This window comes from Scardinius erythrophthalmus (assembly GCF_964197995.2).
Source record: "Scardinius erythrophthalmus genome assembly, chromosome: 14".
Taxonomy (NCBI): domain Eukaryota; kingdom Metazoa; phylum Chordata; class Actinopteri; order Cypriniformes; family Leuciscidae; genus Scardinius; species Scardinius erythrophthalmus.
Window position 1 is genome coordinate 35,891,366 of NC_138234.1, and position 212,252 is coordinate 36,103,617.

Consider the following 212,252-nt stretch of genomic DNA (forward strand, 5'->3'; position numbering starts at 1 on the left):
TCCCAACGTAGTGTCGGCCCACGTCTGGTAGGCATTGAATCTACATGTACTCACGTACTCCCGGATCTGGGCTGACACTATGTTGCTGTCTGGGTCATGAATTGAGAGATTTTCCACCATCTTTGGGATTATGGACCTAGATCACCTAGAATGTGAGCCAAAAAGAAACGACAGGATAAACACAAAAAGTTAAAAACAAGCCCACAAAAGGTCACAGAAACTTGACCACTTCCGTGAGTTGCTAATGGTGGTGAATGTCGAACATTCAGGGAACTCTCAGCTCTCCTGTAAGTAGTTATTTCAATTCTTACAGATTCTGGAGGTGAAGGAGAAGCTTGTCAGCCTTTCCTGCCACTTCAGAAAATCCTGGCACTGTCAGAACTCCTTTGGTTTGAGGGTCATGTGAGCTGCCTGAAAAACAGGCTCATCTTGTGCAAAGAAATCTGCCGACACGGTAGAACAAGCCGCAACAGCAATATCAGCAAAATCTGGTGCTGTTGAGCTCCAAAAGAGAGGAAAACACTCACCTTTCAAGAAGACATCCCCCTGGGAGGTTTTAACTCGCCCGCTCTACCTCCTCGATTGTTATGTTTTGGAAGACAGGTAGGCGGTCAGCCTGCAATAAAAACTTTTCTGCAGCTTTTGCAAGTCACTGTCCTCCAGGCGATCTGCACACAAAACATTCTGAGCGTTCTGTCTCTGTGAAATCTGGAAGTGGACAGTCCATTTATAAGTGATTCCAAGAATTCCTGGGATCGCATTTGGCCGGGACTGACTCCTCAGCAGCTCTGATTTCAAGAGCCAGCTCTCCGTAGCACAGTGATCATCTTCCTCCCCCTCAAGAGCACACGCTGGTCCTTCAGCCTGTCCAGATCCTAGAGATGGCTCTCCTCCTGCTGCAGATCCAAGATGGAGGCCAGTGGTACCTTGATCAGTTCAGCAACTGGCGATGGCCACTTGATCAGCCATGGCGGCTTTAATCTTAATGTGGTGATGCGATCAACCATTATAGTTATAATGGGCGGATATGGTACGTTCCGCGGATATAAAATGAGATGAGACTGACATCTTAAGCGCGTCATTCTGGGTCCTGATTTCAAGGTGGATTGGTGTTGTGTGGTGAGAGAGCACGAGTAGTTGCTGTGTTTATTGGATAGGCAAGACAAATCCCCCAAGTGGTGTGTAACATGTTCTATGGCTGATGCATTAATTTTAATGTTTGTATATTGAAAATAGACCAGTTTTGTATTTTATTGTATGGTGTTTGGAGGAATAAATTGTGTGAAACACTTTATTGTTGTCTGATACCTGACTCAGCCACTATTTACCTGTGGGTACCCAGCCAATTTCCGGGGTGGCGTAGTCTATTTAGTGCCATAATTGGCGTTGTATTAAGCTTTTGATAGCATACTGCCACCTTAAGATGCCTTAGACAATAAGATTTCCTTAAATTCCCTACAACAAAAAGATGTTTGTCCAATTTTGCACATTCCTTGGTGTCCACCAAGATATGACCATCAATGAATACTGGAATAAATTGCAAGTGACATGGCTGTATCTTAGCTCTGGAAAGACCTAACAGGTCCAGAGTAGCACTCCTGTCAACATTTCAGTCTCCAGAAAAGGATTGAAGAAACTCCTTGTTTGACACAAAATTAAACTCATTATACTGAAAGGGAAGGTCCATATGTGTGCATTTGAAGTGTTTCCCAACCCTGCTCCTGGAGGCACACCAACAGTGCACATTTTTGGATGTCTCTCTCATCTGACCCCTCTATTTCTGCACTTGGAGTCTTTAGGAACGAACTTATGAGTTGATTCAGGTGTGATGGATTAGAAAGAGTTGGAAAATGTGTAGTGTTGGTGAGCCTCCAGCCTGCTCTAGAGTAGTGTTTCCCAACCCTGTTCCTGGAGGCTCACCAACACTACACATTTTCCAACTCTTTCTAATCAATCACACTGAATCAGCTCGTTAGTAGAGACTCTTAGTCCAGAAATATGTGGGTCAGATGAGAGAGACGTCCAGAATGTGCACTGTTGGTGTGCCTCCAGGATCAGGGTTGGGAAACACTGGCCTAGAGCACAGGATCTAGAGCTCTAGATGCACTTTCCTGCAGAGTTTACCACCAACCTTGATAAAGTTCACCTGCCTGTAGCTTTCTAGTAATTCTGAAGACCTTGATTAGCTTTGATTAGGTTTGTCTAATTAGGGTTGGAGCTAAACTCAGCAGGAAAGTGAATCTCGAGGGCCAGAGTTGCCCACCTCTGGTGTATGGGGTCATATCACTAAATGTCAACGGCATATATCACGATTTTCGTCCATTTTTGAGCCTAATTCTGACTCGTGCGACTCTTTTTCGGGTTGGTCCAATTTTCAACGTTGTCGTGCGTTGTTTGTCGTGCAGTGTTTGTGCAGTGTACAGGGGGAAACGAGAGGTGATAAACCTCCCACGACCGGCAAACAAACCGATTGCCCTAAACTCAGTGTTTTTTTCCCTCACTGGACCTGCGTGAAAACAGAAGTTTAACCGTTCCTTATGCAGCAAGAAAGAAAATGAAAAGAGGAAGATCTTAATTGCTTACCTCCAGTTCGTGTTGCAAAATGGATAAACCATATATTACCCACGTCTTCCAAGCCACCTGCGATGTAGCTACCGTGCCCCTTTAATTTGTTAAAGGGGTGTTTGATTATGATTTCACTTTTCTAACTTTAGTTAGTGTGTAATGTTGCTGTTAGATCATAAACAACATCTGTAAAGTTACAACGCTCAAAGTTCAAAGCAAAGGGAAATATTTGCTTTTAAAGAAATCGCTTTTTAAGGACTACAACAAACGGCTGGTAGAGACTACACCACATTCCTCCCGGGTTAGTGACATCACCAACCCTAAAATTTACATAACCCCGCCCCCTGAACACGATTTATAGATTATCAAGACAGAATATGCTAATCAATGACTAATAATGTCTTTAATTTGTTAAACAATGTCCATGTTAAACAAACTGTTTTTGAAATAAAGCTGTTTTGACTAATTATTGCAGTGTTCGGAAATATTATAGACTGTTAATCATTTTAATTATAGGCCTATTGTAATCGACCTAAATGTTTTTAGACTATTTTCAATGAGGAGGAGTAAGCTTCTGTGTAATCTTTTATTATCCTCACAGCGCGTTGGTTATGCGGTGATGCGCTATGAAATTATTGCGTGCTAAATTAATTATAATAGCCTATCAATTTAATAATAAAGGTAGGCCTTCCCTAATAATACTAATAATAAAACAATACTAGTAATAATTTTATACAAAAATTGGAAATGCTAAATCATCTTGATATTGATAGCTGATGCTTGTTTTGACAATATCTCTGGATACATCTATTGGCGCTACCCGGCATAGGGGTTTATCGCACATATTTCGCACGTATAGTGTGAGCAGTGAAGTCGCAGCTCGATGATCCGACCGTATAGTGTGAGCACATAAATCCTGAGCTTTAGCTTTATATCGCATGCGATCTACTCGCTCAGTGTGAGTAGGTATCTTGCTGAAATCACACAGACATCGCACAGTGTATGCCCGCCTTAAAGGAACACTCCACCGTTTTTTGGGATTTCATGTGTTGCGTGATATCTCTGCGCCCAAGTAGCAGTGCTTCGCCTGTGCGTCCCCCTAATATAGTCCCAAGTCAATATCTGCCTAGGAAATCGCCTAGTGTTAATCTGCATCGCTATTTGTACTTGTTGTGAATACACAGGCCACAAGAAGCAATAAGGTGGGGTTTTTTTTATATCACTTTTACTCAGGACATGCTAGCTGGCAACAAAGGATTCCATTCATTATGCTAAGCTAAGCTAGCGCCGACCCTGTCAAACTAAAACAATGCATGCACTGAGACAAAAATGCATTTGCCCACCTATCTAAATGTAGGAAAGAAGGTGAATAAGCCCTATTTCAAAAAACGTTGGAGTGTTCCTTTAAGTGTGGCACTCATTGTAAAACCTAAAATGACAAATTAGACTCCCTATGACAAAGTTTAGGGGGTGTCGACATCTGCTCCTGGAGGGCTCTAACCTTGATCAAGCCCACCCGCCTGTAGCTTTCTAGAGATCCTGAAGACCTTAGCTTATTCAGGTGTGTTTTATTAGAGTTCGAGCTAAAAAGTGGCTGTGTCTGAAATCGCCCCATACCCTTAAATTGGGCCCTATTTCAGGGGACAGTCATTTGTAGTGGTGTCCAAAACCATAGTGGATGCTATCAAGTGCACTCAATCAATCCCACAATGCACCGCAATAACAAGTGTACAACTGATGTATGCTTAACGGCTAGAGAATACCCATAATGCACTGTAAGAGTCCAGTGCTGAATGAATTCCCACGTCTGACCAGAAGACGGCGCCGCAGCTGAATCATCCATCCATTACAAACCGCTGGTCCAATGTGGCTACAGCGTAATATCATACAGGTAAATCCTTTTTAATTGGTTATTAAATTGTTTAATTAAGGTTTATAGACAGTTTCCATGAGTTTAAGATAAATCTTGTCATCTTCCAATTGGAGTTGGCAGTTTGCTAAGTTTCAAATAGCCTAATTATATAACAATAAGCATAATCTATACATAAGCAGCAGCTCATCATCTGGCGCACTCTGTCCAAATTCACACACTCTTTTTCATTCACTCACTCACTTTCATTAACTTCAAGTGAATATAGAGTATAGTGCTTCTCAGGATGCCTCCCTCATCAAACACACCCAATTCAAGTCTTGCAGTCTGCACTAACGAGCTGATGAGTTAAATCAGGTGTGTGATGAGGGAGACTGTAAAGTTGTGCAGTGGTGTGTCGTCCCCAGGACAGGTTTGTATCCGTGGACTAATGTAGGCAATAGTGCACGAGGGTATAGGGGGGCGATTTGCAACTCATTAGGCTACTTTTTTCAGCGAACTAGACAATATGTCATGCATGCATCTCACCTTATCACACATATGGAAGCAAAATGCCAGGGTCTATTGATGATGCACAAATATATGAGATACTGCACCACAAGTAGCCTATAAATTATGCCACTTTAGACTCAACAATGTTTAAAGTTCTAAATTAAAGCACACCAACTTCTCTTGCCCTCTCTGGTTATCTTTTTCCGTGACACTGGGCACAAGCTCAGTTTAACCTCACCCACAGCCCGAGGTCTATCTGGGCTGAGGCCCGCAGAACCCATTAGACCACAGAGAGGGCCTGGAGGTCAGAGATAAACCGGTTTCAGAGACGGTGAGCATTCAAACAATTGTACAATGTGTATTATAAAAAGCGCTATATAAATAAATGTGAGTGACTTGACTTGACATTCTCAGTAGTATGTCAGATGTGTTGACTGGAACGTTTCCATGTCACTTTTTTTTTTACATTTCACCTTTCATTCTCTTGAGGTAATAGGCTATCTGTTATGTTTCAGTTTAAATTGATGTTGTTGTTTTTATTCCACTTGTTTTCGCCCTATATGTTCTTCATCCGTCACTGACCTCGTTCCCAAACGGATGTCCTCCAAAAACAGTGAGCCTACAGTTATTTACGAACGGCTCGCGAATCGTTTCGACCGAATCTTTCGAAAGAACGACTCGTTCGCGAGTGTCCTGAACTGGAAACGGAGCCCGTGATTCAGCGCCTGCTATCGGCCGAGGTCAGATCGCATATGCTCCACATTCCCCTCTGAATCTGAAGCGAAGCTCCGCCTCTGACCATCGCAAATCTGTGTGTGTGAGAGATGAGCAGGAGCAGAAAAAGCCGTCCTGATAAGTGAGGTCCAGAAGCGTCCCAGTCCAGTCGAGTGTCGGTTCGATGATGGCCGCGGCTGTGGAGAGAGGAGGGGTCCGGGCCGCCTTCATGAGCCCGGGTGTCGGTGCCCCCGCTCCCGCACCCGCACCCGCGGCGCCCGGGGGATCAGCCATGGCCGGAGCTCTGGGCTCGGGCTCGGGCTCGGGCTCGGGCTCGGGTGCGGCGGGTTCGGCTCCCATCATGCCCGTGCCCATGAATTTGTTTGCAACGTGGGAGATTGACCGCTCATCTCCGAGCTGCGTTCCGAGGTACATCAAACCTAACGCTATTATTGTTGATGTGTGTGAATAATAAACCTTCAGTGTTTATTCATTTGTCCGGTTGCATGCTTTTCTGTGCATGCAACATGGGCTTTAACTCGCGCATGTAACGTTGAGGTCAAAACAAAACTCGTGCATTCAGTGTTGTGATGCTGGTGGATATATGAACACATGGAAACACGAGTATGTTCATTTTGAAGGACATTTATAGACATGCCAAGTGTCTGTAGACAGAAATCATCAATAGTTGTGACCGGATTAATGCGCTTGTTTGGTAAAGCAGGTCATAAACAAATCATGTGTGTGTGATGCTGAAAAACCATTTGGAAAATGTTAGTGTTTCTATAGGCACATTCCTTTGTGTTTAGTTTGTTTTACACACATACAATAACATGTTTTGGGTGTCATATAAACACACCCACTAAAGTTAAAGCATTGCAAATCGAAGCCTGTGATTAACAACTACATAATCATTGTTGGATTTCAATATCAGTCTTCTGATAGATGCTGTCAACATGCCGTTTTGTTATAGTGCATTAATATCATGTAATAGCAACTTTACACACATTTACTGAAAAATCTTCTTGTTTTGGATTGAAAATGAGGATCAGCATTTTTTTATGTTTTTTAAAGCGCATGTTAATTGCGTGGAGGCTTTATAAGTCTGGAGCAATCGGTGGGCTCAAAAGCCCTTTTGTGTTCATTACAGTAAATCAATGCAAATTTGAGCTTGTAGTGGCCATGATGAATGTCATTTGTTTGCAACAACATGCATATTCTGCATGATTTTAAGAATGACATCAGCATCAGGTTATAAAGGCTTTTTAACATTTATAAATGCTGTGTTGAACTGGCACAAAAGTGCGGCACGTTTTTGTGAAAGCAAATCCTTCCATATAATGTCGCTGAAAGACGAATAGTGAAGGAGTTGATCAGCTCTACGTGTATTTGCACTGTGTATGTTCATATAGACCTCTATATGGTGTAATAAAATGACTTTTAATGTGCTCATCATCCCAATATTTATCCCAAGAATTATCAATACGTTATTCCATTTCCCCCTTATCACTTTTTCTCACAAATGCGATCTTACAATTTGGACTTTATAACTCACAATTAAGTCATACATGCTTAATATAAACTCGCAATTCATTTGGCAATTGGCAGTTCATATTATATCTTGCAATTCTGACTTTTTTTCTCAGAATTGTGAGATATAAACTTGCAATTGCCAGTTATAAAGTCCAAATTGCGAGATATAAAGTTGAAATTACATTTTAAATTTTTTATTTCGTGGCGGAAAAAAGCTTCCATGTTTAACAAGAATAATAACTGAGGAAATAGAAACAAATGTGATGGGTCACACTGGAACTTTTGGGAACGCTCCTTTTTACCTTTAAATTATAAGGACAAATAAATAAGTAAACAAATCAAAAAAATCAAAGGACATTCATACAGTACTTTTTACACATTGAATATAGCTTAAAATGCTAAGCTACATTTCACTGTAAAGTAATTAAAAGTAATTAATACTTTGCTCTTTGTATTTTTTTTTTTTTTACAATATTTTACAGTATTTATATAATAGGATAAAGTATATTGTACTCCCATATGAATTTGTATAATCGCATTCGTACATTTTCAGCTTTAGGAGTGGACCTTCATGCTCAGTTTTACTGATGAATGGAAAGCTCATTGGATTCTCAAGCATTGTAAAGCATAAACAAGCACATCCCGGCTCTGTTGTTTTCTACAACTGTCAGATCAAATCTTAACACAAAACAGCACGATAAAACAGAGTTCATACTTTAGGAATCTAAAACAAAATGCATTTAATGGAACATCAGATTCACTAAATATGGCAGTTTACACATATAAATATACAGTACATATATGCACAATGTCAACATATATACAGTACATGTACTTACAGTGTACTTACCCAAGAAAGCACTGGTAATATAAGGTAACTACATGGGTTAAGGTTTAGTGGTAGGTTCAGGGTTAGTACCTAACCCAGTTACTGTAATAGGACGTAGTATACGTGGGGAACAGGACTGTAAAATAAAGTGCTACCTAAATTCTGGTCATGGATGCTGTATTTGTCAATACAATTGTCACTTGTGTTTGCAATGTATCACACAATGTTTGGTTCAGTATGTCGCAAGTGGGATTGTTCCACCTTTCTGTTGTTGTTTTTGGATGACGGGCTCAGTACAGCGAGTGACTTGCGTATCACGCTCCACAGAGAGCAGCGGGAACTGGTGGGACTAGATTAATCAGCTCGGCCCAGATGTGTCTCGATTGCGTCGGTGATGAGAACGGAGCCGTGTCTCGCGTTGGGACTCGCGGGCGTCCCTCAAGGACCTGGACTTCAGTGGTTCACAGCTCAAGAGTCGTCATCTCAAAGAAAGGCCACGTGAATATCACTGAAATGCCAAAGCTTTTTCTGCTCTGCTTCACACAGCATGATGGCTGGATGTCCTGAGTCTCTCTTAGACCCATTGGGCTTGGGAATCAAGAATCTGTTCTGTCCTTTTCCAATTTCCCAGTTCCGTTAGTGGATAATTGTACTAAAATGTTCAGTGCTTTCAGTCGTGACTTGCATCACAATGGCTACGTTTACATGCAACCAAATAATCTAAAAAATGCTGGGTTGTTTTAACCCAATTTTAGGTCAAATATGAACAAACTCAAACATTGGGTTAAAAATTTTATAAAAAAATGTAACCCAATGGCTGGCTTTGTCCATATTTGACCCACATTTGGGTTAAAACAACCCAGCATGTTTTAGAGTGTAGTCATCGGATTAGTGGCTCAATCGGACTCAAAATTCTTCATGTAAACACCGTAATCGATCCGATTGAGCTCGATCCCAATAAAATTTCGATCGGATTGAAAGGGTTGGTTTATTCCTTTTCTAATCCGATCCAGAGGACATGTAAACACTTGATTGGATTGAAAACCGAAACTGGGGTCGGTTTCACAAAGATAGACTTTGACTGTGGCTTAGATATAGTAGATAGTCAGACTTCAGATAGACATCTAAACCAGACCGTTGCACAACGCACTTAAGACTCTGACTATCTTAAGTAGGACTACACTGCAATGCATTCTGGGTAAATTAAGACACTTTTCAAAACAAAAAACATGGTGGAACGAGTAAACGCAGTAAGTTTACCCCAGCGGAAAATTTGTGTTTGTTGGAGGAGTATAACAGTTACAAGGACATTTTACTTGGGAAATTTAGCGGAGAATGTAGTAACAACAAGAAATGTTTAAATTATGAGCCATTTTCCCTTTGTTTTCCCTGTTTGTAATGTAAAGCCCCTTTCACACAGCGCATTGAACCCGGGAAATTGCCGGCAAATTGCCGGAACGCCTTCTGTGTGAACGCAAACACGACCCGGGTTTAATGCCGGGATCGATGCCGGGTTGGGGACCTAGTAACATTGCCGTGTTCAGTCCCGGAACGCGCGCTGTGTGAACAAAAGCCGTAATAATGCCGTGTCGTAGTGATGACGCTGAAGCCGGGATCGTTCGCCAGCTGTGAAACGGTACGAAATGCGCAATTTTATGATCGAATCAGAGAAATAAATGCACAAGCGTGGTTTCTCGAGAGAGAAATCGCAGCTCATAAGCAAACTGAAGACGCTGCTGAGACATTACAAGTCACATCGATGTCACGTGTCTTTCCGGGACATACACGGGTTGTGTGTGAACGCGCTCTCTGATTCCGGCAAATCACTGGCAGTGTGAATGAACCAAAATCAAATGAACCCGGGTCAAATCCCGGGTCACTTTATCCGTGTATTTTCCGGAATCTCTGTGTGAAAGGGGCTTAACTGATTGTTACTGCTGGTTGCCAAGGTAACATAGAGTCTTAGACCTAAGTTAGTCTGGGTGTCTAATTTTTTTGGTCTAAATTAAGTCAGTCTTTATTTTTGTGAAACAGTCTAACTTGCATTAGACTGTTAATTTTAGACTTGTCTAACACTATAGAGCGGTCTAAAATAGCTTTGTGAAACCGGACTGCGCATGTGCAATGACGTTGAAATAGCGTTCATGTAAACACTCGGAATGAATATGTAAACAGCCATTGTTGGGTGTTTCGTGAGGTAGTTTCCATCATCCAGTGCTATAGCTGTCCTATAGGTATTGACAAGGGCCACTCGAAGCGATGTAGCCTATAGATCGTTCCCCTCCTTCCTCTTGTCCTTGCGAAGACAAACGAGTGTAAAGCCATCCAGGCATAGATCAGCCCGCAGTAATTAAACATGCGGCTCCCATCAGTTCACGCAGCCGATGGCGTGTCAATTATTCATGCTCCTTCATTGGGCCTTAATTGCTGTGGGACTCCGTGTAGGGTCATTATTTCTGATGAAACGCCAGCTGATGTCGGCAGGGTACATGATGTTGTCCTTTCCCAGAGATCCATGTGGTGGAAACACACGCATCGCTGTACCTCTTGAAAGCCATTGGTTTCCGTCGCTCGAGGATCCCTCAGGAAATGAGCCGCACTGTTCCCGACCTCCTTTTCTGTTTTAAAAACACTGATACGCACTGAGAGGACTTCAGGGCGTCAGTAAATGTCTGCAGAAATGACCTCACATTGAATGTCAGTAGGGTCTGAAATATCAAAATATGCTTTATTCAAACAAGTTATCTTTAAAAATACTTACTTTACAAAGAATTCCCAACGTAAATAAAGTGCCAAAATGAAAATGTCCGTATTATTTACTCACTTTGAGGCCATCCGAGATGCATATGACTTTCTTTCCTTGGCCGAAGAGAAATTAAGGGTTTGGAGGAAAACTTTCCAGGATTTTTCTCCATCTACTAAGTGAATGGTGTTCAACATAGTCCATATTTGTGAGCCCAAAATCCATATTTAAGCAGATGCAAATCTCCACACGACAAATAAGGGTCTTCTCTAGTGTAACCATCAGTCATCTGCAGTAAATAATCAGGACATTTTCTATTTTGGGTGAACTATTCCTTTAAATTGCGTATAATAACTTGACAGATTTATTTAAACATACATAAATAATTAACAAGTTATGTAAAAAAGCTCCTCTTGAGTTCTTTTTCCAGCTAATTAACAAACTTCAATCATTGAACATCTTTAACTATCTGTTTGAATTGTTTTTCTGTGGTTATTGGATTGCATTTATTTTGGCCTCAGAAAAGACTGTCATTAAAACTTAGCACATTATAATTGGGAAGAACCATTAATTGAACCAACAACCAATTCTGTACAGTTCCTATCCTGTAGTGAATGTGCATAAGTGGCTGTGGATGTTCACTTGAAAAACAAATGTAAAAGCAGTGGGCTTGTTGGTTTTTTCACTCCATTATCGTAGACCTGAAGGAACTCATTGGGTTCAAAGCTGTGATTAACTGTATAGTTTCTCGATATCGGACGATTTGATGTGTTTTCTCAGTACTCTTTTAAAGAGGTCATCTTCAGCATTTGTCAGCCCAATGGGAGGCATTTTAATGAATTTTGGAGCGCCGCTGGAGTCCGGTGTGTGGTTTTGCGGTTCTCTTCCTGTAGTAGAGCAGGGATCACTGGATACTGGTGTTGTTTCTGAGGAGTTTTCTTCCTGGCATTTTCTGTCCTGGAACTGAGATGAAACAAAAACCGGCATTCATATCTAGAAATGATCTGTATCTATGATATCATTAACAATGCCCTGCTGAAGTAAGGGAGACATACTACACTGAAATAAAGATTATAGGAGTATTTCAAAATAGCATTTCAGTCTTTCTTCTTCCGAATTTCATGTTAAATTCAGTATTACTTTCTGTTTCTTTGTAATTATTTGTGAAATTGAATTTCTGAGTGAAAAAAAGTAAATCCAACATAATACCAAACCTGTATATGGTTTAGCATCACATATGTATTTTAATTTTAATTGTAAAATACTGTCAAATCATGGCAACTTTCGATATAAGTTTAAGCGTGTTATTGAATATGGCAATGTTAATGTATTTGGTCTAGACGGTATGGACTGCTACTGCTAATAGATACACAGACACGCTGCTGTGAACATGTAAGATCTGCTGCTGTTGCATGAATATACAGTAATCCTGTATCAGATCCAGGCAGGTGGAGCTGGGGAAGAGGAGGGGTTCAGAGGAACTGATACTGCAGGACTAGCCCACAGCAAACACTGAACCAGACTATTTAAATGTTCAGCCAGCGATCTCATTGGCTGCATCCAAAATGGTATTCTTCCCTACTTTATAGTGTGCCAAAAATAGTAGGCTATGTGATAAAAGAAGTATGTCTGAATTCACAGGACTCATAAAAGAGCAGCCGGATGACCTACTTCTTCCAGTGAGATTCTGAAGTGTGTATATGATGGACACTTTACTGTCCCATGAGGCCACGGGAGAGGATTTATGAATGACAGTGAAGCGACGCAGCTGACGCTCGTAGATCACATGATAATGACAACATGACGGATGTAGTACGTCCAGATTGAAATAGTATTTGCAACTTCAAAACAAAAAAAATGATTGAATACAGGCACCAATATGCCATCTTGTAATCCCTGAAAGATATTTGTATGGTGAATTTCCTGCAAGAACAGTTTTTACTGTGAATTTAAAGGGATATTTCCTAAATGCAGCATGACTCCTGTGCCAAACATATGTGGGTGGGTGGCTTCCAGGACATTGCTATGTGTTTGCTAGATGTTCTGAAAGTTTTAGTGCGTTACTGTGTGGTTGCTGGGTGTTTTCTGGGGTATTATTTGTGACATCATCAACTTTCTGGGTGGTTTTAGGGCATTGCTACATTGTTGCTCGGGTGATCAGGGTAATTATGGGAGATCTGGATGATGGCAGCGTCAGAACATCAACGTCATGGCCGTAGCCAGCTATGAGGTCACCGAGGTCCGGACCTCGGTCATTTTTTTATATTCAAAAATAAAATTTCAAGCTCTCTGAATGATTAATTAGCCTTTTAAACCGCGTCATATGTGTGTTTGCAATTTATGTCGCTGCGAGAAGGTAGATCAGTGAACGGGGCTTGAGAGCGTGTTGTGAGCATAGACTGTAAAAAATGCGGCAGAGCGCTTTATGTCACTTTATTATAATTTATAAATAAAGCGCAAAAGAAACTACAAGCATGATGCAACAGCATCGTAGTTGATGTCAATTTGAAAGTCATGAAATGACCAAAAAGTGCCAATAAACTTTTTTTTCTTTTACATTTCCGATAATGGCGCGTATAATTTGCACTAAGTGCCTGTCTTTTTAGCAAAAAAGGCATCCACAACTAAATAGCTACAGTTGCACGGGTCGTTGGGCGTGCGTGAGGTGCTTGAAACTAAGTAGCTTTTGACGCGTTCGACTCGAGTTCGAATCCGCCTTTTGCCGAACTCGCTCTTCTCCCTCTTCTCCCTTTTCCCAATACACATGAGATGTAAAATGTATAGCCTAACATAAAGGTCTCTAGCGTTATATTTTGCCAACGAACTAATATCGAAACCGTGATATGGTTTTGTGCTTTATAAAACAGCACAAGACTTTAAGTATCCTATATAGGCATTATGTTTGTGCTGCGTGATTTAAAGAAAAGTGCGCACTTTGCTCACGCGATCAAAGGGTTTATTTCTTGCAAGTGAAGACATTAGGACAAAAGTATTGTAATTTTCCTATAGTGTAATGTAAAATATACTTTTGAAATATTCATTTTCATTTATTAGGCTATATGGATTTTATGTCATAGGAATAATTATAGAAATCATTATTATATTATTATACTAATTGTTTGGCATACTAAAACACCAGTTATAATGTAATGTAGACTGAAACTCCATATCATAACTAAAAAATAAGTTTGAGCCCCCTTTAATGTCCAGGTACAAGTCAATGTTTTTTATTTGTGCACAGTTCATGGGTTGAAGCCCGTTGAAGCTCTTAATTTTGAGCTCTCAAAGAGCACCAGATTGATGCATTTAACCTTAAAATGTACAAAATTTTCTTGCGGGGGAGCATGCCCCCGAACCCCCCTAGAGGGACAGAGGTTTACCCAACATAGTTTTACAAAATCCTATATGGGAAAGATCGATCATTTATGAACTTTACTCCAGCATAGTACAACAAAGTTCCTTTTAAGTCAGTAAACTAAAACTCTTAATGCAAAATTAAAATGTCCTTGGACAAACTATACATTAGGCCTGCCTAAGGGGGGGCCTACAAGACATTGATTGTGCCCAGGGGCCTCTGAATTCTTAATCCGGCCCTGCACCTCACCTCGGACCTCACTAATTTTCAAACCCTGGTTACGGCCTTGATCAACGTGTAGACGAATAGTGCAGAATGTGAAAATGAAAGCATGAATCAGAAAGATGCATGAAGGCTGTTCGGGGGCAGCAAGTGTGTGTGTGCATTCGTAGGGTCGGGTGTTTTCATGTTTGCATTGCATGCAGAGATTGTGGCTCTTGTGGTATGCACTCTCTTCCTCCTATTGTTCTTCCTGTATTATATATGTGTGTGCATGAAGGCATAGTATGTATATACTCTACCGTACAAAAGTGTTTTTTTTTTTCTTTTTTAAGAAGACTTTTATGCAGCAAGGATGCATTACATTGATCAAAAGTGACAGATATTCGCACATTCAATACACATTCAGACCCAGTTACCAGCTTAAGCAGGATTTTCTTCAGCCGGGAAGACATTTCCTTCAGGAAGAAATGACGACTGCACTAATCTCTCCCACCTACTTTCCTTTCATCTCGTCCTCTCTCTTCCTCTATCCGAATCACTAGCACAGGTTTCTCTCTCTGGCTCTACTCCTCCACAAATGGAAAATTACCCATGGCACCCCAGGGCAGCGCTGAGATTTGAGGCGACCAATAGCAGTGCAGCGAGAACGATGGTCCCGAACCGTGATCTTCTGCTGTAAAGTTACAGATAACGCACATGTGGAGTGAAGAAACCCTTTCTGCTCCTGTGCGGATCAGCTGCTGTACTACGATACGTTTTATAATTAGCGTTGATTATGTACGAGGGGCAGAATTGATGCTACAAACAGCTCTAAAAATACACAATATTGAAAAGATTTTTGATAGTCCTACACTAAATACAAAATTCCTGTTCAAATATAGTCATAGGGAAGATAGATGGTGTGTTTTATAAACATATGAGCGTTTTTATTTACACCTTTTAGTGTATTTTATCATTCGTTATTAAGGCACGTTGTGAGAATGTGTGTGTGTGTGTGTGTAAGAAGTGTTTCCTCTTCAGGAAAGAGCTCCATGCTGCCGCTTCCTGTGACTGTTCAGTCCATCCCAGCCTTTTATGTAGTTCATGTATTTATTCATACGCAGTAATTAGGCCAGTGATGTTAATGTGTGAGATTTAGCACCTAACAGAAGATTATACTCTTATTCATGAACAACACGTCTGAACAATAAAAACAGAATGCAAACGCTGAATTTTCAGCATCATTACTCCAGTCTTGTCACATGATCCTTCAGAAATCATTCTAATATACTGATATTTAGTGTATAATATTATTTTTCTATTTGTTGATTGTTTGTTCTGGATAGTTTCTTATTGTTCTTCAGGCAAAAATAATAATGATTGTACATAATAATAATTATAATGATAGTATTAATAATAATAGTAATAATAATACACAGCAAGTCCAGATCCAAATGCAATAATAATGCACAATAATAATAATTGTATTTAATATGAATGTTATTATTATTATTATTATTATTATTATTATTATTTGTCCACACATCTGTCACAGTTATGTTTAGTTCTATTTAGTTTAATAGTGTTTTGGATCTGTTTTCCCTGTTCTCGTTTGCCTGTGTTCCTAGTTAGTCTTCTAGGTTGTTAATTTACTCCCACTGTTCTGTTTTCCCTTGATTGCTCCCTTATATATATATATATATATATATGCCTTCAGTTCATTCAGCTCTTGGCCCAGTACAGTTGCAGTTATTGGGACGTGGTTGTGATTTATGTTTACTCCCTGTGATTCTCCTTGTTATCATGCGCTTCATTAAAGTCACTCACACCTGACAGAACACTGGACCAAAGAAAGTGAAAATATGGACTTGCCGGCCGTCCCATGAGCAGGAATCCCTTGAGGACCTCACCAGAGGACATTAACAACTGGCGTCTAACAATCTTCCCAGGTCGGTCCTGGTGAGTATTCAATCTGACCAGCCTGAACGAGCACACAAAGGCATGCTTGCCCCGTGTTGGTCCTCTGGGGACAGTTTGTGTAGTGGGTCCCCATTCACCATCTGCCCTGCTGAGGAGGACGTCACCTGCCCCACTCCGGACCCAGAGCCCAGCCCACGCCTCTCACGGACAAGACACCAGAGCCCATCCCAATGAGCCTGCCGAGATGAAGTCTGACCAGGTGTGGGAACCGGTTACATCGTCGGTGCCCGTGGGGCTGCTCGTGGAGTTCATGGGTTTTAGAAGAAAGCCCGTCCCACACTCCCGCCATTGAGGGCGAGCTGCAGCTGGCTTCTGCACATTTTTATGAGGATTTGAAAGTGGATCTTTCCAAGAAACTCCAGTCTCCGCTAGTCCCGCCCAGCTCAAAGTCTCCTGTGTCTCCAGAGATCCCACCCAGCCTCCCTCTCCTGCCTCTTCCTCCAAAGCCAGCCAGTCCTTGGGCCCCACTTCCGCTGGTTCCCTTAAGCTCCTTGTCTCCTCCTTTGCTCCATTATGCTGCATGGATATGCCTTGGATCTTCCAGTCACCAGCTCCACCTTGGCAAGAGGATCCCCAGGCTCCGCCTCCAGCCGCCGAGCTCATCACTCCACCTCGGCTTGTCAACCTGCCGGCTCCACCTTGGCTCCTCTCTCACTTGGCTCCACCTGGGAACATCATCCTTACGGCTCCACCGGGCTCCTTCGTCTCGCTGGCTTTGCCTTGGTTAGACGTTGATTTTCCTGCTTCACAGACATCCAGGCATTCATCTGCACTTCATCCCTCCACCTCGTGTGCTCCCTCCGGCTCCACCTTGGCTCCTCCCTCACTTGGCTCCCCCTGGGACCATCATCCTTATGGCTCCACTAGAACCCCTCGTCCCTCCGGCTTTGCCTTGGTTAGACGTTGCTCTCCCTGCATCACAGACATCCAGGCATTCATCTGCACTTCATCCCTCCACCCTTTGTGCTCCCTCCAGCTCCGCCTTGGTCCTCAGTCCCACTGGCTCCACCTCAGTGTTCTGGCACCCTGGCTCCACCTCGGACGCTTGTTGCTGCGGCTCTGCCTCGGTCTCCTGATCCTTCGGTGTCGTTCGATCTCATTGGCTCTTCGGCTCCACCTGGGTCTCCATCGGCTCCATCTGCCGTCCCTCTGGGTCCGCCTGCCAAGTCTCCACCATGGCTCCTCCCTCCCTCGACTCCACCGGGCCTTCGTCCCGGCTGTACTCTGGGTCCCCGACCCCGTCCTCCTCAGTTGGATTGTTAAAAAACGACCCCTGGACATCCGCTTTGGATAACGTGAGGGTTCGTTTGTGAGAGAGAAATTAATAGCTGTACCCACAACAGCACTTTTGTGCAAGGCGTAATTATTTACAGTACTGAAGTACAGTATATATATACAGTTTAAACACCAGAACCCCCGAAAACATGTCAAAGAAACAAATGAGGACACAAATTTGTAGAATGACATGGGTATTACACTGGTATTACGTGGTTTATGAGGACATTTCCCGAGCCATCACAATTAAAATGGCTTAAAAACATACTAAACATGTTTTATTAAAAATGTTTAAATGCAGAATGTTTTCTGTAGGGTAGGGTTAGTGTTAGGGGACAGAATATACAGTTTGTACAGTATAAAAACCATTAGGTCTATGGAATGTCCTCATAATGATAGGTGCACCAACATGCGAGTGAGTGAGAGTGTATATGTGTGTGTATCCGCACGCAACGGAGATCAAGACAGAGCAATGCTTCAGATACCGTCAGACAGACACATGAGATGAGTCAACACCATCTGTGTCACAACACACAAATATATGTGTGTGGGCGAGAGAGAAAGAGCCATACACACACGTACTGTCATTCAGCATCTCAGACTAAAGAGCAATTCAGCTGAGATGAAAGAGGAAGCTGTATGGATTTGGGATTTCGTGTCATCTGGGACTGGGATAAACACACAGAGATTAGAGTATGTGAGAGCAGACATTCAACCCGTGCCATTGTTCTGAGCAAGTGGGGTGTAAGTGATGTGCATTAAACACATGCACACACACACAATGCAGTTGATCAATAAGAGATTAACAGGACTGTTTTTCCTGCATTTTGTCCCCCTTGTTCATTCCAGGATGTTGTTGATGTTTCTATAATGACCATTATGAATATATATAAAAATAAATAAATACCGTGACAGGGCTGTCATTTGCATCGGCAGTGTTTTGGAGCGAGTTTAGCTGCATATTTGTACATGATTTACGTTGATTCCACATGGCTTGCTTTAGTAGCAGGTGTCTTTCAACAGGTGACGGGACTGAATTTCTTTCATTTTTGCATTGTTAGCATTCACTGAGTGCAAATAGCATATTTTCTTAGCAACTATATTCAATTTATTCTAAGGGAAAATAGCGATAGATTCTATGTACACTGTGAAAATAGCTGTATTTTCTTTGCAATAACTGTAAAGAGTAGTTAGTTCGGCAAAACGTGATTGTCTCTGGCCCAATCAGACGTCAGTGGGCGGAGTTAGTATAAATAGAAGCTATTTACACTAACTCCGCCCACTGACGTCTGATTGGGCCAACAAAGCGGGTTATTTGCATTTATTGTAAATAGACACTCCGGAAGACAAAACTAGACCAAAGTGCACTATTTGTGGCAAGAATGATCAAATCTTAAGTCTTTGAACCATTTCAACCAAGAATCAAGAATTCAACTGAAGCAAACTGTAAATGTGCAGTCACATCAGGCAAAAATGATCCGATGTCAATAGTGTTTGTATGAAGCACAGCTCACACTAAAGTCATTTTCACACCAAGCAGCTTTTTGTTGGTAAACATGCCAGAACCATGTGACCAACTTTAACCCGTTGAGGAATCTGTGTGGTGAAATCTTTCACAATTTACGCGCAAAAACGATTGTAATGACTGGATTTCGGCCAATGAAAATATGAATGAATGAATGAATGAATGACTGAAAAATCAAGTGCTATCAAAATTCACTGGTATTTGCAATATACGAAAGAAAGAAGAATCATGAAAGTATTGTATTGACATGCTCTTTAGGACACTTATATGTGTCCGATATATGTGAACACTGAAAAGTGTGAGTATAGTTCATTTGTGTGTCCTTTTGTGATTCATTTGATTTGTGCAATATCCCAAAGTCACCATGAAACCAAAATTGACAATTCCTGTTTTTATGGAATATTGGAGTGTTTATTATAAATGATTGATCGGTGCACATCATTATTTTTTTTTAAATTCATGTTCCTGGTAATCTTGAATCAGAATAACTTCCTCTTGCAGCATCTCTTCTCTGATGACGAGGGCGGGGCTATAACCTGTCAATCACATGAGATCAGCCAATAGCAAACCACAACCATCCAATCAATTCCCCACAGACAAAATCAAGCCCCGCCCACATTTGTACTCATTCATAAGGCCGTTTCACTCAGATATACGTCACAATAGGGAAGAAAAGACGAGCTTAAATCCCTTAAGTCATGCTGACTTTTTATCCCTTAAATAAGTCACTTGCAGCTGGTTAACTTTTCTGGGATTTATAGTTTAATAAAAATCATCTCCATGGTCATGATGGATTTGATGTATAATTGCGAACAGCCTTTGTTTTGTTTATAATTTCTTCAGAGATATTTTAGGTCAACAAGACATATTTGGAAACTATGTTTTGTTTATATGGTTTGTTTCTTTTCCCATGCACTGTACACACAGGCGAGAGAAAGAGTTATATCCGGTTTGAGTCAGATCCCGTCTGCAGGGTGTCAAACCTGTGTCCCAAAGTCAGCAGAGAAAGGGGCACAAGCACAAACCTGCCCTCAAAGTGATGGCAAAATAATGCTGCGGTCTGCTGAGTCAACCCATGTGTGTGCGCTTCAGAGAAGTAGAGCAGGGCAGCCGGGCTCTTCTGTTGTGCTGGTGACGCAGCCGGTTTGCATATCGCTGTGTGTGTGATGCTAATAAGATGCTTGAAACGCTTCCTCATCGTATGGTGATGAACTATACCGTACTGGAAGAGCAATGTGGGATTTGTCTTGCAAATCTTGCAGTTTTTCATTAAAATGTTAGAGCCTGACCTCTGAATGAGCGGGGGTTTTCAAGATGGTGTCCATTATGCAAACGCTGCAGGTTGTTGTTCATTGTTCTTGAGATGTTGCAGTTGAGAGACAATCACGAGGCTTTGATATCGACCTCTCAAAGGAGAACAGAAGAGGTGTTTACGCGTTAAAGTGCTTTACAAGCAGGACAAGGATCTATGGGGGATGTTTGTGTAATAATAGGAATAGAAAAATTAACTCATTTACGCACCAAAATTCATATTCCATTGTGGAATACTAAATAAAGAATTAAACATATACAGGCCCGATATATATGCGAAATCGAAGAACAAACTGGTGTGACGTCATTTCGAACAAAATCAGACCAAATCGAAGTTTGTTTGGAGTTCGTTCATTCGTTCGCTACCCCAGTACACAATACGTTGGACAATGAAAGAAGTCAAACATTATTTACATATTTTCAAACAGCCTTTCAGATTTTTGTATTCACTTGTGGTGTTTGTCAAACAACACCAAATACAAGAGTACGGAGTCGAGAGAACAGGTTTCGAACTGATTGTCGTTTAGCAAAATAGTCTGTTCGTGAGCGCCAACAAGCTGAAGTTTAATGCAACAGCAGCAGCTGACATGTGACCAAAAGAACAAATCTTATTGGTTGGCCAGATTTCTAAAAGAAATTAGCATATTGATGCCATGTGAATGTTGAAAAAAACAACTGTTTGTTCAAATTACGTTTATCACACCGAATTTTCATACCAAACATTCATCTATTAAATTATAAAATGTCAATTGACAAAAAAAAAAGCACCTTGAAAGTTTCATAAAATTCATTCACTATATTCCAGGTCGTCTGAAGACTTTCAAGGCATGCTTTGTTTTTTTTATATATTTCTGTTTTTATATTCCAGTGCGAGGTTACAACAAATCTCTTAAATTGCATTTTGTGGTGGCTGGCTGTGTCATTTTATTATTAGAATATAAACAACAGAAATTGAGTTGGTTTTGTCTGTGAATAGGATGATTTAGTATTCAGGACGTCCCAGCGTCGGGTTCTAACGGAGGTCATTGATTGGCCCCGGTCACTATGGGTGTTGGTCTCATGTGCTTCTGTCCTGCTAATGTGATTTCCTTTAGTGGTACAGCCCAAGGCTGCTCTAAAAATCACTGTTGATTAGAGCCATTCACTCATTTTGGGAAAAGACACTGACCTTGAGTTGCTGGTTGAAGGTCAGTTCTGGTGTCATGGTGTTCAGAAGGGTTCATTAAAGAGATATGAGCCACAAAACCAAACCAGCCAGCAACGAGGTGGATCACAAAATTACAAACTAGGATTTGAAGCAAAAATGTACTGTATTTGAAAAATCGGATGAAAAGACAAAGGTACAAGACAGCTTTAATGAGGGAATGAACTACAATCCCATGTAGCATCGTAAATGATATATATTCAAAGATAAAAATGATGGATAAAAATAAATAAATCTATTGATTTGAAGAAACAGCATATTATGTTTAGTACAAAAGTGGATATTGGCGTGATTTGCTTGTTTCGTTTTCCTGATTGGTGGAGGCTGTTTTGCAGAATCATGGGTAATGTAGTTTTTCACCAGGAATTCCACTGTTAAACATGACCATTTAAAAATAAATAAGTTGAAATAATAAGGGCTGATGGTGTCCACAAATACATATGCCATTGATGAATCTCGTAGTTTACATTAGATCTGTCTTAAAGTAAGTTCTAGTAAAAAATCGATTCTCCTATATGGAGAAAATTAGTGGGATTTAATTCCAGAAACCAAATGTTTTTAGAGAACATCACGATGGTCAAGTGGGAGAAGTCAGAACTTTTATTAAATTCCAATTTGCATTTGCAAGTTTGACAAAAAAAGAAATGTTTTAAGTTAGATTTTTCTCTACTTGTACAAACTTGACTAACGCTCAAATTGATATGGTAAAACCAACACCATCGTTACTGTTCGTATCACTGTGTATCAAGTGCTGAGGAAGATCCACAGCTGAAATTCAGATATGGTAATGGCCGTTTAGTTTCTGACATGCTCTGTAAGTGGTCAACCAATCACAACAGACTGAGCCATCTGACCAATCAGAGCAGAGTAGACCAATCACAACAGACTGAGTCATCTGACCAATCAGAGCAGAGTAGACCAATCAAGTCAAGTCAAGTCAAGTCAAGTTTATTTATATAGCGCTTTTCACAACACAGGTTGTATCAAAGCAGCTTCACAGTAATAAATTAGAACAATACATCAATGTTTGTTTCTAGTGGAACGTCTACGTTTGGTAATGCTGATCAATAGTATCGTTGATTGATTAATTCAATTAAATATCCCCAAATATCCCCAACTGAGCAAGCCAAAGGCAACAGTGGCAAGGAACCGAAAAACTCCATCAGGTGACCGAATGGAGAAAAAAAAACCTTGGGAGAACCCGGGCTCAGTCGGGGGCCAGTTCTCCTCTGGCGTTTATGAACTAGAGGTCGGATTTAACTGTAGGATTAAAAGTATTATATGAATGCCTGGCTGAAGAGATGCGTCTTTAATCTAGTTTTAAACTGGGAGAGTGAGTCTGAGCAACGAACAGTATCAGGAAGACTATTCCAGAGTTTTGGTGCTAAATGTGAAAATGCTCTCCCTCCTTTGGTGGACCTAGGTATCCTAGGTATGACCAAAAGCCTCGAATTTAGTGACCTTAAAGAGCGCGATGGATTATAGGGCGATAGAAGATCCGTTAAATAGACTGGAGCTAAGCCGTTTAGGGCTTTATAAGTCAGTAGCAATACCTTGTAATTAATACGGGACTTTATAGGTAACCAATGTAGAGATGATAAAATCGGTGTTATATGATCATATTTTCTTGATCTAGTTAGAACTCTAGCGGCGGCATTTTGGACTAACTGTAGCTTGTTTATTGAGGATGCAGGACAACCGGCTAATAACGCATTACAGTAATCTAGTCTCGAGGTCATGAATGCATGAACTAACTTTTCTGCATCAGAAACAGATAGCATATTACGTAGCTTAGCAATGTTTCTAAGGTGGAAAAAGGCTGTTCTTGTAACATATGAAATATGATTTTCAAAAGACAGGTTGCAGTCTAATATAACACCCAGGTCTTTTACTGTAGAGGATGAAGTAACAGGACATCCTACTATGTTAAAGTTGTATTGTGAGAGGTTTTGTGGGTGGTTTTTTGAACCGATAAGTAGTACCTCTGTCTTGTCTGGATTTAATAAAAGAAAATTATGCGTCATCCTTTCTTTTATATCTTTAACACACTCTGTCAATTTGGATAATTTAGCGTTTTCATCTGGCCGTGATGAAATATAGATTTGAGTGTCATCAGCATAACAATGGAAACTAATTCCATGTTTCCTTATAATATTTCCAAGTGGCAGCATATATATTGAGAATAATAGAGGGCCTAACACAGATCCCTGCGGCACTCCATAGTTTACTGGAGTTATGATAGATTTTTCTCCATTTAAATAAACAAAATGGTAGCGGTCAGATAAATACGATCTAAACCAGCTTAATGCTTGTCCTTGAACACCAGTATAATTTTGTAGTCGATCTAAGAGTATTGTATGATCTATAGTATCGAACGCAGCACTAAGATCAAGTAAAACTAATATTGAGATACAACCTTGGTCAGAAGCTAAAAGTAAATCATTTGTGATTTTAACGAGCGCAGTTTCAGTGCTATGATGCGGCCTGAACCCAGACTGAAACTTTTCATAGGTGTCATTTTCTTGTAAGAAAGAGCCCAGTTGAGCGGACACAACTTTTTCTAGTATTTTAGACATAAAAGGTAGATTTGAAATGGGTCTATAATTTACTAGATTCACAACAATCACAACAGACTGGGCCATCTGACCAATCAGAGCAGAGTAGACCAATCACAACAGACTGAGTCATCTGACCAATCAGAGAAGAGTAGACCAATCACAACAGACTGGGCCATCTGACCAATCAGAGCAGAGTAGACCAATCACAACAGACTGGGTCATCTGACCAATCAGAGCAGAGTAGACCAATCACAACAGACTGGATAATCTGACCAATCAGAGCAGAGTAGACCAATCACAACAGACTGGGTCATCTGACCAATCAGAGCAGAGTAGACCAATCACAACAGACTGGGTCATCTGACCAATCAGAGCAGAGTAGACCAATCACAACAGACTGGATAATCTGACCAATCAGAGCAGAGTAGACCAATCACAACAGACTGGGTCATCTGACCAATCAGAGCAGAGTAGACCAATCACAACAGACTGGATAATCTGACCAATCAGAGCAGAGTAGACCAATCACAACAGACTGGGTCATCTGACCAATCAGAGCAGAGTAGACCAATCACAACAGACTGGATAATCTGACCAATCAGAGCAGAGTAGACCAATCACAACAGACTGGATAATCTGACCAATCAGAGCAGAGTAGACCAATCACAACAGACTGGATAATCTGACCAATCAGAGCAGAGTAGACCAATCCCAACAGACTGGGTCATCTGACCAATCAGAGCAGAGTAGACCAATCACAACAGACTGGATAATCTGACCAATCAGAGCAGAGTAGACCAATCACAACAGACTGAGTCATCTGACCAATCAGAGCAGAGTAGACCAATCACAACAGAATGGGCCATCTGACCAATCAGAGCAGAGTAGATCAATCACAACCGACTGGGCCGTCTGACCAATCAGAGCAGAGTAGACCAATCACAACAGACTAAGCCATCTGACCAATTAGAGCAGAGTAGACCAATCACAACAGACTGGGCCATCTGACCAATCAGAGCAGGGTAGACCAATCACAACAGACTGAGCCATCTTACCAATCAGATAAGAGTAGACCAATCACAACAGACTGGGCCATCTGACCAATCAGAGCAGAGTAGACCAATCACAACAGACTGAGTCATCTGACCAATCAGAGCAGAGTAGACCAATCACAACAGAATGGGCCATCTGACCAATCAGAGCAGAGTAGACCAATCACAACAGACTGAGCCATCTTACCAATCAGATAAGAGTAGACCAATCACAACAGACTGAGTCATCTGACCAATCAGAGCAGAGTAGACCAATCACAACAGAATGGGCCATCTGACCAATCAGAGCAGAGTAGATCAATCACAACCGACTGGGCCGTCTGACCAATCAGAGCAGAGTAGACCAATCACAACAGACTAAGCCATCTGACCAATCAGAGCAGAGTAGACCAATCACAACACACTGGATCATCTGACCAATCAGAGCAGAGTAGACCAATCACAACAGACTGAGCCATCTTACCAATCAGATAAGAGTAGACCAATCACAACAGACTGGGCCATCTGACCAATCAGAGCAGAGTAGACCAATCACAACAGACTGAGCCATCTGACCAATCAGATAAGAGTAGACCAATCACAACTGACTGGGCCATCTGACCAATCAGAGCAGAGTAGATCAATCACAACCGACTGGGCCGTCTGACCAATCAGACCAGAGTAGACCAATCACAACACACTGGGCCATCTGACCAATCAGATAAGAGTAGACCAATCACAACAGACTGGGCCATCTGACCAATCAGAGCAGAGTAGACCAATCACAACAGACTGGATCATCTGACCAATCAGAGCAGGCTCTCTGAAAATAGGGGTTTAGAGAAACCGAATCCTTTTTGGGTACCATTTTATACTGCATTGCATTCTGCAATTTTGACTTGCCATAAATTTGTTTATAATATTTGTACATTTTGCTAACATTATTTGTTTGCTTTAGCAGGTTCTATGAGGTTATGAACAATTTACACAGAAAATAATTTGCTCATGTTTCATAAATGAGACTCTTCGTCTTTTAAAATAATACCTTGCGCCTGCAATACATTCTGTATAACCTCCAGCCCACACTTTGCGATTACATAATTCATATCCTGTGGCATAACGCGCACAAACAAAGGAACAAGGTGTTTTTGATGGCAGATATAGATTTGTGTTTGTAGTCGTGAATGCACGTCGATCTGTATTTTAACATGCATGACCTAAAGGTGTGCAGAGATTACGCTCATAATCAGGGTCTTAAACACACACACACACACACACTCATCCCTCTGGAAAACAGGCTTTGTTGTTTGCCGAACAGATTGTTGGTCAGGTACAGAATAATACTGTTTTAAGACAGCCATTTATCATGACGGATTTACAATCACAACAGCCTCCACGTCTGACATGCACAATCCTCTGTTGACTGAGGGAAAACACACACACACACACACACACACACACACACACACACACACACACACACACACACACACACACACACACACACACACAGTGTGTTATAACACTCTCCTGACGGAAAGGCAGTGTGTGGTGTCTGGCCCCGTAAGCCTCTTACAGTCGGGGAATCATCATCAAGAGTCTGAGTCCAGATTAGCTCGTCCTCCCCGAACGCAGAAAGCTAAACCCGGGTCGCCAACGCCTCCATATTCACGACCTTTGACCCCCGCGACCCGCAGTATACCGCATAACCTTGAGGATTTACTGTTTCACATAAATAATATATGATAGAATATATAGCATTATGGTGAAGTGGAGTTTTTTAATAGATAAAGATACTACTAATAAAAAATAATATTGCATAAAGAAATATAAGTTTGTTTTCAGGTCCATTTTTGACAATTCTCTCTAAAATTCCCATAAAACATATTTGTACGTTTTTGTAATGCTATTATTTGGATATTATACTCAGGTTCTATTTTTTTTACTCCATTTTAGTAAAATGCTGCAATACATTTTTTTTTTTAATAAAATAATAAATGAAAGGCCTTACAACATCTTCGTTCAAAAGTTTGAGGTCAGTAAGTAAAAAAAAAAAGGCATTAATACTTTTATTCAATAACGAAAAGCTACAGTAACTTCTATACTAAATAAATACTGTTCTTTTGAATTTTCTATTCATCAAATAATCCTGAATGTACAAAAATATGAATCAGCTCAACTGTTTTCAACATTGATAATAATCATAAATGTTTCTTGAGCATAAAATCATCATATTAGACTGATTTCTGAAGGATCATGTGACACTAAAGACTGGAGTAATGATGCTGAAAATCACAGGAATAAATGACACTTTATATATTCACATAGAAAACAGCTGATTTAAATTATATTAATATTTCACAGTATTGCTGTTCTTACTGTATTTTTGATGAATGCAGCCTTGGATGTTTTGGTCATTTCTGTGTGCATGTGTATAACAGTAAATGAGAGAGTGTGTGCGGTGCTGATCATATCCGTGTTTTATTTCCTTTACAACAGATGTTTATGTAAATGAGATGCAAATGATGAGAAGCCTTTTAAGGTCAGAGGTCACATTTCAGATTAAAACTCGCATTCAAAGCGCTACAATCTGAAAGGTCAGAGATTATGCATTCAAAAGTTCATTCTTACCTCAGAGTCATTTACATAGATGATTACGTTTGCCTGATGTCTTATTTTTACGATATTCAAAACGCCAGATATTGAACTTCTTATTTAAAGAGACACTAACACAGTTTTTTCGTGTTTCAAGTCTGTGAAGGGGTGTTGTCCTGAGGAGATGCTGGATCAGCAGTGGTCGGGATCTTATGTAAGACTGACACTGGATCCTGAGAGACGGAGCCAGAACAGTGAATGCGCCTCTGTTTGTGTTTTTTCCCATGATCTCCGGCTAGGAATGTGCGGGCCGTTCCAGGGCCTTTCAGTGGCCAGCGCTGAATAGCTGCAGTTTGAGCTGACCCGGCAGAAACGCTTCTGTTCTCCGTCAGAGCCGTGAATGAAGACCAGCCGAGGGGATGCGACTGCAGATAGAGCCGCACGGGGTCAAACTGGGCATGAACGTGCTTAACGCAGACCTGGAGCCTAATGGACATGTGTAATGAGCAAACCTCTAATGTTGAGTTTCAGATTACAACCCGTGATTCATCTGGCTCTGATTCAAAATGCTCAAATCTAGTTGAAACTAAAAAACACACGATCTTTATGGCATGTGAAGAGGTTAGCCAATCATAGCACAGCTCATTTACATGTGAAATCTTAAAGGTGCAGTGGCGTAAACAGTCTGTTTAATTCTAAAGATCATAGAGAAGATGGAAATTTGACTATTATTTGACGAAAAACCTAAAACTTTATTGTTTAAACATCACAACGTCTACATAATAAAGGCAACAGGCTAATCAAAACAACTTAAAATGTAATTGTTAAAACATCACAACTTGATCATAGCATGAGCTACTGCTCATTTTACTTGTGAAGAAGTTAGATTGGTGTACTCTGCTCTGATTGGTCAGATGGCCCAGTCTGTTGTGATTGGTCTACTCTGCTCTGATTGGTCAGATGGCCCAGTCTGTTGTGATTGGTCTACTCTGCTCTGATTGGTCAGATGGCCCAGTCTGTTGTGATTGGTCTACTCTGCTCTGATTGGTCAGATGGCCCAGTCTGTTGTGATTGGTCTACTCTGCTCTGATTGGTCAGATGACCCAGTCTGTTGTGATTGGTCTACTCTGCTCTGATTGGTCAGATGACCCAGTCTGTTGTGATTGGTCTACTCTGCTCTGATTGGTCAGATGACCCAGTCTGTTGTGATTGGTCTTCTCTGTTCTGATTGGTCAGATGGGTCAGTCTGTTGTGATTGGTCTACTCTGCTCTGATTGGACAGATGACCCAGTCTGTTGTGATTGGTCTACTCTGCTCTGATTGGTCAGATGACCCAGTCTGTTGTGATTGGTCTACTCTGCTCTGATTGGTCAGATGACCCAGTCTGTTGTGATTGGTCTACTCTGCTCTGATTGGTCAGATGGGTCAGTCTGTTGTGATTGGCCTACTCTGTTCTGATTGGTCAGATGGCCCAGTCTGTTGTGATTGGTCTACTCTGCTCTGATTGGTCAGATGACTCAGTCTGTTGTGATTGGTCTACTCTGCTCTGATTGGTCAGATGACCCAGTCTGTTGTGATTGGTCTTCTCTGTTCTGATTGGTCAGATGGCCCAGTCTGTTGTGATTGGTCTTCTCTGTTCTGATTGGTCAGATGACCCAGTCTGTTGTGATTGGTCTACTCTGCTCTGATTGGTCAGATGACCCAGTCTGTTGTGATTGGTCTACTCTGCTCTGATTGGTCAGATGACCCAGTCTGTTGTGATTGGTCTTCTCTGTTCTGATTGGTCAGATGGCCCAGTCTGTTGTGATTGGTCTACTCTGCTCTGATTGGTCAGATGGGTCAGTCTGTTGTGATTGGTCTACTCTGCTCTGATTGGTCAGATGACCCAGTCTGTTGTGATTGGTCTTCTCTGTTCTGATTGGTCAGATGGCCCAGTCTGTTGTGATTGGTCTACTCTGCTCTGATTGGTCAGATGAATCAGTCTGTTGTGATTGGTCTACTCTACTCTGATTGGTCAGATGACCCAGTCTGTTGTGATTGGTCTACTCTGCTCTGATTGGTCAGATGACCCAGTCTGTTGTGATTGGTCTTCTCTGTTCTGATTGGTCAGATGGCCCAGTCTGTTGTGATTGGTCTACTCTGCTCTGATTGGTCAGATGGGTCAGTCTGTTGTGATTGGTCTACTCTGCTCTGATTGGACAGATGACCCAGTCTGTTGTGATTGGTCTACTCTGCTCTGATTGGTCAGATGACCCAGTCTGTTGTGATTGGTCTACTCTGCTCTGATTGGTCAGATGACCCAGTCTGTTGTGATTGGTCTTCTCTGTTCTGATTGGTCAGATGACCCAGTCTGTTGTGATTGGTCTACTCTGCTCTGATTGGTCAGATGGGTCAGTCTGTTGTGATTGGTCTACTCTGCTCTGATTGGTCAGATGGCCCAGTCTGTTGTGATTGGTCTACTCTGCTCTGATTGGTCAGATGGCCCAGTCTGTTGTGATTGGTCTACTCTGCTCTGATTGGTCAGATGACCCAGTCTGTTGTGATTGGTCTACTCTGCTCTGATTGGTCAGATGGCCCAGTCTGTTGTGATTGGTCTACTCTGCTCTGATTGGACAGATGACCCAGTCTGTTGTGATTGGTCTACTCTGCTCTGATTGGTCAGATGACCCAGTCTGTTGTGATTGGTCTACTCTGCTCTGATTGGTCAGATGACCCAGTCTGTTGTGATTGGTCTACTCTGCTCTGATTGGACAGATGGCCCAGTCTGTTCCGAACAGAACAGCCTCTGCTCTCTATCATAACAGAGCTCATTTACATATAAAACTCTTAAAGGCACAGTAGCAAAAACAGCCTGTTTACGTCGGAAGGTCTTGAACAGGGGGGAAATGGTAATGAAAAATACTGTCACGACTGTTTGTTGTAGATATAAGTGGACATGAAATGATGGGGAGAACGACATCTTTAGTGACATCACCACACATATATCACGTAAAGTGTGGCCATACCTGGCAAGTGAGATTAGTGTGTGGTTGTGTGTCGTTGTTGTAGAGTTAGAGACCAAAGCTGGGTTTACAGAGAGGGAAGGAGTGAAAATACTGAGAGAGAGAAAATTAAGAGTGAGATATTTCAGTCCTCAGAGAGCGTGAGTCATGCAGGACAGAGAAATAGAGGTGTGTGTGTGTGAGAGAGTGTGTGTGTGTGTGTGTGTGTGTGTGAATTCAAGCTCCAGACAGACTGATTCTCAATTACTGGAACATGAAGGTGAAGAAATATCAAGCATGAAAGTCATATTCGAAGTTCAAAGGCTCCTTTCAAATCCATGTTCCTCGCGTTATCATTTCCAAAAATGTTGAGGGTGACACACAAAAATTTGACATTTCAACAAATCTGAGGAATAAATCAAACGACTTAGAAAATAGTGTGAATTTCAGTGGCAGCCTCCTGTGTTTCTGTGCTACCTGAGGACGTGATGATGTCACAGGATGTGGAGGGCTCAACTTCCTGTCTGGCCTGAGGCTTTATTGATCCAGTTAAATGCTCGTTATGGCGGAGTAATTAGCTCACAGAAGACCATAGAGTGAGACGTTCATGTCTGTTTAACTCCTGAATCCTCCACACACACAGACCGACTGGTGTTTGGCAGATAAACACACAGTTGAAGGTGAAGTTTGTCATTTCTATGACACTACGATCTCAAAAGAAATTCAGGCCACCTATTCACACACCTTAAATAAATGCATGGCTGCAAGTTAACAACTCTAATGTATTTTTTAATTAACTTTAAGGTTGCTAACATTAGTTCTGTTGACATAATACATTTGATCATTACATCAACTTAATATTGTGTGTTATTAAAACTGAAATTAAGTTAATGGCTCCTTCTCTCCGAGTTAATTTGTTTTTAATAAGTTGTAGTAATGAAATCATCTTGATAACTTTGAAAATCAGACAGTGGATTTCTAGTTCCCAGCATGCTTTGCATAGGAATTAATAAGGAGAATAAATGTTGTAAATGAAGTGTTGTTTCAGTAAAGAGAAAAATCTTAAATTTGACATTTAAAGGAGTTTCTGTTATGTTGCAGTTTGTGTGGTTACCTTTGTGCTGAAGTTATAGTTGGTGGCGATATGAAAGTTAACACTACATTGACCATAAGATTGCGCTAATGCTAATGGCTAACAATATCTTACCTGTTCATAAAATTTAGCATGTGCTATGCTAGCTGCAACTGCCGTTGACATTAATTGCTTCCAGGGACACCACTCAGTTATGTTTAAAGTAGTTGGAATAACCTTTTTTTTATTTTTTATAATCAACTTAAAGATTTGTGTTTATACTACAAATCTTAAGTTTATCTAACTCAATGAAGTTTGTTGGTTTAACACGATTTCATTAGAGGTTGTCATAACTCAAAAAGCACCACTTTGAGTCCATATTCATTGTGATATTCGAACCCTAACTGGATGGTGACTGGTGACAGTGTGAATTTTACTTCTTTACCTGGATCACAGTCTGAGCTATTTCTCTGCAGAAGTTACGAGTGATAAAAATGTCTCGTAAAAATGTTACCCTCTTACCCCCTCACGCAAGCGCTCGTCAATGCATAGTAGTTTGTTATTGCTGTTGTTCCGTCTTTTCCGTTTATTTTTTATTTTTACTGTGAAACAACGGCATGGGCAAGTGCCGCCATCTTGTGGACAAAAGGTCTAGGTGGGGTTAGAAAAAAATGAGCATGCATACTTTGCTGATGATGAAATCTACATCAAGCGCACTGTACGCATATGCATAAAAAATGATGTATACTTTGGGCTTTCCTTTTCAAAGTAATCAGACTGTTCAGAAGTTTTGGTTGCACATTATATTTGGTGACCTTGAAGGGATAGTTCGCCCGAAAATAAAAATTCTGTTATCATGTACTCACCCTTAAGACTTTCGCTCATCTTCGAAACACAAATGAAGATATTTATGATCAAATCTAAAAGAGATTTCTGTCCCTCGCTTAACAGCTACGCAACTACCACTTTGACGCTTCAAAAAGTTAATAAAGGAATTATAAAATGAATCCATATAGTGCAGCAGATTAATGGCATATTTCAAGAGAATCGTACAAATTGGTATAAAAGCATGAAATTTGGCACAGATACTCTCTAAGGGTTACTTTTTGGGAAAAAGGCGTTGGCCACCCAAAAATTCAAAATGGCGGCCATTTTTTTCAAGATGGCCGCTATTTCTGTCAAATGCTCATTATGTCAATTGTTCAAACAGTGATGTAGGCATAATATTTTGTGAAAATACTCTCTTCAGAATGTTTTTTTGGAAAACGGTGCTTGTCCCTCAAAAATTCAAGATGGCTACCATTTTCCAAGATGGCCGCCATTTCTCTTGAATCCTTACATCTTTTTTTCAAATGGTGATGCTCTCATGAAATTTGGTACAAATATTCTTCAAGGAACATTATCATGGAAAAAAATGTGTGCCGCTCAAATTCAAGATGGCGACCATTTTCAAGATGGCCACCATTTCTGTCAGAGCTCAATTTAATGTGTTAAGGAAGGTTTTGTTTAATAGAGTGAACGTCATTACACAACCAGGGCACACTGGTGACTTCACTGCTGTGGAACTCAGCATGGGGTTCAGTGTCAGCTGATCTAGTTTTACTTACACTGTAGTTCTTGACTAGTAGTAATAGTATAGCTAAGTTTAGTGTCCCAAATGCTGCCTAACAGCCCATCATCAATTAGCTAGTAATAGACGTAGTTAGATAGCCGCACCTGAATTGACAGGTTGTGCCAGCGCAGAAGAGCCGAGCAAAGGGTTAACGGGGCAATACATGACTTGTTCATGTATGCTTACCTGGAAGGTGTACAGATCACACGGGACTTAAATGGCACTGGATGAATGATCGGGCTAGGTGTAGGTGACCTGTACCTAGTTGTATCCCATACAATTCGATGCTCAATGTAGTGAGACAGATGAAGGCCAAACAAAGCAACCATGATGCAGAAAAGACTAGATGATCAGGTTTGCTTTATTTGTGATAACATATCTCCTGAATCTGACCTACGTCAGGTAATGACACTGCAATTGAATGACAGACTACATGAATGTGCACAAACACTGAATGATGCTAAATTATTGTCTCAACTAAGTGGTGCTGATGCCATTGCACAGGAGCTGAAATACCATCATTTGTGTCTCATTCATCTTTACAACAGAGAGAAACTCCACCTCAGAAGGCTTGAGAAAGAGTCACAGAGTGAAAAGATTCAACCAGCCATCTTTCCTATGGCTCTTTCTGAACTGGTCACCTATATTGTTGAAACCATCTCAATTCTGATGGTCCTTCCGCCTTCCGTCTCGCAGATACAGTGGGGAGAACAAGTATTTGATACACTTCTGATTTTCTAGGTTTTCCCACTTACAAAGCATGTAGAAGTCTGTAATTTTTATCATAGGTACTCTTCAACTGTGAGTGACTTTGATGATTTTAAGTAATTAATTTGCATTTTATTGCAAGACATAAGTATTTGATACATCAGAAAAGCAGAACTTAATATCTGGTACAGAAACCTTTGTTTGCAATTACAGAGATCATACGTTTCCTGTAGTTCTTGACCAGGTTTGCACACACTGCAGCAGGGATTCTGGCCCACTCCTCCATACAGACCTTCTCCAGATCCTTCAGGTTTCGAGGCTGTTGCTGGGCAATATGGACTTTCAGCTCCCTCCAAAGATCTTCTATTGGGTTCAGGTCTGGAGACTGGCTAGGCCACTCCAGGACCTTGAGATGCTTCTTACGGAGCCACTCCTTAGTTGCCCTGGCTGTGTGTTTCGGGTCGTTGTCATGCTGGAAGACCCAGCCACGACCCATCTTCAATGCTCTAACTGAGGGAAGGAGGTTGTTGGCCAAGATCTCGCGATACATGGCCCCGGTCATCCTCTCCTTAATACGGTACAGTCGTCCTGTCCCCTTTGCAGAAAAGCATCCCCAAAGAATGATGTTTCCACCTCCATGCTTCACGGTTAAGATGGTGTTCTTGGGGTTGTTCTCATCCTTCTTCTTCCTCCAAACACGGCGAGTGGAGTTTAGACCAAAAAGCTCTATTTTTGTCTGATCAGACCACATGACCTTCTCCCATTCCTCCACTGGATCATCCAGATGGTCATTGGCAAACTTCAGACAGGCCTGGACTTGTGCTGGCTTGCGCAGGGGGACCTTGCGTGTGCTGCAAGATTTTAATCCATGACAGCGTAGTGTGTTACTAATGGTTTTCTTTGAGACTGTGGTCCCAGCTCTCTTCAGGTCATTGACCAGGTCCTGCCGTGTAGTTCTGGGCTGATCCCTCACCTTCCTCATGATCATTGATGCCCCACGAGGTGAGATCTTGCATGGTGCCCCAGACCGAGGGAGATTGACCGTCATCTTGAACTTCTTCCATTTTCTAATAATTGCACCAACAGTTGTTGCCTTCTCACCAAGCTGCTTACCTATTGTCCTGTAGCCCATCCCAGCCTTGTGCAGGTCTACAATTTTATCCCTGATGTCCTTACACAGCTCTCTGGTCTTGGCCATTGTGGAGAGGTTGGAGTCTGTTTGATTGAGTGTGTGGACAGGTATATTTTATACAGGCAACGAGTTCAAACAGGTGCAGTTAATACAGGTAATGAGTGGAGCACAGGAGGGCTTCTTAAAGAAAAACTAACAGGTCTGTGAGAGACGGAATTCTTACTGGTTGGTAGGTGATCAAATACTTATGTCATGCAATAAAATGCAAATTAATTATTTAAAAATCATACAATGTGATTTTCTGGATTTTTATTTTAGATTCCGTCTCTCACAGTTGAAATGTACCTATGATAAAAATTACAGACCTCTACATGCTTTGTAAGTAGGAAAACCTTAAAAATCAGCAGTGTATCAAATACTTGTTCTCCCCACTGTATGTGCAACCTGTACCAGCAGCGTATCCTTTTCTAACAGTGGCACTTCCTCTCTGTGGACTACACCTTGCCATGGTGGAGAGGCTTGTGTACTCCAATGAACCTGAGACCTATGCCGGCGGGGATTTTATATCCCTGGCAAGTTTAACTAAGCTGGACAGGTCAAAGGAGAGGAGGCAGACAAAGCAGACATTATGACTATTTGACAGAAATGGTGGCCATCTTGAAAATGGTGGCCATCCTGAATTTTTGAGTGGCACATACCTTTTTCCAAAAGAGTGTTCCTTGAAGAGTATTTCTGCCTAATTTTATGCTTGCATCACCATCTGAACACTTGAAATAATTAATATTCGACAGGAACGGTGGCCATCTTTAAAAATGGCGGCCATCTTGAATTTTTGAGGGACAAGCATCTTTTTCTATTAACGTCCTTTAGAGAGTATATTTTTAGAGAGTATTATCCTATAGAGAGTATCAAATTTTATGCTTGGATCACTGTTTGAATAATTGATATAATAAGCATTTGCTGAGTCCCAATTCGCATACTATCCGTCCTAAATAGTATGCGAAACTAGAATTAGTACGTCCCAAATCGTAGCATGTTGAAATGAGTATTCCAAAGATACCCGGATGGTCTACTATTTCCGGTTAGAATTCGAAGTGCAGATCAATGCACACTCTAACGGCTAATATTGCCCACAACCCATTGCGTGCGAGAGGGAGGAGCTTTGCGGTGATGATGGTGATGTAAACCTGGCAGTCGGATGCAGCAACGGAGATGCGCCCTCAGTTTTTAAGTGTAAGAATTCAAATGTTTAACCCTAATTAAAGTTATATTTTATTGTCTCGTAATATTAATGGGTTTATGTTGTGCCAAAAAAGTACCGTGTTTATCTTGTAGGGTCCGATGAAGATACCGGGCGCCTCATTGCAGGCTACAAAACAATAAATAAAAAGGCTCTAGTACATTGTCATGCAAGTGTCTTTTTTTATGTATTTCTTTTGATGTTTCTGTCTGACTTATTTGTAGTAATACTGTGGCTGTACATATGTTAACTTTATCAGTCCAACCAAAGAAACATGGTTACTACACTTTTACTATAGTAAAAGCATGGTTCATTTTCATCGGGGTATTTTTAAGTATTATACATAAGTATAAGATTAAGTATAAAATACGTTAAACAATAGTTACACTATAAACTTTAAATATTTTAACTCAGAAAATAAGTAGCGCTAGCTTTCGTTACACACATTTGCACATGAACGTCAGAACCAGCCGCCTCACAAACGCCCTGCGTTTGGTTGATCTACGACGACGCCCTGCTTCACTCCTCAATTTGGTAAACACATTGTAAATGTATTGTGGAAAAAATATGGGAATAGTAAATAAAATTATATTGGATATATAAGAATGAATGAAATGTTAAATGTTTTGTTAACAGTCGCGGTGTGCGTAACTAGGCAACCACGTTCAATGTCCCAGAACGTGCATACTTTTTTGCTACACACTCAAAAGTATGTACTTTTTCGTCACAAAAAAAGTACATACTTTTAGGTCGTAGTATAAGTAGGCGAATTGGGACTCAGCCATTGAATAGCAATGGCGGCCATTTTTCAAAAATTATTGAATATTGAATTTTTGAGTGGCCAACGCCTTTTTCCAAAATAATGGCCCTTAGAGAGTATCTGTGCCAAATTTCATGCTTCTATACCAAAGTGAACGATTTTTTTACTAATCTGCTGCACTAATATGAATTGAGTAGTTTAGTCCTAATTTTCTGTAGAGACACGATCGCTTCATAGGATGAACAGAATAAAACCCTAAATTCAAACTCTAACCCCTATAATCCGAAGCCTTATGTACTTTTAAAAAGATTGTCCCATTTTGTCTCGTCCTTTAGATATCACTGTCAATCACGGCAGTTTCTGATTTCAATCGTGCATTTAAACACGGTTATCAATCCAGAAACTTAGCAGTTTACTCAGAGCAGCGTGAAAAACTAAACTTGCATTCAGATTGTGAATGAGTGACAAACAGAAAGCAAGAGAAGAGCCTCACTGAATTCTGCACTCTCGCGAAAACTCCCATTATAGCCACGTTTCCACCAAAAGTACCCGGAACAATTTGTCCCAGGAACTTTTTCCCCCCAGACCTGTTGCTGTCTGCGTTTCCAAGTGCCGTGGCAAATTAGTCCGGTTACGTAGGACTTTCCAGTTCCATAAAACTTTCTAGATTTCGTCCTCTGCATATAAGCTAAATAAAGCTTAATTCCCAGCAGCCATATCACCTGTAGCCCAAGACTGCTCGCCCACTGAAGCTAAGCAGGGCTGAGCCTGGTTAGTACCTGGATGGGAGACTCCTGGGAAAGCCAGGTTGCTGCTGGAAGAGGTGTTAGTGAGGCCAGCAGGGGGTGCTCACCCTGTGGTCTGTGTGGGTCCTAACGCCCCAGTATAGTGATGGGGACACTATACTGTCAAAGAGCACCGTCCTTCAGATGAGACGTTAAACCGAGGTCCTGACTCTCTGTGGTCTTTAAAAATCCCAGGATGTCCTTCGATAAAGAGTAGGGGTTTGCCCACTGGCCTCTGTCCATCATGGCCTCCTAATCATCCCCATATATACTAATTGGCTTCATCACTGTCTCCTCTCCACCAATAAGCTGGTGTGTGGTGGGCGTTCTGGCGCAATATGGCTGCCGTCGCATCATCCAGGTGGAGCTGCACATTGGTGGTGGTTGAGGAGATTCCCTCTTCCATGCTAAGCGCTTTGAGGACCCAGAAAAGCACTATATAAATGTAACGAATTATTATTATTATTATTAAAGCCTCCCAGCAAGCAATAGCCGTCATTTCACCGCCTAGGTTAACTGTAGACTGATATAGTCTGGCTATGAGTAACCCACTTCTAGTCAAAATAACCTTGAATTTGGTTACATGTCGTTTTGACCGAAATAACTTGTGAGATGTATGAGATTCCATTATGTAAGCAAAGTCAAGTGTTTGGTTTCATTTCTTTGACATGTTCTATGCGTAGCCTGTGCGTCTATTCTTGGGCGATGGTTTAGACGTCTACTAAATTTTCACTGACAGCCCAAATTTTGCCTTGCTTTAGTCTAGACGTCTGGGCTGTGTTTGGACGGCTATTAGATGTCTTTTAAATGCAAAATTGCTTGCTGGGCTGAAGCTCGTCGCCGGTCCGTCTGTCGTATTTTTTAAACTCCCTTGTTTTGATTCGAATAGCAAACAACTCTCACTGCTCAACAGACTTTTAAAAATGGTGGCTGAAATAAAATGCTGCATGGACTCAACCAATCAAAATGCTGCGTGAACTCAACCAATCAGCATGCTCAGCGCCCAAGTCCCACCCCCGAAAGTTGCTGAACTTTGAAATAGTGCTACCTCGTGAGCAGGGACTTTCTGAGGGGGTATTTTTTACCAGGAACATCATTTAGACCCTGGTTCCTGGAGTCGAAACACACCAGTGAGTCCCACCACAATGTCGCTAGTTCCTGGGGGAAGTTCCTGCGGTGGATTATGATAGAAAAAGCTGTTTTAATTGTACTATTAATCTCTTATATACGTCATGTTTACACTGTTGGTTATAATGAAAAGGTTTGCTCGTGCTGAACAAAACAAGACCTTGTGAGTTTTCACCGGTGTTAAGCAGATTCTGACTAACTGACTGACTAGCAGCTCTGATTGGCCGTTGGGTTCATGCGCTCAACAGATATGATTGTGATTGGCTACAATGCTCAACGCTTGTAAAAGACACGATGTAAATAGAAACCTTTGATGCTCAGAGAGCGCTCAAACAAACATGAATGAGCGTGCTTGAGAGCAGTGTGGTACCGCATATATCCAGTACTCGGTAGTACTTTTTTTTAGCACCGACTGGTACCGGTACATTTGACAACCCAATTAGATCCCATAGATTATTTCTTTATTATGTTTGTATTATTAAACGATTATTATTTTGCCCTGTTTTTACCTCATAATCAATCAAAACTTTGATAACACTCCCTCTGTTTCCTGTGAGGCACTTCTCAGTTTAGGAGCATCAACATTTAAAAGAGCATGTGAGCAAGCTCTGGAGTAAATCTGCGTTCTGGACTGGTTTCCCACACGCGTGATTCACTGATGAAGACTTGTGAATGGTATCTAATATTCCTGCCTCTCTCTCTGTGTCCCTCAGGTTGTGCAGTCTGACCCTGAAGAAGTTGATCGTTCTGAAAGAGTTGGACCGCGAGCTCAGTTCTGTCGTCATCGCCGTCAAGATACAGGTAAACGGACCGCATCTCTGTGTGTGTGTGTGTGTGTGTGTGTGTTGTGATGAAGGTGCGGTGTGCTCTGCGTTTGGTATCACACGGGCTCACAGCTTTACACAAGACACCGTGGTAACTGAGCTGTTGCCAAGGCGACAGCTTGCTCAGTGGGAAGATGGGATTGAACGCAATAAGATGGCAGTTTGGGGGGGGAGAAGTGCATTGTGGGATATATTGAGAGGGTAATGTCAGAGCACTTGGAGGCCCTCAGCATTCCACATAGGTCGCTTTGGTCACACTGCTTGTGTTTGGTACTTTTTGAAGGCTTTGACCATTTCAAAAGAGGAATATACAGTAGTGGCCTTGGAAAACTGACAATTTCAGCCTTTATTCAAATATTAATAACAGATTTTGTAAGCATATTGTGTAGTTGTTTTGGAGTCAATTGTTTTATTTGTGATAATAATGCAATGAAACATGACAAATTGTGCAACATAATTTTTGGCCAAGCTGTCATTTAAAGAAATTATGCTAAAACAAGAGACAACCATCAAAATATTAATAACTGATTATGATGTAGTCAATGTATGCTTTTTCCTGCAAGCTTTTTGTTTTTCTATGCATATTTTTTTTTTTTTTTTGCCAAATTTTTTGTCAGATAAAAATCTTAAAGTTTTTTTGTCTTCCCTCATATTAAAATATTTTCCTCATATGTTGATGGTTTAATCAAACTTGTAGGGCCATTAAAATCAAATATCACCTTCAGACATCACATTTGAACACTACTGTATATATATATATATATATATATATATATAAGCATCTAACAGATATTGTATGTTTTACTAGATTTGAGGTAAATAGCACCATTAGTGGGGCTTTAGTGTTGTCATGACACTGTTTTATTTTGCATGAGAAATAGAATAATTTTGCAACACTATCTTTGCAGAATAAAGACTGAAACGGTTAAATATATATGCAAGGCAGAAAGGACAAATCAAAACTCAGCATGCAAATTATTTCAAGACAGATGACCAATCAGAATTCACTTTGGTAATATTACAGTGACGTTGCCGTTGTTGTTGTTGGCTAGATTTTAAATGGCAGACATTTTTAACAATGGGTTAAGGGGAGATTTTTCAACTTTAAGGCCAAGAATTTTTGGTGCGATAAACATTTTAATTAACATTTACATGAAAATTTGACCAGATTTTCCAGACCAAATGCAATACTTAAAATTAAAACTTAAAAATGAATAAAAAAAAAAACCAAATGTTTGAGAATAATCAGTGCACTGTAATATTTCAATAAAATAATAATCAATAATTTTAGATTTTTTTGGACTATGACTTTGACAAGTCTATGACTTGGACTAAACTATGACTTTTTGGAATGATAAAGATTTTTTTATTGGGACATTTTAAAAAAAATATACTGCATTTTTACACAAATCCTTCCCTAATTTTTCCCTTACATTACTGCAATGAAAAAAAAAATCATTACGATTTTTTTTTTTTTTTTTTTTTTTTTAAAGTATGTGAAGTATTTATTATGGTTATCTGTCAACTCAAATGTTTCTAAACATGATAAATGTTTTAAAAATTGTATTGTTAATTATTTTTTTGTAGATAAACGTAAAATGGAAAATAAGAAGTCTTTCCTCAGGCCATGGATGTGAGCTTTACACGTTCAAAGACATAATAATTGCATGTATTAACACACTAACGTTGACAGCCCTATTTACATATCAAGGTAGTACAGTATTACAGGAACTATTACAGTTTTACAGTAATGCGAAAACAAGAATGCTGACAAAATCAAGAGGTTTTGCAATACAGTAATGCTTAGGAACAAATTTTCATGAAAATAATGCAAACTAGAACAGGAATGAGTGTCAGTGATATTTAAAGCAGTCAGTAGGTGAATCTTTATATTCAATTCCCAACAGGAAATGACTGTCACTCATTCAGTGAGGATTAGAGCACATCCTCTCAGGGAACATGAAGTGCACTTGTTTCGCCCCCTCATCTCTTCCTGGTGGATCATTGAAGGTTTTGAAGGGGTTTTCTGTGTTCTTCAGACACTGAAAATAAAGCTTTTGTAATACTCCCTCAGCTTTGCCTCAGTAATTAAAATAATGGCTGTTCATCAAAAGGACTGAAGATAGGTTTCTGACAGATATCTCATTATTTCTCCTCTCCTGCTCCCTAAAGTGTCCGCTTGAATCCACACTTTGAAGGCTTCAGCATTCACGACTCTTCCCGACAACAAGCAGACTCAGCGCGCTTTTGCTTTCCATTCAGAGCTTGTTAGGGCAGTGAGACACTTTCTCTGTCTCTTTCTCTTTGACGGGTTGAACGTGCTTTTACAGAGTAACCTTGATGGATGGATGTATTCTGTGGTTTCCAAAAGAGCTTCTTCACATCAAATTAAGGCCCCGATATAGTGGCCCCAAAATTGAAGAATGAATTGATGTGACGTCATTTCGTACAAAATCAAGTTTGTTTGGAGTTCGTTTCAGGAGTTCAAAACAGCTTGACTTTCTGGAAAAGTTCACTCTGGCTGGTAAACACTTTCAGAAACATGAACACACTGGAGAGCCACTTTATTGCAGATGCTGACACTGTTTTTTCATGTTTAATACTGTAAAGCTGCTGCTTTTAAATAATCTAGTGTATAAAGTGCTGTATAAATAAACGTGACGTGAGTGGAGAGCTGAACTGCAGAGCTGGCTCAAACATCCACATCTCTATGATCAGATGCTTTCTGAACTGCTGTTTTCTCACCGCTGTCAGTTTTGTTGTGTGTTTATGTTGTTATTGAGAGGAAAGAGAGCAGCACATGTTCACATGATCATCTAAACGCTGATCTCAGCATCGTGGACTTCATCGGGATGTTCACTAACAGTATAGCGCTACTCACGTATTTCAAACGTATTTTTACCCCTACGCGAAGAACGAAAAATACCTTTGCCGTAAGTTTATCGCGGCCTTTATTTCTGCGCATGGGCATAGATTTGGGAATGGTCAATAGCCTCTACCAAATTTTGTTGCCTACCAAAAATAGGAGACTACTGAAAATCACTTTCAATTTTCCATCTGTTTGTATCTATGCTGCATGTAATAAGGTGTAGGCTACTATTTCAATCAGTCCAATCAAACAAACAAATCCAGAGGGTGAGACAGGAACGGGAAAACCAGGACACAGGCAGATATCAAGAACCAGGAACATAGAAAACAGTGGAATCGGCTCAGAAATGCAGTATAAACACTAAACAAGACTTCGCAGGGAATGACAGTAGCCGCGTTTTCATTACCCTTCAAATCGCGCAAAATGAAATTGCGCATTGAAAATACGCCCAATGGAAACACGTAAATTCCGCAAAAACTCCCATTTATCGCAAAAAAGTTCTTACACTCGCATGAGGAGGTTTTTCAGGCCATTCAAAAAAGAAATATTTCGCAAAACTGCAATGGAAACAGTTTTTTTTGCGCATTTACAGTCACCTGATGTAGATGACGCGGTGTGTTTGGACAGAATACGAGACAGAGGTCTTTATTAAATTCATAAAAGACAGAAGAATTACAGGAATAATGGATTCTAAACCTCAAATAAATGCCACAATCAAGACCTCAAAGCAGAAACACCCAGAAACACCTCATATGTCCCGCTACAAGTATAATAAGGGTCGTCCCTTACCATTAATGCTTGGAAAACACACATACATCTCCTTTGATTAATAATAATGGCCAGTGCAGTGGCTGGGATATACGTAAACCTACCAACATCCATCGCCAATGACTTATCGCGAGAGGAAAAATTTCGTTTTAGTTGCACAACACTGGTTAATGGAAACATGCCTAGTAAGAACCAGGCTTATATAGGGTGAATAAACAAGATAATGAGACACAGGTGAAAGTGATAATGTATGATGGTCTGGGCAAAGGATTATGGGAAATGGAGTCTGTGGATGTGTGGGTTGGAGCGCCCTCTGATGGTAATTCCGGGAACTCTCACTGGTGATCATTACAGGTACACAGAAAGTTGACTACAGCAACAACGAACAAAACAAAAAAGACCAAAACAGTGTCTAGATTGACTGTGTCTCCCATTATAAACTGTGCTCAAAAACTCACTTTTTCTGTTTTCCAATTGAGAGCCTCTTTTCCTTTTAGAGCATTTAGAGTCCCAAGATTTTTACATTTATATCACCCAGTATCAGCATGACAGCCCACATCGTGACTCGCCTCTCAGATGTGCAGAGAAGCCGAACGGACAGTAACTGAAACGATTCAACACATTCAGTGTGACTGACTCATTTTCTGTCTTGTTTTCTGCTTTCGCTGTCGAACCATACGGGCAACATTTCAGTTTGCAAGCATCGGGCAGTATTCAGTGACGTCACATTCACTGCGTAGGTTTATTTGCTTTGATTCGCAGGAGTTTCTTAAGTGATGTTTAATGAGAATGCGTGTCTCTCCTTGTTCTCAGGGCTCAAAACGCATCCTGAGGTCGAATGAGTACATGCTCCCACCCAGCGGGCTGATGGAGACAGACCTGGAGCTCACCTTCTCCCTGCAGGTACAGCTGTCTGAGACTGTGTGTGTGTGTGTGTGTGTGTGTGTCTGACACAACAAGAGAGTGCAGTTGAGCTTCGGTTTACCATATCTGACGCACCACCACTGATCAGTGTTTATGCGTGAACAAAAGTTCATCAGTTAAAGCAACCATGTCTCTTCAGAAGACTTGGATCATTTTACGATATCTTTATGAAAGTTGTGGGTGAATTGACTTTTAATAGAGGGACTGAAATCTCTCAGATTTCATTAAAAATATCTTCATTTGTGTTTCCAAGATGAAAAAAAAGTCTTGCGGATTTGGAACGACATGAGAGTAAATGAAGATGGATTTCTCAGTTTTGGGTGAACTAACACTTTAAGCCCTATTCCCACAGGATTTGCTTTCCTTGAGTTTCATTTATAAATAGAGTACATCTGTGATTTCATGAGCCAATTTGGACGGGACTAGGTGTGTGTGTCTATTATGTGGCCGTTATGGAAGGTCACGTGATCTGAATATGTGCATCACTTAAATGTATAGGTAATAAAAACTGAATTTAGTCAATGAACTTGTTATGGATGATAAATTAATTGAAATAAGACTTGTATATGTGATTAATTATTACAAATTAATTAGGAGCCAAAGCACCTATTGTATCCGTTCTTCTTCTCCTTCTTCTTCTTACGTTTTTTTCTTTCTTCCACTCTGGAAGTCTATGGTAGCCCATAGAAAGCTTGCGGGAAAGTTGTGAAATTTGGCACACAAATAGAGGACAGTCTGAACTGTCACTATAGCAAATTTGGAGTCTCTAAATCAATCTCTCTAGTGCCACCAACTGTTCAAAGTTGCACTTACGTTTATGCTAATAATTTTGCGCAAATGATTTTGATGAAGAGCCCGCGAAAATGAACGTGAGGATATATCTCCACAACGCTTTAGCATATTCTGACCAAACTTGGTGTGTGTTCTGAAAACCATGACCTGAGGCTACCTGCACAGACACCAATTTTGTCAGTCGGCCGAACTTCCTGTCCGCCATTTTGATTTTCTTTAAAAACCTACTTTTTCAAACTCCTTGGACCGTTGGTCCGATTTTCACCAAAATCGATTTCGTATCATCTTCAGACCATGCCATCGACTCTGAAGCTTTGTCTTTGCAATGCTTTGGCATATTGACATAACTTTGCATGTATCATTGTCACCTCACTCTGACCACACCACATCAGTTTGGTCACAGCGCCACCTATTGGTCGAAAAATATAAACCATTAAATCATATTACTAGTGACTGTATCTATGATTTTGAGGCATTTTGCCTAAAATCATCTTAAAATGTCTTTAATTGCTCATTGTTGCAGTTGGCCTGATGCTTCCAGCCATGCTGGCGTGACTTATCGTGCCCTCTTTGTGCTTGGCCCCTTAAAGGGTTACTTCACCCAAAAATGTAAATTCTGTCATCATTTACTTTCATCTTTTCATCATTTACCCTTGAAGTCCCAGCTTGTGATTCCTTTCCCTTTTCTCCTCTCTTCTCCTGTCACTTCCGGCTATTGCTTCAAATGGCAATAATAAAGGCTAAAATATAACGGAATATAAAAGGTCTTACATGTAGGAAAACATAAAAAGTAGAAATTTTTGTTTTGTTGCAGTGTACATGACTGTAATTGAAAAAGAAATCAAGTCAGACTACCTTTACTTTGGAAATTGTTTTAAATAGTTTTTATGTATGTAAATATAATTTGTCCACAAAAATATGCATATTTTCATGTATCATTTTGATTCTATTTAGTTTTTTTTACTACGCATCCCTTTCTAGTTGCATTTTTAACAGAGAAAATGTTTAAGAATGTATTAATTACTTAAAACATTCTATTACATTTATGCAGAAAAATATAATTTCCTCTGAAAGCTTTTACCTTTAAGTACTCCGCAGTCTTTGCATGAAGTGTTTACTTCCTTACCACTTTCCCTTTGTTTCTTCCAAGAACCCTTTCTCGGTTCAGGTCGCTCTTAAGAGTTGTTTTGACAGGAAATATAAGATTTCATCAAATAAAGTGTGTGTGCTAGCATTGTCACATTGTTGCTGATGAAAATGATGTAATGCGAAGCAACAATATGCACCAAATCGCTGTTGTACTGTCGTACTTCCTTTCTTTAGTACCCACATTTCCTGAAGAGAGATGCCAACCGGCTGCAGATCATGCTTCAAAGGAGGAAACGCTATAAAAACAGAACTATTCTGGGCTACAAGACGCTGGCTGTCGGTGTTATTAATATGGCTGAGGTACGGACAAATGAATCACTCGAGCCCGGTGTCCAGTTCATTGAAACTTGTGTCAGACAGACTGTGACCTTTATAATCTGACCCTTCTTTACCAGTAGTAAAACTGGCACATACTCACAGCTTTCATGTGAGGTCAATATGTCGATACTCTCACATCACACATTAAAGAAGCCATATGCACTGATAGCTTAGTAGTGAAACATTGCCATTGGTCTGCCAGCTCTTTGACAGTAATGGCTGATATTTACACTCTGCATAGACTCACCACAGTGCTGTTTGGCTGTAGTGGCAGATAGTTATATTTGCCACCCCTCGTGAAAAAGAAGTGCAGTTAATCATCTTGAATGCAATGTGTATTTAAAATAAATATTTATTTTTAAACTGTACTTGCAGATAATATAATATTAATGAAATAAAAGGCCATACATTTAGAGAGTACACTTTCATGACTATGTTTCTAAACACTTAAGTACACTTTTAAATCGTTATGTTTTAATTATCTTTTGTTTTGCTTCCCAATTAACCCAATTAACCTTAAATTTGCTTCCTTAAATTAATTAAAGTTCATCCTACGTGACATTTTCCGTACAAATTTAATTTTAGTTTATATGTATATATATATGTATGTATGTATGTATGTATGTATATATATATATGTGTAATTATGAAATTACATACAGAGATGAACTTAAGTCCTTAAGTGGGTGAAAAAAGCACTCTAAAGTTCAGCTAATTAAATTTTTTGTACTTGCAGATGATATAATATTAATGAAATAAAAGGCCACTTAAGAGAGCCACTTTCATGACTATGTTTCTGAACACACTTAAGTACACTTTTAAAAACTGCACTTGTAATAATGTCAAATTAGCATACTAATGCACATGAAAATGATTATAATTATGATTATAATTTTAACTGTATTGTGTTATTCAACATTCCATTTAAAGCTAATATATTTTAAATGTACTAAATTGCAACTTCATCATTATAAATGTTGCAATAGAAACCTTTAGCCACAGGTTTACTGTAAACCAATAGATTTTGCGAAGGGTGAGAAAGAATCAGTTTGCTAACTCATTAAAATGCAAATATGATTGAGTTCTCTGAACGATTGGATGGATATTCATTGCTACATAGAAGTAAGTGCAAAGTGAGTGCAACATTTTCCTTCTCTTCTCTTCTCTTCTCTTCTCTTCTCTTCTCTTCTCTTCTCTCAACTCATGTTCAGAATCATTAGCCACTACTGTATTTCTTCTTGTTCTTTTGTTTCATGACTGATACTCTTAAAGAGGTCTGTTATTTAGGAGTGTTAGGAGTGGGGCCTTTATGTGAGCGTAGACCTACTGGTACGTTATATTCATCTGTGAAGCTTTCTGAAAGTTATTCTCTGCAGTTTCACCCCCACAAATTCCAAACTCCTCTCTGCTGAGATTCCAGCGCTAATCATATTCAGGAGAGACTCGCCATAGAAAACCTCAGGGGGCGATCCATCAGCCCAAGAGTTCGAGGAGGAATGCCAACCTTGAAACAGACCAAAACTGAGGCTGTCAGATGAAGAGGAGTCGTGGTTGAAACTGAAAAACAAGGACAAGAAGGCTACATATTCAGATGCCTCTGTTGGCGTGTCACTTATTTCAGAGTGTTTGTGTTTAAAGGTGATGCAGCACCCGACAGATGGAGGCCAGATTTTAGGACTCCACAGTAACGTGAAGGAAGCACCGGTGCGTGCAGCAGAGCTCAGTGTTTATTCACTGTCCAGTCAACCTATCGACCCGGAGGACGGCAGTGGCCAGCCAGAGACAAAGGCCAAAGCTTCAGGTGACTCGCACTGATGGATCAATGTATTAAAATAGAAAAAGACGCGAAATGTGTGTCACAATTAGTGTTGTCATTGGCGAAATCCAATAGGATTTCAGGAATCCACACAATCATGAATTCATGTGAGGGTGAAAGATTTTCCGGTAACACTTTACAATAAGGTTCATTAGTGAACTACCTTAGCTAAAATGAACTAAGATTGAATAATACTTCTACAGCATTGATTAATGTTAGTTAATATGAATTTCAACATTTACTAAGACGTCATTAAAATCAAAGGTTGTGTTTGTTAACGTTAGTTAATGCACTGTGAACTAACATGAACAAACAATGAACAGCTGTGTTTTTATCAACTAACATTAACAAAGATTAATAAGTACTGTAACAAATGCATTGCTCATTGTTAGTACAGTAAATACATGAACTAATGTTAACTAATGAACCTTATTGTAAAGGGTTACCGATTTTCCAATGGAGATTTTGGAGACAACAGACAATGGACCTTTCTTGCTCGCCAAAATTTCACAAATGTGACCGCATCTTAGTGAGAAGGAAGGGAACATAAAGGCCAGATCTTTAACCACTACACCAAACCACCCTGTGTATCCAGTTACATTATTCCATCAGTGATTAGCTTTGTTTACGTTCAGTCATTACATTGACCATAAGATGCTAATGAGCAGTTTGAGTGCATTAAGTGCGATAAAGATAAACGTCCCCCGGAAACTCTCTCTCTCTCCCACCAAACATCCTCCCATCCATCCTCTTTAAACACACACAAAGCGAAAGTGACTGATGCTGCGGTGCATTAAAAGGGAAAGTTGCTTTAGCAGCTCAAGTGTTCTCAAATTGGAGCTATAAAATTGCTGCGTGTTTTGAAATAATCATTTTAATGCTTTGGATTTTTCTGTTGGTCAGATGGTGCTGTGTGTCTTGAGGCCTTTGCTGCAATAAAATGTCATGGGGTCATTAAATGCCTCTGTCTCTTTGCAGACCGTTCTCCAGATATGGATAACTATTCTGAAGATGACGACGATAGTTACTCATCAGAGCAGGAGGCGAGCGATGACGCTGTTCAAGGCCAGGTCAGGAGGAGCTAGCATGTTTTTATCATTGTTCTAAGAAAGCCCTACATTTTTAAAAAGGGGTGAAATTTCTACTTAATTCCATGATTTAGTGGGTCAATATCATTGGTCTTGTTGGTGTTAGTTTGCGCCATTAATTAGTTTGCATGTTAATTTCGAAATAAAACTGTGTGGGAAGAATTTGCTAAAAATGAATTGCATCCGCTGATAGCATTGTTTAGAGACTGGTGACTGGGTCATCAGTGAATAAGATTGTGAATATTAGTTAATGAATTCCCCCTTGTATCTTTAGAAAGGATCGCCACCTAATAAAATCTATCGAAATTTCCTGAAATTCTGTTTTAGGACCTTTATGATGAGGATGATGATGTTCAGCGGAAGCCCAAAAAATCTAGAAGGAAAATGATTAGAACTACATCTATGACCCGGGTATGTACAGATCAACTCCCTCTGCACTTTAATGAACGCTTTGCAGAAAATGATCGGACCCAGAATCGAGCCCTGAGGAACACCATTTGTAAAAAGTCTTTGGATATCCGTTCTGCTAACTGATATGATTCAGTTGTATTATGTATTGTATCATATCATATTGACCACACTATTCTTCTCTACTGGTATCTGCATATCTTGCCATTACAAAATTCATGCTGGTTGAGCGCTAGCAAATTCATCAACACACAATGAATTCTTCATTGTCACAGCAATACTGTTAAATGACCCAGTCTATTATCCTGGAATTATTGTCTTGACACAAGTCACTTCAGATAGAAACGGAGACAGATTGGCTTTGTGTCCTTATGTGTTTGGTTCGGTGTTATCTAGTTCACAGAAGGTCATAGAAGGTGATGTTCTAATCCTCTTGAAATAAGCTCACAATTAGGAACACAAGTGTTAACCCAGGATAAACTAGAACAACACTAATGTAGATTTCATTCCACTCCTGCCATCCTGAAACACATTATGGAAAACTGAGACCCACTTTATATTAAGTGTCTACAACTGCTATGCACTCATATTTAAATGAATCATTGATACATTTCACTACTGTATACTGTTGAATCTACTCCACCCACCTTTAAACCGACTTCCTTATAACCACACCTTACCAGCAAAGCTATTTTGCAATAAAGCATGAACACTATGAGTTTGTTGCACCTAACAGTTTTTTGATGCAAGTAGATAGTAGTTAAAGACACAATATACAGTGTGACCAAGATATTTTTCGTTTTGTCTTTTGCTTTGACCTATTTTTTTTTAAAAAGTACCATAATTTTACTGTTTTATGTACCATACTTCTTTGTAACTGTGAACTTGATTGCATTGAACAGTCGCAGCCCAGACGTTTTTGATGACGTATTCTCTCAATCTCTCTGTAGCAACCCAATTTCAAGCAGAAGTTTGTTGCTCTCCTGAAGAGATTCAAAGTATCTGATGAGGTGAGATTTTCTTCTTGTCTTTTATAAGTTACAAGAGAGAGGAAAACATGTTTGCCTGAAGTTCTGCTCTTTCCACTCTCTACTCTGTACTTTGTATCACAAAAATCACTTCAGCCATGAAATTCAACCTTTATAAAAAGAGTCCTGGGGCTTGGCAATGATTGATCTAGTCGCTGAAATGTGAGAGGAGCTCTGATTTTTGCAGTGTAAGATGCGATAGATCTCTTCTAAAACTAAACTGACTGTTTAGCTCTGAGAGGACACATGAGGCCATGATGACTTAGGTCACACATGCTTATATAGCCCACAGGCAAGATTTAAGCAGCTTTACAGTCTCATTGTTAGAGTCTAAGCTTGTTAGTTGGTAGCTGTTTGACTCTTTGACTTCATGTTCCCTTGCCTTGACTCGGTTATCCAAGCCCTACAGGAAATAATCCAGATTTATTTGGCTATCAGTCCAGCAACTTCCTGATTCAGGGTGATGACACAGATTTGTTGCATTGGCAGTTCCCCGGAGTAGCATTGCCAACATGGGCTTGTCAGTTCAATAGCTCACTTTGACTGTGTCCTAAATCACCTCCTATACCCTCATTCACCATTCCCTACATCACTCCACTAACAGTCCACTTGAAGCAGTGAATGAACACGAGTGAGTGAATTGCCGCTTTTGCATAGTTTGAGCTGTTTAATAATCATTTGAAACTTAGCAAACTGTAGTAATGAAAACATTTATCCTGAACTCTGCTATGGAAACTAGCATGTGTAAACCTTAATTAGACAATTTAATAACCAATTAAAAAGGATGCTATACCTGTATGATATTACGCTGTAGCCACATTGGACCAGCGGTTTGTAATGGATGGATGGATGATTCAGTTGTGGCGCCATCTTCTGGTCAGACGTTAAGTGGCCATTAAGTGTACATCGCTTGTAAACTCGTTACTGCGGTGCATTGTGGGATTGAATGAGTGCACTCAATAACGTCAACTATGGTTTCGCACACCACTATAAATGGCTGTTCCCTGAAATAGTGCCAATGTAAGGGTATAGGGGGCGATTTCAGACACAGCCTTTGGGTGTGTCTCAAATGTGTAACATATTTCAAAACACCTGTGACATAAACCTAAGGAAAACAATGACTTTGGGGAGTTTCCAATCACAGCTTTCCTGTTGGGAAGTAGTTAAAGTAGTTTCTTTTTTATTATTATTGAGAAATAAATGACCACCATTCGTAGCACGGCAAAACACACAACGGCATTGATTTGATAAGTGTTGCAAAACAATGCTAACGTAAAGTCTGACAGATTCTAAGACTTTAAATTCCTGGAACGTAGATTGTCCACTGAAGGATGAATGGATCAGCTATGAACTAACCTGTTTGTTGAACAACTTTTTATCATCCTGGAAAAGAAGCAAAATAGTGTAATTTCTAGTAAATTCTCATTATTAGGATTAAGATTTCACATCTCTCTTCCACTTTGTGCGTCTTTTGTTTTCTTTTCCACAAGGAACTTCTTTCTGTCTTTTAGTCTCAGCTGCCCGAGGAGAAGCTTTTTATAGTATGAATGGGTCATTACTGGTGATTGTCCTGTCCTGTGAAAATTCAGGCTGAGAAAGGTTGCATTCAATGTCTTCGCTCTTTCGGTACATGTTGTTGTTTCTTTTTTAAATGGGTGAATCTCACGACGAATATTCACATTTTCCCACACAAATAATTTCATTAAGCTATTCTAATCATTTTTCATTACTTATTATAATATAAAAAACAGATTTTTTTGTGTGTAGCTGAGATTTACATTTTTATACATATCTACATTTAGCTTTTGTTGTGCTGGCTTCAAAAGGTATTGGACTCTGATCCGGTTGATCAAACGCAGGAGGTTGAAGATCTGGATCTCCTGTATGACAGTCTGGAGGTCTATAACCAGAGCGACAGCGGCCCAGAGATGGAGGACAACGAGAGTCTTCTCAGCACTCCCAAACCCAAACTAAAGTAAGAGCCATGAGTCAAAGCAAAGTCATTTCACACGGCGGCCATCTTTGAAACGACTCTCGTCGCCTTCGAAAGCCGCTTCAAAACCTTTTGCTAATCATTTTTTCAGAACCAGTGATTCAGTGCGCGTATCAAACTGTCAAAGTTACGTGGTTTCTGGAAACGTGGCTTTGTTATGTCATTACGGTTTTGAAGTGTTTTGATATGGTTCGCCACTAGGGGGGCGATGATCTCCTTGAACCCATGATCCAGTGTCTTTATGATTTTTACCTGATCTCAGATCAGTTTTATACATTTGTAGACACATTTTTATAATAAACATGATGAGTTGTAGTTAAAAGTCTCTTAATGGTATGATTGACCAAGCTCTACATAAAATAAACAAAAAAAAGCCCGACAATTTGACAAAAATTATAAATTCTGTACACTGTTCTGACCAGCAGGCGTCACCAGCATGTGGCGTTTCCACCGCTTCCAAACAGTGAATAATTTTGTGAAGAAATTGATTAAAAGTTTGGAAAAGCTTTGTTTCCCCCTCTCGGGCAGCTGTTTCAGTCATGCAAGTGCAGCTCCTATCTTACTGAGTGGGGAAACATCAAATTCTCCAAAGCTGTTCATCAATCTTTCGATTTAATTTCATATTTGAAATTCCCAATGAAATCTGACAACAACTGTCTCAGAAATTTTGTTTCTAAACGCTCAAATAATGACAAAAAACTGCATTGTTCAGGCTGCATCTGCAGTCCTAAGCGTGCGTTTGCATTGCACAGTTAGTTTACCAATTGACCGTTCGCAGAGACCCGCCCCCTTTAGTTACTGTTGCTATGTCCGACAAGCCACGCCTCTCTCACGCCACACCATGTTCTCACACAGTGAAAAATAGACAGGATACAGACAGGACAGACCAGGGTACTTTTGATATAAAACAAAGTCTCACCTTTCAAATTTGGTCATTTATTAACGAAATTTAAACAATAAATACCGTTTTGTGGCTCTTTAATGTGTCTGACAGATAGCTGTATTAGAGCCTCAGTTAAAGCTGCTCGTGAACCGATCATCTCTTCCTTCTAGTTCATTTATAGCATAAAATAAACATGAATGAACATCAGAAGGAAAGACGTCAGTACACACCGTTTTTCAAGTTCAAATCCTCCTACATTAATCTACTAACTCTCCAGATTGCTTTGTCGGACAAAAATGGCAGATTCGGTGGATTATGATTGGTCAGATTGGCTGTCAATCAAACTCCTTGCGAAGGGTCAATTGGTGATTGGCTTTTTTATTCAGAAGGCGGGACTTATTCCGCCATATTGCACGTTGCACTTTCTCCCATTCATAGCAATATGAGTGCCCCGTCTTTGCACATCTAAAGTCTTTGATCATAGTGATGCATATTAAACACAAAAATGGCAAGCGATTTTCAAAATCGCATCTGATTGGCTGGCTTAGAGCAATTTCCAAATTTCCACCTTGTTCCCAGAGTTATTTCCACTTTCACATTTTTCCCTCAGCTCGCGCTGTATTGTTGGTTGCAGTGGCCGTTCCTGCTTCTAGATGCCTTCAAACCCAGCTCTTAGGATATATTTTGTTGCTAAAAATGAGAAAGTGTTTGAATAAGATTTTCAATTTCAATGAGCATCGCCAACTGTCTCATTGACTGTCTCACTGAAAATGAATGCCTTCCAGACAGTGTAAACACTTGACTGATACTGTATCGCTAACCATGAAACCCAGCTTTTGGCTCTTAGAGTGTTTTTATATTGTAAACGTGTGTATGTTTTCCACTCAAGGCCGTTCTTTGAGGGAATGTCTCACTCCAGCTCACAGACGGAGATCGGCAGTTTGCACAGTCAGAAGAGCCAACCGAGAGAGCCGCCCGCCACTGTACGTCTCACACACACACACGCACTCCAATTATACTATTATTCTGCCCTACAAAGGCTAAACAATACACGCCAACACTGAAACTGAGAAACATGCCTTATTTTTATATTTTGGTCAATTTTATACACATTTTTACACTTTTTCTTTCTAAATCTGAGCAAAGTCAAGCCAAATCCATCTCTTAATGGACAGATCATAGTCTAATAGACCCATTTATCTCATGACTCGATTTTGACAAAATACGTAGTAAGTGCTTTTTGCCTTCATCAGAAAATATTGCAATCCCATTCATTGTCTCCATAGGATTTTTTTTTTTGTATGACAATGTTTAAACTCTTACACACAGACACATAATCCAAGTGATGATATATTCTTCTGTAGAGCCACAAATCAGTCCGAATTCACACTGATAAAGTCTCTATTACCATGCAAAAGGAACCTGAACCTAAAGAGTTCAGGAGTGACCACCTATTCCCATGAAGCATGACCGTGTGTGTGTGTGTGTGTGTGTGTGTGTGTGCAGACTGGTGATCTGTTAACAGTGGACAAGAACAGAGCAGTGTGTGGACGGTATCCGGATGACCCGACAGTGTTGGACTCCGCTGCTGCGGTCAGTAACGATTTCTGTGTTAATAATGTACAGCGTTTTAGGCACACAGAGGTGCTAGTTTAAGGCGTTCTGTACTGAAAAATAATAATTAATCATTTATGCACATAATGTATTTATAAAATGTATAATTTTATATATGTATATATTTATGCATTATATTCACTGTAAAAGATAATCCTGTAAAGAACGGTAAACTACTGGCCACTGTGGTTGCCAGCATCATACTGTAAAAATACAGTGTGTTACTGTTTATGAAATGAACAGCTAAATACCGTTTTGTCAGCTTCAGCTATATGCTGTTAAATTACAGTTTTACACTGTAGCTGACAAAACGGTATTTAGCTGTTCATTTCATAAACAGTAACACACTGTATTTTTACAGTATGATGCTGGCAACCACAGTTGCCAGTAGTTTACCGTTCTTTACAGGATTATCTTTTACAGTGTATATTTATATATGTTTATATTATATATTTTCCCCATAGGCGTTTTGTAAAAGTATAATATAATATAATATAATATAATATAATATAATATAATATAATATAATATAATATAATATAATATAATATAATATAATATAATATAATATATAATCGGCCATTGACCAATTGTTTAAAAACGACCAATGATCAGTGTCGTTTATATCCTGTCAATCAAAAGGAGGAAAAGGGTTAGGGTTAGGAAAAACACTCTTAGGGCCCTATTTTAACGATCTGAAACGCAAGTATCAAACGCAAAATGCAAGTCTCGGGCGCTGTTGCTATTATACCGGCGGGATAAATGACTCTTGCGCCCGACGCAAATCTAAAATGTGTTGGTCTGAAGTAGCTTCATTACTCATAGGTGTGGTTTGGGCGTAACGTGAAATAAACCAATCAGAGCGACATCTCACATTCCCTTTAAGAGCAGGCGCGCTTGTTCCATGGCGGATTGCTATTATAACGGCGGATTTGCCAGGAGCGGTTCACAGCCGAGGAGACCGACGTTCTCGTCAGGGCCGTAAAACACAGAGCAGTGACATTGGGGATGGAGAAACACACCCAGATTAGCTTCGGTTAAACAGGCGTATGATAATTTGGGTAAATGTGTAAGATAGATTTATGCCTATTTTTTCACATCTCCATGGACACCACAATGATTTCCCTCGTGTGGAATATTTTTCCTTGTAATTATGTATGATTTTCAAAAATGAAAACTGCTGCGTCTGTGTGTAGATGAGAGAAGCAAAGTGTGTGTGCGTTGTGAACACGCTACATTATGGCCAAGCATGCGCCCTTAAAATAGCGTCTGAATAACGCGCCACTGACTTTAGACTAGTTTTCTCCTGGTCTGTGGCGGAATTGTTTTCTGAAACTGCAAAATAGCACCAGGGAACGTTTGTGCTTGAATACACCTCGTCTTTTCGCTGACCGCCCCCGGGAGCACAAGTTCATTCCCTAATTTACAGACGTGCGTCTGTGGAGGGAAAAGTCCGCTGTGCGCGGGTGCAAAATAGGAATGAAACATGTGTCGGTGTACAGTCAATTGTGCTGGGTGCAAGATAGGGCCCATACTGTGTGTGACGGAAATCTCTTGTGTTGAATTTAGGGCTGTCAAAGTTAACACGGTCAATAACGCATTAAAAGGTTAAAAAATAGCATCAGTAAAGCAGGTTTAGTTGACCCAATGAATCACCTGTACAAGCCAGGGCTGCAGGTCCACAGTTTCTCAATACATCAAACATATTACAAACATTTTCTTCAAACAATGACAGAATCCAGCGCTCCATCCTTCTTTCATGAGGGCTGTGCTGTTTTTCTGCTTTTGTGCACTGACTGCTGATAATTCAAGGCTACGGTCTGTGTCACACACTTAATCAGTTATAACAGTATCTAGTGTGTGGAAGTCACACACACACACACACACACACACACACACACTCTTTCAGACACACCACGATTCTGCTTTGTGGCTAAGTGGCCGTCTCCACGGCAACATGATGATTCCCGTGGCCGTGCGAGCCCTTGAAGAGAGTGGTGCATGTTCCCGGCTGATGTTTGTCTCTGCGCGCAGGAGCTGGTGGAGGACGAGGCGACATGTGACGCCAACATGAGCTGGGACGCCAGCGCTGAGAAGCTAGCAGGAACGGTGGGCAAACTCTGCAAGACCGAGTCGCAGACGCTCATGTCGCCTAGGTAACACACACTCTCGCCTTCCTGCTCTCCTTTTCCATCTGTTTCACATCACACCCTCTCACACAGCCCCGTAGGCGCTAGTCTTCACCGCTGAATTAAAGATAGTCCCTCCGGATGTGCCCGCACGTGGATGTTTCTGTAACTACAGGCGATTTTATGTGCCAGGGGTTCATTTACTGTGTATTTAAGGGGTCGTTCACCCGAAAATGATTCAAGTCATTATTCACTCACCCTCAAAGCAAGACTTTCATTCATCTTCGAAATACAGATTAGGTTTGTTTGCTTCTGTTTACCATATTTAAAATGCTCTATGCATGTGCATTGATCAATGTTTATATATGAAGAAAAGCCGTCATTAAATCTGTCATATAAAGCGATCATATCTCTTCAAAAGCCTTGGATTCTTTTACTTTTTCAGTGTGTTTATGAACTTTCTGAAGCATCACAGTTTTGGTGGTTGTGAAGCTTTGGGGGTGTTGATGGACTCGATCTACTCCATCTGTGTTTTGATCACCGTTCTGAATCCCATCTGGATGTAATCTTTGATAAAAACGTGATTTTCTCAGATTTTTGTTCAAAATTTTAATTTTTTTTAATTAAACTTTCCCACATTCAAGTGTTTATAAAAAATAAACGTGTTTCTTTTGATATATTGCATGTTCAGATATTCATACAGCTAAATATTCTGTGGGCCACGAACATTTTGTGAAAATGACCAGTTTTGAAGACGAACTAAAGTCTTATTGGTTTGAAATAAAATGAGGTGAACTAACCCTTTAAAATATTTTTTAAATATTAAATAATCATTAATTTAAATTTTAATTATTAAATATTAAAAATGTAAAATAATTAATTGTTTAGACTTTAATCATGTCCTAAAAAATCATAAAAAGTTATTTTTTTTTAAACTATAAAAATCTAAATAATCTGTGAAACAGACATAAACCAATATTTATTCTGTGAAAATGATTTATATTAATATATATAAATGTTTTCACAAATTACCCTGGCCAACATTTTTTGCCAAGATAAAGGTGAGCATCGTTAGTAGACAAATTAAGTATCTTTTCTAGATACATTAGACGTTAAGTGAAACCAATTTAGCAACTAGATTAGTGACTTTTCAAACCCCTGTAGTGACTTTTTCTTGTAGAGTCCTACGTGCATCACCTGAGAGAAGTCGTTTCATCGTCATTTTGTATGAAAAATAACTCGTGAATTGTTCACAATAAGCTCAATAGCATGCATTTAGAAAATAGACAGGGTGAATTGTCATTTCATGCTGACTTGAAAAAAAAAACGCTGTGAAAAGTACGTTTTAAGCAAGTTTATTTTCTGAAAGTCCACAGGACAGAAAGCGCTGAGTTGAAGAAACAGCCATCTGTTATATTTCTCTAGTGGTCCATCACATTTGTTCTTCCATGTCGTTTTCTAGCCGGTTGTTCTCTGTTAGATGGCATATGTGTGTGTTTGCATTGGCTAATGAGCTCATTAAGACTCAGTCCCCGAGCGAGGGGCTCACAGACACTTTAGTGAATCTGGAACGCAGCAGCGCATCAACGATTCGCCTCTTTTGAGCTTCTTCTGTTGAGCCTCGGGAGGCAGAACATGCCACAAACTGTGTATTATAGAGCTACTGATCTTAGTTCAGACTGAAAAGACAACTGGAAGCAGCAAGCGTCCTTCATCTATGAGTTGAATACTCTACATTTATTCCACCTAAACCAGTTTGGACCATCTAGAAACCAGTTTCCATGATCTAAGGGTGTGTTCGCACTTGGCAGGTTTGGTTGGATTAAAATTAACTCTGGTGTGATTGCTCTGTTAGAGCGATTCATTTGAATAAGGTTGTGTTCACACTTGTAGTTCGGTTCGCTTGGTTTGTTTGGTCCGGTAATAGAAACTTTGGTTCTCGGTTCGCTTGGTTTGTTTGGTCCGGTAATAGAAACTTTGGTTCTGAGTCCTGGTCCACTTAGCGTTCACATTGGCATTTTAACACCGAACCTAAAGACACAGAAACTAAAGGCATAAGGATACATTCACAACCCAACTGGTTGACTTTTATTATGTCTATTTCACGCTGGAATTTATCGAACATCCAAAGCGATGCAGTGTTCTGGGCTAAATGAACTTGTTGTGTGTGCGTAGCTATATGATGGCACTCTGACCAGCTGGGAACTCTTGAAGAGCTTATAAAATGTGTAAAGGAGTCAAAACAGCGGCAGGAATCCCTCCGTCACACACAGAAATGAAGATCTGCAGTGAGGAGACGCGGTTCTGATCCTGTACTGAACTGTGATGGGCAACATGGCGACTATGACGAGAAAAAACAATATGTGTGAGCATTCTGTCCTTTTTATCACATCCTGTTTTTGGTTTGTTTCGATGTCTTTGGTCCGAGTTGCATTCATATTTAAATCGAACCGCACCAGAGTTCGTTTGTAAGTGGAGAGAGACTCACCTCACGCTTCAGATGGCAGCGTTCACACTTATTCAGATGAACCGCACTAACAGAGCAATCGCACCGGGGTTCGTTTTAATCCAGCCAAACATGCCAAGTGTGAACACACCCTAACGCTATCATTTTCTTTTTTGGTCCGGACCAAAAGAACCGAACTACAAGTGTGAACACAGCCTAAGACACATCTGAATTTAGCTTGGTTTTCCAGCTTAAAGGATTAGTTCACTTCAGAATTAAAATTTCCTGATTATTTACTCACCCCCACGTCATCCAAGATGTTCATGTCTTTCTTTCTTCAGTCAAGATTTTTCTTTAGATTACTTCAACGGTCATCAATGGTTTGAAGGTCCAGATGTCAGGTTCAGTGCCACTTCAAAGGTCTCGACTCGATCCCAGCCGAGGAATAAGGGTCTTGTCTAGACAAACGATTGGTCATTTCAACGTGATTGCGTAATGCATGGCGCATCGCAGAGCTAGTGCAAGACGACGAGCATTTGTGGTTAAAAAGTATATAAATGTTTATTTGTAGAGACTTTGAAGCTGCACTGAAACTGCAATTTGGACCTTCAACCCGTTGGACCCCATTGAAGTCACTATTTGGAGAACAATCCTGGAATGTTTTCCTTAAAACCTTAACTTCTTTTTGACTGAAGAAAGAGACATGAACATCTTGGATGACGTGGGGGAGAGTAAATTATCAGGAAATTTACATTCTGAAGTGAACTACTCCTTTAAGTCCAAAAAGTCTTGCAGGAGCTCTAATAAATCTGAGGGTTAGGGATGTGCTGAACGCTCTCCGTCCAGCAGTTGTAACATGTCTCTCTCCTTGTTGGCTGGCCAGTAAAACAGAAGTTAAGCTCCAGCGGCGCCCGCGCAGCACATCCATGAAGGACAGGCAGAACTCTAAAGCTCAGAGCGACCGCACCAGCAGCATCGAGAGCGAAACCTCGCCAGAGTCCAGACTCATCACACAGGTTTGTGTAAGTGTTTGTGCCTGACGGTAGAAGAACAAAGAAAATATTGAAAGACAAATTAGTTCTCGTTTTCTGACCCAACGTCCTTCTTGTTGCAGCTCCCGAGGAAATCAGTGTACGATCAGCTTAATCAGATCCTGAACTCTGACGAACATCTGCCAGAGAATATCATCCTTATTAACACAACAGACTGGCAGGGGCAGGTGCGTGTTTTCTACCATGAGTTTTTTTATATATATATATATATATATATATATATATATATATATATATATATATATATATATATATATTATATATATATATATATTTGGGACTTGTTTTCTAATTAACATACTGGAACATCCTTAAAACAATATGTACATGTTCTTGACAATTAAAATTGTGTAATGAGCAGTGATGGGAATAACGGCGTTATAAATAAACGGCGTTACTAACGGCGTTATTTTTTTCAGTAACGAGTAATCAAACTAATTACTATTTCCTCCGTTACAACGCCGTTACCGTTACTGTCAATAAAAATGCGGCGTTACTATAATTGAGATCACTGAAGCGGTTTTCATCCGAGTAGGCTCTCTCTCAACCATATGAGCTGCAAAGTTTTTTCTCTGGTGTGTGTGTTTATGATGCGCCGGACTGGACATAAGCGAGGCGAATGCCGCGAGCGCACTCGACAGTGCGTGAGAGAGACCGAATGTGTCCGAGAACGCGCTCGATAGTGCGCGAAAGAGACCAAGTGTGTCCGAGAACGCGCTAGATAGTGCACGACAGAGACCGAATGTGTCCGAGCATAAATACTTTATTTATAAATAAATTACACATTTCAGCATTAGAATAATCTCTGTAGCATACATCATATGCAATGTTTTGATTAGTTTATAACAAACTCCAAAATAACCTGCAGGGAACGTTCAAACATTCAAACACATTCGAACGTTCAAACACACGTGCGGCAAACATGACTAGAATTTGGCTAAAATAACCTCTGATGATGACGTTCTCTGTAGGTTATAAAAATAAACCCCCAAAAGGTTATATTTTATTATTATTATTTATGTTGGTACATTGTTCAGTATTATATTGAGAGCACTTTTTGTTAAACTTACTATTGTGAGGAAGAAAATACTTCAAGTAGGCTATACAGAATGTCTACCAGTTGTAAAGGTGTGTGAGTTTTATCATTTTAATTATATGCACTAGTGTATGTATATTTTTTTTATTACTATTTATTTATTTTTGGTACATTTCTTAAGAAGCATGATTTATTTTTAGCCTTTATTCTTGGCCAGTTATGGTCTGTGCAATAAATATTAAATGTTCTATTGATTGTGTTTTGTTGTTCCATTATAGTAGTGATAATATTTTAATATTTAAGTTAATAGGTGTCTCTCACATTGTCCCACAGCAACATTAAACTAGTGTAGATTAGTGTACAATGTTTTAGAATAATAAGATGTTCTATTTAGTGTCCATTTAATTCATTTAACATATTTAATATTGGGGGTATCCAAGTTATTTCACATATTTAAACTTTTTTTTTTTTTTTTTAAAGTAACGCAATAGTTACTTTCCCTGGTAATTAGTTACTTTTGTAATGATGTAATTCAGTTACTAACGCAGTTACTTTTTGTGAGAAGTAACTAGTAACTATAACTAATTACTTTTTTAAAGTAACTTACCCAACACTGGTAATGAGATATTGTTTTCATTGAATATATCTTGAAATAAGTTTATTTTTCTTGGCCTGTTGGCATATATTTGTTTAGTTTAAAGTGTGATCCTTACTAAATTTGGTACATTGTGTTCAGAATATGTTTTTGTAATTTTGCATCTCAGTGAAATGTATCTTGTTTCGATGTTTTGTAAAAAAAATTATTTAATGTTTTTAACAAAACGAAAATACTAATTAAAAATATTATTTTGTGTGTATTTTAGGGTTATTCCAAAAACAGGTGACTTTAAAATCCAATTTGAAAGATTTCTAGCCAATTTTGTAGTAAATGAGTGTGTTAATGTTATATGTTAGTGTTTAGTAGTGTTTTTTCTTTCTAGTTGATTGAGGAATCAACTAGTCGATTCCACTTCCTTAGTTGGAAGACGACTGTTAACGTCAGTTAATTTTGACAGCTAACTAAATAACTAAGCTACTTTTAAAGATAATTTAATGCTCATTTTTCTTCAAATTTCCAGTTTTCAATAATCGTTTGTTCTTTATACAATCATGGTAACATGGTTCAGATATATATTCATTCCATTTTATATATGCTTATTAAATTATATATATATAGTATGTGTGTGTATGTGTGTTTATATTTATGTTCTGGTTTTGTTGTCAAATACTTTTAGTTTGCTTTTCTTTGTGTACTGTGTTCCCACTCATCCTTTGTTGTCACGGTCATTCATAATAAGTGCACAGAGTTCATTATCTTGTGTATATAAGACCTTCAGTTCTCTGTGTTCAATGTCTGGTGTTGGTTGTGTTTGAGTACACACTGTTATGTGATTCTCGGTCATTAGTCCTCTCTTGTGTTGTTTAATTAAAGTTAAGCTGCTAATACTGTAGATCCGCTTCCACGTCTCATCTTCCACAATTCATCTCCCTTGTCCTTGGATTTTTTAAATCAATGTTTTGGATTGGGGCAAACTATTACAGCCCGCTGAACTTACCTGACTTTAAGAGAGGAACTTGGAGAGAGGCCATTCTGCAGTGTTTGCAATGTACTTACCCCATGATGTTCTCGTCCATCACGAACCCCGCAGAACCAGAACCCACGCCCACCAACGGAGAAGTATTTACCCACCGCAGATCTGGAGCCAGTGTTAACGCCCACCACGGACCCTATGCCAGAGCCTATGCCTGCAACAAAGCCAAAACCTGCAGCCACGTCTGTCCCCGAGTCGAAGACCGCCGCCCAGTCTGACCAGGTGTCTGAGCCAGCTTCTACAAATGTGCCAGTGGGAGTTTTAGCCGAGCTAGATGAACACTACCTCCGCTGATCCCTGTCAGTTTCATCACCTAGTGTTAAGTGTTCATCGCCCTCATCTGCCTAAACCAGTCAGTCCTTCGGCCCCGCCTTCGCTGGCTCCCTCCAGTCCCTCTTCTCCTCCTCTGTTGACTCTACCCTGCAATTCGTATCCACCTAGGGTCTTACGTGCACCTATGCCATGGCAAATGGATTCCCACCTCAGCCCATCGGCCAGTCGGCTCCACCTTGGCTCCTCGCTCCCTCAGCTTTACCATGGACCGCCGTCCTCACGGCTCCACCAGGCTTCCTCGTGGAAAGGAAGTTCTCGCTCGCTTGGCACCTTGTCCCCTCAGATCCACAAGGGACCGCCGTCCTCGTGGCTCCTCGGCCCATCCATCACCTCGCGACTCCACCAGGCTTCCTCGTCCCTCTGGCTTCACCTTGGCTCCTCGCCCCCTCAGCTCCACCAGCGTTCGCCGTCCTCCCGACTCCACCCGGCTTCCTCAACCCTCTGGCTCCACCTTGGCTCCTCGCCCCCTTAGCTCCACCAGCGTTCGCCGTCCTCCCGACTCCACCAGGCTTCCTCGTCCCTCTGGCTTCACCTTGGCTCCTCGCCCCCTCAGCTCCACCAGGGACCGCCGTCCTCATGGCTTCACCAGGTTTCCTCGTCCCTCTGGCTCCACCATGGCTCCTCGCCCCCTCAACTCCACCAGGGAATGCCGTCCTCACTGCTGCACCTTGGCTCCTCATCCCCTCAGCTCCACCAAAGACCGCCATCTTCGCGGCTCCACCGGGCTTCGAGCCACCTTCCGGCCTGTGTTTCTGTTTTCATTTGTGTTTGCTAAGTTTGGTTACAGTTTATCCTTCTGTTAGTAAAATCTATTTTGTATTCATTTTCCTCGTCCGACCTGTTACCTACATCACGCTTTGCTGATGCGTGACACATACATCCATCCATCCATCCATCTTCTACCGCTTATCCGGGGCCGGGTCGCGGGGGCAGCAGTCTAAGCAGGGATGCCCAGACTTCCCTCTCCCTCGACACTTCCTCCAGCTCTTCCGGGGGGACACCGAGGCGTTCCCAGGCCAGCCGGGAGACATAGTCTCTCCAGCGTGTCCTAGGTCTTCCCCGGGGTCTCCTCCCGGTGGGACATGCCCAGGAGGCATCCGGAAAAGATGCCCGAGCCACCTCAACTGACCCCTCTCGATGTGGAGGAGCAGCGGCTCTACTCTGAGCTCCTCCCGAGTGACCGAGCTTCTCACCCTATCTCTAAGGGAGCGCCCAGCCACCCTGCGGAGAAAGCTCATTTCGGCCGCTTGTATCCGGGATCTTGTCCTTTCGGTCACGACCCAAAGCTCATGACCATAGGTGAGAGTAGGAACGTAGATTGACCGGTAAATCGAGAGATTTCCTTCTTCACCACGACAGACCGGTACAGCGACCGCATTACTGCAGAAGCTGCACCAATCCGTCTGTCAATCTCCCGTTCCATCCTTCCCTCACTCGTGAACAAGACCCCGAGATACTTGAACTCCTCCACTTGAGGCAGGAACTCTCCACCAACCTGAAGCGGGCAAGCCACCCTTTTCCGACTGAGGACCATGGCCTCGGATTTGGAGGTGCTGATTCTCATCCCGGCCGCTTCACACTCGGCTGCAAACCGTCCCAGTGCATGCTGGAGGTCCTGGTTTGATGAGGCCAACACGACCACATCATCCGCAAAGAGCAGAGATGAAATCGTGTGGTCCCCAAACCTGACCCCCTCCGGCCCCTGGCTGCGCCTAGAAATTCTATCCATAAAAATTATGAACAGAACCGGTGACAAAGGGCAGCCCTGCCGGAGTTCAACACGCACCGGGAACAAGTCTGACTTACTGCTGGCAATACGAACCAAGCTCCTGCTCCGGTCGTACAGGGACCGGATAGCCCTTAGCAAAGGGCCCCGGACCCCATACTCCCGGAGCACCCTCCACAGGCCGCCGCGAGGGACACAGTCGAATGCCTTCTCCAAATCCACAAAGCACATGTGGATTGGTTGGGCAAACTCCCATGAACCCTCTAGCACCCTGTAGAGGGTATAGAGCTGATCCAGTGTTCCACGACCGGGACGAAAACCACACTGTTCCTCCTGAATCCGAGGTTCTACTATCGGCCGGATTCTCCTCTCCAGTACCCTGGCGTAGACTTTCCCAGGGAGGCTGAGAAGTGTGATCCCCCAATAGTTGGAGCACACCCTCCGATCCCCCTTCTTGAAAAGAGGGACCACCACCCCGGTCTGCCAGTCCAAAGGTACTGTCCCCGACCGCCACGCGATGTTGCAGAGGCGTGTTAGCCAAGACAGCCCCACAACATCCAGAGACTTGAGGTACTCAGGGCGGATCTCATCCACCCCCGGTGCCTTGCCACCGAGGAGTTTCTTGACTACCTCGGTGACTTCAGCTTGGGTGATGGACGAGTCCGCCTCCGAGCCCTCAGCCTCTGCTTCCTCAATGGAAGACGTGACGGCGGGATTGAGGAGATCCTCGAAGTATTCCTTCCACCGTCCGGTGATATCCCCAGTCGAGGTCAACAGCTGCCCACCTCCACTGTAAACAGCATTGGTAGGGCACTGCTTCCCCCTCCTGAGGGGCCGGACGGTTTGCCAGAATCTCTTCGAGGCCGACCGATAGTCCTTCTCCATGGCCTCACCGAACTCCTCCCAGGCCCAAGTTTTTGCCTCCACAACCACCCGGGCTGCAGTCCGCTTGGCCCGTCGGTACCCATCAGCTGCCTCAGGAGTCCCACAAGCCAGCCAGGCCCGATAGGACTCCTTCTTCAGCTTGACGGCATCCCTTACTTCCGGTGTCCACCACCGGGTTCGGGGATTGCCGCCTCGACAGGCACCGGAGACCTTACGACCACAGCTCCGAGTGGCCGCGTTGACAATGAAGGTGGAGAACATGGTCCACTCGGACTCAATATCTCCAACCTCCCTTCGGATCTGGTCGAAGCTCTGTCGGAGGTGGGAGTTGAAGATCTCTCTGACAGGGGATTCGGCCAAGCGTTCCCAACAGACCCTCACAGTACGTTTGGGTCTGCCGAGTCTGTCCAGCTTCCTCCCCCGCCATCGGATCCAACTCACCACCAGGTGGTGATCAGTTGACAGCTCCGCCCCTCTCTTCACCCGAGTGTCCAAGACATACGGCCGGAGGTCGGATGAAACGACTACAAAGTCGATCATCGACCACCGGCCTAGGGTGTCCTGGTGCCATGTGCACTGATGGACACCCTTATGCTTGAACATGGTGTTCGTTATGGACAAGCTGTAACTAGCACAGAAGTCCAATAACAGAACACCACTCGGCAAACCCACACCAGCCCGCCGCCTCTCACCATTGGCAACTCCAGAGTGGTGAAGAGTCCATCCTCTCTCGAGGAGTGTGGTTCCAGAGCCCAGGCCGTGCGTAGAGGTGATCCCAACTATCTCTAGTCGGAATCTCTGAACCTCACGCACAACCTCAGGCTCCTTCCCCGCCAGAGAGGTGACATTCCATGTCCCTAGAGCTAGATTCCGCGTCCAGGGATCGGGTTGTCTAGGCCCCCGCCTCCGACTGCCGCCCGATCCACTTAGCACCGGCCCCTTACGGTCCCTCCTGCAGGTGGTGGGTCCATGGGAGGGTGGCCCCACGTCGCTCCTTCGGGCTGAGCCCGGCCGGACCCCATGGGGGGAGGCCCGACCACCAGGCGCTCGCATACGAGCCCCAACCCCGGGCCTGGCTCCAGGATGGGGCCCCGGCTGCGCCATACCGGGCGACGTCACGGTCCTCTTTTTCTTTGGCATCATAAGGGGTTTTGAACCGCTCTTAGTCTGACCCGTCGCCTAGGACCTGTTTGCCTTGGGAGACCCTACCAGGGGCATATAGCCCCAGACAACATAGCTCCTAGGGTCATTCGGGTACTCAAACCCCTCCACCACGGTAAGGTGGCAGTTCAAGGAGGGGTGACACATACATGTGACATACATACAGTCTCCTCTTTTCTGTTTTTAGTATTATGTAATCACATGACACATACATGTGATTACATAATACTAAAAACAGAAAAGAGGAGACTTGATTTGCTTGTCCCAGAGTTCACTGTTTGATTTATTGACTCGTACATTATTTTAATAAGAGCTGGTTATGGTGGTTACAGGGCTGATGCATTAACCTGGGGACACAAAATGTTTTTATCACTTGTCTTGTCTGTTTGGATTTATTTGGACATTTGTCTTTCCCTGAGGCAAACGTGTACCACTGGAATAGTCATTATGTACATCGCAGTCCTCATAACTTGTTTCTTTTTTGCCATCCTCACAATTTCCCTCGTGCTGCTCTCTGACCTGTGACCTGTGTTTCTGTGGCAGTATTTGAATGAGATTCTTCAGGAGCACAAGCAGCCTATTGTGTCCACCGTTTCCCCCGCAGACGTTCAGGCCGCCTTCAACACCATCGTCACCAGGATTCAACGATTGTAAGGCCACTCAAATTCCTCACTGTCCTCTCACAACACAAGAATAAACCCTAGCTTGCTTTATTATAAGTTTTTATTTTGTCTTAGTGAGAACTGATTTTGTAAATCTCATACAGCTGCAACTGTAATGCACAAACACCACCAACCATTAAAGTGGCAGTGGCGGGCGACCAGAGTTACCTCAGCACGGTCCTACGCTGCTTTGTGGAGCAACTCGCCAACAAGACGCCTGATTGGTTGAGCTACATTCGTTTCCTGGTCATTCCTGTCGGTAAGCAGAATAAAGCATCTGAAGCGCGCCGCAAAATTAATATACATGACTCTTAAAATTACTCTCAAAAACATACACTACCGGTCAAAAGTTAGAGCTTTTGAAAGAAGTCTCTTCGGCTAACCAAGGCTGCATTTATTTGATCGAGAAACAGTAAAAACAGCAATATTGTGAAATATTATCATATTATCACAAAGCTGAATTTTCAGCATCATTACTCATCATTACATCAGTGTCACATGATCCTTCTGAAATCATTCTAATATGATGATTTGGTGCTCAAGATACATTTCTGATTATTATCAGTGTTGATGCTGCTTCATATTTTTGTTGGAAAAAACAAATCATATTAGAATGATTTCTAAAGGATAATGTGACTCTGAAGACTGGAGTAATGATGCTGAAAATTCAGCTTTGATCACATTTGATTACAATTTACTGTATGTCACAATGTTGAAGGAAGAACAAAAAGATGATGATCAAGTTTCAAAAGCCTTTAATAATCCACTTCAAAGGCAATCCAAACAGGCAGGCAAACAAACAAAACAACCTCTAATATAGACTGTGACTGGACAAAGAGTGATTGTGAGGGTACAACTATTAAGGCAAACACAAACGAGATGATGAATCAAACACAGCTGAAGCACATAACTCATAATGACGGTAACCAAGGATGCAAACGAGTGGTGGGAAACTAAGACAAAGGAGAACATGTGACTGAGAAAAACAAACTAAAAGTCAGTGAAAATGAAACTCACTGAACAGAACTGTGACAATATTCACATAGAAAACAGCTATTTTAAATTGTAATAATATTTGACAGTATTACTGTTTTATGTTTGATCAAGTAAAGGCGATCAGAAGAGACTTCTTTCAAAAACATTTAAATTCAGAAGCATTAAAACATTAATAATTATTATAAATACACAGTAGTGTAATTTTTTTAATCTAATTTTCTATATATTATCATATGTTAAAAATATGTATTTGTATAGCTGCTTTTTTTCAGTAAAACTGTATATGTCAGAAAAACGTGACAGATTTTTCATTATTTTAGTTTTCACAGCTTAATGGGAGGTTTCCAACAATTCAATTAAACCCTGTATTATGTTCATAATAGAGTTTCCACCCAGCGGGTGATATTATTTATGGGCCAAAGCCAGTTTGTAGTCATATCTGATGCTTAGCAGGTGTTTATTTTGGACTTTGGTCAGATATGAAAGACAATCCTTTAATTATATGGTGTTTCTTCAATATGAGCAAAATGTACTTTGTTTTTGAAAGGTTGTCATCCACTGGCCAAATACATCTCAACATTTGACAGCAAGTTCTGTAACATCTTCATGGACGCAGGATGGCGGGACATTTTCGGGAGGTTAGAAGCTCCCACTTCAGGTTAGAGCGTCTGCTAATATGATTTGATGCCTTTATTGTCTGATTTGATGCTGTGCCGTAAAGCGTGTGGTGTTTGAAAATGTCCACAGATAATATTGATGTGGCCGGACGCGTCTCACAGTATCTGGCTGGAGCGAATCTCTCCCACCAGTTCCCTATTTCAGAAGCAATGCTTACCTATAAACAGAAAAGGTATTGTCTTGCATGTGTGTGTGTGTGTGTGTGAAGATCTAATTAATGATGTAAATGTGAGGTATGTGTGATACTTAAATGTACTTTGTTTATTCACCATCTAACCAAAACACAGTTGTATAAAATTTGTTTCCATGATGATGTAAAGAGTTAAAGGGATAGTTTACTCAAACATGACAATTCTGTCATTAATTACTCACCCTCATGTCTTCCCAAACCCTTCAGACTTTCATTTATCTTCCGAACACAAATGAAGGTCTTTTTGATGAAATCTTAGAACTTTCTGTACTCTTCAAAAAGTTCATAAAGAGAACATATTGATCGTTTTATATGATGAACAGAATGAATTTAGGCTTTTATTCACATATAAAATTCATCAACTTACACATCAGTTGTAGTAGACGTAAGCTCAAGCATGTTCGCTTGACGAGCGAGAACCAATGAGGTTCATTCTCGTGTTACGCATCACGTTTGAGCTTTTGCAAGAACCAATGAGGATTGTTTTCACGTGTTCTCACAGGTTCGGTTGAGCTTCTGATTATGTTCGCTGATCAATGTTTAAATGTGAATAAAAGCCTAAACTCTGTTCATCATATAAAGCGATCGAGTCTCTTCAGAAAATTTGGACCAAACTGCCCAATTCATATGAATTAGCGGTCAATGGAGAGACGGAAAGCTCTCAGATATCATCAAAAGGATCTTCATTTGTGTTTCGAAGATGAACAAAAGTCTTATGGGTTGGGAACAACATGAGGGCGAGTAATTATTTATAGAATTTTCATTTTTGTGTGAGCAAACCTTTAATCTAACAAAAATTATCAAGAAAAATGATCCAGGTCAGATTTCACCCCAAATTTAAAATAAAAAATATTGTATTTTATGTAAAGAGGCCATATTATGCCCTTTTACAAAGTCTTGATTTTGTTACTGGGCTCTACTATAATAGGTTTTCATGCTTAAATGTTCAAAAACAATTGTTTTCCTCATATTCTCCATTGTTGCGGCTCCTCTTTTCCCAGTCTGTCAGTAACGCTCTGTTTAGTTCCTGTCTCTATGAAGCCCCTCCTTCTGAAAAGCACACTGTGCTCTGATTGGTCGGCTGGTCGGTGTTGTGATTGGTCGAGCACTTCCAGTGTGTTTGGGAAATGTCTCGCCCCTTACCATAACCGCCAGTTTAACACACTACTAACTAACTCAACCCCTTTATTCTGCGTATAAATTATTTAAATGAGGAATATTGTGACGTGTTCGTTCCCGGAAGAAACTCAAGACTACAGTGGTGTTCAGAAACACTGACACTGATATAGAGAAGAACTCCCGCTGGGGGGACTTTACGCTTTGTAACTTTGCAGAGCTTTTTCATGCTCAAACAGCAACATTACACACATTGATTTTAGGACAATTAAAAATGTTTTCATGAAAAACATTTATTGGATTCTTCCAATAAAATTGTAAAGTAAAATCGTGCATTTAGCTGTCATGAGGATTTAGGGAAAATGTGCTTGATTGTCATAAAATAATCTCATTGTTCCTTAATCTCCTTAATGAAAAACATTAATTATGATCTGTTTTCACTGCACAATATAAATCAGTTCTTATTTGTTTTGGTTTTGGGGTGAAATGTGACAAGGACATGATTTATGAGATTAAGTGTATAATCATTATAGTCAATTAGTCCATAAAGTAGATCAGACAAAGCCTCTTATAATCAGTTGCTCTTGCATTCGAGTTAATGTTTTTCTAATTATGTCACTCATTTGTTTGATTTGATTTGATTTTGTCATTGAGAAGATGTGTGTTGAGGACGGTGCAGTAACTGTTATGCTTTGGGTCTTTTCTTTTGTTTTTGCCTTCAAGGAAGAGAAGTTTGTATTTTGATTTTTACATCAGGTACCTAATCGTGTGTTTGGGTTGACGTCCATGTTTGCTGTGGTTTAAATCACTCATGCTCTCAGTGTGTTAACCTCACACACCTGTCTGCGTGACTACTAGTTTTTGCTCACTCTGTGTTCTGTGTTTTCATAACTCAGTCTTTTCGTGTCTTTAACTGGTTTAGTTTGGTTTAACAGGTTTGAAATGAGAAATGGTTGGTGACTAACTAAGTGAAGTATAGGGTGGTGTGGGTTAGTGGTTGTAAATGTGGTAACTGAAAGGTTGCGGGTTCAAACTTGAACACTTGAAGATTACTTGTTGTAAATATTTGGAATATTAAGTCAATCAAAGCGATCAATTTCATGAATGTGTTCAGTACTCAACTTATTAATAGTATAAGGCATGCAGAATCATGTTTTTAGCACTGTCGGATAGTGCTAATTAATGTTATGAAAACCAAATATTAGATGAATAACGAAGCACTGGAACATAAATCTGCCGTTTGCCCAAGCTGAAGGATGAGCACAAATACGAAAGGTCACACAACCAATTATCACTTTATATGAATCAGAATAGAATAGAGGAGAAAGGAGATATACAAAGAGAAACGCAGGGGATGTGATGGAAGACCTATAGAGAGAGAGACAACAAAGAGAAGTGAATGAAGAGAGGATGGACAGAGCCGTGACATTCTCCAGCACTTTCAAAACCAGTTCAGACACAGTGAACCTTTTATTCAGAGTCACGCTTGTTTTTTGGACGTCTCACTTGCATGGATCTACTGTAATCTGCAGAGGAGCCTCACAGCTCCAGCTGTTTTATATGGCGAAAATATTAAAGATTAAATATCTATGTGTAAAATCGCATCTCAACACTTTTAAGCCGCATAAATAAACCTAGAAAGTAAGAATTGTACACACTCTACTCCACTCAAAAGTCTGCGTTGTTTTAATTCAGTCAAGAGGTCTCGCCATGACTTACTGATCTTCTGACGGTCATGCTTCTCCACGTGATACGAATTTTCAGGTCAGAGTTCACCAAACTTGAACTTCAGAGAGCGACAAAATTCGAAACGTCTTGTGTTTCCGGTATCCGTCATTCGTAAGCGTATGATTGGAAGTCAGTGGAACGAAAAGTGTAGTGTATGGCCCTTAAGTATGTGGGGTTTCAGTTGTTCCTTCATTTTTTCGTGAATTTATAATACATTTTAGCACGAAAGCTGTTGAACCATTTGTTTGTAACATTTATATGCAGATTTCACACTAATGTATGCGTACACATGGCTAACGAGACCTATACAATTTTTACTTTTCTTGAATATGAATACAAAGAGAACTTTTTTTTTTGATTTTTTGGTAACACTTTATTTTACAGTGTCCTTGTTACATATGTTACATGTACTTACCATAGTAATAACAGTAAATTATGCATAATTACATGCAGTTAACCCTCAACCAAACCCTAATCCTATAGTAAGTACATGTAGTTAATTATTATTACTCAGTACTTAAATATATAATTACACTGTAACAATGACACCTTAAAATAAAGTGTAACTGATTTGTTGTTTCATCATGGACTCTCTTAAATGTCATTTACCCAATTGGTAGAGTTTGTTTGTTCACGGCTTCAAATTTAGGAAATAAACTTTGAGGTTTGAGACGCCTAAAGTAGAGCTTTCTCCAGGTTGTGATTGGTCATTGTCATGTTGGTCAGGCATTCTCTTCCGCTGTAAGTAGGCGGTTTTTGGCTTAAATGCGCCACAATGGCTACGTTTACATGCAACCAAATAATCCGTTAGTAAATGGATTGACTCAAAAGCCTTCATGTAAACACCTTAATCGATCCGATTGAGCTCGATGTGAATGAAATTTCGATCCGATTGAGAGCGGTGGTTTATTCCTTTTCTAATCCGATCCAGAGAACATGTAAACACTTGATTGGATTGAAAACCGAAACTGAAAGGACTGCACATGTGCAATGACGTAGAAATAGCGTAATGACGTGCGTAACGAGCTGTTCTTCATGTTGAATAAAGTGTCATTAATGAGTGTCCCGTCATCCTAAACTTCTCCTTTCACTGCGTCTGTGAAGTGGAGCAGGACAACAGCCCACCAGTCCTGGCTTCAGACTCTCATCCACAGACGACTTTATCACTGCGTGATCAATATAAGCAGCAGCGGCACAACGGTTCATATGCTCATTTACTCCAAATTATGATTATGAAGTTTACTGCTGTTTAAAACAAATAAAGAACCAATGTAGGAGAATAGTTATTATGCGCAAACATCGGGAAACTCTTTATATTTGCGCAGTGAGTGCATGTAAAAAAATCTAGTTGCGATTGGATCAACCCGATCACATGTTTAGTGTTCATGTAAACACTACGTTCAGATTGATCAATCGGATTGTGCGTGTAAACACAGCCAGTGTGGATCAGACGTTGTGCCGATAGTCAAAAGTCTGGCTACTCGAGACTACTCTTGTGACAGCCCTGTTTTTGTCAGCTACAGTCGACTAAATTGAGAGTCTCGGACGTTGCTTGTGTTGTGAGTCTTGGAGAGCAGCTTCTATCAGTTGTAGACGACTCTTGGGAAACGCCACGAAAGACTATATATGATTGAGTTGAGTACTGAAGCGTGCCATCGCCTGCAGCCTTACACCCCGCTGACCGGTGGAGGATGTAAGAAGCTTTCCCAGCGTCCTCTCATGAGCCCTCACCCTCACCATGAGCCAGCTAGACTCATCCTCACCCTCACACACACCTCACACACACCTCACACACAGCCTAATCCCACGCTTCCCTCCTCTCTGACCTCCACAGCCCTGACGAAGACTCCTGCCAGAAGTTTGTCCCGTTCATTGGGGTGAGAAATGCTTTTTCTCTTTCATTTCCTCTCTGATGTTCTTCTAAAGCTGCAAATATTCTCGGTCCAAAAGCATTGGCGTGAGAAATATGGTTTATATGGATATTTTGTTATATTTTAATTACTGTTGGGCAGCGATTAATCGCATCCAAAATAAAAGTTTGTGTTTAGATAACATATGTGTGTGTACTGTGTATACATTTAAGAAATATTTGCATGTATATACTGTATATATACTTATACATCATTTATATTATATATAAATATTAATATTTTATATATAAATAACATTTTTCTTAAACGTATACATGCATGTGTGTGTATTTATCTACACAAATATATTATGTAAACAAACTTCGCGATTAATCGTTGCCCTGCATTCTAAATATACTGTATATTTAAATTAGTAACTCGTTTAAACTGCCTTAAAACAATGTTTAGCACAACCCTGGTATTCCATGATTTTTCCTTATCACACAAAATGGTAAACTACAAGCAAATAATCAGTTGCACTTTAAATTCCAGTACATGTACTTGCCTAAGAAAGTTTGGTAATATACTGTAAGGTCACTGCATGAGTTAAGGGTAGGTTCAGGGTTAGTGCCTTATTACCCAGTTATTGCAATTAATATAATAAGTGCATAGTATGTACATGGGGAACAGGACTGTAAAATAAAGTGCTACCAAATAATCCACTTTCTCAACTTGACATAAATTGTGAGTTCATCCTCATGAAGCTCAACCATTCAACCCTGTTAGCAAAGTTATTGTAGGAAAACTGTTTTAAGTGTCACCTACGCTCATAAAATGTTGTTTATTTAATGTTTATTGCAGGAAAATAATGGAATCACTCAAATTTGCATTCAGAGATAAACATTTTGGTAACAGGGTTGCAATCTCACAATTCTGACTTTTTAATCTCGCAATTCTGACTTTTTATCTCGAAATTCTGACTTTTTATCTGACAATTTTGACTTTTTATCTGACAATTCTTACTTTATATCTCACAATTCTGACTTTTTATCTCGCAATTTTGACTTTTTAATCTCGAAATTCTGACTTCATATCTCACAATTCTGACTTTATATCTCGCAATTCTGACTTTTTAATCTCGAAATTCTGACTTTTTATCTCACAATTCTTACTTTATATCTCGCAATTCTGACTTTTTATCTCGCAATTTTGACTTTTTAATCTCGCAATTCTGACTTTTTATCTCGCAATTCTGACTTTTTGTCTCGCAATTCTGACTTTTTAATCTCGCAATTCTGACTTTTTATCTCGAAATTCTGACTTTTTATCTGACAATTCTTACTTTATATCTCACAATTCTGACTTTATATCTCGCAATTCTGACTTTTTAATCTCGCAATTCTGACTTTTTATCTCGCAATTCTGACTTTTTGTCTCGCAATTCTGACTTTTTGTCTCGCAATTCTGACTTTTTGTCTCGCAATTCTGACTTTTTATCTCGAAATTCTGACTTTTTATCTGACAATTCTTACTTTATATCTCACAATTCGGACTTTTTATCTCGCAATTTTGACTTTTTAATCTCGAAATTCTGACTTTTTATCTCACAATTCTGACTTTTTATCTCGCAATTCTGACTTTTTATCTTGCAATTCTGACTTTTTATCTCGCAATTCTGACTTTATATCGCAATTCTGACTTTATATCTCGCAATTCTGCCTTTATATCTCACAATTCTGACTTTTTATCTCGCAGTTGTGAGAAATAAAGTCAGAATTGCGAGATGTAAACTCGCATTTGTGAGATAAAAAGTCGCAATTATCTTTCAAAATATTTTATTCTGTGGCGTAAACATGCTTATATTTATATTAAAATATTTGATAGTTCAGTGTGCAAAGATAAATGTTTAAAACAATAGTACGCTATATTTCTCTTCTGTTAGCGAGATATTTTGTGTTTTAACCCAATTTGGTGTAAAATTACCTTGGAACAAACCACTATCAACTGTGATTTTTAACATCTTGTTCTTGACTTATTATCATTTGGTCGAAATGCCATCGCATTTAAAATGGAAGGCCAAGTCAAAAGCATTGCATTGTGGGATACAGTATTATGCACAGTGCTTGCTGTATATTTTGCAGTTATGAATACTATAAATATGGAAAATACTGCAGAAATAATATAAACAATAGTATGCTGTTTTAAGCAGAAAACACTCAGCAATGGTGTCGACTTATGAATTTACACATGGTTTGTCTTAAAGCATATTAAAAACACCACATAGACATATAAACAACATTAAAAGCTGGATTTTCACCACTGGTGGACTTTAAGTAACTCAGGATTTGGATGTGTTTTCTTGCAGTTGGTGAAAGTGGGAATTGTGGAGCACAGCTTATCCACATCAGGTAGGATTCACAATTAGCCCAGAAAGAACCCAATAAAAACACTAACAGCAGTGAAATATGACTGATGTGTGTGTGTGTGTGGCAGTGGACTCTGATGATGCAGTGATGGTGGGCAGTGTGAACATGCTCTCGTCTCCTCCGGCGCAGACGGGAACGGCTCACGGGAAAGACATGGCCTGCACCCCTCCATCATCCCCCTCCGTGTCTGCCGGTCTCTCTGGAGCAGGGTACGAGGAACTCGCACTAAAAGCGTCCAGCAATACACAATTCGTTTTTTTCAGTTAAATAAGTGCGTCATCCGGGCACTTAAAGTGCACTTTTTCACTTTTTCAAATTTTCAGTGTTAACGCACTCCTCGCACTATTCATACTACAAAATGGCGTAGAATTGTGCACAAGTACGCGATTTGGGACGCACCTAATGTCCTAGACAACTCTGTGTACCATTTTAGTGAGAAATGAGCATGAAGACGAGTCGAACGTGGCATTGGTGACAGTGAAAAAGCATGTTTGCGTACATCATCTACTCTTATATGTCACACTTATAAAACGGTTAGTTCCAATCCATGATTCTGATTGGTCAATAGCTGCGTTTCATTCACGATAAAACTATGGCCGCTTCACCCAATGGTTCTGTGTATCACTACACAACACCCCTAGCAACCACTCTTAGCAACGCAAACGTGTTTGTCCTCACTGATATTGTTTATTGAAGCTTATAGAGTATTGTGAGAGATCGAGTAAGCGAGTGTACCTGCATTTACAGTAGATTTAGCATCTTCCTTCACAGGTCAGTCCAATATTCGTAATAAAAAAATCCGTTTGAATGTCCACTGAGATATCTTGTCCTTTTAACAGTTACGGGGTTTCCCCGTGCCCTGACACCTTGTGATCTGTCACTTGTGTCTTGCTTTTCCGTGTTCACAAGTTTGAGTCCTTTCAATATAAAAGTCTCCTCTACTGACTGACTCGCTCATAAACACAGTCTTTGCCGCCATCTAATGGTGAAATAATGAAACGTAACTTCTGTTGCTGTTCACGCTCAGGGACTATTTTTTCCAGCGGAAGGAAGGCTTTTAGTGATTTTTACTTCATGAAAGTTGCATTGATACATATTTTTCAGCTTTAATATTTGTATTGTGTGGTAACCGTTTTATAAAAGCAATAAGGTACTCAAGGCTAGTGCGGTATGGTGAATAAGTCACAGCCTCGAGTCCCTTATTGCTTACTCAAGTGTGTGTGTGCAGTTCTCCAGGCACCGGTGGCGAGGTGATGGGTCTTCAGGTGGACTACTGGACGCTACAGGGCGCGGAGAAGAAGAAAGAGGGCGAGAAGAGAGACGTGGGGATTAAGAACACGCTGAAGAGTAACTTCCGCTCGCTGCAGGTTTCCCGGATCCCCACCGGAGGCGAGCCGACCCCCCCTCCCGGCATGGCCATGACCGTCGTCATGAAGGAGAAGAACAAGAAAGGTGAGTCGGTGTGAAGTGAGCTGATGTGAGGCGGATTAGTTTGTGCTGTCGCTTCATGTCTGGTTTCCCTCCAGTGATTTTCCTGAGCAAGAAGCTGAAGGAGAAGGATGTGGACTCTAAGAGTCAGGTGATCGACAGCATCAGCAGGCTCATCTGCACTGCCAAACACCAGCACACCATGCTGAAGGGTAAACAGCACACAACACACGCACACAGCACATTCAGTGCACTGGCTGTACCTGACTGCCACCCTGTGGTCATTATCAGTGCAATACTTTATAGCATTACTGCTGTGAGGGAGAGGAGGCGGGGCTAATTTGCATATTCATAGAACTGCGTATACTGAATGAGGCAAGGGTGTCGAGTTACATTCAAGATCATTTAAGGCATGAAGAAACTTTTTCAAGGAAAAAAACGTTTAAATGTGTCATTTTGGTGATCAAAGATGAGTTTTATTGACTACAGGGGGACTTAAAGACTTTTATAATGTAAAAGATTTCTATTTATAATAAATGTTCAACATTCTATTGATGAAGAATCCTTTTAAAAATGCATCTTGGTTTCCAGAAAATAATAACACACTGATAATAATCATAAATGTTCTTGATCATCAAATCATCATATTAGAGTGATTTCTGAAGGATCATGTGACACTGAAGACTGGAGTAATGATGCTGAAAATACAGCTTTGATCATTACTGGAATATTCACATAGATAACAGCTAATTTAAATAGAAATAATTTTCACAATATATTGTGATAGTTACTGTTTTATCTGTATTTTCGATAAAATAAAATAAAAATCGATTTTTTTTCAGAAGATTTTTCTAAAAAAAAAAAAAAACATTCAACTTGATCATAGATCATTTTGATACAATTTTGCTACTATAACAAATGCACTGGAATTGTATGCAAGCTTGTTTCCATCATGGAATAAAATATAAAAATGTAATTGCGAGTTTTTAATCTCACAATTCTTACTGTTTTTCATGATATAAAGTCGCAATTATCTTTTACATTCTTTTATTTCGTGGCAGAAACAAGCTTTTTCCGAAACTGAATTTCCGCATTAGCTGTTTTTGAGAGTTTGAGCTCGTGAGGTGTAATGGTGTTGTGTAAATGTGCTTGTTCTCGTCCTCAGTGTCGATCGATGGCGTGGAGTGGCACGACGTGAAGTTTTTCCAGCTGGCGGCGCAGTGGCCGACTCACGTCAAGCTCTTCCCTGTAGGAATCTTCGGATACAGCAAGGCTGCGTGAACAAGGGGAGCAAACAGACAAATGGATTTTCCTGTGGAAATGGTCAATTTGAAAGCCTGTGTCCTTGACAGAAATGTTGTCAGTGATGTTACTTGTCAATTTTTTGTTGCTTTGGCAGTGAAAGGAACATTGGTGTGTTTGAAACAAACGCTGTGTTTAATGTGCAGATGCGCAGCACATGTTGTGGTAGGAATCACACCGGCAGCTTCAGTTTGCACTTTGTTGGGTTTTAGTTTGATATTATTTCTGTGAAATTATCTGTGTTGATAATTGTTCTATGTACAATATTATAGGGTGGGATTTATGACGTGAGCTTGACTGAAATTGTTTTCCTTAAGTTTGTTTTGTGTCGAGTTTTTAATGGAGTGTTAATATTTACAAGTGGGAGAAGATGTTGAAGGAATAGTTCGCCCCAAAAAGTAATGTTTTTTTGTTCAACTTTAAAAGTCACATGACAGATTTGTGTGAGGAACAGATCTACATAGCTCTTAAAAGTCATTTTGTGTCAGTTTTGACGTCTTTGAGTTGAACTGTTCCTTTTAAGGACAAATGGGAGGAGTTTGAGTGCAAGTGGAAGGGCTACGGGACATGTGGGAGGGGCTAAGGGACATGTGGGAGTGGTTATGGGGCAGGTGGGAGGGGCTACGGGACTTATGGGAGGGGCTACTGAACATGGGGGGGCTATGTTGCAGATGGGAGGAGTTACTGAACATGTGGGAGGGGCTACAAGATATGTGGGAGGGGTTACTGAACATGTGGGAGGGGCTACGGGACAGGTGCGAGAGGTTTACGTTGCTGTTTGTTGAATGATTTTAGCATAGCTGTGAATTATAAACGGCACATCCTTTAAATTTAGTAACATGAACAGTGAATTTGGTTGTATTTCATACAGTACTTCATAATCTGATCACCTGGATGAGCATCAGAGGCACGTTGAGGGGAACACATCTGGACTTAGATTTTTTGGTATAAGGAAGGCAGCTTGTGTGGATTTAATCTGAACTAAAGGGAGATCTTTAAATGTTGAATGCTTTAAAAAGCTCTTTAAATAGTTTTATTCCCCCTCTTTGTGGGGCTTTGAGCAGATATTTCCTCTTTTTACTGTTTTTACATTTCTACCTGCCATCTTTGTGAGCGTGTTCCCACTGCTTTGAGTGTGTCTGTGTGTTGGACACAGGGTCCAGTTCCTGCCAGCTGAAAAGGGCTTGTACTGAGAGATTGTTGGGATGACAGAACTTCAGCCATCCGTTCATGTTCACTCACTCTGCGAAAGTCCCTTTACAAAAACTGCCCATCTGTGGATACTGAGAGAGAGTGATAGCAGCGTTACCTGTGTGTGTGTGTGTGTGTGTGTGTGTGTGTGTGTGTGTGTGTGTGTGTGTGTGTGTATGTGTGTGTGTGTGTGCTGAGTGAGTGAGTGAGTGAGTGAGTGAGTGAGTGAGTGAGTGAGTGAGTGTGTGTGTGTGTGTGTGTGTGTGTGTGTGTGTGTGTGTGTGTGTGGTGTGTGAGTGAGTGAGTGAGTGAGTGAGTGAGTGAGTGAGTGAGTGAGTGTGTGTGTGTGTGTGTGTGGTGTGTGTGCTGAGTGAGTGAGTGAGTGAGTGAGTGAGTGAGTGAGTGTGTGTGTGTGTGTGTGTGTGTGTGTGTGTGTGTGTGTGTGTGGTGTGTGAGTGAGTGAGTGAGTGTGTGTGTGTGTGTGTGTGTGTGTGTGTGTGTGTGTGTGTGTGTGTGTGTGTGGTGAGTGTGTGTGTGTGTGTGTGTGTGTGTGTGTGGTGTGTGAGTGAGTGTGTGTGTGTGTGTGTGTGTGTGTGTGTGTGGTGAGTGTGTGTGTGTGTGTGTGTGTGTGTGTGTGTGTGTGTGTGTGTGTGTGTGTGTGTGTGTGTGTGTGTGTGTGCTGAGTGAGTGAGTGAGTGAGTGAGTGAGTGAGTGAGTGAGTGTGTGTGTGTGTGTGTGTGTGTGTGTGTGTGTGTGTGTGTGTGTGTGTGTGTGTGTGGTGTGTGAGTGAGTGAGTGAGTGAGTGAGTGAGTGAGTGAGTGTGTGTGTGTGTGTGTGTGTGTGTGTGTGTGGTGTGTGTGCTGAGTGAGTGAGTGAGTGAGTGAGTGAGTGAGTGAGTGTGTGTGTGTGTGTGTGTGTGTGTGTGTGTGTGTGTGTGTGTGTGTGTGTGTGTGTGTGTGGTGTGTGAGTGAGTGAGTGAGTGAGTGTGTGTGTGTGTGTGTGTGTGTGTGTGTGTGTGTGTGTGTGTGTGTGTGTGTGTGTGTGTGTGTGTGTGTGTGTGGTGTGTGAGTGAGTGTGTGTGTGTGTGTGTGTGTGTGTGTGTGTGTGGTGAGTGTGTGTGTGTGTGTGTGTGTGTGTGTGTGTGTGTGTGTGTGTGTGTGTGTGGTGTGTGAGTGAGTGAGTGAGTGAGTGAGTGAGTGTGTGTGTGTGTGTGTGTGTGGTGAGTGTGTGTGTGTGGTGAGTGTGTGTGTGTGTGTGTGTGTGTGTGTGTGTGTGTGTGTGTGTGTGTGTGTGTGAGTGAGTGAGTGAGTGAGTGAGTGTGTGTGTGTGTGTGTGTGTGTGTGTGTGTGTGTGTGTGTGTGGTGTGTGTGTGGTGAGTGTGTGTGTGTGTGTGTGTGGTGTGTGAGTGAGTGAGTGAGTGTGTGTGTGTGTGTGTGTGTGTGTGTGTGTGTGTGTGTGTGTGTGTGTGTGTGTGTGGTGTGTGTGTGTGTGTGGTGAGTGTGTGTGTGTGTGTGTGTGTGGTGTGTGAGTGAGTGAGTGAGTGTGTGTGTGTGTGTGTGTGTGTGTGTGTGTGTGTGTGTGTGTGGTGTGTGTGTGTGTGTGTGTGTGTGTGTGTGTGTGTGTGTGTGTGTGTGTGTGTGTGTGTGTGGTGTGTGTGTGTGTGTGTGTGTGTGTGTGCGTGAGAAGGGTTTCAGTATTAATTTCAGGAGGTGAGTTTGCTCTTACGGCTTGTGGCATTATTTTACAGCCAGGCGAACCTGCGGTATAGTGACATTGTGCATAAAATAGCAGTTTTCGGTGTCTTATGAGCAGAGCTGTTACTGTTCTCTTCATTGTATATTTTAACCTACTTTTGTACTGGTGTGTGTTTGAGGCGGGCCGCTGGGGTTTGGTCAACCGCTCTGGGCCTCGGGGTGTTTTTAAGCACTACTTTTAGGGCAACATGAGGAGCTTTTTTCTTTTTTTAATCTGTAAAACTGAGAGAAAACACTAATATTTGATCTGTCTGTTTGAAATAGACCTGCAGACATTTGCACAAAGCTTATTTTTAAGTTTGACAGTATTGATTCTGAACGAACCACTGAGGAAAGCTTCTCTTCTCTGTAACGCGTGTACATAACGTACAGTACTGCCATTTCATATCCTTTATACTGGGTTGAATTGTCATACAAATACTAAAATGATTTTAACCATGGCTGCATTGTGACTTTTTTTTTAACATTTACTATTAGTATTTGTTTTTCTATTTCCCTTTTTAAAGGAGTTGGACTCTTTTATAGACTTTTTCTGTTTTGTTTTGTTCTCAGACATTAACATGTAAATGAAAATAAGAAAGTGGACCAGTGTGTTCTGGTTGTTGAGTGCACAGACAAAAACTTTTTTTCAGTATTTGATAAATACTTACTGGAGGATTGTGCAAATAAATGACAAATAATAAAAATATGTTTGTGTTGTATTATGTCTATGGAAGTAGTCAAGACAGAAGACATGATCTGAAATATCTTGTTAATGGTAGAAAATCTTTATTGAGCCTTTGACAAGTATTATGTAAAAATCCAGCTTTTAATGTTGTTTATGTGTCTATGTGGTGTTTTTAATCTGCTTTAAGACAAACCATGTGTAAATTCATAAGTCGACAGCATTGCTGAGTGTTTCCTCCTTAAAACTGCAGTGAACCAAAGACAGTCTCAAAAACACGCTTTGAAATCGCTGGTGTTTCTGACGTCACAAACTACCTTGTAACCAATCAGATCAACGTGTGATCGTCAACCAGTGGATCTCTGAGCTGAGTGAGTGAGTGAGTGGAGGCGGGGCTCATTTGCATGTTCATAGAACCGCGCATACTAAATGAGGCAAGGGTGTCGAGTTACATTCAAGATATTTTAAGGCATGATAAAGTTTTTTTCAAGGAAAAAACTTTAAATATGTCATTTTGGGGATCAAAGATTTTTTAAGGGATAAAATGATTGACTACGGACGGACTTTAAGCAAACTTTTTGTCTTTATCTTCTGGCATCTGAACTTTTCTGCTTCTTCGGCAGTAAATGAAGATAGTGATTATAGTCCATTATCTTAATGTTTTGCACTACTCTACTAGTGTGTAGATAGGCTACAGCGTGAGGATTGTTTCTGAAGTTTAGGGTAACATCGCGAGACAAATTTCACCATAATTAAAAAATAATAATAAAACGTAGCACCATAATTGTAACACCACAATTAAAACACTATTTTAGACAACTATTATGAATACAACCTTTATCCTTGTAAGTGTACATCATTCAGAGGAATCTTCACAAAAACACAGACCTAAAAGGGAAAATAAAAAGAATTAGGGAAATAAAATGGCATGTTTATTTTAAAAAGAGAAATATTTTGTCTTAAAATGTAATTTTATGCTTTAATTACATTTATGTATTAATATTTGATGCACACTAATTACATTAATATTGATCATATTGGATTGGATTGTGTTCTGCCAGCAGATGGCATTAAAATCAAGGTAAAAATGTGATGTCATCCGTCACAAAAAGAAATATGGCGAGAGTATTATTCCTTTCAGGATTCTTGTAAATACCTTTCGCTCTATAAGTTCGCATCCCGAAATTAATAATGCTGCGTAGTAAAGAATATAGGCTAATAAAAGATTCTCAATCATCTATAAATCTCATTCATATGTTTTCTATTAAAATATAGGGTTAAAAACACCCGCATTCCAAACTACGTGAATTTCCAGCTCGACATGATTTATGAAGTAAATTATCTGAATTTCTCCTCTCAAGGCCTAACTTATGAATATTAATTGTTACGTTTGACGTTGCTTGGTAATCTTCATGGAATGTCCACTCATATAATCTCATTAATATTCATAATCAAGTCTTTTCGCCAGCTACCAACACCCCATAACAATCGAAGTGCCGCCCACTTGCTGCCTTTCAGCCAATCGGGTAGGGCCGTCACGCTACTTCATTAATATTAATGAGTCAGTCCTTCGCCATAGTATGATTGGTTAAGCGCAGCCGCAGAAAGTGCGCAGTGCCGGTCCAGTTCTCCGTGATCCTGACCTCTCCCAGTCCGGTTCTGGATATATGATGTATTTTCTCTTTGTTTGGCCTTGATTTGATACATCAGTCGCAGTGAACGGAGCAGTGATCGTAGCAGGTATGTTTTGATATGTTAATGAGCATCAAAGAGTGTCTTTGTTAATACACATGTCGATATTTGTATAGTGTTAATAATCTGAGGTAACCATACAGTGGGATTACATTTAAATGAGTGTGTTATGTAAGCAAAGGGGCTAGGGATTTGTTTTATCTCTTTGTGTGTTATTATAAGTAATATCGAGTGTGTGTGTGTGTGTGTGTGTGTGTGTGTGTGTGTGTGTGTGTGTGTGTGTGTGTGTGTGAGTGTGTGTGTGTGTGGTTGGGTTGGGTTGGGTTATTTGGACAGTGTCATAAACTCAGACAGTGACCTATGGACTGACTGTCTCATGCATCAGGACAACACCCTATATACAGTACACAAACACCTGGTACAGTATTACAGTATATCTAATGCTTATTATTGCATACTATACTTTCATAGTCTAAACACTCCAGTACAGTAGATGTAATGTTTACTGTGTCTGACAACACCCTATACACGTAATGGCTATTATATCATTATGCAAACACATAATTTTCTTCTGCTTGTAATGTTTTTAAAAACATGTATTTAAAATACTTCCTCATGTGGTAACATCTATATTAGTTAGTTTTATACAGACATTTTCAAATATATATGACCTGACCACAGGTTACAGTACACCTACAATTAAATTTATACCAATAATTCAGTTTGTACCAGTAATACAGTTTGTAAAATTAGGACTTAAACTACGATATAAACCTAGATATTCAGTTTATCTTGCGCTCTCTTGTGTCTAACATCCCCGCCGGCACATTTGTACATCAGGAGGAAGAGGTTCAGTGCCACTCCTCACTTCAGCAAACAGTTCATGTCAATAATGCAGTCTAGATAAGAGTCAGCATTACAGGCTGCATAACATGCTCACGGACATCTACAAATGTAAACTACAAGTGAAGTATGCTAGGGCACACATTATTGGATGTGCTGTTTACTCTCTGCTTGGTCTGATAATCTGATTTTTTACATTTCCTGAAGGAAATATAAGTGGGGGTTGGTTGGCTACTAGGGTGTTTAGTATCAGTATCGGCCGATATATATGTTCATTTTTAATGTTTTTGTTATCGGCCCAATAAGAAAATTTTGTCCGATATATTAAAGCTGATAAATAATGGATTATTTCCTTTAGCTGAGACCAGTGGCGGAGCCAGAGGGGGGTCCGGGGTGGCACTGGACACCCCTGACATGCGATTGGCCACCCCGGGTGCCACCCCAAATTTTTATTTGCTACTGGCAGTTGCTAATGCTGATTTAAAAAAAAAAAACGTTCGCCGGCAGCGCGGGCGCGGTGCGCGCGCAGTTTTCAAATGGACGAGCAGAGGACGAGAGATAGTTGCAAGAAGAAACCGAACTTCACCACCGAATAAGAAAACATCATATTTGAAGTAAGTTTTTAAGGTTTAGCATCAGGGGGGTTTGCTCCGAATACATTCGGCCTAATACGCATATAAAGTAGGCTACCTTGCCGTGTGTACGTTACAGTATACAAATGTTCTAGCTAATGTGAGGATAGGAGATCAAAACGCAGGCAAAGAAGAGCAGAAACAAAGCGATATCATAATGCGATCACTAGGGCTGTGAAGCTTTATGGGTGTAGGGTGTTGATGGACTCGATCTACTGTGTTTTGGTCATCATTAAATCTGATCTAGATGTAGTCTTTGATAAAAATGCGATTTTCTCAGCTTTTTGCTCATGTTGCTTTTTATGAAACTTGCCAACATTCAAGTGTTGATAAAAAAGACGCACGAAGCTAGAACAAAACAGATTTTATTTTTTATTTTTAAAAGCACAGGGTCTGTTCTTTCTTTTGGTATGTTCAGATATTCATACAACAAAATATTCTGGGGTGCCATGAAATTGTGAAAATTACCAAAAACACCATTTTTTTTATACTGGAAAGAGTTAAGATAAAAATGTTGGTAATTGGATGATGATTAGAATATGAATATGATTGGAATCATATTTTAAATTTGGCATATTTTTTGAACAGGGTCAATTAAACATGAAAAGAAAGGGAGAGATAGGCTAAGAGTTATTTTTAATAAGCACAAACATAGTCCAGTCATTTTATGAAAAAAGGTTAAACAAATTGCAACAGAAGCAAACTCAAATAATTTTGTATCCTCAATATGTCCTGAGTAAGGAAAAAAAAGTCCAGAAGAATCCCATTAGGGGAAAGTTTTGAAAACTGTTTCTGGGTATTCACTTTTTATTTTACCTACCTTTTGTCTTCTGCATTCTCCTTACTCCTGTTCTTCCCTCAGACTCGTCCCCCAGAAACAGTCCCACGGACCCCGCCCAAAACCCCATCTCTTAAAAATTAATAAAGGCTGGTTTCTAAAGTACTTCTTCCTGCCTCTATGTATTAATGCTCATGGGTAGCCTAAATGGGTTCCATTCAGACATTAACATTAAGTATTTTACTGTTATATGTCAACAAGATTCAACAAGACATTTTCACCTGGCTATACCCAATGTTTAGATCTGTTGTGGTATTTATGCAAATTAGCACATACATTATAAGATTATGCACCATTTGTCCATGTTTACAAACAATAAAAAAAAAACAAAAAAAACCTTGTAATACATTTTTTGTTTGTCTTGATGTAAGTAATCAACTCTGTAATTTTCATGGTAATATTTAAAGGTTACAATTTTTACCCTATTCATGTGAGAGAAAGAATGAATAGGCTATATTTGGGTCTTTTTCGAAACGTTCCCCTAATGGGATTCTTCGGGACTTGTTTTTCCTTACTTAGGACATATTGAGGATACAAAATCAGTTGAGTTTGCTTCTGTTGCAATTTGTTCAAGGTTGACCCCCATTTTGGCTTAAAATGACTGGACTAACAGGCAGATCAGACCCCAGCCCTTGCATCACCACTGGCTAGCAGAGTCAGTGTGGTCAGACTTCAGGACCAGCAACAGGTCAGAGCATCTACCAGACACAGGCAGTCAATCACATACCCAAATCAGGAATTTAAGTTGAGAAGATTTTGCCAGATTAAAAGGATAGTTCACCAAAAAATGAACACACACAAAAAAAATATAAATTAAATAATTATAATTAGAAAGAATAATTATAAATTATTATAATGAAAGAATTATGTTGTATTGAATCTTCCTAGGATAAGATTTTATATTGATGGGCAATAAAATTGTTTAAATTTTTCAAGTAAATGTCTGCTTGATGCCTGCTATATCTAATTAAAAAATAATAATTTTTGTAAATGTGATTTTTTTTGTAAATAAATGCAGCAGTTCATAACAGACACGTGCTACGGTATCTTATCTCCTTGGTGCTTCAGCTTTGTTTTCTGCAAATATTTTGGATGGTCAACACTTATAGACACAAACAGAGTGACCCAATTCCTTCCATAAGCTTTTCTACTGTGTGTGTGTGTGTGTGTGTGTGTGTGTGTGTGTGTGTGTGTGTGTGTGTGTGTGTGTGTGTGTGTGTGTGTGTGTGTGTGTGTGTGTGTGTGTGTGTGTGTGTGTGTGTGTGTGTGTGTGCGCGTGTGTGTGTACTGTGTGTACTGTGTACCCCCGCAAGTAGCAGTGGCCACCCCCTGGCCACCCCATGTATAAAACTCTAGTTCCGCCACTGGCTGAGACACTTCAGATGCGCACTGTTCACTATGATGCTTTTGGTTTCATATAAAATTATAATGAGAACATCATTATAATTGTGTGCTTGGGTCATGGATTTTAATTGTGAGACTTTTGATTTTGTAATCGGGCTTTTAAAAATTATATAAAAATTTAGATTTAGATTTATCGGCCAATATATCGGTTATCAGATTTCAAATATAAAGATTTGTCGGTTATCGGTATCGGTCTAAATTTTCATATCAGTGCATCTCTAGTTTTAGCTCTTCTTCCAGGTGAAAATGTCGTTTCACCTATATGAGTAATTAGTCCAGTCATTTTAAGCCTAAATGGGGGTCAACCTTGAAAAAAAAGCAAAACAGAAGCAAACTCAGCTGATTTTGTATCCTCAATATGTCCTGAGTAAGGAAAAAAAAGCCCTGAAGAATCCCATTAGGGGAAAGTTTTGAAAAAGACCCAAATATAACCTATTCATTAATTTCTAAAATTTTTAACTAAACATTGGGTATAGCCAGGTGAAAATGTCTTGTTGAATCTTGTTGACATATAACAGTAAAATACTTAAATGTTAAGGTCTGAATGGAGCCTGGTGAAGGAGAATGGAGAAGGCTGGTTTCTAAAGTACTTCTTCCTGCCTCTATGTATTAATGCTCATGGGTAGTCTAACAAGATATATGTTGATATATGTCAACAAGATTCAACAAGACATTTTCTCCTGGCTAGACCCAATGTTTAGATCTGTTGTGGTACGTATGCAAACAAGCACATTCATAATTAGATTATGCACCGTTTGTCCATGTTAACAAACAATTTAAAAAAACTTGTAATACATTTTTTGTTTGTCTTGATGTAAGTAATCAACTCACTAATTTTCATGGTGATATCTAAAGGTTACAATTTTTACCCTATTCTCGTAAGAAAAAGAATGAATAGGCGTATGAATAGGCTATATTTGGGTCTTCTCGAAACTTTCAGGACATATTGAGGATACAAAATCAGTTGAGTTTGCTTCTGTTGCAATTTGTTCAACCTTTTTTCATAAAATGACTGGACTAAATGGCACAGTACAGTTTAATCATCTTAAATCACTAAATTTGAGCAGTATTACCAACCACAATTAGCAAATGTCACTAATAATAAACAAGACTGACATGCCCATCAAACACACTGGTTAGTCTAAGTTAGAACGGTATTTATTTAGCAAAAAAAATCAGTTCATACATGTTAAAGATTACTGGAGTATATTTTACAAGAAAATACTATTTCAGTCTTTCTGTTTAAAAATTTCACATTTAATTCAATGCACTTGCCATTTCTTTGCAATTATTTGTAGACGTCGACCAATAATTAAAGGATTTCACCGATAACGATAACTAGGTTGGCCCACGCTGGCCGATCACAGATTAATCAACCGATCGATTTTAAAGTGGATACAGAATGAAAACAAACATAACACATAAAATAGTGCTGAACTTTATTACAAAAAACAGCACTGAAGCATGAAAATACACCACTTTTTAAATATAAAAATATGAATATATTAAAGGTATAGCGGAGGATCTTTCTGAATTTTAGATAAGACCCGCCCTCTCCACTTTTTGAAAAGTTTGATTGATTCACCAGAATGATTGACAATTAGGAAGACCAATAGTATAAGTTATCCACCCGGAAGTAAAAAAAATCCTCCGCTATACCTTTAATTATACCTTGATCATTCATGTTAGTTAATAGTGCATTAACAAATGTTAAGAGATACGACTTTAAAATGTAAAAATATATTAGTGAATGCTGAAATCAACAATGAACAATACATTTATTAATGTTACAAATGGACTCTTATTGTGAAGTGTTACTATTTCATATAAATCCAACGTCATGCTTAGAGATGGCCATCTTTAAACATCTATACAAACGCCGTAGCATTTAAATTAGACACATGTATATTGTATACACTCTCACACTTTTGCTTCTTTTTTCTTGATGATTATCTAATAAAAAACGAAACAAATATGTATTACAGTGAAATCGAATGCGTTTCTGATTTGTTTGCATGTTTCTGTCGGCAGCATGACACAGTTTCTCACGTCACTAGCTTCAAATATGCAACTTCGCTGCATAACGAATACATAAACGCGACCAGCTGGATATAAACTAATGCAAATAGATGGGAACAATAGTGACATTAAATATTTGGGTAAGACTTGCGCGTGTTTTTGTCACATTGTTTTAGCCGCTTGAGGAACTACTAATGTTAGCTGTTCTCCACCAATGCAGCATCTAGTCTACAAATTAATTACTTTATAATGATATGAAAACATGTACGGTATACCGTTTCATTGTCTGTTTTATATCTGCATCTGTGCAGATCGCAGCCTCACGTGTCAAAACAAACTCCACGAGGCATTGGTGCTGGTTGTTATTTCGCCTCTAGAGGTCACTCTCGTGTGTATAACGACAGCAGATCCTTGGAGGAAACCCACAATAACCCGGTTGTTCCAGCAATTGGTCATCAGTGCTGATTAATCGGCAAAAAAATGTCAACCTCCAATTTTTGGTGAAATTTACTAGCAACTTTTTCGGAGGGCATAAAGTAAAACATTTTCTGATATTATAATGAAGAAAAAGCCTCATTAAACAAATGAAATTTTTGAAAAGAAAAATAGTTTGGCATAAGTATTTTCTGTTAATAAAATATCATTTATTATTAAAGGCACACACAATGCAGTTACTGGTTTTCTCAAACAGCGCCCCCTAGAGTCGCAGTGGAGTACTTGTATTTAACGTTACTGTCGTAAATACCACTCTTCCGCGTCGACTCTGCCATGATTCACGTCTGAAATGCGTGTCTTCCACAGAGGCTGCTTCATATGTCGTTGATGTATGTGACGTCGTGCCGTAAAGCAAGTCGTGATTCTCGCGAGATCCCCCCCCCCCCAACTACACCCAACTACGCCCAACTACGAGTTCGTTTACCATCTAAAAGACCTGAAGCTTTTATATTAAGACACAAATCTTGCATAGTGTGCCTTTAATAGATGAAAAATGGTGCGCATTCGCAGTAATGTGGTGCAAACAAATTGCAGAAACTTATAAAACATAAAACTAACCCTAACCCATCATGACTTTGTGTTAAGGTTGAAAGGTCTTTCTTGAAACAGTTTATCTTTTTATGACTCTGAAAGGTGAGTTCAGGTTGTAAAATGTAATGTGATGCGACTCCCTTAAAATTTAACGATATTATGAATTAAAAATAAGATGTGTATAATCATGTTTGAGGGAATTTAAATTAAAATTTTTGTTGAAAATGTCTTTTAAAATCATATAAAACTAATATGTGTGTTTTCACCGTGGCCACTCTTTGCCAATGACACAGATGCGTTTGAAGCTTGTAAGGACATGCCTGTAATAAGCATTAGAGGCCATGAATCATGTTAGTTATAGACTGTTTTAGAGACATTTAGGTCAGAAACCCTTCCCCATTGACTCAACAGATATTTACATGAGGCTTTGGTGAATCATAAAGTGGTTTCTCAAGAAACAAAATGCTGAGCATATAGTAGTTGCCTTTGAATCAGCTTTCAGCGAATCAAAGCACTGATTGAAATCCTAATTCGCTGTAGTAACAGTCACAAGACATGGAGCAGTTCAAGGACTGAATCATAATGGCTGTGATGAAAGATTCTCCATAAGCTTTTGTCCTCAAGTCTTGTCCTCAGACACCTGGAAAGATGTGGAAGAGGATTCAGTAGATCTGTCAAAAGCAGTCTTTCCTTATCTTTATGAAGTTGAATCTCCCGAAAAACCATCCAGGCCTTAATTTACCTCAGAAGACAAAGAAAAAAGTATATATTTTGAGGAAAGTAAATCTGGTAACACTTTACAATAATGTCCCATGCATAAACTAACATTAACTGACAATGAGCAATACATTTGTTCCAGTGTTTATTAATCTTTGTTAACAGTATTAATGTCCATGAGATGTCCATGCACACGTACTTGTGTTGTCCAGGTTTCTCAGATTTCTTCACTGACTCAATTTTTGTGTTCTATTTCTGTGTCTGTTTCTGTTGCCGTGGCAATCAGAGAGGGTTGAGTGGTTAGTTCGGGAAAGGCTGGAAAACACTACAGAGCACAGGCGTCTCACACACACACAGGTGCTGTCTTTAGCTGGTTCAACATGCAGTGGCTACAGTGCTTACAAGATTCAAGAAAGCACAATTGTAGGTTTAAAATTCTGCTACTTACACACCAAGCTTTACTGTGTGCGATTTTGATATTTTCTGTGATTTTTTTAGAGGCCTTAAAACACAAACTTTTGAAAACGTGCTTTAAAGTGTACGTTTTTGAAAACTATAGGGGCTTTCACACACTGTAAACACAAATAAGTTGGCAAAACTCAAAAAATGTACCTCAAATTTTTTAAGTTAAGCAATTCAAAGTTTAAGTAAGCAGAACTGGCAGATTTTTATTTTGTACTTATACATTTTAATTGTTCTTAACTTGAAATGTTTGAGTACGCTAATTCATACATTTAACTTAAAACTTTCATGTAATCTCAATGTGAACACTTTTATTAGTATAAACTTAACTAGCTTTAACAAGCATAGCACTTGCTGTATGAGTGCAGCAATATAAAGGTTTTATTTGCTCTCAAATCACACTGCATGCACCACTTGTCTCCATGATGGTAACTATCCTAAAGCCAACATTAACAGAAATTCTTCTAAATTAGCATAACAAAACTTTAATCACTACTAAATTTTATATTACACTTAATTTTAACATTTACTCCCTTTCGAGTGCCATCGGCAAAGCATGCTGGGAAATAGACATCCCAGCCGTTTCAGTTCAACTTTAGTTTTTGTCTAAATTAAAATAAATAATTTAATAAAACTCAAAACAATGAAACAGTTCAGTTTACTTAAAATATATCAGTTCTGTGAACTTGAAAGAAAAAGAAAGTGCTAAATACTCATAAAAGTTAATTTGACTGAACTAATTAGTTTAATTTAAGTTTGTCCTACTCAAACCAATTAAGAAGTTCCCGGATTTTGAGGTGTTCGCACCGCAGGAACGAGGAACGATTTTAGTTCTAGGAACTCCTTGTGGAGAAACTAACTCCTACTTCAGAGTCGGTCTAAACCAGCACTATAGGAACTGCCAGTGACCTTAGTGTTCGCTGATTGGCCGAATGCACGCGAAACACTAGAACTCGCCATAGGGTTCACAAACAGATTATAGCCTATATATTTACTCCAGAAGCTAACTCTACGAACATGGAAAACAGTGATAGATGGACCTCTTTATCTTTACGCTGAGGAGAAAATCCAACACACCTTTGAGGTGACCAGGACAAACATGATTATGTATTTCTGCTCAGCAACACTGGACATCAACCACACGGCATACGATAATAACTTTTCATTACTGTCTACTTTCTATGTATATCAGTTCTATCTAATAACATATTAGACAGAACTTAAAGGAGAACTCCGGTCAATTTTAACATTGAGCTCATTTTTAGCGCAATTTTCCACCGGACAAATTGCGATTGTTAACTCGTGATTTCTGTTCTGTCTGTGCGCACCAATCTTGCACTTCTATCTACTCCTCAACCAGACCACCTTGAGACTTCGGGTTTTCGGCATTATGTTAAGGAAGGTCTAATCTCGGGAACGCACAAAAAAAATCAAGGAAAAGATTTACTATCTCTTAGTGTTGTGATCCCATGAGGTGAGAAAATTGCGCTAAAACACTCACCGAGTTTTTATTACTTGTTTTGTAAATTTGGAGTGCTGTCAATAGAGAGAGCAACGACAAAAATCGGTCTTGCCTACACCGTGTTATCCTGTTTTTAAAATTTGAAAGAGTGAACACGGGTGAATCTGACTGCAGTAGATGTGAAAGATATTAATAAAAGTGATGTTATGTCAGCCAGCGCTCATACCTGTATTTTCTTCCTGTTTTCGGTCGAAGTCCATAGTAATCGATTGTCGAGTTCACGCGCGTGATCATAGGTACTAAACCTATGCGTGTGAACTGCCCAACCTTTTGACGCTCTCGGTCGCTCTCAACGCTTTCTCCGGTCCGCTGTCAATCCCAAAATGCACTGCACGAGCGTGAAGCTCGACTTCCATATGAATGAATTGAAAACGCTCGCTCCGCTCCGCTCGCACCGCGCCACTGGACACGCACCGTCACCCTTTAGGCAGCTTTCGCAACCAGTTGTAGAGACCTTTCGGCACCCCCATTACTCCGACCTGCAGATACACACACTTACTAAAAGGTTACTAGTATACTAAATAAGTGAGGATCACACACTACCTGGTCTCAGCCTCATGCCCGGTACATATTGTTTCTGGGCTGTCCCAGACGAAAGATGAGAGATTTAGCATGATCATCTCACAGTGTGTCTGCTGCTATGACCTACATCTACTGACTAGCCAATAAAAATGCAACAAGAAATGGTGTATTGATCAAAGCGACATGGCGTTAAAACTTAAAACGACTTACCTCAAGCTCAGTTGTAAGATTGGCATGCCAAGTTGGCCTCTTTCCCCCTAGACATGATCGCATCCATATTCTCCTCTTCCGCTTCCTCCTCTTTTTTTCAGCGCACATGTAAACCACATTTGCCAAAGTGCGATTCATTTTGCTCTATTTGTTTACCACTAGCGCATGCTGATGACGTTTTATTCTTGCGTCGTAGCCTACGAATCAATAGGTGTCCTCATCGTACAGTTTTAACCAAGTTTATTAGATCCATGTCGTACAGTGTGATGTGTCTTATAGGATCGCTGTAGCAGACATCAGACGACCGTTGGCTGAACGTCTGATGCATAAGGCACACAAAGTTTAAAACACTTCCAGGAGTTTCGAAGTCTTCATCTGATTGGTTGAATTCTACAGGATTTCTGGGAGACGTGTGTGTTGCGTTCTTTAATGGTCCGCCTGGAAACAAAGCCATCGTGATGCCAAACCCCCTCATGGAAGAAGAAAGCTGTCGTGTTTACAACTGTGACAATGACTGCTTTACACGATCAACTAAACTCTGGGTTTTCAAAAGAATGTGAAGTTCACAAGTTACAACATAGGCGCTTTAAAGAGTTTTAGCCCTACACGACGCTCTATTATTTCACACTCCTAAACATGATGCTGAAGAAAACGATTTGTGATTGACATATTAGTCAGATCGTCGGCGTCCAAACCATGTGCCATCAGTCTGAAGGTCTGGCTACACAAGACCACACGCTACCAGACTTTCCCAAAACAGCAAACTCATGCAGAAACATGTTAGCCTGGAAATCCAGACCCAAATCTGAAAGATTAAGGGTCTGGCATCAAGTAATGAAAATCGCCCAACCTAAGGGGCGGCACCAAGCATGCATTTGAAAATCTCACTGCACGCAATTGGATAACACTACGACCAATCACTGTCGTGATTGCGCTGTCGTCATCTGTTTAGCTCGCCTCTGGCCCGCCTACATCAGATACACCGATGTGATTGGTGCAGCTCGGCTACATAGTTAATAGGGCATAGTTAATGAGCATCATTACTCAATGCCAGAGTAACTCGCTGAGCAACTCTGGATTTCCAGGGTAGAGACATGTTGTGTGCTGTAGTTTACATAGAAAGCCTCAATGAGGGAATTCTGTTCTTCTAACAGCTGTGGCTGGCCTTAGTTATTCCTTTCTGGTTAATTATTAAAAGAGGACTATTAGAGCAAGGGTTCACTTCCAAGTCAATGAGTTTCATTGTGGAAATTAAGGTGTACAAGAAAGGTATAGCCACATTTACCAATGACATGAATATAATTCTTTGTATAGAGTGTTTAATTTCATTAAACTGTTTTGTTAAAGCCTTTTGATGCATTATAACACATGCATTCATTGCTATTCTTATTGTGAGACGGAATGGACTGTTATCCCTCTTGTGACGGGTCAGTGTTGGATGCGAGGCATTATTGATTCAGCGGGATCACGTGACCTGTGGAGGCTGAATGAGTGGGTATCACAGCATGAGACTGATGTTGACGGGGATTCAGGGCGAAGTGTAAATGCATCACAACCAGCAGATTTTGAAGCTTATAACTACTATTTTGGAGTGAAGCTTCAAATAATTGTTTGACAGGAAGTATTGGCTGGTTTCAGCAGGTGCAGCTCTGATTTGGTGGTTTCAGAAGAACTGAAAAATGAGTGCTTAATTGGTTGGACTGTTGGATACAAGATAAAGGGACCAACATGGCACAGATTTGGTTGAATCATGGCATACATGTAAATGTGATTAATAATTTACAGTGCCCCATCATGCTATTTTAAAGGTTCCTAATTTGTTTTTGAGTCTCCTACGATATGTTTAAATGCATTCAAAGTCAAAAACAATGTTCTCATAATATAGATTGCAGCATCACCTCTTTTCTCATAGTGTCTGAAACTGTAGTGTCATTCTAAACCCCTCCTCCTTCTCTGTTCTGATTGGTCAGATTGTCCAGTGTGTTGTGATTGGTCTACTCTGCTCTGATTGGTCAGATGATACACTCTGTTGTGATTGGCCTACTCTGCTCTGATTGGTCAGATTGTCCAGTCTGTTGTGATTGGTCAGATGACCCAGTCTGTTGTGATTGGTCTATTCTGCTCTGATTGGTCAGATGGCCCAGTCTGCTGTGATTGGTCTACTCTGCTCTGCTCTGATTGGTCAGATTGTCCAGTCTGTTGTGATTGGTCAGATGACCCAGTCTGTTGTGATTGGTCTATTCTGCTCTGATTGGTCAGATGGCCCAGTCTGTTGTGATTGGTCTACTCTGCTCTGATTGGTCAGATGGCCCAGTCTGTTGTGATTGGTCTACTCTGCTCTGATTGGTCAGATGGCCCAGTCTGTTGTGATTGGTTTACTCTGCTCTGATTGGTCAGATGACCCAGTCTGTTGTGATTAGTCTACTCTGCTCTGATTGGTCAGATGGCCCAGTCTGCTGTGATTGGTCTACTCTGCTCTGATTGGTCAGATGATCCAGTCTGTTGTGATTGGTCAGATTGTCCAGTGTGTTGTGATTGGTCTACTCTGCTCTGATTGGTCAGATTGTCCAGTCTGTTGTGATTGGTCAGATTGTCCAGTGTGTTGTGATTGGTCTACTCTGCTCTGATTGGACAGATTGTCCAGTCTTTTGTGATTGGTCAGATGACCCAGTCTGTTGTGATTGGTCTACTCTGCTCTGATTGGACAGATTGTCCAGTCTTTTGTGATTGGTCTACTCTGCTCTGATTGGTCAGATGACCCAGTCTGTTGTGATTGGTCTACTCTGCTCTGATTGGTCAGATGACCGAGTCTGTTGTGATTGGTCTTCTCTGCTCTGATTGGTCAGATGACCCAGTCTGTTGTGATTGGTCTTCTCTGCTTTGATTGGTCAAATGGCTCAGTCTGTTGTGATTGGTCTACTCTGCTCTGATTGGTCAGATGGCCCAGTGTGTTGTGATTGGTCTACTCTGCTCTGATTGGTCAGATGGCCCAGTCTGTTGTGATTGGTCTACTCTTCTCTGATTGGTCAGATGGCTCAGTCTGCTGTGATTGGTCTACTCTGCTCTGATTGGTCAGATGACCCAGTCTGTTGTGATTGGTCTTCTCTGCTCTGATTGGTCAGATGACCCAGTCTGTTGTGATTGGTCTTCTCTGCTCTGATTGGTCAGATTGTCCAGTCTTTTGTGATTGGTCTACTCTGCTCTGATTGGTCAGATGACCCAGTCTGTTGTGATTGGTCTACTCTGCTCTGATTGGTCAGATGACCGAGTCTGTTGTGATTGGTCTTCTCTGCTCTGATTGGTCAGATGACCCAGTCTGTTGTGATTGGTCTTCTCTGCTCTGATTGGTCAGATGGCTCAGTCTCTTGTGATTGGTCTACTCTGCTCTGATTGGTCGGATGGCCCAGTGTGTTGTGATTGGTCTACTCTGCTCTGATTGGTCAGATGGCCCAGTCTGTTGTGATTGGTCTACTCTTCTCTGATTGGTCAGATGGCTCAGTCTGTTGTGATTGGTCTACTCTGCTCTGATTGGTCAGATGACCCAGTCTGTTGTGATTGGTCTTCTCTGCTCTGATTGGTCAGATGACCGAGTCTGTTGTGATTGGTCTTCTCTGCTCTGATTGGTCAGATGACCCAGTCTGTTGTGATTGGTCTACTCTGCTCTGATTGGTCAGATGACCCAGTCTGTTGTGATTGGTCTTCTCTGCTCCGATTGGTCAGATGACCCAGTCTGTTGTGATTGGTCTTCTCTGCTCTGATTGGTCAGATGACCCAGTCTGTTGTGATTGGTCTACTCTGCTCTGATTGGTCAGATGGCTTAGTCTGTTGTGATTGGTCTACTCTGCTCTGATTCGTCAGACGGCCCAGTCTGTTGTGATTGGTCTACTCTGCTCTGATTGGTCAGATGGCTCAGTCTGTTGTGATTGGTCTACTCTGCTCTGATTGGTCAGATGAGCGAGTCTGTTGTGATTGGTCTTCTCTGCTCTGATTGGTCAGATGACCTAGTCTGTTGTGATTGGTCTTCTCTGCTCTGATTGGTCAGATGGCTCAGTCTGTTGTGATTGGTCTACTCTGCTCTGATTGGTCAGATGGCCCAGTGTGTTGTGATTGGTCTACTCTGCTCTGATTGGTCAGATGGCCCAGTCTGTTGTGATTGGTCTACTCTTCTCTGATTGGTCAGATGGCTCAGTCTGTTGTGATTGGTCTACTCTGCTCTGATTGGTCAGATGGCCCAGTCTGTTGTGATTGGTCTTCTCTGCTCTGATTGGTCAGATGGCTCAGTCTGTTGTGATTGGTCTACTCTGCTCTGATTGGTCCGATGGTCCAGTCTGTTGTGATTGGTCTTCTCTATTCTGATTGGTCAGATGACCCAGTCTGTTGTGATTGGTCTACTCTATTCTGATTGGTCAGTCTGTTGTGATTGGTCTACTCTGCTCTGATTGGTCAGATGGCCCAGTCTTTTCTGATTGGTCTACTCTGCTCTGATTGGTCCGATGGTCCAGTCTGTTGTGATTGGTCTTCTCTATTCTGATTGGTCAGATGACCCAGTCTGTTGTGATTGGTCTACTCTATTCTGATTGGTCAGTCTGTTGTGATTGGTCTACTCTGCTCTGATTGGTCAGATGGCCCAGTCTTTTCTGATTGGTCTACTCTGCTCTGATTGGTCCGATGGTCCAGTCTGTTGTGATTGGTCTACTCTGCTCTGATTGGACAGATTGTCCAGTCTTTTGTGATTGGTCTACTCTGCTCTGATTGGTCAGATGACGCAGTCTGTTGTGATTGGTCTACTCTGCTCTGATTGGTCAGATGACCGAGTCTGTTGTGATTGGTCTTCTCTGCTCTGATTGGTCAGATGACCCAGTCTGTTGTGATTGGTCTTCTCTGCTCTGATTGGTCAAATGGCTCAGTCTGTTGTGATTGGTCTACTCTGCTCTGATTGGTCAGATGGCCCAGTGTGTTGTGATTGGTCTACTCTGCTCTGATTGGTCAGATGGCCCAGTCTGTTGTGATTGGTCTACTCTTCTCTGATTGGTCAGATGGCTCAGTCTGTTGTGATTGGTCTACTCTGCTCTGATTGGTCAGATGACCCAGTCTGTTGTGATTGGTCTTCTCTGCTCTGATTGGTCAGATGACCCAGTCTGTTGTGATTGGTCTTCTCTGCTCTGATTGGTCAGATTGTCCAGTCTTTTGTGATTGGTCTACTCTGCTCTGATTGGTCAGATGACCCAGTCTGTTGTGATTGGTCTACTCTGCTCTGATTGGTCAGATGACCGAGTCTGTTGTGATTGGTCTTCTCTGCTCTGATTGGTCAGATGACCCAGTCTGTTGTGATTGGTCTTCTCTGCTCTGATTGGTCAGATGGCTCAGTCTCTTGTGATTGGTCTACTCTGCTCTGATTGGTCGGATGGCCCAGTGTGTTGTGATTGGTCTACTCTGCTCTGATTGGTCAGATGGCCCAGTCTGTTGTGATTGGTCTACTCTTCTCTGATTGGTCAGATGGCTCAGTCTGTTGTGATTGGTCTACTCTGCTCTGATTGGTCAGATGACCCAGTCTGTTGTGATTGGTCTTCTCTGCTCTGATTGGTCAGATGACCGAGTCTGTTGTGATTGGTCTTCTCTGCTCTGATTGGTCAGATGACCCAGTCTGTTGTGATTGGTCTACTCTGCTCTGATTGGTCAGATGACCCAGTCTGTTGTGATTGGTCTTCTCTGCTCCGATTGGTCAGATGACCCAGTCTGTTGTGATTGGTCTTCTCTGCTCTGATTGGTCAGATGACCCAGTCTGTTGTGATTGGTCTACTCTGCTCTGATTGGTCAGATGGCTTAGTCTGTTGTGATTGGTCTACTCTGCTCTGATTGGTCAGACGGCCCAGTCTGTTGTGATTGGTCTACTCTGCTCTGATTGGTCAGATGGCTCAGTCTGTTGTGATTGGTCTACTCTGCTCTGATTGGTCAGATGAGCGAGTCTGTTGTGATTGGTCTTCTCTGCTCTGATTGGTCAGATGACCTAGTCTGTTGTGATTGGTCTTCTCTGCTCTGATTGGTCAGATGGCTCAGTCTGTTGTGATTGGTCTACTCTGCTCTGATTGGTCAGATGGCCCAGTGTGTTGTGATTGGTCTACTCTGCTCTGATTGGTCAGATGGCCCAGTCTGTTGTGATTGGTCTACTCTTCTCTGATTGGTCAGATGGCTCAGTCTGTTGTGATTGGTCTACTCTGCTCTGATTGGTCAGATGGCCCAGTCTGTTGTGATTGGTCTTCTCTGCTCTGATTGGTCAGATGGCTCAGTCTGTTGTGATTGGTCTACTCTGCTCTGATTGGTCCGATGGTCCAGTCTGTTGTGATTGGTCTTCTCTATTCTGATTGGTCAGATGACCCAGTCTGTTGTGATTGGTCTACTCTATTCTGATTGGTCAGTCTGTTGTGATTGGTCTACTCTGCTCTGATTGGTCAGATGGCCCAGTCTTTTCTGATTGGTCTACTCTGCTCTGATTGGTCCGATGGTCCAGTCTGTTGTGATTGATCTACTCTGCTCTGATTGGTCCGATGGTCCAGTATGCTGTGATTGGTCTACTCTGCTCTGATTGGTCCGATGGTTCAGTGTGTTGTGATTGGTCTACTCTGCTTTGATTGGTCAGATGACCCAGTCGGTTGTGATTGGTCTACTCTGTTCTGATTGGTCAGATGGCTCAGTCTGTTGTGATTGGTCTTCTCTGCTCTGATTGGTCAGATGGCTCAGTCTGTTGTGATTGGTCTACTCTGCTCTGATTGGTCCGATGGTCCAGTCTGTTGTGATTGGTCTTCTCTGTTCTGATTGGTCAGATGGCTCAGTCTGTTGTGATTGGTCTGCTCTGCTCTGATTGGTCAGGTGATCCAGTCTGTTGTGATTGGTCTACTCTGCTCTGATTGGTCAGATGGCCCAGTCTGTTGTGATTGGTCTACTCTGCTCTGATTGGTCCGATGGTCCAGTATGCTGTGATTGGTCTACTCTGCTCTGATTGGTCCGATGGTTCAGTGTGTTGTGATTGGTCTACTCTGCTCTGATTGGTCAGATGACCCAGTCGGTTGTGATTGGTCTACTCTATTCCGATTGGTCAGATGACCGAGTCGGTTGTGATTGGTCTTCTCTATTCTGATTGGTCAGATGACCCAGTCTGTTGTGATTGGTCTACTCTATTCTGATTGGTCAGGCTGTTGTGATTGGTCTACTCTGCTCTGATTGGTCAGATGGCCCAGTCTGTTGTGATTGGTCTACTCTGCTCTGATTGGTCAGATGACCCAGTCTGTTGTGATTGGTCTACTCTGCTCTGATTGGTCAGATGGCTCAGTCTGTTGTGATTGGTCTACTCTGCTCTGATTGGTCAGATGGCCCAGTCTGTTGTGATTGGTCTTCTCTGCTCTGATTGGTCAGATGGCTCAGTCTGTTGTGATTGGTCTACTCTGCTCTGATTGGTCCGATGGTCCAGTCTGTTGTGATTGGTCTTCTCTATTCTGATTGGTCAGATGACCCAGTCTGTTGTGATTGGTCTACTCTATTCTGATTGGTCAGTCTGTTGTGATTGGTCTACTCTGATCTGATTGGTCAGATGGCCCAGTCTTTTGTGATTGGTCTACTCTGCTCTGATTGGTCAGATTGTCCAGTCTGTTGTGATTGGTCTACTCTGCTCTGATTGGTCCGATGGTCCAGTCTGTTGTGATTGATCTACTCTGCTCTGATTGGTCCGATGGTCCAGTATGCTGTGATTGGTCTACTCTGCTCTGATTGGTCCGATGGTTCAGTGAGTTGTGATTGGTCTACTCTGCTTTGATTGGTCAGATGACCCAGTCGGTTGTGATTGGTCTACTCTGTTCTGATTGGTCAGATGGCTCAGTCTGTTGTGATTGGTCTTCTCTGCTCTGATTGGTCAGATGGCTCAGTCTGTTGTGATTGGTCTACTCTGCTCTGATTGGTCCGATGGTCCAGTCTGTTGTGATTGGTCTTCTCTGTTCTGATTGGTCAGATGGCTCAGTCTGTTGTGATTGGTCTGCTCTGCTCTGATTGGTCAGGTGATCCAGTCTGTTGTGATTGGTCTACTCTACTCTGATTGGTCAGATGGCCCAGTCTGTTGTGATTGGTCTACTCTGCTCTGATTGGTCCGATGGTCCAGTATGCTGTGATTGGTCTACTCTGCTCTGATTGGTCCGATGGTTCAGTGTGTTGTGATTGGTCTACTCTGCTCTGATTGGTCAGATGACCCAGTCGGTTGTGATTGGTCTACTCTATTCCGATTGGTCAGATGACCGAGTCGGTTGTGATTGGTCTTCTCTATTCTGATTGGTCAGATGACCCAGTCTGTTGTGATTGGTCTACTCTATTCTGATTGGTCAGACTGTTGTGATTGGTCTACTCTGCTCTGATTGGTCAGATGGCCCAGTCTGTTGTGATTGGTCTACTCTGCTCTGATTGGTCAGATGACCCAGTCTGTTGTGATTGGTCTACTCTGCTCTGATTGGTCAGACTGTTGTGATTGGTCCGATGGCCTAGTGTGTTGTGATTGGTCAGCCGCTTACAGCATGTGTCAGAAACCAAATGCTCCTTACCATATCTAAATTTCAATTCTGGATCTTCCTCAGCACTTGATACTCAGTGATATGGACAGTAAAGGTGGCGTACATTTTTCAGAGTCAATTCCAGTAAATTCCAGCGAGTCTTCAGTCTTTGGCAGGCAGTGCATCAAAGTGGATTTGCTTTGAATTTGCTACTCAGAAAACAAACACGTCGACAACACGAAACAAACTCTTGCAGTGTTTGAGGGTGGGTGAGGACCATTTGTTTCGTGTAGGAAGTAAAACTGGAATTACTGACAACTCATTTCAGACAGTTCAGAATCGCTTCTTTCTTTCAGGAGACAACTCTGTTTATCTGTACTTTGATCTTTGAAACTTTGCAGATCTTTTACATTCAGAAACAGCTATATTACACACTACGTGAAAGGTAATATCCAAAAAACCATTATGGTGCACTTTAATTGTTTCCTTTGTACATTTATTTTACTTGCTGTTAAAGATTCATACACAAATGCGTAATGATGCATCATTTTTATGTCATCTTTAGTACATCTAAAATTGTATATTTATTTTCATAATGCACATTATAATGTTGTGATGCCGATTGCCTATTGTCTGTTTCATTTAATGTTTAGATCATTTTTATAATAAATAAAACTTTTTCCAGTTATGTCAAGCTCCAGAAATTGTTATTTGTCAGTAAAAAATAAATATATTTAAAAAAAAAAAAACTGTAAATCACAAATGACTAGAAGACTCATGGAAATTCATTTGTAATTAAACGAGAAAATTCAGCTATTGAATCTTCAATTGAAAATGATGATTTTTGTAATTATTTTAAATTATTTTAATATACTACCACTGCTAGTTTCTGTAAAGAAAATGAGGACCTTTGCCATTACAGCAGAAGTACCAGAAATATAGTAGTTCTGGCTGATGGAAAGCAGTGTTATTTTAGCATCAGTGATATACTATTATAGTCTTGGTTAATATTTTAAATTAGATTTTATTTTTATGTTTTTGTTTTCACTTTAATTTTAGTTAAAGTTTTAGTATTTTTGTTGTATTCTTATTTATAAGTTTTAGTTAATTTATTTATTTTAAGTGAACCTAAATAAAAATAAGAAATGTTACCTACAGTAGCTGAACAATGATTTTTTTTTATTTTAAATATTCTATTTTATTTCAGTTAATGTTTAGGCTATTTCATGTATCGAAAATGTTTATGGTTTTAGTTTTAGTTAACAATAATAGCCATGATTAAAAGTCCTTGCAATTTTTGAATTGTATGTTTTTCTTTAATTAATTAATACTGATTGTCACATATGTGCTGCATTTCTATAAGATTTTGTCAATATGTTGCAATTTAATGTGCACAGTAAATAATCCTCATGCCATCCTCAAACCCTGACCTCATCTATACCCCTCTTCCTTCAAGGCCTCCTGACCTCTATCAGAGCATGTCCACCATGGTTTACCCCCATGAGGAGCGACTTGAGAAGCTGACGCAGGAGGAGATCATCTCCAGCACTAAACTGGTGATTCAGGGTCTGGAAGCTCTCAAGAGCGAGCACAACTCCATCCTGCACAGTCTGCTGGAGACCATCCAGTGCCTAAAGAAAGATGAGGAGGCCAGTTCGGTTCACGAAAAGTCCAACCTTCTGCGCAAGTCAGTGGAGATGATTGAGCTGGGCCTGGGTGAAGCACAGGTGAGGGACGACTCCATTATGGGGTCCTCGGGGCGAATGGGTAATGTGAATACCACTGAGTTTGCAGAAGCTCTGTTATTAGCATGTGTTACTGACTAACAGCTTAGGGGCCAGACTTACTAAACAGGGCAAATTAGCACGAGACAGCATTCCCATAAATGCGCCAAAGTTCTGCGGCTGATCTATTGATAATTCGCAAATTAAAGAAAACAACAGACGCAGCCAGATCCTTTACATAATGACCAACACAATCTAACAAAAAGAGCGCTAATTAGCGCAGGGTCGCAAACAAGCAGAGCCGATGATAATCAGGTGTGGGTAATCAACTAACAACGCAGGCGCAGCAAACAAAAATAGTGTGGCTGGACATACTATGCGTTCAAATGGTGTCTCCCTCTGGCTTTCCAGATAAATGTAAAATAGCGGTAAATAAAATATTCAGCATAAAATAAAGTATAGTGGCATTCATTCTAAACAACATTTATTATAATCCAAGCTTAAACAAATTAATTTAAAGTGAAACTGAAACTAATGACGTGTGGCAAATGCACTACACAAATAATTGGTCAGTTCCGTATTATTATGGAAAATACCGTACTGAAAATTTCCCTTTATCTTTGACAATTTGTTTTACTTGTCGCATTTCATTCTGGGATTGCCTTATTGGTTTGTGAAAAGTACATGTGATTTTGGCCAAAATTATTATTAGGCATAATTTAGCTGTTTACTGTTTGAAACACGCTTCACATCAGGAGTGTGCAGACAGTATAATGCTTATAATGTTGATAGGCAGCTCACTAAGGATTAAGGCTCAATCCCAATTCACCCCTTGGCCCTACCCCTCCATTTTGCGCGTTCCCGTGAAGGGGTAGGGCTGTCTCGATTCTCTTTTGGTTGGAGGGGTAGGGGTAAGAGGAAGGGCCTGATAGCCCTTGAAACGAAGATTTTTCGGGACCGCACTTCAAACGAAGGGGTATGAGAAATGTACCTGCATACACCGGCTACAGAGGCAACATGACTGCCAATAATCATTTTCTTTATGTCACATTCAATCTAGTGTTTACGGTCATGTTCTTCAAAGAAACGGTTGCAAAAAAATCGTTAAAGTTCGTTAACAATATGACGCGTGTAAAAAGCGAAAGTTTGAAGCGAAGTGGAACGCCTCATTGGCGCCGCAAGACCTCCAGACGCGCGTAAACGCGTCTTAACATTGAAATCACTCGCGCCAGACGCTCTATTCGCGTTTGGTGTGAACGCAGCATTAGGCGTCGAAGATATCGTCATCTCTGTTGTTTTCTGCAAACTTCAGAAGAAAAATGCAAAAAAATAGCTGTAACTCACGCAAGACTACAGCTGACGACGGCATCTTGGAAGTTTGTGATAAACATTGGCGCGTCGTATAAGCGACAATGTATAATGACATGTAACGGTGTAGTAGTGGTGTCCCATTTCTTAGGGGAATATTTTCACCCCTACGCCTTGACACTCTGTTTCAAGGGGCAAGGGTTAGGGGTAGGCGAAGGGTTAGGGGTAGGGGAAGGGGTATAAAATAGAATTGGGATTGAGCCAATTATATAATATGTTTTTCTTAAGATTTGCTCGGCATGAAAAGACAGTGTGCTTTTAAAGGTAATATAGTTATAGTAAGAGTCATGATGATGTGTTCAGGTGATGATGGCCCTGTCCAGCCATCTGAATGCCGTGGAGTCGGAGAAACAGAAATTGCGCGCTCAGGTGCGACGGCTCTGTCAGGAGAACCAGTGGCTGAGGGACGAGCTGGCGAACACTCAGCAGAAACTGCAGAAGAGTGAACAGAGCGTCGCACAGCTGGAGGAGGAGAAGAAACATCTGGAGTTCATGAACCAGCTCAAGAAATATGACGATGGCACCTCGCCAGAGGTAAGTGCATCCTGATAAAGTTCATCCTGATAAAACTATGCATCCTGATAAAGTTCCCTTGGCCTCTGGAATTGAAATAGCCCCACATCATCACATAGCCTTCACGATACCTAGAGATTAGCATGGTTTTATTTCAGTTAGCCTAATAGCTAGTTTGATTTGCATTGAGAGATGATCTTATGGAAAGTACCCCATGCCAATCTCTAGGTATGGTGAAGGCTCTGTGATGATGTGGGGCTATTTTAATTCCAAAGGCCAAGGGAACTTTATCAGGATGCATAGTATCCTGGATCCATGAAGTAACTGGCCTTTAAAAATAAAAATCTGCCTGCCTCTATGGGAATTTAACATAGGGGTGTCCAAACTTATGCACCCTGTATTTTAAGGAAGAACATTTATTTATTTATGATTATTCATTATTCATTCACAAAGAAAATTGGTGTCCTTAAAGGTTGGATTTTTCCTATTTTTTTAATTAAGGCATTAAGTTCAGTTTCCAAAAGATGATTTTTTATTCCTCTTTTTAGTCAACTTTAGCATGGGTGTCTAAACTTATGCATAGCACTGTACATTTCTATGTCATTTACCAAATTAAAAACTAAATGACAACATTTTCGGTGCAAGAAACTTACATTCTAAGTGGACTTACAAGTTTAAAACAGAGGAGCTTTTCTGTCTTATCTCCTCTGCTGCTGTAACCTGACTCTTCTTGGGAGACGAGCCATGTCCTTCTTCCTGGATGTGCAGCCAGCATTGATTTATTTGCCTCGCAGATCAATGACTCTGTTCTGCTAGATAAAGATGTTACGAAGGAGACGTGCCTCATCGTTACTGTGTGATGAATGAATAAACTGTATTCCCTCCCTGGCAAACAGGCAAACAAACCTCTCCTTTACTCCAGACTAATGTTCTTCATTTTTCTCTTTCTGCTGTGGGAGGATCTGAAGACATTATCTGTTCAAATGACAGTTCCCTCCAGCTTGTCATTTATATTTCATGAAACAATGTTTCATGCTGTTACTTTCTGAATTGATGGAGCCATTAACATTTAGAGACTATAAAGACAGTCATGCATGGACAGAGATGCAATTGACTATAGAAATTCACAATAACATTTTCATTATAAGACAGCACAGACAGATTATAAATGATAATTATGCCAAATTTGGTTTCAAACTGTTTTTTTTTTTTTTTTTTTTGGTTTGGTTTTAGGAAGAGAAAAATAGTGAGACTCCCAAAGATGCCCTGGACGATTTGTTTCCCAATGATGAAGATTACCAGGGTAAGGAAGTACACAAATGACATGACACAGTCCTTGTCATGTGTTTTATGAATATGTTTTGATAGATATTATTGGTCACAGGGTTTACTTTGGCTATGTTCACTGTCAATCCAAATCCGATTGGAATCTGATCTAAATTGTTGACTGTCCTCACTGATCTGAATTGTGTGTCCAGTGGCGCTCTTTCGTTTTACGGAATATCTGCTTTGCTTTCTATGGAAATGACGTTGCATTAGTACGCCAAAAACAACAACAGTTATTATAGTTATCTTTATTGTGACATGAATGCTCAACAGGTATCAATGCCTGTCAGTCTCTTGTGGCCAGACTCCATTACGCTCTACTACCCAACAGTCAATGCAGCGTTATGTTACCAAAGTGTGGACTCTGAAGTGAACCACAAGACAGGGTTTCTGCAGGTTTCATTAAGTCAAATTTAAGACCTTTTTAAGACATTTTAAGACCATAAAGATTGAAATTTAAGACCTACACGACGCATTATCCAAGTTAGATAGATAGTTACCTCGGGATCATTAGAGTATCTATCTATCTATCTTTCTATCTATCTAGGATTATCTGATGTGTGTGTGAGAGAGAGGGAGAGGTAGATTTTTTTTAATAGAAAATTGTACTTTTGCATATTATACTGTAAAAACACAATTATTGTTGATTTTAGTTGATCATAGTTGATCATAACTAGAGAGGAAATGACGAGATGATTAAAATGACCAAAATTATCATGGTTATCACAGAATCCTGTTCAAAAAGTACTAATACTACAGAATGAAGTCAATTCAACAAGTTTTATGTCGAAAAACAGTAAATAACAAATTGATTAGCATCAATATGCACTTTTTGTTTACGTAAACATTAAAATACCATTATCTACATTATCTACTAACATGTACAAGTACAAGTTCAAATAAGTTCAAATAAAGTTTTGACAAAAAAGGTTTTATACAAAGATAAACCTCATATTTCAGCCTTTAAATCTTTTTTTTATAAAAAGAATGAGTCAAAAAAGATAAATTACTGACATTTATACATTAGCTTATATTTATTAGTAGTGTTTGGGTGCACCCCCATCCTTCATGTTGACTGAGCTTTTAATGTTGTTATGGAAAGGGGTGATTGGTTGGTTCCTGTCACATGACCTGTGGTGCGTTTGTGGCATTCTGAAAAGTTTAGATTTTTTTTTTCATCTCGTTGCGCCTGGTAAAAAAATTAGCGCGTCACTTCAATTATGAGCGCGCTTGCCGCCCGCCTACATTTGAACAAACTTGAGCGCGCAAAAGACGCGATATGTGAACGGCCTCTGGCGAGCTAGCTCATATGAAGCCACGAGCGACTGGTAGCACGCGAGCGACATGTTGGAGACCCCTGCTAGAGCTCCGCTTTGTAACTCGAAACTTTTTTGCTACTTTATAATTTCTAATTTCTGCGGCCAGCGTTTGTGGAAATGAACGAGGGTAAACACTTTTTAAGACCTAACTAAATGAAATTTAAGACCTAGGATGAAAATCTGTCCGTTTTTAAGACTTTTTAAGGCCTTAAATTTAAAGTTCAGAATTTTAGACTTTTTAAGACTTTTTAAGACCCCGCGGAAACCCTGCAAGAATGGCATTTTGAACAGGGCTGGAGAAACCATACAATCCATTTTTACTATATTAACAATAGCTATGTTTCCATCCACATATTTTATGCACATTTTGGGATATCACATTTAAAAAAAAGCACTTAATAAAAATGCCAACATGCACATTCATAAAATGCACATAAAAAGACGTATGTGCTTAATTGATGGATAATTGGTGTATATTTTTTTTTATCCGATAAGAAGACATGCAAACAAACTACGATGAAAACACATTTACTGAATAAATCCCTCGATGCGCAACAGAAACCTCAGGTGACTTCGCCTCAGCAGAGGCTGTGATTGGATCACTGGAGTAACCAGTGGACCAATCACATCGCAGCATCTCAAATGTTGGTTTGGTGCTTTGAAACGCAATAAATTTACGATGTACGAAAAAAAAAGCCTACAGATTCTTCCCCGATTGCTGCAACAATTTTTATTACTGATATTTTGCGCTAATTTCCCAAGAAGTGACGTTTTTGTTCTCTTAAACACATGAGATAGAAACAACGCTTTATTCGCAAGTGTTTTATGCGCTATTCAAATTTTGTGCATAAGTTAAATTCCCACCTCTGTATGTAAACTCAGCCATTGTGTCTCTCTGTCGCCCCCTTCAGTCTCCCACCAGCACAACAGCGCGGCGGTGGCTGCCGCGCAGCAGGGGGGGTACGAGATCCCCGCCCGCCTCAGGACCCTCCATAACCTGGTGATCCAGTACGCAGCCCAGGGCCGGTACGAGGTGGCCGTGCCTCTCTGCAAACAGGCTCTGGAGGACCTGGAGAAAACCTCTGGACACGACCATCCCGATGTAGCCACCATGCTCAACATCCTGGCTCTGGTCTACAGGTGTGTGTGTTTGCTCATGTTGAAGCAGATCTCAGTCATTGTTTACTCACACTCGTGTCATTCCAAACCTGTATGTTCTTAGTTACACAAAACACAACAGGAGACGGTTTGAAAAATGACAGTAAATGGACACTTTCAAGCATCATACAGGACACAAAAGCCAACACTGCTATATTTAAAGGGGTGGTATAATGCCCTTTTCACAAGATGTAAAATAAGTCTCTGATGTCCCCAGAGTGTGTATATGAAGTTTTAGCTCAAAATGCCCCACAGATATTTTTATATAGCATGTTAAAATTGTCACTTTTTGAGGGTGAGCAAAAACGCACCGTTTTTGTGTCTGTTCCTTTAAATGCAAATGAGCTGCTGCTCCCGGCACAGTGGGCGGAGCTTCAAGAGCTTGTGTCATTTTACCTCACACACACATGCACTGAACATTTCAAAAACTTTTAGTCTTTTATGTTCAAACTGGATTCAGACAAAGATGGAGAGACTCAAGAAGAAGTGCAACATGTAGACAACATTTCTGAATGGTTAATTTATGTAGCTTATGTGTAGTTATCTTCTAGTCATTGATTAGCATATTCTGTTTTGACAATCTATGAAACGAGGTTCGTTGTTATGGGAAGTAGTCCTTAAAAAGCGATTTCTTTAAAGGAACACTCCACCGTTTTTTGAAATAGGGCTTATTCACTTTCTTTCCTACATTTAGATAGGTGGGCTAATGCATTTTTGTCTCAGTGCATGCATTGTTTTAGTTTGACAGGGTTGGCGCTAGCTTAGCTTAGCATAATGAATGGAATCCTTTGTTGCCAGCTAGCATGTCCTGAGTAAAAAAAAAACACCTAATTACTTCTTGTGGCCTGATCTGCGCCCAAGTAGCAGTGCTCCGCCTGTGCTTCCCCCAAATATAGTCCCAAGTCAATATCCATACATCGCTATTTGTACTCGTTGTGAATACGCAGGCCACAAGAAGTAATTAGGTGGGGGGGTTTTTTATATCAATTTTACTCTTTACACTGTCACTGTTTTTCATGTTTATTAATGTAAAGCTGCTTGTTTTAAAGCAGTTATGATTTTGTTATTGAGGAAAGGGCGCAGCACATATTTGCACATTCATATTTGCATATTTGTATTCCAGTTCCCCATTATTTGTAACTGCAAAATGAATTCTCTATTACTTCATGTGGAAATATATTTAGTCAAAAGAAGTTTGCCCACAGAAATAAGCCTTTATTGTCTTTCTTTTCACTCAGGGACCAGAATAAATACAAGGAAGCGGCCCATCTCCTTAATGATGCCCTGTCAATCAGAGAAAAGACCCTGGGCAATGACCACCCAGCTGTAAGTAACTCAAAACATGAATCTGAATACTGAATCTGTTTTTGTGCAAGTGAGATGAGTAAATGCATGATCACATTTAGTCTAGAACTATAATAAGCATCATGTTCACACACAACGCCTCTGCACTTACTCACGAGTCCTCTCAACATGAGGACAGGAGAGCTGTCAGTCAATAAATGAGAAAACAAAGTAACTTCCATTACTTATTTGAAAAAGTAACTCAGGTATTTTGTTGTAAATTGGAAAGTAATGTGTTACTAGTTACTTGAAAAAGTAATCTGATTACATAACTTGGATTACTTTGTAATGCATTACCCCAAACAATTACTCAAATTACAGGGATGTATATATAGTAGTGCTTGTGGTTATCTGGTCTTAAATAATGTTCTCAAGAAAACACAAAAACATTATATTTATTTTTTCAGAAAATTGTTTTCTCAGAACATTTTCCAAATGTTTAGAAATGTTTTAAACTTCTTGTTTCAGAATGTTCAGAGAACATTCAAAAGTATTGTTCCCATAATGTTTGCAAAATAAAATAAAATGTTCCCTAAATGTTCTCATGACCAAGAATAAAAAAACATTTAATAAAAAACACTGGACGTTTAGAGCATCCAGAGAACATTCAGAAATAACATTTTCATAACTCAATGGGAATGTTAGCAAATCGTTCTCAGAGTATTTTTTGCCAGCTGGGTAATCAGTGTGTGTATTCTGTGTCTGATCCAGGTGGCGGCCACCCTCAACAACCTGGCGGTCTTGTATGGAAAGAGAGGAAAATACAAGGAAGCAGAACCGCTGTGCAAGAGAGCCTTGGAGATCAGAGAGAAGGTACTAGCACAAATGCTTACTCTGTTCACTGGGGTACAAAAGCCTCTTTTCTCAATTGATTAAGATGATATTTAAATAAACTCTGACTTGTTAGTCATATTGTAAAGGCCCCAATATCCTCACGGCGAGTAGGGATGCACCGATATGAACATTTAGTCCGATACCGATAACAGATAAATCTTTATATTTGAAATCCGATAACTGATATATTGACCGATAAATCTAAATCCAAATTTTTTGATCATTTTTGAGAGCCTGATTACAAAAACAAAAGTCTCAAGCACACAATTATATTGATGTTTATACCAATACGCATCTGAAGTGTCTCAGCTAAAGGAAATATTACATTATTTATCAGATTTAATATATCGGCCATTTTCTTATTGTGCCGATAAAGATAACATTAAAACTGAGCATACATCAGCCGATACCGATAGGGTGGCCGATATATCGAGCATCACTAACATTGAGTAAACACTACAAAACTGACAGCAGTGAGAAAACAGTTCAGAAAGCATCTGATCATAGCGATGTGGATATGTCGGCACTCAAGTCCAGTCACGTCACGTTTATTTATATAGCACTTTATACAATAGATTGCTTTAAAGCAGAACAGTGTTAATCTCTTTCAATAAGAGGTACAACTTCATTTTCTACTATAAAGAAGCTCTCCAGTGTGTTCATGTTTTTACACGCGTCTGACCTGACTGACTAAACAGAAGAAATTAACCGGAGAAGATTTTTAACCTCAAAGAAGGCGGGGCCTCAGAACCACACCCACCTATTACATCATCACCCCTGACCAATGGGAGTTTGAAGGTGTTTACCAGCCAGAGCGCACTTTTCCAGAAAGTCAAGCTGTTTCCAACTCCTGAAACAAACTCCAAGCAAACTTCATTTTGTCATGATTTTGTTTCGAAATAACAACAGTTCGATCTTTGGTTTCGCTTGAAGTATGTATATTGGGGCTTTAATTATTTCACTCTCTTTCGTTGCTCAGGTGTTGGGACGGGACCACCCGGACGTGGCCAAGCAGCTGAATAACCTGGCCCTGCTCTGTCAGAATCAGGGGAAGTATGAGGAGGTGGAGTATTATTACTGCAGGGCTCTCGATATCTACGAGAAAAGACTCGGACCTGATGACCCGAATGTTGCCAAGACCAAAAACAACCTGGTGAATATAATCAGCACTCATCTTGAATCCAAACCCAATAAAACAGCCTCATTCATTGTTCAGAGATCTATTTGCAATGTAAAACATTAAAAAAGAGAGAAAAAGACACACATTACACTATTTATATGATATACCTATACACTACTGTTTAAAAGTTTGGGCTCTGTAAGATCCTTCAAACATCCTACATCTTACATTTTAATTTAAGTGCATGCCATAGTTGTTGAACAGTTTTATATTTCCCCTGCAGGCTTCATGCTATCTGAAACAGGGCAAGTACAAGGAAGCTGAGATTCTCTACAAAGAGATCCTGACGCGCGCCCATGAGAAAGAGTTCGGATCTGTAGATGGTACGATGATTGCTTGATCATGGCACTTCATTATTCATTAGCTGACATACTGCATGCTTTCTTACTACGGCGACATTATAAACCTGAACTATTGTCATTGCTGAATGATAGAAATTGATGACCTCAGCATATCGTGACCCTTCTGCACATCTGACCTGTGGTTTACAGCCGTGGATTTCACAGAAATCCGGCAGCAAGCACAACCAATAAAACATCTTTTTAGCAGCATGAACATATAGGATTAATTCACACTTCTTACTGGAGACTTCGGGGTTTGGGGGAGGAAATGTTATGAATATTGGTCTTGCCATTTATTTATATATTTTTTTCTGTGAAGATGAAATGTCTTTCAAATATAAACGCTATATTAGTGAACTGCTTGCCTGTGCCAAGCAAAATACTCAATGTGAATGTTTAAAAAATAAATGTGAAAGCAGAAGTGCGAAGATTTTAGTGTACGAACAACTCAACAGATGGTTTGTATGTGTGATTTCCCTCTCGTTTGCTTCTTGGAAGTTTTACGTTTTTGAGTTTTCTGTATAAAACAGTTATTAATCTATCACTTTCTTTTCTTTTCAAAATATCATCATTTATTGTCATTATTATTTTATGTTGTTTTTTCTTTTTTTAATGTGAAAGATTGATTCTTTTTTCAGAACAGGCCGATTTGTCTGTTTGATTTTGTTAATCATTTTTATGTTGATTTTGCACTTCATTCCAATAAATCAACTTGATTATTTTCTTGATTTCTCTATATCTTCTGTTTCACATGTTCCCAGCTAACAGGGAACGTTTTCAGGACTTTAGCTAACGTCAGCACAAAACGTTATTTAAATGATATCAAACGGGTTTTTTTTTAAATGTTACTACTTTGTACTATGTTCAGAACATTCAGCAAACATTCAGAAGTAATGTTCACATAATGTTTGAAGAATGATCAAATTAAATGTTCCCTTAACAGGGTTCCCTTAAAAAAAAACATCTTTAAAACATTTATGTTGAGAACATTCAGGGAATCTTCAGTAATAAATGTTTTATACCTTAATGGGAACGCTAGGAAAACGTTCTTACAACATAATATTGTTAGCTGGGTTCATGCTTAATTTATTTTTGTGAACTTGACATTTTTAGTACATGTTCATGTGCATGACAGAACTTTAAGAAATTAGTTACTGCAATTATTGTTAGATCCTATACGGGTAGTGATCTGAACAAGTATGAAACTCTTACATTTGTAACCTATATCTAAAATTAAATGAGTCGTATCTAGAGATCAGAATATCATAGCACAGCAATACCCAGGCAAGTTTTGCAAAATCTGTGATGATTTTACAGTAGTAACAATACAATTAGTAACTATATTATTTGGCAGAAACTGTTTCTGATTTTGCCGTGGTATGTTTGGTAATAGCCGACTACAGTAGCAGAACACTGTTTCTCTGTGTCTACAGCTGAAAATAAACCCATCTGGATGCACGCTGAGGAACGAGAAGAAAGCAAAGTAGGTTTGTGTGTGTGTGTGTGTGTGTGTGTGTGTGTGTGTGTGTGTGTGTGTGTGTGTGTGTGTGTGTGTGTGTGTGTGTGTGTGTGCAATACTCATGTGGGTGGCTGATATAGTGGGTATAGAAAGTCACCACACACAAAATAGTCACCTTCTGTTGCTTGCATGTAACTATGGTTCCCTGAGAAGGGGAATGAGACACTGTCATCTAGAGGGCGCTATGGGGAATTCCCCTGGCTTGACCGGTGTCTGAAGCATGAGTCTAAACATAACAATGAACTTGACATTAGCAGACGGCAGCCGATGACATAATTACAGGTGAGACTGTGAGAATAAAAGGGCACCTGTGAAATACGTCGTCCACTTCTTGTCTGAGGGAGACGTGTGCAGGAGTACCTGAAGCATGGCAAAGGGACACAGCGTATCATTCCCCTTCTCAAAGAACCATGGTTATATGCATAACCTTAGACATTCCCTTTTGGATGGGAACTCGTGCTGCGTCCCCTAGAGGGCGCTATGGGGAGCTTGAATACCCACGCCGGCATGCTGAGAGATGAGTGCTTAATGGTTGACATAAGTCAAAGACTCAAAGGAGTCCCCATCCCAAGGTACATGTCAGCGGCCAATTCCCTACGAAGCTAGGAGTCCGAGCTAGGAAAGCCCAAGAGCTTGGTATCCTTTAAGGGAATATCATCATAGATTGGAGCTTCTCGAGAACGGAGGCCTCAACAGGACGAATGGAAGTGGCCTAACTACGCTCTCTGCCCAGGCCAGTTTCCAAGGAGGCTCACAGAGAGCCTAACCACTCAAACTATTGTTAGACAGAAACTCTGAGGGTGGAGGCCTCTCAAAGCGAGAGGAGGCCTAACCACGCCTAAGAAGAACAGCTATCAAGGAAGCCCTGAAGTGCCTAGCAACTTGATCTAGCTGGCCAGGCGAAGCTCTGCAGAGCGGAGGCCTACAATTACTCTTATAAGAAGAGGAGGCCTAACAACACACCGCTTTAAGGGAGTGGCCAGGGAGGCTCGCGGAGAGCTACCATGCTACCTGCCTGAGCTCTAGGGACAAAAGCCTCAACACTGCGTCCTATGCCTATAACAATAGCAGGCGGAGTTCAGGGGAGCCAAATAGTGCTCCATTTTCAAGCAGTAACCAAGGAGGCTCACACAGTTTGGTCCCTAGCTGACTCAGAGGATGGTCCCAAACCACCTAGGGAGCCAAGGAGGCTCACGCAGAGAGCCAGCAACTCAGTGCTACGGCACAACTTAGGTCTAAAAACGAAGGTCTAAGCAAGACGACTCTCTGAAATGAGAGGAGGCCTAACAACGTTCTGCACTCAGGGTAGCTTACAAAGAGGCTGATAAGAGCCTAGCGACTAGAGAATGGCTATGCAAGCAGAGCTCTGGAGGAGCAGAGACCTAGGAAACATTCTTTATAGACATAGCATGGAAATGCTCTAAATAAAAGCAGTAGCCAAGGAGGATCAAAGGGAGCATAACAAATCAGTACTACTACCCAATCAAGCTCTAAGGACGGAATCCTCAACTAAAGTTCTCAAACAAGAGGAGGCCTGCCACGTCCTACGGTAAGAATAGCTAGCAAGGAGGTGCACAGAGTGCCTAACATCTTGATACTGCTGCCCCAGGCGGAGCTCTGAGGAGTGGAGGCCTCAGCCGAAACTCTCTAAGCGAGAGGAAGCCTAACACCACTCCTCTGTAGAGGCAAAAGGTAAGGAGGCTCAAAGAAAGCCTAACAACTTGGCAGTACTGCCTGGTCGAGCTCTAGTGGTGGAGGCTGTAGAGACTCTCAAATGAGAGGAGGCCTAACCACACCCAACACTCAGGACAGCTCCCAAGGCTCACAGCGAGCCTGCATCGGAATGGAAGGCCGAGGAGCTTCCTAACACAAACAGTTGCCAAGGAAGCTCATTAAGAGCCTAATTGCCTGATCGTGCTCTGAGGATGGAGGCCTCAACATGACGACTCTCAAAAGTGAGAGGAGGCCTAACTACATCTAACACCCAGTATGGCTTACCAAGGAGGCTCACAAAGAGCCTAACTACTTGATATTGCTATCCAGGGGGAGCTCTGAGGAGTGGAGGCCTCTACAAATCAACTCTATAGCGAGAGGAGGCCTAACAATGCTCCATAGTACAGACAGTAACCAAGGAGGCTCAGGGAGAACCTAACGACTCTGAGTCTACCGCCTGGTCGAGCTCTGAGAACGGAGGCCTCAGCATGATGACTGTCTAAAGTGAGAGGAGGCCTAACTACATCCAACACCCAGGACAGCTTACTAAGGAGGCTACTAAAAAGCCTAACTACTTGATATAGCTATCTAGGCAGAGCTCTGAGGAGCAGAGGTCTCTATAAAGTGACTCTCTATAGCGAGAGGAGGCCAAACAATAGTACAGACAGTAATGACTCTAAAGTAAACCACCAGGCACCAGACAACACATTCACAACAACGCACATGTGCAGATGTTGATTTTAAAAACATCATAGGTCCAGCTTCAGGGGGCTGGTGTAAAAAAATGTCAGAGCCTCTAACACACCCCTACTGACCTCAGTCAGGGGATGGAAGGGGGGAGGTGGGGAAGGAACCCTCTGGGACCCTGGAACACACAGCACGTTTACTCTGGATCACTTCGCTGAGATCTTTTCTTCTCCCTTTGGTGTCACGCCTCCTCCGTGCTCTACCCCCCAAAGAAGGGGGAACACGAGAGGTAGCACTCGCCTTCTGATTAAGTCTGCAATCCTCAAACCGGGACAAGTCAGAACCCTAAGGTAAAGGTTGAGGCGAACACCTGGAACAGCACGGTATGAAGATCTTAAAAGCTGTGGAGCGCGCATTCACCTCCCTAAACTTCCTGACCACCGCCTCAACAGATGTACCAAAAAGTTCGGAAGTCAAATATGGAAGATTCAGTGTGGATGCCTCTCCCATCAAGAGATAGCTAGCCAGCGTCTCTGCGATTATAGGCATCGACACATAACCGTGTTTCCCGCATATGGGCAGAAAAAGACTTTCCCCAAGATCTCTCCACCTCAGCATGGAGATCTGGGAGAAAGGGTAGGCTCGTTTGAGCTGAGCGGTTATGTCCCTTTAAGTAATCACAGTAAATTATGCATAATTACATGCAACTAACCCTCAACCAAACTCTAGTCCTACCATAACTCTATAGTAAGTACATGTTGTTAATTAATATTACTTGGTGCTTAAATGTATAATTACACTGTAACAATGTCACCTTGAAATAAAGTGTAACCGAAACAGCAAACCCAAACAACTGTGAGCGAACTGACACTGCATGCGTTTCCACGGCAGATCTAATCTGTCAGTATCGCAGGGCATAACATCCTGCAGCTCGTCGTGTGTGGGGCAGGCTGGCTGAGAACACACAGACACATCATGGCGCTCAACAGTCTTGTCCTGCTCACCTTTGCTCGAAGCCAGGAGCATGCTTGCTGCTGGATCAGACGATATGAGCGATAACACCATCCTGATCCAGTAGCTCGTCAGCTGCCGAACAATATGAATGCCTTTCTCGAATTCATCAGCCAGCCATTTCAATCGCCTTGAGACGCACGTTCAAACAAACAGATTCCTGAAGACAAGAAAGAGGTCTCACCTGTAGTTACGTCATCAGCTGTCAAGTTCATTGTCATGTTTTCACTCATGCTTCAGACACCGGTCATGCTGGAGGCATTCCCCATAGCGCCCTCTAGGGGACGCAGCAAGAGTTCCCATTCGAAAGGGAACACACAATTCTAGTTTCACACTTCACTTTACACACAGTAACACACAATAACCCCCCCCCCCCCCCATCCGGCTCTCACAAGACCAGGGGTTTTCAAACTACACAAGGAATTGCTAGTTGGTCCATGGAAATGTTTAGAAAAAAAACAATATAAAAAGAAAAGTAAAAAATAAATAAATAATAAGATTGTGATTAAAATAAATAAATAAAAAAAGAAGATTCAAATAAATAAACAGATTAAAATACAAATTTTATGTTTACAGTGAATAAAATAAATAACAAACATTAGATTAAAAGGAAAAAAATCGATTAATAAATGAATAAAATATAAATCGATTAACATTAATTTAATTAGAAAAGAAATAATTAGATTCAAATAAACAAATAAATAATTAAGTACAGTACTATAGTGAGTAGAAAAAAAACAATTTATTTTAAATATTATAAATATTTTACACTTATTTATAATATTTATTTTGCACAGTATACACTGGGTCTTTATACATAAAAAATATTATTTTTAGGATAGTCCCTTGCATGAGAAGTATCATATATGGGATATGTGGCATCTAAACCATTGAACCCCCCGGACTGGACCACTGGAGAAAGCCCTTCAGCCGCTGTATGGCTGTGCTGGTCTGCTCAGGGTTACTGGGCTGTAGGACACACTGGTATTATAGGGCTGCAAGTTCTCCTCAGTCTGTCAAAATTTTGCATTGTCCTTCCCAACAAGTGCTCTAAAAGAAACATCCTCACAACAGGACACTGCCATTGTACGATGTTCTTTGGCTGGTAAGATGTAATGTGGTTGTGCCATATTGTCTATAGACTTCTTTCCACAACTTGTTCTTTTAAAAGTACTGTAAATATTTTGAAAGGAGGTTGTGACTATCTATACCCACTGCATGTGTATGTACAGTAAACATAGTTTCCCTCACTGCAAACCTGTCTGGATGATTGATTGACAGCTGAGAAGATTTTGAAACTTCACTTTCTCTCTCTCTCTCTCTCTCTCTCTCTCTCTCTCTCTCTCTCTCTCTCTCTCTCTCTCTCTCTCTCTCTCTCTCTCTCTCTCTCTCTCTCTCTCTCTGTGTGTGTCTGTGTGTTTTCTTCCTCTTCTTTCTTACAGGGAAAGCTGGCAGATGGGAATCATTATGGAGAATATGGTGGCTGGTACAAAGCCTGCAAGGTGAACAGGTGAGAAAAATCAGCCATAGTTACTTGCCTCACTGCTAAAACAGTTTTCTGCCTTTCATTCAGCAGAAAAGTCAGCATTTAGTGGAAGCTGCAATAGTGTTTTCTACCCTATTGTGACGTATATCTGAGTGAAACGCTTCTGGAACAAGAACAAATGTGGGCGGGGCTTGATTTTGTCCGTGTGGAATTGATTGGATGGTTGTGGTTTGCTATTGGTGGATGTGATGTGAGTGACAGGTTATAGCCCCGCCCTCTTCATCAGAGAATAGATGTTGCTGCAGGGAGGGGAAGTTACTCTGATTCAAGTTTACAAGGACTGTGCAAACACTGTGCAAAACAATTAAATAATACTGCAACACTTTATGGACTTAATAAAACTAACCAAAAATAAATGACCAATGTTTTTGCTGCTGCTGATTAAATTTGATGACACACATGAAAGTGATACTAGTGTGCATGTGTGTTTTCATGCACAGCCCCACAGTAAACACCACGCTGAGGAACTTGGGCGCTCTGTACCGTAAACAGGGTAAACTGGAGGCGGCCGAGACCCTTGAGGAGTGTGCCATGAGGTCCCGCAGACAGGTGCAACTTCTATAATCACTCTACTGATGCATGGTGGGAAACATGATGTCTTTGTAACGCGTGTGTGTGTGTGTGTGTCAGGGAGCGGCAGTGGACCTTCAGAGAGATGGAGAGAGGCGGAGGAGCACTGCATCGATCTCCAGTGTGAAGTACGACTGCAGCAATGAAGCCGGAGAGGAGGGCAGTGTGGAGTGGAATGGGGTGAGGGAATAACATCTTTATCACTTAAAGTTGCTGGAAGTGTACAGAGCCTGTCAGGGAACATGGTGACAGAGAAAATATGAGATGGAAGGAAAAATTATATTTTCATATTTTTTCATTTGCTTTAAAAAGCATTGCATTCCCCTGAGAAACATTGGGTTCGCTCGCAAAACTATTGCGTTCCCTCGTGAAAAATTGCGTTTGCTCACAAAACGTTTGCGTTCTTTCGCAAAACTATTGCATTCCCCCGTGAAAAATTGCGTTTGCTCACAAAACGTTTGCGTTCTTTCACAAAACTATTGCGTTCCCCCTGAGAAAAATTACGTTAGCTCACAAAACGTTTGCATTCTTTCACAAAACTATTGCGTTCCCCCTGAGAAAAATTGCGTTAGCTCACAAAACGTTTGCATTCTTTCGCAAAACTATTGCGTTCCCCCCGAGAAAAATTGCGTTAGCTCACAAAACGCTTGCGTTCTTTCGCAAAACTATTGCGTTCCCCCCGAGAAAAATTGCGTTAGCTCACTAAACGCTTGCGTTCTTTCACAAAACTATTGTGTTCCCCCGTGAAAAATTGCGTTTGCTCACAAAACGTTTGCGTTCTTTCACAAAACTATTGCGTTCCCCCCGAGAAAAATTGCGTTAGCTCACAAAACGTTTGCGTTCTTTCACAAAACTATTGCGTTCCCCCCGAGAAAAATTGCGTTAGCTCACAAAACGTTTGCGTTCTTTCACAAAACTATTGCGTTCCCCCCGAGAAAAATTGCGTTAGCTCACAAAACGTTTGCGTTCTTTCGCAAAACTATTGCTTTCCCCCGTGATAAATTGCGTTAGCTCACAAAACGTTTGCGTTCACTCGCAAAACATTTGCGTTCCCCCGTGAAAAATTGCATTAGCTCACAAAACGTTTGCGTTCTTTCACAAAACTATTGCGTTCCCCCGTGCAAAATTGCGTTAGCTCACAAAACGTTTGCGTTCACTCGCAAAACATTTGCGTTCCCCCGTGAAAAATTGCGTTAGCTCACAAAACGTTTGCGTTCACTCGCAAAACATTTGCATTCCTCAAAATAACATTGAGTTCGCTCGCAGAACTATTGCGATCCCCGAGAACTTTTGCGATCCCTGAGTAAAATTGCCTTTGCTCACAAAATGTTTGCATTCTTTTGCAAAATTATTGCGTTCCCCGTAAAAAATGTAGTTAGCTCACAAAACATTTGTTCGCTCGCAAAAATATTGCATTCCTCGAAAAACCATTGCGTTCGCTCGCAAAACTATTGCAATCCCCGAGAAAAATTACTTTCTCTCGCAAAACTATTGCATTCCTCAAAAAAAAAAGAAAACATTGCGTTTGCTTGGATGTGTTCTCTCGCAAAACTATTGTGTTCCCCTGTGAAAAATTATGTTCTCCCGCAAAATATTTGCATTCTCACAAAACTATTGTTCCCTTGAGAAAAATAGCATTCTCTCGCCAAAACTACTGCATTCCCCAAGAAACATTTGCATTTGCAAAAAAAAATTATTTGTGTTCTTTCGCAAAACTATTGTGTTCCCCCGTGAAAAATTGCTTTCTCTCGCAAAACTTTTGTTCACTCGCAAAACATTGCTTTCCTCAACAAAAAAAATATTGCGTTTACTTGCATGTGTTCTCTCGCAAAACATTTATGTTCCCTTGAGAAAAATTGCATTTGTTTGCAAAACTTTTGCATTCCTCAAAAAAAAATGCGTTTGCTTGCAAAAAAATGTTTCTCTCTCAAAATCATTTGCTCGCAAAATATTTGCGTTCGCTCGCAAAACTATTACGTTCTCCTGAGAATCCTTGCATTGCAGATAATGTTTGCTGTGAACATTCGATGTGATAACCAGTTCAAATGAATGACTATATGTGTCTGTGCAGATCGATAAGAACATTTCCATGCCGTCTGCGACAGATTTTTTAATGTAGAGATTTTCTAATCTCTTTTCCATCACTCTGCAAAGAAAATTAGACAACTAATAAGAGTTGCTCTTTCGGTCACGCACTTTTAGTATTGAAGCCGCTGCCGTTACATAAAATTACCATTTGGTGGCGCTCACAAACAAGCTATTTTGCTAATCAACAGTGAACAGCAGAAGAAGAAAGCGGATTTCTGCTTCTTCATAAGCGCCACCTACTGTCAGTGAGTGGATTTGCATATTTATTCAGCCAATCTGCCAGTGTTTACACATCGGCCTGAACAGACAAATGAGATGCGAGCATTGGAACTAATTTTCGTGCAGAACATTCGTGTTGGTGTGTGAGTTTTATCTCCTAAAAGCCCGTTCACACCAAATACGACAATAATTCTAAAAATCGTTCTTAACGTAAAAGAATACAACTATAACGATAACAGCACAGATAAACAACATCGTTGGAATCACTTTCAGAACGATTTTTTTCCAGCTGATGAACGATGAAAACATTGTCAGCCAATCAGAATCCATCCTGCCGTGACGAGCTCGAGCATTTAAAGCGACGGACAACACATACTCACATTAAACAGAGCGATTCTGTGCGTTGGTGTGGATGCTAATATAGTAATCATTATAGGTGTCTTTATACTTATCGTTCTTAGTGTGAACGGGCCTTAAGAAAGCAGAATTTAACATTTTTGTGTGAGTTTTACTCTGCGTAGGTCTGATTATTTTGATTATTGGATTAAATATGAAATATAAGCCATTATGTAGATTATTAAATACAACAACCCTATAAAACACACAGATTATAGCTTAATTTTAGCCGTGTTTGCTGTCACTTTAACAGCTGGTGTAGCCTGTGACGGTCAGTGCTGCACTGCGGTCTCTTCAGCGTGCCAGAGTGGCTGTCGTCCCCTGCTGATGTCATATCCTGTGTGACATCAGTGATACGTGATACTCTCCAGTTAGCAGTCATCCTCTCCTTACCCACAAAACCCTGACCACTGACACTAATATTACATTACTGATGTTCTGATGCTCAACCATGATCAGCAGTTACTGCAAAGCTATATTTAACCTACCATACAATTAAACGTCTGTGATTATAAAACAGAAGTTCAAAATGTAAAACTGAGCGCATATAACGGTCGTATTCCAGAAGTAAGAAGGTTTTTGGGTGTTTGCGTCTTAAGCTCATCCCTTTACCACGGTAAAATCACTGTAACAGATGTTATTGCTGGTTCAGTCCTGCTTAAAGTCCCCCTGTGGTGAAAATCCAGCTTTTAATGTTGTTTATATGTCTATGTGGTGTTTTTAATATGCTTTAAGACAAACCATGTGTAAATTCATAAGTCGACAGCATTGCTGAGTGTTTTCTCCTTAAAACTGCAGTGAACCAAAGACAGTCTCAAAAACACGCTTTGAAATCGCTGGTGTTTCTGACGTCACAAACTACCTTGTAACCAATCAGATCAACGTGTGATCGTCAACCAGTGGATCTCTGAGCTGTGTGAGTGAGTGGAGGCGGGGCTCATTAGCATATTCGTAGAACCGCGCATACTAAATGAGGCAAGGGTGTCGAGTTACATTCAAGATACTTTAAGGCATGAAGAAATTATTTTCACAGGAAAAAACGCTTAAATATGTCATTTTGGTGATCAAAGATGAGTTTTAAGGGATAAAATGATTGACTACAGACGGACTTTAAGATATTTAAAGACCTGAATGTCTCTATGCGCCTTTATGGACAGACACACTACCTATACTTGCTTTTCAGTGCTTTCCTCCTGATGTTCCTGTCTCATTTGTGCTTTTGTGTCCTTTCTCTCTCTCTCTCTCTCTCTCTGTGTGTTTGTCTCTCTCTCTCTCTCTCTCTCTCTCTCTCTCTCTCTCTCTCTCTCTCTCTCTCTCTGCATTAGGCCTAAGCTCTCATCATCTTCCTCTCTCTGCTCTTACAACAAATCAAATTGCATCTGCCTGACCTAAATGGATCCCTGTGCCTCTTCCTCTCCGCCGGATGGAGTCCAGCACAGCTTTGACTGTTTGCTAGGGCTGATGGGATATCATCTTACTTCCCCTCCCTGTGTATTCTTGGCCTCGCTTTCCTCCTCTCTTCCACACACTGATCCCTCGTTCGCTCATTCCTGCTTGTTCTCTGCGTTGTCTGTTTTCATGCCTACACTGTTAACTGTATAACACTGATTTATTAACTGTAATCTACAACCTCAGTGAAACACACCTGTCGGATTAGCAGAGTGAATTCTCATCATGAACGGGACAAGTCAACAGACAAAATTATATATTTTGATGACAGCTACGCACATTTCACCCCAAATTCTCAATGTTGTATTGGCAAGATTTCCCAAAGTAATTATTATAATACTTTAAAAATTATAAAGGGTTTAAATGGTATTTATATACACTACTGTTCAAAAGTTTGGGGTCAGTAAGATTTAAACAATATTTTTGAAGGGAGTCTCTTCTACTCACCAAGGCTGCATTTTCAGTCAAGCTAGCAACATGCTAATCATGTTAGCATCTAGCTAAAAACATGCTAGCAAAATGCTAATCATGCTAGAATCTTGTTAAAAGCATGTTAGCAACATGCTAGCATTATGCTACCAACATGCTAATCATGCTAACAACATGCTAATCATGCTAGCATCATTCTAACATGTTAATCATAATAAATCATGTTGGAATGTGGTAAATCGTAGTAAATCATCTTAGAAACATGGTAAGTCGTGGTAAATAATGCCAAAACGTGGTATATCATGGTATCACAACCATGATATTTGTGTTAGCATCTGCCCAGTGGCGAATTTTGCCACTGCAAGCATCACTTCACATTTTCTTCTGGAAATGTACATTCTAGTATTGTAAAATATTATTACAATTTAAAAGAGCTGTTTTCTATGTGAGTATATAGTAAAGTGTAATTTATTTCGGTGATCAAAGCTGAATTTTCAGCATCATTACTCCAGTCTTCAGTGTCACATGATCCTTCAGAAATCAGTCTAATGTGATGATTTGATGCTCAAGAAACAATTTTGATCATTATCAATATATATATGCAGTATTTCAGAGTTCCTCATATATATATATATATAGTATTCTTTGATGAACAAATAGTTCAGAAGATCAGCATTTATTTGTAATAGATTTTTTGTTTTATTACAATGTAAAAGTCTTTACTGTCTTTACTTTTGATCAATTTAATGCATCCTTGCTGAAGAAAAGTATTATTTTCTTATTTGAAAATTCTTACAGACCCCAAACGTTTGACCGGTAGTGTAAGCGAAGTATTTTTGTACTACTTTTAATTTATGATCATTTCATACAGTACTGGATTGTGCCGCTGTATTATATAAATCCCCATTTCTTGCCTTTGATCTTGGAGTGAAATACATTACATTGTGAGATTAATTTTATGTTACTGTTTTACAGTTACTTCACAATTCAAACTAACACTTTAATTACAGTGTCAGTGTCACATGTGTTAAGTTACTTATAATAAATTGAAAGTTTTACAAATATCCCACAGCGAGTTCATATAGTTCAGAAGTATTAATCAGTAATAACCAATAAATGTACACACAAATAAATGTACACACAATTTCTTTTAAATTAACAGCTAAACGAGGACCTTGCGGAAACAATGTCCATTGTGCACTATATATAAAAAAGACTTGACTTTAATACACCATAACATGAACACTGTAATATAACGTGTGACTATACAAACTACAGAACAAAGCAGATATATCCTTTAACACATGTCCTGTTATGAAATGTTATTCAGCAGGTTTTTGTTAATATATACCCAGTTCAGCCCCACTCACAGATATATTAACTTTTAATCTGCAACGCATAGCAAAATAAAAGTGTATATAGAAACACAGCACGGCCCAAAAGCCTGAGACATTCTTTGTCAAGAGAATACATCGTTTTATTTTATTTTACAAGTTATATTATCAGCATTACAATTTGAGTGTACGGTTAAACTGGAAAATTAACATGAATTTGAATGTAGAATTTTAATTATATCTTTAATTTATTTAATATCCTTTCTTTGTGTTACATTTATATCTACATTCCCAGGTTGTATGGTCTGAAACTTTTGGACCCCATGCTGTTATAAAGCAGATTTGGTCCCAACACGATGCAATTTGTTTGCACTTATACATAAAGCCTTTTTATTATTATTTTGAAAACAGAATTGGATAGGAAAAGTGGTTATGTTATTTTGGTTATGTGTCAAGTATTCTCTAAACTCATTCATCGTAGGCTTTTGTGTTGGCAAAGACAACAGTAGAGGCAGCGAGTTTTACAATCACATTTTTCTCAGAAAATCAAGTTATTTTTTGCAATTCCGTTGAAAACTTTTTATGTGTTTTGGCCGTTCATTTACACGACAACAGCGTTTTAAGAAAAAAAAGAAAAAAACACAAACTTTTGAAAACGGGTTTCAAAGTAAACTACAAAAATGCGAATCTGTGAAAACGCTGACGTCATGCGCAGTCTATAGTGTTTCTTTACAAAGTGACATCGCCACCTACTGGCGTGGCATGAATAATACAGCGTTTTTCATCGTTTTCACAGATCCGTGTGATCGGTGATCACTTTGACAACGTTGTCGTCTGTACGCGAAAAATGCAAAGCAAAAACGTTTCCGTTTATAGTACATCGTTGTTGTTTAAACGAACTTAAATGTATTACTGCATGTGTTTACCATTCCCCTCATGCCATACCGCAGATCAGTCAGGTTTCGTCACTTAGTGTGGCTGTAGAATTCAAGGCCTCGCTGCAGATTCATGGGATGTTTCAACTGTGTGTGTGTGTGTGTGTGTGTGTGTGTGTGTATAAATATATATATGTGGCTCTTTCTGCACAGTAATGTACGTCTTCATTAACCTCATGTGACCCAATAAAGACTTGGAATTAGTGGCCTGGGCTCTCTCTCTGTGTGCATAAATGGAAATTATACGTGAATGTTTTATTGGAGCCATTCACCACACTGTGACCTAGTTTCTGTCACTGGCAGTTGTCACACAGCTGGCGTTTGCCTCCGTTTTCTTCACCGTGACAGCACTGAGAATGGATTAAAGTAGAAAGAGTGGGGTCATTTCAGGACTCAAGGGGCACATGTGCTGTTAAACATCTAAAACCTTTCCATCTTATCTTGATGTTGGAGTTAGCATTTCATTAAAGACTGTTTGCATAGCTAATTTCTGCCGGACAACTTCAAAACGGCAATGCTTATCTCAGATTGCATGGATTTAATACTCAACTCAGTGTATTGGATTTCCACATCGACAATAAAGCAGTGATGCTATAGTTAACCTGGTAAACCCTAGTTGCATAACCTGAGTGTGGTGCAGTGGTGCGTCTGCCAATACTAACATGTTCTGCCCTCTGCTGGGCTCAGAGCTACACTGCAGTGGTCCAGCTCTTTTCTAATATAAGGCACTACACTTTACATTGGTAATTGACAAATGAGCCAAGATTTGGCCGTTTTTTTTTTTTTTTTTAGATTATCACTTATCCAATATCTACTGAAAATGCTAAAAGTTTGCCTGGCTAGTACGCTGAGTGGTTAAAGAATAAGAAGCATTTAATTTTACAATCGATAGCTTTGTTAATTTACTGTACCAGTACATGTAACATAATTTAAAAGACAATAATTGTCGTATTTCCAAACTTAAAGGTGCAGTTAGCGATTTCTGTTGAAAGTGAATCGACCTGAGCGGCACAGCACACTTGTAGCCAATCAGCATTAGGGGCGTGTCCACTCATGATGGGGGCGGAGACAGAGCCAATCAGCAGTAGGGGCGTGTCCACTCATGATCAAGGTTATTTTCGTAAACGAAAACTGAAACTAAGACTAAAACTATTGGTCAAAAAACATTTTCGTAAACTGAAATAAAACAGAAATTTCAACATTAATGAAAAACTAAAACTAAACGAAACTAACAACAGTTACTGAAAAACTAACTGAAACAAAATAATAATTAGCAGAAATAAATAATCGTTTTCGTAATTAATAAGCTCTCCTAAATAAGCCTACCGGAAAATCACTTTTTTTTCCATTCCACTGTGCTACTTTATTTTTCAATGACCGCTTGAGTCTCGCGTCTTCTGCAGCATCACGTGCATGACACGACGCTCTAAAAACGCAGCACTCAAGTTCAAATAAGTTCAACTTTTAAAAGATGCATATCGAGACCACGTCTTTTTTCCGTTTTTCAAAGCAAACCCGCTTTCTGTGTGAATCCCTAAGAAGCAGAAATAAGGCCCAAATAAGTATTTCCACCTCATGCAAATACAGCTGTACCTTAATTCCAAGTATAAGATAACCATCTCATGTGAAACTAGCCTTAACAAGATGGGCCTATACCACACATATTAGACAAGATACCACACTGAGCAGAAAACGGAAAAAAACAAATAGCATGTCTATAGCCCAGAAATAGACGTATATTTGTCAGAGTAAAAGTAGGCTATACTAAATGTCTGGTCTGCTGAGAACATTTTAATATGTGTATATCTATGAGTATATGATTTTAAACAAAAAGCATAAATGGATCAATACAAGAATAATGTTTGAAAGGATTAATCATATAAATAAACTTAAAGAATAATCATAATAATCATACGCATATCTTTTTCTTTTTCTTATACACCACGTTTAACAAGATTTCATTTTTATAATTTTTACTTTTTAGTTGCATTTGTTTGGTTCTTTGTTCATCCTCAAACAATTATTTTATTTTTATTATTAAAGGGTTAGTTCACCCAAAAATGAAAATTATGTCATTAATGACTCACCCTCATGTCGTTCCAAGCCCGTAAGACCTCCGTTCATCTTCGGAATACAGTTTAAGATATTGTAGATTGTATTGTATTGTAGATAGTCCATGTGACATCAGTGGCTCGATCTTAAGTTTATCAAGCGACGAGAATACTTTTTGTGCGCAAAAAGTAAACAAAAATAACGACTTTATTCCACTATTCATTTCCTTCTCTCTGGGCCTCGAGTGAGTTCACGTAGTGTTTTTGCGTAGCGCGTCTGTGTTGTATGTCACACGCATCACACATGACCAGCGTCAGCCAATAGTGAGCCTACGTGTGACGTACAACACAGACACGCTGCGCAAAAACACTACGTGAAATAGCTCGAGGCCCAGAGAGAAGGAAATGAATAGTGGAATAAAGTCGTTATTTTTGTTTACTTTTTGCGCACAAAAAGTATTCTCGTCGCTTGATAAACTTAAGATTGAGCCACTGATGTCACATGGACTACTTTGATGATGTCTGTATTGCCTTTCTGGACATGGACAGTATGCCGTCCATTGACTTTAATGGAGGAACAGAAAGCTCTCGGACTAAATCTACAATATCTTAAACTGTGTTCCGAAGATGAACGGAGGTCTTACGGGCTTGGAACGACATGAGGTGGAGTCATTAATGACATAATTTTCATTTTTGGGTGAACTAACCCTTTAAGAGGTTTTCACAAGAGTTAAAGGTCCCGTTCTATGCCCCTTTTCACAAGATGTAAAATAAGTCTCTGATGTCCCCAGAGTGTGTATGTGAAGTTTGAGCTCAAAATACCCAACAGATCATTTTTTACAGCATGTTTAAATTGACATTTTTTGGGGCTCAGAAAAACGAGCCGTTTCAGTGTGTCCCCTTTAAATGCAAATGAGGTGCTGCTGGACGACACAGGGGGCGGAGCTTCATGAGCTCGTGCTCAGTCTGTCAGGAAAAATTCATCTCACGGAATGATGATAATATCAGAAACTCTCAGTAACGGCGTTAATTTCGAGTCGGACAATAATGCCTACAGAGTCAGAGTGCTGTATAGAGATGAAACAGGTATGGTTTAGTAGTTTAATTACGGTTATTATAACGTATTTGTCATCTGCTTGTAGTCTATGTATCCATTATTTATTAATAGCCTACAAGTCTGCTGTCTGAATGATGATCAAACATGTACTGATGAGTTTAATAAAGTTTATTGTACATCACACAAAAGATGAAGCGTCAGTTTTACTTCAGAAAATCACCGTAAGAGCTGAGTAAAAACAGTAAGTTATAAGAAGTGCGCAAGTAGCCAGTAGAGTTGAGGGAGCATTCCTGTGGGCGGAGGTTAGTCAAGAAACGGTTCTGGTGATGTCACTAATGCAGGATGTAGAGGGATGTAGTCCAATCGAGCCGTTTTTTGTAGTCAACTTCTGTTAAATAAAATATCTCGCTTGGCATTGAACTTTGAGCTTTATAATTTTACAGATATTATTTATGCTCTAACAGCAACATTACACACTAACTAAAGTTTGAAACATGGAATCGCATGCAACGGGACCTTTAAATGTAAACTGCAAACATTAAACTTTGCTGAAATTAAATGTCTTTAACTGGAAGTGTTCTGTTAACTCTGCTAAACTATAATTACTAAAACTAAAACTGAAACTAAATATATAAAAACTAAATAGAAATGTGTTCACAAAATAAAAACTAAACTAAAACTAACAAAACCATTAATGAAACTAACTAAAACTAAACTGAAATTCATAGGAAATTTGAAAATGATATTAAAATAAAAACTAATTTAAAAATGCAAAACTATAATAACCTTCTCATGATAGAGACAGAGCGCATTTAGGCCACGCCCACACCCAGGGGGAAAACAAACCAACCGTCCCCATTGACTTTGCATTGCGAGAGGCTGCCTCCTTGTCATTTCTTGCTTCTAACAAAAGACAGAAAAATGCCTAAAAGCTGCTGTGTGACAAGGTGTACAGCAAACAAGCTAAAAAAAACAGAAATAAGTTTTTATTAGCTCTCGACCCCAAAAAACGAGTGTTTAGGACATAAAAGTGGATACAGGCAGTTGAGACAGAGCGTCACGTGTCTCATTACTCTGAGAACTAACGTACGTCCGCTGGAGGAGACCGTAATCGGCAACACAGGATAGTTTATCTTACAGAAATATAATATATAAAGCTGACATTTGGATATTTGACTCACCAGTGACCAAATGTTTAACTTACTGCACACGTAGTATATTTTTAGTGCATACTGAGTGTCAGGATCCCACAATTTACCCATTCGTTCCAGCCTGTATCCACTTTTATGTCCTAAACACTTGTTTTTTGGGGTCGACAGCTTATGAAAACTTATTTCTGAGTTTTTTAGCTTGTTCGCTTTACACCTTGTCACATAGCAGCTTTTAGGCATTATTCTGTCTTTTCTTAGAAGCAAGAAATGACAAGGAGGCAGCCTCTCGCAATGCAAAGTCAATGGAGACCGTTGATTTGTTCTCCCCCTGGGTGTGGGCGTGGTCTTCAGATTATGACGCGTTGCGCTCTGTCTCTATAGGGAGGAGAGAGAGTGAGCCAATCAGCAGTAGGGGCGTGTCCACTCATGATGGGGGAGGAGACAGAGCCAATCAGCAGTAGGGGGCGTCTCCATTTATGATGGGGGAGGAGACAGAGTGAGCCAATCAGCAGCAGGGGGCGTGTCCACTCATGTTGGGGGCGGAGAGAGAGTGAGCCAATCAGCAGTAGGGGCGTGTCCACTCATGATGGGGGAGGAGAGAGAATAAGCCAATCATCAGTAGGGGGTGTGTCCCTCCATGATAGGGGAGGAGAGAGAATAAGCCAATCATCAGTAGGGGGTGTGTCCCTCCATGATAGGGGAGGAGAGAGAATAAGCCAATCATCAGTAGGGGGTGTGTCCATTCATGATGTGGGAGGAGACAGAGGGAGCCAATCAGTGGTAAGGGTGTGTCCACTCATGATGGGGGATAATTTGTTTGTAAAATACATAATTTGTTTGTAAAAAGTGTTGCACATTTTATTGGTGCAGAGACAGCAGAGAATATATATGGTTTGTAAAACGTTTGAAAATGAAGCACCATTATCAGGCAGTGATTAAGTGTGTCCCCCTGAGTAAACCATAAATCTTAAATCACTTGCGGCCTTCAAGCCCACTTTGGCCAAGCTCCAGAAATACGTCATATAAGTAGACAAGTGGTCAAGTGCAAAAACCACAAGTGTTGCTATTTGGACAGGCCCGGTGTTTCTCAGAAATCGCTTACTGCACCTTTAAGTGCATTCAGTATTTCTTTAGCTAATGTTAGGATTGCTATTCTTCGTGTAATTTTAGGTGTTAGAAGCTGCACTGTCATCTATTGATGAGGATCAGCATGATAGTATCTGAGCTTTATGTAAATTACACAGATACTAGTGAGTTTTAGAGAGTGGTCAACACAATAATTAATTCCATTTCCTGTCCTAAAAAGAAGCAACTTGGCATCATTATCATCAAATCTTTCCACATTGTGTTTGCCATACCGATGGTTTTTCTTTTGTCTTTGTTGGTCTGGTAAAACACAATAAGAAGTGTGTTCTGATGGCAAAATATCAATCTTGACATCACCAAAACGGCGAAGAAAAAATGTCCCGCCCGAAGAACAAATGTGGGCGGGGCTTGATTTTGTCTGTGGGGAATTGATTGGATGGTTGTGGTTTGCTATTGGTGGATCTCATATGATTGACAGGTTATAGCCCCGCCTTCATCATCAGAGAAGAGAAGAGATGCTGCAAGATTTATTCTGATTCAAGATTACCAGGAACATGAATAAAAAAAAAAGATGTCCACCGATAGATCATATATAATAAATACTATATTATTCCATGAAAAAAAAAAAAAAAAAAAAAAATTCTATGTTATATTGTGTTTTCATCCAAAATATAACACAGGTTATAACGTGAGATTGTGTGTGTGTTCAGGATGGGACTCTCAGGAGAAGTGGCTCTTTCGGTAAACTCAGGGAAGTCCTGCGCAGAAGCAGCGAGATGCTGGTGAAGAAAATCCAGGGAACGATGCCACCAGAACCTCGCAACTCAAAGTAAAACACGCTAACACAGTGATCAATCAATGTTATATTGTACCGGTGATGATTTATAAACCCATACTTTACTGCCTGATTCCTATGAAGGGTTATTATTATGTAAATGCAACGAGTTATTTTTCTTCCCACACAGTATGAAGAGAGCCGCGTCCCTCGGCTACCTGAACAGTAATGGAGATGAAGACGACTCTTTTCAGGTGAGATGATTTAAGGAGGATCCCCGGTAACATAAAATATGATCTAAGAACGGTTAGCTAACGTGAGTTATGAAAACGTTATTTGTGAATGTTCTCTGAACGTTCAAAACATCACATTTTTAATGTTTAAAAATGTTTTTTCCTGGTTGTGTGAATGTTAAAGGTACAGTATGCAATTTTTTTTTACTGTACTAAAGCATATAAATACAGTAATATGTTTGTAGAGGTTTAGGAACCATGAATGAACATACTTGTTTCTCTGAAAAACAATAATACAGCCAGTTATTCTACTTCGAAATGTGCGTTTTTTTCTGTGACCCCATCCACTGAGCAATAGTATTTCGACACCCCGGGTTGCCAGTTGGTGAAACACACAGCGTATTGCAGCCATGGAAGCCAGTAAAAAAACTAACTCAGAGATCGCAGTTTCTACACTTAAATACGGCATATTAAAACGTGGATGAATCAACTCATCAACTTCCAGTGTAAGACTTGTGGCCTTCCATTGTCAATTGCACTCCTGTTGCATGTCCTCAATCTGGCAACCCTGTGAGCGTCGAGTCTGAGGAGGAGGGATTGGATTGGATACCTCTCCAATATTGCGTATTTTGACTGCAGTACCCATTTCAACCACTAGCTGTCAATATTACACACTGCACCTTTAAGGAAACATTCCATTGTATCATTCTTCGAACATTATGGGAACGTTACTTTTGAATGTTCTCTGAACGTTCTGAAACAAGTAGTAACATTTAAAAAACATTACTAAAGCATTTCAGAAAAAATGTTAAATGAACGTTGTATAAATAACGTTTTGTGCTAACATTTTGAGAACATTATTAAAGACCAGATAACGTTGAACGAATGTTCTATTAACGTTACTGGAAGAACGTTTGTTCAGAACCTTGAGGGAATCTTACCAGAACGTTAGCTTAAGTTCTGGGAACGTTCCCTGTTTGCTAAGTTGACAGCACAATGTCATGGAAATTCGTAACTATTTTTAATTTTGGTGGCTATTTCGTTATTTTCGGGTATGTTTAGGGGTGGACTTTCATGCTAACTTTTTTGCTAATATTTTTAGGGCTGCGAAACGATTAATCGCGATTAATCGCATCCAAAATAAAAGTTTGTGTTCTGTGAATATATGTGTGTACTGTGCATAATTATTTTGTATATATAAATAGACACACATGCATTTGTATGCATGTATATTTATATATACAAAATAATCATGCACAGTACACACACATACTGTATATTATGTGAACACAAACTTTTATTTTGGATGCGATTAATCGCGACTAATCGTTTCACAGCCCTAATTTTTGTATGATTCACAATGTACGAATTCATATGAAATCGCCAGTTCGTAACACAGCTGAATGTTGCAGTGAGATGAATGAAGTCATTTTGATTTGTTGGTTGTCCTTCACAGGGTTCGGGGGCCGTGAAGACTCTGAGAAACAGCAGACCTCTGAGCTCAAGCACAGTGGAGCTCTACAAAAGCACAGACTAATGAAAAATACATGTGTGTTCTGGCTCATTTATCACTAGACTCACGAGATTTTTGTACGTTGGAAGCTTTGGTTCATGTGCTTTTAATCATGAATGTTTTTAGCATTCTCTCACACACTCATATAAATCACGCATGTTTCATTTTCTTCAAGGAATAGTGCATCCTTAAATGAAAACTCGTCATGTACTCACTCTCATGTGGACCACAAGTTGATCTATGTTCACACAGCTCTTTTCTGTACAGTGTAAGTGAATGGAGATGGGTGCTGCCAAACTCTAAAACAACAAAAACTCCATTAAAGTAGCCAATAAAACTTGAGCACTAAAGTCATGCCGTACAGACCAAAATGCATGTCTTCCCCGAGGGTGAAGAAGTTCATTGATAATCTTTCTCTCTGCAGTAGCCTGTGTGGAATAAGACTTGTACACAATATTGTACGCGTCGTATGCACTACTTTTATGGTGCCTTTTAGCATCGTGACAATGATAGAAATTAAATAAACAGTGCTTTAAATTTTACAGGAAGGTCTATCTAGTATTCAGGTACAAAATACTACAGAAATTTGAATAATCAAATGTAAAAATAAAACACTGCATAGTCTGTGTGAATTAAATATAGAATGATTTTTGTTAAAGAATAGTTTTGTATTTCGCAATTCATACTTTTTTCTCACAATTGCGAATTTATTTCTCACAATTCTGAGCAAAAAGTCAAAATTGTGAGCTTTTTCTAAGATAAAATCTCACAATTTTAATCTTGCAAATCTTTTTCTCAGAATTGTGAGATAAAAAAAATTGCAAAATCAAAATTGCGAGATATAAACCAGCATTTCTGAGAACAAGTCAGCTCACAGTTCTGACTTTTTTCTCGCAATTGCAAATTTATATCACAATTCGAACTTTTTTTCTCACAGTTATGAATTTAAATCTCAAAATTCTGACTTTTTCTCACAGTTGCGAAATGATCACAATTCTGACTTTTCCTTGCAATTAGGAGTTTATATCTCACAATTACGATTTTTTTTCCGTAATTTCGAGTTTATATCACAATTGTGACTTTTCTCTCACAATTGCGAGTTTCTAACACAATTCTGACATTTTTCTACCAATTGCAAGTTTGTGTCTCAGAATTCTTACTTTTTTCTTGCAATTACGAGTTTATATCTTGGAATTCAGACTTTATTCTTTCAATTTTGAGTTTATATAACAATTCTGACTTTTTCTCACAATTACAAGTTTACATCACAGTACCAAGTTTTTTGCAATTATTAGTTTATATCTCGCAATTTTAACTTTTTTCTCGGAATTGCGACTATACATTTCACAAATTTTACTTTTTTTAACTGCCTAAATATTACTTGCAAAACAATATTTTACGTTGAAAACACTGGAGTGTGATGGCTGCTGTATGGGAGGCTTTGTCTGTACAGATTTGAATTATGTAATGAGTGATTTTAACCCTAGTGGGAAAGACCAGAAATCTACCTGGCTTATTCTCTCAGGTATTTAATATCCTTTGACACATATTTAGCAGTGAAATTCGACCTCCCGTGACAAAGAAAGCCAGTGCAAGGGCATTGTTCAGACAGAGCTCCGGAGAGGTGTTGTGTTCCTCCTGACCTGATTCAGCAGTCATGCACGTCAATCATTTTACTTCAGTCATTATGTTATGAATATGTCCTAATTTATAGGCAGTACCCCTGTGTCTGTAACTGCCTGTGTAACGTATCGTTTGTTTACTCTGTGCAAGTTTTATAAACAGCCACCTTGTCATTTTTTTCAAATTGAAATCGCAAATTAAAATCTTGAATATGGAATCTGTATATATGGAATTTGAATATATGGATCTTACTTTTATTGGTTTGTTATTTGCACTACAAAACCATGTCCGAGCTTTACAGCCCACATGTGTTACTCAGCTGCCAGTTTTATTGTTGAAGAGGACTTGGTTATTTCCAATCATTTCATGCTTCAGTGTCCATGCACTTCTCGATGTGATCTAAATATGATTTGAGAGTCACTTGCTGGGCAAAATCTAGATGCTTCGACTGTCTGATTTGGCTTGATTGAAATAAAGAATTTCAATAAAATCATATGAGCATTTCATTTTGCTATGTCAATGCTTGTTTTGCTCAAAACATTGAACATATCCTTGTTACATCTGACTTTTAGCAAGATAATATTAAGTTATAACAAAAAATGTGAAACTGTCAGTCAATAAATGGGAAAACAAGGTTACTTGCGTTACTTAGGCTATTTGAAAAGAAAACTCAGATATTTTGTTGTGAATATAAAAGTAATGCTTTACTTCACTAGCTGCTTGAAAAAAGTAATCTGATTACACGTAACGTGTTACTCTAAATGCATTACCCCCAACACTGGTTCTCGCTTGCTTGATCTTCCGTTTACCACAACTGATGTGTGAGTTGATAATATGTGAATAAAAGATTAAATTCAATCCGTTCATCAAATAAAGTGATCTAGTCTCTTCAGAAAATTTGGACTAAACCGCTCAATTCATATGGATTAGTTTTACGATCAACAGGGACAGACATCGCTCAGATTTCATTAAAATATCTTCATTTGTGTTCTGAAGATGAACAGAAGTCTACGGGTTTGGAACGACATGATCGGGTGAGTAATTAATGACAGAATTTTAATTTTGGGGTGAACTATCTCTTTAATTTGTATGAAGTAGGGCCACTGCAAAGCGCGTTTGATCAGTTTATGATCACTAGTGGTTTTCTTTTTATAGAACATTGACTGCAAAATAGGTACCGTATTTTATCGATATTTGGGATGTGGTCAAAGGCCTATTTTTCATTGGGCTAGTTTAAAATGGTGTTTGCAAACATGAGAGCAGCGCACGGTGGACACTCCTCCGCGCATGCGCAGTGAGACGCTCTGCAATCCCCAGCGCTTAAGCTGTCGTGCGCTTGTTGTTGTGTCTGCTGGGTAAGTAGGTCATTCTTTATTATCGTTATAATACGTTGCGTTAAATATTAGATTACAACACAGACCACCGGTTTGATATATCGGAAGTGTTTGACGTGTGTGATATTTGCACCGGGCGTCATTGTTTTTAAAATAATGTATATTTCCGCCTACTGGGCAAGCTGGGTGCTAAATATCGATAATTATAAAGGGCATTCAACAATTGTATGCGTGCAAACCCGCTTTTCCCAGTTTGTCGTCCTTCTGAAATCACGCGCTGTTGCACATCCCAGTGTCATTTACTCGACAATCGTTTCACATCACTCGTGTTTTAATGCATTAATGATTGCTGATTAAAACATGATTTGTAATCCACCAAGTCACCTGTGTGGGTGCAGTGAAATATATGTCTAATCTTTAGGGAGCTGAACAACACCCTGGTGTATTATGGGGTCAAAACAAGAGGAACCCATAGTTGGCACTTCCTAGTGTGCTATCAGTAATTAAGACTGAACATGCACACACACTTCATGATATGGTAGTGGAAAGGCAATTTTATTTATATAATATAGCACTATTTACTACAAGCAGAGTTGACCAATGTGCTTTACAACAAAATGACTGAAAAACACCAATAACAATGGATAAAAATAGAAAGCAGTAAAGCATAACATAACATAACATAACATAACATAACATAACATAGTGCGTCAGCAATGACAGCTTAACAGTAATGGAAAGGGAAAAACTTGAATGTATGTAGGCCTATATATATATATATATATGTGTGTGTGTGTGTGTATATATGTGTGTCTATACACCAAGAGCAAGTTAACACTGGCAGATTGATCCCTCGCTTTATATGAGAGAATCTGTTAAATAACTGAGTTTGTTTTCTGTCTTTAGAGCTTCCCGATTCGCAGTCGCTCGCTGTGCCATTTTGGACAATGGCTCTGATCTCTATTGAGGATCTTGACGGACTGGATGATGAGCAGGTGGATGATGACATCACAGACAGCTCTGAACCAATGGCTGACGAGGAGCAGGACCGAATGTACGCCCACTGGCAGGCCGTAGGAAGGACACATCACGTGACTGTTCCCAGAGGTACAACCATGCGCGTAATTTGCACGGGGGTTACGGGGGTTATGACCCCCCCAAAAATCTGATCCAGCTAATATAACCCCCCCCCCCCCCCCCCACATATTAAAATAAATATGAAATATTCCGAATGAATACTTTTGTTCGTTTTCTTTATTTCATTTGCCAGCAAGAAAGATAGTATCATATTTTAAATAATCTGTAATGTACTTCCCGCCCACCGCACCGCCGACTACTTGGTATTACCCAACCCGCTTTCTCTACCAAGTTTGTTCACTATATTGCGCAGTCGCTGGGATGAATGGTTGGAGAAAGCTGACGGTGCATGCTAACGGATGGAAAGATGAAAAAGGACACTGAAAGGCAGCCAGACAACGATTTTTCATTGTTGGTCGACACCATTTTTTACAGTCTATGGTCGACACCAGCCAAAAAGAGGAAAAATCCTGACCAAACGGAGGTGCGTTTCTCAAAGTGTGAGGCGCGGGCGCGTGCGCGGCCCACTGCTGGGGGGGAATAGAGACATGACAAATGGGGCGCGACAAACAGGTTTTGTGCCCATCTTTTTAATTCCTTTATTTATTGACCATACACTCAAAACAAAACAAAGACACATTTAAATGTAAGCCTTGCTGAACCTTTTTACACGTAAGTTTAAAAGTAGTAGCTAGGCTATCACTTTATGGTTCCCATGGAGACGCGTCATTCATTGCTTGTCACACCGCAGCCACAATAGCGCTGAATGAATGACTGATGATCTGCTTTTATTTCTTTTTATTCAAAATTTCACAAATTTGTTAGCTATAGCAGGATATATCTGATATTCCGATTGTCAAATATGTGCAAGTGGATGTGTTTTGTTGTTTAAACACCTTTATAACGATCGCGTTAGTTGTATGCGCAACGTATTTTAGGTAAGTTATCTTAAAATACCTAAAAACAAAAATACGTAAATTATTAGGAATTTACCACCTCCGGCTCAATTTGAGATTATTATCATAATTTTTATTTTTTTATAATTTTTTTGTTCTTTTTGCAGTTTGCAAAGTGACAAAATGAATCAAAGCACAACTAGTCCACACTTTCCCAGTTTCTGAATTTGATGTTATCAGAGGCTAAATGCAAACACAATTTTTTTTTATCTACTTTTGAGTCTTATTTCATGCAAAGTGATAATATAATTGCACTTTCATTTTCTCTCTTTGAAAGTTTTTAATGCTGTTATTTGATGTTAAGTTTTTAAAATGTGATGTTAATAAAATACATTTTAACAGATAAACTTAAAGATTTTGTTAGTGGATGGTGAGTTTTGGTGATGCCCACCAATATGTGAAATCTGTTCAGAATAAAGGTGCAAGCTGCACTCCAGTGTGCCACCCTATATTGTAATATTGAGAGTTGAATTGTGCATAATACATTTGCTGCATGTAGGTGCCAATACAGTGATGCAATTGATTAATCTTTAAGTTTTTTTTTGTTTTTTTGTTTTTTTTTTATAAGATATTGAACACACAAAAAATCAATTAATTGGAAGCTGCCACTGCTGGCTAGTGCTTAAACACTGTGTCATTATGGCATAAATAGTCAAGTGAACAACTGCATTTACGTTAAGTAGCCTAAATCAGTAAAAGTATCACAATGTATTTCTAAAACAGGAACGGCAAATTACCTTTTACACAAGAAAATTATTCAATAAATAAATTAATAAATATGCAGCGAGTTTAACCCCCCCAATGGTAGACCCAAAGTTACGCCCTTGGGTACAACACACTGTCCCAAAGCCCGCCGGACTGATCTGAGACCAGTTTCCTTCTGTCAGATCATGAGAGAATCTAATCTGGTTTTTGTATAGAGATGAGAGGACCCATTGAGGAGATGACGAGGAGGAACGAGACCTCCGAACGAGAGCAAGTGCCTTTCGTCGCTGTCTCCAGACACGAGAAGGTAAAAGTGCTCATCACTGCTTCTCCAAACATGGGACGAAACATGTCCCACAACTGGAGGTTAGGAACGTAGCAACATTTACTCTGACTGTACAAATTTCATCAGATTTTTTTTCTGAATTTTATCAAAGGCCCGTTCACATCAAGGACGATAACTATAATAATAACGATAAAGATATAGCTCTAAAAATCGTTCTAAATATAATTTGTTTTCCAGATGATGAACGATAAAAACATGGACAGCCAATCAGAATCCATCCTGCTTTAAAGAGCTCAGGATGCTAATATAGTTATCATCATAGTTATCGTTGTCCTCTGAAACCGACGCTCAATAAAAACAGAAATATAAGCATCATTAAAAGAAACATTACTGCTGTGTTCTGGCAGAAAGAAGAGGTTATTTTGATAAATACATGTGTGATGTGCAAAAGTTTTCAGCCATCTTGGATTCCTAAATCTTGTTCAAAGTGAATTGTGGATTTGTTAATATTTATAATCATCAGTATTTGTCATGAAAGTGCATCTGAAAATGCTGATATATTCACTAAAATGTAAATAAATATGTTTAACAGAATAATCCAAAATTATTCCTTGATACAAAAGTTTGGGGTCAGTATGATTTGCTTGGTATATGTTTAATTTGTTAGCATTAGTTAACTATATTAGTTCTAGAGCATTTATTAATCTGAGCTAATGTTAATTCCAACAGATTATCAAAATCAAAAGTTGTATCTGTTAATATTATTGTCACGGTCACGTTCTTCAGCCTTCATCTGTGTGTGCACTTCATTCCCCAGAATCCTCCATGGCGCACACCTGCACTCACTCACCCAATCACCAATCATCATCACCTGCACTCCCTCATTAACCACCCTTTATATTCAGCACTCTCCCTTCACTCCTTGTCTGGTCTCGTCGATGTTCACCTTAACATGACCCACAGACTTCCGAACACTTACCTGGATTCCTACCTGTCATTTCATCCTCTCCAATCCGTCCTGCCTGCCATCCTGTTCTGCCTTCAGCCCGACATCATCTGCAAAGAGAAAGAAAGACAAGGACATTACCAACCAGCTAAGCATCCACTGTTATTCTGTGTTTCTGTTACTCACCATCTGTCTGCATCTCCACACTCCCTGAAAATAAACTATTAACCTTACCATCTTGTCTGCATCCTCTGTAAAACCCTGACAGAAGACCAGACCACACGAAGCATGGAAGTTGCTCACTTCACCCTAACCCCAGCTGATCATCTGATTCATTGTTTTCAAGATGGGTGCTCAATCGAGGAATATGTCGCCGGCTTTCTGGAGCTTTCTGTTGGGGTAAGCTGGACAGATGATGTCCTAAAAACAGTATTTTGGGGCGGACTGGATAACCATCTGTACCAGCAAGCTCCAGCGGAGGCAATCCCAGGCTCATTTGCCCAGTATCTAGATCATGTGTTGTGGTTGAGTGGCTCAAGGTTCACCGTAGGTGAGGTTGAGGACATCGCCACTCAACCACCATCTCCAGCCATCATCATCCGGAATTCAGTCACCAGCACTAGCGGGCCCGCACTTCACGCCAGTCCAGCCGAGCCCGCACTTCACGCCAGAGCTGCCGAGACCAAGGCAGTAGGCGTCGTGCCCGCCGCCCCTGAGTCTATGAGCGTCATGCCCGCCGCGCCTGTGACTGACAGCGTCGCCTGCCCGCCAGAGCCAGAGCCAGTCGCCTGCCCGCCAGAGCCAGAGCCAGTCGCCTGCCCGCCAGAGCCAGTCGCCTGCCCGCCAGAGCCAGAGCCAGTCGCCTGCCCGCCAGAGCCAGAGCCAGTCGCCTGCCCGCCAGAGCCAGAGCCAGTCGCCTGCCCGCCAGAGCCAGTCGCCTGCCCGCCAGAGCCAGAGCCAGTCGCCTGCCCGCCAGAGCCAGAGCCAGTCGCCTGCCCGCCAGAGCCAGAGCCAGTCGCCTGCCCGCCAGAGCCAGAGCCAGTCGCCTGCCCGCCAGAGCCAGAGCCAGTCGCCTGCCCGCCAGAGCCAGTCGCCTGCCCGCCAGAGCCAGAGCCAGTCGCTTGCCCGCCAGAGCCAGAGCCAGTCGCCTGCCCGCCAGAGCCAGAGCCAGTCGCCTGCCCGCCAGAGCCAGAGCCAGTCGCCTGCCCGCCAGAGCCAGAGCCAGTCGCCTGCCCGCCAGAGCCAGAGCCAGTCGCCTGCCCGCCAGAGCCAGAGCCAGTCGCCTGCCCGCCAGAGCCAGAGCCAGAGCCAGTCGCCTGCCGGCCAGAGCCAGTCGCCTGCCCGCCAGAGCCAGAGCCAGGGCCAGTCGCCTGCCCACCAGGGCCAGTCGCCTGCCCGCCAGAGCCTGTGAGCGTCATTCTCCCCGAGCCAGAGCCAGAGTTTTCAAAGCCCTCATCGCTGGTTCCGTCCAGCTCAAATCCCTCTTCATCGCTGGTCCCGTCCAGCTCAAAGCCCTCATCGCTGGTCCCGTCCAGCTCAAAGCCCTCATCGCTGGTCCCGTCCAGCTCAAAGCCCTCATCGCTGGTCCCGTCCAGCTCAAAGCCCTCATCGCTGGTCCCGTCCAGCTCAAAGCCCTCATCGCTGGTCCCGTCCAGCTCAAAGCCCTCATCGCTGGTTCCGTCCAGCTCAAATCCCTCTTCGTCGCTGGTCCCGTCCAGCTCAAAGCCCTCATCGCTGGTCCCGTCCAGCTCAAAGCCCTCATCGCTGGTCCCGTCCAGCTCAAAGCCCTCATCGCTGGTCCCGTCCAGCTCAAAGCCCTCATCGCTGGTCCCGTCCAGCTCAAAGCCCTCATCGCTGGTCCCGTCCAGCTCAAAGCCCTCATCGCTGGTCCCGTCCAGCTCAAAGCCCTCATCGCTGGTCCCGTCCAGCACAAAGCCCTCATCGCTGGTTCCGTCCAGCTCAAATCCCTCTTCATCGCTGGTCCCGTCCAGCTCAAATCCCTCTTCATCGCTGGTCCCGTCCAGCTCAAAGCCCTCATCGCTGGTTCCGTCCAGCTCAAAGCCCTCATCGCTGGTCCCGTCCAGCACAAAGCCCTCATCGCTGGTCCCGTCCAGCTCAAATCCCTCTTCATCGCTGGTCCCGTCCAGCTCAAAGCCCTCATCGCTGGTCCCGTCCAGCTCAAAGCCCTCATCGCTGGTCCCGTCCAGCTCAAAGCCCTCATCGCTGGTCCCGTCCAGCTCAAAGCCCTCATCGCTGGTCCCGTCCAGCTCAAAGCCCTCATCGCTGGTCCCGTCCAGCTCAAAGCCCTCATCGCTGGTCCCGTCCAGCTCAAAGCCCTCATCGCTGGTCCCGTCCAGCACAGAGCCCTCTTCGCCGCTGGTCCCGTCCAGCACAGAGCCCTCTTCGCCGCTGGTCCCGTCCAGCACAGAGCCCTCTTCGCCGCTGGTCCCGTCCAGCACAGAGCCCTCTTCGCCGCTGGTCCCGTCCAGCACAGAGCCCTCTTCGCCGCTGGTCCCGTCCAGCACAGAGTCTTCTTCGCCTTCACCGCTGGTCCTGCCCAGCCCAAAGTCTACACCGCTGGTCCTGCCCAGCACCAAACCTTCACTGCTGGTCCTGCCCTGCACAGAGCCTTCACTGCTGGTCCTGCCCTGCACAGAGCCTTCACTGTTGGTCCCATTCAGCTCAACGCCCTCTTCACAGCTGGTCCTGTCCAGCTCAACGCCCTCCTCACAGCTGGTCCAGTCCAGCTCAACGCCCTCCTCACAGCTGGTCCTGCCCAGCACAGAGCCCTCATCGCTGCCCAGCACAGAGCCCTCATCGCTGCCCAGCACAGAGCCCTCATCGCTGCCCAGCACAGAGCCCTCATCGCTGCCCAGCACAGAGCCCTCATCGCTGCCCAGCACAGAGCCCTCATCGCTGCCCAGCACAGAGCCCTCATCGCTGCCCAGCACAGAGCCCTCATCGCTGCCCAGCACAGAGCCCTCATCGCTGCCCAGCACAGAGCCCTCATCGCTGCCCAGCACAGAGCCCTCATCGCTGCCCAGCACAGAGCCCTCATCGCTGCCCAGCACAGAGCCCTCATCGCTGCCCAGCACAGAGCCCTCATCGCTGCCCAGCACAGAGCCCTCATCGCTGCCCAGCACAGAGCCCTCATCGCTGCCCAGCACAGAGCCCTCATCGCTGCCCAGCTCACAGCCCTCTTCGCCGCTGGTTCCGCCCAGCTCACAGCCCTCTTCGCCGCTGGTTCCGCCCAGCTCACAGCCCTCTTCGCCGCTGGTTCCGCCCAGCTCAGAGCCCTCTTCGCCGATGGTCCCGTACAGCTCAGAGTCCTCTTCGCCGCTGGTCCTGTCCAGTCCAGAGCCGCCTTCATCACTGGTCCAGTCCAGCCCAGAGCCGCTTTCGCCCCCTGCCTCTTCCAGTCCAGTGTTAAAGCCTGATATTTCCCCAAAGGAATTTTGGGGGGGGGGCTATCAGTCTTCTCCGCCATGGCCACCCGAAGGGTCTTCTCCACCATGGCCACCTGAAGGGTCCTCACCGCCGTGGCCACCCGAAGGGTCTTCTCTGCCATGGCCACCCGAAGGGTCTTCTCCGCCGTGGCCACCCGAAGGTTCCTCACCGCCGTGGCCACCTGAAGGGTCCTCACCGCCGTGGCCACCCGAAGGGTCCTCTCCGCCATGGCCAGCCGAAGGGTCCTCTCCGCCATGGCCACCCGAAAGGTCCTTACCGCCATGGCCACCCGAAAGGTCCTTACCGCCATGGTCCCCTGCTCAGCCTGTATCACCATGGTCCCCTGATCAGTCTGCTTCACCTTGGTTCCCTGCTCAGCCTGCACCGTCCTGATCACCTCCTCTGTCTGTCCTGCCACCATCCTGGAGTCCGTACTCCTGAACCTGCTCCACCTTCCCGTCACGGACTCCAGGATGCCCACCCTCCCTCCCGTATGCTGCCTTCTTCGGCGCGGGACGCGCCTTACGGGAGGGGGGAGTAATGTCACGGTCACGTTCTTCAGCCTTCATCTGTGTGTGCACTTCATTCCCCAGAATCCTCCATGGCGCACACCTGCACTCACTCACCCAATCACCAATCATCATCACCTGCACTCCCTCATTAACCACCCTTTATATTCAGCACTCTCCCTTCACTCCTTGTCTGGTCTCGTCGATGTTCACCTTAACATGACCCACAGACTTCCGAACACTTACCTGGATTCCTACCTGTCATTTCATCCTCTCCAATCCGTCCTGCCTGCCATCCTGTTCTGCCTTCAGCCCGACATCATCTGCAAAGAGAAAGAAAGACAAGGACATTACCAACCAGCTAAGCATCCACTGTTATTCTGTGTTTCTGTTACTCACCATCTGTCTGCATCTCCACACTCCCTGAAAATAAACTATTAACCTTACCATCTTGTCTGCATCCTCTGTAAAACCCTGACAATTATGTAATGGAACTGAGATAACATGAACTGATGTACTGTATTTTTACAGTAGAGATTAATACACACTAACAGATGTATTGCTCGTTGTTTATTAATGTTAGTGCATTAATGAATGTTAATTAATAGATACACTTTTTGTAAAGTATTACTGATGTTACTGAAGCAGCTCAACTGTTTTCAACATTGATAATAATCAGAAATGTTTCATCAAATCATCATATTACAGTGATTTCTGAAGGAGGATCATGTGACACTGAAGACTGGAGTAATGATGCTGAAAATTCAGCTTTGATCACAGGAATACATTAAAATATTACATAAATATAGATTAAAATAGCTTTTTTAAAATAATTATATATATATATTAGGGCTGTCAAACGATTAATCGCGATTAATCGCATCCAAAATAAAAGTTTGTGTTTACATAATTTATGTCTGTATATAAATACACACACATGCATATATATATTTAAGAAAATGTGTTATTTATATATCAAATATTTATATATAATATAAATATATATACACAGCATATACATGCAAATATTTCTTAAATATATACATGCATGTGTGTGTATTTATATATAGAAAATAATTATACACCTTACACACACATGTATTATGTAAAAACAAACTTTTATTTTGGATGCGATTAATCGCGATTAATCGTTTGACAGCCCTAATATTTATATATATTAAAATAGTAAACTACTTTTGAATTGTAATTATATTTCACAATACGACTGTTTTCACTGTTTTTCCTAGTACTCAAGAATCATTGACATTTGTTTTTTCTACTAAAAGAAGAGATGGAAGTGTAATTGTGTTGCTGAACTGCGGTGTGTTTCAGCTCGGCGAGGTGCTGTACGAGGAGAGAGTGTATCCTCCGGGAAAATGGGCATGTGTCAGTAAAGCAGAAATGCTGTATGAGCAAAGCATCTCCAATGCATTTATGAAGCTCATGCGCTTCATCTGCAAGGAGAACTCAACAGGTGAACACACACACACACACACACACACACACACACACACACGTACACTTTTTACATGTACTCTAGGGTCCGCGTACTTTGCATGAATTTTCACAGGCAAAATCCTTTCATTTTCAGAAGGAATTATGGCTGCACGATATTGAAGAAATATGTGATATGCGATACGGTAAAGTTTTAAGTGTGTAAAATCAATTTAAATTAGTTTAAAATACATTTAAAAACTGAAAATTATATAACCAATATATAGGTTTCACAAATCTGACATCAGTGTAAAAAAAACTAGGGGTGGACAATTAGTTATTTTTGTTAATTTCATTAAAAATAAGAAAAAAGAGGCAAATTACAAACAATTGGACAATTAAAATGAAATACACAGTGCTTTAAGTTTTCAGGTAGGCCTACATCAGATCTATTTAACGGTAGTATTCAAGTAAGAAACAATACAGAAATGGAATAATCAGATGTGAAACTAAAACACTGCATAGTCTTCTCATGAATTAAATATACATTGGTTCATATTGAAGCTACAAAAGTGATTCAGTGAAGAGCAGTGAGTGATTTTCTGTGTTTCTTCTGTTTGACAGACAGCAGCAGGTTTACTGTATTAGGCTGCTGTCCCTTTAAGACCTAACGCACAGGTCGTATTGACACACATCTGATTTCTTTCCCTACTGTTACATTCACTTACGACATAACGGACTGTTTACACTCGCCAAGACATGCATTTTGATATAACTGTGTGTGTATTTGACTGTTTGAGTGCAATAAGCCTTAAAAGAGAACTGAATTCGGGATTGCATGCCGCCTGAGAGCCGTCTTTCTGCTTTCTCTCCACAGCTTATTGTGCTTAATAACTGTTTTTAACACACGTAAGTCACAGTCACATGCTCAATACGTTGACCTAAAACTTTTCGCAACTTTTTGAAGTAGCCTATTCAAATCATTCAGATATCGCAAGCTGCTGGAATATGCATATCGCGATATGTACATTTGCGATATTCCGATATATCGTCCAGCCCTAGTAAGAATCCACGCATTTAGTTTGAGGGCGAAATATAATCCATATGCCGATTTCACAACGATTTAGACAAACGGAAAGCTGCTTGGTTTGAAAGTGACTTCTGTGTGAGTTGTGCTTCATACATCTCTACACTATTGACAATTAGAGACAATGGACTTTTTTGCCCTCGCAATTTTGACGAAATTCTGCATATATGACCGCACCTTTAGGCTGTATAATTAGTTCAATCAAAATTACTAAAGTGGACCAAAAACAGATTTGAGTCCAGATTCAGGGCCATATTTTAAAGATCTAAGCGCATGGTCTAAAGTTCACTTATGGCGTGTCCGAATCCAGTTTTGCTAGTTTAACGACAGGAAAAATGGTCTAAAAGGGTTCTTCCTATTCTCTTAATGGGTAATGGGTGTGTTTTGGTCATAACGTGCAATAAATCAATCAGAGTCTCGTCTCCCATTCCCTTTAAAAGCCAGTTGCAAGCGGAAAGACTGAACGCGTCTCCAGGGCGCAAGCGGATCTGCTCATGCGTGAGGTTAAAGCTGTGTGTGTGTGTGTGTGTGTGTGTGTGAGGTTAAAGCGAGACCATCTACAGGACAAGCCGGATTACACCATATCTTTATGCACACAATAATAATCTTTTACATTGTAATCCTTTTATTTGTAATATTTGGCATGTTTGTGTGCTGCTGCTGTGTGTGTGTAATAAGCAGAGTGTGTGTGTGTGTAGTAAGCAGAGTGTATGCGCGTTGTGGACCCACCTATAGGCTCATATTACTAATGCGCTCTTTAAATAACAAAAAAAAATACACTGCCATTGACTTTAGAGCAGGTTTCAGTTGGTCAAGGGCTCCGTCTATTTCAGTTCCTCATAATAGCAACGCTCCTGCATTGCGTCTGAACACACACCTGGTTCTCAGACCAGCAGCCCATGGGCCACAGATGAGCGCAAATGCTTTTGCTATTTAAACAGTGGTGCAGGACGTGAAAATGATAACTGCGTCAGGCTGAAACTAGCAGAACACTTGCGTTGCTCCGCGTGTGTGATAGGACACTCGTTTCTATCAGTTCAAGTTTGGCTCAGCTGGAAGAGGTCTGAGTTTGGTTCTAATAACTCAAGTGTGATCACTCTTCTACAAAGCGGATGCAGTTGAATTTTTTTGGACAAAATAATCGCAATATGATTGTTTTGTCCAAACATGCAGTCCTGCCTTGTTCAGCCCAGTTTCTCAGTTGAGGCTCTCTGTCTCCAGGACGGTACCTCGGCATGTCGGTGCCTGTTGTGAATGAGATCACGATGGCAGACGACGGCACCAGCTTCATGAAGGATGTGTTGACGGCATACTATCTCCCTGCTGAGTTCCAGGCCAGACCGCCTCAGCCGACAGACCCGGACATCAGCATCGTCCACCGGGACACCATCCGAGTCATATCCAGGTATTTCATTTCATTTAAATATTAAATTCAATTGCATTGACACCATTATATGAGAACTGAACTGAGCTGGACAATGACATCACGGTTTTCTCCAGAGCGGATATATAGATATATATATATATATATATAATAAATGAACTAAGTTAATGGGCCCTATTTTAATGATCTGAAACGCAAGTATCAAGTGCGAAACACAAGTAACTTTGTGGGCGGGTCTTGGGCGCTGTTGCTATTATACCGGCGGGATAAATGACTCTTGCGCCCGACGCAAATCTAAAATGTGTTGGTCTGAAGTAGCTTCATTATTCATAGGTGTGGTTTGGGCGTAACGTGAAATAAACCAATCAGAGCGACATCTCACATTCCCTTTAAGAGCAGGCGTGCTTGTTCCATGGCGGATTGCTATTATAACAGCGGATTTGCCAGGAGCGGTTCACAGCCGAGGAGACCGACGTTCTCGTCAGGGCCGTAAAACACAGAGAAGTGACATTGGGGATGGAGAAACACACCCAGATTAGCTTCGGTTAAACAGGCGTATGATAATTTGGGTAAATGTGTAAGCTAGATTTATGCCTATTTTTCACATCTTCATGGACACCACAATGATTTCCCTTGTGTGGAATATTTTTCCTTGTAATTATGTATGATTTGCAAAAATGAAAATTGCTGCTTCTGTGTAGATGAGAGAAGCAAAGTGTGTGTGCGTTGTGCACACGCTACATTATGGCCAAGCATGCGCCCTTAAAATAGCATATAACATGTGCAACGCTCCACTGACTTTAGACTAGTTTTCTCCTGGTCAGTGGCGGAATTGTTTTCTGAAACTGCAAAATAGCACCAGGGAACGTTTGCGCCGGAACACTCCTCCTCTTTTCGCTGAACCGCCCCCGGGAGCGCAAGTTCATTCCCTAATTTACCTACATGCGTCTTTGGAGGGAAAAGTCCGCTGTGCGCGGGTGCAAAATAGGAATGATACATGCGTCAGTGTATAAAGTCAACTGCGCTGGGTGCAAGATAGGGCCCTATACATTTTTTACAACAGAAATGAAACATCACTGAACTTACTTAAGCTGGACTGTGACGCTATTTTCTTCTGGAAACAAACTTCTAGTTGAAAGTTTCTTTGGTTCCAGGGTGTTTTACGGGACCACGACAGAGGAGACCATCTCTCGTCAGATCAGCGTCCTCTGGGAGCTTCTGGGCAACTCCGGGGACGTCCTCCAGAACCGCTACATGGTCGCCACGTACGAGAATCCTGGCGTGCCCCAGCGCAGGAACGAGATCTGGTTCATTCGCCGCGGCCCGTGAACATTTCTTAAGCCAGTAGAGACGTTTCGAGTCACTGAATGTCCTGTGTGGAGCTAGTCATAATCAAAACCCTTTTATCCTTTTGTATTGTTGTGAGTGCGATGCAGAAAACATTAGTTTTTAATCATTGAGGAAACAAAAAGATATAACAGATATAGATTCTACACGTAGATTGGCACTGTACATAGCCTGCTGTAGGATTGCTGAGAGATATCAGTGGTGAAACTTCACCCTGGCATTATTTTTAACTTGAAGAATACAAAAAAAAACATTTGTGCTACCTGGGGTTGAAGACGATTCATTACGCTTCCTCTCTTTTATGCTTGATTGAAATGTTTGACACTACTTGAATTTACTTTCGTGTTCAGTTTCTGTTTGTTTGTTAACTAGTGTTTCTAGGTTTTCCATAGTGCCCTAAAATTGCATTGTGCAATAAAAGCCAATAATGGCTTTTACAGCTTCTTATTTGTGATATATGTTGCTCGAAACATAGTTATTTAGTCAATTAAAAAAAAAAAAAGTATTTTCAGCTAGGTATCAAGTTTCGATACTTATCATATATTTAAGTAGCCGTTTAAAATCTGTTGTTGGAAGACTATTGTAAAATACAATCTTTTTGTACTTTGTGCAACTGACTATCAAACCATTTACCAGACAATCAGAGCACTAAAACTTCTATGTTTTTATCTTACGAGCCAATCAGATTGTTACTTTGATATTAGTAGTGCAGTTTAAATCAGTTATTTGCTAGAAACTGGATAATAGTGTGGCATTGTGTTTTTTTACGGGTATGCTTGTTCTTGATCTCTTTTCTTAAGATGCGGTCTGCAAGTATAGTATATCTAAACACAGCTTTTCCTTCATCAAATGCATGGGACCACATGATCAGATCTAAGGTGACATGCGTGGGTTGGCTACACACAGCCATGGTTTTGGATAAATATATGTCCCTTTGCAGCAGTATAGTATCCGATTACTACAATAACGTAACTGCTTTTACTTTGTGTATTTCATTGTTGTATTTATGTAATGTTGTACAAACATATGTGTAACATCAGTGCAATGTGTTTAGCACATTACTCTTTAAAGCACTGTTTTGACATTTTTACATGACTCCTTGCTTTTGTAACATTGATGGCTTAGCTTGTACTATTATGGATTTTGCCTTGTCAAAGTACTTTAAAACTTGCACTCTCCTCCTCAAGTCTGTAATAATACTGTAAAAGTTTATTGCACTGTCTGAGCTTATTAACAGTAGCTTGCTTTACAAAGAGATACAAAGTTGAATACATTTATACCAATAAAAACAATTAATTGTGATTTGAGTTGTTGTGAAGGTGTTGGATAACTAAAAGACTTGTGATGAGCATGTTTAAACTATATTAACTATACTTGGTACCTATACTAACTATACTTTCGCATTATTAACCAGAGAAATTTACATTTTAACGTATTATGTTACGTGCTTTTAACATTTTAATACATTTTCCATAACCTTTCCATACATTGAAATTGCAATTGCAACATTTCCTTTTCCTTTTCATTTTGTACTGTAAATACTTAAGAAATGCAACACTAAACATGTACATGCTGCGTTAATGCCATGTCGTAATTACCGTAAATTAGAGCTGAGTTTTCAGGTAGAGACACAGAATATAGTAAGCAAATGTAAAATAGTCTTCACTTTTTTAAAATAACATGTATTAATCCTTATTAAAGTTACAAAAGTTATTCAGTCAAGAGCAATGAGTGATTTTCTGCAGCAGAAAAATTAAGGCTGCTGTCACTTTAAGAGCTAATACATGGATCCAATATACATGTGTGTTTGTAAATGAATAAAATAAATGAAAACACATTTAATTATACGTAGTTTGAAAAAAGAGTAAAAATAGAATACATTTATAAATAAAACAATAAGCAGAGGAAAGCTAAACCAAACATTGCATACAACCAAAAATTGTAATGTTCATGTTTTCAAAATTCTCATGTTGTAACAAGAATGTATCACATATTTTTACTGGTTAAATCAAAAAGATTTGAGAAATGAGTTACATTAAGAGTAGAAAACTTTTGTTTTATGGGTAAAAAATTGACCAAAAAATTAAATAAATAAATTCAACATATGTGGATTGTATAGGATATATTTGGAAGTGTCAGTACAGTAGCAAATAATATCATTTAAATGAAAAGATTGGGCAAAAACATAAGGGGTTTAAATATAGGAGTATAAGTTACTCCAAAACTACAGAATAAATTCGCAAGAAAAGTATTATGTATTAATACATAATTAATAGTAACTAAATGTATCAATGTTTCATCCTATTGAGCACAAGGGCCTAAAACTAACTTTTTGCCACACCTGCCAATGGCCGGTGACAAACTGTCCTGGCCATGAAACACACAGTTATGACACCAAAAGTTTAGATACAGTAAAATTCACAATTCTCTCCTCCAATTTCAATACCACAGCTAGAACTATCCTAACTAATATACAGTGGTGCTCAGAATTAATCATACCCCTGGTAAATATGATCAAAAATGGCTGTAAAAAATAAATCTGCATCGTTTATCCTTTTGATCTTTCGTTCAAAAAATTGGCAAAAATCTAACCTTTCATTGAAGTAAAAGAATTGAAAGTGGGGGGGAAATCACATTATGAAATAAATGTTTTTCTCCAAAACACGTTGGCCACAATTATTGATGTAAAATGTAAATTGTAGTATTGTAAATGTAAAATGAAACAGCATAGTCTTCATTTTATCAAACAACATAGATTGATCCTTATTAAAGTTACAAAAGTGATTCAGTCAAGAAACATTAGTAATTTCCTGCAGCGGCCTAATAACCTAATTAGGCTGCTGTCACTTTAAGACCGAATGCACGGATCCAATATACACATGCATTGTCTTTCTCTACTGTTTACATTCACTTAAGCCATAACCGACTATGTTTATGAGGATGCTCGCCGAGACGGCTTTTTAAAAAAAACATAATTTAGTGTGTATTTTTCCATTAAAGCGCAAGAAGACGTGAAAGAGAGCTAAATTCAGTATTCGCGATGTGGCGAGTAACAAATTGAGCTCCCTTTTGCGTCTTCTTGCGCTTGAATATTTAAATTGGCAAGGCTTAAACTTTCTCTTCACGTTTCTTCAGGTTCATGGTTACATTGCATTGTTAGAATTCATAAAAACGGTTCGGCCTAACTGGGATTGACACCGTTTTTATGTATCGCTGACGCCGGTTTCTGGCATTTGGTGAGCGGCGTACAGGTTTTAACATGTTTAGATAATGTCAAACTTACAGGGCATATTTTTGTGCAAGATTTTAAAGTGGACTTCCTTGTTGGGAAGGGAAGAAGTCTTGTTGGGAATCATCAACAACCATGCTTTCTCCAAATCTATATTGTTCGTTCAGAGAGTGCGCGTGACATCACCGAGAGCTGCGCGTACACGTGAGGTCTGAGAGTGCACGTCAACTGCTGCCATTGGAAACCACAGTTGGAAACCAATGAATGGATCTGCCAATAGATGGCAGTCATGGTGAAGAAGAACAAATTATATTTCAGACCAGCAGCAATCCTTTTAAACAACTGCACTTATGCAGCTATTTTAAGTCATGCGCTGAATATAAGATAAACCAAACGAGATCCTTTGAACCGAGTGAAACTAACTTCCCATCAGTGGTGTGTTTACTGGTTTCCACTTAGCCTACCTTGCTCGAGCCCGGGTAAAGCCCACCCACCTTCCCTTCCCATCCACTCCCACTGGAGAGAGAAACACGACTCCTGTTCTCTCACACAAACCCCCAGCAGCAGCACTGGCTCCAGCACACGGTCAGAGGGGCTCTTTGTCTCCATTTCCAGGAGGTTTCTGGTCAATTCAGCATGGAGCTCTTGACACATCCAGCCAAACCCGCAACAGCTCCAAACTGAAGAGCGAAACTCCCGAAAGACTCGCCGCGAGGAATAACTGGATTTTAGCCTTTAATACAACAACTCACAACCGCAGAATTTCCACACACAAACACCTTTGAGCCTTTAATTCACACTCGTCGCGTTCATCGACTTCTTCAACCATGGGTTTATGGACGAGAAGACGCGAGCGCAAACTCACGCACGCCGAGGCTGTTTTCCTGGCGCTTACTCTGTTCGGTGAAGGTAAGAAACAAAAGTATCCATCTCTCCATCAGCGTTTCCTCGCTTTCCCGTTTCTTACACAGGTCAGCGTGTTTGTAGAAACTTCTATTCCGAATGTTTAAAAAGTTAGTAGACGTAGATGTGCGTGAAACTATCAGCCAACGCGAAGTTGAGTTGCGTTCAGACTTGGATCTGGATTTAATCTGGATTTCACGTGAGTGTTTTGCGCAGACTTTCCAGTCATTGTGTTTGCGAATGCAAATATTTCAAAGCGCAGAAAAAATGTTTCAATGTATCCACTGAACTAAATAATACAGATGAATGAACCAATCCACCCTCCTTTTCCAGAAGCTCAAGTACAGTAAGGGCTCAAGAGGCCTGTAAAAGAACATTAGCATAATAGTCTGTAAAAGGAGACCAAGAAAGGAGAAATGGGTCTTGTCCTATTATCTGTACTAGATATGCATACTTGTAGTCGGCTAAGTGAACCTCATGAATCACGCCTATCAACATGAGCTGAATATCAATTGCATCCACTTGGACTTCTTGAATTTTAATTAGACTTTGCTTCAGTAAAGTTAAGTAGAAGTGTACTTGCGAAATGCACAGCATGAAGAATTAAATGACATTCCAGCGAAAAACAAGAAAAAAAGAGTTGAAGTACAATGTCTGTATGTGTGAGATGTTAACTTTTCCTTGACTCTGCAACAGGAGAGAACAATCCCATCTGTGTGGCCTGGAATGAAATATGCATGGCTGGAGCGTGTAGTTTATCTTGAGGGAGTTTAGGGGAGGTGTAAGATGTTAGTCCTGAAGCTTCTCTTCTGGGGACCTTAAAAAGCGGTGCATGCTGTCCTGTGGAGTGACCCATCGCGGAAACAGAGGTTTCTGTTTTTTATCTCTTGATTAATTGAACCCGTGAGACGTGGCCACAGGAGTGTTCGTGGAAAAAACAAGAGGAAATGCTTGCATGTTCAAAGGATTTCTTCTGGAGATCCTATCATAATCAATTCCAGTTCAAGTTCTTACTGGATAAACGAAAAGTTCTACTGAATTTGGTGCTCTTTTTTTCAATTGCATATGGCAGGGGTATATTCAATTAAAGTTTCCAAGAGGTCCGGTTTCTCATATTTCCTTCCCAGCGGAAGTCCGGACACTACTTTTTTGGAACTGTTACGCATTTCAATCGGGGCAGCCCTAGTACTTTGTTCAAGAAAATATCTTAAACATTTAAAATAGTCTTCAAAGATTATAATCTTGGGCCCTGAGAGCCAAAGCAGTGATGTCTATGAATTTTTTACCAATATTTACCACAATAAATATTGGATTTCTCCCAACTTGAAATAAATATCAGATGTTTAATCAGGCTATTTATTTTTATATATATATTTTTTTACATTTAGACACCTAAGTCTATGGCACATAGAAGGCCTTGTGACTGAGAAAGCATACTAGATGTGCAGGTTTACCTCTTAAGAAAAGTATGAACCATTTTAATATTTTGCACAAAGTAATAAACTACTAAAAACAAACAACATACTTAATCTGATAAGCAAAACTCTCATCATGAGGACAAAACAAAAGTTAACTCGTAATTTCAAAGTTTTTTTGTCTTCTCTTGCCATCTCTAAATAATTTTCCAAATTATACTTTTTTTTAAATTATGAAATGCTCTGGATATGCTCTTTAATAATGCTAAATGTGTGGAAAACAAACGTCTAAATGCGCCACGTTAAGTTAGTTTAGGTCGGAGTGTATTTGCTGCATTTTCGTTTTCTGCAGCTCTTAATGCGGCCCTTTACGTCTTTAGCGAAAATAAGTATCAAAATAAAAGTCCTTGTTGAAACCGAAGTTTAAAGTCCAGCACAGGGAGAGAGAAGGAACGCTCACTGTGGAAAGGGCTTGAATGAAGCGCATTTGGCTCTACATAAACATATTTGAGGACATAGCTCTGAGAGATCGACCCTGAGCACTTTAAACTGTAGAAACGGTAAAATGTTGCAATTATGTCCAGTGGTCCGGATGAAACCAAGTCCACGTTTCAAAACCGCTGGAATATTTAATAATGTCGTGCTACTGGACAGAACTGGAGTTTTAAAGTCTGTAAGGATTGTCCTTTTGGTGTCTTACACGGACATTTGTCTGATCGGGAATTGTGCTTTCCAAAAGGTCCACTTTCTATGTTGTGTTGGACTTGGAATCCTATGGAAATTTCCATTAGGATTCTTCATTTATAACAGAAATCCCATCAGTAATCTTCTTGATTGTTGGACTGTGATGGAGATGGGCTGTGCTCATTGTTGGGGCGAGGAACTGCCCCGGGGCCCATTGAAGAAACGCCAGCATTTGCATGAAGACTTGAAAGATAAAAGGGTGGAGGGTCGAAACATTTCACAGGTACTTGAGGGCTCTGCTTGATCTCGGGGACGAAGGGATCCATCTCCTGTCTTTCTTATGCTAATGGAGGACAGTCTGGGAAAGAAGTCTCCCCCACGATGCAGCGTAGTGCGTAGAGGTGTGACTCTCATCATGGCTGTTCGTTTATTCCTTTATCTCAGGTCTGCCTCAGTTGCTGTGTTTCTTATTAGATGTTTGTCCGTAAAATATTCAAAATTCTCGTTTGTTTTGTGGTCTTGATCATATTATCATAATCATTTGCTTCATGGTCTTTTTAAACTTCACTCCAACAGGAGAAAAGGGAAAACAATGTCTCATAAATTATGAATGAGAGGACTTGTTTTTGTAATTTTGCCAGAGTAGTCCAGTAGTTCATACAAAGAGGATTTGACCAAATTTGCCTCGGATCCTTGTGAAAAGTGATATTTATTCGAAATGTTCTTAAGACTCGTGTTTTTGTGTAAAATCTGTAGTTCAGCTCTGCCTCAAAGACCTTTAGACATACTTTTTATTACATTTATATTTAAGTCATTTCATAATCCATCCACTTCCATTTGTTGTAAAAGCAAACTAATCCATAAGTCCCAAAAAAGTCCCAAAAGTCCCAAAATAATCCATAAGACCAATGTGCTGGCCATATTTCAACCCAAAATCAAAAGAAAAAAGTATGAAATGACAAGTTGTTTTTCTAAATAAAGCCTTTTTTGAGGACAGTAAAAAAAATTTTTTTTGCTTTGCAATTTAAGAATATTTTCATGACAAGATTTCCTTAAATTCTCAGTATCGTAATGCAAAAAATCTCAGTAAAATCATCCCGTTCGGACTTCTGACACAATATTTATCAGCATAAATGCAGCACTAATATTAAAAGCAGCACTAATACTATTAAACAAATTATTGACTTTACAGTTTAAATACTATTACGTTTTTTTTTTTTTTTTTTTACCAATACAGTAATGAAAATGAGATGTTTTTGCATTAAACCGAATTAAGGGGAAGTGTATGTATCGTCAAGATTCAATATCACAATGCATAAGGACTTTATGGTCCTGAAAGCTCATTTTTGTCTGGAAGTGAAATATAATATGGACATTGTTTTCATAGGACCCAACCAGCCCCCCACCCCTCAAACTAGTGATACTTGTTATCTTGTTAAAGCTTGTCGTCTGCATACTTCAAGCACACGTCAGGTCAAGATGTGGCGTTGCCAGCTGTTGTCTCGGACTGAATTTCTGTGATGTTGTTTTTTTTAAAACTATTTTGTTTGATGAAGTAAAAGACTCGAGAGCAGAACTCCACAGGAGACGTGTTGATGGACACAACAGCTGCTTCATACACTCAGGATAGGGTCTCGACGCATGTTCTCAACTCAAAATGCCACTATTGTTAAGATCACAGGTTTTTTAAGGAAGTTCACACTCATTTAGGAGTTGAAGCCTTTTGTGATGTGACTCATTGTCTTTTGTTTTGCAAGTTACTGTGAGATGATGGTAAAAGGAATGTTTTGCACTAAGAAATTGGAAGTCTTGGACCATTAAGATTTGCACTCGTTCTTTATTATCACTATTTAAAATAATAGTAAAGCCATCACCACTATGAAATAACTCTGGCGAGAAGTGCCTCCTCCATCACCTTGGATAAACTCAGCAGAGGGCGGCCATGTCAAAGCTTGTCAGAGCGGGCTTGAGTCTGATTAAACTTCTGGCGGCGGCCGACGGCTTGCCCGTTTGATCTCTTTCTTAATTAACTTCTGTAACGACAGCCTGGAAGATGCCTTAAGATCACTCTCAGTGGCAGTGATGAAATGCAGAGGTCTTGAGACGCGTTTATCTTGGAGCCGCTTTCAGAAATGTGAGCCCGGCTGGCTTTTATGATAATGTTGTGCCCGTACAGCCATGAGATTAACTTGCTCATTTTAAGTGCTAAATATCAGGGAGGTTTAGAGCCCAACCACTATAGAGGAGCTTCAGTTTGGAAATGCACAATCAAAATCAATGCAGGTTTAAATAATAAAGGTCAACATTTTATTAAAGCAAATATTAGTGTTTTGTTCGAGTTGTACATTTTTAAAATGTGAATCATGTTTGAGGTAGGACTGCTTTTTATGACTCTAAGTTTGTAATTTTCTCTATATAAAGGTCCCTTTTTGGTGTCCTTCCCATATTATGTGAATTTTTATTTGACTGTGTTTGACATGGCGGGAGTTTAAAAACTGGACTTAATCTTTCAAGGTCACTTGGTGATTTTATCACACTGGTCTTTTGTTGTTAACGTGACATTTTTAGATCTTATGGCTGTAATTGGTTATTCTCATGTACATTTTCTGTACTGTACTACTGACTCTATCTAAAAATTATTGCATCACTTATTACTTTTAAATCCCATATCAACCTCGAGCAGTTGGACAATACAAGGATAGACATGAAACTGCTCTTTTAATTCTTTCAAATAATGAAAGCTTATAATAACAAAAACTTATAATAACAAAATAATATAAAATTGCATTAATTATTCTTGAACTGACCAAAGTATTTAAAGGGAGAAGGTTACGTTAAAAACATGCATTTTAACATTCGATGTAAAATTTTTACGTTAAATCCATTATTGTTTTATATAAATTTGTTGTGTAGTCTATACAGTATTAAATGTAATTGTATCAGAAGTAACTGTAATTTAATGACAGATCAATTAAGAGTAATCCCTTACTATACTTTTTCAAGAGTAAATTACATCAATGGATTACAACCAACACTGATTATATTACACAGCAAACATTTTTGAAGACATTTTGGTAACACTTCTCAATCAGGTCTCATTTTTTAACTGACATGCTAATGCTAACAGATGATACGACTTTTGATCTTAAAAAATGTGTTGTTGCTAAATGCTAAGATGCTACGTTAACTAAGATTATTAAATTCTGTTGAAGCACTGTTCATGTAATGTGGTGTACTAATGTAATGTTAATGTTACTGAAATTTGAATCCATTTTAGAGTTGTTACCCAAAGCAAACATGGAAAAAAACGCACATAGGTTTTTAAATTGCACTTTTATAGTATTTGAACTTGTTCTCACCATGAAAATAGCCAAGGAAGCTGGCATGACGTTAACCCCAACCAACCAATGTGTAATGCGTTATAATTGTGTTTATCAATGTTTGACATCTAGTGTGTTGACTCTGGAATATTCTATTTAAAAGTCTCCATGGGATACTTAAAGAACATTTGTTATTAACTCACTAATGTTGTTCAAAACCATTTGCATTTATTTATTTATTCTGTGGAAAACGAGAGCATAGACGTGCTTAAAATCCCAATAAATCCATCTGAAATAGTGCAAATGTAAATGAATCGACTGTTATAGTTTTTCCAGCCCGAACCCAATCAAGCAGCAGAAACAGCTGTCGTCTCCACTGTAAACCATTCAGGCCACGGGTTTTGCCAAGCCTTACCCTCCATTCTCCAATGCTCTGCTAAAGACTTTCACAAGCTGCTCTTCAAAACCACAATTCCATCATCGGAGAAATTTGTTTGACCAAATGCAATGATCTGCTCGTGATGCATACGGCATATGCGCAAGTTTCCCTAAACTATATGTAATCCCTCAAAGCAATACAAATAAAGCTTTCTTCCCTGATCCACAAACTATTGCTTGCGTGCGTTACATGAGTTGTCGTTGGTTTTTGGGTAAAACCGTCATATATTGATAATGTGATGGATTTTAATTAATCAACTTTAATTAATCAACTAACATTTGTTTTTCTTGCAGGAATGACATTCAATGCTTTTAAATGTTTCCAAACTCTTTGGGGAAAACCTGTGATTGTGTGTGTGTTTGTGTGTGTGTGTGTGTGTGTGTGTGTGTGTGTGTGTGTGTGTGTGTGTGTGTGTGTGTGTGTGTGTGTGTGTATAAATAACAATTAGGGAAGTGAAACTAGACAGATTACTTAGTAATCACAAATTAGTAATTCCAGTGACAGAGGGAAAAGTTTGGGGCTTTTGAACCAATTGAACCAATCATATTGAAGGTGGCATGTTAGTCTTATTTGTTTTCTCGATTCTATAAAAACTGTTGTATCTGTGTTTTCTGGTGGGAGTCTCAAAATTTGTCTGAGATCCTCCAGCCTTTCTTCTTGGGAAAGATTCCCTGAGAACTGCTCGGGAAGATCTCCTGGCCGTGATTAAAGCATTTAAAGGACATTTGCTTGAGTCTGTTTGTTGATTATTCCTGCGCAGGAAGCTAGTTTAGGAAGGAAGCTAGTTTAGGGGAACAAGTTAGTTAGGTGACTATTATTGAATGGGGATGTCGAGTTGTAAGACGAGACCCAGATAGGCTAAACGTCGACAGTTAGACGTCCGGGGACGTCGATTTGTAGACGAGACCCAGATAGTTAGGTTTTGGGAAAAATCTAACACAATATATACCCTTATTTTTTTTTTTTTTGCCTAAATAAATGTCTGTTTCAAAAAAAGTTTTTTTGCTTAATTTTTACAATTAAGCTTAGTTTTCATTACAGTTATGCAAAATATTTGATTCTCATTATTATATCACATGGCAAGCCATGTTGTAAGGGCATTTTTTCATGAAATTAGATTGTAATTTTGTGATATGTTCTGCTAAAGTAGTATTTTTGTAAGTAGTTGTTTAGGGTAGGGGATAAACCGAGGGGGTTTGAGGCCTGTGTGGCGTCGAGTGGTGAGTTCTGGCCCACTCTTCACAGTGCGAGTGGTTCTTGTTAGTTTTGATAGGAGAATGAGAGCGATTACAAGAAGTGCATGTGCTTTACGTTACATTCGCTGGCCCTTCCCCCCGCTCCGCTCTCAGCATTCCCCTCCTTCACCACAATGCCGCCCAGATGATATTTAATGAAAAAAACCTGTGCGTATTTCTTCAGATGGGACTGTGTGCTGGTTTCTACCCTCGGATACACAAGAGTAAGTCTTTGAATCATTAATGAGTGGGACTTCAGCCTCAGAAGTTCGAGTTTAGTTTGACATTCCGGAGGGAGAAAAAGTTTTGCTTAATCCAAACAATAGCTCTGGATTTTTGGTTTATTCCATTGTTTGCACATACGCTGTTTATTGTGCCTCTTGTGTTGAGCTGGATCTGTTTGTATTAGGGCTCCATGGTGTCTCCTGAAACACTCATCGGATGCTCCCGCTGTTTAAAGTCGCTGAGCAAGTGTGTGAAGCTCTGGTCATATTCCACAAACGCTCCTTTAATGTGGGCTAATTGCATCAGATTCCAGGTCTCGTACTGTAAACACGTGGAGGGTTACAGGAGGCTGCCGGACTCCCTGTGGAGTCAGCGATGTGAGCGACCCCCAGGACTGGACCACGTGCCAGAACCAGGTCTTACTCATGAGCTCCGGCTGAAGTCAGACGGCTGTTCCCCATATGTTCTTCACTCTCGTCTCATTTATTAGAAAAGTGTCCCTGATGTCCATTTATAATGTACAGCAGAAATAGAAGCTGATTTTTCATGTTTTCCAGTGTTTCTGAACACTGAGGCTGTGTGTCCACTAAATGTTCTTAGCCAGCCGCTCTTCTGAAAGCATGCTTGAGAGTTGCTAGAATATGGAGTATTATTATTATACGGAATTGGATACGGATCAGATACAGATCTGATTTTGCAGATAATTTAACATAAAAACATAAAAAGGTAACACTTTACAATAAGGTTCATTAGTTAACATATTGAACTACCTTAGTTAATGTGAACTAAGAATGAACAATACTACTTCAGTTAATATTAATTTCAACATTTACTAATACCTTATGAAAATCAAAGGTTGTGTTTGTTAACGTTAGTTAATGCACTGTGAACTAACATGAACAAACAATGAACAGCTGGATTTTTATCAACTAACATTAACAAAGATTAATAAATACTGTAACAAATGCATTGCTCATTATTAGTTAATGTTAGTTAATACTAATGTTAACCTTATTGTAAATTGTTACCAATGAAAATAACATAAAATTTACTTGCTCTGGCCCTTGTTTTAAATTATTTTGTTGTTGCCGTTGTACAAGCCGGATGTGATTGGTCAGTGTGGTATTAGGCCCGCCCCTCCTCCCCTGTGATTGGATCGCTTGGTAAAAAGTGGCAGTGATGATGAGCGCTGCTGGTGTTTTCATACACACAGTGCTCCCATTGAAATCAACTGAAAGAAATACACTGGGCTTAGGGGGGAAAAGGGTTTGGTGGAAACATGGCCTGACACTTTCACAGGCTGTGTGTGTCTGCACCTTTAAGAGTTGTAAATGTAAATGACTTCTGTTATGACCTTCTTCACTGAGAGGTTTGCTGTTGGTCTAATAGCCTAGCTGGCACTGCACTGTTTTGTCTTTATCTATTAACTAATACAAAAATGCATTATAAATGCAATTAATTTGCATTAAAGTCGACATGAAATCAAATCTGACAAATCTTCTTTTTATATGTAATATTGTAGTGTTTATTATAAATGATTTATCTGTGCACTTCATTATTTTTAAAAAATTCATGTACCCTTATAATCTTTAATCAAATACATTACTAGGCTTGGGTATCGAGTATCGAGTATCAATTGGAACCGGGACTAGCTTTGCGATTTTCCCGGAATCGTTCAAAAGTCTAAATTTCGATTCCTAGTTTCGATTCACAGTCCGCCGACCGGAAGAAGAAACCGCTGTCTAAGTTACCAATTTGATCATTTCTAGCCCTATTCTGAACTGAAGTAACTACCTTATCGATTTCAAACTGCCAAATGTTAACTCGCTGAACACTGACAGCTGTAGCCTAACGTTACTTCCCACATTAAACATTTGTAAACTGTAACGTACACACGGCATGGTAAATGCGTGTATTACTAGCACAGGTGTAAGCGTATATGGATTGTTATGCTAAACTGCGAACCAATACATTTTATGAGACGCTGTGTGAGTTCCCCTATTAACTCACAGCGTCTCATAAAATGTATTAAGAGCAAACAACCCTGACGTTAAACCTTAAAAACGTACTTATATGATGTTTTCTTATTCTTCGGTATAACCTTCCCCAGCTGGCATTCGACTGACCTTAAACTTTTAAATGTGGTTGAATAATGTCAGTTTATAAAAAAACATTAATTCAACCTCAAAACAACGTTCAACGTTGATTAGATTTGCTAAATCTAAACAAAATCCAACGGTTATCCAACACTGACAGCTGACGTTGATTCAACGCTGACTCTACGTTAAAATGCCAGCTGGGTCTCTCGTCCTGCTCGTCCGTTTGAAAACTGCGTGAGATGCCGGCGAACGTAAAAAAACACATTTACACATGAGTATAAACAACCTTATTTAGCCTATTTTACCTGATAGCCCATTTTAGCTGTGAAAATAGCAATTGATGGAGAAGGTCAGACTATTTCCTTCAGAAAGACCTTCCTTCAGAATTTCCTTTAGCTAGCTCCTAAAAAATTTTTTTTAAATAGATTTGATATTTTCATTGTAGTTGAAAACAGCCCTGTGAGAAATTCATAGTAAAGTTCATAAAAAGTAAAAAGTTCATAGAATTAAAATTGATCTAGACTTTTTTGACCTTGCCTCTTAAAAGAATCGGAATCGAGAATCGTTAGGAACCGGAATCGAAACAAGGAATTGGGATCGGAATCGGAATCGTTCAAATTCAAACGATACCCAACCCTATACATTACCCTTCCCTCCCCCCTCGAAACGACCTCTCTTCTCTTTCGGTCACGTGCCATGGCGAAAGGGTGCGGCCAGAGCCCATGAGGGTGCGGCTATCGAGATGCTCTCGAGGGTGAACTTGACTGATAACAGAGAATGTCTAATAAGGCTGATAACTTGACTTGACTCATCTTGGTTCACGGGAATAATAAAATAAAATAAAAAATCCTTCATGGGAGGGTAACGTGGGGAGTCCGGTGGAGAGCAATCCTCCACAACTGAATGTAAACTGGCATTCAAATCTGCCTCCATTTTGTTTGCAACGCCCAACCTCCAACGATCCAATCAATTCCCCAAGGACGAAATCAAGCCCCGCCCTACATTTTTTTCTAATTTCAGAAGCCGTTTCACTCGGATATACGTCACAACAAGGAAAAAATTACAATCTCAACTTCCGTTTCATGCCGACTTTAAGACTTTTATACACCCCTTCTATGATTGACTGTGTTTTAAAGTTCTAGATGAAAATTCACTTTGATATTGTTTTGGTGTTCATAAAGTCAAAAATGTAGAGGGTGATGTAACTGTCCTGATATCATAAAGAAAAATACCTCAAACATTTAAAAAAAAAATATATATAAGTAGTATGGAGTAATCTAGTATTAGTATTATAGGGGGGAAAACATCACTGATTCACTGCTTATTAATATCTGAAAAAAAAAAACAAGAACATTTACCAAGTCACATACAGGATGACAAAATACAAAACATCAAATATCATATCATGCGGAGCTTGTGACCTTGTGTCAAGGTCACGTCTAAAATATCAGCTGATTTGTCCTTTTTATGTCAAAGTTAGATTCAAGTTGTTAAATGTCATGTGGCGCAACTCTCCAAAAACTTAATATTTATGAATAAATAATTCATGACACTTCTAAAAATATAATATATCTAATAGTATATAGGCTATTATTTTTACCTTGAATAATATATTAAAAAAGGGAAAAAAAATTAAAATGTGTACACATATTTATGAAAGATATTTGATTACTTTAAATCTAACTTTTTAAAATCATATGAAGCCAACATTAATATGCGAGTAGTACGTTTCTAAGAAGTTGTCACGTACACATGGCATAAACTGCCCCCCCATACCCCCCCCCCAATTTTTCACTTCCCTAAAAATTGATCGGCCCTGTCCCACATGAGCCCTCGAGGCCTTCTTCAGAGACCACGCTTTCGTGACTTAACACCGCTCAGCAAAAAGTGCACATCGAGGGCACGTACCGGCCGCTCAAGCCTTCGGAAACCTAAAATGACAAACGGGACACCCTGTGGTCTTGTGAAATTAATGGAGACACGCATGTGGCGACCATTGTAGGTCCTCAAGCCTGCAAGTGCACATGAAGTGTGCCATATAGGACAAGGCCATTGAGTCGGGTCAGCTGATGCTCTTTACCATTGAGAGGTAAAATCAATCCCACAAACCCAGTCAGAATATGAGCTGCCCTAAATGAGTTGTCGACATCATTTCTATATACTTGCCGCTTGTTATTTTCAGGGCTCTGCTGGTTTTGTCCCCAGCGATACCCCCCCCCCCCACCCATCATCGCTTGTATAAACACAGAGAAGCCCATGCTTCGCCCTGCTAATGATGTAAGGTGTTGGGTTTCCACAAGTGTGGAGGCTCCGCTTGACCTCTCAGACCTCCTCGTGAATGGCAGTGAACAGTGGAGCACAATGCAAACGGTGTCACGGGGTTCGCCCTCAAAGCGCTCTCACTGTCCTGATATCACAATGACTGAAAAAAACTCATTTAAGGAATTCAATTCTTGAACATCCTTTACCTTAGTAAATAGTTTGGCGCAATCTGTTGTTTCTAAAAGTATTTTAACAGAATTCCTTCACTGCTTATGAATATTTGAGGAAATATCAAGCCTGATCAAGGTGATCTCTGCTCGACTGAAAACCAACTCTGGGCGGACCAACGCCGAACCAAGTGAAATCATAATTCATAATGGGAAATGTGTTATATAAAAAGCAGTAGTGTCTGATTCTGTAAGTGAGCACATTAGTTATCACCATTAAAGACCAAAAAGCGCCTTTTCATCTTAAAATGTGTGTGTGAAAATGTTGTCCCGATGAAGCCTTGATTGAGTTGAGTTAGAGCAGGAATGACGGCATTCCTGCTCTAGTGTTTGCGTGTGTCTCGACAGCTACAGACAAAGCCACAATAAGCTCGCAGAACGAACTTGTCAATCATCAATGGATGACGCAGAAGAAACGCTGACCAATAAGAGGACAGTTGTACTAGCATGTGACTTGCCTAAACACATTTTGGTACAAATCAAAATGTTGCCTTGTGAAAGCGAACCGAACCATAAAAAAACTGCAACATTGGAACACATTAAGTCAACAGGTCTGAAAACACCCTTAAACTTGATTTGTAAAATTGTGTTTATTTTGGAATCTCATTTTTGCCTTTTGAGGCTTTGACAAATTAACCCAAATGTTGCCTCACTCTAACTATTTATTTGTAAATGTATTTGTATATGAAATCCAGTTGAAAACTCTTATCTCTTAATATAGTCTGTCTAGCAATTACTGTAAACAATTGTGTATATAAACAGATTCCTGTTGTGACACTCCCTGAATACCAAATCAGCACGATGGGAATGTCCTGTAATATAATTCCTCTTTGGCGCCCGGCACCTCCGCCAGCCAACCGGCTCTAATCAGGCTGGATTTGCAGTGGTCCCTTCTGGCTGTTTCATTAACCTCACCCAATCCTCCAGCCCCTTTGCTCCTGCATGCATGTGCAGCCGCCTCCATTTTCTTACACGTTATTATGATCCAAGAAGTGGCACCTGTTCAGCCCTGTCCGAACACAATATGACGACTGCGATCCGGAGAACAGCTGCGAAGAAAACTTCCTTCCTGCGTGAAATGAGTCTTCCACCTATTCAGTAGATGATGGAGCACCTTGCAAATCTCCTTGTTTTGGGGTCAAAGGCCTGGAGTGGGCAGACTGGACATTTTTAGGGATAACAGGCTTTAATATCTAGTTTCCCTCAGGGAGAGAAACGGCTAAACGACAAATACCTATTATGTCTGAAGCTAGATCTTGTTTGGATATTTTCGATGAGGAAAACATTCCTTTTCTCCAAGTAGAAATTGCAGAAACTCCTGTTCTGTGACTGCTGATAGTTAAATATGAAATGAATGTATAATTAGGGCCCAAGCCCTGAAAGGGAAAAGGCCCTATTGTTTTCCTTAGGATTGTTGTTCTGATTCTTCTTATTATTATTTTTCGTCAGGGTTTTGGGGGCTTTTGGGGCCCTTAACATGCTCAAAAACTCTTGAAAATTTGGACACATGTCAGAATCCACGGCCATTAGGTCTGGACCAAAGCTGGCACACGGGCATATGAACGAGCGCACATATGTATGAAACTCGGTACACATATAGATCTCATTGGGCTGGACAACTTCTGTTCTATATGTCATAAGCTCCGCCCAACAGAAAGAGAGTTATTTAAGCCCCTTTCACACAGAGATTCTGGAAAATACATGGATAAAGTGACCCGGGTTCGTTTGATTTTTGGTTCATTCACACTGCCCGTGATTTTCTGGAATTAGAAAGTGCGTTCACACACAACCCGTAAAAATCCCGTAAAGACACGTGACATCGATGTGACTTGTAATGTCTCAGCAGCATCTTAAGTTTGCGATTTCTCTCTTGAGAAACCACGCTTGTGCATTTTTTTTCTCTGATTCGATCATAAACTTGCGCATTGCGTACCGTTTCACAGCTAGTGAACGATCCCGGCTTCAGCGTCATCACTAAGACACGGCATTATTACGGCTTTTGTTCTCACAGCACGCTTTCCGGGACTGAACACGGCAATGTTACTATGTTCCCAACCCGGGATCAATCCTGTGTCGTGTTTGCATTCGCACAGAAGGCATTCTGGCAATTTCCCGGCAATTTCCCACGATCATCGCGCTAAGGGGCTTTAGAGTTGTTTGAAATACACATGCTCTGGAATTTGATACACTCCTCTTATGGAATGCATCCGATCACCTCCAAACTCAGTCAGCATGAAATCAAGACATTGAGGATAATAAATTGCGAGCGGATTTTTGATATCTCGAACGGTTTGGCCGTGGCATTGACGATTTCCTACAAAATCGCCAAATCTTAAAATAGCTGTTTTCTCAGTGGCTACGTTTACATGTAACCGAAGTAATCGGATTGACGGCTCAATCGAACTCAAATGCCTTCATGTAAACACCTTAATCGATCCGATTGAGCTCGATGTGAATGTAATTTCGATCGGATTGAGAGCAGTGGTTTATTCCTTTTCTAATCCGATCCAGAGAACATGTAAACACTTGATCGTATTGAAAACCGAAACTGAAAATACTGCGCTTGTGCAATGACGTAGAAATAGCGTAATGACGTGCGTGACGAGTTGTTCTTCATGTTGAATAGTGTCATTAATGAGTGTCCCGTCATCCTAAACTTCTCCTTTCACTGCGTCTGTGAAGTGGAGCAGGACAACAGCCCACCAGTCCTGGTTTCAGACTCTCATCCACAGACGACATACGTTTTGGGCATTTTTACTGCATGATAAACAAGCAGTGGCACAACGGTTCATATGTTTATTTAAAATATAAATATTAAGTTTACTGCTTTTTAAAACAAATAAAGAACCAATGTAGGAGAATAGTTATGCGCAAACAGTGGGAAACTGTATTTGTGCTGTGTGCGCATGTCAAAAAATATATTTCGATTTGAAGCTTGTGACATATTAACGCGCACACCAACCCGATCACTTTATTTAGCGTTAAACACTACATTCAGATTCATCAATCAGAATGAATTCAGTCCGATTGAAACAAAAGTTGTGCATGTAAACGTAGCCAGTGTTACATCAGTGTTATATATTGGCCATCTTGATTTCTGTTGGCATTGGCAAACTTACATCGGTCAACTTGATTCAATTTTATGGCTCAAAGGAGTGGTTTCATCTTGCTGAATTTTCATGGGTAAAATCAAATGAGGGTGAAAGATTTGCCTTATGCAAATTTCACAACTGGTTCAAGTTGGTCACACAGATTCACTGCATTGTTGCTTTGTGCTTTCCATCTTTGCCCACAATGAAATCTCATTGGTCCAAAATACTCCACATAACTGCATAAAAACATGAAATGCACCTCGCAACATTTTTGCTTTAGTGTCAGAAAAAAAATCGTCTAGTGTCAAATGTTAAAATATGATCTCATAAAGTATACAGTTCTTACCCCTACAGTTTTCTGTGGGCCGACCCTCAGCGGTCACATTTCCAAGTGGGCTGTTCTCATGGTTTCAGATCAGATTAACAACCCAATTAAAAAGCTTGTGTTTAAAGAGGACAGGTGGAGTTCATCAGCACCAGTTATGTGGGTACTTTACTGTCTCAACATCTGTGGGTGGCACAATGTGTGGGGTGGGTCTAAAATTACAGTGCAGTCTGAGTCCACCAACCCAGAGGTCTTTGTTTCATATGCCAAGTAAATCACATTGACTTATAAATCAGCTTCTCTTTCTTACTCATCCTCCCAACTGCATACCGACTGTGCTTCTCGTTGAAACACAGAATTGGTGTGTAAAACTGCGTCGGCTCTCTGAAATACTCGACTTTGATTGGTGAATGGCGACATTGTACTGCTGAACTGTGTAGTCGACAGGTTTATTTTGTGTTAATGACTGGCTGAATGTACAACATCCCTTACTTGTTTAATGGAAAATCAGTCATGACTCTGATACAAGCGGATTAGATTAGGTCCCAGATTATCCAGAGGTGGATTGAGTCCGACCACAGATGCGCCGTATAAAGTTTTGCTCGTCTGGCATCAAAGGTCCATTGTGAAGGTGGTGAGCTTAATGCTTGCAAGGAAGACGGATAGGATTGTAAATATAAGTTGAAGTTGAACCTCTATTTGTTAGAATTCTGGTCCTTAAAGGATTAGTTCACTTTCAAAAAATGTTGCTGATAATTTACTCACCCCGATGTCATCCAAGATATCCATGTCTTTCTTTCTTCAGTCGAAAAGAAATTAAGGTTTTTGAGGAAAACATTCCAGGATTTTTCTACACAGAATGGACTTCAATGGCAACCAACTATTCCAATGTTCAAAGAAGGTTCAAATGTCCGTCTCAATGCAGCTTCAAAGTCCCGAAACAATCCCAGTCGAGAAATAAGAGTCTTATTTCGCGAAACGATCTGCCATTTTCAAAAAAAAAAAAAAAAATATATATATATATATATATGCCATCCAATTTATTTGTCAGTGTACTCCGGTTCAAAAAGATAGGGAAGGGCGAAAAATGTCATCTTATTTTCTCCTCCAACTTCGTCCGACATCTTTGTTTTAATTTTTTTTTTTTTTTTTTTTTTTTTTTGTGACCTTTCCAACGTGATGACGCAATTCGTGGCGCATCTCAGAGATGGTACACAACGGGCATTTGTGTTTAAAAAGTATATATATATATATATATATATATATATATATATATATATATATATATATATATATATATATATATATATATATATATATATATATATATATATATATATATATATATATATATATATATATACCCTAGATGAAATAAGACCCTTATTTCTAGAAACGCCCTTTTTTCGCTAGATAAGACCCTTATTTCTTATTTCTGGGACCTAATCTTAGAAAGAAAGACATGGAGATCTTGGATGACATCGGGGTGAGTAAATTATCAGCAAAAAATTTTTTGAAAGTGAACTAATCCTTTAAGGGACTGTGTGTGTTTGTGTCTAGAGCAATGTCAGAAAAACCATCGTTTTGGATGGTTGCTTCCAAATGTTTTGGTCTCTCCAGTATCTTGAGGTTTGTGTGTTGAAAGGGGCCAGTTTGAACACAGTTTGATAGTGTTAGGGCACAACCCATGCTCTTTGGAGAGGTTTTTTTGCAGCAAGCCTACATAAAGTTTATATGTTCTTCAGCCAATCAGGTTCCTTTCCTGGTTCTCTCCTGGCTTGTTAGTTGTAGAGAGGGCATGAATGGCATCTTTGTCCCAAAAAATTCAAATTCCTCCACAGGAATCCAGGAAGTGGAGAGCACCTTCAGCCAGGTTAGTGCTCTCGCCCTGAAGCACACTGTTCTCATCAGGGCCAATGAAAGTCACATTGATATTAGTTGCTTTTAAGACCTGAACTATTAAACACAACATGGTTTCATTTAAAACATCGTGCAGTTGGTCTCATTTCGACATATAATGCCTAAAAATTATTTTGATGTCAGTTTTCCTTGTTGATATAATGTCCAAAACTAGTGATCTTCAGTTTTTCTCTGTCTCTTATAAAGTAACTGTAACAAACTGAAGCCCATGTTTAGGGCTGGTCCGACTGATCCGCTACCGAGAGCTATCAGCTGATAATCGGCGGTCTCTATAAAGGCCGATCTCATAAATGCTGACGATGCATAAAGTAATTATAATGCTAAAGGTGAGGTACAATTCATATTTCTTCATTAAAGGGTTAGTTCACCCAAAACTCAAAATTCTGTCAGTAATTACTCACCCTCATGTTGTTCCAACCCCGTAAGACCTTCGTTCATCTTCGGAACACAAATTAAGATATTTTTGATGAAATCTGAGCTATGTCTCACTCCTCCATAGGCTTCTATGTGACCGAAACTTGCTGGCCCAGAAAAGTTATTAAAGAGATCGTTAATATAGTCCAAGTGACTCCAGTGGCTCAATCTTAAGTTTATCAAGCGACGAGAATACTTTTTGTGCGCAAAAACAAACAAAAATAACGACTTTATTCCACTTTTCATTTCCTTCTCTCTGGGCCTCGTAGTGTTTTTGCGCAGCGCGTCTGTGTTACACGTCACCACGTAGGCTCACTATTGGCCGACGCCGGTCATGTGTGTGATGCGTGACGACGTGCAACACAGACGCGCAGCGCAAAAACACTACGAGGCCCAGAGAGAAGGAAATGAAAAGTGGAATAAAGTCGTTATTTTTGTTTGTTTTTGCGCACAAAAAGTATTCTCGTCGCTTGATAAACTTGTAGTGCCACTGTAGTTACTTGGACTATTTTAACGATGTTTTAATAACTATTCTGGGCCAGCAAGTTTCGGTCACATAGAAGCCTATGGAGGAGTCAAAATTCTGTCAGATTTCATCAAAAATATCTTAATTTGTGTTCCGAAGATGAACGAAAGACTTACATGGTTGGAACAACATGAGGGTGAGTAATTACTGACAGAATTTTCATTTTTGGGTGAACTAACCCTTTAAATAACGTGCAAAGTAATTTGAAAACTTTGTGTGAGATGTAATTTCACTAATTTCGCTCACGCACACTTAAGGCCGCCTCACAAACGGCTCGCCAGTGCCAAATTGCACTTAAATGTTCAAATACACACAAATATGTACAAAATGACTCTCTTGATGAGTATCCAAGTAAATGTCATTTTTGTCATAAGTGAACTTGATGCACACTTTTGCTGAGCTCGCACTGAAGCTCTACAGCAGACTTCTTCCCGACAGTCAAAGCGGCATTACGTCATGGAAGTGCCGACTCGTAGGAAGACCGTGAGTGTTTAGGGTGCCATTTGGGACAGGGCCAATATTGGATCCGTGCATTCGGTCTTAAAGTGACAGCAGCCTAAAAATCCTGCTGCTGTTGTTTGATTGACATTAATGACACTCACTGCTCTTGAATGACTAAATCTGTATTTAATTTACTCTAGGAAGACCATCCAGTATTATTTTACATTTGATTCCTTATTAAATTTCGTTAGAATTTCTTACCTCCATACTACTGTTAGACCTACCTGAAAACAACGTAAAGCACTGTTTATTTTATTTTATATTTATTTGTGCTAATGTTTGTAAATTGATAATTTATACATTTTAATTTTAGTGTAAGTTTTAGAAATTTTGCTTTTATTTCTATTAGTTTTTTTAAGTTAATTTAGTGATTCAGCTTATTTCAGTTAATTCCCAAGGCAACATTTTTAATTTTTAATCCAATACTTTTATTTTTTTATTTTTTATTTTTTATTTTTATAAAAATATTAGTTTTTTTTCACAGTACACGAGATCATGAGCTGACTTGATGAAATGCTCAGATGTTTCTTTGAAGATATAATGAATAAAAATCATAGTAAAAATTAAATGCATGTAAATAAAATAATATAGCAGTGCAGCTCATAAAACACTCAGCAGTGCGAGTCTCTTGAGTCTTCGAACCTTAGAAATTATAAAAAAATTGTCCATTGTTTTAACCCGGCGCTTTCCCGTAAACTACAGTTGGAGTTATTGTTGTTTTCCTGCATTATTTAAGGCTTTGTATGGTGGTCAGTCAGATTGTGTAACTCTTGTCGGTGCAGCTGTGTGGTTCATGTCGAGTGGCGAGTTAATTCTGCCTCACGGTCTCGTGGGAGTTTACAGACTAGGTCTTCTGGTCATGCGGAGCCGCAGATAGAGGACTTTCTTTTTCCTGTTGAAGAACGAGGAGAGATTATACATCTGTGTTTACTTGTGTAGTTGTGTTAGTGGTTTGTGAGGGTGAGGGTTTGTGGTAGGAGTCTCCCGCTACATCATTGCCCGGCTCTGGTTTCCTGTGGCCCTCAGTTCGTAAAAGCAAACGACGATTGCGTATATAGTACAACACTTATAGCGGATGTCTATGGGGCAAGGCATTGCACCAGTAAAATTGATTTTGTGCTTTTAAGAGCCCTTTTATATAAGTACATTTTCCTTGGTCTTTTGACATATAAGAGGTCTTTGTACCATTAAAACATCCTGCAAGTTTAATAGGAAAAACTTTATACATTACATTATATTTGAATAGTATACTTTTAAATTCAGAATACAGGAATAATGCATCAGAATTAAAGCTCATTGCTCATTTTGAGATTTTAAACGGGTTTCAAGTCTCTTCTTAAAACATATATTTTCCTTGGCTTTTTCACACGTGGTAATGTCTTGATTTATTAAGTGTTGTAGAATTATGCTCTTATTGTGTTTTACTCTACAGCACTTTGGTCAGTCGTGTGGTCGTCTTTAAATGTGCTCTATAAATAAAAGAACTTGAACTTCTAAATAGCTGTCAATGGGGAATGATGCTTTTTGTCCATTAAAAAGGTCTACTTACAACATCTACAAGAAGAATTCATGCTAAATGCCCAAACCTTGAGTCTTTGGATAGAACTGTCTGTAAAGCATTGTACATGGAGTAAACTCTACACACAGGAATTACATCAATAACTCATAGCTGAAGTTTCATTCGCCTAAAAAATCACTCCCACCTAAAATGAGTGATGCTTTTAAACCCTCGGGTACTTTTGCCCCATAGACTTCCATTGTAATGGAGAGACATGATGAAATCATCTATGGGAATGCAATAATGCATGTCCATGGAGATTAACTAAGATTGAACCCAGAATATTCCTTTAGTGCTCTGCTAGCATGCAAATTCTTCATAATGCTAACAGAATTGAGCCATTATGAATAAGATCTGAAGACGTTGAGAGTTGTCTCCGACTGCTGTTTAAGGACAATGTCAGGATCATGGATAAAGATCTGGTCTCCTGGATACTTGCATGTAGAGACATGATTCTGCTTTCATAGTCCTACAGATGTAATGACTTCTGTCTGTGTGAAGAACAACACTGATACAGGCAGAGGTGGCTTACGTATGGGGTTTGAACATTTCTATGGGTGAACATTGTTTGTGAGCATAATTATATAACCACATAATAGTCAGTAGTCAGTCTTCAAATGTTGTTTTGATGGGTTGGGAACCTAAGGTAGTGGCTGGACACATAGTAGGACAACTTTATTTTTTACTAATGTCTTTGATTTTGTAAGTTTGATTAAATTTCATGAATCAGTTTGATCATAATTGTTTTTTATTAAAATATATATGAATTTTAATATTGCTTTTTATCACATATGTTTTGTTATATTGGTGCATATAAAAGAAAAGAGTTAAATATTCTTTATTTTGTAATTAAAAATCACCATATGAGCCATTTCAGAGTATATAATTGGCGAAATGATGTGTGATGATGGCCCCACATTAATACAAATTCATGTACCAAGCAAAGTCGTAAAAATAATCACAAGTTGCAATTGGTACGCATCAAAATCTGTCATTGCTTGGAATTAACTGAAAATTCATACACACACACTCAGTTTTGAAACATAAATAAAAGTTGAGAATAGTTGACCCAGGGCTCAGTGCTAAGGATTTTGGTTCTGTCTCGACCGGGTCATTGGTTTAAATGTTTAATTATCCTGCCAAAATAAAAAAAGATAATTTTGCCACCAAAATTTTAGTTACTGGTGAAATTTCACAATTCTCAATTCCAGTTTCGGGAGCCTAACTTAAAGTCCAAACTTTATTGTTTTCAGTTTTTCAGGTTGGTCTTATTGCAAATGAATGGTTTAAAATGTTTAAATTGGCAAGACATGCAAACGATAAACTTTCATGACGACGCCAGCGCCCCCAGCGAACACATCAGTGATCCAAATACATATCAGCACAGGAATATTTACAGATTTGTCCTTTCACAGATGACACGCATTCAAAAGAGACTAACCCTAACTACCCAATTAGATTTTTTAGGGGTCACTTGTTGCATTCAGGGGGTTTCAGACTGCCGTAAATCGGCCTGTGTTTTTGATGTTGTTTTACTGGGATGGGAACCTTTCGGATCTTAAAATAACAGTTGGGCGCAGACTGGTAAAGACCGGAAAGCCGAAAGTATACTTGCATGACGTAAATTTCATCACCACCACCATAGTTCGCTGATGACCAACGGACATCGCATGTGATTTGCGTACATGAAAAGAAAGGTCCTCTAGAACAACAGATTAAACTTGGAAAGGCTTGTGCACTCAACAGCATGAAAAATTAAGCATACCTGGACCTTAAGATGACTATATGACTTATACTCAAGGATAATATTACTGACACAGGTGCGGGCGGAGATGACAGACACATAGGACAGCAACAGATGGATGAAGAAACAGGGTTTCATAGGCTGATGTCACGTTGGCATCATGTCAGAGTGAATTAAAGAGAGGTTATCTCGCTCTTAACAGGTGCAACCTTCCTTTACCCCCTTTGCACTCATGAAATATCTCAGTGAGGTTCAAACTTCAGTCACTCATCGCAGCTGTTTATTGAATATGTTTTACTCCACTCCACAGGGAATTCGGCTTCATTTCCCATTCCCAGTGCAAGCTGGTCCTCTCCCAGCGTGAATTGTGCTTGTTGGAGCGTGACCGACTACTGTCTGTCTGTCTGAATGTGAAGTCCTCTGGTGAATGGAGGCTTCACTCTGCGGGGTAAAAGATGGGCCAAAGATTTAGAGACTCCTGTCGTTCACCAGGGCTGTCTTTTGTTTTATCCCCCCCCCCTCTCTTTATATGTGAAAGTTGGCATGTTGGAATGCTGTTCTTCAGGAGTGATATAAAAACACATCAACTGTGTTTGAATCATATATCTCGCTGTTGCTTCCTTCACCAAACACATTTCCATTATTTATCAATGGCTACAAATGGGGATTGAGAATGCTGATGGTATGCTGATATAGCACTTTGCTTTCATGTAAAGTAGGAAAACAACACACGGGTTGCTGACACGATTTGCCAACAAGGGACTTTTTATGCGCAGGTTCTTTTTTAATTAGTTAGTCAAAAAATATTAAGGAAACAGCCGAGCACTCACGAGTTAGAAGTTTGAATCGAACTCTGAATTGTTCACAACTGACTCCTTCACTAAACCAGTTATTAGTTGGTGGTGTCTGATTCGAAATAAACCTGGAAATGTCCTAAACCCTCAAATTATTCCTCAAAGATGAGGATCTTGGGCCTAAGCAGTGTGATGTCTAAGAATGGTCCGGTCCGGATGAAACCACCGCCATTTGAATGCCACTGATTTAGGTTATATTAGCTGCGCGATCAAGGCCTTTAGTGTACTTTAGTGCTTCTGAACAACCATCTTTGTTGAGTGATTTTGCATTCATTTGTTTGGTTGCTAAATGTTTCATTCAGTTATATTGCTTGTCCTGATCAGCCTGAAAGTAGCCAACTATTTTTAATAGGTTTATTTGTTTTTGATAGGCCGATATGTCAAATATATTGACACTATTTTAAAGGGGTGGTTGATTATGATTTGACTTTTCTAACTTTAGTTAGTGTGTAATGTTGCTGTTAGATCATAAACAACATCTGTAAAGTTACAACGCTCAAAGTTCAAAGCAAAGGGAGATATTTGCTTTTACAGAAATCGCTTTTTAAGGACTACAACAAACGGCTGGTAGAGACTACACCACATTCCTCCCGGGTTAGTGACATCACCAACCCTAAAATTTACATAACCCCGCCCCCTGAACACGATTTATAGATTATCAAGACAGAATATGCTAATCAATGACTAAAGATAACTACACATCAGATACATAAATTCATCAACTAACCATTCAGAAATGTTTTCTACATGTCACTTCTTCTTGAGTCTCTCCATCATTGTCTGACTCCGGTTTGAACATAAAAGGCTAAAAGTTTTTGAAATGTTCAGTGCATGTGTGTGTGAGGTAAAAGGACAGGAGCTCTTGAAGCTCCGCCCCCTGTGCCGGGAGCAGCAGCTCATTTGCATTTAAAGGAACAGACTCAACGGTGCGTTTTTGCTCACCCTCAAAAATGGACAGTTTTAACATGCTATATAAAAATATCTGTGGGGTATTTGAGCTAAAACTTCACATACACACTCATCAGAGACTTATTTTACATCTTGCGAAAAGGGCATTATACCACCCCTTTAATTAAATAAAATATCCTTTAAACCTATTAAAGCCCAACCTCCCCACAATAAAACGTATTAGCAAACTGACAGCAACATCCTGGCTGCCACCCACAACATTGTAGGATTGCCCAAGCAATCACCCAGAACAACTTAGCTTCACACTAGCATGTTGGAATGACTGTTTCTTAATGAAAATCAAATGTGATTTGACGTTAATGTTATCCAAATGAATTAAGGTAATGCATCATGTTAAAGCCCACAATTTACAATGATGCATGATGCTTGTGTATACAGTTCATGAATTCAGATTTAAAACTTGCATCTCATGCTTCAAAATGTCTTTCATTATTATACAATCCAGGTGCTGTAGCCACACTTTGATCTGAAACGGGGCCAATGCCAATAGCTTTACTCAAATACATTATGCTTAAGGTTATCGTTTGGGTCAGAGAGACTGGTCAGCGTTGAAAAGGCCCAGTTCTTGACTTGTCTACCCCAGCTGTCTAAAGCACACCTGGACTTCTGCCCTTGAAGTTCCAGCTGGAAGAAAACAAAGAACAAGTCTGAGGGAGGGTGAGGGGGTGTTCTGCTCTTTTCCAAAGCTACATTCTTTCACCTGCGTTTCAGCATCTTACTAATCAACATCACAAGTTGTCCGTCTGGACATGTAAGCTCTGAGACTGATCTACTAGATTAGTTTTTTGGCGCAGTACTGGTTATCTTTGCTCATGCCTGTGCTTTGTTTTCGTCTCTTCATAGTGATCCTTGTGCAGGCCGCCTCTTTCTATTTCACCAAGGAGCCAAAATCCCAGGATGCCTTGCACGGGCGCAGTGCCATGCTGCGGTGTGAAGTAAACGACCCTCAAGGTGTCATCTACACCTGGAAGCACAACGGTGAGACTGTCACCAATTCAGAGCGACGATTTCTGGAAGGGGGCAACCTGAAATTCACTGCCATTGACAGAACGTTGGACTCAGGAAACTTCCAGTGCATTGCCTCAAAGAACACCAGTGGTGAAGAAGAGCGCACCGGCGAGGCCTCCTTCAATATCAAATGTGAGTGTAACGCCCATTAGTGTTGTCACGATACTAGAATTTCTAACTTCGATACGATACCTTGAAAAATATCGATTTTTGAGACCACGGAGAAAAAAACTGCCACACTATTAAGGGGGTATTTTTTTTATTTAAAGCTAAATATAACAAGTCTAGAACATGACAATGAGGTGTAGTTTACATGAACAAAAATGTCCTGAGGTAGTGCACTTGTTCAAAAGCTTCTCAGATTGCACCTACTGTTATCAAAGATTAAAATATACTGTAACAAATGCATTGCTCATCGGTCATAAATGCTGGTTAATGCATTAACGTTATTTGATGAACAAATTTAAACACAAACGTGCGTGCATCACACGTGAAAACAATGCTCACTGGAACGACATCAGGTCAAGTCACCTTTATTTATATAGTGCTTTTAACAATACAGATTGTGTCAAAGCACTTAACAGTATCAAATTGGAGGTTAGAGTGTCAGTAATGTATAATAATAACATTAAACATTCAATTATTAGTTAAAGGCATTTCATTATTGAAATTTAGAGATGTCATTGTCTAGCTCAGTTTAGTTTAATTATATCTGTGTAATCAAATTGACGATAATCGCTAATGAAGGCAAATTGCAGAATTAAATAATTTTTTGAATTAAGTTAAATAAGCACAAGTTAATTTACATTTGACCACAGTTAAAATATTTACTTGTCTAAGATTCCTCTGTCAGATTATATTAACTTTAAGAATTACGATGAAAAAACGAGACAACACACACTCATATCAACAACAATACTAGGCCATCTTGGTTAATGTTTCAGAAATGTTAAAATGAGAAAAGTTACCAACCTCTCGAAATTCTTTATATAGATCCGGGTGTCGGTCTTTCAGGTGCTTTGCTATATTAGAGGTGTTAGCGCCTTTTGTTAGCACTGCTCTGTAGCATCTCTTGCTTATTGGCTTCGGCTTTCCATGTTCATTTGCTTCATATTCAAAATATTTCCAGATAGCACTCCTGCTGTGTTCTTTATCAACCAAAGCCGGTCTCGCCATCTTTCCATTCACTTCACTTTTGCTATTTAACCAGAGCGAATAAGACGAGTGCGCGTGTGGTGTTTGTCAACGCGCCTTTGGAGAGAAGTGAAAGTGACAGCTCGGTTAGTATCGGTGTATTGATACTTCGGGAAATTAGTATTGGTACCGTTCAGATATTTCAGTATCGATATTTATCGGAATATCGATATTTTTGACAACACTAACGCTCATGCACTGCTCAAAATATCCCTCCTTCCCGAGTCTTAACAAGTTAGTTTAACTCCATGTGTTTGCTGCCTCTTGGAAATGCTTTTCCTGGCGTGTAAAACACATGTGAACCATTGGCCCTTCTTGGCCAGCCTACTTCACCCCCTCAGCGACTGCAGTAAGCTAAACAACGCCCGCGTGAGAGAAGGTTATTTTGAGCCAGCAAGTGGAAGCCAGACAAAGCGCCCCTTTATATCCAATGCCAAGATTAATTGGTTGAAATGCAGCGTCCGGCCGCTTGTGTCAGATAACAAGTAAGGTCAACTAAATGGAGAGGCCTGTTTTTGCAGCGGGTGCAAAGCATGACCAGATGGCGTGAATGGGGGAGTTTGTTTTTGATAATGAGTGGAGAAGGTTTCAACAAGAGCTTCAGCCATCTCCTGATCATCAAGCTGCTGGTCTTTAACATATCTTTCTTACAGGGTTGGAAAGTGGTGCAGTGAGTCTGAAGAGTCCAGAATCAGTGGCAGAGATTGAGAGCTCCTCACAAGTGATTCTACGGTGCAACATAGATGGACACCCACGGTGAGCAATTGCATGTCTGACTCCTAGCCTTAGATCAGAAACGTGCTGTGGAAGCGAATGTATTTAGCGACGCAAGCTCAAATTCATCAAATGTCATTGAGTTCTGCAGTTCATAATGCAGAGCAAGCACTCATTATGTTCTCATTGTAAAGGTCCGGATATACTTCATTTTCTGCGCTCCTCTCTGTCTAGCACAAGACTTTCAAAGTAGTATACTCCAGATGCATCTAGTGGACCTTTCTAGTTGAGTGTTAAAATCACTTGCGCTGTAGTCCGGGGTGCCAACGGATGTGTGCTCAGACAGAAACAGACAGCTGATAATGGAAATTGCATATCTGTGCGCCAGAGCAGAACGCAGACAAGGGAGGTATAGTCCTGGCATAAGCCAGGGGTTTCCAGTCCTGCTCCTGCTCCTGTCCTGCAGATTTTAGCTCTAATCCTAATTAAACACACCTGGACCAGCTAATCAAGTTCAAGATCACTTGAAACTTCCAGGGTGGTATGTTGGGGCTGGTTGGAGCTAAACTCTGCAGGAGCAGGTTTGGACACCCCCCTGATTTAACTTATATCTGGCTAGCTGAATAACAACGTGTCTGTAATAATGACAGAGACAGATGGTAAATTGCCCCCTTGAGGATTTTATTACCACCACAGTGTGCACGTATAGTATGTTGACCAACATACTAAAGGAGCGTTGACCAAACAATCAGATCGCGACCACAAATATCACATGTAATTTTCCAAAATTATTTGGTCACATACTACTAATGCGCATAGCAACGCGTGATTTTTGACCGCATACAAACTACATAGACAAAGAGCTTGTGTGGTTCTTCCACTCAGTTACATTGGTTGTTGGTCATTGTTGCGGTCTTGCTTGTTGGAGATCGTGTAATACAAGTTTGAAATTCGTAGCATCTCTGACTACATGGCGCGTGCTATAGATGATACCGACGGCAATGTTGTCGAAACGATCCCCATTCACACGGATCAGTGAAAACGACTAAAAACGCTGTATTATTCATGTCAGGCCAGTAGTTGGCGATGTCACTTTGTAAAGAAACACTACGTGCCTAAAGACTGAACACGTTATACGCATGCGCGTGACGTCAGCGTTTTCACAAATTCATGTTTTTGTAGTTTACACGGAGATGATGACGGTATCGTTTCCAAAAACTTGCACTTTGAAGCCGTTTTCAAAAGTTTGTGTTTTCATGCCCCCAAAATGCAATTGTCGTGTAAACGAACGACCAAAACGTTATGTTTTGTGATGTTTTAAAGTTAGTGATGGCAATTTTGAAAAAACGCTTCATGAACCTTCGAAACGTTTATGAATCTTTTGTTTCGAATCAGTGGTTCGGAGCGTGAATCAAACTGCCAGAGTCACGTGATTTCAGTAAACGAGGCTTCGTAACGTCATAACTGTTTTGAAACACTTCGAAATTTCAGTGGTTCACCGCTGGGGGCGATGATCTCTGTCAACCCATGAATCATGAGAAGTCACTGAGAACCAATGAACAAGTGTCTGTGGGTTTTACCCATGGATTTACCTGATCTTTGATCAGTTTATGCATTGTTAGATGTTTGGATGTAAACATATAACATATAGACACTTGATAATCTTATTAGATGATTAGATAATTGCATTTGACAGATTTTACTTTCAATAAAAAATATTTGCAATATATTTGCAAAAGGTGTTTTTATGCATGTTTGGCCTGGGTTTATCTTGCATTTACACTGTTCTGACAACTAGGGGTCACCGTGGAGACGAGTGCTGGATAGTTTCGAAGCCTCGACACAATCCGGCACATTTTCTTCAACTTGTTTCAGTGTTTCACGAAGCCACCACTACTTAAAGTAGGGTTATCCAGCTATGCTTCTGGAGGGCTGCCTTCCTCAGTACTTCAGTTCTAACTCTGCTGCAACACACCTGCCTGTTATTTGCAAGTAATCCTGAACCAGCTAATTAAGGTGCTCAGGTGTGTTTGATTTAAGGCTGGAGCTAAATGAGTGCTGGGCAACTCTAGCCCTCGAGATCCACTTTCCTGCAGAGTTTCGCTCCAATCCTAATCAAACACAGCTGAACAAGCCACTCGAGATCTCCAGGATGACTAGAAAGCTACAGGCTGGCGAGTTTGATCAGAGTCGAAGCTGAACTCTGCAGGAAAGTGGAACTTGAGGGCCCGAGTGTCCCAGTCCTGAGTTAAACTCTGCATGTTGGGATCTTTCCAGGAGCTGGATTGGCTATCCCTTATCTAGAGTGACTTCTTGTGAAGTTTTCTCCGCTATAAATAACCCTGCTCCGGACTGAATCCACAGGCCAACCAATCGCTGGCACAGAGATGGAACACAATTAACAGAGAAGAGCTACAAAATAAACAACAAAGACAGAACCCTTACGCTGCCGAATGCCAGTCCTGATGACAACGGACTCTACTACTGCTGTGCAAAAAACGCAGCGGGCCAAGTGTGCAGCAATGACAACTTCACTCTCAACATCATAGGTATGTGTGTGTTTTGATGTGCAATTGAACCACAGGCCCTTTTTTGTTTTCTTTGAGAATCTATAATTTAAGTTTTACGTTCCCATTATGTAATGAATGGCATTGATCTCCCTCTTGAAGATAAGAGTTTTCCTCAACCAGTGGTGAAGCCAGAAGATTTGGTGGTCCTGAAGAACGAGGAAGCGCTTTTCCACTGTCAGTTCACGGCTGAACCGCTGCCTACCGTTGAGTGGTATCATGAGAACGAGCTTGTGGCCAACAAGAGCCGGTACTGCATTTTAATTCAGTTTTCGTGTAATTACTAGAAATTTAGTATTTTTATAAAGTTTGTAAATGTTACATGGCTTTTAAAATTCAAGCAACTTTTGAACTGTTTGAATTGTGTTTTCAAATAGAACAGTTGGATTCTGCTAGTAAAAATCCCATTCATTTGCTTTATAGGAATTAATTAAATAGTGACAAATAATTTGGGAAATCTTAACACTGCAAATTAGCTCACTCATTGTGTGAAAATACACCACCCATTGTAGCATTTGTCAGCCACTTGTCCTTTCCATGATGATTATAAATTATAATATATGGATGCATTTCATTTTTCCTACAGTGTCTTTATTCTGAGCAACGGATCCCTCTTCATCACTCAGGTGAAGCAGCGAAACACAGGCCAGTATAAATGTGTGGCACAAGGACCCCGTGGCCCTCCTGTCTCTCTCGAGGCCTCGCTGCGAATCGCAGGTAACAAGCGTAGAGTTGTTTGTGTGCAGTTAGACATGCAGTGATGTAGTGTACAGGCCTCTTTGGCCCATAGAATCAAATTTATGTAGGAGCGAGATGTATCAGAGAGATTGTCCCATGACTTTATTATTGGATTTTAAATTCATTTTGATTTTCAAACATGTCAGGGTTATAAGTGATTAAACGAATGAAAATGAAAAAAGGAATAACAAACCTCAAAGCTTCACTACATAATATTTAAAAACTTTTAACCACCAAATCAATGTCAAGAAACATGCAGGAAAAATCAGGAAGTGATATTATAGAGGGAAACCCTGGAGACATTTGTGACTAATTTAATCTTATATATATATAATATATATATGCTGCGGTAACATTGTATAATGTAGTGATGGGTTGAGGCTTGTCTTGAAAGTGGCATAAAAGTTTTTTAAAAGTGCCCCTATTTCATGCGGTGTGTAGTACTAGCTGTTTGTGAAAGTAAAAGAGTTGTCAAGTCACGTCATCTTCATTTATATAGCGCTTTTAACAATGTAGATTGTTTCAAAGCAGCTTTACAGAGATAAACGTATAATTTAAGGTAACAGAGATTGTTTTGGCTTTATAGCGGTTCTTTAATAAAGTTATTTTCCATCTAAAGTTAGTTTTGATTGATTCGCTTCCGCCGCAACGATCATTTGTTATTAAATTAGGGGCCGCTAAGACGACACCATTCTCTCTACACAGACTTTAAATGCGAACCTGTGAGAAACGCTGATGGCGTTCACATGCGCATTAAGAATTGGTTCTATAGTTATGTGCGTTTGAATATATGTGCGCAGGTTTGGAATTCCCTACAAGCCAAGCCTAAACAAAGTACTGGTCTTTCCTTATAAATTTTGATACAGAATTTTATTTTATTTTGTCACTTCGGGGTAAGTATGTGAAATGAATTTTCCCGACAACGCCTTATCTGTAGAGTGGTAGTGGGATCCTCCATAGGGAGAGACTAGTTGGCACTTCAGCACTGCGTTGTCATCGGTCCAGGCGAAGGTCCTTCCTCAGATCTGGATACGGCCTGGATCCGGCAGGCTGCAGGAAAACCTCGGGATAAACAAAGACACTAATATTAGCGTAGATGCCATTCTTCTTATGGTGTAACGAGTACATCAGGACTTATGGGAAGTGTTCCCGGTTCCGGCTGACCTAATCTATGCAGCCTAACATTAAATTATAGAAGTCTTTAATGTGTTATGTGAAAGCTAGGTCAAAGAGATGTGTCTTTAGTCTAGCTTTGAACTGACAGAGTGTGTCTGCTTCCCGGACAATGGTAGGAAGACTGTTCCAGAGTTTTGGTGCTAAATAGGAAAAGGATCTACCGCCAGCAGTCGACTTTGATATTCTAGGTATTATCAACTGGCCGGAATTTTGAGATCGCAATAGACGTGAAGGACTATAATGCATTAAGAGCTCGCTCAAGTACTGCGGAGCTAAACCATTCAGTGCTTTGTAAGTAATAAGCAATATTTTAAAATGTATGTGATGTTTAATAGGTAGTGTGAATAGCTGTGAAGTTTTAAAGATTAAATAATGTTATTGTTTCCTAAAAGAAAGGATCGATTCTGAACTGCTGAAATAAGTTAATTCAAGTAATTCCAGTCTCACTTCCAGTTAAAAACCTACATAACAATGTAAAAAATTGGCATAATTCCTGTCTATGGTTTTCATTGGCTGCCCATGAATGATGTCTACTTTGACCCTCAAACACTGTAGTTGTAGCTGAGACCGAGACTCCAAAACAAAATTAGGAACCTTTTAAAATGGTATTTTATTGGCACTTTAAAGGGATGGTATAATGCCCTTTTCACAAGATGTAAAATAAGTCTTTGCTGTCCCCAGAGTGTGTATGTGAAGTTTTAGCTCAAAATGCCCCACAGATATTTTTATATAGCATGTTAAAATTGTCACTTTTTGAGGGTGAGCAAAAACGCACCGTTTTTGTGTCTGTTCCTTTAAATGCAAATGAGCTGCTGCTCCCGGCACAGTGGGCGGAGCTTGAAGAGCTTGTGTCATTTTACCTCACACACACATGCTCTGAACATTTCAAAAACTTTTAGCCTTATGTTCAAACCGGAATCAGACAATGATGGAGAGACTCAAGAAGAAGTGCAACATGTAAACATTTCTGAATGGTTAGTTGATGAATTTATGTAGCTTATGTGTAGCTATCTTCTAGTCATTAATTAGCATAATCACGCTCCCGGGGGCAGGGTTTATGTAAATTTTAGGGTTAGTGATGTCACTAACCCGGGAGGAATGTCGTGTAGTCTCTACCAGCCGTTTGTTGTAGTCCTTAAAAAGTGATTTCTGTAAAAGCAAATATCTCCCTTTGCTTTGAACTTTTGAGTGTTGTAACTTTGCAGATGTTGTTTATGCTCAAACAGCAACATTACACACTAACTAAAGTTAGAAAAGTGAAATCATAATCAACCACCCCTTTAAAGGCAGGGTAGGTAGGAATTGTATAAAAAACTTTTTTCAAAATTTGTTTAAACTTTCTTTATATATCAATACATAATTAAAATGTAAGTACTCTGAAAAAGAGAGTATACAAATCGAGTGACTCTAGACCTTTTAATCTGCAATAAACACAGCTACTTATTTCCATTCGGGACAAATGAAATGATTGGCCGGGTCGACTGTCACTCTCCCTCGCTACCATGGGAACCACCCCTGCATGCGCGCGCACCCGTTTGACTTGAAGAGGGGAAGAGGCACGGAGAGAGGCACGGATCGCAAGGAAGAATCACAATAATGGCAGAGAAAGAGCAGTCACAATTCCCAGTACCTGCATAAAAAGTCAGCGAAAGCAAAAAAAGGAACTAGTAAGGTAGAAAGGTAGGCTACTACTTGTCACCGGAGTGTAGTCCTCTTCAGAGCCAACTGTGCTTTCATTGTGGAAGCGCTTACATGCAAACCACCGTATATGTTATGAATCTTACACGAAATTCACCTTCATCACAGTGTAACTGATGGTAATGGTAAAACGTGTATCAATGCAACCTGTTTTTAGCTTTGCCTTATGTTACTAGCTCGTTACCGAATCAAACTCAATATATTTTAAACTTTACCCGTATCAATATGCTAGCTTGATAGTGAGTACTAACAGTGAGTTAGTTGTTTATATTCATAATGATAAAGTTAGGTATTTTATTACATGTGATTCTGACATGATGTCACTACATGCACTGCGCTCCTCTCCTCCGCTTGGCACTGGCAAACGCGTCCTCCAGCTGCAGACGTCGGCGTCGCGCGTTCCTGTGTTTTGGGGCGTGGCTTTGGAAGGAGCCCAGAAGGGAGGGGGTGGGAGCGAATGGAATAAGTAGCTGTGTTTATTGCAGTCCTGAGAGGACTACAGACACTCGATTTTTATACTTTTTCAGAGTACCTACATTTTAATTATGTATTGATATATAAAGAAAGTTTAGAAAATTCCTGCCTACCCTACCTTTAAAGGAGTCCTTAAAGGCCTACTTATACTTCTGCGTCAAACTCACGCTGTAGCTACGTCGTAGGCTGTGTGTAGCGCGCGTACCCTTCGGCGTACCCTGACGTGCACCTCTCCAAAAATGTAACAACGCGTCAACTCTATGCGGACGCAAGCGCTGTGATTGGTCTGCTAGGACCGCTCCCTCGGGTTTCACACGCTCCCTCTGCGCGCATCAACGCGGACAACGACGCAGAAGTATAAATGAAAACCAACGCGTTGGCTACGGCGTGAGTTCGACGCAGAAGTATAATGAGGCCTTAAGGCAGGGGTCGGGAACCTTTTTTCATTTTTGGATAATGCATTTTTCCAAAAGAGCCACAGTAGGAAAAAAAATTGCCTATATATATATATATATATATATATATATATATATATATATATATTATTAAAGTTAATATTAAAGACGTGCTTTTTTCAATAAAAAATTCAACCGTAGTAATTATTATTAATATTATTTAATTATTAATATTATTAACAAATATTCAGCAAACAATAAATAAGTTGGAATATGGAATTAATTCTACAGGGCTTTCACTGTGAGGTTGAGTACCAAGTGATGAGCATATACCATTTTGTGTGCGTGTGAGAGAGAATGAATGCACACAGTACTATCTGCTGTGTTTACGTGAATACTCGACTTAGCATTTTGATATATTTCTGTGTTTATTTGGCCGTTTAGGCGCGCAACCGAAGACAAAGGCTGCTTGTCCGTGTTGCGCTCGGAGCGCGCGCACAGTATCCTGTCAGTTCTCTTTCGCGACTTATCGCGCTTTTAATATTTCTTTTCAATATAAAGCACATCCTGTTCTTTTCTTTCTCATTCATTCGTGTTTTGTTTTTAATAACTTTAAACAGAATCGTCAACTGAAATCTGCGCGGATTATCAAAAATACGACACATTTATAGGACATAAAGGGTCTCTGCGGCAAAAGTGAAAGTAGCCTACCAGCGGGTGAAATGTCTCTATGCGCAGCAAAGCACCCGTTTCAATAAAATGTTATATTAAAGTTTATAAAGTCTACTTTTACATTTTTGCTGCTGTTCTAGAATGGTTTTCGCCAGCTTGAATCCCAGTGCAGGAGCTGTAGGTTACCACAGAAACGTAAGCGGTTAGTTGATTGCTGTGGTGACTCGTGACACTCGCGAACAGCACTGAACACGCACTTTTGCCGGTACAACTTTAATATTATTATTATCATAAACTTTTCATTAACTTCAGTAGGCTGTACTACAACAAGGGAATTGTAATTTGTTGCTTTTTCTGCAGAGAGCCGATCTCTGTTGATGTGTTTTAATTGTTTTTCATCGATGGTTTGTTGGTAAAGGGTTAGAGACCTCGCGAGCCACATGATTTTTGCCAAAGAGCCAGATGTGGCTCGCGAGCCATAGGTTCCCGACCTCTGCCTTAAGGTATGGAATCGTTTAGTGGAACTTGAATCGGACCCATAATTGATGCATTCCTTACGATTCGACCCTAATAACAGTCCTGTTGTGTCTCACTGATACTGTATAGAGGACTGGTGTGGTTCTAGTGGCACTCACATACTGGTGAACTTTGGGACCCTGATGCAGTAAATCTTCAGAGCGATTAACTGTCTAATCCCTTTCTGTTTCCAGCACCTGCTTGAGTGCTTTTACAGGACTGAGCGGCTTACACAGCTCAGATGTCATTGTTTCCCTGAATAAGGGGCTGCTTAGAGTCCATGTTTTGCTCTCAAACGTCTCCATCTAACCCGTTTCATGTCACCGTTTTCCCCTCAGAAATCGAGGACATGATGCCGAAACAGTCCAGGGTGTTCACAGGAGACTCTCTGGAGCGAGTGACATGTCGACCTCCCCATGGGCACCCGGAGCCAGAGGTTTGGTGGGAACATGCGGGACAGCGAGTTCCACCCACAGGCAGAGTATCCCAGGATGGACTGACCCTGATTTTCAGTCCCACTCGTGGCGAAGACTCGGGAACCTACACGTGTTTTGCTCAAAACAAGGCTGGACTGAAGAAACAAGAGTTGACGGTCACTGTGGCCAGTAAGTCTCAGGCCAGAAACGCACTCAGATGTGAATACTTGGCCTAAGTTTTGCATGTGCCTGTTCTTCTGTTAGTGTACGCAAGGTGGTGACAGTTTTCTTCAAATGTCTGTGCCATTATTTGGATTGTTAATCTGATTTGGTCTGCTCTTCAAACTGTTGCTGTGCCATTAAAGTAGTTGACCTGAAAGGGATACCTGTGCTAATAGAGCACTAAGATGCATTTCAGCACGCAACAAAGCAAAACAAATCAAGCGTGTGTTCCTCAATGCATTTAATTAGCGTATTTCAGTAGCATATGTTTCGGGCCCAACTGTCCTCTACCGAATATCTCACATTCCACCAACTTTTCTTCATAATGGCCAACTCTACCTTATGAATGTGATCTTTGACACGAAGACAAGAAAGTCTGTTAGTGTGACACAATAGGACCTTTCAAGGCTTTAAATAAATTACTACTCTCAGTTGAAAAACGTCCATTGGAGACTCGTCGGCTGAAGTAACCAGATTTACCTTTTTTAACGGAGTTGAATGATTGGATACAAGTTTATGCTGAAATAAATGGAAAATTCCTTTATCAGATCACTGCTGTAAAAGTGATGTTTAAACTCTGATTCCTGTTGTGATCCCGAACATCTGTTTTGCGTGTGCAGCCAAACCGGAGTGGATCCAGAAGCCTGTGGACAGTCAGCTGGAGGAGGGGCGCGCCGGGTACCTGCACTGCCACGCACGCGCCACGCCTGAACCCGAGGTCACGTGGTACCGCAACACGCAGCCAATCACCGCAGAGGTGAGGGGGACAGTGATGTCATGCTAATATCATATTTGTAACGTGATCTCTAGCTGTGTCCTGAGGCCAGTAAAACCTTTTGAGGTTTCTGAAAATGAAGATGTGGTGATTTTTCTACTGGGGAAAGACGATCCTCTGCTGCACAGTAGATCATGAAGCAAATGTTAACCCTCATGTTGTTTTCCGGACATTTTGACCAGGAGAGTTCTTTTTCCTGAAATGTTATTACTGACTTTAGTCACACATGTATAACTATTGTTGATCATTTTTGTACTTTTTGGGTTGATTTTTCATACCTTGTTCTACGTGTGATGTCCATGGTGAAAAATGACTGGCCTACAAAAAATTGCTTCTGTCAGTATGCTGTGTCATTAACAGTTATTGGATTCAATCTTTTTGTGCACTTGTTTTCTTTCAATTAAAGACAGGCTTTGCATTTAGGGGCCAAGAACCAAAGGTGCACAAGCACCTATTGTATCCATTAGTCGTATCCTTCTTCTCCTCCTGCTGCTGCTGCTCTTGAGTCTATCTCAGCCCATAGAACCGTATGGTAAAAAGTTGTGAAATTTGGCACACAGATAGATGACAGTCAGAGCATTAACCATAGCAAATTTGGAGTCTCTACCTCAATCCCTATAGCGCCACCTATTGTCGAAAGTTGCACTCATGTTTATGCTAATAACTTTTGGACTGTAAGGACAACATTCTTTTTTTCCCTCTGTTTCCTTGGTTTAAGACGATGAGATTGCTCCCTATGACGTCATTTTCTGAAAAACCTACCTTTTTGAACTCCTAATTACTCAGATGTTCACAATTTAACCAGATCATCATCTGACTATGCCGACAAAAATTCAAGTTGATTCTTCAAAACGTTCTTGAATAACGCACTCTTGAATAACGAACAAATTCGAAGAGTAGGGTGAAATGAAATTGAGCCTGTATCTCTGCAATGTATTCGTTTTCGTATTCTGACCAAACTTGGTGTGTGTTATGGCAACCTTGACCTGAGGATAGCTGCATAATTTCAGCGCAGTGCCACCTACTGATCAGGAGATATGAAAAATATAAAATTGCCCATTTTGGGCATCTGCCATTTTGAATTGTCGTAAAATGCTATATTTTACGAACGCATTTGCATATCATTACAAAACTCTGTATGACCTGCAGGTAGTCGAAGAGTTTGGAGACAGCGCCACCATGTGGTAAATTATGACAATCCAAAAATGTTTAACTTTTGATTCATTTTGCCTACTTTATTAAAAATGGTTTTAATTGATTATTAGGGTAATGCCGACAACATAAATACTAATTTTGCCATGGAGTCCATGAGTCGGCCAAACATCCTCTGTCATTTTGATTTTGACCTTATGCACCTCAGTTTTTGAGTGAAAAAAGTTCACTCAAGCTTGTTCACCTTAAAAAACCTGAAGTTCAAACAGATTAAATCAAATATTTTGCAATAACATGGCTTAATAAGAGATTTATAAGCAATTTTTCATAGTCTGGTCATTTTTGACCGGAAACACCAAATTAGGATTTTCAACGCAGCACAAAAATACCAAGTTCTTGCATGAAGCTCTAGATGGCGCAGCCTGATCCTCAACTCAGGTCCTTAACTCATTTGGTAGCGATTGCATCCTCATCTGCATAGCTCAGCTTATTGGTTGCTGTTGTATCAGTGGCTCAACATTCAAACAAATACCGGTAGTGTTGCTGTTAGCAGTCTGCAGCACGCTCTCAGAAACCCTTCACCTTCCCCAGCTCCACCTGTATAGATCTGATACGAGGGGTTATTTCATGTGTTTTACATGCTCACAGCAATTCCATGCCAATCACTCCGAGAGTTGTCATGACAGTAATGTTGTTATCATTATTAAATGTGCTTAACACACACGCTCTCTTTGTGTTTTGTAAAGGACGTTCGCTTCAAGCTCTTCTCCAATGGAACTTTGCGCATAAATAATGTGGAGGTGTATGATGGCCATGTTTACAGCTGTGAGAGCAGAACGGAGGCGGGAAAGCTTAGTGCCCAGGCACGGGTCTATGTACTCGGTGAGGAACATTTGTTTCGTGCTGATTGTTGTTTGGTAGTGTTTTTTTGATTGCCTGAATGTCAAGGGGGCTGATATAATGCCTATATATAAAACTACACTTCTCACCAAGTGCTCGCTGTTACGGTATCTGTTTCAGAGCGTCTGAAGTTCACGCCGACGCCGCAGGCCTACCAGTGCCTGGAGTTCAATAAGGAAGGGAATCTGCAGTGTTCTGCCAAGGGCCGACCGATCCCCACCATCCGCTGGATCAGAACAGGTCTGCAGAGAAATAAAGATGCAACTTTACTACTTGTGAATTGTTATCCCAACAGCTGCCAAAATAAATGTGTGGAATATTGAATAAACCTAATACTTAATATCCTAATCTTTATATAAAGTGAATCCAAAACATATTTGCACACCTAGTGTTGTTTTTGGCAGCCTGTTTTAATTTTAGTTTTAGTCTAGTCTTTGTGTCAGGCTGTCATTTTAGTTTTTATTAGTTTTAGTCACATTCATACTCTTTTTAGTCTAGTCTAGTTTTAGTCAACGAAAACTGATGACATTTTAGTCTAGTTTTAGTCGACGAAAACTGATGACATTTTAGTCTAGTTTTAGTCAATGAAAATTGTATTTTAGTCTCTTTTTAGTAATGTGATTTCTATTTAACCCAGTCAATATAGAATTTCAAACAAGGCTATCTTATTATAGGCTATTTAGTAGGCCTATATTTAGGGCTGTGACGGTGGCAGGTTTTTTTACCGGCGGTGGTTGGGGGTTTATTTAAAAAAAAAAAATCGTTTTATATTTCCACACAAAGACGCGTGATATACACTCTGCGCTTTGAGAGGGATGTGGGACACAGACAGGAAAACACGAAGATATTGATCTCCATCGATCTCTTTATGATATCTTTGTGTTTTCTACTTGATGTAAATTGGTCTGAATAGCGAATTTTATCCTCCACATGGGCAAAATATTTAGGCTATGTTTGAGATTGCGCTGCCAGAGAAAGTGAAACTAAAAATCACCCGCACGTGTGAAACGCGCTTTACAACTAAACTTGACGCACCCTATGTCTAATATAACAAGCACAAACTGTGTTAAAAAGAATTTGACATGCAAGTACAAATGTAGGCTATCTGTCCTACAGCGTTTTTCTACTTTACCACAGTAAAGAATACGAATATTATAGGCCTAGCGAACCAAGAAACGTTTATAATAGGCTACCTTTAGAAAATGGGTGAGACGTGAGTGAAGATTTGGGAAAAGAAACAAGAGATTCCATGCAGGGATGAGTCACGATTTTTGGATATTCGATTCGTTTATTTAATTATAGGATATCGAATAGGTTGTGCGATTATTCTCTAAAATAAAATCTCCATGTTCTGGCGCTGATGCGGTGACGTGTTCATGTAACCAGAGACGCTGCCAATAACATGCAGCTGTCACAAAGATTCTGCAAAAGTAATGATTATGAATGTGTCAAATATATCAATGAGACATTTTAATAGAATAACTAATGGAGTAATATATTGTTAAATTCGCTGATAATCGGGTGACCAGATCGCAATCCAGAATTTAAAGCCGACAAAACTATGGGTTCACGCACAACTCTCTCATTCGTCGTGACGTTATAACATTTCGTCTCGTCTCGTTTTGGTCAACGAAAATGAAGAGACATTTTAGTATAGTTTTTTTTTTTTTAAACCACATTTAGTCTCGTTTTTATTCGTCAACGATATTGCATTATACATGTATTTTAGTCATCGTCACATGACCATGCATTTACGTCTAGTCTCGTCTCGTTTTCGTCAGGTGATAATGGTTCGTTGACGACAATATTTCGTCATAATTTTCGTTGACGAAAGCAACACTATGCACACCTAAGTCATCATTTTCAAGGTGAACATTTCACAAAAGTAAAATTATTTAAACAATTCTGACACTTTGTGATTCTCAGCGATTGGTGAAACATGTTCATAGTTAATGTGATGAACTGCACTTGTGGTGACACTGCTAAGACAACCGTGTGATCTTGAGGGAAAGTGATGCATCCAAGTTAGTACTGAGAAAAACTTGCGCAACCCGTCACTTGGCTTCATATTTTGTTACCTAATGAAGTGATATTCAGACATTTTGCGTGACTTGTCCAGAAATATGTTGATGCCACTGTACGTGTTACAAAAGGTTAAACTAGGCCTTTCACGATTCCTCGATTAGATCAAGTACGCGATTAAAAAAATTCTCACTTGCAAGTTATGCGAAATACCGGAAGTGGCTCCTTCCACAGACAATGAACCGCATTATTAGGCCGTTTTATAAATATGCGAATTGTTGTTCATCGCAATTTCAAAATAAAAGTTTAAGCCTTCGCTCTGAGTTGCATTTTTTGATGTCCACATATTGCTCTTCAAGATAATACAGTGGCTGTAGCATCTCTTTCGTAAAGTAGCCAAATATCAAAGATTAAGTAAATGAATTAAATGTCGTTTGGCCAATATTAAACAAAGATTTGATCTGCTGTAAAATGTAACAACACCAGGCCGTTGTCGCCAGCTGCAGGCATTTGTTATTATACATATTGTACATAAGATGATTGTTTATATTGCTATATGTATTTTAGCAGTGTTGTTCTATGAAACCATATGATTAGTTGCTTTTGATACTTTATTTGAACCAAATATTATTGCCTCAATGTCATTTTAAATGCTTTAAATTTTTACCACAAAATATCCAATTACTCAATTAATCGTCAAAATAATCGACCGATTACCAAAGAAATCGTCAGTGACAGCCCTAAACGAGATATCTAGTCTGTGCCTTTAAACTCCAAATATCCTTTAAAATTCTTCCCTTTTTAACCTTTCAAAAAAGCATCACTTGTTTTTTTTATAGCAAACATTGGCAGATCTAGTGATTATTTTCATTTAAAGCTGAAACTATCTGATTTAGCAGCAAGGTCACTTCTCTGGATTCTGTCAACTTTATGTAGTTTTCATATGAATATTGTGATAATTGACTTTTTTAATCAGCTGTTAAACGTTATAAAAAACGTAGGATTCGGTGTAAACTCAAATCATATTTAGGTTATACAGTGAGGAAAATAAGTATTTGAACACCCTGCTATTTTGCAAGTTCTCCCACTTAGAAATCATGGATGGGTTTGAAATTGTCATCGTAGGTGCATGTCCACTGTGAGAGACATAATCTAAAAAAAAAAAATCCAGAAATCACAATGTATGATTTTTTAACTATTTATTTGTATGATACAGCTGCAAATAAGTATTTGAACACCTGAGAAAATCAATGTTTATATTTGGTACAGTAGCCTTTGTTTGCAATTACAGAGGTCAAACGTTTCCTGTAGTTTTTCACCAGGTTTGCACACACTGCAGGAGGGATTTTGGCCCACTCCTCCACACAGATCTTCTCTAGATCAGTCAGGTTTCTGGGCTGTCGCTGAGAAACACGGAGTTTGAGCTCCCTCCAAAGATTCTCTATTGGGTTTAGGTCTGGAGACTGGCTAGGCCACGCCAGAACCTTGATATGCTTCTTACAGAGCCACTCCTTGGTTATCCTGGCTGTGTGCTTCGGGTCATTGTCATGTTGGAAGACCCAGCCTCGACCCATCTTCAATGCTCTAACTGAGGGAAGGAGGTTGTTCCCCAAAATCTCGCAATACGTGGACCCGGTCATCCTCTCCTTAATACAGTGCAGTCGCCCTGTCCCATGTGCAGAAAAACACCCCCAAAGCATGATGCTACCACCCCCATGCCTCACAGTAGGGATGGTGTTCTTGGGATGGTACTCATCATTCTTCTTCCTCCAAACACGTTTAGTGGAATTATGACCAAAAAGTTCTATTTTGGTCTCATCTGACCACATGACTTTCTCCCATGACTCCTCTGGATCATCCAAATGGTCATTGGCCAACTTAAGACGGGCCTTGACATGTGCTGGTTTAAGCAGGGGAACCTTCCGTGCCATGCATGATTTCAAACCATGACGTCGTAGTGTATTACCAACAGTAACCTTGGAAACGGTGGTCCCAGCTCTTTTCAGGTCATTGACCAGCTCCTCCCGTGTAGTTCTGGGCTGATTTCTCACCTTTCTTAGGATCATTGAGACCCCACGAGGTGAGATCTTGCATGGAGCCCCAGTCCGAGGGAGATTGACAGTCATGTTTAGCTTCTTCCATTTTCTAATGATTGCTCCAACAGTGGACCTTTTTTCACCAAGCTGCTTGGCAATTTCCCCGTAGCCCTTTCCAGTCTTGTGGAGGTGTACAATTTTGTCTCTAGTGTCTTTGGACAGCTCTTTGGTCTTGGCCATGTTAGTAGTTGGATTCTTACTGATTGTATGGGGTGGACAGGTGTCTTTATGCAGCTAACAACCTCAAACAGGTGCATCTAATTTAGGATAATAAATGGAGTGGAGGTGGACATTTTAAAGGCAGACTAACAGGTCTTTGAGGGTCAGAATTCTAGCTGATAGACAGGTGTTCAAATACTTATTTGCAGCTGTATCATACAAATAAATAGTTAAAAAATCATACATTGTGATTTCTGGATTTTTTTTTTTAGATTATGTCTCTCACAGTGGACATGCACCTACGATGACAATTTCAGACCCATCCATGATTTCCAAGTGGGAGAACTTGCAAAATAGCAGGGTGTTCAAATACTTATTTTCCTCACTGTACATGACAGTAGAATTTTAATGAACTTCACCACTTGGTTAAGAAATTGTGTGTCCTTGAAATTGGAAACAACTGGTGCTGGAAAAATAGATTTTGATGTAGTGTGTGTGTGTGTGCAGATGGCAGTGATATCCCACTGTCGGTGGAACAGCAGAGGGGCACATTGCACTTCACCAAAGTGTCACGGGCCGACGCGGGCAACTACACCTGCCTGGCCTCCAACGATCAGCAGGGAGAGATCAGAGCCGTCGTCCAGCTCACCGTCGCAGGTACGGCGGAAACACGACTTCACTCCAACACCAGAGCTAGCTGTGGCTGATAGAACTAATCCATGCATTTCTGTTTTGAAAATATCCCATGTTTTTGTCTCCTTTTTGTTTTCTTTTCTCTAACTCCTTTCCCATTCATTAGTTTATGTGGCGTTTAAGCTCAAGCCAGAGAATACCACAGTATATCAGGGACACACTGCAGTACTTCACTGTCAGGCCACTGGAGACCCTCATCCCTTTATCCAGTGGAAGAAAAAAGACAAGTTTCTGGAGGCAGACAAGAGCAGGTAAATCACAAACATCATCAAAATTTCGGCTTTCGTGAGTTCAAACTGAAGCGGGTTCATTTGTAGATGTCAGACCTTACGAATTTAAAAATTTCAGTGCTGATTCTTGATTATTTCTAATTCAGATTCCAGAAGATGCCCAACGGCTCCCTGGTCATTAATGACGTCAGCACCGAGGACACTGGGAGATACACTTGCATTGCAGGGAACAGCTGTAACATTGCACACACTTCGGCAGAGCTCTACGTTGTGGGTGAGTCCGACACTCTCCACGTTCTTCAATCGTTAGTTAGGAGCCATCAAATCTGTTGGATTTGTTATTTTCTGGATGGGTGTCCATTGCAGCTCCAAAATCTGGAATGGTTTTACAATTTGGCTCATGGTATCAACACCTGTCATGCCAAATTTAAGGTTTATTTCAAACCCTCTGGCACCACCAACTGTTTTAATTTGCGTGTACATTTAAAGTCATTTGATTTTAATGATTTGCTCGGCCACATTTTTCCAATGTCACCAAGCACTTATTTTTAATTCCTTCTGGTTATATTTTGGTATGCATCACCCATTTTTTATCATCCATTTCCTTATGGATTAAAGTTTTTTTTAATAATTATTGAATTAATTTTCTCTTTAGATTGTGTAAATTGCAAACCCTGAACTTAGAAGTTTAAAAAGTATGTTTTCAACAAAGTTTAATGACATTCTTTGGCTATTCCCTAAATTTTGGTCCGATTATGTTGAGGCTATCCTAGTTAAGTTATTAAAAGCTGTTTTTAAGTTACCTGAGCAATCCCAAAAAACACACAAAATTATATGTTTGAATACTTTGTTCAACTCATGACTGAATTAAATGATCTTGAATGCCAACTTTCAAGGTCGACCATATTGCCTGTCTACCATTTTGAATTTTGTCATTAACCAAGACACCAAACAGAAAATAAAGATGCAGTCATTAGCGAAATTTCACGAACAAAAAAGGTCTGTTGTCAACAGTTTAGCATTGTATGAAGCACGGCTCACACAAGTCACTTTCAAACCAAACAGCTGGTCAACACTGCAAAATCTGTGTGACTAACTTGAACTTGTTTCAAAATCTGTGTGAATAAATTCCCTATTGAAATGACTAGGATTTCACTCACTCTTGCAAACTATTCTAACTCAAAAGGGAAAATATTTTTAAGTAAAGACTGAAGGAGTTGTTGAAGACTGGTGATGTTGAAGTCATGTGAAGTGGTGTAATTCATTTTAAGTCTAACTTTGGCATTTACTTTTGGAGATTTGTATTTATAAATTCATAAAAGTTGTTGATTTGTGAAGATTACCATGATGAACCAATTGTGTAAGAATCAAACTTTTGTTGGTCACAAAGCTTATTTTCTGCAATATTTCTAAAACAATTGGACAAAAACACTGGCAAAAAAAAAAAAAAAAAAAAAATCATGTCCTGCTGGTCAAAAGTGCTAAATAATGGCTATAACTGCTTTAATCCTTTGAACCAATTACAATTGTCCCCTAATTTTTTGGGCTTAACTGCTCCTTGCAGCTGTGTATTTAACCAAGTTTGGTACTCTTTGGTTCTTTGAAACCTGATAAATACTGTAATACAGTTTCAAATGGACAAGCACTTTGAAAGTTCACCCTAAACTAATTTTGGCCTGTCTCGGACATACCAACTCAATTTCCAGATTAAGTTGAATTACAAACTATTTAAGTCTAGTGGCGGCGGTGACTTCAAAGAAAGGAGAGGTACTTGACATTTTCTGTGTTTTGGTGAGCGTTCAGGACTGTTAGATCCTAATTGAATGTTCATGCCAGTGTGTCACCTGATTCCTAATAGGAGAATATTTAAGTTGGGATCAAAAGAGATTCAGGAGTGAAACCGCTCTCCATCTAAAAACCTGGTGTTAATGCATGTTTTGTGTGTGTTTGTGGTTATCTACAGAAAAACCAGTGCAGCACTCATTAGCAGATGATGAAAAGACCCCTTACAAAATGATACAGACTATTGGTCTGTCGGTGGGGGCGGCAGTCGCTTACATCATCATTGTGCTGGGTCTCATGTTTTACTGTAAGCAGAGACGCAACGCCAAGAGACTCCAGAAGGGGCAGGACGGAGACGAGCAAGAGGTGGAATGTCTCAATGGTGTGTGTGGTGGTAACTTTTGTTAGCATGCAATCATCTGAATAAGATTGAATCTGTTCTCTGATGCAGTTCTCTGATCAACCCATAGGGGACGTGCAGCAGAACGGCCACACCACAGCGGAGATCCAAGAGGAGGTGGCGCTTACCAACATGGCTGCCACCGGAAACAACAAACGCCACAGCAATCAAGACAAGCTCCAGTTCCCCCGAAACAACCTGCACACAATCACGACTCTGGGTACAGAAACTGCCCCGAACCACAGACCTACTGACTAGTGCGCTTTAACATCACCTTTACAATACGGTTCATTAGTCGACATTAGTTAACTACCTTAGTTGACATGAACTAAGAATTAACAAAACTTCTACAGCATTTATTAATCTTCATTAATATTAATTTCAACATTTATTAATACTTTATTAAAATCTTGTTAACATTAGATAATGCTAACATGAACAAACAATGAACAGCTTTAACTAACATTAACAAAGATTAACCAACACAGTAACAAATGTGTTTCTCGTTGTAAGTTCATTTTAGATAATACATTAACTAATGAACCGTATTGTAAAGTGTTCCCAACATCACAAGTGTTCAGCCAAAACGAGGCTCATTTGCATTTACCCTTCGACAGCGGTGTGGTCACATGCCTCATCACAGAAAACGAATCGATCTACATTGTGTTCCTCATCTTGTAGGTAAAGGAGAGTTTGGCGAAGTGCTGCTGGCGAAAGCAAAGGCCAGCGAGGATGAGGAGGAGATGGTTGTGCTGGTGAAGAGTCTGCAAACACGCGACGAGCAAATGCAGTTGGATTTCCGTCGCGAATGTGAGATGTTTGCTAAGCTGAGCCACGCTAACATCGCTCGACTGCTGGGTCTCTGCAGAGAAGTGGAGCCGCACTACATGATCATGGAGTACAGCGACATGGTGACTACAGCTCCTCACTACATATCTGTCCATCTGTCTGTCTGTACACTTTATCCCTTCATCACTCGGTCCATCCATCCAACCTTCCTGTCTACCTGTCTGTCTGTCTGTCTGTCTGTCTGTCTGTCTGTCTGTCTGTCTGTCTGTCTGTCTGTCTGTCTGTCTGTCAAGATTCAAATAGCTTTAATGGCATGGTGAAAGAAATCTTTACATTGCCAAAGCATTAATAACACTATACAATACAAATAAATTAATACAAAAATAATACAATGTCTGTTTGTCTACATGTCTGTCTATTTGTCTGTCTGTCTGTCTACATGTCTGTCTGTCTGTCTGTGTCTGTCTATCAATCATCTGTCTGTCTGTCTGTCTGTCTGTCTGTCTATCAATCATCTGTCTGTCTGTCTGTCTACTTGTCTGTCTGTATGTCTACATGTCTGTCTCTCTACTTGTCTGTCTGTCTCTGTCTGTCTGTCTCTGTCTGTCTGTCTGTCTGTCTGTCTGTCTGTCTCTGTCTGTCTGTCTCTGTCTGTCTGTCTGTCTGTCTACATGTCTGTATGTCAATTTGTATGTCTGTCAATCGTCTGTCTGTGTCTGTCTGTCTGTCTGTCTGTCTGTCTATCTATCTATCTGTCTATCTATCCGTCTGCCTGCCTGTCTGTCTGTCTGTCAGTCTGTCTGTCTGTCTGTCTGTCTATCTGTCTACATGTCTGTATGTGTCAATTTGTATGTCTGTCAATCGTCTGTCTGTGTCTATCTATCTGTCTGTCTGTCTGCCTGCCTGTCTGTCTATCTGTCTGTCTGTCTGTCTGTCTGTCGGTCTGTCGGTCTGTCGGTCTGTCTGTCTGTCTGTCGGTCTACATGTCTGTCTGTCTACTTGTCTGTCTACTTGTCTGTCTGTCTGTCTATCTGTCTACATGTCTGTCTGTCTATCAATCGTCTGTCTGTCTGTCTGTCTGTCAATCGTCTGTCTGTGTCTATCTATCTGTCTGTCTGTCTGTCTGTCTGTCTGTCTGTCTGTCTGTCTGTCTGTCTGTCTATCTATCTGTCTATCTATCCGTCTGCCTGCCTGTCTGTCTATCTGTCTGTCTGTCTGTCTGTCTGTCTGTCTGTCTGTCTGTCTGTCTCTCTATCTATCTATCTATCTATCTGTCTGTCGGTCTGTCTGTCGGTCTGTCTGTCGGTCTGTCTGTCTATCTGTCTACATGTCTGTATGTGTCAATTTGTATGTATGTCAATCGTCTGTCTGTGTCTATCTATCTGTCTGTCTGTCTGCCTGCCTGTCTGTCTGTCTATCTGTCTGTCTGTCGGTCTGTCGGTCTGTCGGTCTACATGTCTGTCTGTCTACTTGTCTGTCTGTCTGTCTGTCTGTCTGTCTGTCTATCTGTCTGTCTGTCGGTCTACATGTCTGTCTGTCTACTTGTCTGTCTGTCTGTCTATCTGTCTACATGTCTGTCTGTCTATCAATCGTCTGTCTGTCTGTCTGTCTGTCTGTCTGTGACGAATGGTTTTATTCTAGTTGTATTTTGAAGTGGGGATTGAAATATTATTTACTGAGAAGTGTTTCTCCTGATCTGGTTTAATTCTGCTGTGTGTGATTTTCAGGGTGATCTGAAGCAATATCTGAAAGTGTCCAAGAGCAAAGATGAGAAAGTCAAAGTCCAGCCGCTCAGCACCAAACAAAAGGTAATTAATAACTATCCCTCGTCTCTCATATAAACACACAAACACACACACACCAGGACCGAACCCACTCTCTCTCTGCCACCAGGTGTCGGTGTGTCTGCAGGTCGCTCGCGGGATGGAGCACCTGTCCAACCAGCGCTTCGTCCACCGAGACCTGGCCGCTCGCAACTGCCTCATCTCCGCCAAACGCCAGATTAAAGTGTCCGCTCTGGGCCTCAGCAAAGACGTCTACAACAGGTACAGTGAAACACAGCCAGAGCCACGTCCACCACTTCCAGTTTTATGAAATGAAGAATGAAGGATTGTCTTGTAATCTGGGTCTTGTAATATATATATATATATATATATATATATATATATATATATATATTAGTGCAGGTCAAAAGTTTGGAAACATAACGATTTTTTTTATATTTTTGAAAGAAATCTCTAATGCTCAAGGCTGCGTTTATTTGATCAAAAATACAGAAAAAAACAGTAATATTGTGAAATATTATTACAACTTAAAATAATAGTTTTCTATTTGAATATACTTTTTAAAAATAATTTATTCCTGTGATGCAAAGCTGAATTTTCAGGATCATTACTCCAGTCTTCAGTGTCACATGTGACATCCAGTCTATCACATGATCCTTTAGAAATCATTCTAATATTCTGATTTATTATGAGTGTTGGAAACAGTTCTGCTGCTGTATATATTTGATGAATAAAAGGTTAAAAAGAACTGCATTTATTCAAAAAAAAAAAATATTTTCTAATAATATAAATCTTCTTTACGATCACTTTTTATCAATTTAACACATCCTTGCTGAATAAAATTGATTTATTTCAAAAAAAGAAAGAAAAAAAATTACTGACCCCAAATTACTGACCAGTGTATATTGTTGTTACAAAAGATTTCTGTTTAAAACATTTGCTGCTTTTTTTTTATTTTTATTTTTTTTACTTTTTATTCATCAAAGTATCCTAAAAAAGTATCACAGGTTATGAAAAAATATTAAGCAGCAGAACGGTTTCCAACTTTGATAATGAATCCTCATATTAGAATGATTTCTAAAGGATCATGTGATAGACTGGAGTAATGATCCTGAAAATTCAGCTTTGCATCACAGAAATAAATGATAATTTCAAGTATAATAAATTGAAAACCAATTATTTTAAATTGTAATAATATATCACAATATTACTTTTTTTTCTGTATTTTTGATCAAATAAATGCAGGCTTGATGAGCAGAAGAAACTTCTTTCAAAAACATTAAAAATAGTAATGTTTCCAAACTTTTGACCTGGATTTACATTCTGTCATCCAGCATCTCCTCCCTTCCTCTTTCATCCTCATCACCATAAATGTGTTTTAGGTGGAGAGATCAATACAGTACAAAGACCTTTAAAAAAAAAAAGTAGGATGTCGGAAAATGGCAAAGTCTTTTCTGTTAACCAAATGCTTTTTAATATTCGCTATTTGCTTCAATGCAAATGAACAAGCGCGCCGTTATTTGTTGCGTAGAGACAGACATGTTCAAGTAAGCCAGATATGAGCAGTTCCTGCGCAATACGCTGTATTTAATATATCATGAGGACTCACGAGTTGAGCGTTTGCGTTAAATCTGCGCAGATTTGGCTTACATGAACTTCCTCAGCAAAGTGAGTAAACATAAGAATGGTCATGAACGCCGCTGTTGATTTTCACCCGTATTTGGCGGGTGTTCATTTCAAACCCTGCCTGTAACGATTGTGCACTTCACGTGCACTGCTCCCCCTTGTGGTGACAGTCATCATTGTTTGTGTTTGTGCGTCTGTTTCCACACAGCGAGTACTACCATTATCGCCAGTCCTGGATTCCTCTGCGCTGGCTGCCGTCCGAAGCCGTCTTCGATGACGATTTCTCCACCAAGACGGACGTGTGGTCGTTCGCAGTGCTCATGTGGGAGGTCTTCAGCTTTGGGGAGCTGCCGTACGCTGATCTATCTGACGATAAAGTCCTAGAAGGTGTGGGATAGTCTCGTGAACAAGTGAGATGGGTTGCAGATATGGTTGTGTTTGGTCCCTGACTGTGTGTGTTTGTGTGTCTGTAGCTCTGCAGGAAGGCAAGCTGAAGCTGTCTCCTCCTCAGGGGTGTCCATCTCGCGTGTTCAAGCTGATGGTGCGCTGTTGGGCCGCCAGTCCCAAAGACAGACTGTCTTTCAGCGACATCACCTGCGCCCTCAGCGATCTGCCCTCCGAAAGCAAAGTCTGAGAGGACCGGATCATCCGTCAAGCCATGATGGAAAAACCCTCCACCACACAAATTCTGATTCAAGTGTCTTGTCTCGAGAAAAAAGACTTGTTTTATTATCAACCATCTCTTCCTTTATATATATATATATATATATACTGTATATGTTTAATAAAATGTTTAAGAAGGTTCCTCCAACATTTGGTTTTTAACGGGGTTTGTCTATCACTTCTCAGTTTGAGTTTGCCCACTCAAAACGAAGAAATGTAGTAAATGGTGCGTTTGTAATACCAAACCATGCACTGACCAATTTTATATTTTAGAAGGATTGTCTCGGGAGCCTCTTAATTTATTTAAAAGGTCCTGTTTGTTCAATGTACAGAAAGGTACTGTTTATATGACTTTTTTTATGATGTTTATGAGTTAAGCCTTTTTTTATATATAATTCAGAAGTACTCATAGCAACAACTGTTGAGAAAACCATGTTTATAAAATGACTTTGTCATCGAGTTCAATTTCAAGTGCCTGTAAAATGAAGGATGTCTTGATTTTTTTTAGTATGCTGTATGTTACGACTTGGAAATGCCTTGAATGTTTTGTTTTTTTATATATATATACATTTATAGTGTTTTATTGCTTAGTAAGAGTCCAGTGTTTTATCTTGTAATTGCTTCCCCACACGTTACATATCGGTTTCTATAAAAGGCCAGAGGTATTCTTGACTCTGGGGCAAAAAGTGAACAAAAACTTCTGTCGCATACTCTGCTGTTGCAATAAAACTTCACTTTTAACAAAGCTTGTTTGATTTCATGTGATGTAATTATTATTATTTTTTTAACCAAATGTAACAATGAACATTTAAAAAGGACCTTTTACAAAGTCTTGATTTTGTTTTTGGGCTCTACTTGAACAGATTTCATGCTTAAATGTTCAGAAACACCTTATTTCATCGCTGCAGCTCCTCTCTCCCCAGTCTGTCAGTGACGCTCTGTTTAGTTCCTGTCTCTATGAAGCCCCTCCTTCTGAAAAGCACACTGTGCTCTGATTGGTCGGCTGGATCAGTGTGTTGTGATTGGTCAAGCACTTCGAGTGTGTTTGGGAAATGTTCCGCCCCTAATTACCATAACCCCCCAGAGATACTGCTTACGGCAATCCTTCAGTCACTTTGGTGCTTTCACGCTCTGCACTTTCTTTTTGCTCAAGGCATCAACAACACAGCTGACACAGGTAAACACACAACACAGCTGACACAGGCAAACACACAACACAGCTGACACAACACAGCTGACACAACACAGCTGACACAGGTAAACACACAACACAGCTGACACAGGCAAACACACAACACAGCTGACACAGGTAAACACACAACACAGCTGACACAGGTAAACACAACACAGCTGACACAGGTAAACACACAACACAGCTGACACAGGTAAACACAACACAGCTGACACAGGTAAACACACAACACAGCTGACACAGGTAAACACAACACAGCTGACACAGGCAAACACAACACAGCTGACACAGGTAAACACACAACACAGCTGACACAGGTAAACACACAACACAGCTGACACAGGTAAACACACAACACAGCTGACACAGGTAAACACACAACACAGCTGACACAGGTAAACACACAACACAGCTGACACAGGTAAACACAACACAGCTGACACACAACACAGCTGACACAGGTAAACACACAACACAGCTGACACAGGTAAACACACAACACAGCTGACACAGGTAAACACACAACACAGCTGACACAACACAGCTGACACAGGTAAACACACAACACAGCTGACACAGGTAAACACACAACACAGCTGACACAACACAGCTGACACAGGTAAACACAACACAGCTGACACAGGTAAACACACAACACAGCTGACACAGGTAAACACACAACACAGCTGACACAGGTAAACACACAACACAGCTGACACAGGTAAACACAACACAGCTGACACAGGTAAACACACAACACAGCTGACACAGGTAAACACACAACACAGCTGACACACAACACAGCTGACACAGGTAAACACAACACAGCTGACACAGGTAAACACACAACACAGCTGACACACAACACAGCTGACACAGGTAAACACACAACACAGCTGACACACAACACAGCTGACACAGGTAAACACAACACAGCTTACACCGTTAAACACACAACACAGCTGACACAGGTAAACACAACACAGCTGACACAGGTAAACACACAACACAGCTGACACAGGTAAACACACAACACAGCTGACACAGGTAAACACAACACAGCTGACACAGGTAAACACACAACACAGCTGACACAGGTAAACACACAACACAGCTGACACAGGTAAACACACAACACAGCTGACACAGGTAAACACACAACACAGCTGACACAGGTAAACACACAACACAGCTGACACAGGTAAACACACAACACAGCTGACACAGGTAAACACACAACACAGCTGACACAGGTAAACACACAACACAGCTGACACAGGTAAACACACAACACAGCTGACACAGGTAAACACAACACAGCTGACACAGGGAAACACACAACACAGCTGACACAGGTAAACACAACACAGCTGACACAGGGAAACACACAACACAGCTGACACACAACACAGCTGACACAGGTAACCACACAACACAGCTGACACAGGGAAACACACAACACAGCTGACACAGGTAAACACACAACACAGCCGACACAGGTAAACACACAACACAGCTGACACAGGTGAACACAACACAGCTGACACAGGGAAACACACAACACAGCTGACACACAACACAGCTGACACAGGTAACCACACAACACAGCTGACACAGGGAAACACACAACACAGCTGACACAGGTAACCACACAACACAGCTGACACAGGTGAACACACAACACAGCTGACACAGGTAAACACACAACACAGCCGACACAGGTAAACACACAACACAGCTGACACAGGGAAATACACAACACAGCCGACACAGGTAAACACACAACACAGCTGACACAGGGAAATACACGTGCTAGAAGAGTTTTTGTTTTGTTTGTTTCTGGTCCCGCTGCGGATGCCACGATGCCATCAAGCGGGATCTCTGGTCGTAATCAGTCCTTCACTGACCAATCAGCGTTCATTAGCAGAATGCTAGCGTGTTATGGGCAACAACAACTCAACCTGTAAGAAATCGAAAGTACTTGTTCATTCAACTTTCGACCTATAACCCATGTTGAACTTGCAAAACCTACAATCAAATCTGAGATTTCTCAACGGCAATCGGGTGAAAGAGACAAATTTAGCCGTCTAGCCCCATAGACTCCCATTCATTCTGCACTCATGGGCGATCGCCCCCAGTGGAACTCTGGTGGAACTACAACCACAATTCGGTACAATAGGACTTAATAGGGAGTGGCCAGACTCTCCGGAGACGGCTCTGATCGTATCCACACTTAAGAATCTCACTGGTAGTAGTAGGTAATCCGGCTACGTTTGTCTACTCTTTTATGAGTCCTGTGAATTCAGACACTTCTTTACAGCCTGCTAACTTAATCAGCCAGGCCCCACCCCCTTAATTTGCGTATGCCATGGGCGGGAATTATTTAAATGAGGAATATTGTGAGTGTTCGTACCTGGAAGAAAACTCAAGACTACAGTGGAGGCGTTTCAGGGAGTTCAGAAACAGTGACACTGATATAGAGAAGAACTGCCTTTGCAGAGCTTCTTCATGCTCAAACAGCAACATTACACACTAAAGAAAGATGAAGATGGAAAAAGCATAATAGGTCCTCTTTAAAACCTGTTAACTGGCTAACAGTAAGTTATCTTATTATGTGCACATAAACTCAGGGTCACTACCATGGCTTTACCGTCCTCTCCTCATCTGACATGTTCAGACAGGACAGTATGAGTTGAGCTCACTGACTCCCTCTGGTGGCGGTAGCGGTTGCACTTCTCACTCCACACTGAAACTGCAGCTGGACTCTGTTCTCTCTGAAGTG

The 212,252-nt window shown here is 40.4% G+C and overlaps 4 protein-coding genes across 6 annotated transcripts; all 4 read left to right on the top strand.

Annotated features, from left to right (window-relative positions):
- The first annotated feature begins 4,840 nt into the window (after positions 1-4,840).
- LOC308702244 (phosphofurin acidic cluster sorting protein 2) lies at positions 4,841-81,000 on the top strand. Its single transcript, XM_081384926.1, has 26 exons — positions 4,841-5,258; positions 5,542-6,070; positions 39,913-40,000; positions 44,474-44,563; positions 46,700-46,825; positions 48,482-48,644; positions 49,638-49,729; positions 50,075-50,158; positions 51,106-51,165; positions 53,010-53,158; positions 54,949-55,042; positions 55,566-55,652; positions 57,708-57,829; positions 61,132-61,264; positions 61,363-61,467; positions 68,616-68,722; positions 68,839-68,993; positions 70,278-70,388; positions 70,478-70,580; positions 72,438-72,470; positions 75,277-75,319; positions 77,658-77,700; positions 77,786-77,927; positions 78,947-79,170; positions 79,245-79,358; positions 80,312-81,000. Exons 2-26 carry the CDS (start codon positions 5,826-5,828, stop codon positions 80,425-80,427), a joined length of 2,829 nt encoding a protein of 942 aa, XP_081241052.1. The 5' UTR covers positions 4,841-5,258; positions 5,542-5,825; the 3' UTR covers positions 80,428-81,000.
- Positions 81,001-85,666: 4,666 nt separating this feature from the next.
- klc4 (kinesin light chain 4) lies at positions 85,667-139,447 on the top strand. 2 transcript variants are annotated; one of them, XM_081384704.1, is made up of 16 exons: positions 85,667-85,797; positions 105,929-106,199; positions 107,868-108,098; positions 109,311-109,380; positions 111,634-111,862; positions 113,119-113,206; positions 113,936-114,037; positions 115,038-115,211; positions 115,462-115,561; positions 117,013-117,062; positions 121,952-122,019; positions 122,496-122,604; positions 122,686-122,805; positions 135,531-135,649; positions 135,786-135,849; positions 137,285-139,447. In XM_081384704.1, exons 2-16 carry the CDS (start codon positions 105,951-105,953, stop codon positions 137,363-137,365), a joined length of 1,854 nt encoding a protein of 617 aa, XP_081240830.1. In that variant the 5' UTR covers positions 85,667-85,797; positions 105,929-105,950; the 3' UTR covers positions 137,366-139,447. The 2 variants fall into 2 exon arrangements, with proteins under 2 accessions (XP_081240830.1, XP_081240831.1); XM_081384705.1 differs by lacking the exons at positions 135,531-135,649; positions 135,786-135,849; positions 137,285-139,447 and adding an exon at positions 126,654-126,794 and having other exon boundaries at positions 85,670-85,797.
- A 778-nt stretch (positions 139,448-140,225) lies between these two features.
- Positions 140,226-155,192, top strand: soul4 (heme-binding protein soul4). 2 transcript variants are annotated; one of them, XM_081385199.1, is made up of 6 exons: positions 140,226-140,319; positions 141,205-141,405; positions 143,252-143,343; positions 149,557-149,698; positions 151,967-152,150; positions 153,284-155,192. In XM_081385199.1, exons 2-6 carry the CDS (start codon positions 141,246-141,248, stop codon positions 153,456-153,458), a joined length of 753 nt encoding a protein of 250 aa, XP_081241325.1. In that variant the 5' UTR covers positions 140,226-140,319; positions 141,205-141,245; the 3' UTR covers positions 153,459-155,192. The 2 variants fall into 2 exon arrangements, with proteins under 2 accessions (XP_081241325.1, XP_081241326.1); XM_081385200.1 differs by lacking the exons at positions 149,557-149,698; positions 151,967-152,150; positions 153,284-155,192 and adding an exon at positions 144,140-144,607 and having other exon boundaries at positions 140,253-140,319.
- A 1,802-nt stretch (positions 155,193-156,994) lies between these two features.
- ptk7a (protein tyrosine kinase 7a) lies at positions 156,995-209,017 on the top strand. Its single transcript, XM_081383755.1, has 20 exons — positions 156,995-157,614; positions 182,261-182,557; positions 184,273-184,375; positions 186,698-186,882; positions 187,003-187,150; positions 187,487-187,617; positions 192,908-193,174; positions 193,828-193,964; positions 195,881-196,016; positions 196,155-196,274; positions 200,819-200,968; positions 201,111-201,255; positions 201,381-201,508; positions 203,198-203,398; positions 203,487-203,636; positions 204,098-204,327; positions 205,933-206,013; positions 206,099-206,250; positions 207,824-208,002; positions 208,089-209,017. Exons 1-20 carry the CDS (start codon positions 157,533-157,535, stop codon positions 208,247-208,249), a joined length of 3,183 nt encoding a protein of 1,060 aa, XP_081239881.1. The 5' UTR covers positions 156,995-157,532; the 3' UTR covers positions 208,250-209,017.
- The last annotated feature ends 3,235 nt before the right edge of the window (positions 209,018-212,252 follow it).

What these genes read in the sequence shown, in the direction of transcription:
- LOC308702244 (XM_081384926.1), top strand. Translation starts at nt 5,826, where the DNA reads ATGATGGCCGCGGCTGTGGAGAGAGGAGGGGTCCGGGCCGCCTTCATG. An exon ending in CGAGAGAGCCGCCCGCCACT is followed by an intron (nt 55,043 to 55,565) that starts GTACGTCTCACA and finishes GTGTGTGTGCAG; the next exon opens with ACTGGTGATCTGTTAACAGT. An exon ending in CAACAGACTGGCAGGGGCAG is followed by an intron (nt 61,468 to 68,615) that starts GTGCGTGTTTTC and finishes TTTCTGTGGCAG; the next exon opens with TATTTGAATGAGATTCTTCA.
- klc4 (XM_081384704.1), top strand. Translation starts at nt 105,951, where the DNA reads ATGTCCACCATGGTTTACCCCCATGAGGAGCGACTTGAGAAGCTGACG. An exon ending in ACGATGGCACCTCGCCAGAG is followed by an intron (nt 108,099 to 109,310) that starts GTAAGTGCATCC and finishes GTTTGGTTTTAG; the next exon opens with GAAGAGAAAAATAGTGAGAC. An exon ending in CAATGATGAAGATTACCAGG is followed by an intron (nt 109,381 to 111,633) that starts GTAAGGAAGTAC and finishes CGCCCCCTTCAG; the next exon opens with TCTCCCACCAGCACAACAGC.
- soul4 (XM_081385199.1), top strand. Translation starts at nt 141,246, where the DNA reads ATGGCTCTGATCTCTATTGAGGATCTTGACGGACTGGATGATGAGCAG. An exon ending in CTGTCTCCAGACACGAGAAG is followed by an intron (nt 143,344 to 149,556) that starts GTAAAAGTGCTC and finishes GGTGTGTTTCAG; the next exon opens with CTCGGCGAGGTGCTGTACGA. An exon ending in ACCATCCGAGTCATATCCAG is followed by an intron (nt 152,151 to 153,283) that starts GTATTTCATTTC and finishes CTTTGGTTCCAG; the next exon opens with GGTGTTTTACGGGACCACGA.
- ptk7a (XM_081383755.1), top strand. Translation starts at nt 157,533, where the DNA reads ATGGGTTTATGGACGAGAAGACGCGAGCGCAAACTCACGCACGCCGAG. An exon ending in CTTCACTCTCAACATCATAG is followed by an intron (nt 186,883 to 187,002) that starts GTATGTGTGTGT and finishes TCCCTCTTGAAG; the next exon opens with ATAAGAGTTTTCCTCAACCA. An exon ending in TCATGGAGTACAGCGACATG is followed by an intron (nt 204,328 to 205,932) that starts GTGACTACAGCT and finishes TGTGATTTTCAG; the next exon opens with GGTGATCTGAAGCAATATCT.